Consider the following 266,796-nt stretch of genomic DNA (forward strand, 5'->3'; position numbering starts at 1 on the left):
TGCGCTAAAATTCAACCCATATTTCACAGTCGGCGTCTACTTATTACACACACGGGAGGAAAGGGGTTTTGAAAATCTTAACCCGTTATTACAAACGCTCTAGAAAATAATGATAATAAAAGTAGGTAGGTAAGATAAAAATAGCTCTGTGTTCTTTCTGCGCCTACAATTTCCACCTTCTTATTATAGGTACGATGAGTCCCGGAATCTTGCGCCAGTTGTCCGAACCGGCAATCTATCCTAAAAGGTGCATCATTTTAGTCGATATCATTTCAACCACTCGTTAAAAAAAAACAAAACACCTCGATGATTTCGTCACTCTAAAATCTGCGCAAAAAGGCAAAGTGCGAAATACTAGTAATCGAAATTAAGAATATACCTACACTAAACATTGAATCTACTAGAAAAATGTAATGCTTAGTTTTGAACGAAAAACGCGAAACCGTTGAGTGGGAAATAAGTTCATCGTGAAAAATGTTGAATCACTGTCGCCATCTAGTAGCATATGAAATAACTTCTTGACAGTAACCATGCGACTTCATTTCGCTACTCGCCACTAGATGTCAGAACAAAGCACAAGAGTGAAGTTTTTGTGAGTTACAAATGTCTCTACTAGATAGCGCTGAAATCAAAACCTCGTTTTATCCATACTTTTTACTTAATATTATAAATGGAAAACTGTGTGTGTCTGTTTGTTTGTCCGTCCTTCACGGCAAAACGGAGCGACGAATTAACGTGATTTTTAAGTGGACATAGTTGAAGGGATGGAAAGTGAAATAAGCTAGTTTTTGTCTCTTTCTAACGCGAGCGAAGCCGTGGGCAAAAGCTAGTTCGAAAAATTTTGACTTATATTTGAAAAAGGGACATCAAGAAATACATTTTACTTATCTAGGTACTGCTAAAAAGGTAAATGATAAAAAAATCAAAATCCAATATTAAAAGCATATCAATACTTTTGATGCAGCGTAAGTGAATCCTCAGTTATTTTTAAGTAAATAAAAAAATATTAGAAACCAGTGGAGACCTAATATTTGTGTCAAAGTCCTACAGAACACAGACCTTACTAGGAAGCATCCGACTGACTGATATCGTTGCTAGCTGTTTTTATTTTTTTGTATGACAGTATTATGCAGCGTTAAAATATATAATATGTTAATAATTATTTCATAAGTCACAGTCTAAATAACACGAAAAGGTGTTGTTTTTATGGGTATTAGACACTTGAAAAGTGCAGTGTGCAGTATTTTACCCGTTGTCAAGTTCACGATACTTTTGCTACGTCCAGTATGTTGGACGTTGCCAAGTAAACGAAGATTAAAAACAATTCTTTTTTTATGATTTTTTTATTGTAAATAACAATAATATATGATTTTTAGATATTTCAAAACCTCAACAAGTTCGTTATTGAGCCACAGGTTATTGAGCCAAATGGATAAAAAAAAATTTTTTTACTGAGTACTTTCCCTATTAGTCCGTTACAAGGAAGAGCCAATTTCAATATAGAAATTTCTTATGAAATTTTTGATAAATGCACATGCATATAATACAAACAATAGCTTCTACGTTACTGTTTCTTATGACATTCGGCTCGCTTAATTTTATGTTAAATATATGTGTCAATAACTGGAAAAATATGATCACCTTAAAAGCTATGAAATTATCTCCCAAAAAAATTGGATGACACAAGTTTATTATATCAATATATTTTTTATTACAGGATGTTCTTATGGAAAAAACACAAGTGTCTTATAATTAGCAAAACAAAATAATTTGATAAAAAAACCGTATGCGGATAAAATACCGTATACTCGGCATTGTCCAAAATACTGCACGTCTTCTCCTAACTCCATCCTGACGCCATTATTACAGCAAACCTGGCAGTGTCCAACATACTTGACATAGGTTTTTTTCAAAACTATTATAAATATATTTTTTTTATGATTTTTCTACAATTAATTATCACATAATAACTTCAAAAAACAGATGCAACCCCATTTTTTCGAGTTTTTTTTTTGCTTGTCGATTTAAGGGTTAATATTATTTTTATTGTAGTAGACAGACAACCACTAACAATTTTACTTTAATTACTCACTGAAAATTGCAAAAGACTCTAATCGCGTACTAACTATGTTTTTAAACTAACCTCACGACGTCACAAGGACTGCGTCGTCCCCGTAGTCTCTGAGAAGGCCACGATTTTAAGTTCATAATACTTATTACCTAGGTAGTGTAAAAAACATGTGAAAGTTTTAATCAGTGTTTCAAAATATTGTCTTCGGTTACCGCGATAGTTACTCATGAAATAAAACTATGGAAACGGATTAAATCGCGTATAATGAATTTAAAATACATCCCGACGTTTCGAACTCTTTACAGCGTTCGTGGTCAACGGGTGACTGAGGAAAAATTAAAATGTGCAAAAGCTACCCACTTACAAGAAATATTAACGAACCATGACCACAAATAATATAGATTTCTAAGGCAGGTTCACACACTATTAATAAAGCCAGTCAGTTAGTATTAACGTCGGGATGTATTTTAAATTCATTATACGCGATTTAATCCGTTTCCATAGTTTTGTTTCAGTGTTTCAAAATTATCAAATTTGACACCAAATGAAGATCCCTTTTTGTTTATGTTCAGGTATGTGTATTAGTAGGAAGTTTCGTTATCGTAATGTTCGAAATTCGAACCTATTATACCTAGATTTTTTTTTTGGCACGAACGAAGTGGCATTTAGTGACTTCCTTCCGATATTAAGTTCATCGATAACTTACATTATAATAAGTCATTAATCATTATAATTATGTCATTAACTAATGCCGTGGCACTGAATCTTGAGTAGTTGCATGTGCTCTACCTACCCTGTTTAGGGAATACAGGCTTGAATTTATGTGTATATAACATTAATGATTTACAAATGTCACATGTTTGAAAATAAATGGACAATAATAATTAAACGAATCATATATTAAATAGCTATATATCTAATAACTATATATTAAATAGTTTGCATCATTTCTTACATGATTATTCAAGATTTTAGATATTATTATTAGAGATAATTAATAACCTTAAGTAAAGCTGTTTATCGATAAAAGGATTGTCGTTGTTTTTATTTTGTCAAGCACTAACAACTTGACGTTCGTGCCAGAAATATATCTAGGTATAATATAGGTATAATCACATCAGGTATAATTTACTTAGGGCCACTTGCACCAACGAAAATGGAGGGTTAACCCGAGAATTAACCCACCATTTTATATGGAATTTGACAAATGGCAACTCACTAACTCTGAGTTAAGTGGTTGGTGCAAGTGGGCCTTACTTATTAGGTATCTGTCAGTCGATATCGAAAGTTACCTGGCGCAACCGCCATAAGATCCCTTTTCAGAAGATGGTGCTCTTTTTACGCACTATAGTTTAATTTCTTGTCAGGGGGCCGATTTTTGAGTCTCACTGTCTCTAAAATACTCGTTGAAAACGGTGAATTGCCTATTATTTTCAGTGACAATTTTCTGAATTCGAACGCCGTGAGACTCAAAAATCGGCCCCCAGGTCGAAAATTCGGAGAGCCACGTGCAAAAAGGAAATTCGTAACTCGTGTTAATTTATCGCCACTCGTTTCGAACTTCCTCTTTTCCTCACTTGCATCGTAGTATAATAAAGAGTCCTATCGTACAGTATGGCCACTCCCGCTCCCCGCTGAAAGTGCCGCCCACCCCCTCTCGGTTACCTCACAGTTACCACCTGTCAAAAACGCGAACAGTCGACCTGTCATATTTCACTCATACAAGCATAGTACGCGTTCACCTACACGAGCTTAGACTGTGTGCCAGGAACGCGACTCTTTCATATATTTGATCGCCAGTGTCCGAAGTCTGCTTGCATCGTAATAATATGCACTATTTAAGTAGGTAGGTACACATCAGTGGCGTAGCGTCGATACAACTCGATTCCCAGTGGGTTCCCTAAAATTCTGCAGTATCTGTAGAAGTCCTTACAAAACATATCCCAAAAACCCCTCCTGCTTTACCAACAAAAATTTTCACGCGTCGCCACTGGTACACATGGTGCTATTTTTAATTCCTGGCGCAAAAACAAGGGGGTTTCATAAGTTTGACGTGTCTGTCTGTCTGTGGCATCGTTTAGCTTTCGTTCTGCAATGTCACGATTTAGATTTTAGTAGTTTCGTTTTTTTTATGGGATACAGCCGTGATTGTATGTATGTATGTATGTATGTAGATTTCTTTTTTTTTTTAAGCTGAATTAGTAGAGTATTCTTAGACATATTTGATAAAAAACGGTCCACTAAGTATGTTGGGTTTTTTTTTTTCAAAATGTAAACATTGTATTACGGTTATGTCGCTTAGTTCGAGAAGCGGTTCAATAAACTTCAACGGGCTATATGCAATATGTACTGAAAAACGTCGTATAATACACGTGCGAAGAGGAAGTTAGGAACGAGTGGCGATTAATTAAGACGCTACTGGTGCGAAAATGCTAAAATGGAAAGGAGCCCCATTTCAATTTGGGAATTACCTATAGTTAAATATACTACTAGTGTTATTAATTAGATTTATCGAAAAAAAAATTGTCCATTTAGAACAACCTGAACAACTCATGTTAATTATTGCGAAATAATCTTTAAAATCGACGTTCCGTTCTCGACCGTTTCCTCCTTCAAAATTTAATCAAAACGAAATTTAATCAATCGTACCGTTTACGAAATTTGAGACCCCGAAATAAAAAACAAGAATATCAAAAAAATCAAAACGTACGAAATTGTCTGTGTCGGACCGTTTAGTTTTTGGAGAATTGAACCTTCCTGTATCGTCTTAAAACACGACCGAAGAGGAAACACTTTTCCGCACTTTCCGTATTGATCGATATCGAAGTTTGACTCAGATTTCGTATCGATGGGATATTCAATGGCCACGGAGTGTTGGTGTTTAACCATTTGTCTACGGCCCCTGGGCTAGGCAAGGTGACAAGCGTATACCTACGCTTCGACATCGAAACGCTCTGTGTACATATCTCTAATATCTCTGACACTTTTCTATTTCAGGTCGACAATGACAGTAACGTTTCGCTCGCTAAGAAGTGTCTAATGTGACATTGACTATTAAGGCTCCCAAGTCTTAAAAATTCAATTATAATATTACTTTCAGCATCATCCTCCTTGCGCTGTCCCGGCAGTTGCCGCGGCTCATGGGAGCCTGGGGTCTGCTCCGCTTTGACAACTACCTAATTCCAAATTTTCCAAAATTTGGCATAATATTACCTACTTACATCTGTATTGGTTTATCTACCTATCTATCTAATACTTTTATTCATATTTCGGTGAAATTTTTATTTATGTGGGGATTTTCGGGGGTAAAAAGTCAATCGAGCTTAGTCTTAGGTCCCGAGAAACGCGAAGTTTTCATGCGTTTTTCCTTATAATAAAATAGAACTTGTCGCTGAAGTATACTAATTTGAGAAAACTTGCCTATTCATGACGATCAATGTGTAATATTCATTGATATCAGATACTTAATTAGTTTATCGGTAATGATTACCTACAGCATGATCAAAATAAATGCAACATGAAACCGTTGGCGTCAACAAACATTAGGATATTGCTCTAAACGTCGAACGTAATTCAGTTCAATTTGTTTTAAATTCAGAAGTTTCTGGAACCACATGGCCGAAACTAATCATCAAGGGGCGGACCAATGATTAGATCAGTACACCAGCTGCGGGTGACGCCCCCCGTGTCAACAATGTCAGCATTGAGAGAGCAGCCAGTCAGTCTCAGCGGCTCCATCGGTCACTCGGGATCGGGACAACATGTCCGCTCTACTTATAAAATGTCTCTTCTTAACCGTCTGGTTTGTGCTCCTCGATTGTGAAGTTTATCAAGATCGACCGAAAATCAAGACTTCAGATGGCGACTTAATATTACAACCGGCTTTGGACAAAAATATATATCTACTCCCTAATGGTCCCAGGTCGAAAGTGTTCATCGGTGACACAGATCTGCTTGCCTTCAATCGCAGCGGCCCTAGCAATGTACCTTCTGGCCCTGCATCAAACTATGATACAGGTAATTATCGATCAGATATATCCGACATGTTACGCAGATTAGACAACCTAGAGAGTCGTGATAGCCTGTCGACAAATAATGCTCAAATTAACATGTCAATGATATGGAGAAGAACAAATAGAATGCTCACCAGAATATCCCATCTCGAAGCCCAAATCAGCTCAATGACGAGAGATGGGTGTCAATCAAATCCATGTGCTCACGGCGGCACTTGTTTAACGTTAGTTGGAGGCTATCATTGCTTATGTCCATCTAATTGGGAAGGAACCGATTGCGATGTGGATGTGAACGAATGCCGTAACTTTGCCGGAACAGACTTGGGCTGCCAGAATGGCGCCTCTTGTATCAATAAACCCGGATCGTATGAATGTCAATGCAAGTTTGGGTGGTTCGGCGTCCATTGTACTCGAAAACAGAAAGATTGTTCCGGTGGTAACTATGAAATCTGCGGCCATGGAACTTGCGTTGAAGGAAAAACCGGAACTGGTATTACGTGCTTCTGTAATCAGGGATGGACGCAAAACGACACTGGTTCTGCGTGTTTGATAGACGTCAACGAGTGTGATCCCAGCCAAGGTCTTCATTGCTCCGTAAACCCAAAAGTTGACTGTATAAATACCCCGGGATCGTTTAGGTGCGGCGCCTGTCCAGCTGGGTACGAAGGTGACGGCTATGTTTGCTCTGATATTGATGAATGCATGACAATCCCAAACGGAGGCTGCAGTCCGTTAGTCACATGTCATAATACTATTGGCTCTCGTATATGTGGAAATTGTCCACCGGGCTATATCGGAGATGGAGTTACGTGTAACTGGAGAGGCACGTGTAGTGTTAACCGTGGCGGTTGTCATCCCTCGGCTCAATGCATCGACAACCCCGGTTTCCTTGGACAGACAAGTCCGTGCGTGTGTCCCGCCGGCATGGCAGGCGACGGTGTGGGACCCCACGGTTGCTACGTTTCGACTGAAGGCAATTCTACTCAAAGCTGCGAAAGTAAACCGTGTGTTCACGGACGATGTCATGTTCTACGTCAAGGCTACACTTGCATCTGTTACAATAGCTACGGCGGTCCTCACTGTGACGCACCGACTGACCACTGCACAAGCAACCCTTGCTACAACGGTGGAGTTTGCAGACAGGATTCCAGCGTGAGTAAAGGCTTCAGATGCGAATGCTTAGCGCAATACACCGGTGATCTGTGCGACACTCAAGTACGTACTTGCGGCGGCATATTGGACAACGAAGAAGGTAGCCTTTATTATCCTTTGCACAATAGTTCATATAATCACGACTCCAAGTGCGCTTGGGTAATCCGTACAGTTCCTGAAAAAGTTATTAATGTGACTTTCAGTAAATTTAATTTAGAAGAAAATCCAGATTGTAATTACGATTTTTTGCAAATACACGATGGTCGTACATCCGCAAGCCAACTTATTGGAAGGTTTTGTGGGAATACATTTCCGAAAGGAGGTAATATAATTTCTAGTCACAATTATTTATACTTCTGGTTTATATCTGACAGTTCAATTAATAAAGACGGATTTGCTTTGCATTGGACTAGTATTGCTCCGGTTTGCGGTGGGGACGTAGACGCAACTAAACATGGACGTATTAGTTCCCCGGGCTCGCCCGGCAAATATCCTCCCAACAGAGATTGTTACTGGCACTTGCAAACCAATCTTAACAAACGAATACAACTACATTTTTATGAACTAGACATAGAAAAGCATTCTAATTGTAGCTTTGATTATATTGCCATTTATGACGGAGAACACAGCAGCGACCCATTACTCGCTAAATATTGCAATTCGACCCTTCCGGCGCCTATCCATTCGGTTGGCCCAGATATCCTCATTCACTTCCATTCTGATGCGTATGGGGCCGGAAACGGCTTTCAAATATCGTTTGCTCCTACCGAGGGACACCCGGGATGTGGCGGCACGTTCACTATGGAGAAAGGAGAAATCGTCTCGCCATCATTTAATGGCTCATATCTGCACAATTTAATATGCGACTACAAAATTCAAACTGGCCCAGAAACTAAAATTCGTATAACTTTTGTCTCTTTTGCATTAGAACGCTCATTTCGTTGTAGGTATGATTATCTTAAAATTTATGATGGACCCTCGCCCGATTCGAGACTGTATGGCAAATTTTGTGGCAATACATATCCAAAAACCTCGTTTATATCTTCATCTAATAGTATTTTTATGAAGTTTAATACCGACTATAACATAGCTTCTGGGGGTTTTAAAATAATATATGAATCAGTCTGTCAACACACAATACTCGGAGATAGTGGTGTCATTAAGTCGCCAAGTTACCCTAATAATTACCCAGCTAATAGAGTATGCGAGTATATCATCCGTACGACTCCAGGTAAAGCGATAATATTAACTTTCCAAGATTTTGATCTCGAGGAAACCGGAGGTAACTGTCGCTACGACAATGTTGAGATACGCGACGGTCCTGATGCAAACTCGACTTCGATGGGCAGATTCTGTGGAGGCTCGGAGCACATGCCACCCCAAATGATATCTACTCATAATTTCATGTACATTAAATTCAGTTCCGACATGAGCCTCTCCGGTACTGGCTTTTATGCAAATTACACAACAATGGAAACAGAATGTGGAGGTATATACAAAGATAATACTGGGCTCATAAATCATCCTAAATCAATTAATGAGAACTACGAAAATAGCCAAACTTGTACTTGGATTTTATCAGCTCCAGAAGGATTTCTTATAAAACTAACTTGGAATAGATTTGACTTGGAAGATATGGAAGACTGTGATAGTGATTATTTACAAATCATTGAGTTCGATGATACTAATCAGAATGATGATTCGCAGAAATACTGCGGTACCACTATGCCACCTGCCCTAACTTCTACTACTAACCGTCTAATGCTGAGGTTCCATTCTGATACCAGCATACGGAAAACTGGTTTTTCCGTACTGTATTCTTTCTTAGACGCGAAAAGACATTGTGGTGGACATTATATCAAAACTCACGGCTACATATATTCACCAGGATGGCCTAACCAATATGAACGAAATCGTGATTGTACTTGGACGATTACAGTACCAGTTGGTCAACAAATTATTTTGAATATATCTCAGCTGGATCTAGAGCAACCAATAAGAGGATCGTGTAATAGCGGAGACTTTTTGGAAATTAAAAATGGTGCGTTAGCGAGCTCTCCATCAGCAGGAAAATTCTGCGGAAGTTTCCAATCCAAAACTATAAAATCTCTCGGTAACACTATTTCTCTTCATTTTCATTCTGACGGGTATTTACAAGGACGAGGATTCAAAGTTGAATGGGACGGTACAATCACAGGTTGCGGTGGCACACTCACGAGTGCGTCTGGATCAATATCTTCTCCGAACTATCCGCAGACCTACAACGACAACGCAGAATGCTTCTACAAAATAGTGACTAACCCTGGGTCACGTATTCAAATATCCTTCGTCGATCTGGACTTAGAACGGACAGCCAATTGTAGGGACGATTACGTTGAAATATTCGATGGTCTTACAGTAAATGATCCCACTTTAGGTAGGTACTGCGAAAAGACCCCTTCCGTAAATAGAATACTAACGTCATCGAACTACGCCTACATTAAATTTAGGTCAGATATATACATTGGTAGCAAAGGATTTTATTTAAACTACAATACTGTCTGTAACAACAATATAACTGGCAGTTACGGTGTTTTAGAAAGTCCTGATTTCCCAGGTCAGTATCAGGGTAGTTTAAGCTGTTTGTGGACTATTACTGTTCCAAAAGGACACAAAATTAACGTTACTTATACGCATTTTGATATATACAAATCATTATACATCAGACGATATCCGGTATATGATAGCATGTCAGCGACAAGGAGTTATCCGCCTTGGGGTTGGCCTCAACGTGGAATCATGAATGTAGACGAATGTGGTCAAGACTACTTACAAACCAGACAATTACCTGATACTGAATTTTCTAAAAAACTTTGTGGTACTACAGTTCCAGCTTCATTCACTACTAAGCGTAACGTTTTGCAAATTAAACTAATGACAACCGGTTTTATGTCAGCCACCGGCTTTCGATTGGAGTGGGTGAGACACGGCTGCGGAGGAAATTTACAAAAATCATATGGGACATTTTCATCGGATATAAATGAATTGTCCGATGAAGAGATGGAATGCGAATGGTTGTTGCAAGCACCTCTTGGCAGAACCATTACTATTACATTTACGAATATATATTTAACGGAAACCAACAATTGTACTACTGATGCAATTGAAATTTATAGTGGACCAACTGTGAGCTCCCCGCTGGTTACAAAGTTATGCCGTCGCCAGTCCCCCCCTGTAATCCAATCAAATAGCAACATTTTGCTTATACGTTACTTGAAAAAGTCGAACCTCAGGGGAGCGTATTTTAAAGCTCAATACAGCAGTTATCAAAGCGGATGCGGCGGTAGATTTAATTCGCCGACAGGAATGTTTATGTCCAAAAATTATCCTCAAAATTATGACACAGACACAGATTGTACTTGGCAGATCTCTGTTTCTAAAAACCATCGCATTGAAATTAATTTCCTAGACATAGACCTCTATTCGACATCCGAAGATGACGACTGTAATGATTTTATCAAGATTTATGAAGGTTATAATGTATATAGTATACATAACCACAAAAATAATTATTCAAAGCTAATATGCCCTAGGTCCGGAGTTACTAATTATATATCAAATACTAATACAGTAGGTGTACAGTTTGTATCCAACAGTTTTGGAACATCTAAGGGTTTCAACGCCAATTTTTCTATGACTTGCGGAGCGTATATCACGGCTGATTCCGATGGTATTATCACCAGTGATAAATACTTAAATCACTCAAACCGAAGTTGTACGTGGACTTTAGTAGCGCCAAGACCCGATCAGAAGATTACACTTACCATAACTCACATTTCAATACCTAAAAATTATGATACCGTTAATAACAGGAACTGCCCTTCGACCTACCTTAGAATTCTAGAAGGAAATGACGAATACGGTCCCGTTATTGGTGAATATTGTGGGAATAAAGTACCTCAGATGATAGTGAGTCAAGGAAGTGCTCTCACTCTTGAACTAGGCACTTACAACAATAATATCACTGGTCAGTTTTCCGCTCACTACACTAGTCTCAGCAATGCTTGTGGAGGATCATATACATCGGAACAGGGTACAATAGCTTCCCCTAACTATCCTCTAGCGTACCCAGGCAGTGCGGACTGTGAATGGATCCTCAGTACATCACCGGGCAACAGAGTGTTCGTTATGTTTGAAAAATTCGATTTGGCATTTTCCGAGGGCTGTAATGAAGACTACCTTGAATTACGAGAAAATAACGGAGCTGGTCAGTTATTAGGAGTATATTGTGGCAACCAGATACCAACAAATACGACCAGAGCGACGAAAATATATATGAAATTTCACAGTGACAGTAAAAATTCAGGAAAAGGGTTTCTAGTGCATTACGGTTTTCTGCACGGAAATGAAATCATTGGCTTAGAGAAGGGTGAGATAACTTCTCCACTATATCCTGCTTCATATGAAGGAACTGGTGAATATACTTGGAGAATTATGTCGACAGATGAACCCTTGTCTTTGACTATAGACCGTCTTGAAATACATACATATGGAACACGCTGCTCAAACTATTTGGCAATATACGATGGATATGACGATACTGCTCCGCTCCTGCAAGAACTTTGTGGAATACAGATCGCTGCGAAGGAAATCAAAACATCTAGAAGTGTCGCATTTATTAAACTAAAATTAGATAACTCTAACACTGGAACTTTATTCCACATACGATGGGCTAAAAGTTCTAGTGAGTCCGAATCATCTGAAACTATCAATTGTGGTTCTAATATAACTGAACTGGTTCGACCAGGGAGAATTGTCACTGTAAAATCTCCCGGTTATCCTGAGCCATACGCTGATGACTTAATGTGTGAGTGGATATATAAATCTCTACCCGGCCAACATTTAGCTTTGGATTTTATTGACTTTCAACTTGAAGAAAGACCGAATTGTTTTGCTGACTACGTTACCGTATTAGGATCAGATACCGGTATGCAATGGACACCTATTAAAGAATATATATGCACAAATGAAGCTACCCGAAAAATCAACATTGACACTTCGTTCATGAAACTAATTTTCAAAAGTGATTACTCAATGACTGAAAAGGGTTTCCATGTCCATGTGTCTTCAAGATGTGGTGGTCATATATCTGAACCGTCAGGTGAAATTGGAGTGACTTGGCAAGAGTTATCACAAGGATACCTACCAAACATAAAATGTCAGTGGAGAATAAAAGTTCGCCCAGGTCGAGTGATAAAATTCAAGTTTGAGCAGTTCAACATCACCAATAGGGACAATGACTGTTATAAGTACGTTACTGTTCGTAATGGTGATTCTGAAGAAGCTCCTCTTTTAGGCAGTGGTAAATATTGCGGGTACTCTCATGAAAAGCGCGGAGAATTTGAGACGTCAAGTAACGCTCTCTTTGTGACTTTTAATAGCATACGAAACCAAGGACAGGTGCAAACTTTTCGATTGCGCTATGAGGAGAAGAATATAGAATGTGGAGTGACATCCAAATTAGATACTGATCATAGCTGGGAGGTCTTCAATACTCCCAATTATCCCTCCATTCCACTACCATATTCTGAATGTGTTTGGATTTTCAGTGGTCCTGTGGGAGAAGTGTTAAGACTAGATATTTCTGACTTTGATTTGAAATACGACACTGATTGTAGAAAAGAAGCTCTTGAAGTTAGAAATGGTGTATCGAGTTTGGCTCCACTCATAGGAAGATATTGTTATGACAAACCTGGATCGATCAAGTCTACTAGTAATAGTCTATATATCAGGTACGTCACACAAAGCGATATTCCAAATCGTGGGTTGAGAGCTAACGTCTCAATAGATGTTTGCGGTGGAACGATTGTTGCTAATTCTGGACAAATATCGTCGCCTGGATATCCTCACTTAACTCCACTTAGTGAAGGTACAATATGTGAATGGCGCATAACAGGATACCCTGGCTATGTTTTCCAACTGAAACCACAGACTATGGACTTGCCTGAATCTGTAGTTTTATGCGCTACCAAAGTAACTATTTCAGATGGCATTGGAAGTCAATACAATACAAATATAAGAATATCGGACAACACGACACTAAAAACGTTCTGCAATGAGGATACTGAAGATTTATATGCGCCTATCGAAACATCTTCTAACGAGGTTATCATTAAGTACTATGTTGGTAAAAATCTTATTATCACAATCCAGATTCAAAAGGATTCCGATTCACATTCAACTCGTCCAGACCCATGTGTGGAGGCTCCATTACAACACCAGAAGGTTACATAATGACTCCTGGATATCCTAGAAAAACCACAATGCACTATTGTTATTGGATCATTACTGTTCCTGATAAATCCAGGCGAGTACGCTTAGAAATCGAGGATTATAATCTTGGTACGGATACTTATCGCATAGCGATTTATAATGACAACCGTTTTCAAACTTTAGTCCAAAGCATTACAAACAAAGACTTAAATCCACCGAAAATATTTGAATCATCTGGAAACACACTTGCTGTTTATATATTGATGTCCCCATTATCTTCGGAACATAACAGGTTCAAAGCAAAGTTCAGCTCAAATGAGCTGGCTTATTGTGGCGGTACATTAAATGGCGACAGCGGCGAATTGACTTCGCCAGTTCTGAACAGATCCTACTCTTGCGAATGGAGCTATCGCAGATATAGTACTGAGAATCGAGATGATGGTAGTGACAGTGTTGATAATGTTAAATACAGCACGATACTAATCAATTCCAAAGCCAATTCATCTATAGCTAGAACTAGATGCCTCTATAGTGATCCTAAACTAACTATTAACGCCATACTGGCTGACAAAAATATGATTTTCAAAAGAGAAGTCTGTGGTAATAATGAACTACAATTTCGTATACCTTCAGATGGTATAGACTTAAAAGCAACTCAAAACAAAGGGACGTTCCTTAACTTTCATCTAGACTGGAAATTACAACCTTGTGGTGGAGTTGTAACCGTAGGAGAGGAGTCAGTTAATGTCTTAAATGTGCCAAGTAATTATAATGATTCCTTAGACTGTGCCTGGATACTTAAAGGCTCTCCAGGAAATAGGATTAAGATCAAGCTTGAAGGTTCATTCAAATTAAGTTGTTCTGATGAGTTTATTCAGATAACTCAAGGCTTAGAATCTTATCAACTCATTATTGGAGATTATTGTAAAGACAAAATTCAAACTACCGATTTAGTTTTATCGTTTAGAGAAATTTATATCCAATATCATTCAAATATTCAAAACAAAACTTCCATTAAACTTATGGCAGAAATTGTTAACCACCAATGTGGAGGATATCTTAATAGATATGATAGAATATTTACATCCCCCAATTATGGGAAGAACTACATTGAAAATCAAGAATGCGCATGGGAAATAGAAGCGGACGTAGGCAATAGAATATCTTTGCAATTTATAGATCGGTTCGTTATAGAAGATACACCGAATTGCACAAAAGATATGGTTATTATTTACGACTGGGAAGATAACTCTTACACAGAACTGGCACGTGTCTGTGGCCGCAATTTACCACCCGTTTACAACTCCACTTACAACAAGATGAAAGTAGTTCTACGGACAGACAGCGACATTAACCTAGATGGATTCAAAGCTATGTGGCTCCCGATCTGTGGAGGTAAATATAAAGCCAAAGAAAAGGAACAATTATTGTACAGCCCCGGGTTCCCTGATACCTATATGCCGTCGTTAGATTGCGTCTACGAAATTTCAGCTCCGGGGCAAAAGATTGCATTTAAATTCCTAGAGTTTGAGCTTGAAGGCACCTATCCCGAATGTGCTTATGATAATGTTACTGTTTCTACTGATAGTATGTATTATTATTCTGAAAATACATACTGCGGTACAAAAACCCCGACATCAGGTCGATACCGAGACAAACTATCTATTCGATTTAGAACTGACAGATACATCCAGAGAAAAGGTTTTAAATTATCCTATTCGATTTCTTCTTGTGGTGGCAATGTTACTGCACCTACTGTCATATCATCTGGTGAAGGAGATAATTATGACAGAGACTTGAACTGCACTTGGTTTATCGAAGCTCCTTCTAATAAAATAGTTGTTGTAAAATTCACTACTATAAAGATTGAAGGGCGCTCGTGTTCTTATGACTATATAGAATTATTTAACGGACATTTAATTGACTATAACAATCGCATAATTAAAACTTGTGGTTTTCTACAAAATGAGTACACTGTTTTTAGAGGCAATGGTAACAAAATGCTCTTACACTTTGTAACAGATGGAAGTGTCAACTATGAGGGATTTAAAGCTGGCATTATCTTCACATACGGAGAATCCGTTGGTTGTGGTGGATATATTAATTTGACAGAATCATCATTGTCTGCAATGTTGTCATCTCCACTCATAAATGGAAGTAGTGTTTACGAAAATTTCATGGATTGTCACTGGACCGTAACAGCACCAGATGACCGAGTTATTAAACTAGAATTCATCAGTTTTCATGTAGCTTCTTGCCAGAATGTAAACCAGACAGCGTTGGGATATAGCAAGTGCGACTGTGATTATGTTGAAATCAAAGACGGGCTAAATCCAGATAGTACCCAAATCGGTGTTTATTGTGGTCATACAACACCGGCTGAAGCAGTTTCTTCGGGAAATCAAATGAGCATTAGACTCTCAACGGACGGTGAAATTAACAGTTCGGGGTTCAAAGTTCGTTTAACTGCAGTGCCTAACGTTTGCGGTCAGTCTACTTTCTCCGTAACTACAAAAAGGCTGGTTATACGCTCTCCAGGTTACCAAACGGGCTCTATTCCTCGAGGTTTGAATTGTGTTTATGAATTTATTCCATCGTCCGAGTATTCTTACCGAGCAATTCATGTCAGGATTAATCAACTGGACATTCAACCTAGCGATCCTGACAGAAATCAGTGTACAGCAGATAAACTTACTATATCTGGCCGAAATTTACCACGAAATCTTAGTCTTGGTTCAGATTACATTCACGAACACGGAAATAAAGACGTATTTGATACACCTTACTTCTTTGAGGAAGAATTGAATTTACCAAAAGAGCTAATACTGTGCGGTACTCAAAACTCTGGGGATTATTATTTATATGGCACTACCGTCATAAATGTACATACTTCTCCTGACCACGATTTGCAGCAACATAAAGGATTTGAAATAGAAGTAGCGCATATTGAATTTTGCGGTAGAAACTACACTGAAGCACAAGGCCGCATTAGGTCACCACGACGAGATAACGATGAAACTGAAAAAGATTGTTACACGCTAATCACTGCTCCTGAGAATTACACCATATCTGCTTATTTCATTAACGTTAACCCCGATTACTGGAATGAAAACGTATACTTGGAAATATTCGATGGTGATAAGACGAGCTCGAGAAGTTTATTCAAAGTGTCAGGGGAGTACGACTCCGAATTGGCAGTGTTTTCAACTGGGAGGTACCTTCTCTTCCATAACCACCAGGTAGACGGCGACCGTGTCGGCTTCGATTTAAATTACATAATAACAAACAAAGGACAAGGTTGTGGCGGTAAAATGCAAAACGAGTACGGTCTTGTGTCAAGTCCCCTGTATCCAAATAGCTACCGGCAGAAGAACAACTGTGAATGGGAATTAGAATCACTTATTGGTACTAAACTAAGATTACATTTCTCGATATTTGACTTAGGTGCTGCGTGCAATGAAAACTACGTGAAACTGGTTAAACGAAACGGGGATGTAGTATCTATATATTGCGACGAAACTCCAGCGGATTATACCAGCGATGATAATTACGTAAAAATTGTATTCGTGACGAACATGAATAACGGCGGGACAGGCTGGTTGGCTCATTTCATAGGTATAGTGTAAAGTAGTGGTTTCGCATCTTTTTCGTGAACAAAATGCAAAATTTTATCTTTCTTTGTTTATATACGAAGGAGAAAATAACCAAGACTTCCAGTTTACAGGGCTGGAATCGAACCAGCGTCCTCTGCCTACGTACGTTACAGATGCCTAGGTTGGGTATAGTTAGGTATGACAATTTCCTGAAAGCGTCTAGCGTCCCTTTCGATTTATAGTTAAGCTATAATAGTGTGTCTACATGAAATAAAATTATTAAATTAAAGTCTACGAATAAACATATTCATAGAAATTAATTTGTTAGCTATCCATAATAAATGTACTTGTTTTGATGTTTATTGTATTGGATATCGTGGCAGCAAGAGACTTATGAGATGTCATATCATGTCGAATGTCTTGACAAACGACAGTGCACTTTGACAAGACTATTTATACACATTCGGCCTACATCTCTATGCCACGAGAGCAACTGTAAATAAAAAATATTTTTATATAAGTAATTCAATGTCCAATTCTGGCCATTTCTCTATTTTAAAAATGTGGTGATGATAATGTTATCTACGCCAGACCACTTATTTATATAGAACTGAATTCCTGTAATTTATGTTTAGTATAATAATATAAGGTTTAGTATTTGTAAGAATAAATTATGCCAATAAAATAATTAGTTTTATTTTACCAATCAACCCAACGTAGTATTTTATTCGGACTTTTAGAGTCGTGTCGAGATTATTTATTGAGTTCTGAGCGTGTTTAGTAAAAAGTCCCACTTTGTCAGTTACCGTTAAGGCGAGATTTACTTGTAACTTTATATGAATAAACTGTTAAAGCGGCTTTACAGCAAATAATAGCAATCGACAAAGTGGGATGTTTTCCCGTGCACACTCACATTTATTCTTCAAATAAGTTCCACAGCATAAAGGAAAAACCAAGGCACTATGAAACAGCGTAAGGCCTGATTTAGACGACGTGCGAACTCGCATGCGATTTTAGTTTCATTGCGGGCTTTTGAGGTTACATAGAATTTTGCACAGGCATCAAATACCGCAACGTAATAAAACTCGTATGCGAGTTCTCGTACCGTCTAAATGGGCCCTAAGTAGGTGCTAGGTAGTTTCTAAATTTAACATAGGGTTTTTAAAGCCTAGTATAATCGGACAGTTCAAATTTAAAATGAGCATCCATCATAGTTTGTATATAGGCTTGTGCCGTTTCGTTCGTTGATTGGAGCGCTCCGATCTCGTTCAATCGCTCCCACGAACTAGTTCGCTCTTTTAGGTATTTTGCTCATTTAGTTCAGCATTATATATTCTGTGGTTCAGCCAGACCAGCGACCACTGCGGTCGGAAAGATCAGAAAGAATGGGACCGAATAGTGTCAAAATCATCATCCGAATAGTGTCTCATGAGTTTGTGTATCGTTTAACTATTCTATTGTAAAATAGTTGTTAAGTGATTTAAGACCAATAAATACTTACTTACTTACTTACTTACTTACTAATTATACGAATAGTCCACAGATAGTAACATTCCGGGCCGAAAGGTTGTAAGTAAACGAAGTTCAATATGAAAACTTTACGTTTTTTGTTGCTTTGCTACGTAGCTCTCGCTCTCGGTCGGCACAGAATGAGCAAAGACCGATTCTCAGAGCACGGAAAGATTCAGTTCATTTCGGTCATTGATGTGATTTTATTCCTAACAGTTCATAGTTCGTGAACGACACAAGCCTGGTTTGTAAACTGATCTTTATTCATGCGTGCACTAATCCATGAAAAGTAGGTGATTGTTGGCGATTAGCAGAAACACGCTCTACTTACAGTTTAGATTATAGGCATTAAGTTATTGAAGTTATTAATAACAAATCAACTACGTATTTTTAGTTAAGTATTAGATTTCAGTTTATTGGATGGGGACTGAACATCAGCGGTCTCGCTGAGTCTCATCCATTTTATTTTACTGCACATATCTGTAATTTTACTTACTTATGTAAGACTAGCTTTTGCCCGCGACTTCGTTCGCATTAGAAATAGACAAAAAGTAGCCTATGTCACTCTCCATCCGTTCAACTATCTCTACTTAAAAAATCACGTCAATTCGTCGCTCCGTTTTCCGTGAAAGACGGACAAACAAACAGACACACACACTTTCCCATTTATTATATTAGTATGGATATCATACATTTCCATTTCGTGCTGTGTTGCTGAATAAATTTATTTATTTAAATTGTATTGCACCGTAAAAAAATGTACAAAAGGCGAACTTAATTCCAGAAGGCATTCTCTACCAGCTAACCTTAATAAACCTTAATAAATATATTTTTATTTTATTTTATTTTTTATTTTGGCATGTTATACACACCATATTAGGAACAAGCTATACTATGCGTACTCTTTGGTTCACACGTGCGTTCGTGATGGATAGAATAACATACATACGCAATGTTATGAAGTTCTATAGATATTCATACGAAATCTTAAAGTAACACAAAAATCCGAACATATTTACTCTAGTTCTTTCGTACGTACCTAGTAATGGATAAGTACGTAACTAAGGCCCAGTTGCACCAACCACTTAGCACCTGTCAACTGTCAAATTCTATATAAAATGGTGGGTTAACCCTCTATCTTCGTTGATGCAAGTGGCCCTAAGTGCGTTGTTAATATCGGTTGCAATATAACCTAACTACAAAATTAAAATTTTGAAAAAACCCCCGACCGCGTCACAGTACACCGATTTTCATGAAACATGGCTAAGAACACTCCCGACTAACTCAACTTTCAGACAAAAAAAACTAAATCTCAATTGGTTCATCCGTTCGGGTGCTACGATGCCACAGACAGACACACACACAGACAAACAAACAGACAGACTGACACAGGAAACTTATAACACCCCGTCGTATTTGCGTCGGGGGTTAAAATTTGTTCCCTTCAAATCCAAAAAAAAATCAGAAAATTGTCACTGAAAATAATAAGCAAATCACCGTTTTCAACCGGTATTTTAGTGACAAAAAATGCGAGATTCAAAAATCGCCCTCCTGGGGGCCGATTTTTGAGTCTCACGGCGTTCGTATTCAGAAAATTGTCACTGATAATAATAGGCAATTCACCGTTTTCAACCGGTATTTTAGTGACAGTGAGACTCAAAAATCGGCCCCCTGCTTTGAATCCTGCTGGGGGGCCTGGAGGCTTTTTCATTTTTCTTTTATTTAACCATTATTATTATTATTACTGAACTACCTATGAAAACAAATAACTTGCTTTACAAATCTGTTGAACTACACTATTACAGCCACCTAGACTAAAACTTTCAGGCGTATTCTGATTTCAAAGACAGTGTATAATTAAATATATAAATTATTTTAGTATTAAATAAAATTGATATACCTAGTACACACCGGTTCGTTTTGTGTGTCAGTGTGTGTTTTTAACTACCCTTCAGCATTATATTTCCACGCACCTGATTTTTTTTTTAATTTTTTTTGTAAACATTTCCCTGCAACCCGCGTTACAAAGCCCTGCGCATGCGCATAAAGCCGATAGAAAGTACCGCATCGAGTTTAGTCGTCGACTGCGCGCGCACAGACACCGACGCGGCGCAAATGTTACTGCACTGCACGCGGGAAATAGTTGCGTCTTCAAAGTTGTGACAAACTTTTTAATTTTCGTGCCGGATTTTTTTTTCGAAATGGGTGCCAGTGCTTTTGCCGTGTTGTTGCTGGTGTCAGTGGCGGCCGCCGTTCCTGCGGGAAACTCGAGGAAACAGCCAATTATAGGTAAGAATTGTATTGTTTTAAATAATAAATAATTACGAGGTGAATGTCCTGTGATTAATTTTTTTTATCCTACAATACTAACTTATGTGAACTTTAATAAAACACTAGGAAGTTTTTTTTTTAGTTTTCCGAGCATGAATTAAAAAAATAGTTTATGATGTTATCAGTCATGTTCATTTTCAAAGCTAACTAAGACATAAGTACCTACTAATAACCTAACCACAAAATTAAATTTTTTAAAAAACCCCCGGCTGCGACATGAAACATGGCTAAGAACACTCCCGACTAACTCAGCTTTCAGACAAAAAAAAACTAAATCTAAATCGGTTCATCCGTTCGGGAGCTACGATGCCACAGACAGACACACACACAGACAGACAAACAGACAGACAGACAGACACGTCAAACTTATAACACCCCGTCGTTTTTGCGTCGGGGGTTAAATTGCTGTTGAATAAGCAATTACATTATCAATATTATGTATAAATAAGTACATATTACCATATTACGTTATAATAATAATATCGTAATACGAACATAGATAATTGCTTCAGCGAAACACGAAGTATGCCTAATAACATAAGTAAGGATATCCGATCGTTAAACTCATTGTAAGTTGAATTTCAAATACCTAAGTGCATAATAATGCCTATATCGTGCACTAACACATTCAAATATGAAACAACGATTAAGAAACTGAAAATAACTATCAGAAAAAAAATTCAAGGCGATTACAGCCAGGGTTGCATACATGAGTATGATTATGGTTTATAAATTTAAAATTTCTAAGATATTTTCTCTATCTAACCCATATTTCTCATAATGTTCACGAATGCAAATTTATATAATATATTTACACAAAAAAAAATTATGCTTTTCCCGGTTATTTTAATTTTTCTTATAAAGTGTAATGTTATTAAAGTACTGGTATTCAAAATATAAATTTCGATTGCCGCATCGTCATACTTTCAGCAGCAAATTTATAAGACGACAATTCAAATATTTATCTCAAAATCGTAATCTCTATATCTCCAATCTCCCTTTACTAAAGATACCATTTTAGGCGAAAAATAAAAAAAAATATTTTGCCACTTAATGGATGACAGTCAGTGAATCTATAACCAATACAAGAGGACGGCATTACACGAGGTGTTTGCGAGGATTTTTAATATGTGTAGATTAAAAAATAATCGGAGAAAAACTCTTAAAACTAGTTACCACAATGGACTGAATGAAGTTATACCACAGAATATATGATAGTACAAGTACAGAAGGCTCACTCCTTTGATGTTCACAAAACGCCGCCATTCTAAATTCTTACCTACATTAACAAACGGACCGCACGCGTGCAAACGACATTGAATTCTATTGCGCCGCGCGAAGGTCGTCGCCACTGAATGGGCCGCGAACTCGCGGCCGCCGGCATGTACTTGTAGCGCGGCGAAAGGGTCGCGGAGTGAGCCGCCCCTGGTTATACCTAATATAAACAACAATTTACACGCAAACTAATTTAACAGTAATGAAATCGAAATATTAAGCAGACATTACACAAACGGGTTCACGAACTGTTCGAAAACTTGTTGCAAAAGCTAATGAACAACTTTTACGGTAAATTTCACGCAGAAAAAATGACTGCACGCTTGACAATGACCTGAAACTTACCGACACGCCTCACGATTACAAGATTAGGCGTCGTTGACGTAGAAACTAAATATAGGCAATTTTGTAAAACATTGACGACGTTTTGACAATTTTGGAAATGAGCATTTTATTTTTACTTAATAGAAATTTCAAAAAGGTCTAAAATGGTCATGACTGTTAATGAGACAAAATGTACAGAAAGCAGCACTTTGTAGAGTGAAAAATACTGTCTAAGACTTACAGCCTGAATCAAATATTTATCTAAATCAAAATTCAAATAATACATTGATCTTTATGTCTATTGCAGGCGATTTGTTTTGTTAAAGCATAGTCCCCGTTCTTGGTTGCTGAGTAGACCGATACAAAACTGTTATAGTAAATAGAGGTAAGCAGCAATAAAACCTCAAATAAGAAAGAAACAACGAATGTAAAGAACATGTTGACAAGGCAACTGACTGAAAGGCCATTTTGTTCGTGGACATTTTTTTATTAGAGCTGAAGTCACAAAAATTAGCATCTTTTCAAAGAAACTTTAAATCGGCCACCACGTCTTCGTAAACTAGTAGAAATTGAAACGCTAAGTAACAAATGAAGAGGTCACAGTAATTATTCACTTCATAAGCATAACATTGCATATTAGAAGCAGCGATCGACGCGACCCAGATACCTAACGGCGCCAAACAAATTTGATATTTGATAACACCGTGAAATTTATTAACATCGACTAGCGTACACTTTACAAGCCTTATTGGCATGAATTAAATCTTTAATTAGTTAACAAAGATTTAATTTATATAGTTAGACTATAATTGTGTAAAGTTAAGACTAAGTTATGCGTAAAAGATGTACCTAAGTCAGTTTGTAGTGGTGTAAAAACTAAAATTGTAACGAGTTGTAAATGAGTGCGTTGAAAATTTTAAAATGATCTGATTACGATGATGAAATGACAGGACGATGACCTCTGGCAGGCAGAACAATAATTATAAATAATAGTTACCTACTTATCACTTTAAGTAATGAAGTACTTTTTTAAAAGATGCAACTGATCAATTTTTTCCATGTTTTACAATGTTTGCATTATTAATTGGAGTGTCCACTGGTTATATATCGCATGCGTGTTCAGTGGATACTTACAAGTGGAACTTAACCTAATAGTGTGATATTTAATGGAAAGAAATGGATCAGTTATCATTGTCCCCCAGTCGTGATTTGCCCTGTTGTACCTTATCCTAAATCATAATAGGCTAGTTTCCTTACTAGTCAAATCAGCTTCTTTTTAAAAACTGTCAATCGATTTACTAATATGGAATTACTATGAAATACTGAGGAGTGACGTCACGGTCAATTGATTTACTTTATATTATTTATTATCTTTGACTTATTAAATAGAAATTATGCTTAAACATAACTTACTTACTGTCCATATTTTTCTTCTAATTATGTGGTGTTGTATTTCGTGCACTGCATAAAATATTTTATTTTAAGTATAGGAAACTAACCTATTATCTAGCCGCAAAAATTAGTATATTACCTATATGGTTATCAAGAAAAGAAATTAAAGTAGTTAGAAACACACTAGGTTTGTCTTAATTAACTATTATGACAGTCTAGTGTCCCAATTTAGCGGAACCAACTTTTTCATGTTTCCCATTGTCCGTAATAACTAGCTCTTTCAACTCCATTGTTGTCACCGCATTGTCTTATTTACCTTAGCTCAATCCCATTTAAAACAATATCTGTGTTTTGTCGATGTTGGTAATGCTTTGCGAAATAAATTGATCGCATATTTTCCAACAAAGAAGCTTAATGTCCATCAAATTGCGTTTAGCTGATTTTCTTTGGCCAAGGATTTCCTTGCGTCAGTCCTAATATTGCCTAATTGCTTCAACCTCCAGTTCTGTCGAGTAACAATGGAAGCCCAGCAAGGTTCTTGAATGCTCAGAGATTCAAAATGCTATTGTTAATGTTAGAGCTAGACGAAACTGTTCTAAATTATACCAAAGATAATATAACTCCCTACGAGATAAATTAAGTCTAGTCTAAGTCTGAGTCTCATAAAAAAATATACCTCAGGTCGGAAACATCGAAAAAAATGTATGCTCGTTCTGATGGCACCATATATTTGATTGATAGTCAGTTAGATGGAAACACTGATTATATTTAAAAATATTATGACATCAGATTTCTAAGGATATGGGTCAAATTATTAAATCGATGTGCTGTGCGATCTTTTACTTAATGTAAGTAAACTTAGTAATAAAAATAAACCTAAAACTATAACGAAGCACAAAACTAAAACGAATAGTTACCTAAAAATTTTAAAATTATATGAAAATAAATTTAAAGTACCTATTAACTAGGCAAGGTCACCGAGGTCTGAACCCGCCGGCAAGGTTCCCATAAGGCTAGCTGCGTTCCCCCTTTGGATCGCAATGCCAATTCGTTGGGTTAGGAACGAGCCAGCCCTACGGTCCCCGGTGACATCACAGATTTTTTTTTGATAAGTCCCTATTTAATTTGTGAGCGCTAATTAATCGATGTTCTAAAAGATTTAACCCAGCGTCGAGGAATGGCGGATGCACTGCGACTACAAATTTCTCATTTAACAATTTATGCATCCTCTATATCCTTTATCTGTGATGTAATGTAAACGGTATCATAATTTTGTTTCGATTTATTCCGAAAAGTATTAAGACTTCTATAATCGTAATTGTTATGTAATTAAAAACTGATTCATCAGTCAATTTCTTGAGCAAGTACATTTCCATTATTCTACTGAAAAGGGCCTTTTCAGTAGAATAACGTCAAGACGTCTGCTCTTTGTGATCCATCTCACAAAATATATGCAAGTTCTCGTACATAAATATGTACGAGAGTGTCTCGTGCCATACTCGTGTATATTTTAAGTACCACCGACCACAAACCACTTAATCAGCCAGTCCCTAACTGTGATTCAAGCATCATTAAATAACAATAAGTTCTTATTAAGAATTTTTAATTTTCCTTTAGTACTCGTATTTTGAACCTGTCTTAAAATATTCCCTGACGCAGCTTTACCTGTGCATTGCCCTGGGTCCTTTCTCAGTTCAATACCCTCGGCTAATATTGACAATGTACTTTGACTTTACGATTGCACGTAAACTTGAAGTTCGGTCAAGAATGTGGTTTTCGAAGAAAATACAGTCAGGTCTTTGTTTCATACTGTTTTGTCATGCACATGATCAGCGCCCACTTACTTTTAAATTAGTTGCCCATTTTTGCTCTTAATACTCGTATCTCCACGTTCAATATGTTTCTCCTTCTTTATATTTCTTGTATATTTTCCTTATGCAGAACATTTAGGTCTTCAAAAAAGCGCTGAGTGGTGACGCTTAAATCGCGTGGGTAGTTAACTAGTTATTTTAATCTGGCCCGTTAAATTGTTAGTAAAACAAGCTAAACATGTGCTTAGTATTACTCGTTGTTAAAACAGAAATCTAATTTGTTTGGCTTATATTGTAAATAGGAAACCACGGTTATTAATTCAAATTTTAATCAAAGGTTTGACCCTGAAACGCATCCGATGCTCTTATCCGACGACCTCATTGTAGACAACATTGTCTAATTACACAGAAAGATATTTATCGATCCGACAGGTGTTTTTAATATTCACTCAATTCGAGATATCTCACGTCCGACAAGATTACAAGTAAAGTAACCTTATTTTATCATCCTTTGCCGTCATCCTACGTAAGTCTGTTATGCTTTTGTTTCTTTTTTTTGTTACTTAACAATTATCGTAAACTTCAAAATCGTGCCAAATATTGCCATATGACTTTGATTACGGATTTCATTATAATTATCGTTGTATTATGTTATGTCATGTTTGTATTGCAAGAATGTCTAATCAACATTTTGAAAAGTAAGCGATATGTTACGGGCGATAACCGCATGTTTCCTCAGTGTTCAGAAATAACGAACATTCTAGATAAATAGATTGCACGAAGATACCAAACTAATTAGCTATCCGATAGTTAGAAATACCTTGCAAAAACTTTACGTAAAAAATATCCGGCAGGGCTATTATGATCGCAATTTTATCACTTATCCGTGGATAAGAATCCGTCACTTTCACGCTGACATACTTGCCAGAACGTGACGGATACTTTATGCATATACCTACTAATCCTACTATGGATATTTTCGAATAATATTACGACTTAGTTGTGACAATAAAAATAAATACAAAATGACGCACGGTCAGATATTGGTCGAAATGAAATCATATGCTATCAGAAAGTCATCATATATCAATTATCACTTGAAACATCACATCTGCCGATGATAAAATTACTTCTTTAATATAGATCAATTATGGATGAGTATCTGATGACTGAGCTAAGCTAACTACATCGACAATTACATATTTAAAATGTAGGTATCAACCGAATGCATATTGTGCACTTTTATTAACCGCCTTCCAAATCTCAAAGGAAGGGGTTCTCAATTCGTCTGTATTTTTTTTTAATGTTTGTTCCTCGATATCTCCGTCGTTACTGGACCGATTTTGAAATTTTTTTTTTGATTGAATGTATATGCATACAGATTGGTCCCATTTTTCTCAGAACTCAGTTCTGATGATGGGATCCTGGAGAAATCGAGGGAACTCCTCAAATCTGAAAGCCATAGGTGACTGACTGACATATGGTGATTTTTGTGTTTTTAAAGGAACAGCATGCATTTACGTACGGAACAGTGACATCTGGTGCAGTGGAACTCCTGATGATGGTCAGAATGGAACTCCTCAAATCTGAACGGCACACTTATAGTGACTTTGGTATTTTTATAAGAACAGCATGCACTTACGTCCAGAACAGTGACATTTGGTGCAGTGGAACTGCTCATGATGGTCAGAACGGAACTCCTCAAATCTGAACAGCACACTTACAGTGACTTTGGTATTTTTATAAGAACAGCATGCACTTACGTCCAGAACAGTGACATTTGGTGCAGTGGAACTACTGATGAAGAGTGAGCCGCCCCTGGTTAGAGTTCCGTTCTGAAAATCATTCTCATCTGTAAGTACTTCAAAATCATCCAAATTTCAAAATTGGTTCAGAAATGACGGAGATATCGAATAACAAACATTAAAAATATACAGACGAATTGATAACATAATCAAACATTTTAAAGTATTTATCACCAGAACCCCAAAGGAAGGCCGTATTTTTTTTTCTTAAAAATTATTAGCTACCTTTGCTCCAATATTTTGCTCCACTGTAAGGAAATAATGGATATTCTTCAACTATTTGTTATTATTTGTCCTTATCAATTGTTATGAATATTATGAACAGTATGTTTTACTTATATGTGAAGCATTTTTTCTACAAATGAATAGGTTGGGACCTTACCTCAAAACAAAAATATTATAATTATTATGACAAACGTAGGCAGCAATTCAAAATGTCAGTTCAATATTTTTATGTTTTTATATGTTTATTGTAGGGTAGTTTGTAATTAGTAATATCTTATTTAATTTGTAATGTCATTATCTATCTTATCTTATAAGTATAAAAGGTACAAGTTAACATAAATACCTACAATAACGTAGATATAGGTATGTATAACGTTTACGTAAATATTACCGCCGCTACTGATAGGTATGTATAACGTTTAGCAAAGTAGCATACTTTTACGGTATGCCAAGGGATTCCATACATTTCAAAATGTAATCTGCCGCCAAAATAATCAGGCTCCGCGTTGCGCCACAGTTTCGCCACGCTCTTCTTCTGCGCGGGCGCAGCCTTTGTGTTCCTTGTTTGTGAAACTTTGCGGCTTACTGCATTATACTGAGTCTTGTAAACACGGGAATGACTGAGATGAACATCTTTGTTTCAATTGCTGTTCCAAATTAGGATGCGTGATGAAAACTGATGTTCTTCTTAAGATAGGCTTTGAGTATTAAGGCTTCTTAAGATAGGATTTAAAGTTTCTTACAATCGTCTGAACCCCTTTGTGAATACCAAAATCAATAGTAGGTAGGCTTTTAGTAGTGATAATTTGTTTTTATATTTATGAATTTACATAAAAAATAAAATTTACGATCGTGTTCTCCGAATTGAGCAGTTCTTTTTTTTTGGCATTTTTTTTATTTTGATTTTTTTAGGGAATTTAGGTCAATTGTACTTAGAATCACGAGTACCTACTTTCAATCTCACTGGGAGACAAAAAGTGTCCCAGAATTTCCATACATTTTTGTTACTTTCCTCTTTTGTTACCCCACACCACATGTACAGAAAATGGTAACAAAATAAGAAAAAATCGTATGGGACCATTTTTTAACTATTAGGATTGAAAAAGCTAGTGATTTTGAGTAGAAATAGCTGATTTTTTTTTCAAATATATCACATTTCATAAAAGTGGCGAAAAAAAAGAAATGCTCAATTATTGCCAGATCATGGAATTTGGGATCTGGGCCGATTATTTTTCGGTAGGTACTCATACATCAACCTCTCTCGGTAAGTCGTTATCCCTTTTGCCACAAGATTTGCTCCAAATTAAAATATTTCGCTTGTGTGTGAATATTTTTTCACCTTTTATGCATTTACATGTGAAGATTCGACTTTGAGATATCGCATCGAGTAAATTAAGAGCAAATGCCGATTATTTTTTCTGTTTTTTTAGGTACTAATTTAAGATTTTTAGGGCCATTTTCCGTGAATATAATACGCATTCGCGAGCTAACTTTAGTATGATTAATGCTAAAACGGTCTTGCACCAAGATTTTTTTTTTGTAAAGTGAGAATCATCCTTTAATCCTCTTATAATAAAATTATCACTAAATATTATTTTCTTCATCAAATAATTACTAAAATACACATTTATTTAATTACAATTCAATACACGTGTGTACAAAAGTCCTCTGTCAACTATTTTACACTAACCCCAGTGTTGGGCAATCTTCAAATGTCATCGAAGAGGTATCCATGTCGGCGTCTGAAGGGTACGAGTTGCTGCAACACGACCACAATGCAATACATAAACACTATACATGGACGAGTACATCATGACGACTGTTCATCTCCATACAAAGTCGTCGTTACCGACTTTGTACGCCCGCTGGCGCGTGGCGGGGTTGCCTTGCCGTACGCGGCCTTTATAATAAAGCTCTCTATGCAGTGTGGGAGGAAGATATCGGAAAAAATATTATACAGCCTATTATTGATTTTCCCATAATAATCTTCCATATTTGAGCAAAATAGTGACAAACGAACTAGGTATTACAGTCAGCCACAACTAATCAACCAAATTTTTTTTTTCTTAATAAAGCCATACGATAATAACAATGTCAGCGAGATATGCGTGTGATTTGCCAACAGCAGTGTTTTAAATTCGTGAAGCAACCATAATATGTTACTGTTAGGTAAATGAAGAATTTGTGTGGAAATGAAGTCTTTATTATTTACTCGTCTCGACTATGCACCAACACAATGAAATTCTGCTGATTATAATATGTGCAGAATAAAAGTAGTAGTTGTTTGAAGGAAACACAGGATGAATGAAATACCTAATAGTTGCAATTTGACTGCAAAACGACGTTGTTTTGTAATAAATAATGAGATTTCTGCCTTCAATGCCTACAAAGTATTAGAGAAAGGTGAGCAATTCACAAAATAAATGTTATATGTATATTATAATGCATAATCTCTTGGATTTATTTAAATAATTTTGTAAAAAATAATCTGCATTTCGTATAAGTCCTCATCCACTACTTTCCACTGCGTACACTCAGGATTAAAACAATTATTCAAGGGCTTGCTTGCAGTCTTGCAACCAGTCACTACTTTTAAAAAATCTCGTATCCCACGCTGTTCCTCAAAGTTAAAACGCAGTAAGTCTATATGCATTCCATACATACTTACTACAATCATATGCATAATGAAAGAAGATACAAGTTTTTTTTAAAGTAGTGACGATATGCTAATGAAAGAAGGTTATAGGTCAATCAGATATGTGTTTTCCTATCTTTATACTGCACATACTAGATTTGAAACACACCTGTGTACGGTATGAGTATTCTAGGCACGGCAAGATGGTTGTGTCATTTAAATGTAACTGTCACTTTGGATTACCGCAACCCCTCCCGGTATAGTCGTGAGCCATAACATCACAGTCGAACAAAACGTTTACTTTGTTTCATCACAACCATCCATCACCTGACAATTTACAGCAATATTGTGCCAACGAAAAATCGTGACCGCAGGGACTTGAAACACCGCTCATAATAACTATCATTTAAGTACCGAATCCTCATTATTTCGAGTGTAATCGAAAATAGGCAATTATGTCGCCGACATTCAATTGTCCTAAATTGTCATTGGCACGAACAATTCAATCGTACGGCCTTCGTCTGTTCCATCAACTGTCATCACTGGTTGGGAAACGGTTGCTCCTTGAATCGAATTGAGATTGCTTGAAATTGGAGTTGGTTTAGAAAAACCATGCAGCTCGTAAATTACTTGGTCTTAGTCGCAGTATGATCTGCTTATATCATACTTTTATAAGCCCTACAAAGATAATGAGCAAACATTATTCAAAAATTTTCTTTCAAGGCTTCACTCAATATCCAACATACCAATATTTTACGCATGTAGGTAAATCAGGAATAATCAAAACGAGAGTATTTATCAGACCAAGAAAATTTAATAAGGTACTTATTCAGTAACTTAGGTGATCTAAAAATAACATTTAAAAAAAAGTATACTTTCTGTAACCAACTGCATTTGCCAAAAAAAAACTTAAATATCCACTTAAATTGTATCTGGCAAAAGCTTTGTTAGTCTAGGCATTCCAATTATCAATACACACCTAAACTGAACTAGTTTCTGCCAGCTATTGCAAAACGTCTCATTCATAAGCACAACATGGTTATTATACTGATTATTCCCGTGGCTTACCTAGGAGTTCAAACAAATCAATCAAAAGTCCTTACGGATCTTGAGATTGAACTAAATTGGATAGCTTTAATGCGTGGGGAATAACTTTAAACTGCAAATATCATTTTCTAAAAGATGTCAAGTTTGGGTAGTAAACATTACTCGACTTACGTTGCTTTGGGAGATATATGTATATTTTACCAGATTTATCTTTTAAACAAAATTTTCGTACATTACAATGCTCAGTAATGCCCAGTTATTGAAATGTGGTCAGTATACCGAGTAATTATGACGAAGCATAACCTCATTACGTTGAATTTTACTCCTACATTATGTTAAATTTAAAAAATTCTGACTTTCTTCTGTAGCTCTTCTCGATTAATTATTTGTTTTTTTTTTCTTCTTTTTTTTCTTCTATTATCTTGATTTCTCCATCGAGTCTGGTTACCGTTTCTGTTATGTCCCGTCCTTCGTTTAAAATATATCTTCTATAATGTTACTTATTCCTCAAATGCCATATTAAAAACATGTTTCGAGAGTATGGTAAAGCAACCGTTATCCCTCATATGCGTAAATCATATTTACACGTTGTCCATAACGATATTTACGTAAATATTTCCTGTTATCATTTAAAACATCGACAATAACTGGAATGCCAGCTACGCCGGTCTGCGAACTCTGAGGGTTACGAAATTTCTTACAAACGTAGATTTATTAGCATTTCTAAAGACTGGAGCGCATTTTCGCAAACCTGATATTTAACCTGTAGGTAAATAAATTCAAGCTTTATCCGATACTGAACTATTAATACTTACCTATTCTTTTAACTGGGCATTTTCGCGAAACAAGATTCAAAAATTGTTTTTTTTCTTCCTTTCAATACCAAGAGTGGTACTGAAACTTTGTAGTTCATGTGCTCTGCCTGCCCCTGTATGGGATACAGGCGTGATTATATGTATGTATGCAGATTCAAAAACTTTTTTCTAAAATAGGTAAATTTAATGTTTTTCCTACTTAGAATCACGAGCACTTTCGATCCTACTAGGTAAAAAAACCGTCCAAAATTTATTTTTCAAACACTTTGTACAGCGGTTACAAAGTGGAAAGTATGCAAAATTATATTTAGAACATTTTGGGACCATTTTTTGTCTCTTGTTTTTTTTCTTACATCGAAAGGGCTCGTGATTCTGAGTAGAAAAACAAAAAAATTACCTACCTTAGAAAAAAAAATTGGTGATTGTTCTCGCGAAAATGTCCAACTATAGCAAGATCTTATAACAATTGATTATTTGGTCCAGATAATATAAGCTACATATATTCGGACGACACAAAGACTTTTTATGTAGTTATGTCATCATCGTCGTTTTTATGATCTTCATTTAAAAATTCGATAATCTCACCCGCTACCGTGGAATCATTTGCGTAAGTTCCCAAGATTTTTTTGTGACCCAATGAATTTTGTTTTGAACACGCCAAAGGACGTTCAAGTTCGTTGCCCTACGCCACGAAAATAAAGTTTTACCTTTTATTTGCATTTTTTCTCGCTGAAGCAACCGCGTCCGTATTTAAATTGAAATTAAATACGGTCATCCATATGAATATACACTCAGCCCAATAAAGGTGATGCAGCAAAAAATACACTGTAATTAAGGATTCATTTATACAGACATATTTTTGGTATTGAAAGCTCTTGAGAAAGATCTAAAAACGTCTGCGTCTTTTTTCTTTTTCATTGATGATAATGATATTGGTAAACGAATAAAAGACGTAATTATTTTTGACGATGGTTATCGCCAGTAGGACGTGTATATCAGATATTAACTTACTAATAGGTAGAGCATAAAATTGGTACTCTACAAATAAGGTATTATCAACGACCTTGTGGCAAATTTCTATTTATATAGGTTTTGGGTAAGTACCACATAATGTTTAATAACAAAATACAATACCTTCAATGGACGTGCTAATTTTTCCAGAAAAGTACAAATTGATTATGCAAATACTGTATTATTAAACCTAATTACATATATCTCACTTCGTGTACCTACTTTTCGTCTCGCATACCTAGACCTAAGTATTATTACTTTTGTAAAATATACATACTAACATTTTTACCTATAATATTCGTATTAAGTGTTCTGTATTCAAAGGAAGGAGCCTATAATTTATTACGTAAAATTGCTAGTTTTAATCATTTCCTTTGGAGGTTTCCTGTGTCCGGTGTTTATCTATGCATTTTGCATTTTAAAGTAAACGACCTTCTTTACCGGAATTTCATTGTAGGTATGTACATATATTAACGAGGAATGTAGTTACAAGAAGAATAATTGAATTCTCGATGTCACTGCAAAAATTTAGAAACTATGAGTATTGTCTCCAAAACGAAACATCCCAAGACATTTCAACAGGCAACATCTCAAGACTGAAATCATAAGTATTGTATTTGAAATAGAAATAGGCTAGATTTAAACTCGTAATGATAGTGGTCGACCCACAAGTTACCTACTTCCTGTCTCATAAAGTTGTTATATCTATGATAATAACAGACTAGACTGCTAAAGTTAATTTCCTAAGGAGTTATTTCAAATGTCATACTTAAAATATAACCATGTTCACACTTCGCTATTAACAGTTGTAGAATTAGCTGTGTCTGTTATCATATCTTTTATTTAATAAAAAAAACGTGAATGCTTCTCAGCTCTGGATTATTACAATAACAGATCACACCGCGTAACCTTGATCCAATGGCATTTAAATACTGACTCCGTGTCAATCACCCGATGTATTGCTTTCACCTCACACCTCTACAACTTGTGACTCATTGTTTGGACCGTTTGACATTTGGGTCGATCAAAATGGGTCAAGAATACATTTTGTAATTTGTTTTAGATATGTATTGTTATCTGTGTTATTCGTGCTGTTTGCAATGCTGTCTTAAAATTCACCGGATGCGCTCCACAAGTTGAAATGTCTTCTGCTTTTCAACGAGGTTTACATGTTTTGAATTAATGTCGAGTATGGTCAGACTATAACAATATGCCATTAAATGTTACGAATGTGGGTGTTGTGTTGATTTCTATCCCGGGATTTCTACTAGTCGCTTATCTTTCATCACAGAATTATGTACAATGTCCATTGGCGATAGCTCACAATGGATCTAATAGGATTGAGTCTTTTACAGATTATCTGACTTTCGCTACGGTACAATACGACTGCAATACGTGGTTTATCAGAGTGATTCATCACTTCAGCTTTCCCAAGCGAACAAAAACGTTTAAGGAAAAAATACCGGTTCCGAATTCGAATCGGTACGTTGATTCTGAGTGCCCGATGAGGCGATTTGGCCACGGGTGAAACTGTAACTCACGCGAAAGTGAAACTTGGATATATTCGATGTCGCACATTACGTAAGTTCGTATAAGCAGTCGAGAGCACGCCGTGATCGAACTTAAGTAGCCATTCCAGGGAATCGCGGACGGTTGTAATAGGTACTTGCGGTGCATGCGATGGAATTGAAATTATGGCGAGAGCTATCACGTCATAGGTTTATAATAGTCTATATGGGTAGATATACGAGGAAGTAAACGAGAGTACTATTATAGCTATTACGTGCAATTAAAGTTATGCACTGCTAAGATGTGCTGAAAATATGATACGTTATTTCGTCTGGTTTTTTATGTGATAATGACCTAATAATTCGGGACAGATTTTAAACTATTATATCTGGTTAAGGTTATTGTAATAAGTTGAACTTATAGTTACATAAACTACTAATGTTCATTAAAATGTTGACAAAAAATAACATTATCTATGAATTCTATATCTTCCTTTCAAGTTACGTCAACAACTTTTGCGTTAATAAATCCTCTAATTACTTTTTCAAGCTTTATACTGGATACACAAAGCGGATTTTATTCATTATCGCTATCTGATATATCTAGACCAAGTTTACCATCTCTTATTGAATTACATAAGTAATTTGTAATTGCTTTTTCACACCGTCTCGTAATCGCGATCTTTTCCTACTTCTCGCATGCAAAGCCGTCGCACGCGTCTCTTTGTCTATTTCTTCCGGAACTCGATTACTTTTACGGTTTCAACCGGTTTCTGGGGTTCCGTTTCAATAAAGTACTGTTTTTATGTCTATAAGAAACGGAACGAGCTTTGTTTTATAGGTAGAGAAGATGTCATCATTGTACATAATATGTAACTGGACCTAGTATGCCGCCTTGTGCGACTTCTGTTTTTTTTTTTTTCAAATTTTTGTAACAATAAAAGATACCATTTCTTGTCAGTACTATTGTTCAGAATTGAACATTAAGATCTAACGGTAGAATTAAAATGCAACGGATAGTGTATTTAAATCTTTTGTTTCGTTAGAACCTCAAACTTTATTAATGTAAATAATATGTTTTGAAAAGCAGAACCCTGGACGCGTAATACGTTTTGCTTATGGTCAGTTTTATGTTTTATGAGTACAATTTAAAGGCTAAAGCTGCTGTTACCATTGACATTAAAAGTCGATTTTTGATGTAGGTTAATGTACATCTAACTATTTTAAGTCAGCCATTTGTCGTGCTTAGTTTTTGTGTCCTGTTCATGTGTTCACATTAACTAAAGTGACAGTGACATAATATTCTGTGACAAGTCTGACATGAGCATATTTGATCATTACGGAATTACTTTTTGCATAACTTAAGTAATTTTTTTATTTCCACATATTCAAAGTCTGAAAGTGATGTCGTTAATTCCTGCACAATGCAAGGTAAGAATAATTTCACTAAAGAGTAATAGCACTAGACCCTACCCATAGTGTTGTGTTTCTGCCGGTGAGTAAGGCAGCCAGAGCTCAACGAGGGTGCGGTGTGCTAGTAACGGAAGGACCTACGGAACTAATTTGTTCTGTCTATTGTCCTTTGAGTCGTCGGCAACCCAAACCCTCATTTGAACTTGTACACTCTTTTTTTGTTGTGTACTTAGCACAGCAAAAAGGAGTTGTACAAGTTTCCAATGGGTTGGCAAAGCGCACGTGACACTCCTTGAGTTGCAGGCGTCCATAGGTGACCGCTTTCCATCAGGCGGACCGTATGCTTGTTTGCTACCGATGTAGTAAAAAAAAACCGTAGTAAGTATCGCTCTAAAATCTGAAAGCCCTTTTGGAAGCTCACGCACGCACTGTATTGTACCTATCACATCCAATAAATTGGTGGCTCATGACAGTCTGTAGGTAAGTCTAGGTACCGATACAAGTGTCACTCACACAACCAAAGTTTCATTCATTCCATTCGTGCCAGATTTCGTAAATCGACCTTTATACAATAAAACCAAGGCATACACTCGTTTTGGCCGTGGTACCCTTCAATTAAAATACCAACAAATAAACCCACTCGATGATTAAATAACAGCTTTAGGTACCTACTTTTCGAAAACAAATGAAGACAACACCTACTCGTGATTAATTACTCGTTCAATTGTTTGTTTTATTGCAAATTTGCCAATTAAGGCAATATTGGATGAATCGACGGTTGCCATTTATTACTCTTGAAGTTTTCATTGCAGTAAAATCACGATTTTATTATTTATCTTGATCTTGACTGCATTTGGAATTGGAGTTTCGTGCCTAATTAAAACTACCATCTTTGATCATAATGCATACCTAATTGAATTAATTACTGAATGTGAACATCGTAGAAATTTATGTGCAAAACTTGTTAATCGCTTCTATAGACCTTCAGCGGAAATAAATTCAATAAAAAGTCCATTAATCCAACTACAATATTTACTCCCCCCTTCTTCCCGTGGGTGTCGTAGAAGGCGACTATGGGATATGGGTTAAATTGTGGCGTAGGCGAGAGGCTGGCAACCTGTCACTGCAATGTCACATTTTCGTTTTCTTTCAACCCCTTATTTGCCAAGAGTGGCACTGAAGCTTTAGTAGTTTCATGTGTTCTGCCTACCCCTTTATGGGATACAGGCGTGATTGTATGTAATATTTACTCCAGGAATTATTATTACTTTGTGAATTTGCTCTCAATCAGTTTTGTTAGAGTCAGACAAGCTAACACAGCTAGCACAGACATCGCAAGAGGAGTTAAGTACCTACGCAGTTCAAACGTCAAAGTTCTTTACATTTTTATTATAGTATTTATAATGTTTTAGAAACTGGCAAAGCCATTGCCCTATGTAAGCCATTGCTTAGATTGGTTTGATTGTTAGTTTTTTTTTAATATATTAATAATAGTATGTATAGTTATTTTTGTTTAAAACGAGTGCACACTTACTAAGGAGCAAAACATACTGGAGATTGGATTCTAAATACTTAGGAATAGTTATTTGTTATACAAGGGTGCAAAGTTGTATTTTAACGCCGAGTGTGGAATTGAAAAACGAGCAAGTGAAAGGATTCTATAGTTGAACCACGAGCGAAGCGAGTGGTCCGAGAATAGAATCCTGAACTTGCGAGTTTTTTAATACACGAGAAGTAAAATACATTTGCACCCGAGTGTAACACAAAACTTTCCCCCTCACTATAGCGAGGAAAGTACAACGCAAAAAGCGCGTTTATCACTGCTTCCAGTAGTTCCACAGGTGGTAAATCATCGTCATCACTAGATTCACTCACTTTCATCAATTTTAAAGCAGAAAAACCGGCCAAGAGCGTGTCGAGCCACGCTCAGTGTAGGGTTCCGTAGTTTTCCGTATTTTTCTCAAAAACTACTGAACCTATCAAGTTCAAAATAATTTTCCTAGAAAGTCTTTATAAAGTTCTACTTTTGTAATTTTTTTCATATTTTTTAAACATATGGTTCAAAAGTTAGAGGGGGGGGACGCACTTTTTTTTCCTTTAGGAGCGATTATTTCCGAAAATATTAATACATACATACATACATACATACAATCACGCCTGTTTCCCAGAGGGGTAGGCAGAGATCCTTTCGCTTCACACACTTTCATAACGTTTCTCATACACGCTCGTCGGTTTCGAGTACTTCTGACCTGGCCTTTTTGCAATATTTCCCCGATTTGATCAAGAAAAGTTCGCCTAGGTCTTCCACTACCAACTGACCCTTTCACGGGAATTGAAAATATTAATATTATCAAAAAACGATCTTAGTAAACCCTTATTCATTTTTAAATACCTATCCAACAATATATCACACGTTGGGGTTTGAATGAAAAAATATATCAGCCCCCACTTTACATGTAGGGGGGGTACCCTAATAAAACAATTTTTGCCATTTTTTATTTTTGCATTTTGTTGGCGTGATTAATATACATTATGGTACCAAATTTCAGCTTTCTAGTGCTAACGGTTACTGAGATTATCCGCGGACGGACGGACGGACGGACGGACGGACGGACGGACGGACGGACGGACGGACGGACGGACGGACGGACGGACAGACAGACATGGCGAAACTATAAGGGTTCCTAGTTGACTACGGAACCCTAAAAAATTACTATATTCAAGGTCAAATTACTTTATCCACTGAAGTGAAAGTTTTTCCCCTCACTAGATCGGGAACACGTGTTTTGTCCTTCAACACCAGCGGATAAAAACGCATTTTATCCACTAGTGGGTAAAGTAATTTGACCTTGAATAAAGTAAAATTAACTGCTTTAAAATTGATAAAAGTAGGTGAATCTAGTAATAAAGATGATTTACCACCTGTGGAACTACTGGAAGCAGTGATAATAGTTATTTGTTATACAAGGGGGCAAAATTGTATTTTAACGCAGAGTGTGGAATTGAAAAACGAGCAAGTGAAAGGATTTTATAATTGAACCACGAGCGAAGCGAGTGGTTCGAGAATAGAATCCTGAACTTGCGAGGTTTTTTAACCCACGAGAAGTAAAATACATTTGCACCCGAGTGTAACACAAAACTTTTCCCCTCACTATAGCGAGGAAACTACAACGCAAAAAATGCGTTTATCACTGCTTCCAGTAGTTCCACAGGTGGTAAATTATCTTTATTACTAGATTCACCTACTTTTATCAATTTTAAAGCAGTTAATTTGACTTTATTCAAGGTTAAATTACTTTACCCACTAGTGGATAAAATGCGTTTTTACCTGCTGTTATTAAAGGACAAAACACGTGTTTCCGAGCTAGTGAGGGGAAAACGCATTTTGTTGCGTTGTAGTTTCCTCGCTATAGTGAGGGGAAAAGTTTTGTGTTACACTCGGGTGCAAATGTATTTTACTTCTCGTGTGTTAAAAAAACTCGCAAGTTCGTAATTCTATTCTCGAACCACTCGCTTCGCTCGTGGTTCAACTATAGAATCCTTTCACTTGCTCGTTTTTCAATTCCACACTCGGCGTTAAAATACAACTTTGCCCCCTTGTATAACAAATAACTATTTTTGATCGCGAAATACTTTTTATGAATGGCTGAGTCAACTATTAAACGTTCCCAAGTATTATTTTAATTTTAGTTTACTACTCTATTGCAACAGATAAAGAATATCATGCAACAGGTAATACTAGTAAGTAATTAACAAAGACTTATCATAAAAGTGCTGTTTAACGTAAAGTATAGCAATTCGCTATTACTCGTAAACACGACTTTCACTTTCGATTATCGTAAGATATTTTCAGGTAGTTGTTATAGAAAATTGCATGAGGCAGTATTTTAATAGTTATTATATATATGTATGACGAAGTATATTTATCGTCTATAAAACGATATTCATCATCTTTTATTTAGATAAAATCCTTGTATTATGAGCAGTTAATGTGGGCTTTTGGCGTAAATTAAAAATGAGAATTAAATTAATTATGAATTAATTAATATGTAAACAGCTAAAGATATCATCAGTATCCGAATTCTGCGAAAAGTACTTCCGATTTGTTTGGGTTTTGTAGCGTTCCATACCGAAAGGGTCTTTTATTATTTGTTTACTAGCCTCTAACGTTGCCCCACTGTTGGGCAAAGGCCCCTTGACTTCCAAGACTCCTGATTTAGGGTCGGTTGCACCAAACCGTCAGTCTCCGTTAAAGCGTTCGTTAAATTTTATTGTATGGGAAGTTCCATAGACGCCTGCTGCGTGACGATGATGTGTCTGTCAAATGTGGTTGATGCAACTGGCCCTTGTTGCCTCGTCCGGCCAGTTAGCGAGGAAGGTGACTAGGTTAAACCGCCAACTCCGTCTGGATCTGCCGCGACCGCGCTCAACTTGTGGCATCCACTTGGTAGCTACACTAGCCCATCTGTCAGAATGCATGCGACAGACGTGACCAGCCCAGTCCCATTTGAGCCCGGCAGTCTTCTCGGATTCGACAGCAATGGAGGTTTTTGTTCGCAGCGTGGTATATCCGGATACGATTCATTAATTATGTGCCATAAGGACCAATTCATCACAATTTTTGTAAGATTTTGGGATTTGGACCTTGGCGTAAGGACCTTTTAGGCGTTGGAAAGACAAATTTATTACCCATTGAATTTATTACGAATATAATAATTTTCAATTACAATTCTCAGAATGATCGAGGTGCGTCTCAAAGTTATGTTGAGTTGACTGGTCATGTTTATTTATTTAACCGCTCAATAAGATCCTTCACGTTTCTATTTACTGCTCTATGATTGCTAGGGTCAACCATCGTGAACTTATGGGATTTGGTACAGCTTGAGTGCTGTGGTATGAATTCTACGATAATTCAAATCTATGTAGTATAGGTATATACTAATATAATAATATGTCTACATTATACTACTTATATATTAATTATTTACTGACTCAAAATAAAAAGGAATAACATGAATAATTTGGACTATTTGATTCCTTTATACTGCAACATGGTTACCATCTACAGTCTGACCAAAAAGAGTATCAAATCAATACGTGTGAGAAAACGGGACGGCACTACGATGATGCCATTTTTAGGGTTCCGTAGTCAACTAGGAACCCTTATAGTTTCGCCATGTCTGTCTGTCCGTCCGTCCGTCCGTCCATCCGTCCGTCCGTCCGTCCGTCCGTCCGTCCGTCCGTCCGTCCGCGGATAATCTCAGTAACCGTTAGCACTATAAAGCTGAAATTTGGTACCAATATGTATATTAATCACGCCAACAAAGTGCAAAAATAAAAAATGGAAAAAAATGTTTTATTAGGGTACCCCCCCAACATGTAAAGTGGGGGCTGATATTTTTTTTCATTCCAACCCCAACGTGTGACATATTGTTGGATAGGTATTGAAAAATGAATAAGGGTTTACTAAGATCGTTTTTTGATAATATTAATAGTTTCGGAAATAATCGCTCCTAAAGGAAAAAAAAGTGCGTCCCCCCCCCTCTAACTTTTGAACCATATATTTAAAAATTATGAAAAAAATCACAAAAGTAGAACTCTATAAAGACTTTCTAGGAAAATTGTTTTGAACTTGATAGGTTTAGTAGTTTTTGAGAAAAATAAGGAAAACTACGGAACCCTACACTGAGCGTGGCCCGACACGCTCTTGGCCGGTTTTTAATTTCTACTTTTTTGGTCAGACTATAAGTTGGTGAATTATTGTACCTATTGCAATTAACACTGAAACGAAAATCCCTTTGAAGAAAATCAAAAGCAGCCTACAATATATCTAAAGAAATTACACAAAATAATTTTAATAAAATAAACAAATGATCAGTAAATTCACAATAAAATAAATACAAAAACCTTAACTCAATTTCAAATTTGTCCAATTTAGATATGTACCTCCACAGGCGTTCAGCCTTCTGGTTAAACGTTGCACTCAATACCTTGGCTGGTTCTTTCAGCCATTTAATAAATGAGCTGGCTGATTTAAGTAATTGGCTCGAACATATCGACTGAACATATCTACTGCTTTTGATGACTACATCCAAGGCCTGCTAATACAATTATAGCATTAAGCTTATGTTGTAGGCATAATTATAGTAATTTATTTTACAGCATCGCGTGCTTAGATTAACTTAATTACTATTAAGTCTCATCTTGTATTTTTAATTAAATCCTTTATCCAGTTAATGTTTCTGACTCAGTCTGGTCCATCTATAAATTTCATTGAATTTTCGATCGAATCATAATTTTTATGTCGAAACGGAAAATGAATATTAGATTAGATACTAATCATAAAACGCTATGACCATTAAAAATCACGTGACATGGTGTTTCAGTAATTCGGGATTTATTTCTACCTACAAGGACAATATGGACCGTAAATATGTTTAACTAGTTAACCTAAATATTTACTCCTCGGTGGCACGGCCTAGCGCATCGTGCCGCTCCGTTTGCGAAAACCTTCAATTAATTAAATTACTTTACGTCAGTAATCCGTGCCCTTAAAACAGATTTATTCGGTAGTTCTCTTCGGTAGGGCGGTCGTGACTCCTTCATTAGATCGTGAAGAGTATATTTAAATATAGTACCTTTTGGGTACACACAGTCACCCGAAACACCTTATATTGGCAACACGAAGCAAACTAAAATAAATGATCCATTTTTTAAAGGCGTGGAATAAAATCTAATCATCAGTTGACATTTGATTTCAAATTTGTTTACTCTGAAAACTCGATTACATGACTCTCAAGTATAAACGATTGATGATTAACGATTTTGAGCAGGTGGTAAGAAACCATCAGATCGACGAAGAATCGGCTTTCGACGACCAAACATCGCTCTTAGGAGACTTAGGGAAAATATAAAATTTACCTACCTTAGAATAACATTTTTTGGTCATTGTTCTCGCGAAAATGCCCAATTTTGATTTCATAAGTAACCTTGGGCCTTCTTCACTTTCTCCATGCGAATATTGGGAATGTCATTTTCTGTAACGTTTACGATATCGAGTAATATTTAAAACTCATGGTAGCCAAACCGTGCGAGATAATTGCGGTCGAGTTCAACGCAATCACCAACGTAAACGTCAAATGTCAAGTCATGGGAACCGTAAAGGTTTAGGACACAATAAAATTTCTGGGATAACGCCTAAGTCGCAATCGGCACAAACTTCTAAAACATCAATTGTTTGTGAATTTGTATTTTCCACCAATATTTCGCGAGCCTCAAAACCTAACTTAGATTTTCGCAATTACTTGCACTGCGCTTCCAAATTTGACAACGCGAATCGTGCCCAAGCTACGCAAGTGTTTCACAAAATCATCAAACTTAAAGAAATGTCATAACAGTTATTAGTTCGCAGTAAACGCGTAACTAAATAAATTACAATAAAATTCAAAGTAAAACCTATTGCGTAATATTCGTGAGAATATTACTTAGATTCACTCATAGATGAAGACGTAACGTTTGGGTAACGCATTGTGATTGTTTGTCAAAGTGTACGTACTTCCGGACCATAGAGGTAACATAATATAGACGTGACTTGGGTAAAGGGGAAAAGAAATTACGAGATGCTCCTAGGGCTCCCACTGACGATCAATCCACTGGACTACAATGCAGTGATTTGATCTTAATTTTAATAATAATATAGTTTTTCTGTGAGAATATAGGTCAAGGTACTTTTCCTTGGCCTGTAAATTATTCGGCGTTGTCTAACTGACAGGCTGATACCGCCCGGCGCACTGAGGCCCATTTCTTGAAGCTACAAGTTACAATTTACAAGTGGTTGTCAATGTCTAATATGACAAGTTAAAAAGAGACTTCAGCTTGTAACTTGTAACTTTCAGTTTTGAGAAATGGGCCACTGGCCGTTAGTGGGCTGTTTTATGGAACTTTTGTAGGAACGTTTGAATATGGATTTTGGTGGGCAAGAAATAACCTGACCAAATTACTTTGGTTAAATATGATTGGTATGTTGTGAGTAATATTAAAACGTGTTTTAATTTCGTCACATTGCATAATGTTTTGTCCCTCGGGAAACGCAATCGACACCTCTATATACTAACTATGTCTATGTTCCGGACGCGATTGGAATCAGTGATAATGACGAAGTAGCTTTGCATAACAAAGCAAGTCAAATCAAAGCAAACATTAACCGACTTGTGGGTCACAATGCTTTCTATTGCCTACGAAAGATACATTAGTTTAAGTATATTTTTCTTTCATTTTTAGTACTTTCTTTCTAACAAAGACAACATAACCTTAAGAGTTAGAAATATAATATTAATTTATTTTTACAGGTAAGCAGATTAACCTACTAGTATTATCATAGATTCAATATAAGAAGATCATACCATCCCATACATTAAAATGCGACAGCCTAAGAACGCGCATACACTACACCACACATAGATGTCGCCTCAAAAAATGCCTTGTTGCCATCGATTATTTGTAGATTGGCGTTAAGTGCCACTTTCAAGTCATAAATTTATGTCAAAAGTTACACTTAACGCCATTTACAAGTATAATCGAAAGCTACAAGACATTTTTTTTGTGGCGCCATCTATGTGTGGTGTAGTGTATGCGCGTTCTTAGGCTGTCGCATTTTAATGTATGGGATGGTATGATCTTCTGATATTTAATCTATGGTATTATCAGAAACTGCACATTGAAGATGACTTAAGTACCTTTTCCGAGTAGGTAAGTACAAATATATCTGGTACCTAACTTATAATACTTACAATGTCTACATTTCTAAATACATATGTATATGAATACCTACATTTCTATAAAAATCTAAATGCAATTTATATGTTACGTTTTCGCGACCGGAAAAACGTCGCACTTTATCGCTTACCTACTATAAATTTTATACGAATATATATGCTGACTTGGCCGGCCACAGTCATTTGCTTCTATTATTCGGGTTCTAAGATTTCCATGCTGCATGCACCATCACACATTTGTCAACATAACGCTTATGCCTGATGCGTAATGATGATACAAAAACAGTGATCAAATTATTCGCATGTGGACAAACACAATCTTGCTACACTCTTATCGTTAACCTACTAAACTTGCGTGTGACAAGACACACGTGACAAATCTAATTCGCTATGGGAAATTAAAAGCCATATGCATGTCCTAACAACAACTCTCTTATCTTACCCGATTGGGCCATACATTTGATTGTACAATTACATGGTATGTTTTACTTGCTCGTCTTTCTTGTACCTAGAAAGTAAGATTATCAAAAACTATATTTTCACTCCAGCATCAGCATAAAAATAGCTAATTAGGCTCAATGAGTGCGACAAAACGACATTCAAGGGATTCGAAATATGATTTATACGTGCTTACAAGTTCACAGAATCAAATTACCCGGTGGACCTTGTAACAAAACCAAAAAATTAAACTATAGTCTATACCTACTCCTTAAACTGACCAACATTTGTTCAGCGACTTTTGTTGCTTGTTCTCTAATTATTTACAGTTGTAAAGAAAACTGTTATTGATTATTTAATGTAATTTCTTAGAAGTACCTAACGAGTCCTTAATGATGAAATTTAAGAGGAATATGACACAGCTCATAAAATTTGATGATCGTGTGTCGTGATGCCGCTTGAACATTTATTATGGTATCTTAAATGAATTTATTGTCCCGAAGTATCACGATTAAATATCGAAGTATTTTAATACCTACCTATTTTGTATAAGGCCTGACCTTAGAGCAATATTAGAGAGCGGACAACCCGCCGGCGGATTGTCGCCAATGTAGGTACATTATTACATATATGTTATCTCATTGCGTAGGTACTCATCCCAGGTGAAAAATACTAGTTATAGTGTAAACTTAATTTGAATGGTAAGGCCAGGTTAGTACCGTTTTGAATTTCTGTTAATCACAAAATCGGCTCATGGCGATACTGCGTGCCTCGTTGATAGCGTGAACAATCCTGGCTCTTCAGAATTACTCCTGGTCCGCTGGACAATTTCACGTTTTTCAACAGATCGTGGCGTTCGCGATAACGTGCCTTAGTTGCTCTATTACCACAATCTCTAGGTATAAGGCCAGGCATAGCAAAAAATTAAGAACCATCACGGAGACGTAGATAAATAAAAAGTTTTCCCCTCACTAGCTCGGAAACACGTGTTTTGTCCTTTACCAGCGGGTAAAAACGCATTTTATCCACTAGTGGGTAAAGTAATTTGACCTTGAATAAAGTCAAATTAACTGCTTTAAAATTGATAAAAGTAGGTGAATCTAGTAAAAAAGATGATTTACCACCTGTGGAATTACTGGAAGCAGTCATAAACGCATTTTTTGCGTTGTAGTCTCCTCGCTGTAGTGAGGGGAAAAAAATTGTGTTACACTCGGGTGCAAATGTATTTTACTTCTCGTGTGTTAAAAAACTCGCAAGTTCGGGATTCTATTCTCAAACCACTCGCTTCGCTCGTGGTTCAACTATAGAATCCTTTCGCTTGCTCGTTTTTCAATTCCACACTCGGCGTTAAAATACAACTATGCCCCCTTGTATAACAAATAACTATTCCTTACTATGTTTACGAAGAATATCACACAAGGGCGTATTGCAACCTGCATTACTCAATTTACTTAGCTATATAGTTTTTACTCAATACCAACTTGCATATTTTTTTAGTCATTGGCAATAGTAACTTAATATCATTAAATAAGCATTAAAGAACCTAAACATACTAAAGTCAATATTTGGTGACCGCAGTCTGTCCTACAAGTATACATATATGTAGGTATCCATCTGGTTATTTAGTAAGAAGTCAGTCGTCTGTCAGTAAACATATCATTTTAGAACATAGTCTACCGTGTATCATAATCATAAAATTCAAACTTGAGGTATGTCACCAAAACCGGAAATGAGGACAAGACAAAAAAAAACTTTTTTTATTTCATTATTAATTTTATGTTAGGTATCACTGTGGTATCACTTATCAGATTAATTAGTCGTCGCCCCCAGAATTATTAGAATAAAAAAATCTAAAGCAAGCTGCGTAAGAAAACTAGTTCAATGCTGTGGGGCTGTGGGACTTTGACCTACTTTGTGAACTCTAACGGAATCGGGAAAACCAGTAAATTATTATATTTTCAAAAATTTCATGCATACTTCATATAAATATAATCCTGAACTGTGAGCGTTACGTAGATTTTCTATTCACTTACGACACCTACGTATAAAAAGTATAAAAACATGTGGAAACTGTGGTCCGTCTAAGTACTTACATCCTCCACCATACTAATTAAACGAATTGCAATTATGTTCTTTGTATATCAGAGAAAAATATTGATGCGGCCATTAAGTACCTATACCTATTACTAAGTGTACAATAAAAAGTTGACTACTACTGCTACTGCTACAACGTCTATAACTATATAGTTACACACATACACACACACACATGTGTATATTGTGTAAGTACTGCCTGCACTAATCTCATTATAAATATGTACGCGAACAACTTTTATCAGGAAGCGGAATCGCATTCTACCAGCAAGAAAGATATAGATAGATGGTATACTCGCATGTGCACATTGCACAGTGCAATTTTATTGCATTCGCTTAGAGAGAGCAAGTCCAAGTTTATGGGCATTTTTTATAGTTAACTACAAGCTCATGTATTCCTAGTGTTCCCAGAAATGTTAAGTTATTCATACTCAGAATCATACGAGGTGTGTGTGACTACGAGCGAATCCTGCTCCTTTCGGCACGCTATTATTAGGATTGGCACAACTTGGCGTCCGTTTTTGGGTGTTTTTTTAAAAAAAATCTCGAATATCGACTTTCACCAGATCTGGACGTGTTTGGACTCATTCTTCTCAGTATCACGAGCTGGTTCGATCCCGACGATAAAAAATGTGTCCCAAATTTTCCATACAAAATTGGAGTTTCCAATACTTATTTCACGATCGTAGTAAGTTCATACTAAAATCGTGATGTAAAGAATAAAAATGAGGACACATTTTTTATCGTCGGGATCGAAACAGCTCATGATTCTGAGAAGAATGAGCCCTAGGCCCAAACACGTCCAGATTTGGTGAAATTCGATATTCGGGATTTTTTTGAAAAACACCCTTTTATGCGTTTACGTTTACGCTAACACAGGTAAAATAATTACATGATTATTGACATTCACTAAACAGGTAATCGAAAATAATGTTATTATGCATTAGAAAGGGACACGACCATGAATCGCTGTCAAACTTCGTTTTTTTATTAGTATTTTCTATTATTCATAACCCAACCTTACTTATATTATTTGTAGCCCAGACGCTTCTGAAAGTACCCACATGTCTGTGTGAGTCGACAACATCAGCCCTGGTTTTATTCAACTTTGTGCCGCTTGTGCTCGGCAAGCAAAGAAAATACAGGCCCAGTAACTTGTTCCCGTATGACCATAATGCAACGAACATGTTATGTCAACTGACCGCTATTACGGCAATTAGAGAAAGTGCACGTGATTTTACCAAATAAGTGTTGGTTCACGACTCCCTTCTTCACCTAATAAGGTTTATCTGGGGAAGAGGTCAAAGGAAAGACTTTCACCGTAGGGATCGAGTTTATGTAAGTTGCAGCTAATACTGCAATATATCGCTGCATAGTTTAAGCTGCCATTACAGTTACCAGTTTTCAAAAAATTTCATCGGATGAGATGCGAAAGTCATGAAGTCAGTCAAGTGCTTCTAATAATTATTTGGTCCACACAATCTACTTAGGGCCGGTTGCATCAGACCGTCTGTCACCGTTAAAGCGTTCGTTAAATTTTATTGTATGGGAAGTTCCATAGACACGTCTGCTGCGTGACGATGATGTGTCTGTCAAATGTGGTTGATGCAACAGGCCCTTAGTCTTGAATTTGCGTCGTACATTAATTCGTTGTAAAGTAAATACTTGCTGTCATATTTAACAGTATGGAAGTTTGTCTTTCAACTGTGTAGGTCACAGAAGTCGCCATTAGTGTCAATAATAATGATTCAAGAGCTCTTAATAACTTTAATGAAATGACCGTGACTTGACAGTCAAATGATCTTTAAATAATTCGGAAGCTTGACCCAATGCGTGCGTTCCGTTATATTGCTGGACAAAAAAATGAAAATATTTGTCATGTTAATAAAGTTCAGCAGGCCACTTAGACAGGTCAATTCCAACTTCCACTGATATTTAATAATCATCTGAAGGAAGTCGTTCGGATATCGCGCATTTCGCGCTTGCCCGCAGTTGTATACGCGCGGGCGAGACGTACGATGACTGACTGTTTCAGATATCGTTCTGATGTCGGCGTATGTTTGAATTGGCCTGGGAGTCAACGAACGCCCGTCGATCACTGAGTCATTGTTTGGAGTAATATTGCATGTATTGCCAGTTATTTGCCTAACCGCTAAGTCCGAGTTGATCTATCTGTGCCATTGTGGTCCAAGGTAAGAAATAATTAGGTTGTTGCGAATTTGGTGTAAAAACTATATAATTGGTGTTTGGTAACCCATAGTGAGGCCATTGCCTAGACTGTCTCTTTGTGACCTAGTGATTGAATTTAATTAATTAGGCATGGTGACTTGCTGGGGCGCCTGTCAAACTTTTCTTCTCTAACTTAGTGTCTGATCTGATTACACTTGATAGAATTTTACATATTGACTAATTCATTCTTATTAAATTATTATACCATATTAGATGTGTCAAACGTTTTTATCAACGAAATCAGTTAAATAATTTTTCATTTCTCAATCTAAAATGATATGTAGGAGATAACAAAACATATTTGTAAAAGTTATTATGTTGTCAATTTATAAAACATTTCAAACTTGTCAATAAAACCAAACTAAGTATTTTGCAACTGATTTTTCAAGTTACGTAATATTAATAACATATACGCGTTTGCCCCTGTCCCAGTGACCTGTGTGTAATTTCCGTATTGTCACCAAACTGTACACTTCATGTCAAAGACACGTGCTACACTAGATTTGTCTTCATAATAATCATATCATCGTTATAATTATATAGACATCGTTACATTTTCAGACGTACTACGGTTTTGCTTCCGCTTTTCGACAGTCAAACTGTTTAAAAACCTTTATGAGTTCAAGCGCCTTTGGCATTCATTAAGCATGTCATTATTATGACATATATTATGTCATTGTGATAAAGCCCGATCATATTACGTCACAAGCTTAACAGGTCGTTGAAATGTTATTGATACCTTATCGGTAATATTTAATAGATGCTTATATTGCTTATTATAATTATAGAATTGTTACGAGTAATATAATTTAACAGTGCTGTTTGTCATAAATATGTTCTTGAACTGTGACTTACAAGTTAAAAAAAATGAACACAGACAGAGACCCGATTCTGGTCTCGCCACAGACTAAAAAATACATGCATGATACCTAATTACATTATTTTTCAGTACAGATGGTGTTTTTTTACGCACTAGTGCGAGAAGTGGTTCATTATATGCCAGGTCGAAACTTCGGAGGCTCATCTGTACTGAAAAACGTCGTACGATACACGTGCGAAAAGGAAATTCGTAACTCGTGTCGATTTAAAACACTCCCTTCGGTCGTGTTTTAATTTACTGCCACTCGTTTCGAACTTTCTTTTTTACACACTTGTATCGTAATGTACTTTTACACCCACCATCTGCGTTATCTGCATCTATATTATCTCAATGAGAGCATTACTATTTTATAACAGGAGGATGCGAGGCTTCAACTCGCGACTTTTTAATTTGGCAAAAAAGATAAAAAGGGTAAAATGTAAAACGATCAGTAAGTATTATAAATGATTACTTTTGTAGTAGTGAAAACTGCAGCGTCAAAAAAACTGTATCGGAATTCCTCCGCGGCTACTTCCTCCTTGGGCCACAAATGCCAGAATCAATGCCGATGTTACTTCAACACCGGTACATTGCGGTAAAGAAATATGCCAGCAAATTATTCACGCGTACAAAATAACTGTTAGCGAATAATCTATCATAATGACTTTGCTATCACCCACACCTTATAAAACAAAGTCCCCCAACGCGCCTGTCTCTGTGTCTGTTTGTTTATATGTTCGCGATAAACTCAAAAACTACTGAACGGATTATCATGCAGGTTTCACCTATGGATAGTGTTTTTTGAGAAAAATAATTTGTTAAGATTTTGTGTGAATTGGTTGAAATATGAAAAGCTCGCTGAGCTTTAATCTATAAAGCTGGTCAAACCGTTTAATCTATAATCAAAAATTGTGTCCTTTTTATAGGCCTACAAAAAAATCATCGATGGCATATGACTATATTTTAAGAAAAACTTACTACTCATATTTATGTTTTACTCTCCGTGCGAAGACGAGTCGGGTCGCTAGTAGAAGATACAAAGACGGGTAGATCATTGATTTTGACGTCGAGTACTTCTACTTGACATAGTTAAAGCCATGATGAACGAGATATTTCATTTGCTGAGACATGTCATGACGGATAAATGATGGTGTATTACACGGTACTTAACCCACATCATTTGAAGATCACTTCCAAATATTTATGTAATGAGATCTCGGTTAGTACGGTCATACACCGAGTACCTACTGTTGGTGAAAGCAGCTCATATTGTACCTACTCAAAAACAAGCCCGCATTGAGAGAAGGCCCTAAGTGCGTTTTCACATTATCCGATCCGATATCGGATGTAGGACCGATATCCCATACATTTAAGCCGCCATCTTTGATTTTTGCCTTTGAAATCCTTCCGACATCCGATATCGGATCGGATAATGTGAAAACGCACTAAGAACTTTGTATGAGACATACTTTGAATGTTAAAACCATTACTAGTTTGCTTTGATCGCCTTTGAAGCCTAGAATTTGTTCGCATAACCGCGAAAACCGGCCCTAAGTCTAACCTAACACATGTCATAATTGTATCATGAATCATGATATTCATGATAAATTAGAGCTTCAATTATTAAGTAACTTATAAACCTACACGAGTAAGATAACACATAGAATTATCATCAATCATTCAATTTATAAATGTCCACACATGGCGCACGCAGCACAGGGCGCATAGCGTCCCAAATACGTAGTCATTATTGTCATTAACTCGTTGACTACGTTCACACAACTGCATCCGCACGCTAGCATTGTCTCTTGCGGTCAAGGACACATATATGCGTCCGTGAGTCCATCTGATAATGTTCAGTTGTGCTACATTAAACTGTTGGCAATCCGGCAAGCGTGACGTTTCTACTGTAGAGGTGATTCACCTCATCAGACTGTATTGTGTATCTACAAACCACAAATTTTTGTTTATTTGAACTTTACTTATACTGACGATGACGATTATGCTAATCAGAAAAGAAAATATTGGATATGCAAATAGTTGGTATAGGTAAATTTTACATCGACAAAGGCAAATACTTTTTCCCCTCACTAGCTCGGAAACACGTGTTTTGTCCTTTAATACCAGCGGGTAAAAACGCATTTTATCCATTAGTGGGTAAAGTAATTTGACCTTGAATAAAGTCAAATTAACTGCTTTAAAATTGATAAAAGTAGGTGAATCTAGTAATAAAGATGATTTGCCACCTGTGGAACTACTGGAAGCAGTGATAAACGCATTTTTTGCGTTGTAGTTTCCTCGCTATAGTGAGGCGAAAAGTTTTGTGTTACACTCGGGTGCAAATGTATTTTACTTCTCGTGTGTTAAAAAATTCGCAAGTTCAGGATTCTATTCTCGAACCACTCGCTTCGCTCGTGGTTCAACTATAGAATCCTTTCACTTGCTCGTTTTTCAATTCCACACTCGGCGTTAAAATACAACTTTGCCCCCTTGTATAACAAATAACTATTTCCCCTCACTAGCTCGGAAACACGTGTTTTGTCCTTTAATACCAGCGGGTAAAAACGCATTTTATCCACTAGTGGGTAAAGTAATTTGACCTTGAATAAAGTCAAATTAACTGCTTTAAAATTGATGAAAGTAGGTGAATCTAGTAATAAAGATGATTTACCACCTGTGGAACTACTGGAAGCAGTGATAAACGCATTTTTTGCGTTGTAGTTTTCTCGCAAATACTTTTACTAAAGTTTTAAAAATTAAATATACCCTATCTATACGTACCTCAGATTACATTAATCAAAATACCAAATACCTTTATTGATTTTAAAGCTTAATGCAGTTATAAAACGAGTATATTATATATTAATTTTAATTACGTGTTTATAACCGAATTACACCAATAAATTATTTATTCACACACATGATTTATATTGCACCATAAACCACAACATACTTAAGTATATTTACTGTCCAAAGCAAACGATTAAGAATGTTAAAGCCTGCTTGATTCCCACAATAAAATGCAGTCTATTTAACTGAACAATATAAATCAGAAAGATAAGAATTTGAAATCATTTTGTCCACGATTCCCAAACCGAGAGACACTGTGCATTGTCTTTGGCCATTTGCATAGTAGTTGGGACGGCACGAAACAATTATTTACCAACTGGTAAAAGCCTCAAGGATGCTGTACTATTAGAGGATACTATTAGAGGCGGTAAAATGCCAGTACTTATTATTATGGTGCCTGAAAATGGTGTGATACTTAGGCCATGAGTCGTGATATTAATAACTCGGTCACGCCAGTGCTTAGTAGATATTATTATAAGTTTACACTTAGATTGGAGGAGTACTATCTAGACAAAACTGTAATGTTTAATAGTAAAAAAAGTTAAGTTTTGCCAAAGTACAGAACAGTTTGTTAGCAGAAGGACTCCCAGGTGTATGGGTAGATATATAATGTAACTAACCGGCTAGTTTCTCGTGTTTACGTGTTTTCATTTATTACTAACGACAATAAAATTGAAAACAGGTTTATTTAGGCATTTGAAAATAGACTTTAAGAAGGCCAAAATTGAAATTAGAGTACCTAGGTAAAGAAAGATAACCCAAGCAAAATATTAGGTATCTTTTGTATGATCCATTTTCTTGCATTCCTTTCCTGTACAAGACCTTGAACCACCTGCAGCGGGTTTTTTCGTCGGACACAAATTTTCACATACACTTGTTCGATTTTCCCGCAAAATTACTCACAATCAAGGGTCGTCGTTCTACAAGATGCTTTCCTACAAAATTAAAATTTCCAGCTATTAAAACAATTAATGGTTTTCCAATAGTAATTAGAAACTGTTCGGCAATAAGTCCAAGGTCTCCGTAAAAAATTGCGTGACGCCGCACGCGCTATTCCGTAACTATTTTATGATATTGTCGTAGAAAAAGTGCAACGATTAGCTGTCACGATTCGGCGCATTTCAGCATTAAATATTTGAATAATAGTCACAGAAAATACTTAATTGGCTACTGTGGAGTATCTGTACGGAACGGGAAGTACTTATTCAGGAAAATTTGTTGTAGAGTTTTACACATCAATTTATGACAGACAGGCTCATGAAAACAGTGTTTTTACGATGTTTAATTATAAGTAAGCATAGGAGCCGTGCCTCGAGTTACCACTAATGTATTAAAGAAGATAGGGAAAAGTTCACCTTGTCACTAATGCCCGTGGTTCATATCAACCGGCAACTCGTGGTATCCGTAAGTATCTTTTTAAATACCTATAGATATTTTTTTTCCGTACACTTTATTCTATCAAGAATACTCAAAAGCCCTAAATATATTTTATTTAAAGTGTATATATGTATCTGATTTGTCACCCACCCTGGATTTATCCGACAAAAATCGTAGTAAGTATTTGTGACGTTATCTGGGTAAAGGGTCCTTATTGTCGATGTCGCTTACGTCCCGCGGCGTCTTATTTGTACACCAACATCGCTCATAACGCCGTAACCGCCATCGACAATATGGTTCCTTTACCCAGATAATGGCACATTTATTCGTAGTCTAGAAAAGCAATTTAAGCGGAAAATGACATCGACACCCTCACTCGCTCTAATACAGCTACGGGCAAGGACGAGTGAAATGCACGATATTTGAATGATACCTTTAGATGATATTGATACGAGTATGTATATTGTATGAATATCACTACATAGTATAAAACAAAGTCGCTTTCTCTGTCCCTATGTCCCTATGTATGCTTAAATCTTTAAAACTACGCAACGGATTTTGACGCGGTTTTTTTTAATAGATAGAGTAATTTTAGAGGAAGGTTTACATGTAGGTATAGTACCCGTGCGAAGCCGGGGCGGGTCGCTAGTTGACCTATAAGTAGATATCGTTAGTCCTGCATAACTAGATTCAGTAGGCATCTTAGTTTTTGAAAGTAGGGCGCTAATGGTGATCTTTATTGACATTATTCCGATAGTTCAAGGTTCACAGCACAATGAGACCATAAATCGGCCGGACACTGGACATAAACATGTAAACACTCGCTCAATGAATTCATTAGCAGGTACTGAAGCTCCTTTATTAAATAAACAGCGATGATATGGCAAATTTATCATTTACTACTAGATTACAGTAGAAGATACATCAACTTAATCACCTCACCTGACAAGGTGCTCTAAATATGTATCTGAACATTGACTATTAATAGCCTTAATAGGTATTGATAGTAAGTTTTACATATATTTATGAATAAGTTTATCGCGCCGAAATACCTGTCGGAAGCAAAGACATATAACTATAAGAAGACATAAGACGTATAAGAAGTATAAAATAGGTAGGTAGTCTATTTTCTTAGAAAATAAGCACAAAATTTAAATTCTTCCTAAAATTTTGGTCAAAATAGTGGATCGGCAAATATTTTTTTTTCATACATTACATATTATATATTTTTAAACTAAAGGAAAAGTGGAAAAATTCACACCTCCGGCAGGACTCGAACCTGCAACCATCGGCTTTGCCGGACCCGTTCCTCTCACCAACTGAGCCACGGGGCGGAGGCTGCACTTTATTGTCGGCTCGAGTCCTGACGGAGGTGTGAATTTTCCATTTTTCCTTTCATTTAAAAATATGTAGTGTGGCTCGCAGACGTTTCTGCATGATAAAAAACAAACAAAATTACATTAATACTTAATAAAAAACTGTAGAATTTGTAAAAAAAAAGAAATAACTACTATTATCTTAGGTAACAATAGCCGTAGTGATAACGTTTAATCTGATGCAACGTGCATTCATTGATGTCTTTTACTACGCGCCACTGAACATTTCACTATCGCTTGTGGCCGATTACACAGTGGTCGTAATTATGCAAATTATTATTTACGTTCTAACCTGAAAAAGAATGACAAACTTGCTTTGAAAGGGGCAACGGCAACATTGCTTTAGTAACGCAGAACGTGATAGGCTGATAGCTTAGGAGGACCTTATTGAAGTACCTACCATTTGTAGTATATACTACAACAATACTACTTGAAGTAGGCAGCATTTCGTACTGGACGTTCCAGTGAAATGCACTAAAAGCAATTGTACCTATACAAATACATATACATTTTAAGTCAAGTCAAATTTAAAACCGGCCAAGAGCGTGTCGGGCCTCGCTCAGTGTAGGGTTCCGTAGTTTTCCGTATTTTTCTCAAAAACTACTGAACCTATCAAGTTCAAAACAATTTTCCTAGAAAGTATTCATAAAGTTCTACTTTTGTGATTTTTTTCATATTTTTTAAACATATGGTTCAAAAGTTAGAGGGGGGACGCACTTTTTTTGGACGGACGGACGGACGGACGGACGGACAGACGACAGACAGACATGGCGAAACTATAAGGGTTCCTAGTTGACTACGGAACCCTAAAAAGGGCGAAGACGCCCTGAAGATGAAGGTGCCTGTTCACCCGTTTTTATATTCTGTGTTTTTCATTATTATGAATCATTGCTTGAAAATAAGTCATATTTACTTTTTTACTAGTAAAAATACATATTTTATGAGTTTAAGATCATATTCATTTAATTAAATGCTGTAGGCAATCCTTTTACGTAAGTTTTAACTAATAACCCAGATTCGCTCTTCATTTATTGGAATTCTTAGTAATTAAAGGTAAACATTGACTATCAGTTGCATTCTACAGGTTAATTAGACTTGAGTTCTATCTGTGGATGATCTCTATTTCTATATGAAGAGGATATCGAGGTAAACGGTACATTTATTTAAACTAACAAGTTTATTCTATAAAACTTAATTTATTCTAGATCAGGGGTCTCCAAACCCCCACCCGCGGGCTACCACTGTCTTCTACAATAGCGGGTAACCTGGGAGTAATTACTCTGAGGGGGTAAAATATATATATATCTAATTAAGATATCAAACACCTACAAGGAAGCCTATAAATGTTTTTGGAAACTACAAGTTTTTTATACCTGTAGAATGTAGATAGACCAATCAATATTCAAATAAGTTAGTTTAGTTGTGTAAACACAGACAGACTCAAAACAGACATAATGAACTAGGATACATGTAAATCAATGCCAAATTTTAATAATTTTGGTTTTACATCTTCTTTGTAAACGGCAATTAACTATCAACCCACGTCTACCACATATAATTCATTTTTAATTAATTAATAGCCCATATTACTCGTACAGTCCTTAATTCATAAGTTTTATAACTGACCTCCATTAAAAATGCAAAGTTGTTAGCAACATTTTTTAAAGTCATCATAAGTGGCTCATGCATGTCATGGTACACATGACAGTTGGGTATTTTATATCTTTAGATTAAGGTACAGCGGGGCAAATCTCGACTGGGGGGGCCAATGTAACTGGTCCATTTTTTTCCATGTTTTACAATGTTTGTATTATTAAGTAGATAGAGTTTCAACCGGTTCTATACGGTAGGCATGTTCAGTGGATACATGTAGAACTCAACATCATAGTGTAATAATGGAAAACATGGATCAGTTACAATTGTCCCCCAGTGGAGATTTGCCCCGCTGTGCCTTACTAGGTATTTTGCCGTATTCGCTATGCGCACGACTCATGCTGCTCTCATTGTGTGGGCATTTCCAAGTTAAATTATATGGTGTCCCATTAATTTCAACGGCCGCCGCTAGCACTAATGTTGGACATATCCATAAGATGACGTGTATGTCCGTCTGTGTATGTATGATCACAAGTGTTTTACAATTATTTAAAATAAATCGTCTTGAAGTGTTTATAGAAATAACGCGAAAGAGGACTAAGGTACAGCGGGACGATTTCGACTGAGGGCAAATGCAACTGAAACATTTTTTTCTATGTTTACAATGTTTGCATTATTAATTAGAGTGTCCACTGGTTATATATGGCACGCGTGTCTAGTAGATATCTACATATGAGACTCAACTTAATACAAAATGGATCAGTTACAATTATATATTATTTCATAAATATATGACATATGAATCAACATAGTTTGATCAGAAAACATTCATCATTTTTACGCCTAAAAATTTAGACAAGTTTAATTTTTATTAGCTACAAAGTGCTTAGAACGACCATTTTCTGCATATTTTCTACCAGATTAACCATTACGTGACAATTAATCGATATAACCATCCTAAGTCAATTAATTACGTAATTACGGAGTAGTTTAACCATAAGTTGGCCGCTTCCTTGGCCTATTGGCTTCTCACTGGACTATGGAGACTGAGGCCGTTTGTGGGCTTCCCGCATTAAAATACAATTTTCATCATGGCCGTTCATAATTATAGCCTAATAAAGTGCATAATTTTGAATAAAATATTAGTAAAATGGGTAAGTACAGTTCTTTTTGAGTTTTCCTTATTATCTCACATCACAAATTATTTTTGGGCGTTTATTTATAGTTCAACCAGGATTAGCGCTGGTGGCCTAGCGGTAAGAGCGTGCGACTTTCAATCCGGAGGTCGCGGATTCGAACCCCGGCTCGTACCAATGAGTTTTTCGGAACTTACGTGCGAAATGTCATTTGATATTTGCCAGTCGCTTTTCGGTGAAGGAAAACATCGTGAGGAAACCGGACTCATTTCAATAAGGTCTAGTTACCCTTCAGGTTGGAAGTTCAGATGGCAGTCGCATTCGTAAAACTAGTGCCTACGCCAAATCTTGGGATTAGTTGTCAAAGCGGACCCCAGGCTCCCATGAGCCGTGGCAAATTCCGGGATAACGAAAGGATGATGATGATGATGATTTATAGTTCAACCAGGATAAACCAGTAGCAATAAAGTGTTATTCATCGTAATTAGGTACCTACATAAACGTTTAAGTTCGCTGCATAGGTATATTTTAGTTTAGAGATCTTTTTAATACATAGATTTGGTAGAATTTGCCCAGACCAACTGGGCGTCATTATTCACATATTAATCAATATTTTTCCCGCTACAAATTGTACTGCAGTTTCTAACCTTATAAGGCGTATTTTAATAGGTTTAAAAACAAAGGTAAAGACACTTACCGTCGGATGCGCGTGAGTTCGGGTCGCGACATTCTGCGCCTGACCCGCATCGTGCTATCATATTTTCTCCAACATGACCCCTTATTCCGAGCCATTCAAAGACATTTGAATAGAAATATAATTTTACCTGTCGAGAGGTCAGAAGATGAATGGCAAAAGTGTTGTCGAGATTTATAATTGAACATTATTATATTCATTTAGTCTGCGGTAAGCTCGAATCTACATACAAGCATAGTTATTCTCTTATGAAAAGAATTAGTTTACTGTGACACTTTGTACTTTACAAAAGGATAAGTCATATTTATATCTTGAAATTAAGTTTATGTAGCTTGAGATACCATACTTAAAATGTAAAGCAAATGTAAAATGTTCATACAGAATTAGTTTTTGTTTTATTTCGTTTGTTTTATAAGCTGGATCAATTCTGTATATATTTGTTTTATACTACGTCGGTGGCAAACAAGTATACGGCCCGCCTGATGTAAAGCGGTCACCGTAACCTATGGACGCCTGCAACTCAAACAGTGTCACATGCGCGTTGCCACCCCATTAGAAACCTGTACATTCCCTTTTGCTGTGTTAAGTACACAGCAAAAAGGAGTGTACAAGTTCCAAGGAGGGTTCGGGTTGCCGACGACTCAAAGGACAATAAACGGAACAAGTTAGTTCCGTAAGTCCTCCCGTCATCAGCACACCGCACCCTCGTTGAGCTCTGGCAGCCTTACTCACCGACAGGAACACAACACTAACGTTTTACAGTGTTATCGTTTTTTTATATAATAGGTATAGTTCATAATAACATCTGCCCCTATTCAAAGCGATTGTCCTCTTAGGGTCACTTGCACCACCAGCTTAACTCAAGGTTAGTAGGCTGTCAACTGTCTAATTCCATATAAAATGGTGGGTTAACCCTCCATTTTCGGTGGTGCAAGTGACCCTTAAATACGCTAAATGAACATATTCATGAATAGAACAACCAGCGTAACAAAATTTGGCCCTTAATGTAATTTATAATTTAGGTGAATATGATGTGGAATGAATACAATCTCATACCTACATCATATTACTCAAACGCAAGATGGTGTAAAACTTGATCAAATATGTATTAAGTCAAGCAAGCACAGGTACTACGAAATCTGTACACGAAACCAAACCTTGGCGATTCGCTCGAATTACGACAAACACACTTAATTCTTGTAAAAGCCCCATTGTTATTAAATTATCTATGTTTTAATCGTTGTACACGATTTTTGGATTCCGTAAGGGCTCTCTGCTATTACAAAGGGTCGGTTGTCGGTTGCACTTAACCGTATGTTACCGATTTAGCGTTCGCAAAATTTTGGTAAAATTTGAAATTTCTATAGACTTGTGCTGCGTGACGTTGACGAGTCTTTTAACTGTGGTTGATGTAAGGGGCCCTAAGCCTAAGGCCTGTTTTGTAGGTATAAGTAACAATAGAAAATAAAGGGACCCGTTTGAAGTTTTCAGCTACAAGTTTAGTAAATCTAGGGGGGAGGCCTTTGCCCAGCAGTGAGACACCCTATAGGCTACCAAAAAAAAAGTTTAGTGTGCATGTCTCTAGACTAGATAAAAAGTAATGCCCAATTGAACATATACGATTTTTCCTTGTAGGTACGGTATTTGATAGATGAACCAAATTAAACTACACAAGAAGTTTAAACTTAAGTATCAACAAATATACAGACCCCCACCCTGCCCTCTATTGCAACTAATGTCACGCATAAAACCAAAAATAAATACTTCAAGGGATAAGTACTTACCTAAAGTGATTAACTTTGTTGTAACGATTTTTATCGATGATTTATTATTTACATCGCGCCTTTCCGTCAAGTCCTCGTGATGATGAATCATTTGGATTACTTGTCATTATGTTATGTAAGCCTTTTTATCTTGCTTAATCTATAATTTCCTATCTGTGTAGGTACTTAGTTGCATTTGATAAATTACCGTGGGTTTTAATTTTAATGTTACCTTGAAAATCAGTGTAGGCTTTTTATTAATATAAACTTTTGACTCTTTTGTTTCTTTAAAATTTTAGCTGTGATTTTTTTTTCACGGCCGTTATCTTTTGCCTAAATAGTGATAGGTATAATTTGAATCCCAGTAAGGGTATTTGTTTATAATTATGTTAGATATGCACAAAGTTCTTATAACAAACGATTTAGTCGAGTTGTACGATCTAACTGCTGTCAATTTGTCAGCAAGTTATCAGGTTTATTTTCCTTAATGTAAGCAAGAGAAATAAACCGATTAACATAATAGGACTAGCTTTTGCCCGCGGCTTCGCTCGCGTTAGAAAGAGACAAAAAATAGCCTATGTCACTCTCCATCCCTTCAACTATCTTCACTTAAAAATCACGTCAATTTGTCACTCCCTTTTGCCGTGAAAGACGGACAAACAAACAGACACACACACTTTCCCATTTATGATATTAGTATGGATTCAATGACTACTCCAGGATGCTCTCCTATAGATCACATGTATTTACCTATTCTCAAGAAAGACTTAATAGAAGACTTAGCCACGAGTATAACACAAGGGTAATCTTGACTGCGGGATAATTTCCTCTAATCGAAATATTTTCCGAGTTTTACATTATCAGGTTGAGTGCCAGCCAACATCCCTATACCTTAAAAACATAATACCTATAATAAGGAGTCAGTTTTTGAATTAACGATCGAGATCTGCACTGCACCTCTCTAAGCTAGTAGTTTAAAGTTTTAAACTAGACAACTTTCCTAATCTTCTCTAACCTTTCGTAACCAGATATATAAGCATAATCTTTAGCATCGGAACCACTTATCAGCGAACTCGCGTGTCAATCCATCAAAGCATGAAGCATGTCGAAAACGAGCCACTGTTTCGAAAAACTGACAACCTTGTGTTGTTACCGTTTCTTAAGCATAACAATAGTTAAGTGCTCCAATAGTTAACAAGACATAGTTATAGGAGCTCATATGGTTGGCGCCAGTTGGCCTGAATTTTCTTTAGAATTTTTATTGCTAAGCTAATAAGAGGCTAATGGATGGTACAGCCTTTGCTTTCAAATTGGAGTAGGTAATTACTATAAAACATTACCCTTTTTAACTTAATATATTTTTTAATAATTTTTCGTGAAGAATAATTATTATGTTATGACTTATTCGAAAATTATTCAATTCCTCTTCGAAAGGAGCTTCAACATTATTATATATTGAGCAAGTTTGCAAATTTCTGTTAGTATTAGGTACATTATTTAACAGTCAAAATTATATACACATAATGAATTCGACAAGAATTCGATTTAACAAAGTACCAAAATCATATTTGTACATACATACCAAAGAGGATCGAGTATTATAGAGAGTTACTGTCAAAGTAAAATGTGTAATCACAGCGCTTAGACTGTCATCTCTCGACACAGGCTTAAAACTTTTGAACATCAGTTTTGACAATTTGGTCCATAATCTTAGCTTGATATGTTTTAAAATGTCAAATATTAATATTAGCGCCATCTAGCTGAGGGTACCCCAAAGGTGTAATGCCATCTAGGCCACCGTACCTTTTTCTGTATGGTACAGAGGTACGTTTTTTTCTTAGACTTTATCTGTCTATACGGAGTTATATATGTCTTTGTACATACATAGGTAACACGCAACAAGACAGACTATTTTCAAGGACTGCATGTTAGGTAGAGGAAGGACTGTCATTTAGGTCGAAGAGGATTTTGAAGGAGTTAAATTTATGGCGCGTACAGATGAATTCGATTTAAAATACTTTGTAGAGAACTTTATCCATTTTAGACAAAATCCACGCAGGCCCCATTCATAACTGTTCGACGCCTAGGCTAGACCTTTAATGACACTACTTGATACTTGAGTGTAAATCGCGAGAAACAGTTCAAACAAGGTGCGGTCGCCTTGACTTGATGATATTCAAATGACGTCTGAGGTCGATGGATAAACTGAACCGACTGTCAAGTGTTAAAGGTTTATGCTTTATAGATAAGTAAATATTATTTTACTTATTAAGTCATGACAGGCCATCCATTGTTCTGGGCGATCGTGTCTAAATTATATAAATTCACATCTAGATTGCACTGATGAAATGAGCTCATGACGCAAAAAAATAACACAAATACGGTTGTCACAAATACTATCTTATGAATTAATTAATGTTAATCAAAAAGGTTTAACATAGAAAAGCCGACAACAAGAGGGCAACACCAGTCGTGCACCTAGCGAATAGTAAACATACCTCGAAAGTATTACAGTTAGTTACTTTTTTTTGAGCAAAATAAATTATGTAATGAACTAAAATAGAGATTCCTCCAAAATAAAAATTGTATTCCACAGGTTCTGCAATACTTTGCCGGCTCCACTTCTCCGTCGTTTAAATCCACCTCTGTATCTGGAAGCATCATGAAGAACAGATCCAGGAAAATGTGTAAAGTTTTGTGAAAAATGACATGTCAAGCACTACCCAAAGAAATTATACAGATTTCACTACATTTAACGGGAAAACATATCAATAAAACCGTAAAAGATATACAAAAAACTATCTATGTGCATGTAATTTGTTTTTTTTCAGTAAAGTTAATGTGACTTACAGAAAAATATGCTGATAATATGAAACTGTAAACGATTCGTTTTGGCTACTTTAATCGTGATATCCTGAAAAAACGGCTCGAAAAACATTGGGACTTGGAAAATAACGTAACAGTCCCAATAAATGCCAGCCGTGTCGTGCCGAGTTTTAGACTTGCGACGGTTTTCAGTCCTAATAAATGACACGCTTGTTTATCACAGTAACAATGAACGAAATCGACATTTAATTACTTAAATATCTTCCCGTACATTCTAGCACCAACACAATTATAGAATATGTTCACAACTTACCGTGAAAGTATTTTAAATAAGTCAGCAAATACGAGCAAAGCTTAACCAAATCGCTAACAAAATTGAGAGATTGATTGCTCATGACAATGTCATCACATATATTATTCATTAATTGTAAAAGTTTCTATATTTTATAATATGGCGTATGAAATGTGAAGGCTACAAACATTTCTCATCTAATAAATCTAATTGCGATGAATGTAACGGTAATCTTATCTTATTAATCGCTATTTAAACCATGGGTGACGAGTACTAGTACCGCGTCGAGCACTAGTACATCCACCTTAATCAAACATAATTATCGATTTCTACGTGCACTTTAGGTCGTTACCGTAAATACGCGTACCTACGCTACGTAATGAATGCAGCTGCAAACTCCTACGCGTTTTGGGTAACGAGAACTGGGGGGTTACCATGACGTACTAAAGACGTTCAGTTTAGGTTGAGAGAAAGGGACACAGCTATAGCAGTTACATAGCTCCGTCTCTCTCTCTCAACCTAAACTGAACGGCTTTAGCACGTCATGGTAACCCCCCAGATAGTTTTTAGATTTATTAGATAAAGATATTAATATTAATAGGCCTATCTATCAATATGAACGGACACCAATTTTGATTTAGGCCTTGGATCTACGTTGAACCACAAATTAGGGCAATACGGTTAAGTTGGTAGTATTTCACATTGATTAAAATAAAGGTAACGCTCTCCTAAAAAATGTTTAAACTGTTAAGTTTGGTACGTAATAATAATTACTGAAAATTCATCAGATAACTGTGTTCGGACAGGCAAGTATGGTTGCGCGATAAATGATAAAACATCTGGCCGTCCCTATCGCACTTACAAATAGTGCGATGGAGACGGCCTGATGTTTTATCATTTATCGCGCGACCATGTGTGCCTGCCAGGTCAAAGATCCAGTCATTGACACAGCTTGCGAAATAAGTAAATACTACGAGTATTAACTAAATAAATCATGCAACTCATGCATCTCTTCTGAAGAAAAAAAAGGCTACGCATATCTCTGTTATTGTTCCTACACCTTGATTGTGCATTCAACAGTGCTATAATCTACAGACGACTACATATTGTATACTAATACTACTAGAAACCGTAGATAGTGCAACATAATTAAAAAGTAAAAATTTGATCAATATTTTCTGTGATATGCAACATCAAGGATTTCTTTAGCTATAAAGTCTTACGAACTTGAACTTGCGCATACCTGAAGTAATCTGTGACCGTTGATAGGGCTGAATCATAATCATTAGGTTACCACGAGTTGGTATTTAACATTCACATTGCTAACTGCGTGAAGTACCCACGCAGATCGTGTCCATCTTGATCCCAAAGATGTATTGGTGCGAATGGTGCGATCGAGAGAGAAACGATCGAGTTGCAATGTCAAATGGTAACTCATGGTATGGCTTCATTCGTACTTGCTATAATTGACCTGTGATCTTATTAGATCTTTATTACAATGTGACAAGTAAACGACTCAATTATACTAATTGTATTCTCGTGCGCTACATCCGTTTCAATATTTGAATCATCGGACTGGAACAACATTCAATGCTCCACAAACATAATTATAGCTCCTAACACAACCAGAAAAAAAAACTCATTGTAGGTCAAAAACAATCGTAGTTATTTATGGCTTCAATTGGGGCTAAAATATAAAAAAAATCCCGAACGTGTTATGCTGTTTAAGCCAGTCTCAGTTCAAGAAGTAGGGTTGACCGAACTGCAAGACAAATACGAACGTTTCCAAAAATTAAACAACTGCACACATTTGATTGCAAAAGCACAGTATAATAAAGAGTACTATCGTACAGTATGGCCACTTCCGCTCCCCGCTGAAAGTGCCACCCACCCCCTCTCGGTTACCTCACAGTTACCGCCTGTCAAAAACGCGAACAGTCGACCTGTCATATCTCACTCATACTAGCTCAGTACGCGTTCATCTACACGAGCTTAGACTGTGTATATTTGATCGCCAGTGTCCGAGGTGTGGCAAAAGGCTAGTTGTATGTTATGCGAGTATTTGAAGTTTTGAAACTTATCATATTATCACTAGTCATAATTTTGCATAAAAGATACCTACGGAAGATTTAAGAAGTAAATAAACATAAACATTACTCTGCCGTGTACGTTCGCCGGAAGACTGGCTTCACGCTGAGGGTGCAACAGCTGCAGTCGCGCCGCTACGTGCACTTCAGCTCGTTTGTGGTACGTGTGCCGCGGCCGCTGCAGGACACCATCGCTAGCGCAGACTTCTAGCCGAAGGGTGTAGTCTTTCGAAGGTTCCGGGGCAACCTGCCGAATTCTACGCCCGGACAGACGACGCAACGAAGCCTCGACGTTACGTCGTAAATCTAGTTAATATTTCGTCGTGTATTTTTAGTTTCACAGTGCTATGGTTCTTACTGTAATGTTGTGTAACATAATATATTTAAATTAAATAAATAAAGAAATACCTGTGTGGTGACGGGTTAAGAATTTCACCACCCCCTTTCTTCCCGTGGGTGTCGTAGAAGGCGACTATGGGATATGGGTTAAATTGTGGCGTAGGCGAGAGGCTGGCAACCTGTCACTGCAATGTCACAGTTTCGTTTTCTTTCAACCCCTTATTTGCCAAGAGTGGCACTGAAGCATTAGTAGTTTCATGTGTTCTGCCTACCCCTTTATGGGATACAGGCGTGATTGTATGTATGTATGTATGTAAATAAAGAAATAGTAAACATGCCTGATACCTGTGTGGTGATGGGTTAAGAATCGCCTGTGTGGTGACGGTTTAAGAATTTCACCACCCCATTTCTTCCCGTGGGTGTCGTAGAAGGCGACTGTGGGATATGGGTTAAATTGTGCCGTAGGCGAGAGCCTGGCAACCTGTCACTGCAATGTCACAGTTTCGTTTTCTTTCAACCCCTTATTTACCAAGAGTGGCACTGAAGCTTTAGTAGTTTCATGAGCTCTGCCTACCCCTTTATGGGATACAGGCGTGATTATATGTATGTATGTTGTATGTACGTAAATAAAGAAATAAATGGCATATGTGATATTTCCATTTAATGGTTCCTAATAACGCAATTGTCTTTAAACATATGCAATAAATTACTTCAGTAGATAATTACAGTAGTGCACATCATTCTCAATATTTCTATGAGTAACATAAAAGCCCTATGTACGTAAATACTAGTTAAATTTAAATTACATACTCAGGCAATAGAGTATACATTTATGGTACATTTTACTGCACATACGATTGTAGTGTTTAGCGTATTAGTAGGTACACTTATAGATATAAATCAAAGTGTCACTTTACTTAAGTATAATGAGTTGCTAACAGCAAGAAAATTGCAGTTAATGAGTGCTAAAGAATTACTTAATTGGGGTGTTGATCTGTTGATTGTCATATCGAGTAGCTGTATTCGTAGTAATTTATGATGTGGCTCGTTTAACACTTTTCATAATAATATTTAATAAAAAAAACATATAATGGCAAAAAAGGGCCATTTTAAATCAACATTATTTAAGCAAGTTTTTTAATTTCTACTCTTTTTTAACCCCCGACGCAAAAACGACGCGGTGTTATAAGTTTGACGTGTCTGTCTTTCTATCTGTCTGTCTGTCTGTCTGTTTGTCTGTCTGTCTGTGTGCGTGTCTGTCTGTGGCATCGTAGCTCCCGAACGGATGAACCGATTTAGATTTAGTTTTTTTTGTCTGAAAGCTGAGTTAGTCGGGAGTGTTCTTAGCCATGTTTCATGAAAATCGGTTTACTATGTCGCGGTCGGAGCTTTTTTCAAAATGTTAATTGCCATGCTCTTAAGTCACTGAAGCTAACATGATACCATGCATTTATTTGCGGAATAATCCAGGTTCTGTAAAGTTAATTATAAATCGCAGTCGTCGTTCCAAAGTGATAATAGCTATTTGGAGTAAGCACAATATTGTCATAAATTGGCTTATGTAGATAGATAATTACAAGTACATAAGGCCATGAATACGCACAAATTCCGATAAAACTCACAAAAATCTTAAGTTAGGGTACAGTCACCACCGGCATCAGCATCGCACAAAAAGAAGGCTACAAAAGCATCTGACATAGATTGGATAATCTTATTTCTAGAGCCGTTCGGTTCGGTTCGATTGCCGGTGACTGTACTTAATTTCCTTTAGCCCAATCCGTTCCACAGATAATCAAATTACGTAAAATTACTGCAAAATTAAACACGGTATATAATTATATATAATTAAAAATGATAAATGAATTACATAATGAAATAATACCCCTTTATTAACATTATAAATCTTATGAACATTGTACAAAAACATGTAACTAATAAGTCTAATAACCATTTAAAACGCATGTACCTAAATTTTAACAAAAGGTTGCGCACTTAACGCTTTCGTGCATTAAAATGTCTTTATCATTTGCGTAATACACGTAATAGACACATTGACATTTGACCGGAAGTTTTAGCGTTTGTTATGCCGATTGTTATAAAAATTATCTCAAACGTGACTCTTTCATATGTTGACCTTTATTGATGAGTCGCTTCAACGCTCCATTCAAGCTTGACAAGTAAGGTACAGACTCTTGATTTGCATACAAAGTGCGTCGAGTAATATCTTGAGCCTACGAAGAACACACGTTTTTGAGAGATTTAACCCCATAAGACCAAGTAGACAAACTGTTGTACCTTAGGTACATATTCCAAAATGTATTTTGAACCTTTTTGTTTATCATCCTCCTTGCTCCGTTCTCTTCAATGCTGAGAGTCATGACTTCCAAAGTGGACTACAGGACTCCGGATAAAATATTTCCAGGCATTTCGATCCCTCGCGACTTCTAAGGCATTATGGAACTTGACGGAAACTGATTTTCTAACCTGGTCGAACTAACGCGTTGGGCTACGGTGCTTTGCTATCTTTCCTTCCATCGAAAGGGTTCGAAATTCAAAAACAAAACAATTGTTTCCTAGACTCATATCAGAAGATAAAGCACCGTAGCAATATGATTACGTAACATAGAGATTGACAGTATGGACAGTCATTATTGTATGTTCATCGTGGATTAAAATATATATAACGCGTTGGTCAAAGGCCTACAAGAAGTCGCGTGAGGTCAACATGTAAATTATTACTGTATGATATAACACCGTTTGTTAGGTTTATTTGCAAATAAATCATGTTTCGTGACCTGTACCGCCCGCGTGGAATGTCAGTCTTTGTGGAGCATTTACTGTGCAAGGACCATTCAATCTATTATAGTAGGTGACTTGTCTTGTCACTATTATTAAAAGCCTCCTTGAATCGCTTTCCTTATCACTCAGGCTATCAAGAAGTGTATTTTATTATATTAATACAGAAATTTTCATAATCCGTTGCCAGTAGTAGTTTAAGTGTCAAATGTTGATAGAATTTAATCAGTCCTGCCGGCGTATCATGCTTCCAATTTTATCACTTATCCACGTGGATAAGACATCTGTCACGCTTTGGCAAGTATGTCAGTGTGAGAGTAACAGATGTCTTATCCACGTGGATAAGTGATAAAATTGGAAGCATGATACGCTGGCAGCCGGCGTATCATGCTTCTAATTTTATCACTTATCCACGTGGATAAGACGTCTGTCACGCTTTAGCAAGTATGTCAGTGTGAGAGTGACAGATGTCTTATCCACGTGGATAAGTGATAAAATTGGAAGCATGGTAGGCTGGCAGGCAGGCAAGTATTGTCGCGCGATAAAACATCTGGCCGTCCCTATTGCACTTACAAATAGTGCGATAGGGATGGCCAGATGTTGCCTGGGCATGTGGTCGGTTGGCCGTGCGCTTTACTTATAGAGAATTTAATAATACCTAATATTGGCACGCGGTATAAAAATTTTAGGGCAAGCCCGGCTTTTGGGCTTATATGGCTGTACCGCCACTACTTGCCGGCCAGATCATCAGGTTCCGGGTTTTTTGGTTTATCACCTCCGAAAAATTCGTAAAGTTTACACTACACTACGTTATCCATGCCTATTGGAAAAATTGTATATACTTTCTGGAATAAAGAACCATGTTATGGGCGATAAATCTATTTGCGTTTATTTGAACTCGAATTCACGAAAAGAATGAGTGTCGCGATGACAGTTACTACTAAAATAACATAATATTTAACATATTTTCACACAATTGTAACTTTTGTTAGCGGTGTCTTATCAACCCCTCAACACATTAATAATTACTTCGACAAGTTCAACCCACACCAGACGTATGCGGTACATCCGCGTCGCGTCAGCTGTGATATATGCCAGTAACGTAACGCGTGTAGGGCACGCAACGTAAGCGATGTGCCACCTCTCATATAATTCTTCAGAGTTGATTATGTCAGCGAAGTGCGAATGATCTTTAACCTTCGTTACCTAAGTGACGAATATAATTAACTAGACAGGGGTCAAGCGTGCCTAGTGGCCTCACGCGGCTTATAAGGAACACTATTACGGTTTTAAACTTAACACTCTCTATAAACATTATAGTCAAATGGGATGCGTAAGTTGAAAATTATGCAGTGTGGAAAGATAAGGGCCTCAGACCCTCGAGGGAAACTACCTTAAATCCTTAAGCTGTTTCATTTTACTTAAAGGAGACAATCCTTTATTTTTAAAAGGAAAATTGAAAGGAATTTTCTAAAACTAGCTGGTCTCGTCAGGGCTCGAACCAGCTAAAATAAAATAAAAACACTCGCTATTTAATTATACTAATCGATAGGATTATTTTGTAAGTTTGAAGCACATTTGAAGCACATTTGTTTTTTTTAGTGTCTCTGACCATCAAAATTGTATCACTAACAACAACTACACAATTATCGGCTCAAAAAAATAGGAGAGCTATTCTCATAGAATTCTGTTCTTATCTATTTGTTATGGACATGATCTGTCAACGGTGACATTTATTGAAATCTAGGGCAGCAGTTTCACTATTGTTGTTTATAAGTTAGCACTATTACCTCATCCGCCTCACCTTGAACTTCCGCGTAGGAAAGAGTAAAAGCGAGAGTGAACCACGCGATGAAACCGAAAGGCCGACGGAGGCGGGGCTTAGACTACTTGTATTCTATTTAAGTTTTTTTACCTCATTAGTAGTAGACTGGTATATTTTGTTAAGTTACCGTTAATAGTTGCTCTAGCTAATCTTATGAACTTTTTACATAAAGCTATTCATTTCTGTTTTGAGTTACAATAATACTCCAAGTTATAAATAGTTTATCTGACACTTCAGTGGCTTCAGTAGGTAGTATTATTAATTCAATAGCATTAGTAGGACAATTTAATAGCCATGTTCGCACTTCGTAAATTTAAATATAGATAACTCACGCGATTATAAAAATAAGTAGCTTAAGTCCGACTGGTCTGGCTCAGTCAGTAGTGACCCTGCCTGCTAAGCCGCGATCCTGGGTTCGAATCCCGGTAATGGCATTTATTTGTGTGATGAGCACAGATATTTGTTCCTGAGTCATGGATGTTTTCTGTGTATATAAGTATATATTTATCTATTTAAGTATATATATCGTCGCTTAGCACCCATAGTACAAACTTTGCTTAGTTTGGGGTTAAATTGATCTGTGTAAGGTGTCCCCAATATTTATTTATATCATTTTAACTTCAAGTTTCTTGAAGGAGATGTACTTTGTGCGGAAAAAGAATAATGTTGATTGTTGGTTCTGCTATACATATTCCACGAGTCTTCTCTTTCTAGCAAAGCTCAATATTATATCCAATCTGATTAAACTGTTTTCAAAAACAGTTTACGGAATTTTAAAATCTGAATAGGCATCGTAATCACGGAATGGTTGAACCACATTGTGATCAGGTCAACCACACGAAATCGTTTCATATTTCTCAAACAATCGACTCTGATCAGGTTACTGACCTTGTAACTTTGATTTTTGATTGTATTTGCACTTAGCATTTACGTCGAGTTCTTGGGTATTGTTATTGTGAACTGAAAACAGGGTCATGATTTTGTATGAAAGTAAAAATTTGTTACATTTATTTTATTAACTACAGCATCAATCTTAGCTTACTATTTATAATTATATTAACAATGAAGTAGACACATACGGAGTTATAAACAAAATCATAATAAAAATTAAGTAGCAGGAGTCGTTGTAATCAATTTTAATTTAAGAATATGGTGAGTTATTGAATATATGATTGTTGCATTGTATAACATCTACCGCGGAATGGAATAGGTATCAAGACAAACCTTTTTGGTTTAACGATACTATGTAAATTAATTAGAGATTTATGTTTGTAATTACCTAAAATAAATAAAAAATAAAATAAATAAACCCGGATGGCTTAGTTTTACCTGTACCTAAACATATCTAGTATAAAGTTAGATATTAAAGATTAGGTTAATTTATTTATTTTTTAATGTTCTACATATATCTGAGCTTCATAATTATAATCATATGTAATTCTTACTTATATATCTGTCGAAGTGTCTGTGGCACAGTCCCCCCACCAAGAGGAGCTAAGCGAAGCGCAAGGGCAGTACCTACCTTTTCTAGATTTAGTTTTACATATACCTTTAAATTATTGCTGTTATGACAGTTTTATATATTTATTATATCATCAACACACTTGACCAATCTTTATTTTAAAAAATTTTCGAAAATGACCTTTGACATACCCTCAAATTAAATAACATTCGAGTTTCATGGGAAACAACGAAAAACCGGAATTTGTGTCGAATGAAATTGATAGATAATTGTCGAATGTTACATAAAGCGGTCATCGCGACATATAGATATTGTGCAAGCAGTAAAAATGGATGGGTTATTAATTAATAGATATAATATCTCTGTCGCTTTTTAATCAGAAAATATATTGCCTTCTTCCGATACCTTAATTGAATTACTTTGAAAGTAGGTAGTCCTATTTATTATTATTATGACATTTACTAGCTTTTGCTCGCGGCTTCGCTTGCGTTAAGTTCGAAAATTGCGGAATGTTCCATACAAACTTCCACCCCCCATTTTGGGAAAGTGGGGGGTTAGAAATAGACAAAAAGTAGCTTAATGTCTCTCTCCATCCCTTCAACTATCTCCACTTAGAAAAATATTATTAGGTTCATGTAGTCCACTTAGACTCAATAGTCCCATTTATACATAGACTATTCGTAAAACGTATTTTCAAATACTTCAGACTCAAGGCAGTTGAACCTCCAAACCTTTAGACGAATGTGGTCTCTCTTTAGACTGTTCGGAAATCTGAATGTCAATTTAGAGTCTCACATAGCTTAATGTGGTCTTTCGTTAGACTATTCGGAAAGCCGAATGTCAATTTTAAAGTCTCACATGGCCTAATTAATGTGGTCTTTCGTTAGACTGTTCAGAAAACTGAACGTCAACTTAAAGTCTCACATGGCCTATTTAATGTGGTCTTTCGTTAGACTGTTCGAAAACCGAACGTCAATTTAAAGTCTCACATGGCTTATTTAATGTGGTCTTTCGTTAGACTGTTCCAAAACCGAACGTCAATTTAAAGTCTCACATGGCTTATTTAATGTGGTCTTTCGTTAGACTGTTCGAAAACCGAACGTCAATTTAAAGTCTCACATGGCTTATTTAATGTGGTCTTTCGTTAGACTGTTCGAAAACCGAACGTCAATTTAAAGTCTCACATGGCCCAATCTTAGACTGTTTGGAAAAACAAGTCAATCGAATTTCTAATTTCTTCAGTCTCATGTGGCCTAATCTTAGACTATACGGAAAACCGAATGTCAATGGAATTTCCAATTTCTTCAAATTACTTTGAAAGTAGGTATATTAGTACCTATGGATACCATTTAAATGCGATTTCAAAACAGAACGAAAAATAGATTAAAGACTTGATGACTGGCATCATTTTCTGGCACCATTTACCTTAATTAAGAAGCCCGGAAACATCAGATTGTCCATGTCAGACTTTGCTCACAAAAAAAGTTACAAAAGTAACCAGAGTCAAGGAACTATTAATAATCCAAAATCCGTCTAACAACAAAGAGAGTGTCGCTCAGACCAGTATAGCCTACGTAATGTACCTACAATCTAGCTCATAAATATGTATGCTTTTCTTCACATAGTTAAGGTGCAAAAATGTATATATATTTATGAATGCCGTGGGCTCCTATCCTTGAAATGAGTCATGTCACAAACGATTTCCGTAAAATACTCCACAATCTCATGCTCCGTCGATCGTGATGTTGTTAATCTAATGTAACATTGGAATAAAATCTAGTTTTTAATTTCATACATTTATTCATGAGCCTAGGCGATAATGAACTTCATAGTATTATTGAAGGAAATATTTACTTAATGGTATTGTACCTACACACTTGAAGCTTATTCTTTCTTTGGCTAGTTCCTTAGTTACAGTTTTCTCCATGAAAATAAGTCAATAAAAATGTTTTATTGAATTTAAACGAATGCACCTTTCATTATAACTTTGTTATGTCTAAAACTATTATTTAGGTTTTAAATATGCATTAATCAATATTAATATTTTACCAGCATTTGAAATGTGGTGCTGGCGAAGAATGCTCAAAATCAGCTGGAAAGCGTACCAACCAAGAAGTCTTAGAGAAAGCTAAAGAGACAGATAGGTAATACACGTCATTGAAAGACTGAGCTAATGGGAGAGCGTTGTATCGACTTAACACGATGACACGTGAGTAACCCGCATAAATATATTTTTAAATATGTTTGCGTCTTACGGGAGTTGTATAGTTACAATGGAGAGCTAAATTTATAGGCCATAATACCTCTCTTAGACACTAAGTGTTAAATAAAACTATGCTCTAGGGCAGAATTAACATTAAGAGAGGAAGCCCAAAAATAATGTATGTCACAGGTAAAAATGCTGTAGCCACTCGTACCAGGAAGTGAAAACCAAACCCCAGAAAGGAATATGCTGAAAGGAATATGCTGCCACGAAAGAGACTTGAATGAAACACCGGGTCTGGCTGGAAATATTATGTCAATGACTCGATCAGTTTAAGCAAATTTATCAATACCTAAGTATGTACGTACTAAAACATCTCTTTTTATCTATTACGACATTTAAACCAAGAACATCGATTTAAGGACGTAAATTAATCTAAATATAACTGCAGGTGTGTACTGGGTCATAAATTGGCTAAACATTGCATTGCAAAGCGAAAGCGACATAATTTATTTTCTTACAGAATACATTTATTATTAAGTATGTGGTGCGGAAGGCAACGCGCTTTTGATTTACATATATGTTTGTATCCGTGTAACATGTTTCTCCCATCACGTATTTTATTGTCATGATTGTTATATCACTTATCGAAAGTATCGCTTCTTAAGAACCAGTAAATGGTTGAAATGCGAAGGCAAAGATATATAAAGGGACTCGGGGTCATAGTAGATAGTATATGGATGAGATCCGCATAAAACGACGTTCTGTGATGTGGAATAAGTTTAAACACTCTCACGGAAGAACGCATAGTACACGTTTTTCAATAGTTGTCTGTGGACTCGGAGGAAATAGTTTGTTGGTCGGTTTGTTTAATATAATTTTCCGAGTTTCTTGCCGGTTTCATATGGGGTACTTTCCTACAATTTAGGTGGGACTTAAATTTTCTCATGTCGGAGGTGCAGTAAGTATTAGAGACGGTGTAACTTAATTTGAAGTTTTTAACCGCATTGGAATTAAGTACATATACATTCTTGTAATGTAAAGTTACCTATGCAAATTTACTTAAGGAGCTTAGGGTGCTGTAGCTGTACCGGCTATGTCCCGGCCAAAATAATAATTGTATACCTAACGACAATCTGCCAAGGAAAAAGTATCGGGATAATGGTTGCTACGAAAAGTCGTGTGACGTTTAACTGGCATTCTCTTAACGATTATCATATCGGCCCCGTATCATTAATAATAATTAAAAACATTACTAATATTTATGTTCATTTGTTTTCAGGTACAAAACATCTTGCAAATGTCGTGATCGATTGTCAGCTCTTCGTATAAGGTTACTTTCTAGATGAGTCATAGCAATAACGCCCACTAACCCATGGAATATCAATCAACTTAATACCTCATCAATCAGTCAAAGGTACAAGCGGCTTGTAAGACAAGACAAGCGTCAATTTTCAATCCGAGAACACTATACTACACATAATCTAAGTACAAGTGAATGCTCTCGCTGTATTTAAGTATTCCAATTGTTTGCTAAGCGATGACGAGTCGAAGAATAACCATCAGTGTTATGTTTTATCTTAAGACATCCGCTTTCCATCAGGCGGACCGTATACCTGTTTACCACCGACGTGGTATAAAAAAAAGACTATGTGTGCAACTCCCGTTAAGTTTGTACATTTGGATCACGTCTCCGATTGGGATAAAAATTGGTAGGCTGATAGAGTCCATGATGCTGAGCAAGATCCACTAGGTTTCCCAAAATGTCCTAGGTTGATTGTATGAAATTTTCCTTTTTGTCGTTAGGTATTAAAAAAAAAAATTTAAACTGTTTATTTCTATAAATAATTACAAATAACATGTTTTTTCTTAACTACTAATCTTAACTAATAAAGATTTTTTGAGTTAAGGAGTCCTATCTGTTATGGCTAGAAATCTGGTAAATCCACCAAATCCGCCAAATTTTTTAAACACCATTGTTCCATGAATAGTTTTCATAGTTTCCTTACCGAAGCGTTGGACTCGCCTATGTTCAGTAAAAATTAGTAATAACACTTTTTTACTGCGAAGTTGCGAACGAACGTTGCCTCACTGAGAGCCAATGATTTGACAAATGAGATCGTTTGCTTATGGTTTTGAGGTTATGTCATGAGGAAGTACGTAAGATGCGTTTAGTAGTAGCTGTAGTAAAGTACATATTTGAGGGGGTTGCGTATGCGGTATGCGTACGCAGTCTACTACTATATAGTTCTAATCCATACTAATATTATAAATGGGAAAGTGTGTGTGTCTGTTTGTTTGTCCGTCTTTCACGGCTAAACGGAGCTACGAATTGATGTGATTTTTTAAGTGGAGATAGTTGATGGGATGGAGAGTGACATAGGCTACTTTTTGTCTCTTTCTAACGCGAGCGAAGCCGCGGGCAAATACTAGTTATATATAGTTCTCAAATTGCGTGCAATTTTTCTGTGACTAATATTATAAATTGTAATAAATAATAATTAAATATATGTTGAGTACACTATTAAGTATTTAGACCTTTTGGTGTTTTAGAATTCGTTGGGTACTCAATAGCTTCACGTACTCACGGACATCACGGAACATGACATTCATTGTATTGATAAAATGAACAGCAACCAAACGGTTACCTATAGAACGAAAAATTGCATTCATTTTTTTACGTTTACGACTTATTGTAACACGTCAAAAACTCTTGGTAAGCGCTCTGTTTTCTACATGTCCTTTGAAGTAATTTTAACGTAATTTCCCTTAATTACAAATTTATAATTTATTTATCATCCAATAACATCTACGAGACTTTGAAGATAATGTGGTTTTAAACGGCCGAATAATTAAATAATTACATTATTACCCGTAAACTTAATAGCTGTGACGTCCCTGAAGTCATATTATTATAAAGATTTTAATTAACTAACTTATCTTTATGGCTTGCACGCTAGTTTGCATGTACCTACGTAAATTATTACAATAAAGTACTTAGGTACTTTTATTCATTTAAATATAATAATGGAATTCGGTAAACTTTTTCTTGTAGATAATAAAAATATTGTTTCAAACACAGCATTATGTATAACTAATATACTGTACATACATACAGTATACCAAAGTTGTGTTACTTTGCATTCTGGAATAACTATTTTATTTTGCCGAAATAAAGAAGCAGCAGGGTTAGCACATGACTGCCGCGAGAGTATGTCGCCGCGAGATAGACTAGCCGTCCTTTTGTCATTAATACCTACAGTTAGAAGAAGACGTGTGATCTATCTCGCGGCGACATACTCTCGCGGCTATCATGTGCTAGGCCTATTACAGACATACCTATACTTACATAGTAACCGGTTACATCAAGTTTTATAAATCTTGCTCATTTCAAAACCGTAAAAAAGAAGAGAAGAAGAAACCCGTAGAAAAGATCTACTACCAACATCAAAATTTATACATTTGGCTCGAATATAAATCCAAAATTGGCAGAGAAGCAGAAAAATCTGTTGCAGCGATAGACGCTCAGTTTTAACTAAATTGGCTAAATAAAACCCAAATTAAATTCTATCGAATCGTCACAAAAGTGCAAAGATCGACAATTCCGATACCATATTATTTCATAGTTATGTTCCACTGCGCTGCGTGCGAGGTAGACGGTATGCCGCGAATGCACCGCGGTACTCAGATTGCAACAGTACGAGGTGAAAATGATGCTACGTAGTGCAGATGACCCAATAACCGCGTTCAGGTACAAACATTCTAGCCATTTATCTAAATAATAATTTATAGTAAATATACAGAAATTGTAGAAAAATAAGGATACCTATAGATCCTAATATCTCTTCCATTTTTAAACTGATTGGTATATGACCAACCGGTAATTGATGTTAAAAGTTCTAAAGTTAGTCCAACATAAGTTGCCACCGATTTTGACAGCTTCGCCGATGCCAATGTTATTTTTACGTCAAACTTCGATAAAATAATGACGTTTAATTACTTGATAAAGATTACCTATATTGAATTTCCGATCAAAAATATGTTAAATAAATAAATAATACGATAGTAGAATTTTACAAGCGATGGTTTGTTGCCTAAAGTCTTATTCCTTGTGCTTATTACAGGTTACCTAGTTTGGAATACATTAACGACTCATTGAAATAAACCTATTGAAAAGGAATTAAGTACTATTATTTCCTTACTACTGATGCGGTTGCGATTAAATGCTATAAGTATATGTTTATTTCTGGTGTGTACATTCCTGTCGTGCATAATTATACTCGTAAATATATTTCCTACTGTAGTATTTCATCCATTGTTTATATTTATTATATTAGTATTTAATAGCAGTTATTATTTGTTTACTATATTATTGCTGATGCAACTACGATAAATGGTGTGATATAATAATGCCTAACAGCTACATTTAAATTACAATAATATTCAAGGTTTTAGCTATCCATGCACATTTTGTGTTTGAACTTAATAATGTTCTACCGAGCTAAGGTTCTAAATAAACAGGGTTTTTTTGCGTCGCCTGTGCAAGGGTTAAATCCATACTAATATTATAGATGGGAAAGTGTGTGTGTCTGTTTGTTTGTCCGTCTTTCACGGCCAAACGGAGCGATGACTTTACGTGATTTTTTAAGTGGAGATAGTTGAAGGGATGGAGAGTGACATAGGCTAACGCGTGCGAAGCCGTGGGCAAAAGCCAGTAAAAGGATAAATAAGTGTCATAATTTCATAGAAGTTTGATGTTTTAAACGACACTTGCAGCGGCGTTGTCAAAACAAACTGTGAGCTTAGGAATCTTAGGGTCTCCCTAAATCTATCGACACGGAATCGGCTTTCGTCGACCAAAAATCGCTCGTTGGTATGAACATGCGTTACGGCTCAGCCACGACATTGAGCTAAGCGCGACAGCGGTGAGCGGCGGCCATTCATTGGAGCGAGACACAGCGATGGGACTTTTCATTCGCACGTATGGCTGCCGCTCACCGCTGTCGCGCTTAGACCAATGTCGTGGCTGGGCCGTTAGTGTGAAGCGCTGGTAGCCTAGCGGTATAAAGTACGTGCGACTTTCATTCCGTGCTGGAACCAATGAGTTTTTCGGAATTTATGTGCTCGGTGAAGGAAAACATCGTGAGGAAACCGGACTAATTCCAATACGGTCTAGTTTACCTTTCGGGTTGGAAGGTCAGATGGCAGTCGCTTTCGTGAAAACTAGTGCCTACGCCAAATCTTGGGATTAGTTGTCAACCCCAGGCTCCCATGAGCCGTGGCAAATGCCGGGATAATGAAAGGAGGATGATGATGATGATGGGTATGAACATGCGTAGTTGCGTACGCATGCGTTCCGCGACAACGACGCGTAGGTCTCTTCATACTATGGAGCGATTTTTGGTCGCCTAGAGCCGATTTCCCGTGGATAGATTTCCAAATCTATCCACGGAAAGAACTTATTTACAAAGAGCTTTTGTTCTGTTTCTGCCATGTCTACTGCGGCCGAACCTTGAAAGGCCCTCTCTAATTCCAAAGATGACTGGTAGACCAGGAAAAATAGCTTGACCTGGACATAATTCGATAACCGTAATTTTCTTTTTCTGTCGTATAAAGTATCATTAGTGATAGTTAAAATACAAATTATTAATCAAATTAGGGTTCTGATTCAATTTAAAAAAAAATAAAAACGAACTTTGAATATTTTTTGATTTTATAACTAAAGTATTAAATGTAATCCGGAAAAAGTGCTTGTATTATGTTGTGACACCTGCATTTCATATAAAAACATCTAATTTTTATAAATAATTCATACAGAACTATCATTTATAAAGAAGGTTTAGTAAGTTACACATTTTCAGGCGTATTTCACTAGAAAATATTGTTAACCGTAATCCTGCAATTTATTATGAATATAATATTACGTGTGTTGATAAATTATTAAAACTTATACCAATACTTTTGGCGCTTGTTCAAAATCTTAAATATTGATAATTTTAGGAAAGGAAAAATACCTAACTAAATTGAAAGATGGTAAATTTTGCCGTTAATATATTCTTAGTACTATACGAAATCAATTAAACAACAAATATGTAAGATTCATTACTTAATTGATATTTTTCTTACTTGCGCTTTAATATGAACGTTATTACCTGCAGAATAAGGTCGTGCACAGAGTAGGTATAGCTAGTATAGTAGTAGCGGGAACGGGCGGCGAGTCGTCAACACGTGTTCATATCAAGGGCGCCGCGTTTTCAAAACGCTTCGATAACAAATATTTCACCGTCCAGTATAAGAGAGCTCCCTTATTACAAGTGACAAAAGTCATACAAATCAATTAGTCCGATAGGTCACGTTAAACTGGTCAAGTCGTTAGCTCAATAATAGTACCTATCGAGCTTGACGAGATGCTTGGATCACAACAACGTAATATGTATGAAAGCTTGCGGCGCTTAAGACTGTATTCTTTCGAGTCGTGTGTAACGTATTTTGGCGAGGCAAATTTGAAGCACAGTGCGTGTCTGTCTCACTCACTCTTACGGTAAACCTAATGAACTGTTTCACTTTCAGAGGATTTTTGAAGTAATTTGGGTAATATGACATTGTCGCGGTGAGGTCTTTCCGGTACAAATTTATCGGTGGATCTTTTCGGATTTGTGGATGATGAGCCGATGCGATGTCGCTTCATTTTGAAGTGTCGACTCTCGCGAGGGAGTTCTTAGAGGACCGCGAGGAGCGCGTGTGACTGTTGAGTTTTTGAATGATTTGAAGTTTGTGAATGATTTTATTTTGTGTGTATTTGTGTGGGCATGAGGTGTTTGTGTTGCGAGAGTCAAATCAATAATATGAGTGGTACAAATTTTATTAGGGGGCCTCATGTGTGAGAAACTCAACACTCGAATGCTGCGTAACAATGCGAGCCGAAATCGCCTAATCGGAAGTGTCCGACTTGGTATCGACTAATCTATACACGTTGTAACATGAGAAACCAGAAATCAAAACCTGGTTTCTGGTATCTAGTACCCGGTAACCGGTAACCGGTAACCGGTAACCGGTAACCGGTATCCTGTATCCTGTATCCGGTATCCGGTAACCGGTATCCGGTAACCAGTATCCGGTATCCGGTAACCGGTATCCGGTAACCGGTAACCGGTATCCGGTAACCGGTATCCGGTAACCGGTATCCGGTAACCGGTATCCGGTAACCGGTATCCGGTAACCGGTAACCGGTATCCGGTAACCGGTATCCGGTAACCGGTATCCGGTAACCGGTATCCGGTAACCGGTATCCGGTAACCGGTATCCGGTAACCGGTAACCGGTGACGGGTCTCCGGTATTCGGTGACCGGTAACCGGTAACCAGTAACCAATGACCGTTAACCGGTATCCGGTAAACGGTGACCGGTAACCGGTAGACGGTAACCGGTATCCGGTAAACGGTAGACAGTAACCGGTAACCAGCATCCGATATACGGTATCCGATATCCGGTTTCCCGTGTTCGGTTTCCCGTTTCTGGTTTGGTTTTGGTTTTAGTTTTAGTTCTGTTAGTTTAAACAAAAACAAAACTGAAAACGAAAACGGAAACCGAAACGGGAATGGAAACGAAAACCGAAATCGAAACCGAAACCGACACCGAAACCTACACCAAAACCGACACCGAAACCAAGACCAAAACCGAAACCGAAAAAAATATTTAAGTTCCTAGAAGTAAAGAGTGACAGAGATAGCACTATAATCATTTAAGTTCCTGGTAGTAAAGAGTGACAGAGATAGCACTCATGTTAGTCAAACTCGTGGTATGTGCACTTCCCGTACACAGTAAAGAGTGACAGAGATAGCACTATAATCATTTAAGTTCCTGGTAGTAAAGAGTGACAGAGATAGCACTGTAATAATAAAATTTATGTTCCTGGTAGTAAAGAGTGACAGAGATAGCACTATCATAATTAAAGTTCCTGGTAGTAAAGAGTGATAGAGATAGCACTCATGTTAGTCAAACTCGTGGTATGTGCACTTCCCGCACACAGTAAAGAGTGACAGAGATAGCACTATAATAATTTAAGGTCCTGGTAGTAAAGAGTGACAGAGATAGCACTATAACAATTTAAGTTCCTGATAGTAAAGAGTGACAGAGAATAGAGATAGCACTATAATAATTTAAGTTCCTGGTAGTAAAGAGTGACAGAGATAGCATTTTTGTTATTTAAATTTCTGTTAGTAAAGAGTGACAGAGATAGCACTATTGTTATTTAAATTTCTGTTAGTAAAGACGTAAAGAGTGACAGAGATATCACTCACGTTGGTCAAAGACGTGGTTTATGGACTACTATTTGGACCCCCAATGTCACGCTTTTTTAATCCTTTAACATGGATTGTCACATTTAGTATGACGTAATATATGAATGACGCCTAAAGATTGAGAGATACAGCAATATTGTTCTTCAAATTCGTGGTAGTGAGAACAGGGTGCGTAGCCGAATGGCACAAACGCTCACGAAACGAAACGCTAGTAGATATCTATCTCTATCGCTCTTGCGTATTGGCGCGACAGAGCCAGACTGCGTTTCGTTTTCGTTTCGCGTCGGAGAAATGGCATTCGGCTACGGGGCCTGAACAGAGACAGCACTATGTATCGCGCGGCCGCCGACTACGCAAGTCGCCGCGTAATTATAATAACCGTTCGGCTCCTTTTTAGATCGTGTACAGTCAACAACACAGCTGGCAAGACAAAGTGCCAAAAATATGTATAGAGTATTTTATTTCCTGTACAAGTGTTGGTACTTGGTACATTAAGGTATGTGTATACATATATTTGGCACTTTATCTTTATTCACAGCTGAGTTGCTGACTGTACCAATAACGATCAACTATGAACTTTTGTGGTTTGTTTTAAATAGTTCTATGCAGATATAGATTAGAATACCTATTCTATCGGTACTTTTTGTATAGGTTATTATAATAACTGGACAAAATAATTATAATCAGTGCCGGCGCACTCCGCGATCACGATTCTTTCGCCGAGCTACAAGGCCTTGATATATAGGATGTATTATTTTATCAGCAACAAAAATATGTGATGATATTGAATTAAGGCAAAACAAGACATATAAACGCTCTCCATTATTTCCTCCCTGGTTTATGAAGCTAGAACAATGATTTTTAACACATACGAAATTCGTACACTGAAATAAAGTGATGATACTATAAATATACTCGACATTCAAAGTCGATAATCTAGTGACGTGAGAAGTTATTGATATAACAGAATTTTGCACAAAATTTTGCAGAATTTTGCCCTTTGATGTTGAAAATGCCGCCACTCTATAAAACAAACAGACCGCACACGAGCAGTCGACATTAAATTCTATTGCACGGCGCGAAGGTCGAAAGCCGCGCCCGCACCTGGGCGTAGGTAGCGAGATCGGGTGCACGTGCGCTTACCTTTGAAATCGCCGACACACAGGTGTCGCCGTTCGCCCTCTCTTTTCATTTATGTTTCTGTTTCAATCGGTTAGCCGTATGCCGGCCGGCAATAAAGGTTGTTTTTTTAACCGACTTCAAAAAAAGTAGGAGGTTCTCAATTCGACTGAATGTTTTTTAGGGTTCCGTAGTCAACTAGGAATCCTTATAGTTTCCCCTGTCTGTCTGTCTGTCCGTCCGTCCGCGGATAATCTCAGTAACCGTAAGCACTAGAAAGCTGAAATTTGGTACCAATGTATCAATCACGCCAACAAAGTGCAAAAATAAAAAATGGAAAAAAATGTTTTATTAGGGTACCCCCCTACATGTAAAGTGGGGGCTGATTTTTTTTTCATTCCAACCCCAACGTATGATATATTGTTGGATAGGTATTTAAAAATGAATAAGGGTTTACTAAGATCGTTTTTTGATAATATTAATATTTTCGGAAATAATCGCTCCTAAAGAAAAAAAAAGTGCGTCCCCACCCTCTAACTTTTGAACCATATGTTTAAAAAATATGAAAAAAATCACAAAAGTAGAACTTTATAAAGACTTTCTAGGAAAATTGTTTTGAACTTGATAGGTTCAGTAGTTTTTGAGAAAAATACTGAAAACTACGGAACCCTACACTGAGCGTGGCCCGACACGCTCTTGGCCGGTTTTTGATCATATTAATATTTTCGGAAATAATCGCTCCTAAAGGAAAAAAAGTGCGTCCCCCCCCCCTCTATATTTTGAACCTTATGTTTAAAAAAATATGAAAAAAGATCAAAAAAGTAGAACTTTATAAAGACTTTCTAGGAAAATTGTTTTGAGAAAAATACGATAAACTACGGAACCCTACACTGAGCGTGGACCGACACGCTCTTGGTCGGTTTTTTTGTTACTCGATATCTCCGAGAATCGTGGACCGATTTTCAAATTATTTTTTTAATCGAACGGGTATAACCCCGAGATGGTCCTATTGGCACCAAGTCCCAGGCGGCGCGGCGCGCGCCACGCCGCCGCCACGCCGCCTGGGGCGCGTCTTACGTCCTTCCTATACAAAATGTACTGAGGAGACGATTTTTGAATTACACTCAGGTGGCGTGGCGCGGACGTCCGTCCGCGCCCCGAGACACGCGACGCTCTGGTGTGGCCGGTACCTTACGTCCCTAACCTATTAACCGATCCGCCGCGGTGACGCGGCCGGTGCGCGGCGCGCTCTCCCAGGCCCGCGCCCCGCGCGCTCCCCCCGCCCCGCGACAGCCGCTCTACGACAACTTTGCACCCTTTTAAATTACTGACATTTACAGTTTCTTAAGCGCGACCTTCACAGTATTAATTTTGATAAAATCATGATTATAGTACACAAAAACCTGGTCTTAAGCAAAAAAATCTCAGTTTCAATTTATACCTACTGAGAAATTCATGTTTATTTAAGCGTTAAAAATATATGTTTAAGATCGGTGTTAAATGTCTATATATACTTAATACAATGCAAATTGATATATATATCATGGTCACCATTTTTACCTACCTAGATATTCACATTAAATGAAAACGGTAAAAAAAAGTACACAATCAGATTTATTTTCTGTGTAATATCGCTAATAACTGATCGCATCTGAGTGCACCACAAAGTTAATCTAACAAAGTTTTCGGTTAACTATTTTGCTGTTAGCGAAAAGTGGGATAATGTACTTTATCTCATGATTTTTATAAGATATGAATACGATCGTCTTTTTTTTTATCTATGTACATAATTACTATTTGATGCTTAATAATAATACCCAATAAAATATCAAAAAGGACGAGTTATTGAATTATGTCCAGGGTACCTTACTTTTACTCCACTATGGTTGATAACCGACTCGAGCATCATTCGATTGTTCGCTCCATAAATAACGGCAATCAGGATCGTTTACGGTCATTGTTATTAATAATCGATCAATATATCGATAAACTGAACAATAACGACGGTTATTGAATAAATATACTTACGAACTAAAACGTTTTGCTTTACGAACTAAAGCTTTAAAGTTTAGCAATAGTCTTAAATAAGGCTTTTAATACTATTCAATTTATCCACTCATCAATGCCTTACAACTAGGTCATTTCTGTAGGTAACTGATGAAATGATGTTATTTTTTCAATTAAGAGTGACTTAATTTTTTATTTCAGCAATTTTTTAATGGAATAAATACTTTTCTTTTAACACTAATATAATGAGGAGGCACACTAATATTTTATCCCGCCAGGCGGCGCCTGTGCAAGTATCTAGGCATGTCACTGTCATTCATATCTGAGAGAGAGAAAACAAGTATCATCTTCTTGCTCTCACGTATGAAATTCTTAATCTGCGCAATGGACTAATAGGGTGGCGCCATCTGTCATACATAACCTTTGAGTGTGCCTCCTCATTGAGATACCGACGTCACCTCCGACACTGGCGATCAAAATGAAAGAGGCACGTTCATAGCACACATTCTAAGCTCGTGTAGATGAACGCGTACCATGCGTGTATGAGTGAGATATGACAAGTCAACTGTTCGCGTTTTTGACAGGCGGTAACTGTGAGGTAACAGAGAGCGGGTGGGCGGCACTTTCAGCGGGAAGCGGGAGTGGCCTCACTGTACGATTGTACTGTTTATTATACTGTGCCGACGTGGTATAAAAATCTGTCATCAAATTTTATGCAAATGTATGCGACAATCGACTCATCCTCATCATTTGTCATGTGCCATATTTATATTTTGTGTTTTGTACTAAAAAGAGGTTAGGTGTATATTTGTTACATAAGCTGCCAGTTTTAGTCTAACCTAGTGCCCTAATACATTTTTTTTATACTAGCACGTTATAATGTCCCACTGCTGGACAAAGGCCTCTCCCCTTGATTTCCATATACCTAATACATACATACACTGAGAGAAATTTGCATTGTGAATTTAACAAGTTCGACTTGTTGCGGTTTATCCGTTTGAATCAGCCAAACGTATGTTTAAAACAATATGTGTCAGGTTGTTTTTATAAAATCGACTTGTTGATTCAAATATATTGCCGATTCAAATGACAAGTAGCTTGTTGTTTGAACCAAAGAGCACGTAGGCGCTATTTTAACCAAAAAACTTGTTGAACAAACATGAAAACTGGTTGTATTTTCTCTCAGTGTATAAGTGTTTTATTGAAAGTGTTAATTATAAGTGTTTTAAGTTTTATTGCACCATAGAAGCGATGGGGTTATGCCTTGAGACTTTCCCTGCCAATCAGTTTTATTTTTATATTATTGATACATGCTTCAATTGCTATTTTGTAACCGAGCCCTTAACTTTTAGAAAGGGCTCACGTTTGAGGATTTAGACCGTCCTCATAAAAGAATCATAAAATTTGATTTTATACTGACGCAATGACATGCAACAGAAATGGTTACAAGATCAAAAACTTATGTCAAATGTTATGTCATATGAGCCATCAAACAATAATACAGTAACCAACCCACTAATGTACTAATCCATTACTCTTTATGATGTACATTATTTGTTTTAAAGGCTTTTCGCAATGTAACATCAAAAGAACTTTCCTTTCATGGCAAAGAAGCTCAATCTTAATGTATATTTCATCACAATAACTAATCGTCTTTTTTTAAAAGCACTTTTCGCGATAGTATTAAGACATTATGTAAGTCATTAGCTGTGTCGTACGCAACTGAGTGAGATATTACGGTAATTGTGGCCGTATTTACAATTTACAAATGTTTGGGAATTGCAAATGTTTGTAGATTTTTAACTGTTCAGCATAGCTTTTCTGCTGAAATTGACGACTTTAATGGACAAGTCCTACTAAGTATAAGTAGCTGTAGTTAATATGTATCAAACATACTTATTAACTATACACTCCGGTACAAAAGCATTCCCCATCCGGTTCCGGTGAATAACTGCTTTTCTTCTTTCTTGAAATCTTAAAATATTAGTGTTGCTATGCTATTATTTTACTTTGTCAACATTTAGAATATGTAATTAGTAATTTATTTGAAAATTACTATTAATTACTATTAAAAAAACAAATCATGCTTTAAACCCAGGTCGGTTCCCGTCACAGCCACCAGTGGGTTTTGTCACTTTTTCGTTAGTGCACGATAGCTATTTAAGATTATTTTTATCTAGCTAGAAAATAATTTTATTAACCGATTAGAATAGATTTTTGTTTTATTATGAAATAAAATAATTCTACAGTAAGTAAATCCATACAAATTTATATAATGGGCGTAACTCTGCCATTATAAATCTACTAAACAGTAAGGAATAGGTATAACTTAAAATACGCTTCCCAATGCACATAAACAGGGCAAACAAGTTCACATTGCATAATACTGTTATCTCAATGTAAATAAAACTAAAGAACCCGTCCAACTTGCTAATAATGCAAGTGCCTACTTACTAAGTAGTTCTTACCGAAAACCACTCTCTTGGTCCACATTCTACCCATGACATGAATGATTTGATGTAATGGTTCCCACATTGATTAGGTAGACAACTTGTTATGGCGCACATACTACCCAACGCTTTTTTAATCGTTTACAAAGAGTGCTTGGTGTGGTTGCCAGACAGCCAGACATATGACAAATTTTACTGGTAAAATACCACAATTTGAGCAACGCAATAGAGTAGCATCTTACACCATTACAGTCATAAGTTCATAACAGACCACTGTGCGTAGCCGAATGCACAAACGCTTCACGAAATGCTCACGAATTGTGAACAAATCGTGAGCGAATCGTCACAGGCAGGCAAGCCTGGTCGCGCGATAAATGATAAAACATCAGGCCGTACACTATAACACTACAAATAGTGCGATAGTGACGGTCTAATGTTTTATCATTTATCACGGGACCATGCTTGCCTGCCAGGTTCAACACTATTTTTTTTTATAAATATGTATGTATTCCTAAATTGCACAAGTGCGCGACGTGAACTTTGACACTACTGGATCGAGCGATTTCGTTTCTATAGTAAATTGCTACGGGAAATAATATGTGTGGAGTTTTTGAGTATGCTCAAGCACAGATCAAATAATACTAGTACCACGCTCAAGCAATGCTCCGTCTAATAGTTGAGGTGGTTTGTGTTACAGCAGAACTTCCCTAACTTCAAGTCGACGTCGATGAATGAGATGTAATAACCAATATGTTTCCAGATGTCAGAACCCTCAATCAGGAAGAAATGCACGAGATCTTATCACTGATTAACAGCTCGTATTTACACACAAACAGTAATTTATAACACGACTACAATGCGTTCCGGGTTAGACATTATTTAGGGATGACATTGAACGCAGTCCAGTTCATTCAGACCCTTGTGTATTACATTTTTTTTACCACACACTGTGTTCGTTTAAACTGGTTGTCAAGTAATTGTGAATGCACAAACCTTTTACGTAGTGACGTGGGATCTGTACTGCCTTCTAACAAATTGCGGTCGTTAACGTCAAAGGACGTATATGCGGAAATGTAGTGCGGACGTCATTTGAAAACAATCAAAAGTCTAGATGAATCAATGTCAATGGCAACATTAATCAGCAGGCACATTGATTGGTGCGAGATTATGTCGTCGCGACATACATAAACTACTCGTCCTCGTGATCTATGTCGCGGCTGCGGCGAGATACTGTCACGCCATCGCCAATCATGTGCTAGCCCTGCAGACCATGTTTTTTAATTTGGCCATCTAAATTTTTTTATCAATAAGGATACCTCCCAATCAGTTGGTATAAATCTTCTTTCTCTTTCTTATACCTAAGACATAACCATCTTTTTTTATAAACCATAAATAATGCAATGTAATCAATACTTATTATTACTTACGTTCTGCCTGCAAGGGATATTTCTCAATAATTGCCAGTTATTATTTTTATTTTATTTAATACTGCAATAACACTAAAGCCCTTGATGAAGAATTGATTTCCATTATATGTACGATTCTTATTGCACATTCTTTTATTCATGATTATTACTTTTTGGAATCCAAACATGTAACATTTTGTTTTGAGTGATTGTAAAATATCCAGGACGGAGATAAGTAAGTAAAAAGGTAGAAATCACATAACTTCATTCCTCTTTCCTAAGCCGATTGTAAAGGGTCTAGCCGCAATCCTATAGTGAAACTACCCCTGGCTAAAATGTTCTTTCTTAAGTGTGTCTGTTTGTCTTATTTTAAGATATCGTTTTACCAAATTCCTCTTCCTCAGAATCCTCTTGGTTTTGCTAAAAAAAGAATTTAAAAAAGTTTTTATTTTTTTGTAGCTAAAGTATTTAATAGTTGGAATTCTTTGAAATTTAGATATTTTTAATTTTTACCCTAATTTTCCAAAAGTCACGGATAAAAAAAATTAAGCTTATCAGATTGCCTCTACTTATCTTATATATTTTTTCAACCATATTGCATATTTAAAGAGCCGCATTTACAACCTTATTTCGCACAAGACAAAAACAATACCGCATCCGTTGCGGAACCGTGTAAAATCGGTGTTACCATATTAGAAAAGTATGCGTATTTGTTTCAATAATCGATGTCGTGCTCTAGATTACAAGTGTGTCAAACGTTGCAAGATGCGTAGTGGTATTATGGATGGATGATCCAAATTAGCCTGTGCTGTACAAAGGAATGTAAACTCACAGTTTAAGTAATAATTTGTATTTTGTTACATTTAATTCAAAGTAGGTAGGTAAATAGAATAGAAATCATGTATTAAGGCAACACATCAATAGGTACAAATCAATAGATAAAATAGGATAATAACACATCAATAGAAAAAAAAAATTATAACTAATAATTTTTAAGAAAAAAAACCGCCGGCTTTTGGGGTTCTGGTGAAATCTACTTGCGAATGTTGGATTATGTAGAAATGTGTAGGTATTTTTAAAACGGCTTTTAATACTTTAATCATTTGATGGCAACACAAATGAATATACGTATACCGTTAAGGTTTGAGGAGTTTCCTCAATTCCTCGTGAATCCGATTATAATAAATCGAAGCTTGACAAAATTTGACTTGAAAACTCAATATTCTTAACAAACATAACTAAATAAATGTCACTGTTTTGAACTTAAATGCATGCTATTCTTCTAAAAATACCAAAGGTACTATAAATGTGCCGTTTAGATTTAAGGAGTTCCGTTCTGATCTTCATCAGCAGTTCCACTGCACCAAATGTCGCTGTTCTGGACGTAAGTGCATGCTGTTCTTATAAAAATGCCAAAGTCGCTAAGTCACTATAAGCGTGCCGTTTAGATTTGAGGAGCTCCGTTCTGACTATCATCAGCAGTTCCACTGCACCAAATGTCACTGTTGCGTACGTAAATGCATGCTGTTCCTTAAAAAACACAAAAATCACCATATGTGTGCCTTTCAGATTTGAGAAGTTCCCTCGATTTCTCCAGGATCCCATCACCAGAACTGGGTTCTGAGAAAAATGGGACCAATCTGTATGCATACCTATAGGTACATTCAATCAAAAAAAATTTCAAAATCGGTCCAGTAACGACGGAGATATCGAGGAACAAAAACATTAAAAAAAATACAGACGAATTGAGAACCACCTTCCTTTGAGATATTTGAGGCGGCGGTTAAAAAGTTGCACAAAGTAAAAAGTACTAATAACGATGTGAGGCCTAAAATGGTCTCCACTCCACTCAGCATTGCAACTGACACAGCTAGCGTGGTCAATAGGTGCTTAGTTTGCTTTTAACTCATAAACGGATAACAGATATTACTACCTCAAATGCTAGTTGCGGTGGTTAAAACAATTTCCTACCTATTTTGCATTTGCCAAAGCTTATAGGAGCCTGGGGTCCGCTTTGACAACTAATCCCAAGATTTGGCGTAGGCACTAGTTGTTACGAAAGCGACTGCCATCTGAACTTCCAACCCGAAGGGTAAACTAGGCCTTATTGGAATTAGTCTGGTTTCCTCAAGATTTTTTCCTTCACCGAAAAGCGATTGGAAAATATCAAATGACATTTCGTACGTAAGTTTCGAAAAACTCATTGGTACGAGCCGGGGTTCGAACCCGCGACCTGCGAATTGAAAGTCGCACGCTATTACCGCTAGAGGCGCTAGGCCACTGCAGCGCTTTGTACGAGTAATGTAGGTAATATTATCTTTACTCATAGCAAAGGAACATATTAAAAAAAACTTCCCCGCCGCGTGACTGTTGAGACCTACCTCAATAGAGTGTTTTTGAACCGTGCAGTAAATCAACTAATATTTCATTTTACTCCAATCTTTTTTTTATTTTATTGTAGACTGATCATCGATTGACCCTAGTCACACCTGATGGAAAGTAAAGACAGAGTTTAAGATGGAGCTCGCCGATTCAGAAATAGTCTATTCACTCTTGCTTTAAAGAGACCGAGGTCTATCTAGATCTACTACGTATCTAGATGTTACTACGGTGAAGTGCATAGGTACAGTCGCCATCAGATATATTGAAATCCTTCCATCCGATATCGGATCGGATAATGTGAAAACGGACTAACGTCTTGACAATAGATTCGTGTTCCGATATTTGTGAGAGTTTTGGCAACTCCGATATACAGGGAGAAGTCGGGGTCATGATCCAAACGTTGAAAAACGTGTTAAGATGGTCTTTCTGAACAAGGTTTCCCAAAAAAAACCCCGAATATTTTTCCTCTTTTTTAGACTAGTTCGTGTTTAAGTTCGTTAATATGTATACATTTTTCCATACCGATCCCATGTAAATGTGTTACATATTAATTAAACTCTATTGGAAATCATGAATACTCCTGCACCGGTCGGTATGAAATCTGTTAATTTTTTTTCGCGATTTTCATATTTGTTCCATGGTAAACCTTGGGAAACCCTTCGGGACATCCCGGCGTTCATTTATGGATATGATAGAGTACCTATTGCTCTAAATTCCAGTAACTCACTTCACAAAAAAAAAAGTGCAGTCGCCATCAAATACTGGGTGAAATCGGACCCAGTATTTGATGGCGACTGCACTTATTTCATTCAAGAATATATTACCTAAACAATAACTATGACAATCCCAAATTGTGATAAGAACAAGTAGGTACAGGTAGATATTTTTTATAATTATGTAAAGTCTAGACAAGACAGTTACGAAACGAGAAGTAAACCACGTAAACGAATCACTATACTTACGTATATTATCGCACCGGAAGCTGTAAGATAATCATTTTAGCTAAATAAGTAGGCCTTAGGCAGCCGGTAAATATCTTACATTAAGAAAAGGAAGTATTCATATCTAGTAGTATGAATAACAAATGAATTTATGCAATTACTTGTACATCACGGATTAGTTTTGTAATAGTTTGCGTTTATTTTTGTTATATCTAAAGGCAAATTAAAGAAAAAATACTTATTATTAGACACGGTAGGGATAGGGATATGTAAATATCGAAATAATTTACATATATGTTTGCAGTGCACGACTCCATAAATATTTATTTTTATAATTTATAGGATATGCAACTTAAACGTGCGCCACTATTCTATAATTGTACCTATTGGTTGACCACAAATAGTTAAATTAAATAATATCATTTCCTACCCATGACTTAAATAAAACGCCATTATAATTCGCAATTGTCGCTTTGCAATAAATAACAATCACTTAGGTACTAATAAAAATAAATTATCAATGTTATCATATAGCTTTTTTTTTTTTATTACAGTGAGACACTAAGGCACTGTGGGGATATCTATATTTATTAAACATAACAAAAGATTAAACATATCATTAAAACTAAAGTTAAATCTAAAAATAAGTAAATACTACATAACAAACTATACCTATATGCATATAAAAATACTTACCTACCTACAGTGATAACCCAGTCATAAGGAAAATACCCCTTCCAATAAAATATATAAGCCACTTTTTGCGTGTACTGTCACAGTGTGACGTTTAATCTTTATATATACTGCATTTATTTACCTTAGCAAAAATATTGAATAAGTATTTTTTTTATTTTTTTTTTATTTCTACTATCGCACACTTGCACAGTAAATAAATAAGCTTATTAAGGTACTTATACTGCAATCCTTAGACTACTAACGACATTTTCATCTGTTAGACTACGCAGTATAGACTCCACTAGACTCTCATAATTACTACAAGTTTTTACGACAACTTCTCCCTATCTAGATCGCCAGTTACGGGTATATAACTAAGAACAATCAACAATTTTAGAAGTTTATTAAACCGGCAATACTGATAACTATCAAAGATATTGCGGTTTTACACCTTAATTTGGCTTAATTATGATCTACGGATTATGTTGGCGATTTGGCTCTCAAAAGTTAGTGTGTATACTTTTACAACTCGCCTACACACCGACAACAAGTGGGTGCCTTCTTGGTCAAATAAGCATTTTGAAAAAGTCCGTATGTACCCTACCTACATACGTACTTTTTCAATATGCTCGCAGTCATAGTCACCTTGTACTTTCTACAGATGTAGTGCTTAATGTTTTTCCTTCGTATTTTCACGGAAACACGAACGTGTCATGCTATTTCAGTCAGTCGCATCTCAGCTGTAGGTAAAATTACTAACGTTGACCGAGCTAGTACCTACGACAAAATACAAATACGAACGGTTCCGAGAAAACACGATAGGAAACCATAATACATTATATTCTGTATCGTATGTCGATACCTAAAGCCAAAGTGGCCCACTATATCAGATAGTCTGTCAATCGCAAAGGTAACAGTTGTAACTAACTGACAGACTGGTATCCCCGTGTGGTGAGGGGTTAAGAATTTCACCGCCCCCTTTCCTCCTATGGATATCGTAGTCTACTGTTGAAAATGGTTTCAGTATGTGGTGTGACGAATGAGTTCAGTATGTGGTGATACTTCAATGTCACAATTTCGTTTTTTTCCATCCCTTAATTGTTAAGAACAGCACTGAAATTTGAGTATTTGAAACTACTAAAATTTCAGTGCCCTGCCTACAAAGGCAAAGGGGTAGCCCTTTTGGGAATATAAATGTGGGTTTACTTTTCTTTGTTGTGGTGATATCGCCCGTCGATCTTGTAATCTGTGAGCCTCTTAAGAAATTCTGAAGTAACATTTCTATAAAATATGAAGACATTATTCTAGAGTTCCTATTTCGAGATAAATGCAGAGGTGCATTTGAACCACTTATGTCATCAGCGTGTGCATGGTTTAGCAATTCATGTGGAAACTGTCAAGTGTCACCCGGCACACGGCATACGTAACTACGGAAAAGTGGGAAATTATTGCGACGTAAATCTTCACCGTTGAACGTTCAATTCACATTAAACTAGTATGTTACGTATTGATGTAATCAGTAAAAACAGATACCCATATTAGGTACAGTTGACTGCAAGTGATACCCCTGCGAACAAACTCCTACGTAGGAGGGCCACCTAACTCATTTTCACATTATCCGATCCGATATCGGATGTCAGAATTTTTTTAAAGACAATGGAAAAAATCCATAGATGGCGCCTGGACGAATGTATAAAATATCGGTCCGACATCCGATATCGAATCGGATAATGTGAAAACGCACTTACTCTGCAGCTTACTGTACCATATAAAACATGAGCAGAATTTTAAGCGCAATTGGTGTTTATTCGCTAGGGTAGGTAATTATTGCTGCTTGCTGTTGTCCCCATTTTGTAAGCAATTCTATGTTATGTTTTATGGATTCAAAGGTCATTTAGAAATCTTTACTTTGCCACTCTATTTATTTTTTTCTTTATTGCGGATTATGTAAAACAAAAGAAACGCATAAGCTCACGCACGTAGACAAAACCTAATTCCTACGCAACTTGCGTATTGCCTAGTCCTTTAATCTGATACAAACGCACATTTCATTCCGAGTTACGTGAACAGACGTGACCAAAATTATTGCGTCGGTCCTGCCACGTCTCTCATAAGGCGTACCTATTCGATCTAGCCTCGTTATACCCTAACCCGAGCTTTCTCCTGACCTTTGGCACAGTTTCAAAACACTATACTGTTTTCCTAACAAAAATGCAGATTTGTTTCAAATTCCTCTTTGGGTTAAAGGTTATAAAGATCAGTAATTATCTTTCTATATTTACGACATAAAGGTCGAGATTTATGAATATATTCAACGTATTTGTAATAGCTTCAGCGACATGCTTCGATATTGCGTTCGAATGTGATTAATATGTTCCAAATTCAAAATTTAAAAAAATGTAATAAGCTTCAGGACCATGCTTCGATATTGCGTTCGAATGTGATTGTGTTCCAAATTCAAAATTTAAAAAATAACTCGACCGCAGACCACAACGGTCACTACACTGGCCAGTACTTAATAATGACATAACCGTTGGGTTAATTTTCTTCGGTCCAAAAGGCTCAGACGTAGTACTTAATTCATTGAGCCAACCAACATAGGTACAGACAGTGTGACAATATGCCTGGACTTACGGCACCATACGTAATGGTAGACGTAATAACTTCATCAAATGACAGTCAATGACAATAAATCAAGTAGGTACATATATGGTAATCTCTGAACTTAAGTTTTATGTTTAATTTACTTATACAATTTATATAATAGATTGTGCATCAGAAATTTTAATATACTAGAAAGTAATACAAGCTATTTCTCAAACACCTAAAGGATAGAAATAAAACACCTATAATGCAATCTGCAATTTGAGATCGTGCTAAGAAATGCAATAATTTACCCACTCTCCGAAGCTTATTTTATTGACGAAGAGTGACGTCAATAATAAACTTATTCGTTTCTTACGGATACTATTATTCATGTAAGGATTTGATTGAAAGTTAAAGTTGAGAAATTCACTCAGGAAACAATGTCGAACCGGGTTTCTCAATATATTGACTAACTGCCTATAAAGATTTCCATTTTGATATAATGTTGCTTTGCGCGCCTCCTATTTCCTAGTACAAATTGTACGAAACATCTTCAATTTTAATTCACTAACAACAATAAATTATACGTTTGTTGGAAGACTAATGAAAATGAAACTACATAAACTACATTTGGTACACTACTGACATAGGAGTTGCTAGTTACTGATATACTTAGGTACTTAAAGCCTGACCATAGGCAGGCAATTATGGTCACGCGATAAATGATAAAATAGCAAACGTCCCTATCGCACTATTAGTAAGTGCGATACGGACCTATTACGTTTTTTATCATCTATCGCGCGACTATGATTGCCCTACAATGGCCCTACAGAAATATATGACTACTCGCCATGTTGCGGAATTTTATTAGAACTATTTTCTTCATATTTAAAAAACGTGAGTAGCCGCTTAAAATATTTTTAAATATGTTTGTCTTACGGGAGTTTTATAGTCAAAATTATTTTCTTCATACTATACTGAACTGTCACCACATAGGTACTACCTACATCATCAGGATAACAGCGCCCTCCTAACTAGTCCTGACAATAGTCATATATTTCTGGTCAGGCTTTACGTTTGTTTACAGTATTGAATTCCAAGGTCAAAAAATTATTACAAATGTATGACCAGGAAACGTGTTGTATTCCGGTAGCTAACTTATTCCGTTTGAAAGACAATGAGCATCATAAAACATGTGTTTTATTATAGCATGTCGCAAATCAGTCGAAACGTCACCCCCCACACCCACGCAGCAAAGAACTTAATTTACAAGTGTAATCAAAACAATGCATACATGCATTATGTATTAACAGCCGCAATCTCCGTTACAACACATCAAACCTACATACGTCAAGCATCGTATTGTCTTACCTTATCAAGGTCTCTCATAATTTTTGTTGGCATTTTGGACAACGTCGACTTACGTCAAATTCGTTTGTTTCAGATGACGCAACGGATCTCAGTGCAGAGTCATCCGAGATTGTCCCAGAGGTGGTGGCGGCGCCGCACCAGCAGTGGCAAAGTCAACAGCATGAGCCTCTGTCCGCGGCTTCGACGTCCGTCCAGACCGACCACTCGATCGAGCTCGTCGGTGGCTCACAGACGTTTTCCCTTCCTTCGCAAACCTCTTCGAACCCCGACAGCAAAGCGGCTACAGAATAGGCGGTTTCGGTAATCAAGAGACGGCGTATAGCCAGAAACCGCAATCATACAGATCGTTGCTAAACTACCCTTTGTTTGGAAACTACAGAAGTCTTGATGGCTTCGGAAAGCAGAATAGCGCTGCTTCCGCACCTTTAGTAGATGCAAGTTCTAGCTTGCTTGGCTCAGGAAACTTTGGAATCATTAGAGGAGGAACTTTCTTCGCCCAAAACGATGAGGACACAGATGATTTTCACGACAGCTTTAACTCATTCTACAATAATGGTCACGGCCGACCGTCTCTCGGATCAGGCTATATAGCCAACCCTAGACCTAATTTCAATCAAGAGCAGTTCGCTAACTTCAGAGACTTCGCCGACATCAACTCTCCATCGAACTCAGCGTATTCACACTTCGTCGTCGTGTACGCCAACAAAAATGCAACATTGGACGAAGTCAGCGAAGAAACCAGACGGGTCGTATCAGAGCCCAAAAACATTATAGAGACATTAGAACGCCTAGATGAACCTAAACCGCCAAAGATTACGAAATCTAAAGCGAAGCTAGCAGCAACAAAGCAAAAGTTTAACAAAAAGGAGCAGTGGAAGAAAGCGAACTCGAAACATATAAGCCCAAAGCACGATCCGGAAGAACCATTGCTAGCTTTAAGTTAAAACCAGTGTAAATACAAAGACTTGCGTTACGTAAGTGATTGAAGTAGGTACCAGTAGAAAAATGGTGTGACAAATGCGTTGAGTGTCGAAACGCCTCTGCCTAAATTTAATTTGTGCGTTGTCTGTAGTCTACTTGTGTAAGCGATATGAGTGGTATGTGAAGATGAGTGAATGCGCGCGGTTTGCTATTGAATGAAGATTCAAATAATAAATTAAATTAAGAACCTTAATTAAGCTTCTAGTTTCATTTTAAACCTCAATTAATCAAGCTTAGAGATGTGCAACTCGCGATGTAATTTACAGGTGTTGTAAGTAGATTGGCGGTTGCAAAATTTAACTAGATCGAATATCTACGTTTCATATTGATAAAGCAAATAATATCTCGGCGAAACTTTCGAATTATCTATTCAAGGTTTCGACTGTTTAGACAAATGAGTTACACTTAGTCGGGTTTCTGGCATTCTAAAACTCTATGCTGCAATTAGGTGTTTGGGTGACAACTTTTAAAGTGCGTACGCGTAGGTAGTTAAATGTATTAATATACAGTTAATAATTTTGTTGGTGACTTAGTTGAAATAGGCATGCCTACTGTAGCTGTTCTATGGTGAGGTCATTAGAAACCTATCTGGGTGTACAAATTGTACAATAATAATAATCCGGACGGAACCTATTCTTCTATTCTTTATTTTATCATCGCCATACTCTAATTAGAGCAACCCCTTGCACTCCTTGCAGCGTGGTAATATTGCAGGCTGGATTACTGCCACCATAGTCAAAATCTGTGCAAGATATCGATTTTTAAATTTACAGTAGAAATACAGTCAGCAGTAGTGTTGCGTTACAATAGTGCTGGTGCAGTCTGAATCGAAACGTCTCCTTCATAACAGAAGACTATATCTATAAAAATAAATAAATAAATAAAATCTACTATTATTGTACCTACCTAAAATGATAATGATACTGCAGGCCCTCTAACAAATAGTACAATCGTTAACGCTCCTTGGCGAATGATACGCAACAACTGTCTGACGCGCATCAAATACGGAAGACCGAGAGATAGAAAACTACGTTACGCTGCGGAGCATCTACGATCGTACTGTTGACTAGAGGCCCTGTTTATGACCTTGACAGTTATAAATCGGACTTTCTTGGCTGCTGGCATATGAAAAAAGTAGGGGTACCTATATATGTCCCTTCATTATAATAATTACTTAAATTAAGTTAGATCAAAGTAGCTTGTCTACTAACCGATGAAATGTGACACCGTCACTTTTATTAGATTTTCTCGTATGGCTTCAACAGTATCTTATAGCACAGGAAGGCATTTTTTCATTTCTATTTGTGTGCAGTCAGAGACATTTTACCTCCTCCCACCACGCAAGCAGGTATGACTGATTCTATGAGGCAACATAAGTCTCACTCTGACTTATGTTCGTGGATGGACAATAGGGTGGCGCCATTTTTTGTTCGCCGGGTGTCGTTTGTATGGTGCTCTTTTCTTTAACGTACATTATACCTCAATATGGCTACAATGCTGAAAAAATCACAGACAGCTTAACCCTTCAGGTGGCGAAAGCCGGGAGCCGACCGCACGTAAAGTAAAGGTAACCGGGAGCCGGGCTTGAAATAAAAAGCTGTTGAGTGGCAAGTATACCGATAAAATTACAGAAAAAGTTTACCCTTGAGTGGCAGAGCCCTCACGGGTGGTCATCGCGAATTTTAGTTACGTTACAATAAATATAATTTCTCAAAAAATGTAGGGATGTTGTGCATAAGTAAACCATTTATATCACTGGATTTATTATGACGCGGCTAAAATCATTAAATAGCAAAAAAATATATTCCATCTTATGTAAATTTTGCCAGACTCGATCAAATATCAGATGGCTACATTTTCCACTTCCATGTATTAAAGTAACTTCATTTAGGAAAAAAAACAGTACCTAAATTGTAGAAAATAGTACATTACGATACAAGTACGTAAAAAAGGAACATCAGACGGTTTTTAAACACGTGTCTCAAATACGGCAGGTGGGTGGTCCAAACAAATTGGGACATATTTCAGGTTGTTTTGAAATTGAAGGTGTTGAACCTTCACTTAAATTGTATCTTATTAAATTGTATCTTGTTTTTTTTAATGCATGTTAATTATAAGATGTAATGTTTTGAAAAGAAGTGGCCCGCCGAGTTTCTTGCCGGTCCCATAGTGGATACCCTCCTCCAACTGAGGGGGGACTGAAATCTTCTCGAGGCTGAGGCGTAGGGTTAGAGCCGGCGTAGTTTTATTTTTATTTGACGTTCATAAGCGCATTGTAATATGCCTACTTGGAAAAATAAATATTTCATTTCATTTCATTTCACTGAATGCCGTCCTTGTTTAGTGACGAATGGTTCATGCAAGTATGAAGAAGCTAGATATAGTTTGGACGGTTTTATTTATAAATTTGTCGTGGGCTCATACTAGAGCCTCATTAAGGAAATGCCTGAAAATGTTAATAAGGAATGGAGTGCAGTTGACTGCGATACTTTCCAATTCAAATCCGACTGACGGTTCCTCTCAGGTTCCCAATGCAACTCACCACGGCTGTCATTAATGTCATCTTAACCAGACAGGAACTAATGCACTTAACAGCTGTTCGGACGCTGTATCGCAGTCAAACACACTCAAACATAAACTATTTCTATACTTGGCATTCCATTATACGCAGCCGTCACGCTGCGACATATATGACATATTTAAGTATATCGTCGCACAGAGTCCGGGAGCCGGTCCCTGCCACTTAACAGCTTGTTTTTCCCAGAGTCTGGCTCCCGGCGCCTGCCACTTAAGAGGGCTTTCGTGTTAAAAATAGTGAAATCGCAACCGAGCGCTCGATCATACCGTGTGTGGTATCAAATTAAAGGGCTTTGCGAGTAGTTTATAAATATATATCACATTATAGGACTTTTTCTACTTGGTCTAACAAAATATTTTTACTAATTTTAGGTAATTTCTGAAAAAATTGAATTCGCCTTAGGCTAGTTTACTCTTTTTCAAATACTTAAAATAAAAATCTAGTCTGAAATGATTGTGGTACAGGATATACGAATTATAAATTTACCCGTTTTAATATTCAAAATTGTCCAAATTTTACAAATAAGATCGACTGATTCAGCTCTATACGTGCGTTTTTCTAAACGTGCATTAGAGAAAAATTCATAATTAATTTAGTGAGTTAGTTTTCAAAAATCCAATCTTATAAAAATCAAGATAATAAGATGCTCTAACTGGAACTTGAATTAAATAAATCTATTGGATAACGGAAAGTGTAGTATTTCACCGACTAAAACTATCAATTTTACATTCTTTTGACGTTTTTTTTGAAAGCAGCCTTAATGACATATTTACGACGAGCCTACAACTAAACCTAAAGGGAGAGAAGAATTATTTTATTGGATCCCGAGAATAGCAAGGGATCCTAAAACAGGTAAGGTGCATTAGGATTATTACGAATGACAGAAATGCTCGGGTAATTTCGAAAGGGGAATCTTGATTTTACCCTAATGCACCTTACTGCTAATTATCAAATTAATTAAACCAAAAATTTGTACGCAAAATAGTTTAAAATTGTCTCCTAGAAGTGCTCTCAGTAGGGAAGAAAAAGCCTCTTTTCGAAATGATGATATATATGAATACTTATTATTGTTTTCATTATTCAAGTCTAGTTACAGTAGTTACGTACTTGGTTAGGTATGACATGAAAATACCGCAATATGTAGTTTACAACAGTGCCATCTATAGTTATCACAATGCAAATACTTTAGTCTGAGGCGTGTAGTGACATCTGTTGTTCAGTAGGAGTACTAACAACGTCTCTGCTTGCATGTTGGTAGCATTGTAGAAACCTAGATGTAAAACGTATCACTAAACAGTACAAGCAACATATACATTTAGCAAATGATACGTAGGCACCAACATAATAAAAAAAATATGCAGGCACAATTTTTTACGAGAGGCAACATTTCTTCAATCGACATTAAAAAAAGTAAAGTTCATTCTAAATGAAACGAAATGTGCGATTTTTGCTGTGATATGTGGATATTTTATCATGAATTCATCATATTTCATAGTTTTATGAAGTGCCAACTCAATGTATGAAGTGCTAATTATATATGTTAAGAGTACTTTTAGTATTTACAGTGTAAATAAATAAATTTTAGCAACAATGTATTCCGGCAAAGATGCCGTAAACCCGTCATATCCCACGCAGTGGGCCTTGAATCCTACTGCGTATCAAAATGTAGATTCCAACTCAGTAGACTGGGCCGCATTAGCTCAACAATGGATAGCTATGAAAGAAGCAGCGGCCATAGTCGGCGTGCCAACGAAGACCGACATGGAAGAAGGCGAAGCTCCTATGGAGGTGGAAAATCCCGACACAAACAGCGATGCGTCAGGGCCAGCTGACTGGAACGCCAGCTCTAACTCTTGGGGCAACAACTGGAATCAGTGGGGTAAGGCTTCTGGCACATATCAGGTTTATAATTTGACTTTTTAGGCACTGGCAGCTGAAGGTTTGCATGCAGGGGTTTAGTATTTCTAGAACTGAACATACACACAGTTTCTCAATATTTATCACCTTATAATGTTGACCTTTAGTCATCAGGTCAGTATACTATTTTTCAGGTTACTTCTAGCTAGCTACTAGCACAGAATAAGTTTAGTTATAGTACCTACTTCAAAAACCATACTACATAAACTGAAGCGTAACGAGATTCATGGTCAACTTGTGATGTCCCTTTGCATAGTATTATCCCTTTTGACTATTTAGGATTATCAAAAATTAAGCAAATGGTGCTGAAATCGCCCGAAGTGAGGAGATACCTAATCTACCATTGCTACTAGGAAGATACTGATTTATTGTTGTTTTTTTGGCCATAGCCAATTTTCATTTCAATTCATGTCTTTTTTAGCTTGTTAGCATGCTAAAACGTTCTTGCTTGAGTATGTTTCCCATAGTATTTAGATTGGCTTTAATAATCAGTATTTAAAAATGTAGGTACTGATAACCATAAAGAAACACTAACCATTTTAAGCTATTGATAATTTAGATAAAGTAAATCAAAGAAATTTAATTTCATGCCATCACTACATTTTGCAATATTACTCCAAGTTAAAACTAGCATGTTGTTTATGTTGTAATTGAAGTTTATTACATTAACTTTGCTCACCTTGAAAGAACATTAACTAGCTAGTTTTTATAAATAAGATGAAAACTAGGCACTTCTGAGTAGATACAGCTTTTCACTAGTTTTGGGCATAATAATCTAGCAAAAATTACTACCTGGATCTCATTTCTTTCTTATTTCAGGACTTACATAGGCAGAGATGTTTATGGTACTCCCACATTTGGCATAAATCCATACTAATATTATAAGTCGGAAAGTGTGTGTCTGTTTGTTTGTCCGTCTTTCACTGCAAAACGGAGCAACAAATTGATGTGATTTTTTAAGTGGAGATAGTGGAAGGGATGGAAAGTGACATAGGCTACTTTTTGTCTCTGTCTAACGCGAGCGAAGCTGCAGGCAAAAGCTAGTGTTATATACACACCACCTATGTTAACATCCAGTGTGGGGTGGGAGTACCATAAAAAACTATTTTTTTATCTTACCGAAAGACACACAACTTGATTGTTTCATTATAACACTGACAACGCTTATTTCCAGGATGGGGTAACATGCCGTCAGACGCGGCCATGATTCCAGGCATGATGGATGGCTACAATGGGCCAAGCGATGCTGCTACTGCTATGCCTGGGTAAACATCTTTGTTTTTAGAATTCCGCACCACTGTTTTGTGTCTATGCAGGCTTGGGAAATTTACACTCATATTGTGCGAGGCATGTTGACACAGAGTTCCTTTACGTTGCTTAGTATAATAATTGAGCCTGAGCGTGAGAAGGTTCGGGCTGTAGTCCCCACGCTACCGCAATGTGGATTGGGAACTTCACATCTTTGAATTTCTCAGATGTGTGCAGGTTTCCTCATGATGTTTTCCTTCGCTGAAAAGCTAGTGGTAAATGTCAAATTCAGAATGCCATAAATTATACCTATTAAAAGCTCATGGTAGAACTGAGTTTTTTAATAAGGTACAGTGGGAAAAATCTCGACAGGGGGGGGCAAATATAACTGGTCCATTTTTTCCATGTTTTACAATGTTTGCATTATTAAATAGAATGTCCACTGGTTATATATGGTAGGCGTGCAATAATAGAAAAAATAGATTAGTTGCCCCCCAGTCGAGATTTGCCCTGTGCTGTACCATACTTAAGTGTCTATTTATCATGTTTTAAACATACCTTTCCTATAGATACACAACAGCGGGCGTTGGAGCGCCGACGTTCCAGCACGGATACTGGACGGCGCCGCAGCCCGAGGCCAACAACCGGAGTACCTCGCGCGACCGTTCTAAACGAAGCAACAGGGACTCCAAGTCATCAAGAAGTCACCGCTCGCATCGACCAAGGTAATAATTCCATAGAACGTCATCGCAAATCAATCTAGGATAATAACTCGTATGCCGGAACGCGGATCCGCGTACTTGAAAACTATATGAAAAAATTATCACTGCACACAAGAGGTTAACCCAGTCCAAATAACTTTTGCACGAGCGCAGATACTAGATGGCGCCGCCGCCGACATCAAAGGAGCTTCTTGTGCTCCAAAAGGAACTCCAAGATAATGAGGAGTCATTGTTCTCATTGACCTAGGTGCCTTCGTGAACAATCAACGTAAATCATCATTGTAAACCGACCGTGACTTATACAAGATATACACACAGTTTAACATGCAATACTTGAACTGCCTAAATTATGTACATCTAGCACAAGGATACATCTTTCTTAAACGTAGACGAAGGCTGGTTGTTTTTACCTATAATCTTCAATATCTTCATGTAACAAGATGACTGTCTTTCTGATGAAGTTTGACTGGCAAAGTTTCAATTTATTCAGTTAAGTATTTTACGTGTTCGGGTGGTTGCCATTCCACAACCCACTTGCAAAGCAGCAGCTAATATTCACGAGGTTTTATGGCCCTTAACCATTTACGAGCTTCACTGTTAGATAGATAGATAAATAACTTTTTTGTATCCACAATACAAGGTATAAAGGCTTACAATAAACAGGAAAAAAGAAAGGTGAGTATGTATCCGTTCTATCATATCTTATAAATCTGTTCCTAGCCAGTCTACTCTACTATAATGTAGGTACTAGAGGTAGGTAAAGGAGGTCTCATTTGATAGGCACATTAATACTTAAGACTTATTTTTGTCAATCGAGTTTGAGATATTACAAACATTTTTGTTCAGTAAACCATGGTTATTCCTACCTACCTTCTCCGTATTTTTAACCTTATCTCTAAAATGACTAATTTCGTGCTTGCAGAGAAAAGGCGCCGCCGGTAGCACCGCCAGTGATAGAACCAGTTATGGTTCCGGCGGTGGCGCCTACACCGACCATCGATGCGGCGAAAAGAAGGCAGCTGCCAGCGTGGATTAGGGAAGGTTTGTAAATCAATATTTCTACTCTGAGGGACAGTAACGACTGAAACATTACCGACACTGAGGGGGGACAGGATACAAAGACGCGTTGAAAACGCCTGGAAGACGAAGAGCTATTAGTCAATGAAACACCTAATGTCTCTATCACTTAACCATAGGCTCATGGACATGTGCAGTTCAGCTTCCAGGTCTCACCTATGACCTATGATACTCAAACCTGATCTCAAACAAACCTTCAAAAGTTTAAACTCGGAGTTTGCCAGAGAGCTATAGACGGAGCGCAGCATATTACGTGTGAAATTAAGTCAGTCGCTCTAAAACTTATAGGCCTAGCTCGGAAATCGGCTAAGTAACGTAGGACCAGGATTGACCACGAAGCAAACCGGGGAAATAGTGTTGCAACCGGGACCCAAAGTATAGAAATCAATACATATCATCATCATCCTCCTTGCGTTATCCCGGCATTTTGCACGGCTCATGGGCGCCTGGGGTCCGCTTTGACAACTAATCCCAAGATTTGGCGTAGGCACTAGTTTTACGAAAGAGACTGCCATCTAACTTTCCAACCCGAAATATAACTAGGCCTTATTGGAATTAATCCGGTTTCCTCACGATGATTTCCTTCACCGAAAAGCGATTGGCAAATATCAAATGACATTTCGCACTTATGTTCCGAAAAACTCATTGGTACGAGCCGGGGTTCGAACCCACGACCTCCGGATCGAAAGTCGCACGCTCTTACCACTAGGCTACCAGCGCTTATAGAAATCCATACATAATAGTGTTATTTTTACAGGTTTAGAAAAGATGGAGCGAGAGAAGCAGCGCGCGATCGAGCGCGAACAAGAGAAGCAAGCGCGCGAAGAAGCGGAGAAACAAAAGAAGCTTCTAGAAGAACAGGAACTCGAGCGGATGAAGGCCGAGGCGGAGGCCAGCGGGCAGCCGCTGCCGCCGCCTAAAAGCAAATTCGTAAGTTACTTATTACGTATGGTTCAAGGAAGTAGGTGTATGGTTGGAGCAACTGAGAAGCAAAAACTGAATGCGCCTGCGGTATTTCCGGAGATAGAACAGGAACTCGAGCGGATGAAGGCCGAGGCGGGTGTCCAGGCCATCGCTTACCATCAGGCGACCTGTCTGCTCGTTTGCCCCCTATCCCATAAAAAAAAATGTAGGTGTGTGGAGCAGAGAAGCAAAAGAAGCTTCCAGAAGAACAGGAACTCGAGCGGATGAAGGCCGAGGCGGAGGCCAGCGGGCAGCCGTTGCCGCCGCCTAAGAGCAAATTCGTAAGTTTATTAACTTATTATGTATGGTTGAGGGAAGTAAGTAAGTGTGGGTGGAAGCAAGGTTGCACAACTGATGAGTTTCTGGCGTAGAAGAGAACACATGATGAATTCGGTTGAGGGGATGAAGTCCGAGGTGGAGGCCAGCGGGAAGAGCAATTTCGTAAGTTTATTGACTTATTAAGGTGTGAAGCAGAGAAGCTAAAGAAGCTTCTAAAAGAACAGGAATTAGAGCGAATGATAGCCGAAGCGTAGGTCGATGAGTAACATGGCGTTCGGCAAAATGACTTAATGTTGAATGTTTTTTTTTAATTTTTTTTTTGATCTATATCGGTCTAAGCGCAAGTAAAAAAGTATTTGAAGGTATAGTCTAATTGAGCTATAATTAACTAGTATAAGGCAAATAAAATTCAGGTCACAAACTGTTCGAACTTTATTATAAAATAAGTATATTATAAAATAAGTAACCCAGTTAGATTTTAACTTTGATTAGCAGAAACGTCTGCAATCGATGCCACTAGGCTTAGAATAAATTTAAAAGTGGAAAGTGGGTTATTTAGCATGGTTAGCGCATCGTAACTGGAGAATTTCCAATATGACTTGGAACTCCGGTTGCCGTTTAAGAAGTTTAACACTCTTACGGTAGATGTCGCTACGGGTCCCGTTGACCTTAGTGGTGGAAAATTTTGCTGACTCGGTCGAAGTCTCGGTGGCTCAGTCGGCAGAACGCCGGAGTATCGATCCGGAGGCCGCGAGTTCAAGTCTCACCCGAGGCACCCGAACCTCTCGGCGGACATTTTATTGTTTCCTTTACTTTTAAATTTATTCATTTTTTTGAACCATACGAAAGTTAGAGATTGTCGAACACAGAACTTAATTTAGATAGAAGAAACAAATTCATATATTTGTATAGGGGCCGAGCGTGTCAAATTTTGTACTGAAGTTGATTCTTGCCTGTAATTTTAAATATGTCTCAGGCTCTTGATTGTTCATAATTTTGTGTTGTTGCAATTGAATATCACGTAACGAGGCATTTTTTATGTTTTGGTTGACTTCAACTTACAAAAATTGACGCCCGAAAGCTGCAAGCTGCGAGTAAAGACGGACAACTCAGTGGATTTCACTGAGTTCATTTGACACGCTAAGTAGATACGTTTGCTTGATCTATGGTATATATGACATCTGTGTTGTCGAACGTAGTAAACATTGTTCACTAAAAGTTTGAAACATTCTCCCAGGACACAGACTCGGAAGGCGAGTCGGAAGAGAAGGAGGAAGTGGAAGTGCCGCCGCCGCCCGACATCAGCGCGCCCGCGCCCGCGCCGCGCGCCCGCGCCGAGCCCCCGCAGCGCTCCAAGGAGGACATCATGCAGGAAGTGGTGAGGAATACACTATGTTCTTCATTATTATTATGTATCCACGACACCACCGATGTGTCAGCAAAAAAAGCCACGAGGTGTTATAAGTTTGACGTGTCTGTCTGTCTGTCTGTCCGTCTGTCTGTCTGTCTGTGTGTCTGTCTGTGGCATCGTAGCTCCCGAACGGATGAACCGATTTAGATTTAGTTTTTTTTGTCTGAATGCTGAGTTAGTCGGGAGTGTTCTTAGCCATGTTTCATAAAAATCGTGCTACCATGTCGCAACGCAGTCGGGGGATTTTCAATTTTTTTACTGACAAAGTAGCGAGGTTAGAGTTTAGTTAGATAGATGTATCGCCGCCCGACATCAGCGCGCCGCTAACCCGCCTCTGTACGACGCCACAAGAGCTCCCGCAGCGCTCGAGGAGACGAGGCAAGAAATGGTAAATGATAATGTAATAAAGGCTCAACACACGGACGGCATTTCGACTGAATCACTCCAACCTAAGTGTAAGGCCTGAGTGCATGTCAAATTAACAATTGAATCTCATTCAAGTATCCTGAATCGACGCTGCATAGATTGTATGCACGCTCTGATAGTCCACTCGGGCCTAAATGCGTTTTCACATTATCCGATCCGATATCGGATGTAGGACCGATATCCCATTATTTAAGCCGCCATCTTTAATTTTGCCTTTGAAATCCTTCCGACATCCGCTATCCGATCGGATAATGTGAAAACGCACTTACACTAAACCGGATTTCCACAGCTGCACGGGCATATATAGCAACCAAAATTCAGATTTAAAAAAATATTAAAACAAACTTCAACCATTTATTGATACAGCTACGGTTTACTGTGGCTTCGATTTGCTGCTTAGAAAAAAAAACTCATATTTAAAAAATCATAAATACTCAAAATGGCTTTTGTTCACAGATGATGGCAGTCCGGCGCTCTCTCACTGAGATCCTCCTGGAGGTGACCGACCACGAGATTCATACGGTGAGCCAAGAAGAGTTGGCCCGGTATAACGCCGCACAAGGTATTTCCACTATCCACCATATTGCCTTACCGGCCGGAAGACTTTGTCCTATACAACGAGTGCACTGATAGTGATACTTACTTACTGTGATCAAGAACCTGTGATGTGCTAAACTTTTATACCTAATAAAGTCTTATTTCAGATACAGATGAATACATGTGGTGTGTGTGATTAATATTGGTTTTATTTATATGGTAAAAGCGTCGCGTCTCAACGCCATCAAAGCTAGCAAGTCCAAGGCGCTCGCTGCTATCGCTAGTGGTCTTGGTGAGTTACTTTCTTGTGGAATTTATATACGGACTTTCTCGCAAACTGAAGATATGACGCATGACTTAATAGCTTCTAGCATTAGTTATATTTGTTAAGGATGTAACAGTCTCTTAATTGGGAAGTTTGCCAGATTGTTACGTGTAAATCGTTTATGATGGTTTTGTCTAGTTTATGAATAATTAGTCAAAAAATGCGGTTTTAACGTTTGAAAATCGGAAGGATCTTGTCGATGTTCAAGTTCAGTTCTGAATGGTGGAACTATTTTGAAAATCGATTGCATTTTTAACCGACTTCAAAAAAGGAGGAGGTTCTCAATTCGACTGAATGTTTTTTTTTTCACTTAAACGGTACATCACTTGGCATACGCCTATTGTCACCTTTATACACAAGAAAGTCAGTAATAAACATTATTTATTTTCCTAAAGATATTTGAAAGTAAAATTATTCATGAGGTTAAAGACATAACCATCATAGCGCCAATGACCTTTCCTTTTCAGAGAATTCTTCATCAAAATTTTAAATTTTGTATTGTCATTGGCAATACAGTTTAATATGACAATGTTTAAATACATCGTCTTTTGTGGAATAATTGGTAAGAAATGAATAAATTATTTTCGATGTTGAATTATTTGTATGCGGCGATCATAACTATATTTATTGATAATAAAGACTGACCTCTAATTTATTATTCAAAAAATCCACCGAATATGACACCGTGTTGGTTCAATTAAATTTTACTATTTATGACAAGAGACACATCAAAAACACTCGGTGTGAGGCTGGTCATAGAAAAAAATACAATTTGATCGATTCAACACAGTGTCACGTATGAGTGGTGTTACGAGTTTAGATGTTTTAACTATAAAACTCCCGTGAGACTCATACATATTTAAAAATATTTTAAGCGGGTTACTCACGTATTAAGTCGATATAGCGTTCGACATGTTTCAATCCAATTTCGAGGATTTACATGGCGACGCATACGTCAGTATGCGTCGCGCTCTCGACATGTAAAGGCGGGGTCGCTACTCTTGAGAAAGATCCTCGAAATTGGATTGAAACATGTCGAACGCTATATATCGACTTAATGCGTGAGTAACCCGCTTAAAATAGTTTAGATGTTCTTGGCGGTTCAGTGTTGTCCCTGGCGAAGAGGGTATGACTAGATAGACGGTCAAGCAAATCTCTTCACTAAAAGGAAGCGGCAAATTTGAAAAAATAATTTAACGCCTTTTAGTGACAAGATTTGCTTGACAGTTATAGGTGTTCTAACGTTCAAAAAGTTAAAGAGTTTTAGTTAAGGTACAGCGGGGCAAATCTCGACTGGGAGAGAATTGTAACTGATCCATTTTTTCCATTATTACACTATGATGTTGAGTTCTACATGTATCCACTGAACACGCCTACCATTTATAACCGGTGGACACTCTATTTATTAATGCAAACATTGTAAAACATGAAAAAAATGGGCCAGTTACATTTGCCCCTCAGTCGAGATAATATGCCCCGCTGTACCTTACCATTCTGTCGATTCTGTAAACTGTTGTTGTCCCTGAAGGCACGACTAGTTATGATTGACGCCTTTAGGTATTCAAAAGGTTTATTAGGGATCATCCACATATTACGTCACACCAAATTTCAGGTTTTTGGACCCCTCCCCCCTCCTATGTCACGCTTTTTTGTATCCCTTTAACTGGGATTGTCACATTTAGTATGACCCCTCCCCCCCCCGCCCCTTACACTGTGACGTAATATATGGATGACGCCTTATCAGTTAGTATTGTCGAGGTTTGTTTTGTAGCTGTAACTGTGTCGACGTCATGTTACCAAAGTGCGTGTGTGCAGGGCTGGGCGCGTACGAGAGCAGCAGCGAGGACAGCGGCGACGAGCAGCGGGACGAGCTGTCCGACCAGCAGCTCCAGGTGAATATTAGTACATTACATCAGAGGCCGGGAAAATGAGGATTTCCGGCCAAGTGGGTACATACGAGGCCGGGAATCGTTTTCACGCCGAGGCATGTATAGTGCTTTTCTCAAACATACAATGAAATAAAATAAAAATGCTCTAAAGGACAATATTTTATAAAAAAAGTTACTTTGCAGGCCTAGGCCTAAAAAATAATATGAAATCCCTTTACAGTCCTCTCGAGTTGTTGCGCCCAAAAAGCGATACTTCCCAGCCCATTTTAAGGAACGTAAAGACAATATTTAATTGCATGTTTGAGAAAAATTATTTTACGTGACGTGACGTACCTACTTTCAGCAAAAGGGTTAAACTACTAGACATGCGCGAAACAGTGCTTCAAAATGTAATGCCATATCACATCACTTTTCCGAGAAAGTAACATCTCACTGTGATGTCACATCACACATCACTCGAAACGTTACCCGACCTTGAACAGCGCGCTAGATGGCGCTATCACAGTCATCACAGATATCAACAAGGCTACGCATCTCATATCAGCGCGTAGTTCCATTACATGTTGCTTTTTGTCACCGCTACGTGAATTATGTATATTTTATAACATTTGCAAATGGTTACTTAATACTTATACTTACTGGATCATACGATACCACTACCACACATGTACGTAATGTACATCTAGATACATTATTAGCCGCGAAAGTCAACTAAACATTTCACAACAATAATAATAATGTTTTGTTTTCGGCGCGCCCAATTTCACAGACAAAATTACTCTGTTTACCCGCATCCACAAAATGATTATAAGAAATGATAATAATAAAATAAGCTCTATGAGGACGCATTACAGTTTTAAATCTTTTGGACTGTTATAAAATCATATTCGCAAGCGAAATTTGCAACTACGTAAACGCGACCGCGTTCGGCTGAGTGGCGTGTTCCGAACTCTTCCGGAAATAGCCGAAAGCATCGTATGATATTTTGATGGTTAGAACGAGAGCGACCGAGCGCTTAGTGCGGCGCGCGTGAGCGCGAGAGCGGGATAAGAAATAAGAAAGTAATAAGTGTAATAAGTGATGCTTTCAAACATCTCAGTTGTTACACCATTACAGTTTTCACATGGGGCAGTAAACATTACGCGCACTGTTTTAGTAGTTCCCGACATTTGCGTTCGGGTGATACGTAATGCTAGAGGTGATGGTGGATTTCTCGGACTGATACGTAATGCCATATTACGTGTTCAAGTGATATCACATTTGTGATATTACTCGCATTACTTACACATGTCTATAAACTACGTCAACATTTATAACAACTTCATATTTTATACAACTGGGGTACATCCGCCTTGCAGAAGAAACAGCCACAGTAGTACATAGTGCAACTTGGGGTGGAAGTTAAATATTGCGTCGGTTTTCCGGAGCGATTTAAGAGTTTGCAATATTTCTTAGGCTCTGTGTGGCACGTCTGTAAAGTCCCTTGTAGTTTTTTAAATTGCTAAATACCTAGAAGTTATGTCACATATATCTGTGACTGGAAATTTAAATAATATACTTCCCATCCTAGGCCAGCATTATTGTATGAAATTCCTTTACACCACCTGATACTTTGAAGTCTATTTTAACGAACGTAATGACAACATTACAATACCATTTTTGAGAAAAACTATTTAAAACAACAACGGAATTTTCTCTTAGGACATAATCAAGCGCAAGCGAGCGGATTTCGAGCGGACGTCGCGCGAGATCGAGGCCGAGGTGCGGCGCGCCGAACTCGGCGAAACTTCGCCACCGGCCACGCCGGAGCCGCACACACGTAAATACGCATATACTTTAATCTAGATTCCATAGCGTAGGTATCTTTAGTTATCACTCTGTTGCATTAATACAGAAGAGCTATAGAGAGAATTTCAATTGACGCGCGCGTCTACAACTAAGTTTCGTGCATTGCGACTGTTCACGACGATTCACGTGCAGCATATGATAGGCGTGGCGATCATATGGTCAAACTCACCTAACGTCCAAATTATTTTTCTGTCACAAAGTCGTCTTATCACAAATTGACAGATTCTTCAAGATATGGAAACCACTACAGTCGCAATATTTTTTTATGTAATTTGATCAAAACTTGTAAGAAGTTCTAGAAATAAATGAATAATGCAATTTACTGCTACATAAATCGATTTATACCGAGTTATTTCAAATCTAGGTGCATCAGCGACGCCGCCTCCCGTGGACAGCGACACGCCAGAGAAGCCCCCGGAGCGGCGCCTCTCCAGGGACAAGAAGAGCAACCACAAATCCGTGGACAAGGTCGACGGAGTACGGAAACTCGACACCATACTAGAGGAGAAACTAAAGAAGTCCAAGAGGGACCGCACTCCCACCCCGCCCAAAAACAACAACAAAAATAACAAGGAACGCTCTTCCTCCCCCTCCAGTGATTCAGAAGAAGACTCTTCCAGCTCCAGCGAATCGTCTTCCCCTAGCGAACCCGAAGTCAAAGTAGAAACCAAACCCAAAAAACGCAAACGGTCTTCCTCCAAAGAGTCCCGCCACAAATCAAAGAAACAAAAGAAGGAAAAGTCTCACAAGTCGGAGAAAGATGACAGAGGCCGCCACTCGAAGACGAAACACTACGACGATTACGAGGAAAAATCTAGATCTAAACGTAAAGACGAGTACGACAAGTACAAAAGGAGTAGGGATCACGACAGACACAAGGATAAATATAGGGATGAGTCGGACGAGGAAAGGCCTCGGAAGAGGTCGAAGCGGTCACGGTCGACGAGCTACCGGTCGCGGGACCGCTCGGAAGAGCGGCGGCGCGAGAAGAGGTCGTACGACCGCAGCAGCTCCAAGCGCGAGCACGACAAGTACGATAGGTATGAGCGGTATAGGGACGACCGACGGCGCGAGCGCAGCCGCAGCCGCTCCCGACACCGCCGATGAACACGCCGACTCTACAGGTTGTATTTCTTTTCTATTACTTAGATTAAGCACGCGGTGTATACCCGATAAGTGCCACTAGTTAGCGATAAAGATAACGAAATAGTTTTAAACTTAGTTTTAACTGCGCTTTTAGTGCCTTCTGTTAATTAAAACTTATATTTGTATATTTTACATTTTTAAGCGGAATCATGTCCAACGTAGGGATAAAGTACTGTAAACATGCCAGAAACACAATTTATTTGCGACAACAATTGTAATGATAACAGATTTTCAAGATAAGAATGTGCTTCATGCAACTTATGATTGTGTTTCTGACGTACCACATTACGAAAAGGCTGTGATATATTATTTTTATTTTTTTCTCTTGCAGGTGGCGATTAGGGCTTGCTTCAGGTGTATATACTAGTATTTGTGTATAATATTTAAAGTGCACTAGCCTTGCTGCATTACCCTTATTCCAATAAATCTACAAATTACACCAAACTTGTTTTATTTACGACTAAACTTTTCTTGGCATAGTATAGTTATGTGCTTTACAAGAGTGCAAAGTTTTACCGCACGTGCCAATATTGATACCCAAGCAAGCGAGAGATTCCAATATGGAGAAATTCCAGATTGTGGAATTTTGAGCGTTCCATCAACTCTAATTAAACAGTCCTTACACCCCGGCGGGCGTGCTCGCCTCTGTGTGCGTCCCATGCCGCAGGCAAGGGCAGCATCCACTCTGTGTACCCTCTTCAATAGTGTCAAAAGGGTATCTGCGTTTTGGCTTCGGCTCCACACACGACTGCTAAAGGCGCGACTGATTAGATATCTTTGTATGTATATCTTGCATTCGAAGTGAAAAGTGCCTACAACCTATTGATTGATAATACTCACTGGAAAAGATAATTTAAAAAAGCAGGATAGGTATAAAATAATAATGCTATGTATATATTATGGAAACGTAAAATTGGTTGCTGACGAACGTTATATCACAGTTGATACAATAATCAAGTCTAGTAGTAGTAGTAAAACACTTTATTGTACCAGAAAATAATACAACACACAGGAAAAAGAGCTTATTATAAGTACAAAGGCGAACTTATCCCTACGTCTACGTCAACGTAATTGTAATGTTCACGATAAGTAACAAGTTAGGTATAACAAACTGTTGCTATTTCATTTGAAACTTACAAAAGTTATATACAAAGGCTACCTTCTTCCAAAGATATAACTCCGTATAAGTTTTTATTTTAAGTCTGTATAAATAACTGTCTAGGAAATTCAAGAAAAATCTTTGCTCATTTAGATGACACAACACTAGATTGATACTCGGTTAGATGGCGCGACATTGATTGATCATTTTAAGACATTTCAAGTGGGGTTCAAAGTTTCAATCCCGTGCCGATAGATATAGCAGTAAATCTTATTGCCTGCAGTAAATCTTAATACGACTACAAAATTCACTTTGAAAAATTAAATATTCCTCTGTAATACTCTATTCTCTTCGCTCCTAAATAAGTAGATCTGGGGCCCATTTCTCGAAGCTACAAGTTACAATTTACAAGTGGTTGTCAATGTCTAATATGATAAGTTGGAAAGAGACATCCGCTTGTAATTTGTAACTTTCAGTTTTGAGAAATAGGCCACACACATTTCTCGAAGTTACAATTTACAAGTGGTAGTCCCTGTTAATATGACAAGTTGAAAAGAAACTTCTCTTGTAACTTTCAGCTTGAGAAATGGGCTATATCAATTATATAACACTTTAAGTTCTCGCGTTTTGTACACATAATTAAAGTCACATACAGGTCTTCCGTGACCACGGCCAGTGCAATATGGCCGAAACGTTGGGAAAAAAACCGGCCAAGAGCGTGTCGGGCCACGCTCAGTGTAGGGTTCCGTAGTTTTCCGTATTTTTCTCAAAAACTACTGAACCTATCAAGTTCAAAACAATTTTCCTAGAAAGTCTTTATAAATTTCTACTTTTGTGATTTTTTTCATATTTTTTAAACTTATGGTTCAAAAGTTAGAGGGGGGGGACGCACTTTTTTTTCTTTTAGGAGCAATTATTTCCGAAAATATAAATATTATCAAAAAACGATCTTAGTAAACCCTTATTCATTTTTAAATACCTATCCAACAATATATCACACGTTGGGGTTGGAATGAAAAAAAATATCAACCCCAACTTTCCATCTTTTATTTTTGCACTTTGTTGGCGTGATTGATATACATATTGGTACCAAATTTCAGCTTTCTATTGCTAACGGTTACTGAGATTATCCGCGGACGGACGGACGGACGGACGGACGGACAGACAGACATGGCGAAACTATAAGGGTTCCTAGTTGACTACGGAACCCTAAAAAGGTAAAATAAAGTTTAGGGTCCCCCCACATCTAGCGTCTCGCGAGCGTCGCGTCGGGCCAACTGTATGGAAAAAGACGCCGCGTCGACGCAACGTCGACGCAGCGTTAGGCTTTGCCCGTACAGTTGGCCCGACGCGACGCTCGCGAGACGCTAGATGTGGGGGGACCCTAATTAATCACGTTCGACCTGTATGTGACTTTAAATATATATCAATTATAGTTTCCCTAAACTTCTTCTTCTTGATTAGGGGCTATGTAAGGCTTCAGGGCGCCTTATGTATCACTGCGACCATTTCTGATCTATTGTGATCGCCACCTACTTCCCTAAACTTATCGACGCGGAATCGGCTCTAGCCGACCAAAAATCGCTCGTTAGTATGAAGACGCTTACGACCCAGCCACGACATTGGTCTAAGCACGATAGCGGTGAGCGGCAGCCATACGTGCGAATGAAAAGTCCCATCGCTGTCTCTCGCTCCAATGTATGGCCGCCGCTCACCGCTGCCGCGCACTAATGTCGTGGCTGAGCCGGGTGCGCCAAAGTTCATATAAAATTGTTATGTAGATTATTGGTAGTCCGAAAATGTTTCTCATAAAATTTTACATTATAACGATCATTATTTATAACAATTTTATGTTAATAACTCGTAACTTCGAATGACTTATGTTCATAATGTCATTCATCATAAATACGGTTTATACTAATGTTTATGTATATATGTCGCAGGGATTTAGTCAAAGACGTTATATTATAATTTCACTAGTGAAATTATAATTACACTGATTATTGTCAATCGTTTGCATTTCTCACAATTTAACGGGCTAGTTTCAGTGACATTATGATTTCACTAGACCGATACAGTGAAATTGTAAGACGGTGATAAATTGACAATAGCACTGGTTTGAGAAAGCCGTGAACCTAGGTTTATTATAATATCACTTATGCGGTCCAGTGACATTACAATATCACTGAAATAAGCCCGTGAAATTATGCGAATCTTTCGTTATTGACAATAATCAGTGTAATTAAAATTTCACTAGTGTAATTATAATATAACGTCTTTGACTAAATCCCTGCGACATATATACTTATTGATCATAACGATTGCGAGTAATATAATTTATCGTTATATTATTGTTAACAGAACAGATATCACATGTGACAGTCCAGTTAGGTGCGACGACGAGCGTAGCGAGGAGGAGCGTGTTAGGTTGACCGTGAGCGAACCAGACGCGAGAATTTTTAATGTAAATTGTATATGTCACTGTAAAAGCTTCAAGCGCGCTTCTATAAATGGCACGCATGCGTACCTACGCATTTTCTACTACTTATACTAATGAGCGATTTTTGGTCGGCGTAAGCCGATCCCGCGTTGATAGGTCTGGGGAGACCCTTATATCCAGCGGTTTGTAACTTGATATAGATCGTGATTCTTGTCATTTACTAGCACGAATTAGACAAAACTATCCTTTAATATTATGACAATATGAACCATTTTAGTAAATGACAAAATGTAGGACAATACATAGTACTTAAGGCTGCTTTCAAAAAAAACGTCAATAGAATGTAAAATTGATAGTTTTAGTCGGTGAAATACTACACTTTCCGTTATCCAATAGATTTATTTAATTCAAGTTCCAGTTAGAGCATCTTATTGTCTTGATTTTTATAAGACTGGATTTTTGAAAACTAACTCACTAAATTAATTATGAATTTTTCTCTAATGCACGTTTAGAAAAACGCACGTATAGAGCTGAATCAGTCGATCTTATTTGTAAAATTTGGACAATTTTGAATATTAAAACGGGTAAATTTATAATTCATATATCCTGTACCACAATCATTTCAGACTAGATTTTTATTTTAAGTTTTTGAAAAAGAGTAAACTAGCCTAAGGCAAATTCAATTTTTTTCAGAAATTACCTAAAATTAAGTGACAATTTCTTTGAAAATCTGCATCACATCGAAGTAAGTTTTGTACTAAATTAATCTGCAACGTTTACTTAAATTGCTGTTATACCTTAGTGATTATAAATTGCTATTATTGATTTTTGCCAATTTTTTTAAAACGAGCCTTCATCGGTACAATTATTACCACTTTTGGACATTTTCTCATATTTTGTTAGACCAAGTCGAAAAAGTCCTATAATGTGATATATATTTATAAACTGCTCGCAAAGCCCTTTAATTTGATACCACACACGGTATGATCGAGCGCTTGGTTGCGATTTCACTATTTTTAACACGAAAGCCCTCTTAAGTTGGAAGCATTAAAAGACCAATGAAACTAATAAATAATTATTGTTTTAAAATAACATACAATTCATGAAACAAATCGTCCCATTACTGCAAATACCGACTATGTGCAAAAAAGTGATTTTGAGATAATGCGATTTTAATGTTTGAAGGTACGATTTCATATGAAAACATGAAAAAAATTACTATTTGTATACATTATTCTACAGCCCGTATTGTCTTGTTTAATACTTAATCGTAAAAAATGTCCAGGCTGTATTTGATTGCCGATAAAACTACGATTTAAAAAAAATAGTAGCAAACTTAGTTGGTTTTTCCTGTAGAAATAAAAATTTGTATATTTCTCTTATTAATACATATAAAGCAGTGTTTCCCTTTGATTAAGCTTTGCTTTTCATACAATTTACTTATGATTTGCAAAAAAAGAAAAAATATACAAAAGTTTTGAACTTATTTCAAAATCTATTAAATATTCTCAATGACATAGGCGGTTTTAGCTGCAGGAAATATAGCTGCTCTAATTTTATGTTACAAAACTTCACTTATCATTGTTAATTAAAGTGGTACATTCGTAACAAAAAGTTTTTTAACATTACTAACCATTAATAATACTTTACTTGAGGTTTTGAAGGGTTATTCTCAAAAAAAATTTGAAAAAAATCCTCTTCTATCGGTTTTAGGAGATTTTTCACAAAATACTTTAACCGATTTCAGTAAAATTTAACAAGAAGTAACGCAATAGCATTCTCTTGAAATAACAAAAAGAATTTTACAAATCGGTTAATGCGTTTTTGGGTAATAGCATAATATGCATAGGTACTTACTACATACTAGTTCACTGTCTGGGCAATCTGAAGTCCGCCATAATTTATGTCCAAAATTTCACTATCTACACTTTTACATTTAATATAGGTAAATAGTTTTTGTACGCTCAATAACCTGAATTAATAGTTTATTTAAAGTTTTGTAGTAATCATTTACGCCAAAGTCACTAAAATATAGGCGTAGATGAGGTAATAAGTAAGAAAAAGTAATGTGTAACGGTAATTACATAGGTTTCTGGGGCGATTTAAAGCAATCATGTTTGCAATATTCTTACGCCCCCAGTTACACGCATTGTTTTTCATCACACTTGCAATAAAAAGATAAAAAAGTATTTATGGTAGTCCAAAATACAAATTTAAACACTTTAAACAAAAGTTTTTTCTTTTACTTCTGATACGCCTGCGTGTTGCACACTTACTGCGCAAGAGTGATAAAAAGTTATTAAACAAAATCTTCATCGCTGGTGGAATTCGATACAAACACATCCGTAACACGGCTGACAATGCTAGACTAACTAGGTATTAAGTGATTGGAAGCACTCATGGTACTATTTAATTATGATACCTTTGTCAAAGTTAGCTAGTTGTTTATCGAGCTTTAGACCAAGATAGAAATATGGTATGATACGTTAAGAGGTTTGAGGTGGTTCTATTGAACTGGAGTTCAATTTGTGGCGTTGATTTCCTTGCCTTGTGCTAAATCTAGATTTCGACATGACTTAAGCCTGGTGCCCACTAAGCTGGCCGAGTCGAATCTCATTAATTTGCCTTCTGCATTTCTTATGAAACTACGTCCATTAGCGACGCGTCGAATCGGATTCATCGTTCATTGTAAATGTATGCAGGGCTCGATTCGACGCTGCTCGACTCCACCTAAGTGTCCTCAAGGCTTTATGCAGCCTTTGTGACAGAGATTTCATACCTAAAGAGTACTATGGGTGGTTTTAATCACTTACGCCGTGTCTTGCGTGGGCGACGGTCGCGCGACCGTCGCCGTCGCGTCTCATCGCATCGTCTACTTCCATATCGATAAGGTTTGATTTCGTATGCATCGCATCGCCGTCGCGCGACCATCGCGTGACCGTCGCCCACGCAAGCCACGGCGTTAATACTGCAGTTGGTGAAGTAGTACACAGTTGTGACATCTGAAGTATACTCGTATAAATTGGATTCCTTCAGCTTAAACCGTTTGTGTTATTGTATTTTTAACCGATTTCAAAAAAAGGAGGAGGTTCTCAACGCACTTTTTGCTAATCAAGAGAACATCATATGAAAAACGAAGCTTAATTTAAGACAAACAATGGTTTATATGTATAAAGAAGAGAAATATGCAAACATTTATTTCTACAGGAAAAACCAACTAAGTAGGTATTCGACTGTTTCATTAAATCGTATTTGATCGCCAACTAAACACATTCTGAATATATATACGACAAAGTAGTAAACAAAAAAATATAGGTTTTAAAATGCCATACACATAACGTACATTTCTTCATGTTTTTATATAAAACGTGCCTTCAAACTTTAAAACCGCATTATCTCAAAATCGCCTATTTACACATAGTCGGTATTTGCAGTAATAGACCGTTATCCTTTCCTTCGTCACATCACATGCAAAACCAATTATAGTCCCTATACAACTTTTTGGTAGAATGACATTGCTGATGTTTGTAAACAAACATCTTCTGGAAAAACATCTTAAAGACATTTGGTGTATTTAGCCTGACTTAAAATAAAGAATTTTGTTGATAGTTTTATTTGCAAGAATCAAATATGTACACATTAAACTTTTTTGTAGAACATAAGATGGCTACTTTAACAAAATGTTTAAATGCAAAAAAACACTATACACCATTAAAAGGTTCTACTTGGCGGATAAAGCATAAAAGTTTATATTAAATATTCATATCACATTCTGGCAGTTTATAATGCAACAAATTGACCATTAAGTAACTTTATGCGAAAGCTATCTTTTGAATGCAGCGTCGTATCAATACATGGGTTTTAACATATTGTAGCCCTTGAAAACCTTATTCTATAGATGCTAAAAACTCGATTTCGTCAAAAAGTCACTTAGTCGGTATTTGCATTAATGGGACGAAATACATAGTATCATCTGATATATATTTGTACCAGAGAGGCAAATATGCTTAAAAATATCAGAACAAGTAAGGGAACAAATCCAATTACTTTAATATCATTTGTATTAAGTGATCTACTTAAAGAGACATATAGTTGGGTATAGACCGAACTATAGATAGCTATAGACACATCTACATTGCATGTTTGCCACTCAAGGAATTTACCTCTCAACTTGCCTTCTAAGCGCTTCCTGAGCGCTAGACCAGTAGGCCTAGCACATGATGGCCGCGGGAGTATGTCGCCGCGAGATAGATCACACGTCTTCTTCTAACTGTATTAATGACATAAGGACGGGTAGTCTATCTCGCGGCGACATACTCTCGCGGCAATCATGTGCTAACCCTGCAGGCTGTGATAGAAATCATCCTATAATAAATTATGGGGTCACTTTCTCTTTAGTGTCCTTTGTTTAGATATTTTTACACATCTTAAGCTGAGTTTAGACCAGCAAGTTATTACTGCAAGTTTTGAGACACAACTACAGGTTCTTATTCTCTTGTGAGTGGCAAATATCTGCATCTCTTTCTTGGATATACTTCTGTCTCAAAACTGCAGCAATAACTTGCACGTCTAAACTCAGCTTTAGTCACTCTGAAATTTGTAAATGTGATTGTAAAATAACAGGTATATAAAATAATTTAATATGAATATTTAAGTACTTATTGTACTCTCCAAAATGACTACAAATGCACATAAACTCAGTATTGCTGATGACAAGAAAGTCATGCATTGTTTAAATTAGTTTTTAAATAAATTAACTTGTTACCGCAATTTCTGGTATTTATTCTCAATGGCTACAGGGGATGGTATAATAAATAAATAACCTAACCATATAACACTTAGGCCTAGCAATAGTTACAAATTTTCATTTACCAAACCTCTGATCACATTTATTATACTTATACAGAGCACCTATATAACTCTTAACATTTACACTATGGTCTAATGATAACTGTATAAACTCTGTAAGTCTAATCTGCCACGGTAGAAGACCACTGGTACGGCACACTGCTCCTGTATAAATAACTACATCGGGGTCTGGAATGGAAGGGTACATGAGGTTCAGTCTATTATTCAACTCATCTACTGTGAGTTCTCTATACTTGTCTATGCTACAACTCTCTGTAGCAATTTGACTCACACACTGGGCAATTTTTGGTCTTCCATCATAAGCATTGAATATGTTGATAATCACTGTGTGCGCATTTATACCATTGGTGTAACCATTTAAATCTGGTTTATTTGCCCATTTAATATAGCCAGGAACACCTTTCTTGTGTTGTTCAATCTTAAGAAACAGTTTCTCCTCTTCTTTCGTTAGGTTTCCTGATGAATAAAAGAAATAATTATTATCTTGGCATGTGTATAGTACTTAAAGAATATGATTTAGACAAAACATAATAAGCAAACGGAAGAAAACAAAATCCATGTTTTTCATAGTAAGAAAAACTAAGACAGGATCACCTTGTGTTCAAGATTTTAGCTTGCTTTGCTACTTTTGTTTGACAACATGGAATAGATAGCCAGATAATTTTAAAAGATATTTGCTGGCAGATTTATGGGCAGCAAACAGCCACTTATGTTATAATATCTATATAAGTTCTGAAAGTCTCCCTATATGTATAGTTTCTGTAAGTGCAAGTTAAATTATTATGAGACTTCTAAACATACTACTGTAAAATGGTTTACAGCTTTCGGGCGCTGAAGAATGTTTGTTAACAGTTCTATTCACTTGATAACAATCAATATTCAAGGTTATTAATTAGACAACTGCATCATAACAGTGCATTATGGTAGATTCCTATTGGAGACAAAATGGTCAGGTCTGTTTACCTGTGACGTCATACAAGCTGACGTACGGTATCCCGGCCACGAGACTCCAAATCACAACGCGTGCTAGGTCGCTAAGAGAGTGGTACTCAGTGTGCGCCAGCACCACCAGATGATGCAACTTCTTTTTCAGCCTTGGCACATGTTCCATAACAACACTGATCTCCCTCTTCGTCAACTCACACGTTGGAAAATCATCCCTCTTTGCCCAAAATTGGTGATAAACATTCTGAACAGCAACAAGTACATTTACAGTCAAATGTACGAGAAATAACAAAAATTCTCCTAATAATCTCGATAGCATGTTCGATGCATTAACTTGGGCCCTTTGAATAAATGTTAATCACTGGTTTTATTTGATCATTTTAATATTTTCTTGAAATTTTCGGCAAATTGGACACTTCGACAGATCACACGGCTATATAGTCAGCCGCTTTTCTGAGCGACCAATCAAAAGCTTCAATGTGTAAATCAGTGTTGCCAACTTCTAATTTGAAAATATGCTGCTAGTGCTAGACTTTTCTTTTTGCTAGACCCTTGATCAAGCTATTTTAAATGTTACTTATCTAACATTTGCCATAAGAAATAAGCTCTAGGATAGCAAACTAACTTTAACCTTTTTCGAGCAGGTAAGATAAGGGTCGAAAACTTGACGTTACGTGCCGGAAGGGACAAATCAGACAATCTAACTTAAGCCTTTAATAGGAACAAGTAAAAACTAGACTTGCAACAGAGATACAGATTGGTCCAGACCCTGAAGTCAAAAAATCCTAACATCATATGCTATCGGAATATACCCTACATACAATAAGTAACATAAATAATAAAGCAAACAACAAAAAAATCATAATTAAGGTCAGTTAACTCACAAATAATTATTAACATGAAGAAAGTACAAAAATAGTGTGTTTTAAGTTCATTTTATATCAAACATTTATATGCCTTACATACTTACAAAACACGCGCCAATGGAGTGTACCGCCAGTTTCATAATAGACTTGTCATAGACTGAATGTGAGTGACAAAAAAGTCGCCGAGCAACTTTGTCACCGTGGTCGTAGAGTTGTTAGACAAAGGGTTCAAAGTTGACATTTTGATGGCAAGGCTTACTAAAATAATTATTATATTAATTTGGCATGTTTTATGTTTATTTGGCAACACTTGTCGAATTGCAGTTTCGCCAACATGATGAACCAAAATAAAGGCGTATACAGACTTATATACCTCGGATAGGACCAAGTTCACTTGAACTTGACAGTCTGGTTTTTAGACTGACCGTCAGTCTGTTACGATTTTTACGGTATTTGCAACACTATTGTATCCGTTTCCGAACGCCGCCATCTTTGTTTCTTTCGCTTGTCAGAATTGACTGATAAGGTTAGTATTTCCCGGATTTATTATTTAAATTTTTAAAATTTCTAAGTTTGGGGTGAGTTTAAGTGTCTTGTAGCATAAAATATGCAGTGATTATTATGTAGGTGTTAAAATTTCAGTGTTATGTGTTAAAATAACGCCGTGATGCATTGACGTGTTCCGACCATGCTGTTGCTCATTACATTTTCCGATTCATAGGCCTCAAGATGCAGCTTCACATCAGAGGACAGTCTACGCATGTTCTAGACGTCAATGGACAAGAATCCATTGGTCAGATCAAGGTATGTTGCTCTCGAAAAGTTTTGTGAAGTTTCTTTTACGGCATGATCGTTATCGCTGGACACTGCTGCTGGTTTTGCGTAATTCTAAGCAATAACTTCGGAATATTAGATTTCTCATTTATTCTTATGTTTCCTGTAGTATTTTTATTGTTAGGCACCAAAATTGTTACCAATACTATAATTGCTTGGGATAATTTTTAGGTTATGGTAGTAACATTCCAACTACAGAAGTTAATTATTCTACATACCTACGTATATCTGCATACGTGAATTAATCTTACCCTTTAAAATACCTAATTTTGAGGCCTAGGACATTTGGTCACCTACACCTTGATTACAAAAAATATGAATTTTCATGTTTCTTTTAACAAGACATAATATATACAACATTTTTTTGACTTTAGGAGCGCCTGCGCGCCCTTGAGGGTGTCGAGGCGGAGGATGTGACCCTCTCGCTCTGCGGCGCTCCCCTTGAGGACTCTTGCCTTGTGTCGGAGCTCTCTTCCGCTGAGTTGGACTTCACAGTGCCACTGCTCGGTGGTAAAGTGCACGGATCCCTGGCTCGTGCTGGTAAGCAATTTAATTTATTTGTTTATGTCAGATTGATCAGTTCGATTCTGTAATTTTGTCTCTGTATTTATACATGATGGTTTGTTGTGTTTGTAATGTTTCTAATTACATTCCTTACTTTCTTTAATATTATTTAAAATTTAGCATAAACATTATTTTGCTAACATTAAAAATCTTATCAAGAGCTCTTTTCAGCATTAAGTAAAAGCAGCATCTGGTTGGAAATTTTGATTTATAGAGCTTGATGAACTAAGTGCTAAAAAGTGCTCATCTCATTTCAAAAAATATCCATGATTTTCAGTTTTGTTGTGAATGACTTCCATCTATTGCTTTTTTTTATTTAATTGCTCAGAGGCTCATCACTGGTGAAAAACATTTATTAAGTACAATCTTATAAATATGAAAGTGTGTGGGAAAAATTATGTTTTTAACCCCCGACGCAAAAACGACGGGGTGTTATAAGTTTGACGTGTCTGTCTGTCTGTCTGTCCGTCTGTCTGTCTGTCTGTTTGTCTGTCTTTGTGTGTGTCTGTCTGTGGCATCGTCACTGGTGAAAAACATTTATTAAGTACAATCTTATAAATATGAAAGAGTGTGGGAAAAATTATGTTTTCCCCTCACTAGCTCGGAAACACGTGTTTTGTCCTTTAATACCAGCGGGTAAAATCGCATTTTATCCACTAGTGAGTAAAGTAATTTGACCTTGAATAAAGTCAAATTAACTGCTTTAAAATTGATAAAAGTATGTGAATCTAGTAATAAAGATGATTTACCACCTGTGGAACTACTGGAAGCAGTGATAAACGCATTTTTTCCGTTGTAGTTTCCTCGCTATAGTGAGGGGAAAAGTTTTGTGTTACACTCGGGTGCAAATGTATTTTACTTCTCGTATGTTAAAAAACTCGCAAGTTCAGGATTCTATTCTCGAACCACTCGCTTCGCTCGTGGTTCAACTATAGACTCCTTTCACTTGCTCGTTTTTCAATTCCACACTCGGCGTTAAAATACAACTTTGCCCCCTTGTATAACAAATAACTATTTTAACCCCCGACGCAAAAACGACGGGGTGTTATAAGTTTGACGTGTCTGTCTGTCTGTCCGTCTGTCTGTCTGTCTGTTTGTCTGTCTGTGTGTGTGTCTGTCTGTGGCATCGTAGCTCCCGAACGGATGAACCGATTTAGATTTCGTTTTTTTTGTCTGAAAGCTGAGTTAGTCGGGAGTGTTCTTAGCCATGTTTCATGAAAATCGGTCTACTATGTCGCGGTCAGGGGTTTTTTCAAAATTTTAAGGAACATTTTTACTGACTTGTGGCATCATTCATGAATGCCTGTCAAGCTTAACAGGCTCTTGACAAATTGTGACTGCAAGAACTCATGTATGCTATGTCAGTATTAAATGTGGAACTTATTTACAGGTAAAGTGAAGGGTCAGACCCCCAAGGTGGAGAAGCAGCAAAAGAAGAAGAAGAAGACCGGCCGTGCCAAGCGCAGGATCCAGTACAACAGGAGGTAAATAAATATCATTCTTTTTTATAAATATTGGGGACACCACCATCACACAAATAAAAATGCCATTACTGGGATATGAACCTGTGTCTTCGTAGGCAGGGTCACTACCATATTCTACGCATGCTTTGTTAGTTTTGTTACTGATATACACTTATATGCGCTTATTCATAAATGTTCCTAAAGTTACCAAGCCAATAAAGTTTGTTTGTCCCTTTCCGACGTATCGGTGTGACAGAAAGGGACAAACAAACTTTGTCGGCTTGATAACTTTAGTGTACTTTTAGGAGTAAATGGGATAGTCAACTTCAGATACATCAGAGTGGCAAAGGTACTCAAATATGTATTGAGGGTTTACTGGTGAAACCCGATAATTTGAGCAAACTGGTTTTTGAAATTCGAATTATGTGCAATTTCTACATTGTTGTTATTTCAAGGACAAACTATCTCGATTTAATGGGTTACAGTAAATCTCTATTGTCAAGACATTAGAGTAGAGTAGTCATAGGGCTTACGGAAAAAAACTGCATTTTATGCAGAAAGCAAGCCACTTTGCACAGTGATACTAGGGACCAATACAAATGATTTCATCCGAGGAAACACGATTTTCATCCACTAGAATTCAAGATGGCGGACATTTTCCAAAATGGCGGCCGCATATATTTAAAAAATTATAGAATCATAACGGCTGCACCGATTTTGATGGTTGGGGTGTCTGTCAGTTCGTATTGAAGCGTTTATTAATATAAAAAATTAAAATCATAAAAAAATTAAGACGGCGGCCGAATAATAAGAAAAATATGAAATTCTCAAACTTTTTTTTTCATTCTCGTGAAATTTACCTATAAATTTTCTATGATGTTGCCACATTTGTCTATATTTAAATTAAACCTGATAATATTATCTACATAATAAAATAAAAATCACGAAAATCCGTTGAGTAGTTTTTGAACTATACCCATTTGAAATTGAGCGCGCGGATTTGAAAGACGTGTTTGCACGTGATGTAAAAAATTTTGGAATCATAACGGCTGCACCGATTTTAATGGTTGGGGAGGCTATCAGTTTGTATTAAAACATTTATTCATATAAAAATTAAAATCATTTAAAAAATTAAAGATGGCGGCCGAATAATAAGAAAAATATGAAACTTTCATTTTTTTTTATTCTCACGAAATTTACAAATAGTTTTTCTACGATATGGTCACATTTTTATTTATTGAAATAAAATCTGTTAATATCATCTGCAAAATAAAACAAAAAACATTAAAATCCGTTCAGTAGTTTTTGAACTATACTCATTGCAAATGAAGCGCGCGGGTTTGAAAGACGTCTTTGCACTTGATGTAATGCATCAAGACTGATTATTTATTTTGGTCACAACTTACTATATTACTATTCAAAATCAATGTTTTTAGCATTTATATACATTATTAGTTTTTTTATTCCGAGTTTGGGTATATTTAGATAACCCAGATAGAATAAACATTGATGGTCATAATTTTTATTTTAATACGTAAAAAAACTTAAATGCATATAACATAACATTTGTATTAATAGCAATTGTCCATTCCAAGGACTCCAGAGATAATTTTCGATAACTTCTGTAGGGGACAGAAATATCTATGTATAAAATAACTTATTTTCTGCTTCTCGTCTACTTAGTCTACGTTTCGAGATGGTCTGCTTGTTATACGACAAGGAGCGTATGTTTTTGTAGTGCTGACGATGTTGGTGGGATGCTGGTTATTAATTTTGGTTGGAAACAGTTCCTTGTGCACCAAGTTCACCGATGTATGTGGAGTCTGCCGATCATATATAGGCCGCAGGTGAACTTTTCAAGCTTGGCCATTATTCCTCCAGGAAGACACTGTTCAGTATGACAACCAACAAGCCCTGTTCCAGAAACTGTAGCCTGTTGATGTTATTAAGTAGTGTGGTGAATTTTTTTTCTAAACAATTTACTTCCTCAGAGAACATTTGCTCTGCTATTTCAGGGTAAACCATAGGAACGTAACCGGAAGAAGCTGATAGCCTCATTGTACCTCGCGCAAAAGATATGGCTGAATAGGGACTCACGCGTATCATCAGATCTTCCGATACAGATGTCTTGGTATTTAAATAAAAACTACTGGAGTCTGAAGTACGGGTGAAGGATAGACGTAAAGTCAGTGGCCAGATTCGGATTTTGACCTAGTTTAGAGCCTCGAAAGGACTTTGTCTGAAGAGGCCTCGAGTGAGTTCAGGGTGGTAACGGATACTAGAGTGTCCCATGCCCTTTGTTGTTTGAGTTTATCTCGCAGTTTGTAGCCGTGGAGGCTTTCAGGATGTTACCTGTGAGATCGGACGTGATGTAAATGGAGGCAGGAATGTCGGCAAAACGCCACTTTACGAGTGCCTAAGCCGCCAAACCATACCAGTAAACAGGCCTGAGTCCATGCTTGCTCACTAATAAAATATGTGTAAGAACGGTCCCAATTTGGTATTTAAGCATGGGATCTATGGAGCTAATTATATTGGGAAATTTCCAAGTCTTATCTAGTATATTTTCTTAATATTTCAAATGAGAATAACCTGCCAGAGTATAAGTAATAAAATAGCCAACACTTCGGATCCTGGAAGACCGACTGCTCTTCGTGGTTTTCACGCCTTTACGTCTGACACCACTTTTTTTTTCAATACAAAAGGAAAAAAATCATGTTCTAAAACATTGTTTGCACACCCCGAAGTTATACCAGCTTTTATAGGAACATCGCAGTAACTACAAAGCCTTCCTGGAGGAATAATCGCCATGCTTGAAAAGTTCACCTGAACTTGGTGAGCAAGAAACTGTTTACCACCAAAAATAAATTAGTAACCAACATGCACTTGCGCTCCGTGTCGTATAACAACGCCCCATATTCTGGATATTAAGGATTCTGGATTGGAAGACGTACAATGATAGTTGGGTACTGCAGTGGTCTGAAAACAGGGAGATATGTACTTGGACAATTGAGCTTGTGAAAAAGGCTGCGAAACAATGCACTGTACGTGTTGTGGGTCTACCCTGCGCAATGCAAATAATGCAATGTAACATTTGCAAAGGCAGCTGCCAAAATAAAAAGTATTTTGCAAAAATGATATATAAATTATTATTTATTAATTATTTCCTTGTATTTTGATATTATTTTGTATGGCTCTTTTATCTTTCAGTATAACCTAGACGAGAAGCAAAAAATAAGTTTTGTATTAATATATGTTTCCGTAGCCCGCTACAGAAGTTGTCGGAGATTATCTCTAGCCTTGAAAAGGAGCAGTGAAACAAATGTTATGTGTACCTATTAAAGTTCTTTTACCTATTAAAATAAAAATTATGACCATCAAAGTTTACGGGGGTTATCTAACTATACCTAAACTCGGAATAAAAAACTAATATTGTATATACATACTAAAAACATTGATTCTGAATAGTAATATAGTAAGCTGTGACCAAAATAAATAATCAGTCTTGCGTGTATAGCGGTACCAAACGATACGATGCATCACATCAAGTGCAAAGACGTCTTTCAAACCCGCGCGCTTCATTTGCAATGCGTATAGTTCAAAAACTACTGAACGGATTTTAATGTTTTTTGTTTTATTTTGCAGATTTTATTTCAATAAATAAAAATGTGACTATATCGTCGAAAAACTATTTGTAAATTTCGTGAGAATAAAAAAAAAATCATATTTTTCTTATTATTCGGCCGCCATCTTTAATTTTTTAAATGATTTTAATTTTTATATGAATAAATGTTTTAATACAAACTGATAGCCACCCCAACCATTAAAATCGGTGCAGCCGTTATGATTCCAAAATTTTTTACATCACGTGCAAAAACGTCTTTCAAATCCGCGCGCTCCATTTGAAATGGGTATAGTTCAAAAACTACTCAACGGATTTTCGTGATTTTTATTTTATCATGTAGATAATATTATCAGGTTTAATTTAAATACAGACAAATGTGACCACATCATAGAAAATTTATTGGTAAATTTCATGAGAATGAAAAAAAAATTTGAGAATTTCATATTTTTCTTACTATTCGGCCGCCATCTTAACTTTTTATGATTTAATTTTTTTATATTAATAAACGCTTCAATACGAACTAATAGACACCCCAACCATCAAAATCGGTGCAGCCGTTATGATTCTATAATTTTTTTTAAATATGCGGCCGCCATTTTGGAAAATGTCCGCCATCTTGAATTCTAGTGGATGAAAATTGTGTTTCCTCGGATGAAATCATTTGTATTGGTCCCTAGTATCACTGTGCAAAGTGGCTTGCTTTCTGCATAAAGTGCAGCTTTTGACCATAATTTCGCCGTAAGCCCTATGACTAGAGGTTTTTGATCTCATTAGGTGATCATCAGATAGCCAACACACATTGGTATTCAATGAGACTGCCTATACTGGTTTGTACAAGATGGTTTGGTCTTGTCAGAGTTGTCTAACATACTCTGAGGGCATATATAAACAGTTCAGTTGTAATTCAACTGTAACTAGTTTGGGAACTGCAAGCCGATATTGCAGTTGGGTTGCAGACTGATTATTAAGGTCCGACCGAGAACGATATTTTTGTCTCGGCCGAGAACGAGACCGAGACCGAGATTCAATTTGATTCTCGGCCGAGACCGAGACCGAGAATTTATAAACAGCGAGAAATATGCAATTTTTGCAAAAAATGTTTTCATAACCGAAATTCGCCTATTAATCAGGAATCCAGGAACATGTCGGGCCGTGTTTAGTGTTTGGTTCCGTAACTACCCAAACCTACCGCACCCCTTACCTATCTACCGTAGCAAAATAGACTACATCAGTGATAAACAAGTATACGGCTCGCCTGATGGTAAGCAGGCGCTATAGCTTATAGAGAAATATCGATAAAGAACCTACCAAAATCACTAAATCGGGATACCAAACGGGCGATGTAATCAAAGGGTAGCTAAAAACCGATTGGACGCGAGTGCGCAATAAATTCATAATCTGAGTCTCGGTTTCACCGAGAATCTCGGCCCATTTTGGCCGAGACCGAGATCTCGGCCCGATTTTCGGTCGAGAATGCCGAGACCGAGATCTCGGTCGGACCTTACTGATTATATCTGTCCTAAGGTTAATAAATAATAAATAAATAAATAAATAAATAATAAATATTGGGGACACCTTACACAGATCAACTTAGCCCCAAACTAAGCAAAGCTTGTACTATGGGTGCTAAGCGACGATATACATACTTAAATAGATAAATACATACTTACATACATAGAAAACATCCATGACTCAGGAACAAATATCTGTGCTCATCACACAAATAAATGCCCTTACCGGGATTCGAACCCAGGACCGCGGCTTAGCAGACAGGGTCACTACCGACTGAGCCAGACCGGTCGTCAATAATACTAAACTTTTACTATGAGGTCAGCCCAGAAATTAATGTTTAATAGCTGACTCTTATCAATTATCATTAATCCTTTGACCTTCAAACACGACATGTCAGCACAATGTCAGACTTCGTGTATCCCAAGGTTATTTTTTATGACTTAACAAGCACAGCCCACCTGATGACAGGTAGAAACAACATTACGATCAAGCGCTCGAACCGTGACGGTTCTTTTCAGTTTGAGTCAGCTTCTGACTTTAGAAAGTTGCACTCGATCCTTGCTTATCACTGCATACGTTTTATTTAACTTGCAATGTAATACCTAGTATAGCCGGTTTCCCACCTTAACTAGTCATACCAAACCGGAACAAAAGATTTTGACAGACCCACAAATTATTTTAAACATCAAACTTGATAGCCCAGGCGAGACTGTCAAAATTGTTCCTAACTTGGCTTGGTCTGACTACCCACAGTACTTTGCCATGCTTGTTATGTATATTATTTTTTTTAGCACAAACCAAGTTATAATAATTGTATTTTTTCTTCTAGATTCGTGAACGTTGTGCAGACCTTCGGCCGTCGTCGCGGACCTAACTCCAACTCGTAGGTTAAAAATATTGTATATGAAATGCAAATATAACATCTTATTTGCAAAATCTCGTATTTTTTTACTCTAGACAGTATAGACAAACCCTATAATAATGTCTACACAGTATGTTTTTTAAATTTCGTTAGTTGCAAGGATTGCCCAAGACAATTATTTTCTCAACCTATATTTTTATCTGACCACAGAAAGTACCTTGATTCCGAATTTATACCTAAATGTTTGGTTTTCTGAACTTAGCCTACCTGGAAGTCCTGAAACTTAACGTGACAATTTCGGAAAAGGACTTTTTAGTAATACACATCTCATTTGCTCTCATTTATTTTTATTACAAAGGTATAATGTGCACAGTTGGCGGATCGCTCCGCGCGGACGCATGACACTAAAATTAGCCACATAAACATTCTCCAAAATATCTAATAGATAATATGCACTTGCAAATGTGTGACTTGATGACTTCCCAGCAGAAAGTCCCACTGTTGCTTGCCATAAGGCCCCGCTTTGACCAGTTATTCGTGTAAAGATAGCCGCTTACCTCCTCGTCCTTTTATGACAAGCGACAAAGTGGGATGTTGGACTAGACTTCGACACGTGGACTTCTAGAGTTAGACCTAAGTTAGCAAAGATTTTAACAGATTTACTGGTTCAAATGTTATTAAAAACGTCAAATTTCGATGTAATTATGACTTAACCCATTCAGAGGCTATCAAAATCGTTGCCAGAAAGTGGCATAGCGGCGGTTAAATTGCATCAGGGTCGCCTTTACAAATCACTATCAGGTTCTTTTGCAGCTGGTTTTCTGTCTGAGGGTAGGAACAGTCCCAGAGCTGCCCCGGCTGAAACAAATCCTTGTTGTGAGCCTTTGAAAATCAGTTATATATAAAAGTACCTAGGTATGTAATGTACATTACGATACAAGCGCAAAAAAGATGAAATTCGAAAGGAGTGGGGATTTTAAAACGTGATCGTACGACGTTTTGCAGTAAATATGGCCCTTGGAAGTAGTGACATGACATGCAGGATTCGATTGCGAAATAGTGCGGAAGCACCGTATATACAGGGTGTATTTTGATAGCGGGTCAGTAAGGCCAGCTATGAGATCCCGTAGTCCTACGTGAAAATGGTCTAAGGAGACCATCCATCGATTTCCAATTGATGAAAAATGGCATTTCAGATTTTGGAAAAAACCTACAGGATGCGAGAAAAAGGGCATTTTTGACAAACTTTTATTGACGCCAATCGATCCCATTCCTATCCAGGATCAAAAGCTTGTATTGTAGGGACCAAAAAAAATTTCCGGCTAGAAAAGTCACAAATCGCGAAAAACTTTTCCCATACAATTTGTATAAAAAAAAATCCACATGGTGTTTTTATGATGCCAATCGATTCCATTTCTATTCAGTATCGATAGTTTCTTTGGGCTCGACTTGCGGTAATGTACTGAAGAGCCACAAATTGAAGAAAACTTTCGACATTTTTCCCATAGGTACTAAAATGTAGCCATTGATTTGTGGGTTTTTAGTGCATTGCCGTGAGTTGATCCCTAAGCAAATATTGATACTGAATAGGAATGGAATCGATTGGCATGAAAAAAACACCTTGCGATTTGTGACTTTTCTAGCCGGAATTTTTTTTGGTCCCATACAAGCTTTTGATCCTGGATAGGAATGGGATCGATTGGCGTCAAAAAAAAAAGTTTGTCAAAATGCCCCTTTTTCTCGCACCCTGTATGTTTTTCCAAAATATGTAAATGCCATTTTTCATCAATTTGAAATCGATGGATGGTCCCCTTAGACCATTTTCACGTAGGACTACGGGATCTCATAGCGGCCCTTACTGACCCGCTATCAAAATACACCCTGTATATACTGAAAATTTATATTTCCCATCACTAGTAAATTTGATATCATGTACCGATGCTTACCGAGTAGAAATACGCCTAGAAAAATGAGGAAATTGGTACAATTGTTCAATAGTTGCACTCCAATAATGTTGAAAAATATGAACGAAACAGCTCTAGCGAACATCATTGATAAGCCGACAGCCATCGCCCTGTAAAGAAAAAGGGCCATCACCATTTAAAAATAAAATAATTATGCACTAAAAACCTTGCGGGGTGAGGCGGGCGCGCACGGTGCTGCCATTGGTCATTTCAAATAATGGCGCGCCTTTATGATTAGCAGTAGGGATGGGAATGGGACATGTCTATTATAGACAATGGTACCGGTACCAGTACTGTGGTGAATTTGTTTTGCAACAAATTATAATATTATAATTAAATTATAATAAGGCCTAGTTACCCTTCGGGTTGGAAGGTCAGATGGCAGTCGCTTTCATAAAACTAGTGCCTACGCCAAATCTTGGTAGTAGTTTCCAAAGCGGACCCCAGGCTCCCACGAGCCGTGGCGAATGCCGATGCCGGGATAACGCAAGGAGGATGATGATTGTGATAGCATCTTAATAAAAATCATTCTAGTAACTAATAACTAAACTGTGCAATTTTACTTACGTTTACTAAGTTAAATTACCAACTAAATATTCTAAACTAATCAATGAACTAAATACCACTACAGACTCTACAGATTCTAGATAATTATTCACTATTACAAATCTGCTTTCTTTTATATTTCATAAAATGGTAGCACATGGTACGAACGGCAGTACGAAGTTCCCGCAACAGACATAAACTAACATGGCCCCATGCCTAGTCGTTTACGTGAAAGGGATAGCATATCACATTGTTAACTCGGCAAAAAGGGATGGACGCGCCTCGGCGCCGCTCAGCACAACCATATTGACCAGTATAAATAAATGAACTCCGCGGATAATAAACAATATTCAACAAAATAATTAATTTGACTTAACTGTGGAATGTTATTCCATCTTTTTTATATGTGGAAGTGTTAGAAGACTTGCCACACCACTTTATGTTGTAAGAGACCATTGTTTGCAACCAAATTTGATTATTTAAGATTTTTTCCCGAGCGGACACGGACACTTAGCGGGTCGTATACTTGGGCGCTACTGATCGGTGTCGCACGCGTTCAAACTTTTATAAACCTGATTTGTCGTATGCTTGGTGACCGCGAGTCGCCCTGTAAGGGCCGTCTTGTTGACTAAAAATAAATTAAGTGAGAACATATCAGGCTCCGTAGCCGAATTATGTATATATCACAACATCCACTGCATAAGCACATCAGGCCCCGTAGCCGAATGGCATTTCTCCGACGCCAAACGAAAGCGATACGCCGCTGGCTCTGTCGCGCCAATACGCAAGCGCGATAGAGATAGATATCTACTAGCGCTTCGTTTCGTGAGCGTTTCGTGAGCGATTGTGCCATTCGGCTAGCCACCCTGGGCGGCGTATCGCTTTCGTTTGGCGTCGGAGAAATGCCATTCGGCTACGGGGCCAGCTCCGAACATTTAATTTAAAAAGTATTTTTTTACGGTTGCACCTTACGCGGCACTGTTTTTTATTACACCTGCATCCGACAATTTCGAGGCATGTTTCTGCAGCAACAGGCAACGTTGCGGGCAAGTAGGCTCCCAAATCCCAATTGTTACAGACTTTCGTCCAGCCACAAGTAGAAAATAATGGCAAATTTTGAATTGGGTTTAGTTGACCCCATACATGGACACCTTGATATACCTATAACCCTTACAAAAATGGTGCAAGGCAGCTTTTGTCGGTGAAATGCTGTTAATTTGGCGGTCTTTTTTGGTTAATAACTATTTTCGGCACTCGTTAACCAAAGTACAGGACGCAGATCTGGAATAATAAATATGTCAAGTAAGAATTATCCATAAATTATGCAAATCATATAGATAACTACTATTTCACAAGATGTATGTATTAGGATCAGATGTATATATCTGACCTATCATATCAATCGATCATTTCATGTAATATAAATAGTTAAATTCAGACTATATAGGAGTATGTTGTTTAATTTGAAGTACTCTAAATAACTACACTTTTTGAGAGCTTTGAGTACCTTTACCTCACCTCATCGAATCATACAAGCTGACCCGTACCGTACATCAAGATCGCCCTGCCACGTCACTTTCATTATTTTTTATCTCGCGTTTCGTAATATATTTATATAACAAGCTATTTTTTTTTATAAACTGTATAAATGTGGCTTTTTATTGGTATTTATTGCTTTTAGATATATATTGTGTAGAAAGAACAAAATAGGATAATGTTAAAAAAAATTATCACATTTTTAATATTTTTTAAAATTTTTGTATTTTTTTTAATTTTAAGTACATTAATCACTAAAATAGCCATAAACTACAATGATTACGGCTTTCGTGTGTTAAAAATAGTGATTATACCTGAAATCATTGACAAAACTTATTGAAATGAGCATTCAAATCACCCTATCGGGCGATGTAAATTATTTTTTATCACTCATCCTATAATATATTTCTATAACAAATTATACATTTTCTAAAACTAGATAAATGTAGCTATTAAATAATATTTTTTATTTAGAAAAAACCATTACAGTTTTCATAAAATGTGCAATAATATGTATAAAAAAAAATCTCGTTTTCAGATTTTCCCATTTTATTTTGTATTTTTGTTCTAAAATACATTTTTTTTGTTCCAAAAATGAATTCCTCGTCCTTCATTTATCCGAAAATGATATATTGCATGCCCTATTTTGTATAGTTTTAGAGAAATATGGTTTCAAAGGAAGCGCGGAGGCGCCAGCCTTCCCCCCCTCCTCCCTCCTAAATTAAGGGGGGCTCTCGATGCCTCCCGATCTTTATCTACTCAGGGCCACCCAATGAACAACTGTGCCAAGTCTCAGTGCTTAATCATAAAATGCAGGGTTCCCATACAAGACATAGCAATAGCGTCCCCAGTACTTGCCTCATATAAGTCGGGAACAATTCCACAGCATAGCTTGTACACACGCCCATGCACACGACATTACACATCATGCCAAGGAAAGCTCCAATACTCCAGTCAATAGGTACCACGTTTATTATAAAGGCCAGGGTGGACCCTAGTAAGTGGATCCCGATATACATGAACTTCTTGCCGAAGTACTTGACGATGATAACTGCGATGATGGAGATGGCCGTCATGATGAGAGCGTAACTGGAGATAGCGATGAATGTGAAAGGGACAATGGTGTCGTCACACACTGGACTCTGAAAAAAATTCAGTCAGTTTAAAAAAATATACCCATCCATCCGCAGGTTTTTAAAATGGGGGTATGCTAAGCCGAAGTGAGTTTGAGAAAATTTGCTTAGGTACAGTCAACCAATGAGGAGACACACTCAAAGGTTATGACAGAGGGCGCCATCTTATTTAGCCCATTGCACAGATAAAGAATTTCATAAGTGAGAGCGAGAAGAAGATATTTAATTCTCTCTCTCTCACACATATGAATGACAGTGACAGGCCTAGACACTTGCACAGGTGCCGCCTGCAATGTCGCCAATGCACAATGTCAGTGTGCCTCATTAGAATCGTAGGCCATTGTAGAACCATTTCAAAGTAAACGCTCTAAGGCACTTCTATGGCAAATAAACCACGGCGTCAATAAGACAGGGTTCTAGAGTGGCCTAGGATTCGATTTGGTTGACCGTAATACCTACTTATTAAAGAAAATATTTCTTACAAAAATAACCTATTATGTCGGAACCTATGTAATAACTAGTAATAAGTACATACAATTATTGTCTATTCAGGTTAAAAAAATCCTAAAGACCAACCATTTTGAAATTAGAACACTATGGTTTGTCTATAAATGCCCTAAACTTTATGTCTTCTTACCTTAGCAATAGAACACAAACAGTAGTTGTTAACAAAACTCGCTCTAGCGGGACTGTAGTCCAATTAGGAGTGCCACAAGGCTCAATTTTAGGTCCATTCCTGTTTTTGGTTTATATAAATGATTTGCCATATATAGTAAAAAACTTTTGTGAAATAGTACTTTTTGCTGATGATACATCACTGCTTTTTAATGTTGACCGAAAATCTACGGATTACAATGTAATTAATAGCACGTTAGCTGATGTACTGCAGTGGTTTACTGTCAACAATTTACTTCTTAATTCTAAGAAAACCAAATGTATTCGATTTTCTCTGCCGAATGTTAAACCAATCGATACAAAAATACTTTTGAATGATGAATGCTTAGAGATGGTAGATACAACACTGTTCCTTGGTTTAACATTGGACAAAAATCTACAATGGAGTCCTCATATAAAGAAACTAGCAAGCAAATTAAGTTCAGCCGCATACGCCGTTAGGAGAATCAGGCAACTGACTAATGTTGAGACAGCTCGCCTAGTGTATCATAGTTATTTTCACAGTGTAATGTCATACGGTATTCTGGTTTGGGGCAAAGCAGCTGACATACAGACTATCTTTGTATTACAAAAGAGAGCCATTCGTTCTATTTACAACTTAGAAACACGTGAATCAGTAAGAGAACTCTTCAAAGAAATTAATATCTTAACTGTAGCTTCCCAATACATTTATGATAGTATAATTTATGTTGTTAAGAATTTAGACTGTTTCACTAAGAATTCTGATATCCATAATTATAACACTAGAAACAAAAATAAGCTTGCCATAAAGAAGTTTCGTGTCCGTAAAGTACAGAAGTCATTTGTTGGGCAATGCATTCATTTTTATAATAAGTTACCTGACACTGCTTTGAGATTACCCCTCCCAGCTCTTAAGAACTACTTAAAAAAAACATTGATGTTAAAGGCTTATTACAGAGTCGAGGACTATTTGACAGACAAACATGCATGGCCCGAACCAGAAACTACAAAAAACGAATAGCAATTAAAATAATTGTATTATGTATAGAGGACACAGTTCAGATAAGAAAGCACATCAAATATTTTATATTTTATGTTGTGTAGGTAAATTACATATTTAATGATATTGAGATTCATATTATCTTTTTCTTCTGTGACAATTTGATATGTTTTCTCTGAAGAAGAACGACGTATTATTAAGCAATAATATAATTTATTGAAATTAATTTCCATAGAGTACCTAGTCTGTTCATATTCTTTGATGAATACTTTTGCATGTTAAATTGTATCTTGTTATTTAATGCATGTTAATTATAAGATGTAATGTTATGAAAAGAAGTTGCCCGCCGAGTTTCTTGCCGGTCCCATAGTGGATACCCCCCACCCAACTGAGGGGGGACTGAAATCTTCTCGAGGCTGAGGCGTAGGGTTAGAGCCGGCGTAGCTTTATTTGACGTTCATATGCGCATTGTAATATGCCTACTTGAAAAATAAATATTTCATTTTCATTTTCATTTTCAAAACCATGAACCAATTGTAAGGATACTAAATGTTTCTCTTACCATGTCAGTAAATGTATTGTTTTCTGGGTTAGTTTGTACATCTTGAACTTGAAAAATATCACAGAATCTCATGTCAGACGTTCCCAAGGTTTTATAAGTGTTGAACACTAGCGGCATCCACACGGAGAACGGAGGTCCTCTGCAATGATATTACTACCTAGTTCGTTGTTAACAAATAAATGGTAGGAAGCCGAGGTACCTATTCATTTTCAACGCACGATTCGTCACTCGAAAATCTGTAGAAATCATAGCCCGTAGCCAAGAGCCTTTCTGTCAATCGTTCTTCCGTATTGGCGCGATAGAGCCACGTAGCCTCAACGATTGTACCTTTGGCCCTTTGGATCACAGTTTGGCTAGAGGACCTTATTATCCACACAACGAACTGATAACAAGTTCCGTCATCAAGCAAAAATAAAACATGTATGTACCTAGAGATGGTTTATAAACTCACATGCAGTAACATGGGACACTAACAGCAAAAATGAGTACAGTTTTCTTGATGTACTTTCTATGAAATAATGGAATAGTTTGGTTCCATACCGATTGAAAGAAATTAGAACTCTTCGTTTTGTTCTCATCTTCATTCAGGACTATTCGTTTTACCTGTAACGATAATGAAATATTTTAAAATACATATTTGAGGTTTATCTCGTCGTAAGGTCCTACATGACGTATTTAGGATAAATTCATTTCGATTAAATTAAAAGTAAGGTGACGAACCCAATCATGGACAGTTTAAGAAAAAAATTCGCCAGTTTTTGATATTTCACTGATAAATGTAAAAATTCTACTGCCAAGCGTGTTAAATCTTGAATGTCCTATCCTTCTTCTACATTGCAAGCGTATTGCAGAATAGATACTCCTATTGGTTTCTTCATAGTTAACAAATTAAAACTAGGTGTTTTTTCTCCAATTATGGACGGCAGTTCTCCAGTAATGGATCCCCCATTATGGACAGTGAAATAAGTTTAAAATTTTACTTTTAAAGCCAACTGATACGCAATGAGTCAATTTTATACACCATAAATACAATTAGTTTGGGTTATTTTAACATAGGATTGTTTCTTGTAAATTTTGGTTTTGTAAATTGTTCCTTGTCCATCATAGGAGGTAGGCAGTTTTTCGGGTCCAGTAATGGACACTTGCAAAATAACATCATTTCTTTATATCTTTGGAGCAACAAACTAGTATGTTTTATTACCTTATCTCATGCTTAATGCAGTAAGTAAAACGCATTCAAGATTACACCGTGCGTTATTTTTTTATTATTTTATACATGAACTCATCTCTCTTAGCAACATTACTAAGAATTCGTCTTGATATTTTTTTCAGTAAACTGGTGAATTTTATCTTGTCTCCAAATCCTTCAAAAATAACCGAATTAATTGAAACTTCAAAATTAAACAGCTCTACAACTCTAGTTTATGGTACATAGCCGTCAGTTTTTAGAAACGTATTTTAGATACTTATTTTTAAGGATTTGTGTTTTTTTGTCCATAATGTCCGTCCATTATGGGGTATTTTACCTTATATTAAGTTGGAACAAAGGAGAATGGGCATTTTGTCCCAAGACTGTATACTTACTGATGGGACATAGATCGTTTGAAAAGGCTTATTAATAGCATTATTTTGTTGTATGATCACTTGCAGGGACTGAGTTATTTACAAAAAAGTGTGGTGCATAAAATCTGTTGTTTTACAAAACACTTGTTATGTTAGCTAGTTCTGATATTATTTATATGAAATAATACGAGAAATGCTCTACTTCTGCACGCCACTACTTACGTTTAAGTACGCATAGGGCTAGAATTAACTAATAAAATATATGCATTAATTAAGAATCCTGCTACTCGACACCAAAAGTTAGTTGTATACACACGCCGTATATAGCATTTAATAGACATTTTTATAAGGTATTTTTTTTAAATATAATTATGCTTGCAATCAATTGCTTGCAGGGGCCCAAATAAATTGTATTTTTGTTAACTAACTGTGCCTAACGGTGCTTTCATTGTTCTACTTAACAATAGATGGAGCTACGTGTACCCAAACACAGCATAACCCTAAACAAGAAAAGTTCATTTTATGTTTACGTAACTAGAAAAGTATTTGATTTTATCAAAATATTGGGTTGGCACAAAAGTAATGACACACACTACAAAACTCTATACATTTCCTTTCTTAAGTTAATTGTTTTCGATAATATTCTAGTATGTTGTAGAACATTCTAGGTACTTCTAATGTGAGGGTATATAAAGCCGCCCTCGTGATTGTTTTAGTTAGATTGAAATAAAATGGACGAGCGACAAGTTCGAACACTTTACTTATACGAGTACTTGTTAGGCTACAGTGCGCGGGCTGCGGCTGACAATATCAACACTGCATTGGGCGCTGGAAGTACAAGCCATGCCACGGTGTCCAGATGGTTTGACCGTTTTAAATCAGGAGACAGGAGCCTTGAAAGTCAGTCACGCTCAGGGTGACCACCTGCATTCAATGATGACGATTTACGCCGCAAACTACAGTCGAATCCTGATGCTACTACTCGTGAATTAGCGGAAGCACTAAACTGCAGTCACCACGCTGTGGAATACCATCTGCATGAGCTTGGGTATCGAAAAGTTTTGGCTCGATGGGTCGGTACCCATCGAGCCAAAACTTTACCGACGCCAGTCGTGCAGTCCGTGTCGCCATCTGTCAATCACTTTTGCTGCGACCCCGACGTAAAGAGTTTTTGACTGATCTGGTTACGGGAGATGAATCATGGATTTATTATGAGAACGATACACGTCGTGCTTTTTGGCTGCCTCGAGAAGAAACGCCACCAACTCAACCGAAGCTGAGTCAAAAGAACCGCTTAAAAGTTTTGCTTTGTTGTTTCTGGGACTCGCAAGGCATGCTGTTTCATGAACTATTACACAATGAAACTGTAAACGCTAACAAATATTCAACACAGCTCACCGAACTATCTTCTGCTATCAAGAAAAAACGACGAAGACGAGCCACTGTAATTTTACTACATGATAACGCTCGACCGATCATGTCGCATCTACCGTTCGCCAACAGCTGCAGAACTTGGGCTGGGAGACGATACCCCACCCACCTTATTCTCCAGACCTCGCACCATCAGACTTTCATTTGTTTAGAGCCCTGAAACGACATTTGCGGGGTAAACAATTCAATGATTTCCATGATGTACAGGTGGAGTTGAACAACTTTTTCGAGGCACAGCCATCACAGTTCTGGGCGAAAGGCATCCAAACTTTGCCGGATCGTTGGCAAGAAGTCATAGATGCTAATGGTGATTACATCATCGACTAAGCTTTTTGTATTGTAATAATAATAAAAAATAGCGGGCTACACGGGCGGTTCTACAAGGCCCTCACGAGACCAGATGTAGATCTGCTCGCATCGGTGAACTGGTTACGATTCGGTGACCTCTTCGGAGAAACCGAGGGTTTTGCCTGTACAATTGCGGACGAAGTTATGATGACGAACAACTACCGGAAATATATCCTGAAGGACGGTACGGTCGACATTTGTCGGGCATGCCGCCGTCCCGGAGAATCACTCAGGCATATTATTTCCGGTTGTTCTCATCTTGCTAACGGCGAGTACTTGCACAGACATAATCTCGTAGCCAGGATTATTCACCAGCAACTTGCTCTTCAATACGGCCTTGTGAACCGCGAAGTACCGTACTACAAGTACTTACCTGCGCCAGTTCTCGAAAATGGTCGTGCCACGCTCTATTGGGATCGATCTATTATCACTGACAGGACTATTGTAGCCAATAAGCCTGACATTGTGATAATAGATCGACTGCAACGCCGGGCAGTGCTCGTTGACATCACCATCCCCCATGATGAGAATCTCGTGAAAGCCGAGAAGGACAAGTCCAGTAAGTACCTAGACTTGGCTCACGAGATAACCGCCATGTGGGATGTTGAATCAACGATCATTGTTCCGATAGTCGTTTCAGCGAACGGTCTCATAGCGAAGAGTCTCGACCAACATCTTAAGAGACTCTCGCTAGGTGGCTGGATCAAGGGCCAGATGCAGAAGGCGGTGATCTTGGACACAGCGCGGATAGTTCGACGGTTCCTTTCTCTGCAGCCCTAACCACCGGCAGCTTGGGCCCTGCCCCGCTGCTGGCGGCACCCTAGGTTAGGTTTTTTATAATGTGTTTATATGTGTTTTATATTGTTTTGTATGTGTTTTTGTATTTTACTTTTATATTCATATTATAAACAGCCTAGCCTAAGAAAGAAAATAAATACTGATAATAAAAAATATAAAACGTAAACCAAGTGTCTCATTACTTTTGTGCCAACCCAATAAATAAATAAATGAACCTCTGATATAGATTTTGTGTAATGGTTACATAATTTAATTGATTTAGTAGCTTTTGGCTACGCACTATTTGACTAGGCTAGTTTTTGGTCAACTTATTGTCTAGAGTGGCTAACAAATATCGTATCTATATCCGTTTTAGTAACTAAGCAGATTTTTTACAACTAAGGAATGTTACCAGTGTTTGACAAAAATGTAGCCTGCATAATGCAAAGTTAAGGATGCGATGTTTAAAATGAAGTTACATACATCTTATTTTAAACAAGTTGGCCGCTTAGTTACTTTAGTAGTATACGGCAGCTACTAATATCTACTCTAATCTGCATCACGATCATAAAATATAGATATTTTCGGAATAAAAGTACAAACTCATGCTACTCTATATTTGTGCATAAGATAATGCTATTCAAAGTCCTACCGTCGTAATTAAAGCCGCCTGTGATATAAGCGTAAAAATAAAACCATTTGAGAGTCGGTCAACGGTATTTAGTACAAAAATTGTACTTATTAAATTCACCTGGATCTAAAAACTAGTTTCCAGTGACATCTAGCGATAAGTAGGTGAATCAAGATGTAATTAGTTACCGTTGATTAACTGAGCAGTTCCCGAATACTTTGTACATAGCCACGTCAGCAAATTTTAATTGATCCTATTTTATTACCAACATTTAGTAATATAAGTCGACTTTCGTAAGATATATACAGGATAAGTGTTGTAATTAGGAAATTTAGATACTAGAGAACCTTAATGACGAATTAAAACTTACTAAAATCTCAATTCATCAAAAAAATCTTGGTAACAAAATAGGAGTAATAAAAACAAATTTAACTTTTCCCTTAATTTTTGTACAAACTAGAGATGGGCCGAATACGGACTTTGCCGAATACGAATATTCGGCCGAACATTCGGTTCAGCTGTTACCGAACCGAACATTCGGCCGAATATTCGGTTCCACTGTATTTAATACCTGGCTTAGAGTTAAAAACTTTTCAAAGGTTAGTAATGGGTACTAAGGCTTTTAATAATATGTTCCTATAATTTAGTGCATAAGAATATTTTGATTTTTGTTTCTTTTCTTAAGCTACGTTATTTTTACTTTTTTACATAATTATTGTAGGTACTTATATTTAACGCATTTTTAACCCCCTTTGGTCCTTAGAATCCTGAAATAGGATGTTATTATCCCATGAATTACGAAACAATTTGCGCTATTTATTTACTTTGTTTATTCGGTAAATATTCGGCAATGTAACCGAACTATTCGGCCGAATACGAACATTGAAAAACTTGCCGAATATGCCGAATACCGAATATTTACCGAATATTCGGCACATCTCTAGTACAAACTTTTCGAGAACTGCTGAACTCATTTAACAGCCAAGATTTTTTTGATGAATTGAGATTTTAGTAAGTTTTATTTCGTCGTTAAGGTTCTCTTAGTATCTATATTTTCTTAATTACAACAATTATCCTGTATATATCTTACGAAAGTCGACTTATATTACTAAATGTTGGTAACAAAATAGGACCAATAAAAATTTGTTGACGTGGCTATGTACAAAGTATTCGGGAACTGCTCTTACTTAATGGTTTTATTACGATTCCTACAAGCGTTTGACCTCAGCTATATTATACAAAAAATAGCTTCTAAAAATACCTTTCTTGTGAAACATATGGCATGAGTATATACTACACTTACACTCTCATTCTGTTGAACAGCAGATAAAGAGTATGGCGATTTATTTGAACTTTAAATTATACTCTTTAAAATAATTTATCGTTAGCGTTAATATCAAAAACAAAGAGCATTTTATACTTAATGTTTTAAATAAAATGTGGTGCTCTTCGTCATATCGCATGTATTTGGCAAATTAACTACTTAAGTGATATAAGTATGTACTTTATTTTCTTTATGTCTTGGTCAATGCAAGTTATCCGAGGTTGATCCGCCCGCGCCCGCGACACAGACAGAGAGCGGGTGAGGCGGGTAACGGGCGGTAGCTTTTTTCGTAATTCCTTAGTTTGCGTATACGCTCACACACAGCGGGCGTGCGCGGGTCGGGCGGGCGCGTGCATTTCATGGACTTTGTATTTATTTACAAAGTTTGTATCCTGTTTCGTGTGAAAATTTGTGTCCTGTTGTTTTGTTTGTTTGTATTTGTATCGGCGTTTGTATTTATTTACAAAAGGCAATGGACGTAAACGAAAAAATTATAGAATGTGTTCGAAAACACAATTGTTTATGGGAGCCAAAGAACCGGCACTACAAAAATGCAGTTATGAAGGCCAGACTGTGGCAAGAAATTGGAGGGAGTTAAATGAAAATTGTAAGTACACTTATTTCTTTTATTGGCTATTAAAATACCGTACAAATTTATCTCTCACTTGAAAAGCTTCATTAGAGGATCGTCGATTTGTCGGATTTACCGGTGTTATTCCTGTCGCAATAATAGGTTCTGCGGCAACCAAAAGATCGATGTCATTATTTCCTCGCTTGTCAATAATATAGTTATGTAAGCACGTTGTAGCTTTTACCACGTCTATTGCAGTTTCAACTGCACATTCCATTGGCCTCCTATATACCCGCCATTTATGAGTCAATATTCCAAATGCATTCTCGACAACCCGCCTTGCGCGACATAGTCTGTAATTAAAGTTGGTCTTTTGAGGATCGTGCAGACTCGCGGCTCTAGGGAAAGGTCTCATCAAGTAAGGTTTCAATCCAAAACCTTCATCTCCAATCAGGACGTGAGGTACGGGGTCCGTCGTTCCAGGCAGCGGTTTTGGAGGGAGTATGATGTTATCATGAATATATTCGTGATAAAATGTTGAATTTTCAAATATTGCGCTATCGCTATGGCGGCCATAGCTACCTATGTCGACTGTAATGAATTTATAAAATGGATCTACTATTGCTAGTAGTACGATTGAAAATATATTTTTGTAACAGTAGTAATTTGAACCACTGTTTTTGGGGCATTTTACATTAACATGCTTTCCGTCAACACTCCCAATACCATTGGGAAAATTCCAAATTTGTCTATAACCGATCTCCGACTGCCTCCAAGTTTCTTCCGTTGGCGCGGGCATGTATTTTGGTTGCATTGTATCCCATATGGCTTTACAGACTTCTTTGACTATATTCGAAACGGTACTGCTCCCGAGTCGAAAAGAGAACGCTATGGTTTGAAACGAATCTCCAGTTGTTAGATACCTGAAACAAAACGTAAAATACCGAATTATTTATTATGTTTTTTATTGCAGGTGAGGTGATTAAAAAAAAATGGAAAAGCATGAGGGATGGCTATATGAAATATAAAAAACAAATAAAGGGCACTACAGGAAGTGGAAGAAAGATGATAAGCTTTGTGTGGGCTGCTCAACTATCATTTTTGGACGACAGCATCAGTCCCAGGAATACCACATCCAATATTCCTGAAAGCACTAGAATCACAACAAATACTATTGTTAATTCGCCTATTTCGCCAGCGACGACACATGCTACGGAATCTACAGATACAGATCGCGAATCTCCAACACCTGGTACCTCTACCGATCCAGATGTACCTATGCGTCGTTTTCCTGAATTATCGAACCATCCGATAGAAGAAACACCTACAATTCGTACTTCAAACAAAAAAATCAAAGATACAGACGTTAATGAAATGATAGTAGAATTTTTAAATAATAAAACAAAGAAAACAACACATGACGGTATTGACCATTTATTTTTAAGTTACGCTCAAACTTTTAAAAAATTATCCCAGCGCAAGCAGGCAATGCTAAAAGTGGATTTAGCTAAACTGTTTTCTGACGCCGAGCTCAGCGAAATGACTGCATCATCATCATCACCAGCCCATATAAGTCCCACTGCTGGGCACATTCCTTCTCCTATGCAGGGGAGGGAATGTCTTCGGTCGCTGAATATGTTCAGCACCTGTCTCCGGCATATTCAATGATATCGGCAGCTTCAGAGAGTTATACACAAAATAATATATACAATAATAACACTAATTATGAGTGCACACAGAATTTTACAGCAATAGAACAAAACGTGCCATATTCATTGGTTTCAGATGCAAGACAGTCTTCATCAGATCACCTTTTCCTTCCGTCAAATAATAATACTAATAATTCTAAAGACACACAAAATTCTTTTATACCGACAGAACGACGCGTGCCATATTAATTGGTTTCAGCAGTCTAGATCTAAAGTTAACTATTTGTAATTGTTAATCGTAATATGTAGGTGCATATATAAATACTAAATGCTGGTGCAGTAACGTGAACTTTCCATAAAAAATGTTCAATGTCATCACTGTTTTCTCAGTGGGTATGTTTGTTGAGATTACATAAATAATTATACTTTGTTTTTTTTTTTATTAATTATTATATTGTAATGAAAAGTTTACGATATTGCCCACCTTAACGCAAAATAATTAGCGATACTAATTATGTCTTTAATCTTATGTTTATTAAAACTACCTATAAGTAGATTTTTCTATGATTGTTGATCTCAATAAATGTAATCTTGATCTGAATTATTTGTATCGAATATTAAGTGTACTTACTACACTTAATATTCGATACAAATAATGCTTTTAGTGAGAAACTAAGTAAGATAATTATTATTGTAGAACTTGAACTTTTATTACTTGAACTCTATGTTGATTTTTCTATGAATGTTGATCTCAATAAATAAGTAAGTACACTTATATTCGATACAAGTAATGCTTGTAGTGAGAAACTAAAGTAAGATAATTATTGATCTAATAATAATAAACATTACCTTAAACAAACTGCAAGCTTTTCTTTTGTAGAGATTGCTGGCCTCCAATTTGTATCCTGTTTGTGTATTTTTGCACTCAATGTTTCGTGTAACTCTTCAAAGGCTGCCTTAGACATGTGAAAATATTGAAAAAATCTATCTTCATATGTTTCCAGTTCTCTACACAGCCTGTGGTACTCTCCAAAAATTAATCGTTTCTTATTAATTTCGTGAACCCAGATTTTTTTTCTTTTGCGAACTTTATTCCGCAATAGAAGCAGAAACAATAATTCGTCGTCTGTGTCCGTATCTTCTGACATCTTGGTGCAGACTGGCGACTGCCGACGATCGATGGCGGTGAGAACCCGCGTCGGGCCCGCGGCGGGCCCGACGCGGGCCCGCCGCGGGCCCGCCGCACCCGCGCCCGCGCTCTGTGTGAAGGGTTTGAAAAACGCACCCGCCCGCTAGGACCCGCGGCGGGCCCGCGCCCGCGTTAGATGTGTGGTGTCCTAGGGTTAAGATTTTTCAATTTGGCGACCCCAGTGATATATCAGTCTAAAGTCTAAACATTTTCAGTAACAGATTAATAAAAAACTCACATTAAATTCATCCATATTTCGTCCATTGTTTACAGCGAATATTTTTTTCAGTACTTCCAAACCTTTGTCATGTTCACCTTTTGAAAAATAAAACTTGGGACTTTCCAGAATATAACACTTGAAAAGAATGTAATTGAGAAGACTGAGGAAGGCGATGATTTGGTTGAACAGTCTCCATGGCCGGAAGAAAATATTCAAGTATGGTACGTAGTAGGAAAAGCGAAGTAGCAGGGTTGGGTATGCTATCCCTAAAAAAAAAAAAACGTATTGAATGCAATATATGAAGACCAAATCATTTTCGAAAGTACTGGCCTGGCTTCTACATCAAATTGACCTGCAACCAAAAGTAAAAGTCCATAGATCTACATGGATACAACTTAAGTAGGATAACTCAGTCAGTAGACCTACTGGTACAGTTGAAGAAGGTCGACTGTTTCACGCTATCAGGAGACGGCCTCTCTAATTGATAAAGTTCGAAAAGAAATCAGTATCACAGCGAGATATAGTCCTAGTCTTTTTCTACTAGGCCTACCACAGCCTGTCATTCATTAACATTAGACCTTACCGCATATGACAGCTTGGGCCACCATGATCCCTGTGGTAGCGTACAAGAGGAACCGTGCCCGGTGTGTCTGTAAGGTGCTCTCCCCAAGAAGTGTGTAAATTACGGCATATGTTCCACACCCACTGAAATAGATTTTAATGATTTCAATCTTTGGTTACGAACTTTTCTTGGAATAAATTTCCCAATTCTATTTAGGATAATTGCTTACGTGGTTCAAGAGTTCATCAAATTTATTAGGAATAGGCAGGTACATGATTTTGCTTTGAGTCTACAGCGTTAAAACTTTTCGAATCGTGTTCAAACTTCTATACCTAAGATACCTACCTACTTACAGGTGGGTAACTTTTCCTGCAGCTGACTGTAGGTACTTAAATAAACTTCGAATACTCACAATATAGCCGATATAAACTTGGTAATGGTCAGAAATATCCAGTGATTAGCAAAACTGCATAAGAAGGCGAAGGCAGCCGTGCCAAGAATTGTGATGTGAAGCGTATACAGACGCCCACGCGTGTCGGCGAGGTAGCCCCAGAAGTGGGCACTTATGATTACTCCTGGAAACATATTTATCTAATAAATTTAATGACTTAAAAGGAAAATTTTAATAATTCTTCAAGAAGTCAAGGGTTTGCATTTTGGATATTTGCGTCCCACCCAAAAATGTAAGAGGTACCAACTAAATTAATCACTGTTAATAGTTAATCAAATTAAGGTAGGTAACCCAGAGGTTATCTGCCTTCTCTTTATTATCAATCAACATCACACAATGATAAGTAGGTAAGGTACCATCCCTCCATTCATCTCTATCAAGCTAAATTACCATAAAAAAGTTAACCAACCCACGACAGGGACAGGGACCCATGATACCTTTCTTAAAAAAGACATCAAGGGCGAGGTAGTAATAGCTAGCTGCCACGAAGATCCCTCCACTGAATACCGATCTCTGCAATGGCTGCTATTATATAATTTATAGTACATTACAACAGAGGCCTTTCTCAAACATGGTATGAAATAAATAAAGTCTACTGAAAATAGTAACTTTGGATGGCTGTATCTCCTAAACGGTGCGTCAATTTTTTTTTGTATGAAAACGCACCCAAAATCAAAAATTGTCTAGGGCCCGTACCAGTTGCAGTCGGCACGTCTATAAAGCCCCTTATAGTTTTTTTTTAATTGGCTAAATACCTGGATGTTATGTCACAATTATCTGTGTTTGGAAATTAAAAAAGAGGACTTTGCCGGCCTTGGCCTGCAAGGTTTGTATGAAATTCCATTATCTATCAATCGTCCTATCCGCACCTGCAACGTCATACTTCGCTGCCAATTATAAGGCACATAACATCAATATTTCATACCATGTTTGAGAAAAATATATTACTATCGTAGGTTACACATTGATGAGGATCGACACTCGGTACCTACTTAAATTACTAATAAAAGTTTAACAACAACCAACCCAAGACAGGGACAGATCCAATGATGCCCTTCTCGAAAACGCCAAGGGCAAGGTCACACTGACTGGCTGCTACGATGATGCCTCCGCTGAATACTTCTGCAATGGCTGCGATCAGAGAGTACACACTAAGGATCAACACTCTGTAGTTGTATTTGCCGAAACCTGTCAAACAAATATCGATGTTTTAATTTAAAAAGTCCTTATTTAAGTATATGTATAAATTGCTTAAATAAATAAATTTATTTTGTAATAGGTCCTGGAATATTAGATTCCTGAAGTAAGTATTTAAAGCGTCTTTATTAATTAGTTATTGCATAAATGAATAAAACAAATAAAAAACATAATAAATCTACTTAAAACTAAATACCTAACCTACTTATAAATAAAAAATTTGGCCTAAATCGCCGTCAATGGGCAAGGTACCCAGTATTTAAAGTAAGTAATATGTATAAGAACTCGCACATGCAGGCAAACTGTTTATACAGTTTTGCAGGAAACGGTAGCTACTAAGATACTATATTATGTTTTAATAATTCAAATAAATAATAATAAAATAAATATTGTCAGATCATTTAATAAGTATATCAAACTTTGACATTCTGTTGCGCCACGTCGATAATATTTAACTGCCTACTGGAAGTTGAATGAAAGTGATGTATTAATTATCTAAATAATTGCGAAATGACAATGATAAAAAAATACTTTACCCGTTAGAACTAAAGCGTCTTCAAAAACAACATATTCTTCTTTTTCCATACTAACTTCAGTTTTATTATTTACACAAGCTAAGTTAGACATGTTATTGCTTGTATTTTGTGACATTTTAATTACTTTATATAATTTAAAACTGAATTAATACACAACTTATCATTTCAACGCTCACGCCATTATTAAGTAGGTATCACATACGAGTAGTTAGTGCAAATATTTAAAATTGGATAATTTATCTACATGTTGATAGTATACACGGATAATTAGGTGCCTATGTGTCTATCATAAATTATCTCGTCTTCAACATGCCTAGATACTTCATGAATAAATATAAGTCCAATAGACAAATCTTCCATAGAATACTATCTAAGGATTCATCAATTATTTACAGAGTCAGTCTGCAAGTTTCATATTATTATGCTGTTTTCGATTCTGATGATACCGCATAAAATGAAGTGCGTTTTCCTTAGGGGATACATGTTTTCTATTAAACCAGTTTATTTGTGTATAATACCTACAGTATAGGTATTATTTAATTAAAGTTGTTTGCTCTATACTTATTCCCTAATTTTTCGAGCAGTTATCGCCGCTCATAAGCATCATCAGGGAAGCCACCTGAATGTACTAGAAATGATGAAAAAAAAACTGCATTTTGCCTAAAACTACCGCGCAAACTTTGACTTGGATTTCAAAGTCAAAATCAGTCAAGTATTTGACGGCACATATCAAAATATATAGTAGGTATATGATAGGTGAATTTAGGAAGTAAGAAAAAGGTTGTGATACACTTGTAGAACCATTAAATTTATTTTTTTATTAACTCGACAACAGTTAACACACTAGTTTCGTAGATAAATTAATTGTTATTAACGTAAAGAACCCCCCAAGGTTACCACCAAACTGCCTGTTACCGAATTTAGTGTTCCTATTGTTGGATACATCTAGGCTCCGGACATTTTTGTTTCCTCCTAGTCGCGATTCTAGACAATATTTATTCCACGCAGCTGAAGTTTACCACATGCGATATTCTTCACAGTCATTATTTCTACACGATCTTGACTCTACTTAGTCGCGACAACTGAAGATTACCACATTCGTTATTCATCATAGTCATTACTTCTACACGATCTTGACTCTACCTAGTCGCGATTTCACACAATATTTATTCCACGCAACTGAAGTTACCACATTCGTTATTCTTCACACAATTATATTTATATAACACTTGATAGAATGTAATTGAGAAGACTGAGGAAGGCGATGATTTGGTTGAACAGTCTCCATGGCCGGAAGACGATGTTCAAATATGGTATGTAGTAGGAGAAGCTGAGTAGCATTTAGTGTTGATTTATCGGATCATACCTATCTAAGTACATATACTTAATACACTATTCAGCACTAATATAACTCCTCACAGGGTCGGGTATGCTATCCCTGAAAAAATTAAATATTTAGAGTAGCAAACGAAGGTCGAAGACTGAATAATTTCTGCAGTTATTAAAGTGCGGACAGTAGGTGCCTAACTAAGTATGTAATCAAAGACTCTAAAGTGAGTAGGTAACAACTTGAAAAGGATATCTCAAACTTAGCCCAGGCAGAGCGCGACAGATTCGCGCCCGCGAGATAAACTACTCTACGCCGCCTCTCTCAAATTATTAATTGAGATCAGAAGATCAGTACCTCCTGGGCATTTTCTTAAATTCATTAGACCTTACCACATATGATAGCGTGGGCAACCATATTCCCCGTGGAAGCGTAGGTACAGCAGGAACCGTGCCCGGTGTGTCTGCAAGGTGCTCTCTCCAAGCAGTGTGTAAATTACGGCACATGTTCCATACCCACTGGAATTTAATAATTAATATCTGGGCGACCGAGCTTCGCTCGGTTCTATTTTAATATATCACGTCTTTAGATAAAAAAAAAACTCTTATTAATACAAAAACAAAAAAAAAGACAAAAAACAAAAACTTAATTTCTGGCCGGGATTCGAAACCCTGACACCTACGATCTATCTGCGTACATTAGACCGACCTCGTGCGACTGAGCTACGCGGAATCGATACGCGCGCGGCGAAATTAAGGACCATATTTTACGTTTACAAATGCGAAAGAAAAACTCATGAAAACTCGAAAATTCGCGTTTTCCGGGATCTAAGGCTACGCTAGATCGATTTTTCACCCCCGAAAACCCCCACAAAACAAATTTCAGCGAAATCGTTAGAGCGGTTTCCGAGATCGTCGGTATATATAAATAAATAAATAAATAAATAAATATACAAGAATTGCTCGTTTAATAGTATAAGATGTACTTATTTTGAAAACGTACCGATGCCACCGACATTTATTTATTAAATATTATTTTACTTTTTTTCCTTACAATCACGAGCGTATTGAAAACCGTCGTATGAAATACGCACATTGATCATTTTACACACATCGTCTTCGCTCGCGCGCACAATACCAGCTCGAGTGTGTTGTTCAGCCTAGCACACTTGTATCTCACTATTATTTATTTAAAATACCTACCTACTCGTACAGGAATGTTTCCTATACTAAATACTACGCAACTATGCATTTAATACTCACAATATAGCCGATATAAACTTTGTAATGGTCAGAAATATCCAGTGATTATTAGCAAAACTGGGTGGCTAGCCGAATGGCACAATCGCTCACGAAACGCTCACGAAACGAAGCGCTAGTAGATATCTATCTCTATCGCGCTTGCGTATTGGCGCGACAGAGCCAGCGGCGTATCGCTTTCGTTTGGCGTCGGAGAAATGCCATTCGGCTACGGGGCCTGCATAAGAAGGCGAAGGCAGCCGTGCCAAGAATTGTAATGTGAAGGGTATACAGACGCCCACGCGTGTCGGTGAGGTAGCCCCAGAAGTGGGCACTTATGATTACTCCTGGAAACATATTTTATCTAAAGTATTAAAAGGGAAACTTAAATAATTCTACAAGAAATAAAGGGGACTGCTAATTATGGAATTTTGAGTCCCACCCAAAATTTATAAGAGGTTTCCGAAATGATTCCAGTGGCCGGGTCCACACTGACCGAGCAGCATCGAGCAGAAAAGTAAACCAACCCAAGACAGGCACGGATCCTATGATGCCCTTCTCGATCACGCCAAGACCGAGGTCACATTGGCTAGCTGCCACGATGATGCCTCCGCTGAACACTTCTGCAATGGCTGCGATGAGAGAGTATACGCTGAGAATCAACACTCTGTACTTAGTTGTATTTTCCGAAACCTGTGAAAATAATTATAGAAGAAGTAGGTAAACGATTCTAAAGGTTTCAAATGGCGATTGTCTATCCTGCATGTTTGGCAGTTTATGGCGAACGACTGGGGAGTAGCGATCCCACGTACCCGAGTTCTCCTGGGTAGTTCTGTTACTCGAAAGGTGGGTGGGTGTTACAGGGCTCTCTGCGTCCGGCTTGCCTTGGCTGGCCGTCCAGAGGGGATTCGTTAGGTATGCCTATAATGCCCCACGGGTATGATTGTGTGTGTGAGTGGTTGTGTATGTGTGTGGTGTGAGCATGGTGCTGGTTAAAGTTACAGTGGTTGTAAGGTATGTATTATGTAAGCGATCAGGTGATGCCCTTCAGCAGCATTTCAGTTCACATAGAAATTAACTATAATTTGAGCTTATAATTTCATTTATATTTCGGTTTACAATTTGAGTTAATCTAAGATATTATCATAGGCGCCAAGCAAATATCTTATTTTAATTTTCAAAATGGACTAGGTATTTTTTTTCTTTTTTGGCTCAAGTCTCAAATAGGGAAATCATTCGTAAGTCTTCAAAATTAATTTTTGATTGATGAAAGTATGTATTAACGCGTAATTTAATAAAAAATAGTGTTATATTATCGAAATAATTTAATTCGAAGTTATAATAATTGATACATATAATTATTTACCCGCCAGAACTAAAGCGTCTTCAAAAACAACATAGCCTTCATTCTGAATATCAACTGCGGTTATATTGTTTTCACTAGGGAAATCAGTCTTGTCATTATTTGTAGTTTCTGCCATTTTAATTAGGTTTTAAATTTAATAATACATACAGGGTGTAAACCTAATACGGGCGAACCTCTTAACGGTGGTGAGTATAGGACGTATAAAATGTAATTAGATAACTTTTACTTAAAATTGAAATATTTTTTTTATCCATACAAATTAATTCGGCCCGCAACGTAATGCAAACATACTCCCGTTAAACGCTCGTTGACAGTTGTCATTGATTGTCATCGCAACCACGTTTACAGTACATTGCTGCTGAGATTTTTTTCAAAAATTCATGATGGGGTGAAAATTAAGAGTAAATCAAAAACAATATGGAATTATACGCCTGGTTTCATTTATCGCCCTTATTACGTTTACGCGCTGTATATGTAAAACTAAATTTAGACACAACTTATCACACTCACGCCATTACTAAAAATATCATATCCGAGTAGTTACTGCAAATATTTAAAATTTGCTAAATTAAGTACCTATCTACATTATAATTGTAACAGTAAATATGGGTATGGGCATATCATTAAATTATCTTTTCTTTAGCATACCCATGACGTATGTAACAAGTCTAATAGACAAAGAATACAAATCTTAAATGTATTACATATACCGCAACCCTGTTTTATAAATTTAGTTACTTACTTACTTTGTTGGCGTGACGACCCAAAGTGAGTCTTGGCCTCCAACACAAGAGCACGCCACTTTACGCGGTCCAGAGCGACCTCTCGCCAGCCCTCGTTAACGCCGAGTTCACGGAGATCTGCTTCCACTCTATCTGCCCAACGATATTTAGGATGGCCAGCGGGACGGCGTCCAGTTGGACAACCCAGATAGGCTCTCTTGACTGCCCGATCCTCACCCATCCTTATAAGATGGTCAAGCCAGCGGAGACGATGTGCCTTGGTCTCACCTATTATATTCGGTTCGGCTATAAGATGTTCAATTTCGGCATTTTTTCGGATTCTCCAACTGCCACCGTCTCTTTTCACGGGTCCCAGAATCTTAAATTTAGTTAATTTTAATTATTTTGCGGATTCAATCTAATTTCTCGCGATTTCAATATCACGAATATTTTTCAAGTATAATTTATCATCATCATCATCATCATCATTAGGCCTATATCTTTACAGATGATTTAAGTAACCACTTCGTTATGGGCGTATTCCATCACATTTGTTGCAAGAAAAAAATATATTAGAATCTGCACCAAGGCGATCCTCATTGTGCCTTACCTACTGCCCCTTTCCGGGCCATGTTTTGAAACTATTAGCTTAACCACCAGAATCCAGAGTATAATAAGATTACAGTTTTTGATTGCTACTTATTCCCTAAAATTGTGTAAGTTGGTATTATATTATGTACCTACCTACCTATTTACATTTCGCTTTCTTTACTGAATGATTATTTAGGTTAAAACATCTAGATGCTGGGTAAATGTACCTAAGAACTTCGCTTTGTTTATTCATTTGATATGTAGACAAATAACTTTGTAACCGTAAAGATAAAGATTTGCCATTAATGTACTTCTCACGTTATTGTTAACGTATAATGCTAGCAGTTCCACGTAGTTATTTTGTGTGTATTATATCAATAGGTAGACATACGGTGTCGGTATTTGTTGAACGTTATCTTAGCTGAACGAACCTGCAGGTTCTTTCTTCAAACTTCTAAACGTTTTAACAACTCAATATTCGAGCACTTTCCAGCGTCATTCAGCAGGAAATTATTCATAGTTACCTATTACTATTACTAAACAGGAATCAGGATATTGTGCATCGCAAGTACAAACGAGTAATTAATTGGCCATACTATACCTATATAAAATTAAGTCACTGGCGCCAGGGGCGGCTCACTCCGCGATTCTATCGCCGCGCTACAAGTACATGCTGGCGGCCGCGAGTTCGCGGCCTAATCAGGGGAGGCGCGCGTTCTCACGGAACGCACGTTCGTACTTTCTATTCTTACTTTACGTCGCGAGTTTTTTTTAAGGTTCAATAGGCGATGTCCGCATGTGGAATAGGGTGGAGCGAAAAAACACTTTTCTGGAATTAGCAAACCTAATAGTTATCAATCAATGCCCCTTAGTCTATGAAGCCTTTGTGCAAATTTTCAGCTTTTTAAATTAACATCTTCTGCCTCCGCACTAGGTTTGAAATTTTGAAAATCTCATACAAACCTAAAAATTCAACTTTTAGATAAAAAATGTTTTTCGGCAGTATTATGTTCAGTATACATTATTGATACATATTATTACAAGAAACTACCAAAAATTGCGAAAATAGCGTTAAAAATCGCCAATTTTCAGTATTTTAGCGGCTATTTTGGCGAATGTACTGAAACTAGACAAACTTTGGCGATTCTTGGCGCTATTTTCGCAACTTTTTGTAGTTTCTCATAATGATATGTATCAATAACATATACTAAACATAATACAGTCGAAATTTTTTTTTATCTGAAAGTTGAATTTTTAAGTTTGTATGAGATTTTCAAAATTTCAACCCTAATGCGGAGGCAGAAGATGTTGATTTAAAAAGCTGAAAATTTGCACAAAGGCTTCATTGACTAAGGGGCATTGATTGATAACTATTAGGTTTGCTAATTCCAGAAAAGTGTTTTTTCGCTCCACCCTAATTGTGGAATGACTAATGATGCTTAGTTAAATAGACATCATGAATAAAATAGGACAATTTTACACATATCTACTATTGATTATGTCCCACGGAAAAGTTCAATAAGGCTTGTGATGTTGGGACTTACAAAAATATATAAATACTGTATATATACCTAGAGAGTACCCAAAACTTGACTATAATAGTATAACATTTTATCTGATATTAATTCGTTTTAATCCATAGGCAACCTTATCGTCCGACGCTGCGCACGTGCGGCTCCTTTCTTTGTTAGAATTTTGTAGGCATTTAAAAAGGCGGCATTTCGTGAACATCAAAGCAGTGGGCCTTCTGTACTTGTACTATTATATATTCTGTGCTGGCGCATAAGATGGCCAGTTATTTTATTATTTCATTTTTAATGCCAATAAACTTGCAGTTTTTTTAGTAATAATGAACATAGACAGTACAGAAGGCTAGGCTTCACAAAATGTCACCACTGAATGGGCCGCGAACTCGCGTCCGCTGGCATGTACTTGTGGAGTGAGCCGCCCCTGCTTATTCAGTACCTTATACCTACAGAGTTTAACAAAAAGAGTGTGGATTCGGTAAAGCGTATGGATACTGGATAGTCGGTATTATCCTAAGGAAAATAAATTAAAAAATACAGGAAAAATATGAATTTTTGTTCCAAAAAAGATATCCACGGGCAGGTGATCCAAGTTGGCCGACCTTCCATAAAGGCCTAATCATTTTCGGGGTAAGTATAATTATTATCTTCTACCTAAGTACCTATATACTTATTCTAATGCGGATATTTGACTCAAATTAGATGCCCACTATTTCTGTTACACTTCGGACGTACGTCACAGCGTTGGGTTTGGGATGTTACAAGTTCACTAGTAAAAATAAAACAGTACGATAATTCAACAAATATATTTATACAAATTGTTGCAAAGGGAAAACCCTGGTTAAAACACTCGTCTATTTCACTAGGCTACGTAACATTGCTTGCAATCCTTTCATATTTCCTAATCTAGGAGTGTAATTCGTTTTTAATCCCTGTATTACAAACCTTACACATATTTTCACTATTGTCACCTCCGCATTACATCCAAATATTGGCATTACCTACTGCCTACCAACGGATAATATGTATACACATCAGTGACTTTCACCTTTTCACAAGTCACAACGCGAACTCTTTACACTCAAGAGTCCTATTTTTTGATTTCTTGAATCTTGCGATCCCCAAAAATGATTTGAATCCGACAGATGGATCAACCAAATCTTGAAAAATTATTGAATAACATGTAAAACGGAAAATAAACATGGTGTAACAAATTTTAGTTGAAAATAATTTTCTTGAACTATAATTAATAACTAAGTTTCATGAAAGTCATTTGTTGCTAATTAATTGTTCATAAATTCAAGATAATATGTGTGAAAGTCAAAGTTTAAATCCAAATATCTATTTCTTCAAACTTTATAGGTAAATCCGATTTTTTTTTAATTACTGTGATAATTTTTTTGAACTGTAGGCTATATCCTATACTGATCAACATTTGTTCAGTGACTTTTAAAAATTATGAAGTCTTTAAATTTTTAATTTTTCATACAAAATAAATATTAGCTTCAATGTACGCCATTATTATTGTCATTGACGTTGTCTGTCACACTTTAGACTTAACAGAATTCGCAATACATTACCTCTTAGAAAAAACTTTCAAGGGTGATAAAAATCAAAATACTTACAAGTTATTTTTAAAAGTCGCCGAACAAATGTTGATCAGTATAAGGAGAATAGCCTAGAGTTCAATTATTCGCCTTTGTTATAGGCCCCACTCTGTAAACTGAAAATGCCAAATAATCCCAAACTCTTATCAATTTATTCTTTCATTTCAAATATTTGCTTCGTTTTACTTTAGTAAAGGAATATAGCAAGCAATTAACATAACATTTTAATATGGCACTGTGGTATCCACACTCAATACACACAAAAAATCATAGTCATAAACAAAACAACTTATGAAATAAATAAAATAAGGCAGTACATATATACATACAACCATTCCAATATCTATATCAACAAGTAATAAAAACGACTTCCATTCATATTTAGATTGATGTAAATATTTTTTAATATTTTTGCAATGACCAGCATCTTAAACTAACACAAAAAATATATTGGCAGTGATTTCATAAATGGTATGATTGCACAAATATCTCGTAATTATATGTATGTTATGATTGAAATAAATAAAACCATTTTCATTTTGCATTATACCGCGCTGTAATGTACTAGAGTTAGTACACAGTCACAGGCGTTTTCTTACTTAAATAAACGTCCAAAATGAGGATCTGTGTTTACTGACGTTTTTGTTTGAAGAAACGTCATCAACCTGACAGGACTACATATCGTATTCGGTTCTAATTAGGTATTTGCGTTTAAAATTTGTAAGTACTTATACTGCTGTCAGTTAATCGAACCGTAGTAGTCCAGTACAGCGCAGAATCGCAGTAACTCTGGACAAACTACCCCTTCCCTTTCAAATTATTTAAGCAAAAAGGGCACGTTATTCACTATTTTTTTGGCGGTATAATTTTAAGTGAGTAAATATACAAGAGCGGAAATATTGTTACCAGTAGAAATCTTTTTCCACAAGGTACCTTTATCAACATCGCCAAATTTGAGTGTATGTGACGATTTTGATATGAGTACGCCGGTTGACATAGGACAGGGCGATTTTAACAATCCAAAGTACAAAAGAATACCCGATGACTATGATTTCTTATTTACAAGCTCTAGAATACGCTAATATACCACAGCCACAGCAGTAATTCTTATTCTAAGTTAAATAATTATAGTTTATGTTAAACACATAAAAAAGTATAAAAGGCCTTGTAAGCATAGTATACAAACGGCATTTGGAACTTTCCATCCCAAAGAGGGCATGTATTGTATATAAAATAGTATACAGTATAATCTATAATAAGTACCACTCATTCAATAAGGCACGAACATTACAACTAGCAAACCTTTAAATAATATAAAATCACTCTGCATAATGATATGCAATTATTATTACGTTGTTAGGTGTAAAAGTCTTAAAATATGTACTCAGTACCTACTTGTAAGTTTGTTACACTAGGGTGCATGCAATTTGTATATCAAGAAGGATCCAAAAATTAGTTGATGTATAAAATAGTTTATAGCAAATACCTGCTACCTTCGTATTGTAGATAATTTCAAAATTTTACTTAGATTTTATGGAAGACGGATTAGGAGGAGCCTCTTGGAGACCCCTAGTGTTTTCACTCGGTAAGTACAAATCTATTCTTAACAATAAAGTACGTTTTGGCTTCCGACCATATCCACTAACAACTGGACACTGACAAAACTGTCACTACGATAAATATTTCGAGTCTTTGTACTTTCTAAAATCTAATTCTATATTTAAATGCAAGATCTGACTTAACTGAGCCGTTGCAAAGCAATCTCTAGCATTGTCCAATTCTACTGGGAATGTTTCTACTTATGAATTTCGTATTCGAGGTATCGTCCGATATATCTGAACGGTTTAATTTGTACATTTCATAGTCACGTGGTCGCCTGAGATTCATCCGCAGGGTGTAACGCACACTATTCGACCGGGGTTTTGGCACCTTGTCTTTATTGAACCGGGATAAGTCCGGTGTATCATGGTCCCGCGTGGTCCGGGAGGGATCAGACTTTGGGGGGCGGCGTGGCGAGCTTGGAGCGCGACTTCTCCCACCGGCTGATGTAGTCGATAGGGTAGCACATCAGGGCTGAGAACAGCAGGAACCCGCCAGCCACGTAGAATGGGACGATGAAGTCTCCCGTCATGTCCTTAACAGCTCCTGCAAACAGTCAATGAGTTAGCGGTCTCTTAATTTTTTTAAGAAAAATCAGCCAGAGAATAAATGTTTTAATACAACATTTAAAATACTTATAACATTTGTCTGGTGTTACATAGTACATACACATATTCTTTAATCTCTAAATAACTGATAGGGTAAAGGCACCAGTAGTCAGCCTCAAATCGAAAATTCTATTTTCAAAGCCGTCTAATTTGATCTCCAATAGACCGATTTGAATGATTCATGTTTTTATAGTCCAAGAATTTAATTAAGTTTAGTTTTTGAAAAGAATAAACCTTAAGTTGTTGTTTGTTTTAGAAATATTTCGTTAAATATAATAAAAGGGCGTTTTTGCTAGTACTCAGCCCCCTGAGCACCAACATACAGCCTACTAAGTACCCAGTTCCCAGCCCTCGGATTTGAAAACAAAAAGAAGTCTTAAATCCTATAGTCAGCCGGTGAGGCTGACTTCTGGAATTGTGACGTATTTCCTTGAACCCAGTGGTCAGCCGCAGGTGGCTGACTATTAGATTTTGTGTAAAAAAGTAGTTTCCAATAACCAACCCCCTTAAAAATCTGGTTTTCACATACATTTTTATTATTTTTTTACTTTATTCAGATAGTTTAAGTATTAATTAAGCGAAAAAGTTCTTCTTCTTTAACCAAAAAATCATAATTTGGCTGCTAACATCTTAGCAAAATACCATGTGACATTCTAAAAAAAAATGGCGAAAGCACATAACATAATGCTTCATGTCAGAAGACTGCACCTCTTTGAAATTTTTTTGTGCTTAATTCTTGAAATAAATTGTAAATCTTAAGATATTTTACAATTACAATTTAATAAATCTATGATTTTATCAAATTTTTACACGAATTTGACAAAAACTTTGATAATTACAGCCCGAAATGTACAAAAAAGGCTGACTACTGGCGCACGGCTGGGCACTGGTGCTTTTACCCTATAATATCCCTTACCCGCAATTGGAGCTCCTAATAGGGCGCCGAATCCTTGGAAGAGTAGGAAGAGCCCGAAGCAGTTGGTGAGCTGCTCTAGTCCGATATATTCTACCACCAAGATCGACCGAAGCGATGCGAAACAAGCTGCAAAAAAAGTAAGACCATGAATAAATAAGATTGAAAAAGGTACATAAGATCGTTTTTTGAAAAATTGTCTCATTTATACTACAATCTACGCGTCATGATATTTGTACTATTGCCTACCTATCTTTATCCAAGAATTTTTTTAGGCCTATTAGGGACCTTATTTGCAAATATTATGATGCCTTGAGAATTAATGCTTACCAACAGCAAGTCCAAACAAAGCGCAGTATGCAAACTGGAACCCGACATGGAAGCAGTAGCCACTGAACATAGTCGCTATTCCTCCAGCCGTCAGCGCAATATTGTTCAGCCACAGCGGAGATACTTTGGGCATCGATGACACAAGACCACACGTCATACGGCCCACGATATTCGCCACACCGATTGTCGACACCAACAAAGTGCTAGTGGTCGCATCAATGCCTCCTTTTTCCATCGCTCTTTGTTTGACATACATGTAAGGCACAAAGAAACCCAGCATCGTGAAGAAACCTGACAGAGCAAGAATCACGAATGTCGGTGATCGGAATAAGCTTACGTCCAACATGGTAGCGAGGGTTCGCTTCACTGCTTCTGGGCACAGACGGCATTTTCCTGACTCTTCTTCTTGAGCATCTTCCTTAGTTGGTACGTGAGTCACTGCCATGTGGTAACCGAGAGAATTCCGTGACGTGTACTGGGGTAGTCTGACCAAACTGCCGCTAAAGAAAATGTCGTCTCTGTATAGAGGCCTAGCGACGAGATCGGCGTGTGAATGGCGAGGCCTAACTTCTCTTTGTACAACTTTGATAGGTGCGCTGATGAGTGGCTCAGTGTTGTCAATATTGCTGTTGGAATCGTCTTCATCTTTCTCGGCGACCGGGCCCGTGATGAACATTGGTCTATTTCCTAGAGTATTCTTTATTGTTCCTGCAGTTGCTGATGACCGTCGGCTTAGATGAGAATTGCTGCCCCGGAAGACTTCCTCGGCGGTCGGGTAGCGAGTGTTGTTTGCGACTCCAACCCACGTGTGTGGACTAATTTTGTTACTGAATCTCATTTCAGCCGGCATCGAGATCCCGGAGTCTAGCTTGCTGTGTAGTTTGAGCATGGAGTTGAGCTTTTCGACGGCCTCCTCGTGCCGACGAGCGACGTCATCATCGCCGGATTGGTCTGCCAGCGCTACTCGCACCGGTTTTATGGGTCTGAACAGGGCACCGAAGGTAATGCATAGGAGAATGAATCCTGGAAAAAAAGAAGCCAAATTAAAATTGTTTCCTTTAGAGGTTGATAATTCATAAAAATTAAAATATGGTTTTGTTTGCATACCTCACAGAATTAGATTTAGATAGAAGAAACGAGTTCATTTATTTGTATGGCGGCCGAGCGTGTCAGATTTTGTACTGAAGTTGTTACTTGCCTGTGATTTTAAATATGTCTCAGGCCCTTGAGTAAGTTTTATGTTGTTGCAATTAAATATCTTGTAACGAGGCATTTTTAATGTTTTTGTTGACTTCAATTTACAAAAATTGACGCCCGAAAGCTGCAAGCTGCGATTAAAGACGGACAACTCAGTGGATTTCACTGAGTTCATTTGACACGCTAAGTAGATACGTTTGCTTGATCTATGGTTTATATGACATCTGTGGCATACCTCCATATAGAACAACGGTGATCCTCCATCCGTAAGACTTGAGAAGGTATTCACCGAGCGGCGCGAACGCAAAAGTACCGACACCGGAGCCGCAAAGCGCAATGCCTGTGGCCAGGGCGCGCCAGCGTTCGAAGTAGAACCCGACTGTTAGCACCGCTGGCATGTAAATCATGCAGAAACCGATACCTGAAATAGAAAATTATACTTATTTTTTGCCTTAAAATTGGAATATATGTAAAAACATTATTTTATTTCTGGTCCTCTAATCACTCTATTGCAAAGATAACCTGCACAGATCTAATATCATATTCATACCCCCAATGACGCCATAGACTAAGTAGAGGTACTCGACGCTAGTCGCGAAGTAGGAGAGTCCGAATGCAATGCTACTAATGATGCTGCCAATGATGGTGACCACTCGAAAGCCATACCTGAAAAAAAAACGGAATTAAGTTACTTCTCTGTTTTTATAACCATTTTATGGCAAGATACATCATTTAACATTATTTCTATGCATTTTGGTAAGAGGGTGAATCAACTTTTTCTTGCCTGTTATTGCCATGGTTACGATCCCCTGAGTCACGCTGGTTTTATGCAAAATTATGCTACTGAAATTATGCAAGCAAGCATGTAGTCCATGTTTGTAGGTGGCAAATTAAGGAAAGGGCTTGTTAACACCAGAAAAATGCATGTTTGCATAGTTTAAGTAGCATAATTTTGCATAAAACCAGCGTGACTGAGGGGACCGTAACCATGGCAATAACAGGCAAGAAAAAGTTGATTCACCCAAAGAGCATTTTTTTTGCATTGGCAGCCCAATCGAGGCTTGAACAACAAGGTATATCGGTCTGTCATCTGTGCCACACTTGTCCCAGCCTGACAGATCGGATAACAACCCAGTATAAAACTTTCTGCATTCCTTCAAGGTTTACAATGGCGCACCGTGTTCGATTCGATAGGACATAGGTTGCGACTGTTGCGAGGTAGGGCGAGAAGGAAATAAATAATTCGAGTTAATGGATTGTTCCAAAATCTTTGCAAGTCGGTGTATGTCAATAAAATCTTACTTGTTAGCTAAGGCCGAAACGAAAGGCCCTGCCAGAAGGTAGAAGCCGGCCAACAGAGACTGCACAGGCGCCACTTGACCGTCACTAGCCTGAAACCAGAAAATTATAATAGTAGTACGAAATTTTTAGTATCCTAAAATTTCTTTCACTAGGATGGGGGATGAACAAGATAAAAGTGCTAAATTTAGTATCTAGGTACCTGGGTAATCCACGTAAAAGTCACGTGAGTCACGACTTCATTGCGTGTTTATTTGAACCACAGCTGCAAATTAAAGGAACTATGCATATATCGGGAAAGTAACACTTATTTAGAGATAGATTATAACTTGAACTTGCGACGTGAATAAATGGAACATGCCATAAAATCGTGACTCATGTTACTCTTGCCGCCGATTGACCCACCTCCTTATGGCACTGGTATAGCTTGTATTCCTTAAGTACCTAATTGTTATTACATCATTTAGAGGCAGCGCACACTATGTCCACTAGTCGCCACCACTAAACGCGACCACCAGTGATTTGGTCAGGTTCAGACGCGGCCACTCAAACGCTCGGTGTGCGCCGATGCTATACAAAATGTATGGAGAAACGCGTCCGCAGCTACTAGTGGCCGCCACTAAGTGGCCAATGTGCGGGGCCCTTAACTCACAGTTTACAGTTATTTTAATAGATATTGTCGGTATTACGGAAGCCAACTTCACTTTTTAAAGTCTCAGAAAAGTCGAGCAATTAAGACTAAAGTGATATGGAATCTCTATTTCCTGCTCAACGAAGGCTTATCGACGGGGAAGTCCGGCTTCCGACACCGCACCCTACTGACCTTAGTTTACAATTTTACATGTCAAGTGGCGTTATCTAGTAAAAGGTACCATTGTCATTTTAAGCATATAAGGTATTTAAATCAAGATACGGGCAAATGTCGTCCTTATGATAAGCGACAATTTGATATATTTTACTTGATAACGTCACGTAGGTATACCTACTGACTTTTTCTCATCATCGTGAACACCAAACTGTTGTAGTAATAGTACATTACATCAGAGGCCGGGAAAATGAGGATTTCCTGCCAAGTGGGTATATACGGCCGAGCGAGCGTGCGAGCGAGGCCGGATAGGGATACGAGGCCGGGAATCCGTTTTCACGCCGAGGCATGTATAGTGCTTTTCTCAAACATACAATGAAATAAAAAAAAATGCTCTAAAGGACAATATTTTATAAAAAAAAGTTACTTTGCAGGCCTAGGACTGAAAAATAATATGAGTTGTTGCGCCCAAAAAGCGATACTTCCCAGCCCATTTTAAGGAACGTAAAGACAATATTTCATTGCATGTTTGAGAAAAGTAATCTTTATGAGCTACAAACTAAGGTTATAAATATAAAGCTAAGCGAGGTTGGGATAGTATGATATTGGACATTCACTGCAGTTTTAATGCGGTAATAAACAAATGACAAATATAATAGGTACTTATAATGTATATTTATTTTATCGGTTTACTACGAGATACATAACGAGTAATTTTCCATTATTTTGATTGCTACTGCAGATAATTATACAGGAAGAGTTAAGATGACATCTAAAAATTATTGAACTTGGTTTATATTATTAAATGTTATTATTCATCACATCACACACACACACACATCACATACAATCACGCCTGTATCCCATAAAGGGGTAGGCAGAACACATGAAACTACTAAAGCTTCAGTGCCACTCTTGGCAAATAAGGGGTTGAAAGAAAACGAAACTGTGACATTGCAGTGACAGGTTGCCAGCCTCTCGCTTACGCCACAATTTAACCCATATCCCATAGTCGCCTTCTACGACACCCACGGGAAGAAAGGGGGTGGTGAAATTCTTAACCCGTCACCACACAGGTATACAATATTTGTTGGTAATATTGCACATATAAAGGAGTGTACAATCTCAATGTTCTAATGGGTCGGCAACGCGCATGTGACACCCCTTTGAGTTGCAGGCGTCCATAGGTTGCGGTGACCACTTTACATCAGGCGGGCCTTATAATACCTGTTTGCCACCGACGTGGTATAAAAAAAACATATGTGGCATAGTCTTTTTTGACAGCGCCCTGTAAAAGCTACAACCAAGGAATACACTTCGCGTATGAGTAGGTACCTACGCAGCCTATTACGCTTAATGTAAAATTAATTGACAATTTAACGATCGGTCTGGCTCAGTCGGTAGTGACACTGCCTGCTAAGCCGCGGTCCTGGGTTCGAATCCCGGTAAGGGCATTTATTTGTGTGATGAGCACAGATAAGTATTTGTTCCTGAGTCATGGATGTTTTCTATGTATATGTTTATCTAAGTATTATACCTATCGTCGCTTAGCACCCATAGTGCAAGCTTTGCTTAGTTTGGGGCTAAGGTGATCTGTGTAAGGTGTCCCCAATATTTATTTATTTATTTACATATCTAAACCTACGTATAGGAATTTTATTTAGGGGTTACACCCAAATATAACCCCAAAAACTTATCCAAGGTAACATAATGTACATACATAGGCATTTGAGCGACTCCTTGTAAAAGTCGTCTGCGATTCTGTACCTACGAGTACCTACAGTCCTACAATACCTACATAGGTATACATATAATGCACGCGTCGTGTGTGGCCCTTGTGCACTTGTGCAGGCTAGGCTAGATTTGTTCTAACGGGAACCCATTCCTCCTGCATTCCAAGCGTCGCTTCACAAGCTTTTGAGGGCGTCGGCAAGCTAATCTATGAGTCTTAGTTCCAGCTCGGTACAGTCCCCGATATATCGAAACTAAAGCTCTCACAAATATATGAACACCTCTATTGTCAAAGCGTTAGAGTGCGTAGGTATACAGATGTTTCTGAGCACTTTGTCTGTTTCGATATGTCTGATGGCAACTTTACTAACAGGCATTAACTTTTAGCAGAACGCATGACTTTTAAATAAGGTAAAGGAATTGCAATTTAACAGTTGATCGTACAGAGGTATGAATCATGCATGTGTTGTGTGATTGCCTGATTGGATCTCAACTCATTAAACCATCACGACCTGCAAAGCTGAGGCCTCGGTTGGACCTTAGCTTTTATCCGATTAGAAGAGGAAATTAATATGTAAGTTATTCGTAAATACAAACTAGAAAAAATACGTAAATAAGTACCTATACAAAGAAGAAATTGCATCGAAATGGTCTGCTTGTACAGTCACCGGCATAAATAAGTGATGATTTCTGTATAGTATGAATTTTCTGAGATGAACTTTTCGGTTTTGCCCTAATCTGTTAAACAAAGGCCTTTGTTTCTATTATTCGCGGCGGTTAGCTCCCGTTTCCACAGCACGTGCTAAAGTCTCAGTGTAGTTAAAAAGCAACTATCATGATAGCAATAAGGTTCAAATTTATTAAACAGTTTGAAGTGTGCAGGTAACTTTTTTTGAAGATGACAAAACGTGTTATCTCCGAAAGGGCTTTTTATGGATTTGAACCTTATTGTTATCATGATAGTTGCTTTTTAACTACACTGAGACTATAGCACGTGCCGTTTAAACGGGAGCTAACCGCCGCGAATAATAGAAACAAAGGCCTTTGTTTAACAGATTAGGGCAAAAGCGAAAAGTTCATCTCAGAAAATTCATACTATACCTAAATCAGTGTGTGCACATTAGTAATTAGTTACCCTAAGTTTAGTAAGTGTAGTTATAGTTCCATTATACTTAAATGTTTTTAGTGAGAGCTGTTTAGGAAATAAGCGAATGTTTTACTGTGTGTTTGAAACATTGTCTCCTGCTCGTTTATTTCTGTTTGCTTTCCAAATAAATAAAAATAAAAATAAAATAAAAAACATCTTGTTTGAAATGTCATATCAAATTGTCAAATGATTAAAAGCAACAAGGTACAGAAATCATCACTTTTATTTATGCCGGAACTGTAGCACGTTGTTGCACTGAGTTCCAGTAGTTAGGTAATCCATACTAATATTATAAATGGGAAAGTGTGTGTGTCTGTTTGTTTGTCCGTCTTTCACGGCAAAACGGAGCGACGAATTGACGTGATTTTTTATGTGGAGATAGTTGAAGGGATGGAGAGTGACCTAGGCTACTTTTTGTCTCCAGGCAAAAGCTAGTTAAATGTAATATTTATTTATGAAATTATGATGTGTATAGGCAAATAGTATCTGAATATTATTACTATACTATTAAATAAGACCGAATTTGCGTTATACTGAAACCAAAGTCTATGTTTAAACGCAAAGGAATAAAGTCGTTTTATCACTGTTTTGGTTTCCATACATGACTAGGATAAGCCGCGGCCATTGATTCCTATTTGACGTTTATCGATCGATCGAAGCGCGGGAGAAAATCAATAAATTACATAAATCGATCTAAGAAATAGCGGTAAATGTGTCTGACACAGGACGCTATACTCTTAATTGGCAGTTTTACTAGTAATTAATTATAATAAGGTATATTGATTGATTGAGGAGATTAGCCTTAAGTGGTTTAATGACATCAAAGTTCGTACTTAGAACTTAACCGGCCAATTATCTTCATCATAGAAGATAACTATGTAGCTATGTACTGTGTAGGTAGGTAGATATATAAAATAATATATCTAGAGGTGCAGCGAATTGAAATTGCCTGAGTATTCTTATCGTATTAAAAAAAAATATTGCGTTACATGTATAAATCAATACTGACCTTGGAAAACAAATAATTTAGTGACTCTACTCAAAGAATAATCGATTAATCAATGAATTCACTGATTTATATTAGGAAAGACCTGATTGTTAATTATTTATCTGTAATTAGTGTACAACGTAATACCGGTGTAACAATGCCTTAAATAGATGCCTAAAATAAATAATAAATTAGGTAACAATGTACAACAATTACACGTGTAAAAGGATTCCATTTAACCATAAATTAAACAAACTAAACAAGCCAAAAAACAAATAAATATAACTAAACCAGTACGCTTTTTTGCAATGAGTATTCTAAAAACAAAAAAATATCGAAACATATGTAAGCTGCATATTTTTCATGATTTCTACAAAAAATAAACTTTATTCGTTTTCAGAAAAATCGAAAGGGTTTTAAGTTACGTTTAACCGTAATATTGCAATACGGTTTATGCGCGTTAACGCATTAAAGCTTTGACATATAATTACTAAACCATATTTTGATTATAGCCGCAATGTTATTTCCTTGGTTGGGACAACCATACCTCTACCACGACTATTACACGTTTTAGCATAGGTACAGCCGAGTTCATAAATATCTGTACATTTCCTCACCTTAACTCGTAGCAATAAGGTGAAAAAATGTACACATATTAAAATTTATGAACTCGACTGTACCTACGTTACTCGATAGTGTAAACGTGACTAAAAATTTATGCATTTTTGGTAAATAAAATCTACCCTCAAAAAGCTCCTTATGCCAGTTGAGGGTTTTTAACCCTTCGTCTGTGTCTGTCAAAAAATTGTCATAAAACAATTAACTTTGATATATTATTTTAAAGTCCAAAGCCTTATGTTAGGATCCTTTATCAAACACAGACGAAGAGTTAAAAATATTACACGACTAAAAAATAAGGTTAAAGACAGGTCGCTCAGTGACAGATTCGCTTGATATTGGTATTTGATTGATTAACCGAGGAATGTCGTAACTACCCTAAAATGTATTTATTATTTCTTTACATTCTTTTTAATACCCAAAAGCACTCTGCACTTATAGTACGTAATAGAGATGGGCCGAATATGGACTTTGCCGAATACGAATATTCGGCCGAACATTCGGTTCAGATCTTACTGAACCGAACATTCGGCCGAATATTCGGTGCGCTATATTTTTAAAGCTGATGTAGAGTTTAAAACTTTTAAACGAATGGTAATGAAAATAGAAAGTTACTAGTGTTACTAAGGCGCCTACTGTTCTTATCAATAGAAGGATACTTAAAATTTTGTTTTTTCTTGACCTATATTTTTGTCATAAAATACGAAATGTTATTGATATTTTTAAGAATATATTTAGCTCTATGTTTGTAGTTCGTTGGAATGTTGAAATAGGATGGCATTATCCGGTGAATTACGAAACAACTTGCGTTTTTTAACATTTTCTTTATTCGGTAAATATTCGGCAATGTAACCGAACTATTCGGCCGAATACGAACATTGACAAACTTGCCGAATATGCCGAATACCGAATATTTACCGAATATTCGGCCCATCTCTAGTACGTAAGTAACTGTTTTAGGCCGCTGTTCAGTTCAGCAGTTCACTTTCTCCGTGACGGTTGCTCCATCGAGTAAAGTATTTTAAAACATGGACAACTCACGGTAGAACCTCAGTTATGTAAATGAACTGTAGCCGGTCTGAACGGCGAGGCACAGTAAATCAGTAGACGCTGGCTTGACCCTGCACGGTTTGCATTGCAAATCGTGAGAGCCAACTGAAACCGATGTCATTTTGTATTATCACACTTATTGAAAAATTATTGAACATTGCAAACGCATTGCAGACGTTTAAAAATCGCTATTTTTAACCCCCGACGCAAAAACGATGGGGTGTTATAAGTTTGACGTGTCTATCTGTCTCTGTGTGTGTCTGTCTGTGGCATCGTAGCTCCCGAACAGATGGACCGATTAAGATTTACTTTTTTTTGTTTGAAATCTGAAATAGTCTTTTGGTTTTTTCAAAATTTTTAGTTTGTGGTTAGATTATTTAATTACTAGTAATACCTAAACTCAATCAGTATTTGGGTTACCTAATCTCAAACCAAAATATACCAGCTTACTTCTTTCCCTTACCCTTTCTACCCTAATTGTTGTACCAGAAATAACATGTTACTCTTCACAGGATGCAATAGTTATTTGTTTTACAAGGGGGCAAAGTAGTTGTTTAACCGCACGTGCCAATATTGATACCCGAGCAAGCGAAAGATTCCAATATTAAACCGCGAGCGTAGCGAGTGGTTCATAAAATGGAATCTTGAGCGTTGCGAGGGTTTCAAGGCTCGTGCAAACAAACTTTGCCATCGAGTGAAACATAAAATTTTTCACCACACCAACACGAACAAAATACTGACTATAAAACATCAAATTAAATCAAATCCATCAATTTATTCAATATTTATGATTCAAAATCATCATGTATAGGTAAATTCTACCAGACAGCCCAAGACATCAAGTTAAAATTTGTATGAAATTACTTTTCACTCTTGTGGATAAAATGCAATTTTGCTATCTGTGTAGCGATAGCAAAATAAGCCTTTAACAGTTGGTGTGGTGAAAAAATCTTTGACACGCAAATAGTAGGATCGTGTAATACATTTTTGTGCCTTCCGCTCCGTTTTGTTATTGCTGGTGATTGTTTCCTAGATATATTTAAACGGCAAAATAGCCCTGGCCACATTAAATTTATAAAATAAATGAAAAATCGTCAGCGCTATCCCGAGCTAAGTATATCAATTTCAATATTTATCATCATCATAAACGCCGACCTACGAAATCTATTTAAAATAACTTATCTAGGAATAGATAAGCGATGAAACATTCAAACACAACGGCTTGTTGTATTTTAATGTTCCGTGCTTCCTACGCATGCGCTGCATTCATTCATGTCTGCGCACACGCGACCAAAAGAAAAATACACTTGAATATATGAAACTCCTAAGAACTTACGACGTTTCTCTTCTGTGGTTAGTATCCCGACGACATTATTAGCCAACTTGGACGGAAATTTTACGAATACATTTACCAGTTCTGTTATTAGCAATGTTAAAATTTTATCGCATTGAATGATAAACGGACAAAAATAACTGTTATGTAAATATAATTCGAGTATTTTAATAGTTATTTGTTATACAAGGGGGCAAAGTTGTATTTTAACGCCGAGTGTGGAATTGAAAAACGAGCAAGTGAAAGGATTCTATAGTTGAACCACGAGCGAAGCGAGTGGTTCGAGAATAGAATCCTGAACTTGCGAGTTTTTTAACACACGAGAAGTAAAATACATTTGCACCCGAGTGTAACACAAAACTTTTCCCCTCACTATAGCGAGGAAACTACAACGCAAAAAGTGCGTTTATCACTGCTTCCAGTAGTTCCACAGGTGGTAATTCATCTTTATTACTAGATTCACCTACTTTTATCAATTTTAAAGCAGTTAATTTGACTTTATTCAAGGTCAAATTACTTTATCCACTAGTGGATAAAATGCGTTTTTACCCGCTGGTATTAAAGGACAAAACAAGTGTTTCCGAGCTAGTGAGGGGAAAAACCCTTTTGTAGAGCTGTTTCGAAGATTGTTTCTCGTTTCTACTTATATTTTACTCTTAAAAGGTGATAATATATTAATGTACCTAATTTATAGACCTTAATAAAAAAAGTGGTTGATACTGTGTGTAATATACATATATTATTTTATTTTATTTAGCAGAGAAAAAAATAATTAAACTACTCATATAATAACAACGAATAAAAAAATGAGGTTGCACCTTACGCTCTGGTTTAAGCATGATTTTGCGACGCCTATAATAAATTGGCAAAGGCCTATGAGCGTCATCGCTTCTACGCATTATTTACCAGTCTCATAATTATTTAAATGGGCACATTTAATTGGCGTAAATAGATATATCATTGATCTGCTATTAGCCGAACTTTGCATTATTGTCCTTGCCTCCGCATTAAATGTACTGTGTTCGTCATTTCAGCAAGGCACGATTAAATTGTTTTGTTTTCACTTTTTAATCATGTCAGCGAAAATGTGAATGCGTCATGTCATGAATGTCATGATTTTAATTATTTGACATCAACAATCACTGACCATAATTTACTGAGATAAGTAATTTCGGTCAGAAACAGCCATATTTTTTTTCTGTTGTGTCAATATTAACGTCAATAGAAGCCATAAAAATAAATAAACTAATTTATCGTTGTTTGGATAGGTACTTCTGAAGATCGATCACGCTTATATTACTATAATATATTATTTAACATACATATATTATTTAAATCAGTCTGTTTTTATAAACAATTATGTGGAACTCAATTTACATTTAATTATAATTAGGTATTAAATTAGTTTTATTCCATTAAATTAATATTGCAGTTCTCAAACCTAACTATAGCTAGCGGTGACATTTTCCATATTATAAATCTAGTAAATAAGATTATTATTAAAATTTGGGTCTGAACTCCTAGGTATTGAGTTCTCTATAGGTACCTACTAATGTCGCTTAGAGCCACTTGCACCAACGAAAATTGAGGGTTAACCCGAGGGTTAACCGATCATTTTATATGGAATTTGACAGATGACAGCCCACTAACCCTGAGTTACGAGTAAGTGGTTGTTGCAAGTCAAGTGGCCCTTAAGGGATATCTCCTTTCCGTCGTCATCATGAAGATGCCATAGTTTTAATTCTGCATACGTTCGCAAAAAGCATCACGCAACAGTACCTATTTATGTGTAACCGAAGTGCATCGGACACACATAGCGACATTATTGTCTCAAAATAACTAGACGCCAGCACAGTTAGATCTTGGGCCGTCGCCAGAGGTATTACAACATGTCCCTGCTATTAAGAACATCGCGTGATGATAGGTCCACGGGAGTAAACACGCGTAACAGAGTGACAGTCTCGTGCAATTGTGCTGCGAGATTACAGTAGCGTTGCACGCAGTATCGCATTATTACCTCTGGCCGGTTGCCATGTAGATGGGATAAGAGGTCGGGAGATAAGTAGAAATCCATTATTTCAAATAAACAAACGAATGCTCACAAAAGTGTGAAAGGAATGAGTTATTATTGTAGGTATCACATGCGCTCTGCTCACGCACACGCCATCAGAACAGTTTTCAGATAAACCTGGTTCATATTTATGTAGTAGATTCTGGTGTCCTGAAAAAACTGAAATTGTTTGAATAATTATGTGGGTTACCCCACATATGTGATATTAAACATCGATTTTTAAACTCAGCTTAGAATTGGTTTCGAAACTAGTTGATAATAGGTACTTAGGTACCCGTCGCACTTACCCTATAGGTTCACAAAGTCTATTAGTAAAGTTATTTTTGGTTGAAATGACCCAAAATAGGTTGTTCTTCAGATTATGTGCTCTTCGATACATAATTGTTACTCTGTAACCTTTCCCCACTCGTGAGCAAGTTTATACAAATTATATTAAATAAATAAACGCGCATGTGCCCTGGAATGAGTTTTCCACGCGGTCCGTGGAAAATTTACGCATCTTACGAGAGAAAGTTTATATTATAATTAACAGTGCTATGAAGTTACTAATATAACCCAGATAATGAAAATTTAGACTAAATAATTTAATCTTATAGAAAAAGTAATGAAAAGTCGGAATTTTTTTATAAAATCCAATTTTTTTCTGAAACCCTTAACATCGACAGCTTCACGAGATAGTGGATTTCAAGATATACCAACTAGGTATTTATTCAGATTTTTTTCTTCGTAAATACAAAGCTACGTGCACTTAGTAGTGTTGTTGCCATATTTTTTCGGCTCTCCTGTGTAAAATCTATTGGGGTAGAATCAGTTTCAAAGGCCCCTGCTACATTCCACAAGGTTGCGTTTAGGTATACGTGACAAACATCGCCACACCTTCATGCACGTTGCCAATAGTAGTACTAGGTATTAGCAGATCAACAAATTTAGATTACTTATGTTTGGTTTGAAATGCACTTCGGGACATCCCGGCGTCAAGATAATGTTGTGGATACGATAGAGGTTCCCTCTAAAGTCCCAAAACCACTATACAAAAAAAAAAAAAACTTAGACTGACTGTGCCGAAAGAGAAGAGTCATGAGAATGTACAAGAGGAGAGAGGAGAAGGGAGAGGGTGAGAATGTAGATTCCACAACTCTTCTATTCGAACAGACTCTAATAGCTAGCCAATGTTCATCTCGTGTGTGCAATGGCAAACGTACTGACTGAATACGGCGAGCTAATTTAGTAACAATGTCTCGCTGTTTCCGAATTACTGGGGACGCTATTGCTATGTCTTGTATGGGAACCCTGCATTTTATGATTAAGCACTGAGACTTGGCACAGTTGTTCATTGGGTGGCCCTGAGTAGATAAAGATCGGGAGGCATCGAGAGCCCCCCTTAATTTAGGAGGGAGGAGGGGGTGAAGGCTGGCGCCTCCGCGCTTTCTTTGAAACCATATTTCTCTAAAACTATACAAAATAGGGCATGCGATATATCATTTTCGGATAAATGAAGGACGAGGAATTCATTTTTGGAACAAAAAAAATGTATTTTAGAACAAAAATACAAAATAAAATGGGAAAATCTGAAAACGAGATTTTTTTTATACATATTATTGCACATTTTATGAAAACTGTAATGGTTTTTTCTAAATAAAAAATATTATTTAATAGCTACATTTATCTAGTTTTAGAAAATGTATAATTTGTTATAGAAATATATTATACGACGAGTGATAAAAAATAATTTAGATCGCCCGATAGGGTGATTTGAATGCTCATTTCAATAAGTTTTGTCAATGATTTCAGGTATAATCACTATTTTTAAGACACGAAAGCCGTAATCATTGTATTTTATGGCTATTTTAGTGATTAATGTATTTAAAATAAAAAAATACAAAAATTAAAAAAAATGTGATAACTTTTTTTATAACATTATCCTATTTTGTTTTTTCTATACAATATATATCTAAAAGCAATAAATATGAATGAAAAGCCACATTTATGTAGTTTATAAAAATATATAGTTTGTTATATAAATATATTACGAAACGCGAGATAAAAAATAATGAAAGTGACGTGGCAGGGCGATCTTGATGTACGGTACGGGTCAGCTTGTATGATTCGATGAGGTGAGGTAAAGGTACTCAAAGCTCTCAAAAAGTGTAGTTATTTAGTTTTAGAGTAATTCAAATTAAACAACATACTCCTATATAGTCTGAATTTAACTATTTATATTACATGAAATGATCGATTGATATGATAGGTCAGATATATACATCTGATCCTAATACATCTTGTGAAATAGTAGTTATCTATATGATTTGCATAATTTATGGATAATTCTTACTTGACATATTTATTATTCCAGATCTGCGTCCTGTACTTTGGTTAACGAGTGCCGAAAATAGTTATTAACCAAAAAAGACCGCCAAATTAACAGCATTTCACCGACAAAAGCTGCCTTGCACCATTTTTGTAAGGGTTATAGGTATATCAAGGTGTCCATTTATGGGGTCAACTAAACCCAATTCAAAATTTGCCATTATTTGCTACTTGTGGCTGGACGAAAGTCTGTAACAATTGGGATTTGGGGGCCTACTTGCCCGCAACGTTGCCTGTTGCTGCAGAAACATGCCTCGAAATTGTCGGATGCAGGTGTAATAAACAGTGCCGCGTAAGGTGCAACCGTAAAAAAAGACTTTTTAAATTAAATGTTCGGAGCTGATGTGCTTATGCAGTGGATGTTGTGATATATACATAATTAAATTCAGACTATTCATGTTGTTTTATTTGAATAACTCAAAATAGCTACACTTTTTGAGAGCCTTGAGTACTAGCCCCGATACACATGTTTTCGTCTAGTCAGACCATTTTTTGAGGTTCTCCTTTGTACAAAAGCAATGTCCTAGTTCAAAAATCATTAATGTTTAATGCTAATACGAATCTAGTTTATTTTTTGTGGCACTATTGCGCAATAACTAACTATCATTGATACTGAAAGGAAGAATATGACGATTTTTATTTTATCTTTTATGGATGGGTAAAACCGATTTAAGGGGGCCCAAAGGAAGTAACTAAATTCTGCTAGTAAACTAAAAAATCTTCAAGCCTATGCATGCAGAACTGCTTTAGGAGAGGAGAACGTGATTAAGACATTTTTTTTGCAATATAAGTCACATGCAATTTTATTTTACAATCAAAATAAACTATATTATAGGACTTTTACAATTTTCTGTACTGGGTCGTGATATACCTACATGTGTAAACGTTATTAGAATAAGTATATTTCTGTATTACTAGACGAACTCCACTGCATAGCGGGTAGTACCTTTACTCGTACCTCACCTCATCGAATAATGCAAGCTGACCCGTACATTAAAATTTTCATTTTCATTATTTTTTATCTCGCGTTTCGTAATATATTTATGTAACAAACTATATATTTTTATAAACTGTATAAATGTGGCTTTTTATTGATATTTATTGCTTTTAGATATATATTGTGTAGAAAGAACAAAATAGGATAATGTTAAAAAAAATTATCACATTTTTAATATTTTTTTAAAATTTTTGTATTTTTTTTATTTTAAGTACATTAATCACTAAAATAGCCATAAACTACAATGATTACGGCTTTCGTGTGTTAAAAATAGTGATTATACCTGAAATAATTGACAAAACTTATTGAAATGAGCATTCAAATCACCCTATCGGGCGATGTAAATTATTTTTTATCACTCGTCCTATAATATATTTCTATAACAAATTATACATTTTCTAAAACTAGATAAATGTAGCTATTAAATAATATTTTTTCTTTAGAAAAAACCATTACAGTTTTCATAAAATGTGCAATAATATGTATAAAAAAAAATCTCGTTTTCAGATTTTCCCATTTTATTTTGTATTTTTGTTCTAAAATACATTTTTTTTGTTCCAAAAATGAATTCCTCGTCCTTCATTTATCCGAAAATGATATATCGCATGCCCTATTTTGTATAGTTTTAGAGAAATATGGTTTCAAAGGAAGCGCGGCGGCGCCAGCCTTCCCCCCCTCTTCCGTCCTAAATTAAGGGGGGCTCTCGATGCCTCCCGATCTTTATCTACTCAGGGCCACCCAAGGAACAACCTGTGCCAAATCTCAGTGCTTAATCATAAAATGCAGGGTGTTGTGCAATAGCGTCCCCAGTAAATCGGCACGTCTCGAGTTTGCATGGCGGCCATTGCTCTCCGCGAATGTGCACACGAGGTGAACTAGGGTTGTCTGTTTTTGAAATCTATACTAATGTTATAAATGGGAAAGTGTGTCTGTTTGTTTATCCGACTTTCACGGCAATACGGAGGGAAAAATTGACGTGATTTTTTAAGTGGCCATAGTTGAAGAGATGGAGGATGGAGGTGGAGGGCTATTTTTTGTCTCTTTCTAACCCCACACTTCCCTAAAATCAGGGGTGGATGTATGGAGCATTCCGCAAATTTAACGCGAGCGAAGCCGCAGGCAAAAGCTAGTTGAAAATAAAAATAGAAACTATGAGTAAGCAAGTCATAATCATAACAAATCGATACCTGAAATAATGAGAAATCATTCAAATAACCTAACCTAACCCACGTATCGATGGGTGGTCATAAATTTCAGCTTTAATTAGATTCCACCAAAAAATAGAAAGAAAAGGAGTCTACTTCATTCAGTCAGGAGCAATTGCAGTAATTTAAGTTTTGTCTATTCCGTAAGGTATGAAACATGTTGGTATGTATTTACAATAGGTACTTATTGATGTGATCCGTTTTATCGCCGGGTTTAGTGTATATTCACCATAAATAGAAATTACTTATGGATCGAGGAGATCTTGAATCAGCAATTGTAGACAGTATAATAAATTGGCGAAAAAAAAAACTGTGGAGCAATTACTGGTACCTATTACTCAAATAGGTAGATGAAAAAGGTTTTCCAATTCAGTATCCACTTTTTGTCGACCCTAACAAAACCGTCGAGTAGATTTCCAATGTCAAGTCGCTACGAAGCGCCATAACTTGCACAATTAATTGTCTGCCTCAGGCTTCAGTGACGTACAAACTTCGCATAATCAAATAAGGATATACCTACCTTTTAGATACGCACACACTTCTTGCGAAAATGGCGAATGACGTGGACTGTCTGATGGCTAAATATGCCGCCTCCGCCTAGTAAAGGGGGACAGCCCTTGAGTAACTGGGCGTTACGAGATATTAAGAAAGAGGAGGAGGAAATGTTCAGAAGTATGACGTTACAGCAAAACAGCGAGTCTAGAAGGGTTTTTCCTTTTTTTGTAATTTATAAAATTTCCCTAAATAAAAAAGACATTGACACTATTGTATTTAAATACCTACATACAAATAATAAAAACCCACCGTAAAATACTAAATGGCTTCTACGGGCTTTGAAGGCTGTGGAAGTGCATTTTTCAGGCGTAACCTATGCGCAATAAAATGTACATAACATACCTACTGCTAATGCACAAGTGCATAAAGGATATGGAGTTAGGGAACCATTTTTCGTACTCGCACAGTCAAGTTCATAAATATGTGTACACTTATTGCAGCGCGTGAAAGGGAAGAAATGTACACATATTAATGAACTCGACTGTACCTATGTACCTACTCGTTTTTTTATAGTAAAAAGTGAAGGCGAGTGAGATTGAGGTTTTTATTTACTAAGAAATTTAACAACAGCAAAATAATAATATGAATAATGTTTTGAAAATATTGAATACCTATGTAGGTATGTTTTATTTTCGTCACTAAAAAGGAAAGTGGTGCAAGTGTTAATAAGGATTGAAAGAAAATTATGATTTTAGTTTTTCTTTACCTGGTTCCTGATTTAAATTTTTACATAACAGTGGATCAGGTTTGAATTTTTTTTTGGTTATGAATGAATGATTTGTTTCTAATTTTTACATTAAATACCTACAACTTTTTAATTATTTTACTTATATCTTAAAAAAGCAAAATAAAGCAAGTGTTTGAATATTTTCCCCTACCTAGTCCTACATATGTAGATTGATGGCCTTGTATAATTTGGCTCAAAGAGATCGTACCCAGCCATTCTGGAGGACGACAATTTGACATTAGTGGTTATTTCATTGGTCCTATTACGATTCTTTTATTCATCTTCCGTTAGCTTCCGACGGCGCCTAGGTTCCCAGCACGTTAGCGATATTCGGAGAACGGAGAAACCCGTGGTACACTGACAGCGTAGTAACCTCGTAAGACCCAGGCCAATTTTTCCGATTTAAAATTGGAAACTTTCTTTTTGAATATAATTTGTAAGTAGGTACTTGTTTTTACAAGTAGGTACGCCTGTGGCCCGTTTCTCGAAAGGTACAAGCCTTGTATTACAAGTGTGTTTCCATGACAACCCATACGATTTGACAGTTCGCGCACTTGTAATACAAGGCTTGTACCTTTCGAGAAACGGGCCCCTGGACTTAAATACGAGGATTGCGGTACGGTCTATTGCATTAATACTTTTGAGAAAGCGACTGCCCAGCCAAAAAAGTGTATTGTACATAAGCAGAGAAGCGAAACGTGGTTATCATGAATAATAAAATTAATAAATATTGTAACAGGGACAAGCAAACGCGAAAAGACAATTTGAAATGTTAGAACAATAAATTACTATAGGAGCTTGGTCAGACTACCCATGGCTGTGCGAGATGTACCTAGTCGACTGACTACGTACGTGCGTACGTTATGAACTACTGAAGTTACAATTTAAAAATAGGTAACCATCATTAAATTCAATTTATTCATCATCCCTGACTGCGTAGGCGTGTCTATATTATGTATAAATAAATCGTTACTCACAAAACATTCGAGGTTAAAGACGTGTTTTTATAAGTTCCATCGCACATCATCTTGGTTTAGTAAAAAGCAGCACTTGTGTAAACACAGCAACATTTAACGACAAGGCCCTGTTACGAATTATGTGCTCGTAAAGTAGAAACTTCCAGAAATAATAGTAAGTTCTACCAATTTGAATTCTAGTCAATTTTATAACCCTGTCTTATTAACAGCCTGCTTTATATATTCTACTTTGACTTTTTTAGGGTTCCGTACCTCAAAGAGGAAAAACGGAACCCTTATAGGATCACTCGCGTGTCTGTCTGTCCCTCTGTCACAGCCGATTTCTCCGAAACTACTGGACCGATTTACTTGAAATTTGGCACACGTATGTAAACCTGTGGCCCAAAGACGGACATGTAATTTAATTAAATGAAATTTAGTCACAGGGGTCACTTTTGGGGGGTAAAATTGAAAATTAAAAATCAAAGATATTAAAACTATATTGTGTTACATATCAAATGAAAGAGCATTTTATCAGCATCTGAAATATATTTTTTTTATATTTTTTGTTTTTGTAATTTAGAAGTAATTTAAGAAAATAAGCAAAAAATGACCATTCCCCCCCCTTATCTCCGAAAGTACTTAGCGTAAAATTTTCAAAAAAATACACGAGATAGCCCTCTCCATGTAGATTACAGGAAAACCTATTAGAAATCTGCAGTCAAGCGTAAGTCGGACTTAAGAGAAAAAAACTCAGATTGCGAATTTCACTCACTGCCGCTGCAAGTAGTTACTAAACGTCTTAAAATTATGTAAGCGAGTTGGTCAGGTATAAAGAAATTCATTTCTGTCTTTTTCTTTTTAGAACTTGTTCAATTTTTTTTCATTTGTACAAAATGACTTAAGTTCGTACTAAAAAGGAGGCGCTTAAGACCGTTTATAAATTGACTGAGCAAAATTTTATTCAAATCGGTCCAAAAAAAGGTGTCTGTTGACGAAAATATAGAATTTGTGCCACCGAAAGCCCAAATCTGAAGTCCATTTTGCTCTATCTCTTATCGTTTCCGAGATATATACGTAAAGTCTTGAAAGTGCGAAACGTTAACTTTGCCATCATAGTCGTTCAGGCGCTCATGAGTTCTTTGTATGGAAAAGTCGAAAACCGACTCGCACTTGACCAATGTTCATAGAACGTTGTGGTTTTTTTTATTAGCAAAAATGACTTAAGCGCCTTCAGAAGTGCAGGTGCTTAAGACCGTTTGTAAGTTAAAGTTAGCTGTGATGGCTCAACGAAGAAAGAAGATTTCAATATCCTACTTATACATATTTCATTAATTTAACTATACAGGTTTTTATTACTCAAGCCAAGCGTTACGTTAGCTATTGCTATTGAAAGGAAAACTTGTGTATAAAGCTTGAAACAAATTATGGGACGCGTCTGACGGACGCGGCTGACGACCGCGACTGATAAGCCGATGGCTTGCGTGGGCGACGGTCGCGCGACGACGATGTGACACATACGAAATCAAACCTTATCGATATGGAAGTAGACGATGCGATGAGACCTGACGGCGACGGTCGCGCGACCGTCGCCCACGCAAGACATATATAGCCTACAGCAGTTGTAGTTGTATGCATACCTAGCTCACGCACACAGACGCGTCCACTGGCGCCGCGCCGGTGGCCGCGTGCGCTCTCTGCAAATTCTATGCACAGCGCAGAATATGCAGAAACCACATGGTGGTCTGTGGCAGAAACTCAATAGACATTTTTAGGGTTTTTAAAATAAGTACGTAAATAGGTACGTGAAGTAACATGATAAATTAAAAATTATCATTAGATACTTATTTGCGGAGGGAGGTGTAAACAATTTCTTTCGTTTTGCCATATATCAATAATTACTTATCTACATTAAATTCATTAATCCGTATACATTACATTTTTACAATTAAGTGTATGAATTATACTTTTTATCGTACGGTCAGCTACATAAATATCTATACACCTGTATTCATTCAATTTTGAACCTTCTTCTTCAGTAATAAGTTTCGATATGTAAAGAAATTGAAGGACGATACACAGGCGGGCGGAGACACCGTGCGCCGCTGCGGGCGGGTGGGAGGGAGGAGGGGTGTCGAATTGTCGATGGACGAATTATTGGACGATGTCACGCGGGATTCGCTGCGCGAACTCATCAAGCTAGGAACATACTACGCGGACGTCCGTCGTAAATCGACCGCGGACGGGAATCTGGACAATGAAATTACACATAACCGTGCAAACTGTCGGTCGACGGACGTGGACGTGGCCTTGAGCGCATGGACGTCCGATCGAAATCTGGCTCGCTGGATGTTTTGTTCCGTGCACACTGATCGGTCGCGGTCGCGGTCGATTTACGACGGACGTCCGTGTAGTATGCTCCTAGCTTCATTCGCGCGGTCGGCTCCCTTCGCTGCCTGCACACGTTCGCTGCTCTCGTACGATTTGATATTATACAGGTTGCCCGGTAATTAATGGACAACCTTTTAACCACCAAGAGGGCACCTTATACTGGTCCAGAAAATCTATGGGATATGGGTTAAATTGTGGTGTAGGCGAGAGGCTGGCAACCTGTCACTGCAACGCCATAGTTTCGTTTTCTTTTAACCCCTTATTTGCCAAGAGTGGCACCTTATACTGGTCCAGAAAATCGACTTTAAGGTTTCACAATTTTTAAAATTTTAATACCTACTACCTAAAATTTTAAAAAGTGTGAAAATCTCGAAAACCAGGCGACTTTACTAAACCTTAATGTCGATTTTCTGTAAGGTGCCCTCTTGGTGGTTAAAAGGTTGTCCATTATTTACCGGGCAGGTGCACCCGATATATTTGTCAAGCAATTTCTGTCGTAAGAAAGCGCGACTCATTCGCACAGTCGGCTCACGTCTCTCGTTGTCGTACAATCTGACATTATTCATCTACCTTTTATCGCTTGGCTTTAGTTCGCATATACAAGAGTACCTACAGGTACTACAAGATCCAAGGCAAAATACAACAATAGATAATGTATTTACTAAATAATATTTATTTAGTAATTTCCCGCTAGAAACTTGCGTTATACTATTCTGTATACTTTTTCAGCTACCATAACCAAATTTGGATTACATTAAAAAAACCTTTAAGTAAAACTTAGAACCTTTCAGATTGTTTTACTCACCCTTTCTGATGTTTACCTTACTTACTTACCCCGTTATTCATAAACGTACACTAAAGTTATCAAGCCGATAAATTTCGTTTGTCCCTTTCCGACGTATTGGTGTGATAGATAGGGACAAACGAACTTTATCGGCTGGATACTTTAGTGTACGTTTATGAATAAGGGTGTTAAAATTTATAGCTACGGAATTTTACATAAAACACCTACTTTAAAATAAAACAAAGACCTATATAACTTCGTAAAGACCGATAAAGTCTAAGAAAAAAACGTACCCCAAAACCATACAGAAAAAGGTACGGTGAGCTAGATGGCGATACACCTTTGGGGTACTCTCGGCTAGATGGCGCTTATATTAATATTTGACATTTTAAAACATATCAAGCTAAGAATATGGGCCAAATTGTCAAAACTGAGGTTCAAAAGTTTTAAGCTTGTGTCGAGAGATGGCACTCTATGCACTGTGATTACACATCTTACTTTGACAGTCATTCTCTATAATACTCGATCCTTTTTGAAATAAAATAAAAAATGTTGAATTTGGTTAACATTATAAAATACCTCACGCAAGCTGGGCTAATTAGTTCGCGAATTCGTCGAGAGGTGGCGCTAAACACAATTATGCTCATTAGAGAACCTAAAAGTTTTGTAGGTACGGAACCCTCGGTGGGCGAGTCCGACTCGCACTTGGCCGGTTTTTTTTTAAATATTGGGGGACACCTTACACACATCAACCTAGCCTCAAACTAAGCAAAGCTTATACTATGTGTGCGAGGTGCGAGGCTACGTTTACTGTGAAAAGGTTCTACAATGACCTAGGATTCAAAGTTGACTGACTTGTGTTATTACAAATAGTATTTAGGAATTACATGATCGGTTACGAGAACGGAGTGAATGAATGAATGGAACGAGCGCCGACGCAGACCTTGGCCTTAGCGTTATGGTAATGAACGGAATGATCGCGCGTTGCGATTGTGATGTTCGGTCTAGATCTGCGCGATTGTCTTAGTCTTAATTAATAACTTCAGCCATGACAAGATGTTAACAGGATGTAAATACTTAAATAGTAACTTAGGTCTTGTTGTTATGACGTATTTTGTGATTAAGTGCTGATTTAAATGGTATGAGATATCGCATGCGAATTTGATTACAATGTGGCATAACGAATACAAGTATATTAAATCAAGTGCGAGTTCGCGCGCCGTCTAAATGAGCCTTAAGTATGGTTAACAAAATTTGACGAATAATATGATGTAAGATGTAATCTACTAACATAAAATAGTTTATTCAAATAGAGTATGGAGATACAAATTATAACAAGGAATTTAAAAACGACGTAAAAGAACACAAGGTTAAGATTCAGACGGTCAAAAACCGAGTAACTACGTCCATGTTAAAAATACGCAATGAGCATGGCAATTTGTTACGCTGTGTAGTTAATGGCCAGACATTTGCATAAAAAGTGGCAAAAAAGTCTAAAGTCGATGACGCAATATTTATAACGCCCTTCAACTTGATCTCTGTTCGTTTTTCGATAGCAAGAGTTACAAACAAAATGGTCAGAGGTCATGATCATGATATTGATAAGATCACGTGGTAGTCATAAATTAGTTGCCAATTCTCCACGAATTAATATGGAGGCCCGACCATGACGTAAGTGACGACGCCGCGGGTGTGGTTGAACATGAAACTAAATGCGCAGACGCAGACACATATATGATATGAGTTACGTTATGTTAGAATTCCGAACCCAATTTTATACTCGTAAATATATTAGTCATAGTGTATACCAACACTCATGAAATAAATTTATGGGAATGGATAAAGCAGGTTTTTTTTATCGCGACGATTTGCAACCCTTTCAGCGACTCTTAACTCGAAGTCAACGGGGTGACGGCGGAAAATTACAACCATGCAAAACTACCCACGTAAAAAAATATGAAAGCATACCTAAACAAATTTAAATTTTTAAGTCTGGTTATTACAATCGGTTAATGTCGGGATGGGATGTGCTATTGTGCTATAAATTATAGCGATATAATCCGTTTCCATAGTTTTATTTCACACTTAATTGTTACTAAATCTCGTCTACAAATAGGTATACAGTATACTGATTGTCATTTCGGTTTGACCTTAAACATTAACCTATAGTAACTTTTTAAAACTGGTAATTCAGTAACAAATATCACTTTTAAATCTGTCTGCAGTTCAGATTATTTTAATTGGCCAATTGAATAAGTATATTGGCTTCGAAACACGTGGATATGCACGAGACTTCTTGATATCTAACCTACACTTATTGCTGCAGATTCAAAGTCTTGTTCATTCATTACATATATAAATACGCATTGATAGTGACCACTAACCGGGTCACAGAGGGCAACAGTAATTTCTTTAATAGATATCTAATTATCTACACGTTGTGATTGGAGTAATAAAATCCTTTCATTAATATAATTAATAAAATTTCCTCTTGATTGTACGGGAAAGAAAACTATAATTCTACGATTCTATCGTTGGAGTTGCGTATCTTAAATATCTCAATCTTATGTATTAGGTATTATAAAACTGGAAGTAAAATGACTACATAACTAAAAGCCAAAAAAGAGTAAAAAGTAAAAATGGCAACAACTTGGTGTCGCGTTGTCGTCCCGTTTTCTAACACATATCTACCTATTGATTTGAAAGGAACGACATTTCGATGTTAAAATTTTTTTGTCAAGTTGCAGTTCCAGATATACTTAGAATATCCAATATGTCTCAAATATTACCTATTTTATATAATTTAAATTGACTCACATTAAATTCTTTCTTGATGGGATCGTTGAGCATGCCTCCGCAGAATATGATGCCGTCCACGACAACATTGCACATGAAGGATGCGAACACGATGACCCAGCCCCAGCCACCATCGGGTGGGACCACCTGAAAATCAACATCACATTGAAAATCTTAGAACAACAATACATACAAAAAGTCGGATCGGGGTAAGTGGCCTATGACAATAACCCATGGGCGATTAAGGGCTAAAATTATAATTTAAACTGTAAACTGTATTTCAGTTCCCTTGGAAATTTCGCCCCTTGCTATCACGACTGGATTGCCAAGAGGATTTGTACCTGTCTCGTAATGGGGCATGTCTCGGACACTGGCGATCAAATATGTGAAAGAGGCGCGTTCCTAGCCCACATTCTAAGGTCGTGTAGGTGAACGTGTACCTACCACGCTTATATGAGTGAGATATAAAAGATCGACTGTTCGCGTTTTTGACAGGCGGTAATTGTGAGGTAACCGAGAGCGGGTGGGCGGCACTTTCAGCGGGGAGCGGAAGTGGCCATACTGTACGATACATACATATGTCGCAGGGAAATGGCCATAACAGAGATTTCATCAAATCACTAAGGGATATGATCAAATCACGCAGGATGTCAAAATGGCGAATCCATTTTATCATTTCTCTAGAAAATTTCAGTCATTTGACTAATCCCTTACTCTGTTTAGTGAAATCACAAAATCGACCAACAGACACGCCACGTTTTGTCATTTCACTAGATTTGTTTAGGGATTTGATAAAATCCCTGAACCACATCAGTAAGTTGACGAAACGAGCTTATAAAGTCAACTAGTTTTATCATTTCGAAATATGAAAATAATTTAAAATGAAACATTTTTAGCTTTGTTTCTTCACTTATTCTATTTTTTTTCTTATTTATAGAAAACCAAAAACTCTTAAAAACGGATTCAATTTTACCATTTCACTAATCTACTTAAAGATTCAATCAAATCAAGTGACGAAGGCAAGAGTCAAATAAATCTAATTGATATATTAGATTCTTGGCTTTGTAATTTCACGAAACTGGAGTTCAGACATTTGATCAAATCACCAGTTGAGACTTTATCATTTCCCTAAATTTGTTTAGGGAAATATTAAAACTAGTTGTATTTTTGAGTTCGTTTCGTCAACTCACTGTCGTGGTTCAGAGATTTTATCAAATCCCTAAACAAATTTAGTGAAATGACAAAACGTGGCGTGTCTATTGGCCGATTTTGTGATCTCACTAAACAGAGTCAGGGATTTAGTCAAATGACTGAATTTTTTTAGAGAAATGATGAAATGGATTCGCCATTTTGACATCCTGCGTGATTTGATCAAATCCCTTAGAGATTTGGTCAAATCTCTATTTTGGCCATTTCCCTGCGACACATACATACAATCACGCCTGTATCCCATAAAGGGGTAAACATATCCATATCCCATAGTCGCCTTCAACGACACCCACGGGAAGAAAGGGGGTGGTGAAATTCTTAACCCGTCACCACACAGGCTGTTGTACGATACTCTGAGGCTGTATAGTACTCTTTATTATACCGTGCTGGGGCCTGATCATTATTACCTTTGTATATGATATTTATTGCGGTTTATCTAATTGAGGGGTTTTGTAACGTTAGCGTGCTACTGAATACAGCAACATTTTTGCTCAATAAGAGAGTAAGGAAAAACCATGAGGAAAATTTGCGCAGCCCAGCCCGCCGTGGGCTGCGTTTATAGGTAAGGAGGCCCGTTGTATACAATCAAAGATTATTTATGTTTACACTTTACCAAAGATTCTTCTACTCGACATTCACGTACAGTGCTGCTGTCTGATATTATAAGAACATTAACCATTTTCAGTTGAATAATTTAGGAGAAAAGAGTAGCGTGATGACATTTTGAAGTTGAAGTATTTACGTTAAGATGTTGCCCGATAATATGATTGTTCTTTTACTTAATTCTTTCAGTCTTTGGAGTATGTTGTCCGAAAAGTTTATATTACGGACTGTTCATGACCAAAAAGTTTTACACAAAAAATACCTAGATTTTTTTCTGTAGGTATACCTGTTTATAAATAGTATTCATATTATTTATTTAATATTATAAATGGACAAGTGTGTGTCTGTTTGTCCATCTTTCAGTGTTGTCCGATTTTTTAAGTGGAGACAGTTGAGGGATGGAGAGTAAGATAGGCTACATTTTGTCTCTTTCTAACGCAAGCGAAGCCGCGGGCAAAAGCTAGTCATTCATGAGTCTTTATGAAAGACGCTCAGATTTGTTCGAATCTAGAGGTAGTCTTTAAGAGCGTTATAACATTTCGGCGTCGGGCGAAATTAGGTATTTTACCCGCCGCGCGAGCCCAATATGCCGACCCTTTCTAGCACGTCTTATCACTCGCTCGCACTACAATAATGGACAAAACAATCTTGATCCTTTCTATGGAATTTTGATAACAACCACAATCTACTATCTCGATATAAACTTTTGGTTTCTAATAAACATTATTTTGTACGAAAATACGAGAATATAGCGCGAAATAATATCAATTATGTTAAAATTTATTTAAAAAATTAAAGTAATAATTATAAAAGTAGATCCCATCCCAAATATTTGCTTTTGTTATATGATAAGTATTAGAGTAAAGTATATATTAATATGATGATAAAATAAGACAAATACAATTCTAATTACTTCAAGGTGGTGCTCAGGGTCTGATGATGGAGCCATGGTGGTCACCAATACCAATGAACAATATGACTATACAACTTCGTGGTTTACATGTCATTCTAGCATTTTCACTTTCACATTTCAAGTGCATATACCACGAGTATAGGTTTTCGGGTGTGCTGATTTAAAAATTAATGACCGATTTGGAATCTGACATTGCTGACTGTCACTTTGACACAAAAGTCATCATGGGTGTCGTAAAATAGGTTTTAGGGGGTGCTGATTCAAAAATTAATGACCAATGTGGAATCTGACATTGCTGACTGTCACTTTGACACAAAAGTCGTCATGGGTGTCGTCAAATAGGTTTGCGGGGTGCTGATTCCAAAATTAATGAACAATGTGGAATCTGACATTGCTGACTGTCACTTTGACACAAAAGTCGTCATGGGTGTCGTAAAATAGGTTTTAGGGGGTGCTGATTCCAAAATTAATGAACAATGTGGAATCTGACATTGCTGACTGTCACTTTGACACAAAAGTCGTCATGGGTGTCGTAAAATTGGTTTTAGGGGGTGCTGATTCCAAAATTAATGACCAATGTGGAATCTGACATTGCTGACTGTCACTTTGACACAAAAGTCGTCATGGGTGTCGTCAAATAGGTTTGCGGGGGTGCTGATTCCAAAATTAATGAACAATGTGGAATCTGACATTGCTGACTGTCACTTTGACACAAAAGTCGTCATGGGTGTCGTAAAATTGGTTTTAGGGGGTGCTGATTCCAAAATTAATGACTAATGTGGAATCTGACATTGCTGACTGTCACTTTGACACAAAAGTCGTCATGGGTGTCGTCAAATAGGTTTGCGGGGTGCTGATTCCAAAATTAATGAACAATGTGGAATCTGACATTGCTGACTGTCACTTTGACACAAAAGTCGTCATGGGTGTCGTAAAATTGGTTTTAGGGGGTGCTGATTCCAAAAATAATGACCAATGTGGAATCTAACATTGCTGACTGCCACTTTGACACAAAAGTCATCATGGGTGTCGTAAAATAGGTTTTAGGGGTGCTGATTCCAAAAATAATGACTAATGTGGAATCTAACATTGCTGACTGTCACTTTGACACAAAAGTCATCATGGGTGTCGTCAAATAGGTTTCCGGAGGTGCTGATTTGAAAATTAATGACCGATTTGGAATCTTGACATTGCTGACTGTCACTTTGACACAAAAGTCGTCATGGGTGTCGTCAAAAAAGTTTCCGGGGGTGCTGATTCCAAAATTAACGACTATTTTGGAATCTCACAGTGCTAATTGTCATTTTGACACAAAAGGAATCATGGGTGTAGTCAAATAGTTTTTAGGGGGTACTGATTCCAAAATTAATGAAATGATTTAAAAAGTTATGACCGATTTGGAACCTGACATTGCACAGTACCCCTGGAAACCTATTTGACGACACCCATAACGACTTTTATGTCAAAGTGACAGTCAGCAATGTCAGATTCCAAATTGATCATTAATATTGAGATCAGTACCCATGAAAACCTATTTGAAGACACCCATGATCACTTTTGTGTCAAAGTGACAGTCAACAGTGTCAGATTCCAAATTGGTCATTAGTTTTCAAACACCTCCGGATACCTATTTGACGACACCCATGACGACTTTTGTGTCAAAGTGACAGTCAGCAATGTCAGATTCCAAATTGGTCACTAATTTTGGAATCAGCACCCCCGAAAACCTATTTTACGACACCCATGACGACTTTTGTGTCAGAGTGACAGTCAGCAATGTATGATTGAACATTGGTCATTAATTTTGGAATCAGCACCCCCTAAAACCTATTTTACGACACCCATGACGACTTTTGTGTCAGAGTGACAGTCAGCAATGTCAGATTGAACATTGGTCATTAATTTTGGAATCAGCACCCCCTAAAACCTATTTTACGACACCCATGACGACTTTTGTGTCAAAGTGACAGTCAGCAATGTCAGATTCCACATTGGTCATTAATTTTGGAATCAGCACCCCCTAAAACCTATTTTACGACACCCATGACGACTTTTGTGTCAAAGTGACAATCAGCAATGTCAGATTCCAAATTGGTCATTAATTTTTGAATCAGCACCCCTAAAACCTATTTTACGACACCCATGACGACTTTTGTGTCAGAGTGACAGTCAGCAATGTCAGATTGAACATTGGTCATTAATTTTGGAATCAGCACCTCCTAAAACCTATTTTACGACACCCATGACGACTTTTGTGTCAAAGTGACAGTCAGCAATGTCAGATTCCACATTGGTCATTAATTTTGGAATCAGCACCCCTAAAACCTATTTTACGACACCCATGACGACTTTTGTGTCAGAGTGACAGTCAGCAATGTATGATTGAACATTGGTCATTAATTTTGGAATCAGCACCCCTAAAACCTATTTTACGACACCCATGACGACTTTTGTGTCAGAGTGACAGTCAGCAATGTCAGATTGAACATTGGTCATTAATTTTGGAATCAGCACCCCCTAAAACCTATTTTACGACACCCATGACGACTTTTGTGTCAAAGTGACAGTCAGCAATGTCAGATTCCACATTGGTCATTAATTTTGGAATCAGCACCCCCTAAAACCTATTTTACGACACCCATGACGACTTTTGTGTCAAAGTGACAATCAGCAATGTCAGATTCCAAATTGGTCATTAATTTTTGAATCAGCACCCCCTAAAACCTATTTTACGACACCCATGACGACTTTTGTGTCAGAGTGACAGTCAGCAATGTCAGATTGAACATTGGTCATTAATTTTGGAATCAGCACCTCCTAAAACCTATTTTACGACACCCATGACGACTTTTGTGTCAAAGTGACAGTCAGCAATGTCAGATTCCACATTGGTCATTAATTTTGGAATCAGCACCCCCTAAAACCTATTTTACGACACCCATGACGACTTTTGTGTCAGAGTGACAGTCAGCAATGTATGATTGAACATTGGTCATTAATTTTGGAATCAGCACCCCCTAAAACCTATTTTACGACACCCATGACGACTTTTGTGTCAGAGTGACAGTCAGCAATGTCAGATTGAACATTGGTCATTAATTTTGGAATCAGCACCCCCTAAAACCTATTTTACGACACCCATGACGACTTTTGTGTCAGAGTGACAGTCAGCAATGTCAGATTGAACATTGGTCATTAATTTTGGAATCAGCACCCCCTAAAACCTATTTTACGACACCTATGACGACTTTTGTGTCAAAGTGACAGTCAGCAATGTGCAATGTCAGATTCCACATTGGTCATTAATTTTGGAATCAGCACCCCCTAAAACCTATTTTACGACACCCATGATGACTTTTGTGTCAAAGTGACAGTCGGCAATCTGAGGTACTACATATTCGTAATCTGAAAGTAATCAAGTCAATAATTTCAGTTATTTTGAATCGACTATGATTCCGAGTTATTGGTAATAGTAATGATTGTATAGATGATTAGTGATTCCTTTACATGTAATGGTAATTTACCGTTTCACTTGATTACATTACAAGTAATCTGACACCCAGTAGTGTCAGATTACAAAGTAAAATCAAGTAATCGTGTAATCCGGAATCGATTACGATTTCCCCATCTCTGGGTATAGTAATATGGTTCATTGGTACTGGTGACCACCATCTGGCTCCATCATCAGACCCTGAGTACCACCTCTTGTCAAAGGTCTTGTTGAGACGAACCCAACGAGCCTAAACACGAAGTCGTTTACTTACATGGTTCACTGGTACTGGTGACCACCTTCTGGCTCCATCATCAGATCCCGAGTACCATCTTGATGTGTCTTATCATCTTGACCGTATTGTAATTTTCACATTTTTATCATCACAACGTTGTAATACTTTAACATTCAAACATAACAAAGTATTACAAAAGCAAATATTTACGGATCTAGGATCAAATTCGTTGGTCGCTGTTTACACACACACAATGCGAGGATAGCCCGTGTAGAAACAAGGCGTCCGACCCACACAACAATAAATATTCTCGACGTTTGCGATGAAAACTCGGAGACCAAAGCGACATACGTCTTACCTGCTCGAGCTCCGGCGCGGCACTGAAATCGCAGGCGTCCGTCGCCGGTAAAATAGCGACAGGAAGGCTAGTTTTCAAAAAATTGGCAAAAAATCATGATAAAATATTATAACGACAAATGGATAACAGCAGTTTAAGCACATTGTGCAGATTATTTATATACTAAAATAACTTCGATAACATGTAGATTTTCGGAGAAATGATCACTTGTTTCGATGTATTTTCAAGACAAAATTGAGTTCGTTTTACTTTCAATTTCTCAATTTCAAAGGATTAAATGATAAATATTGTTTAATGGGCCTTAAGTACAAGATATTTGGAACTTAAATTTACCTCATTTATGAGAGTGATCTTATCAAATTGTACATAATAAGAGCTCCGAATTCTGTGCTTCACGCGGTTTTTCCTAAACGAGCATCAGAAAAACAATCATTACTAATTGAAAAAGCTTTTTTTTTTCATATGTTTTTTATTTAACCGACAGTTAATAAGATGTTCTAACTGAAACAAGTACTTTCACTGTCTTTTAGTATGAGTAAAGTGTACAATTTTGTCGATAAATATTGTGCATTTTACAATATATCGCCTTTTTTTGTCATAGCGCTATTAGGTACGAGAGCACGCGTCCATATATATAGAGGGGCATTATTTTAAGATTATACTTATTGATCACGTGCGGTCTCATAAAGAGGTATTTTGAAATTGAGATTGTATGCTTACGAAATCGTGTAAAAAAAAACTTGACCTGCCTACACCTTTTAACCGCTAAGACAACAGCTAACACCACAGGTGGTACAAATTATACGAAGATTTGTCTTATTTATCAGACTTCGGCGAAATGAGATGGATATAATATTGTATTCTTATGGCGGTTAAATGGTTGGAAGCTATGTAGATGTGTAACAAGTCTTAAATGACCGATAACTCTTTGATAACCTTCCTGGTAATTACCTGACATCCACTTCAATAAAAAACCTATCCTAAGTTAGTTTCCTAATCTTAGCCGTTTCCTTGTGACCTTGTCCAAAGCCCGGCCTCGTCAGTTTGCCGTTTACTGTTGCCACCCTAACACCAATAAGCTTACCCCATAGACAATCAATTAATCAACTAACTAATTGCTTACCTAACGTTTCTTGTAACTATCAATGGAACTACCAACTTGAATGAAACCCTTAAATGATTACAATATATTTTTATTTAACACTGGATTTACAAAATTGAAGGCCACATGACTATTTTATCTATTTTACACGTTATGTTACCCTGCAAGAATGATGTACATGCCTACTGCTAGTAGCGCCCAAGCACAAGTTTCTAGAACAACATCAGCTGTTTTCGACATAATCTGTTTCCGCCGCTTCCAAGCTCTTTGTACAGCCATCTTGACCTTCTACAGCAGCAACAGGAGCACGGTCAGGATCAGTTCAGAAAATGCGAGGGTCACCACACCGAGTAGGCACCCGTTTATGACACTCTGTGCCGCGCTTCGCAAATACCTCTTCCTTTTCTCACTTTTAGATTTTACTGTCATGTTAAAAACCCCGTTACGATTTTTTTTGACGTTTTTGAGCTTTTCTAGTCTTTAATTCATACGGGTTATTATTTCTTATAACAACTGCACGATGGCACACATGTCTCTGGACGACTTATCTCTTTTTTCTTGGGAATCCTTTCCACTTTATCAAAACCGATGAAAACAAGGGCTATATGAAGTGCCACTGCTAGCGCGACCAGGGTAGTAAACTGTAACATGGGGTTCAAGGTATTAAGTGAACCCCATGTATTTTTTGTAATATATTGTAATCTTTAGACCATGTTGAATTTTTAAAATTTAAAGCTTTGAAGTTACGTTTGTCAAAAGTGAAATGTCAGATGCATTTTATTTTTATTATAGTAGTAAAAGGTATTCTAGATAATGAAACCTTTTTATTTTTTTGATATAGTACCTTTATAAAGATGCCAACAGAAAAGCAGGTTAAGGAACAATTCAGTGATATAAAGACGTTAATTAAACGATTATTATGTCTGAATGCAGTGCGGTTCAGTGGGGTGTGGACTTACAAAGAAATAAAATGAACGAGTATACTTATAAAGTTTAGGCGGCTCAGCACGGGAAGCATGGTCGCGCGATAGACGATAAAATATCAGACCGAATAGTGCGATAGGGACGGCCTGCTATTTTATCGTCTATCGCGCGACCATGCTTCCCGTGCTGGACGAAATTCGGAACGTCTCACATGACACGTGTATTATGTCATTCATTAAGTCATTAATGACTCATTACCATCTAATTACAACCACCGAGTATCGGCAGCACCCAAATAGGATCCGGGTAAAGTTGCTAGCTATTTAATATTAGTTATTATATTAGTTTGTAGGGATGTAGGGTAGTTACCAGTGCTGCCTCTGGTTCCGACTCCTCGCTTGGAGAATCGCGACCGAGTCCGCTCTCGTCAGATGACGGCGTCTCGAACGGACGCTCGTCTGTTGCTACTCGCACCACCATCGTGGATCTGAAACCAAAAACATAAATATAAGTAAATTAATTCTTAGAAACGTATTATACCGGGTACCCAGAATATCTCACCCTATCGCTCTTCTGCAGTTGCGTAACAGAGCCAGACTGTGTTTTGATCGCCATGTAGCGTCAATGATTGTCACTTCTGCTAGGCCGGCAGATAGTAAGATGCTAACCTCCTTATTCATAAATCATAATCGTACTTTAAAGTTATTATCACAGAACTTAATTTAGATAGAAGAAACAAATTCATATATTTGTATAGGGGCCGAGCGTGTCAAATTTTGTACTGAAGTTGATTCTTGCCTGTAATTTTAAATATGTCTCAGGCTCTTGATTGTTCATAATTTTTGTGTTGTTGCAATTGAATATCACGTAACGAGGCATTTTTTATGTTTTGGTTGACTTCAACTTACAAAAATTGACGCCCGAAAGCTGCAAGCTGCGAGTAAAGACGGACAACTCAGTGGATTTCACTGAGCTCATTTGACACGCTAAGTAGATACGTTGGCTTGATCTATGGTATATATGACATCTGTGGTTATTATCAAGGCGATAAAGTTCGTTTGTCTTTTTCTATCACACCAATACGTCGGAAAGGGACAAACGTCCTTAAGTCTCTAAGAAGTATGTTTCTGATTATATACTACCGACATGTTGACATTTAAAATTTCCCAAATAACAAAACGACAGATAAAATCTCAGCATAAAATCTGTACCATAAAATACAGCGCCGCAAATCCCGACTAGGCGACAATTGTAACTGATCCATTTTTTCCATTACTACACTATTAAGTCGAGTTCAACATGTATCCACTGAACACTCGTGCCATATATAACAAGTGGAGACTCTAATTAATAATGAAAACATTGTAAAACATAAAAAAATGGAACAGTTGCATTTTAGACTACTGACTCTAATATTTTACTTATTAGAGTCAGAAAAGTTAGTAGCTACAGACTGCATTTCTCTATAGAGAAATACAACCTACCAAGATTTGTTTCCAAGGTGAAACAAAGATTAACGCACGGTCAAAGAAACATAAGCGAAAAACCATTGATTTATCACTATCGATAGCCGAATAGTTTTCCTGCTAATTACCATTCATGAAAACTTAAGTTGCGACCTTGTGCCCCTAGCGTGACACTAAGTAGCATCTGCAATTGCAAAGTAAGAGGAAGTGAACAGGGTGCGTAGCCGAATGGCACAAACGCTCACGAAACGAAACGCTCGTAGATATCTATCGTGTATCTATCCCTATCGCATAGCGTTTCGTTTCATGAGTCGTTCGAAAATCGTATAGCGATAATCTAAATGACATTGTAAAGGTTCAATACTCAGTAATACTCAGCGGATGATCGAACCTTATACCTCAATAACGTAATCTCATTTTTTTATACCACACAACAGGTATAATACGGCCCGCCTGATGGTAAGCAAACACAGACACTAAGCATATAGACGCTTGCAACTACATACTTACCAGCGTGTTCGCAAAAAGCTTATTCTTTTATTTTATAAAGATATTAAATAAAATCATGAGCTATCCGCGATCTTAAAGTACAGTCAGCGAAGAAAGTGGTTTACCAGTTTTCGACTCTATTTGAAACATGTAAAGGTCGAAAAGTGGTAATCCACTTTTTTGGCTGAATGTACCAGGCAGGCAAATATGGTCGCGCGATAAAGGCCGTCCCTTTCGAACTATATGTAAGTGCGATAGAGACGGCCTGATGTTTCATCGTTTATCGCGCGACCATATATATATGCTATTGGTGCAGCATAACCAGTTAGTGTCGCTCTCGCTTCTTCGCACTTTTTACTTTTTAAAAACATATTTTCAGATTCTGTAAATACTAAAATTGATCTAGACGATAAAGACGACGCAATTTACGTTTTGACATTCACATATTATATGTATATGTATGAACTACGAACATCACATGACGCGGTAAAATATATGCTGATACATTAACATACAACTGATTAAATATTATTTACTCATACAATGTGCTCGTTAAGTAATGGCCATAGGATATCTGACGCACGATTATAATGTGTTCAGAAACATATATTATATGTATGTGTTTGTTTATAAACATAATGTTGCAATAATAGCAAATTATTGCTGATTAAAAATCGATGACAATATGCACAACTATCTTATTAGATTATTTAAGTCATTAGTTATTGCCATTAACATTAGAAGATCACTCGAGCAGTTCTTAGATATTATACTTATTAATCTATCTCTCTCTTATACACCTATTAATCTAAGAACTGCTCGAGTGATCAGTGTGCGTAGCCGAACACACAAACGCTCACGATAATATCTCTTTCGTCGCTATCTATCTCTATCGCTCTTGCGTATTGGCGCGACAGAGCCAGACTACATTTCTGCGTCGTTTCGTTTCGCAGAAATGCCATTCGGCTATGGTGCCAGATAACAATTAACGTGTTCTTTTTACTAGTAATTTCACTATGTTTTAATTTTGATTAATATCTGGATGCTTCTCAATTGGATAATTAGTCCCTTATTTGCATGCGAACAATTAGGTATGCCTGCCTATTAATTATGTATACTTCCTAAGATTATATTAGGTCATAAGTAGGTATGTAAAGTTACTATTACTATGTATTTCGAATTCTTGGGGATCCCCACTTTACTTTACTTTCTAAAATTTACATTTCAATATTAGCCATCAAACTAGAGCAAGAGCAAGATAATGAATATCAGCTCGATTCAAACTTTTGAATACGTGAAATATTAGCTCTAGATACCACATGGATCGAATATTACGTCAGTGTCAAAAATGACATTTCTTCAAACGTAACGTCACATTTCGCACTACATTTTGTATTTAGAACTAATATTTTGATGCATACTCTTAGTGCATTTTCACATTATCCGATCCGATATCGGATGTCGGAAGGATTTCCAAGGAAAAATAAAAGATGGCTGCTTAAATGTATGGAGTATGGGTCGTACATCCGATATCGGATCGGATAATGTGAAAACGCACTTAAAGTTGGATAGGTAACTCGCATACTTTGTATTATGGCACAGCCGCAAATTTTCGATTCGCCTACACAATATGTATAGTTATTTGCTGTGGGAACCAGCAGTGAGTGGAAAAATCCAGTGAATTTTAGTACTGATAAGTCTATTGAACAAGTGTTATGTGGACCGATGACCGGGCGACCCGCACTGCACTGATAAGAGTTGTAACCTCTACGAGGCAAGGCTTTCAAGTCTAACTTCAACTTGCAAGTGGGGAAGAAGTAAATTAAAATACATATTTTAAAAGAACTATTGGTTTGTGTTTTTAAGTAGCCACGTGGTTAGTGGTCATTAATTCAGGGCCCTTAGCTAAAAGTACAAATTTGTTCCGTAGCGTAGCGTATCGTAGATAGCTATATCGCTCTTACGTCACGTCTTGGTGCGACAGAGCTAGTCAAGTATCGTAATATCGTTCACCACGGTGCGTCAACCCTTGTACTCTTGGCTACAAGCCAAAAATTAAAGTAACGTTGTTCCATTACTTGAAATTTGGTTACTTTTTAATAGTTTTAAGACATCGTATCCTAATTATGTTTTATGATAAAATATTTTTGCAGAACGTATGTATTTTAAATATATTGTACTAGCTTTTGCCGCGGCTTCGCCCGCGTTAAATTAGAAAACTGCAGTACGCTCCATACAAACTTCCACCCCCCCCCCCCATTTAGAGAAGTGGGGGGTTAGAGAGACAAAAAGTAGCCTATGTCACTTTCCAACCCTTCAACTACCTCCAGTTAAAAAATCATGTCAATACGTCGCTCCCTTTTGCCGTGAAAGACGGACAAACAAACAGACACGCACTTTTTCCCATTTATAATATTAGTATGGATATGGATACGTACTCCTATGATAAGAAGTAAAGCGGCGACACATCATATGTCGTATTATAATTAATACTGTCTTTAGTTTCCGGGATCAATAATCGTTTACAGAGTATAAACAAGTTATATTTATGTTGCATGTTCTAGTCGATATAAATAATATCATATATTAATAAATAAATAAAATAAATATTAAATATTACAGGCCGATATATCTGGCCGTCCCTATCGCACTTACTAATAGTGCGATAGGTACGGCCTGATATTTTATCGTCTACCGCGCGACCATGCTACCCGTGCAGGACACTCTTACACAGATTGACCGAGTCCCACGGTAAGCTCAAGAAGGCTTGTGTTGTGGGTACTCAGACAACGATATATAAGGTCCTAATTTATTAGATGCAGATATTTTTACAGCTGATAGTACTCGGTCTCTGGAGTATATTAAACCGTGAAACATTATAGCTTTTACGATGTTTTTTTGGAGAAAGCGGAAAAACAAATTTGCTACGTAAAAACACCCTGTTTATGTGATTATTAAATGAAAACTCATTAAACAGATTCTAGTACCTCTTTTACGTACCACTTAACCAAACTGTAACTGGCCACTTCAATGACATGTGCAGTTTTCCCGCCGAACCTTTACGACATTTACAACGACATGACATGACAGACATCAGTGTTATTGTGACATGTGATAATGCACATGATGATTTTTTTTAGACGAAATTATAATTAATTTTTTTGTTAGGAAAATGAAATCAAAAAAGTTACATGAAAAGATTTCTTAATTTTTATTTAAAGTTAATTATTTTAATGTAAAGTATCATGTGTTAAAATATCTGCAACTAATAAATTAGGACCTTATATATAATATACAAATACTTATATACATAGAAAACATCCATGACTCAGGAACAAATATCTGTGCTCATCACACAAATAAATGCCCTTACCGGGATTCGAACCCGGGACCGCGGCGTAGCAGGCAGGGTCACTACGCGCTAGGCCAGACCGGTCGTCAATTATGTAAAAGTATATTATGTTTAATAAGTACATCTGAGGCCTGCGTGCGTAGCCGAATGCACAAACGCTCACGATACGAAACGCTCGCTCGTAGATATCTATCTCTATCGATCTGCGTATTGGCGCGACAGAGCCAGACTACCTTTCGCGGCGTTTCGTTTTCGTTTCGTGTCGTAGAAATTCCATTCGGCTACGGGGCCTGATCATATTCTGCGCATTGTAAGATTTCAATTCTCTCTTTATCTAAATTGAATGGAAATTGATTAATAATTGAATTGTAGTATAGTAATGACTCGGATCAGATCTAATCGCGGCGAAGCCTATATGTATATTAGTTTTCTGATAAAGGCACTTGGCACAGTGGCCCAAAAGATAAAGCTTTTCGGTCGGAGGGTAAAAACCAGCCAAGAGCGTGTCGGGCCACGCTCAGTGTAGGGTTTCGTAGTTTCCCGTATTTTTTTTTAAACTGTTCAACCTATTAAGTTCAAAATATTTTTCCTAGAAAGTCTTTATAAAGTTTTACTTTTACGATTTTATCATATTTTTTAAACTTTCGGTTCAAAAGTTAGAAGGGGGGACACATTTTTTTTAACTTTTGGAGCGATTATTTCCGAAAATATTAACAATATCAAAAAATGATTTTAGTAAACCCCTATTTATTTTTAAATACCTATCCAACAATATATCACACGTTAGGGTTAAAATGAAACAAAAAAAATCACTCCTCACTTTGCATGTGCAAAACCACTTTGTTGGCGTGATTGATATACATACTCGTATTGGTACCAAATTTCAGCTTTCTCGTGCTAACATGACATGGCGAAACTATAAGGGTTGACTACGGAATCCTAAAAAAGTAACAATAGGTTAACATAATACGTCATCTCCAATTTCCGTTTTATTTTTATTTCAACGGCAACATAGTCTTAAGTTATACAGCGTGTACCCACTTTAAATAATTGTAATTTGCATACATTGAACATGTGAACAATGGGTCGTACGTCATTTGACCACCATGTCAGCCATATGCTATTGCCAGTATAATGTAAGGAATAACTATAGTCATAATAATGTAACATGTGCGTGATAAACGATCGTTGTGTGTGTTTTTTAATTCATGAAGATTTATATAAAAGGTATATTATGCCACATTTGTTATTGTAAATATACATGGCAGTCGTAGCTGTATGGTATAATAACCTAATCACAAAATTAAAATTTTAAAAAAGCCCCCGAGATAGAGTGCACCGATTTTCATGAAAAACATGGCCTAAGAACACCGGGAGTGTACTAACTCAGATTTCAAACCAAAAAAACGAGGAGCTACGATGAATACGATGAGCGTCTGGGAATCCAGCAAAGCAAACTAATACATTACATGATTTATTGCATGGCAAATACTAAACTTTTCATAAAATAAACTGAAATATGTAATTATGTAGATATCATACACACAAAAAAAGGCGACCGGGTCTTCCGGGCATGTTATCCTCTGAAAGGCTAGGCGCCTTTGAGGGTAAGTTTTTATTGCTTTGGTAATTTCATTTAAATCGGTTTAAACGTGAGGAGAAAAATATGCAGTTATAGTCTCAGAGAGACTGGTAGAGATTTCCACTGAACCAATATTATCGTAATTGTGAGTAGTTGGTACGCTACATGGCAGTATTAGGCAGTTATTAGTTAAAGCCCGCCATCGACTGCCAGATTGTGCAGTAGATATTGCTGATAACAAAGCACTGTAATTTACGTGAATCGCTATATCCCTATATCGCCATATCGCCCTTTACGCTTGATGCGATGTATAATCGGACTCGGCAGGTGGAAGAACAGCTGGCATATTACGTAGGGGAAACCAAATTGGTGGAATTATTGAAAGAAAACGTAAAAAATACGTATATTTTCGAAATTTCGAGTAACTACACAAATACATAGGCGCTTGCTACGAGAACGAAAAAATGATAATAAATTGATTGGTGTTCAGTATATTTTTCTAGTTTTGTGTATTGTATCTAATTTAAAAAAAAACTTACTAATACATAATTACTTAAAAGTAAAAGGGGGCACAAAGGAAAAAAACCCTATAAAACATCGAACGACAGTGAAATAGCTCTAGTCTATTCTGCAACTTGTGTGACAATATTTGTTTTTTATTTGTTACTCAATACACGGACAAAAATGTGACTTTTGCAATAAAAATATATGCTTCAAGGACCTAGGTAACTATGCCAGTTTTTAATATTGTTTGAAAACATTAATTATTCATATTTTTTGGAACTTTATAAGGTAACATTGAGTCCTGTAGCTGTTCTATGTACATAATTATGTACTAATAATAAAAATTACACAACACTTGGACTTGTTTATGCACAAGTAATCAGTTCAGCGTGACGAAATGGACTTCTTAAGTATTTGCGTGGGGTTGTGTACATTCTGTGATAGCAGATAAACCCGGGAGCAAGCTGACTGGCGCCGCAGCAAAATAACAATTACTGATAACTCCATGATGAAAGCTAGTTGCTTTTTAACATGACTACAGCCGAGATAACGACAGATTACCTGAGGCCGAGGTAGGCCAAAAATGAGGTGGTGGAAAGACGAGCCGACGTAGCCGAATGGCAATAGTCGACGCCAGACGCCGACAGAAATGCAGTCTGCTTTGTAGCGCCAATACGCAAGAGCGCTAGAGTTAGATAGCTACTAAACAAATATTATCGTGAGCATTTGTGCATTTGGCTACGTATACGTACGCTGGGTCTCATTTTGTGGCGACTGGCGGGAGCATGAACAATGCCGTGGCGAGTAGCGGAGGACAGTGGAAGCCTTTGCACACATGTAGGCTTTTAAAAAACTAAAGGAGCCCTCTAACGTCCCACAGAACACCACTAAATAAAATAAATAAATAAATATAGGACATTATTACACAGATTGACTGAGGCCCACAGTAAGCTCAAGAAGGCTTGTGTTGTGGGTACTCAGACAACGATATATATAATATATAAATACTTATATACATAAACATCTATGACTCAGGAACAAATATCAGTGCCCATCACACAAATAAATGCCCTTACCGGGATTCGAACCCGGGACCGCGGCGTAGCAGGCAGGGTCACTACCGACTGCGCCAGACCGGTCGTACGGACCACTAGATAATTACATTGTTAAGAAGAAAGATTTTATAAAGCCGAAGATAGGTATCTTAGGCGAAACGCGAAGATAGGAATTCTAGGCAAAAAATGCACTTTCTTACCAGTTCCTTCAAAGCGCTGCAAAGCTAATCTTATAAGTTGACAGATGTATTCAATACGTAGCACTAAGGAAGCTTGATGTCGACTGAAGTTCGCAAAGCCACGGTTATGTTTATAGCCCATGTCGAATGTTAATGTTTATGGTAATCGTCACTGGTTGAGCTGGTTTAGCAAAGGATTCTATTTGTTGTTGTATTTCAAATTGTTACGCAATTGTATAAGAACAAGAAGATTATTGTTGACGGATAATGAATGGGATAAGGGCAAGCCAATGATGATAAAGGAGATTAAAAGGAAGCATGGACCATTCCCATCACAACACAATTTAAAAGATGAAGATGACACATTACATTTTGCCGAATATTCAATTACCTATTCATTTGCCTGAACTGATTTGAATTTAACTAATCTAACCTTATACATAACAACCATGACACAGGGAGAAACAACATCTGTATTTTTTAGGGTTCCGTAGTCAACTAGGAACCCTTATAGTTTCGCCATGTCTGTCTGTCCGTCCGTCCGTCCGTCCGTCCGTCCGTCCGCGGATAATCTCAGTAACCGTAAGCACTAGAAAGCTGAAATTTGGTACCAATATGTATATCAATCCCGCCAACAAAGTACAAAAATAAAAAATGGGAAAAAATGTTTTATTAGGGTACCCCCCCTACATGCAAAGTGGGGGCTGATATTTTTTTTCATTTCAACCCCAACGTGTGATATATTGTTGGATAGGTATTTAAAAATTAATAAGGGTTTACTAAAATCATTTTTTGATAATATTAATAGTTTCGGAAATAATCGCTCTTAAAGGAAAAAAAGTGCGTCCCCCCCCTCTAACTTTTGAACCATATGTTTAAAAAATATGAAAAAAATCACCAAAGTAGAACTTTGTAAAGACTTTCTAGGAAAATTGTTTTGAACTTGATAGGTTCAGTAGTTTTTGAGAAAAATACGAAAAACTACGGAACCCTACACTGAGCGTGGCCCGACACGCTCTTGGCCGGTTTTTTTACTTACAAATAATATTTGTACATATTATGTGTCCTTACCGGCAGCGGCACCATTCGAACCTATCATCATTGGCTAGGCTACCTAAGGAGAATCACTAGGCTAGAAAGTCGAGAAGAGAAATCAACCGATAAATCAAATAAGAACTTATATTCTGATAAAACCCGAAACCCCCAACTTTTTAAATAAACCCTCCTTATTACGCTCTGCCAACTAAGTTATGGTCAATGCGGCATATTACAAAGTAAGACTAATTATTATTGCGATGTTGCCACTAATTGGTTTAGCTAGACATTCATTTCGTTGCTACGTTTGTTCTCAGAAATGCGTCGTTGAAATCTTCTGACTTTCAAGTTTTAAGTGATTTTATGGTTCTTAAGGAACTATAAAATTGTTTGCAATAAACTTTGAATTGACTTTCAAATCTTGTCCTTTATAGACAGTGACAAATTATGTGATATAGCTACTATTAATACTAATGAAAGTGTGTATGAGTCATATTTGTCCCCTATGCGCCTGTAGGAGGGACTAAGTTAGCAATCAAGGGTGTCCAATATTGATACCAAATTTCAGCTTTCTACTGCTACCGGTCACTGAGATTATCCGCGGACGGACGGACGGACGGACGGACGGACGGACAGACGGACAGACGGACAGACGGACAGACAGACATGGCGAAACTATAAGGGTTCCTAGTTGACTACGGAACCCTAAAAAGGTCATTTATTATAAATAAATGACCTTTCTATTATATTGATAAGTAACATTGACAGTATTATTTCGAGTACTTATTGAACACTGAGCACAAGTAATTACCATTTTCCCCTCACTAGCTCGGAAACACGTGTTTTGTCCTTTAATACCAGCGGGTAAAAACGCATTTTATCCACTAGTGGGTAAAGTAATTTGACCTTGAATAAAGTCAAATTAACTGCTTTAAAATTGCTAAAAGCAAGTGAATCTAGTAATAAAGATGATTTACCACCTGTGGAACTACTGGAAGCAGTGATAAACGCATTTTTTGCTTTGTAGTTTCCTCGCTATAGTGAGGGGAAAAGTTTTGTGTTACACTGGGGTGCAAATGTATTTAACTTCTCGTGTGTTAAAAAACTCGCAAGTTCAGGATTCTATTCTCGAACCACTCGCTTCGCTCGTGGTTCAACTATAGAATCCTTTCACTTGCTCGTTTTTCAATTCCACACTCGGCGTTAAAATACAACTTTGCACCCTTGTATAACAAATAACTATTTTTTAACACAACACTGAAAGTTCTTATAGAAAGATCCGCTTAAAAATCACATAAAAAGTTCATAATTAGTTAAAGGAGCTTTAGGAGTATAAGCTATATATGTTTCAGCGTGATGATGTGATAATAAAAATTAAAATAACGATTGCTCATTAAATAATGTATAAAAACCTAAATACTAAACAAAGCTTATTTCGAAACTAAAAACGTTCAACTTTGTGTTGCTTTCAGTGTGTGTGTGTGTGTGTGTGTGTGTGTGTGTGTGTGTGTGTGTGTGTGTGTGTGTGTGTGTGTGTGTGTGTGTGTGTGTGTGTGTGTGTGTGTGTGTGTGTGTGTACTTTTTAACATCTGTTTTATTCATTCGTTATACTCCTAATTGTTTTGTAGCATCTGAAGATGACTTAAGTATTTAGTTTTTTAGGGTTCCGTAGTCAACTAGGAACCCTTATAGTTTCGCCATGTCTGTCTGTCCGTCCGTCCGTCCGTCCGTCCGCGGATAATCTCAGTAACCGTAAGCACTAGAAAGCTGAAATTTGGTACCAATATGTATATCAATCACGCCAACAAAGTGCAAAAATAAAAAATGGAAAAAAATGTTTTATTAGGGTACCCCCCCTACATGTAAAGTGGGGGCTGATATTTTTTTTCATTCCAACCCCAACGTGTGATACATTGTTGGATAGGTATTTAAAAATGAATAAGGGGTTACTAAGATCGTTTTTTGATAATATTAATATTTTCGGAAATAATCGCTCCTAAAGGAAAAAAAAAGTGCGCCCCCCCCCCCTCTAACTTTTGAACCATATGTTTAAAAAATATGAAAAAAATCACAAAAGTAGAACTTTATAAAGACTTTCTAGGAAAATTATTTTGATATGTTCAGTAGTTTTTGAGAAAAATACGAAAAACTACGGAACCCTACACTGAGCGTGGCCCGACACGCTCTTGGCCGGTTTTTTTATAACAAGGGAAGTTGAAGTCGACAGCTCTTGCTTCTTAATTAATACTATTTTTAAATAATAGCTTGTTACGCGTCTGATATCAAATGCGACATTCCACAGTAAAAAATATCTTATGGCGGCAAAACTTTTACGTCGTTTAATACCGCGTAAGTATTGAGGCGTCGGTAATAAAGTCGTAAACGCCGATGGCTTTAAGATACCTTTCACCGTGTAATGTCACATGGACGTTCAAATGAGCATCGTCCGCAGATGGCAACCGGCAAATTTTTAGTGTTTAGGTATAAATATAAAACGCTATAATGAGTTTTACGACTTGCCTCATAGTTTTAACTTTTAAATTAATTCTGCGTTAATGCTTCGTTTAATGAAGATTAAAACCGTCAAACGCTTGGTTCATTAGTTTTGCGATTAAATCTAAGTATTTGGCTTTTTAAGCATGAAGGACGAATTAAATTCATTTGAAAAAAAAACTATTTTGTAGGTATGCTAAACCTGATGCATTTCCGTTCAAGATTTCTTCAAACAAGCAATAGATTTTACCTAGACATACGTGATCGACCCACGCATACCTACATATATGTCACGTTATAAATATACTTTCGCTGAGTTTGTTTGGTATATTTTCGATGGTGTTCTAGAATAAATATAACGTTATAGATAGAAGCGTTTAAAAAAAAAAGCGTTTAATGTACATACATATTTATATTTTTGTATAAGTACATAAATATTCATACATTTAGGCACTAAGTTTAATTTGTAGTATGTAGACAATCTGTCTTGACACTCTTGACCCTTGACTTATCATACAAGTTTCGAAAAAGATGTAAATGTATTTTATATATATTTTATTCAACTTACCTACAATTTGATGTTGAAATAAACTGAACTAAAATATAACCTCAACAATTTTTCGATAAGACAGAACAATCATGTTTAGTCAAAGGAATAAAATAAGTTTTTAGGGTTCCGTAGTCAACTAGGAACCCTTATAGTTTCGCCATGTCTGTCTGTCCGTCCGTCCGTCCGTCCGCGGATAATCTCAGTAACCGTTAGCACCAGAAAGCTGAAATTTGGTATCAATATGTATATCAATCACGCCAACAAAGTGCAAAAATAAAAAATGGAAAAAAATGTTTTATTAGGGTACCCCCCCAACATGTAAAGTGGGGGCTGATATTTTTTTCGTTCCAGCCCCAACGTGTGATATATTGTTGGACAGGTATTTAAAAATGAATAAGGGTTTACCAAGATCGTTTTTTGACAATATTAATATTTTCGGAAATAATCGCTCCTAAAGGAAAAAAAAAGTGCGTCCCCCCCCTCTAACTTTTGAACCATATGTTTAAAAAATATGAAAAAAATCACAAAAATAGAACTTTATAAAGACTTTCTAGGAAAATTGTTTTGAACTTGATAGATTCAGTAGTTTTTGAGAAAAATACGGAAAACTACGGAACCCTACACTGAGCGTGGCCCGACACGCTCTTGGCCGGTTTTTTTTAATTAGCCCGTTATAGTGTCCCACTGCTGGGCAAGGTCCTCTCCCCTTGATTTCCACTCCCTCTAGTGTATTTTTCCGGCTTATCAAAAAAAAGTTAGCTTCTGATTATGATGAGTTTCTCTGAATATCATAAATATTGTACGTTGAATAAAAAAATACATCTACATCTTTGCCGAAATTTCCTTGTATCGCAATTTAAAATAGATAATCGGCAACCCATGATTTAAATATCACAAACTTAGTGCCTATATGTATGATTATGTAGGTACCTATACAAAAGTACGAATAAGCACAATTCACGTTTCTATCCATTAAAGGTTTAAAAAAGTTCCCAAACAAGGAAGCCATACATCGCGACAACCTTGATACAAAACATAAATAAATCAGATCGTTTCGCGTGGAATGTGGTCCCAGTCGTCTCGGCGACTTTCCATAACTCGCGCAAGATCTGCGCAAGCGATCTTACGCTCCGTGTCGAAGACGATTTATACCTTATCTTGTTTATGAGGCTTTCCGAATTTAAAGGTTCCGCCTTCAAATGCAATAAGGTTCAGTACTAGAGCTCTTAGAGGTAATTTGACATGTCTTACGCCATATTAAATAGTCTCACCCTTCGGAGCTCTGTTTATTATTATGTAAATCCGAAATACCAAGAAGAAATCTTGATAAAAATTAAAAATGTGTATTTTGCACGTGAAGCATAAGAGGTCCGCTGTTATGGCCAATGAGTCAGAGGACGAAGTCACTTTTAATTATTAATTATTAAATATTACTTGTTCGATTTTGTTACTAACATAGATAATAAGCGACTTAACTAACACATTTCTTGGACCATTTGATGTCTTAATTAAACAAATAAATTAAATTAAATTAAGGACTGTGTAGACGTAGAACGTCACATGTATACAAGTAATTATTCAATTATCGTATAAGCCACACTTTCTTATGGATATAAGAGGCTTAAGTCGGAGAAAAGGAACACAAGCCAGCTATACAGTTTCTGATCATATAATATTATGTTGAGAGATGTATTTTTGTCAATATTTTTTACACAAAATAATAGAGATACATCTACTCATATTGCCATCTAAATAAATATGCATAAATGCTGATAAGAAAAATTGGAAGTTAAATTTAAGTCATAAAATTAAAATGTTTATTATTGATAAGACTTTAGTGAATCCATTAAGATTGTATTAAGAGAAAGCCTCCCGGTTAATTATTTGCTAAGGTGTTTTACATTTTATTGTATTCAGAGATCGTTGGAAATTTCCACTTTGCGATACAATGTCAGTGAGAAACATAATAATTAAACAGGTGCGGAAACAATAGAGTTTCAAGCAGTTTGTAGAGCCAAAATGTGGATTATTTTTATTGAGACTATCCAAAATAACAGTGCGTTATTTCTTTTCACATTAAGTACATTAAAATAATAATTTTATCATAAGAGAATAAAATGTGGCGTTCCCACCAAAAAAATAATTCTAAAAGCTATGCTAACTAAATAGATAATTAGATATCAAACGTCACAAATAGGTATTGTAACATTTTTAACTAAATTTTAAAACGTGCTAAAACCCCTATTTAAATTTAAAAAAGAACTACAACACTTGTATATTTTTGCATGTCTATAATATATTTAAATAATTTACATAAGTATATCCAAACTTGTTTTCGGCAGTATGTCCCTATACGTACAAAATAAATATGGCATGTTATTAGCACTTGCCATCATCACTTACTAATTCGTTGTTTGATCTTCACAGGATTTAAGGAGTTGGCAAAGTCAAGTAACCAGTATGGATATTTGTTTTTGAAGTTTGCGTAGAAGACACAAAAGGCTCGGCTAAGCCGTCATTTTCTTATAATCATGTGATGTGAAATATTGAATAATGCATTGTAATTAAAATTCACAAAACATTTTGTCAAAAATGTTCCAGCTCAAATAACTCTCGTTCCGTAAAAAAAGACAATTTGGATAAATTTGTTTTGTTTAAGCATTATACCTAAATATGCAAGTAATAAACTCCTTTTTTAGAAATTGGCGTGCCTTGTTAGAAATATAACGCCAAATCCTTTATAACTATTAAAATCCCGTCTGATATCAGTTACAAAAGATTTTATAATCAAAATTCATTTAAAATTCAATATGAAGATGGCATTGTTTTCGTTCCGATAACAAGCTTAGCAACAGTCTAACATATTCAAATAATATTAATAAAGCGTCTCCGTTCATAACTAGCCGTCCATTATTTTTGAAACGGTATTATACCCGAAAAATTCCTTCGAAACGGGTCCATTCAATCCATTCATACAACACTGTTTATAATAATTTCGTTAAGTACCTACGTCAAATCGTAACAGTTTCTAATCTTTTTATATTAAAGGAAAAAATGGAAAAATTTACGCTTCCGGCGGGACTTGAACCCGCATCATTTGCAATCCGTGCAAGGCTCTTAACCAATTGAGCTACGGAAGCCACGCCGGACATCGCAAATCTTTCCATGCCTTTCCTTATGTACACACGTCTTGGGGTGAAATTTTTCCATTTTTTCCTTTAATATAAAAATGTTTAGAATCGTTAGCAGACGTTTCTGCTTGTTAAAAATAAGTTTCTAATCTTTTTAGGGATAGAGGTAGTGCTGAGTAGCTATCCCGATCGGGCGATTCCGGTAACGTTTGGCTCGCATTTCTACGTAGCAATTGTTAGGGTTGGTACGACTTGACGTCTTTTTACGTTCGCTATTTAACTTAGATAATTGCGGAACTTTTGTCAACCCTAAATACTTAAATAGTCGAAAGGGATAAAAGAACAACACAACACGACCCCGAACTGCTGTCAAACTTCTTTTTTGTATGAAGTGTCGCTTCTGTACGTATAGTACATTATTCTGTGTCGTTACGCCAAACCGTGTCCCACAGTTTCTCACCTTTTTAGGAGTCCTTCCAGGAACTGCGTTAATAAATAAAACCCTTCACGCTCCCGACAAAAATACCACAAGCATCAATGAAGCGGCGCCAACACTTGTAGTGTATAGTATCGAATCATTTATTATAAGTTTTAAGAAATTATAGGGACGATGTTTCGAAACTACGTTTTTTTATAAACAACTAGGTCGCTTTGTTAGTATTATTTAGTTCGAATTGCGATAGTTCATTCAATTACTTAGTCTGTGCAGAAAGGCAGTCACAGAATGTTTAGGGCCGCATATATTACACGACTCTACAAGTAGGTATATGCCGCTAAACAAAATTCCAAAGAACTAATATCTAACTTAGTGTGATGTGACACATTACAATTCTTAAATATATTAGTAACACATCAATTCCGCGTTCTTAAGATTTTTATCAGCCGTTATAATGGATCTTATCAAAACCACTTACGACATTTAAACAAAATTGGTATCATAAGCCGGTATTTTATTCTTATAAATGTAAATGTGTCTTCAACTGTAGCGGTAACACGCTCCGTCGCACAAAAACTACTGATCCGATTCTAATTGCCATTTAAAAATCGATATCGATGTTATGTGGAGTTGGTCCTGCGAGCCGAATTCATTGCTTAACTTTTTTGGTAGAAAATGGGAACAAAATATATGTTTTTAGGGTGTACTGCATAAAGTTAAGGTGAAGAAATGTACACATGTTTATGAACTCGACTGTAAGTAGTATTTTACAACTCAACTGCGAAAAATAGGATGAAACTATAGGCGATATTAAAATGCGACCGAAGTATGAGTTTTAAATTGTCACGTGCGAATTGCCTCTTTGCACGTAAATCGAACGACGTTTTAAATTATAAAAGTATTAAGTACTTTACGTATTAACCTACGAAAAATAAGCACCATGTACAATTATTAATTATTCATACATGCAAAAAAGTATCTTGGTCAAATACGAAAAGAGGGAAGACGCACACAAAAAAATTCGTATAAGTATTTAACATTTCGCAAAGCAAGGTTAGTTTTGACCTAGACATGTTTTATCGGATGTAGGTAGGTATGTAGGTATTAACCACTTCGACATTCACTTCTAGTAAGTAGGTGTTGCTCATTAACAGTGACAGTTTTATTTGCCAATAGCAACGCCAACTTTTACCAAGGTGCATTTTGGTCTTGCTTACATTTGGTTAATCTAGTAAAATTAACATGTCAATTATATACAGTCAACGAGACTGGCGAGGGTTCGATTCTCATCTCGGATACCGGTACGCTTGGTCACATTTTCTTTAGTGTATGATGTACCTATACATATTTCAGACTTTCAGTCAGTTACTTTTATAATTAAGTAATAAGATTTTTTTGTTGACATTCCATTCTTAATAAAATTCGGTTACAAAATGACGACATTGTTTTCTTCCTTAAGAATAGCACATTGGTGTTGCCTAATCACAGCTCCAACGTCTTTAAAAATAACAAACTCTCCCTAAATATTTATTTATAGGGAGTGAGATAATATGTGTAACATAAGAACACTGACTTTTATACAAGAACACTAAGGTAATTTAGCAAGTAGGTATATTCAATTAAACTAACACGATATTCACTCATGGTTTTATAAAACAAGTTCAATTAGTATCACTTGGGAGACAAAGAGGCATCCCTAGCGTAAACATGAATAATGAAGATCAAGTGCGGGTAGTACGAAAAATCAGTACAGCTAGAAGATGTTGATAAAACTCCCCGCCAGTCTGCCTGCGACCACGGACGTGACGGCACGTCCCCAACGTCCGGCCAAATATAAACCCTAAGCAAAACTATAATATAGTAATACTTACTCGTATCAAAGCATGTATAAAGAATACTTAAACTTGTATGAAATTGATGTGGTTTTTAATACAACTGCGCATATTTATGAGTTATTCTTGAACAGTATTGCGGTGCCCTGCGGTTTCCCAATCCAAAGGTTTTATGCCCACATTGTGGTTAGCGCCGGCGTGAGAATTATATTTCTAGGTATTAATAACTGAGACCATTACCTAGGTACTTACTTACTATCCTGTGACTATAATTTATGTGGTAAATTCAAATACCTATTTCAATTAGGACTGGCCAGAGTGAGCTATTTTCCTCATACATATTTTGACATGTCTTACGTCATATTTTAAGGCGTAGTTCTAGTAATTATTAGGATGTTGATTTAAAATATTTACTATCAAAATAAAAATGCTGAATAATTTGAATCTAAATTTTAGTAAGAATGTACAGGGTCCTGGATTTATTCCCGATTTACTTTGACATTATATTATAGCACATAGTCGTCTTATGGTAGCACACATCATTAGGCATAATTACCTACTAGAAACGTATCGCTAATCGCGATATAGCACATCCATACATTTATATAAATATGTCTCACGAAAGTTTAACGTTTTATTTCTTAAGCCAAAATTGTGACAGATCATTTTTAAAACTAATCCAGGTCTAATTCCATAACCTGTTATTAGAATAAAAATATGCCTATTAGTTGTTATTTATTATTTAACAAGTTATTATGAATCGCAGACAAAGATTACGTTACGAACTTGAATTCTCGAGTGCAACGACCTTTTGACATTCGCGGGGAAAGTACAAGTAAACTGCCTTGAGGTCGCACTAGCTCGCAAAAACTTGACCTGGAATTTTTCCAGATGCACATTTCATCGCTATTTTATCCAGGTCTAGTATGATAATTACAAAATTAACTATAGTTTTAGTTCAGTTTACACACATATTGTTAGTTTAAGTAAAAACATATTTTTAGTTGAATTTAAGTTAAAAAAAAAACTATTATTTTTCGAAAAAAGAAATTTTTAAACATGAACTAACACTCTACAGATAAAACTTTAAAAAGGAATAGTTTTTTTTTTAGTTTATATTTTATAAGTGAGTACTTAAGTTATGGCATAGGTAACTAAAATATACTGTAACTTTCTATAATTTGCATTTTGAATCAAAAATCTTGTCTAATATTTCGCCAGTCTCTTCTTTATAATACCCAAAAAGTCTACTTTGCTTATTAATTAGTACAAAGTCCTAAAGATACATTTGGTATCCCTTCATACAAAGTATGTCCCTACCAAAGTTCACTATTAGGAATTAATTGACTAGAATTTTTTTAATAATGCCTTTTATCACTAGCCAGTTGAAACAGAATCGAATAACCCAATTATAGTTAACGCCTAACCCCTAGTTTACTTAGGGTCACTTGCACCAACGAAAATGGAGGGTTAACTAACCCTCGGGTTAACCCTCCATTTTATATGGAATTTGACAGATGACAGCCCACTAACCCTGAGTTAAGTGGTTGGTGCAAGTGGGCCTTAATGAATCTGTTTGAGATAGCCGTCGAAGAATCCAGACCGGCAAACAAGTTTGAGATAAAAACGCGTTATCACCTTCGATATGCTTCTCGTCGTCTATTTGGTTAAGCTTTGACCAAATCCGAGCTAATGTCCAGAACAGTGTTACAGACCTTATCTGGTTAACCTAGTTGTATTATGAAAGGATTCAATATTGGTTATTAAGTAAAACAGAAAAAAATATTATTTTAACACAACTTAGCAAAGTACCTAGTCTTTAAAGATATGTAGGTACATAATTTTGTACTATCTTTTTGTATTTGTTTTCAAAGAGCATTTTTTGCTTTTATCAGTCAGGCGTAACTAAGCCTGATCAAAACGATTATTTTGTTTTTGCCAAAAAAAAGCTCCAATTTCAAGAAACAAGCAAATATATGCAGTGAAACTGTCATAAATTTTGTAAAACACAAAGTTAAAATATTGTCTGCTTAACATACCTAACTTTTATGAGCAGTGATAACCACATAGTGGCTTCCGTTATCTATGTAGGTATGTAACGGTTAATGTTATATTCGACATTGCTCACTATACGTATGTTTCGTTAACAACCCTAACTGATGGACGGAAAAAAGTACAAGTATTTTTTATTACATCAATTTTATTGTAGTAAAAAAATGTTGAAAAAATATAAGTGATTTAAAATATCGGTCTAATTAAATCTTCATAAAACCGTCTATGACATTTTTTAAAATATTGCATGTAGCTGGAAATGTATAAAATGTTTAGGTTGGTCCCGCCGTTTCCCTTTCCCGAGTTTTGGGGTAAGGGAAACACTTCTCTAAAATCTCAAAGTATTGGTGCTAGTGTGGATTATACCGGCAATGTAAATTAAAAAAAACATCATCAATCAAATGGAGACTTTGGTTCTTTGACATATAGTTTAAAACAGAAAATATTTACATAAATTGAAATTCGGGGTAAGGGGAACATATGGGCTTGAGACAGGGGTGGTTAACTAAAAATTATAATTGTTTTTTAAGATTTTTTTTACAAATTTTTTTCGAAAATTCATATTTCAGTATTGCAAATTAAAAAACGACTATTAATTATTAGTAATTATTCGTATTTAAAATACTGAAGCTTGGATCAATACAAAATTTCTGTACTTATAGAATATGTGTCTCTGAAAATGTTCATGACCCCTGAAATCGGGAAAAGGAAACATATGTTCCACTTACCCCGGCTATGGTAGTTCCCGTTACCCCGGTATGTCATTTGTAGGTTGTGTTATGAATCACGTTGAATTTTCATATTTACAGCATAGTTTTCTCAAATTCAAATACGAGACATGAACATTAAACATATAAAGGAATATTTACAGATATCAAAAGTCTTCGGACATGACTTTTTACTACCCAAATCACTACACAAATAATACTCGTCCAACTCGTGGTCTTGTAGCACGACAACAGATTTTTTGTTTTTGTCAAGGACGCACACTCCTTAGAGCTAGCGCTATTTTTGTTTTTGTTTTGGAACTAAATCCTAGGTAGTACCTTACCGACCACCAAATGACCCAGCTACAGTCTATAAATTCAGAGTTACCAATCAGTGTTTCCCTTCCCCCATAGTCCCCCTTACCCCACCTGACCTTATGTAAATAATTGACACAAGGTGGGGGATGAACATTTTCAGTAAAATAAGAGCATGTTTTCATGAATATTTGACATGTCGTGAGTTCATTTCTGACATAAATATCAAAAATAATCATACTTTAAATTAAAGCTGGGTTTATCCTTTGTTAGTAACAGCAATAAAAAAAGTTCGTATAGATACATTTTCAAACGGTATGGTATCCAAAAAGAATCTAGGTGCTGTTTTGGGTCATGTTCACGATTTTTACAGATTATCACGAAAATTGAGAATATAGATTAGAAACAAAATTACGGTAGTATTAAAGAAGAACATACAATAATTTTAATATTTAAAAAATGATTAGTTACAATAAGAACATTTTAAACAAACAAATAATAATGTTTTTGGCCTTCAAAATGACAGTCGACAGGGCCGAACCCCCAAATTGCCGAGGGTGCTGCTCAAGTTAGTGCATTTAAAGCTACAAGTGACATACCTAATATTGAAGGTAATATAAGGATCATTAATATTTTATACCCGACCTTTAAATAAAATTGTAATATAATCGCTACTCTGAAATATAATGAAGTGAAGTGCTTACTGACATGGTATTTAGACTATCGTTAAGATTTTAATTTTTAAAGGGGGCAAAAAAATAATAATTGACAAAATTAATTATGTAAATAAATCACAAGAGTTACTTTTAATTATAAAAATATAGGGATACTTACATTCTTATGTTTTAATACTCATTATCATTACTTATTGAACGCCCCTGGTATCTATTTAGTTTGAATTTCGTTTTGCTTATAGTATTCCTAGAGATAATCACGTGCCGCACTGACTGTCTGTCTGGGGTCACCTTTAGTATTAAAATGATGTTTTATATCTAGACATCGCGAAATTATATTTATACATCGAAACATATCACACGAGTGTTCTTACTTTTCAATTGCATTGAAAGAATACTTAGATAAGTCAAGTTATGTGTGCAGAAATATTTTATCCCGCCTTACAGCTTTTGTGAACTTTTGCTATTGTGAACTGGTACCTATAGGTAGTCTTGTACCTATGTATAAAAAAGGATAATAATATGTATTATAAATAAAATTTGAATTTGGTTATTGTTAATTAAAGTTTCAGTTATACATGTATATTTTTTCCGCAAAGGAAGAAAATTACTCTGATTTTATAAAATTCATGGTAAGTTTGTTGAGTTAACGGAATCAGTAAAATAAACTTCAGGTGAAATTAAGATTAATATTTATTACTTTTGTATGAAGATTAACTGACCTTGATTAAACTTAACTTTATCGCAATCACACAGCCATGAAATTAACACATTGTTACCGATCACTGTGTAATGTTTTAATAAAGTAATTAAAGAGTTAATGAAGTCATTGTCCAATTTTTTTTAAATTAATTATTATACCTACTGAGTATAACTCAGTAGCCAATTAGAGTGTGAGATCTTGTCGCTTAATACAAAGTATCTTCTGTTATTATTAAACAAGTAATTAAAATATTTGGTTTCGGTAAAAAACACAAGCACGCATTGCCAAAAAAGTCTCCACAGAAGCTTAAATGACTCCACATCGATTTATCTTTCGTTATCTCATGACAAATAAAAAGTACTTAAAGCTAACAGAAATGTACGTCGTGCGACAGTGGTTAAACCCATAAACTGTTCAGCAATGTATGCCACCGGCAAATGTGGGACGTATCGTTATAATTCACGATACATAAGGTAAATGTGCGTTCATGATTTGAAAACTCTATGAATGAATCACCATGACATAAAGGTCACTTATCTTTCATTTACAGAATAGGTATATTATGTGACAGTTTTTATAAAGCACCAGGGGGACTTAGCCAAGAAGAACGAGCGGCCAGAATAGTTTTGTGAAAACGAAAAACTACATATCAAATTGCTGTTAGTAGGCATTAGAGGAATGTATGAAGGTAACACGAGAATTCAGTTAGGTTACGGGCGTGGACCAAAAATAGTTTCGTCTGAGCATCTCGTGAGCGCGCTAGTCTAAAACTCTAAAAATAAAGCAACTGCTAGCTTTTGAGATGTCACTCACCTGTAATGCACTAACTGAACGAAAGTGTGCAGGCACTAAACGCGCCAATAACTTGAATGGACCTTGACGAATTCAAATTTCGAATCCGCGCCGGCATCCACGTGAACGCGTCCGAAACTCACTCCCGCGAAAATTAAACTTTTTAAAAAGTTAGGTTCGACTGACAGTTGAAAATCCGTGGGACACTTATTCACGGTTTTGTTGATGAGTTAATATTTGATCTGTTTATTTGTTAGATGTGGCGACGCGTGCGTGCGGCGCCGGTTGCGGGTGTACTGAGCGTCCGCGCGGGCCGCGGCCATGTTTATCGTAAGGCACGCTACGGTGAGCTAACTATCCGATAAAAGATATATTTTGTTACGATTTCAGAGCATTGTTTACACACAGGATAACGTGACCGCCGGAAGCACGGAGCTTTGATACGGATTATGTTACGCGAAAGGCAATTCAGCCATAATTTATGGCTCTACGCGCTGAAACGTTTTCTGCAAATTAAGTACATTATAATTTCAAACTACCTACTCTTTTTATATTAAATATATTGCGTAACTAACGATAGTGGTTTATATGTATTATGTAAGTATCACAAATGTTTTGAAACACTTTACAAAATCATCAATGTATCAATAACATCTTCACTGTCGGTGTTTGGGTCGATCAACTTTTTTTTATTTTCATCTTGGATCCCAACAAAACAACATAATTATCTCTCAAATGCATTTTTTTTATTAGTCACATATGTCACGTATATAATCTGAAAACATAATTATAAACGGATATCAGGTGGGTACACCCAGTGGCGGATTTGCCGTAAGGCCCAGTAGGCCCGGGCCTAGGGCGGCCAGATTTTAAGGGCGGCAAATCGTGGCAAAAAAATCACTGAGGATAACAAGATTAACAACAAAGAACTCGAATGCAAAGTATCTTAATATTATATAGGCTCGCGTAAGTATCGTATCCATTTTTGCGTATCAAAGAATAAATATTTAATTCGTACATCGTATCGTATTACATATAATATGTCGGCGCAAGGCACCTGTAACCTTATAGTGTCTGAGGCCCATGGAGGCGGCCCACATTCCTAACCCAATGTTTACGTTAACAGCATTAGCGGAATTGTCACAGTGATGTCTTTGTACTTTGAGACGGGGCGGATATTGTAAACACCGCCGAACGTAGCCGTGGGTCCGATGTGGTACGTAATGAAATTAATTAAAATATTTGTTGTAAGCATTCCTTAAGGTGCCGAGAGGGCATTAAGATTTGGGACATGGATGAATAGAGACACGCGACCGCGCGCTATCCCATAACCGTGCCGTGAGATTACGTGTGCGCTTTAAGTACCTAGTAGTGTACCACTTGACCCACGGATTCGTTTCCGGTTCTGATAACTTAGTGATGCTAAAGCTTTGAGTTGGTGTGATTTTTTTGTTTTTTGAAACTTAAGTGATTGTGCTTGTTTTGATATTAGTAATATTCGTTACCAGTTGCATAAACATTTGTGGGACTTGTGTGCGTGATATTCCCACCGTTTCCGCCCGCCATGGAGCTGGTGCCTGCCCCTTGATGTCGAGCTACCGGCTCCGACATATAAAAGTTAAGTAGTTTTAGTTAAATATATAGGATGGTACCTACCTATTGTTATCTATTACGCGTGTGTCTGCGATTTGCGATTGTTTTGTCAGCAGTGTGCGTAAAGCAATTGCAGTGAGCGGATTAAGTGTTTTAATTACTTATTTGCAGTGATTGGGGATTTGAATGGCATAAGGGGTGAATGACAGCAATCATTATGCTAGTATGAATCTGCCGCGGGATTCCAGGCTTGATGTGGTTAGATAAAGGACAGGTTTTTATTATAATATCAGTATCACCTTTATATTATAAGTTAATTGTCAGTATATTGCTATTACGGGTTAATGTTTTAAATGCGACATCCAATCATCAATTACTTACTGCTGAATAAAGCTGAGTTATTACTTCTGAATTCATTTTTTATATTAAATTAGTTTAGTATCTAAGGCCTCACTTACAATAAAATATGTAATTTATATAAAAATTACTTAATTATCAATATCATAACCAACACTTGCTTATTTAAGGGTGCTTTCAAGAAAAACGTCAAAATAATGTAAAGTTGATAGTTTTAGTCGGTGAAATGTTACACTTTCCGTTATCTAATAGATATATTTAGTTCAAGTTTCAATTGGAGCATCTTATTATCTTGATTCTTATCAGACTGGATTTTTGAAAGTTAGCTCACTAAATTAATTATGATTTTTTCTCTGATGCACGTTTAGGAAAACCCGCGTATAGCGCTGGATTAGTCGATCTTATTTGTAAAATTTGGACAATTCGTAATACTGAAACTGGTAAATTTATAATACGTATCTAGACTAGAATCTTCTCAGACGACATTTTTATTATAAGGTTTTGAAAAAGAGTAAACGAGGCAAATTACCTAAAATTAACTGACAATTTCTTTGAACATCTACATCACATCGAAGTTATTTTCGTACTAAAATAATCTGCAACGTTTACTTAAATTGCTGTTACGCCTTAGTGATTATAAATTTCTATTATCTATTTTTGGCTATTTTTTTGAAAACGAGCCTTCACCGTCACAATTATTACCACTTCTGGACATTTTTTCATATTTTGTCAGATTAATTAGAAAAAGTCCTATGATAATATATGTTATATATTTGTAAACTACTCGCAAAGCCCTATAATTTGATACCACACACGGTATGATTAAGCGCTCGGTTGCGATTTCACTATTTTTCACGTGAAAGCCCTCTTAATATTGTTTATTTTATAAATATAATACCTACACGGGTTAGCGTTTATTTTTCGAACAGTTTAATTCACAGTTTACTTGTAACCTCATTGTTCATGGGCGACGGTGGTTGCTTACTATCAGGCGATCTGACTGATCATTTGTCTACTATGGCATCAAAAAAAATTACGGGCCAGACGACGTATCCATATCACTGTTTCTACTTGACATCCCGCAGTGTGGCATCCAAATCCCCGATCACTGCCAATTTGGTAACGACATTTCGCAAATCGCAACGCAACGTGTAAGTACGTACGCATCTAGTTTATAATTATGGGTGTTGAGAAAGGGGCGGCACATGGCCTGGGGCCTAGAGCGGCTAGGACTGCAAATCCGCCACTGGGTACACCGGTTGTTTCGCCGACAAACTTTTCATCGAATATCATTTAATCGACAACAAATCATCGAAAGTTTAGTTCGAGTAAAATTGTTTCGAGTAATTTTGTTTCAACTACTATTTATTTGAAATTTTATTAATTATTATAAATACTATTCAACTAATATTTCTTCATCGCTGATTCATTTCAAAGTACTTCAAATAGCAGAACTACAAAACATCGCAATTCATTTATTCGACGTCTCTTTTGTCGTACTAGACTGGCAGATCACATACGTCCACAATTAAACTATGACCATTGGCTTAAATCCTATATTAGAGTACCAGTAGGTTTAGGTTAGGTTAGAACTGCGATACTACAAAACGATGAACGGGTTTTAAAGTAGGTTTAGGTTAGGTTAGAACTGTGACCACACACAAAAACGACCAGCTTACAGAGTAGGTTTAGGTTAGGTTAGAACTGCGACCTACACGACAACGAATAGCTTTTAAATTAGGTTTAGGTTAGGTTAGAAGAGTTACCACACACATAAAGAAATAGTTTACAGAGTAGGTTTAGGTTAGGTTCGACCTGTGATTTACACAGAAGCAAACGTATTGCAGAGTAGGTTTAGGTTAGGCTAGAACTGCGACCCTAAACACCAACGAACGGTCTATACATATAGTAGGCTTAGGTTAGGTTAGGTTAGAACTGTGACCACACACAAAAACCAACAGTTTACAGAGTAGGTTTAGGTTAGGTTAGAACTGTGATCACACAGAAACAAACGGCTTGCAGAGTAGATTTAGGTTAGGTTAGAACTGCGACCCTACACAACAAAGAACCTTTTTTAAAGTACACTGAGAGAAATTTGCATTGTGAATTTAACAAGTTCGACTTATTGCGGTTTATCCGTTTGAATCAGCCAAACGTATGTTTAAAACAATATGTGTCAGGTTGTTTTTATAAAATCGACTTGTTGATTCAAATATATTGCCGATTCAAATGACAAGTAGCTTGTTGTTTGAACCAAGAGCACGTAGGCGCTATTTTAACCAAAAAACTTGTTGAACGAACATGAAAACTGGTTGTATTTTCTCTCAGTGTAGGTTTAGGTTAGATTAGAACTGTGACCAAACAAACAGTTTATAAATTGTAAAATTTTAGAAGAAATCATAATTGAAATAATACTATGCGTAATTAATTGTATTTATTGTAAAACAAAATGAAATGAAGAAACACGAATTGAAATACCACGAATACCACGATATATAAAGTATACTCGGAATAACTTATCTACGAAGTAAAAGTCTACGGTTTGAGTTTACTTGTGTCGATTGTTCTACGATATGAACTGTCGATGAAATTATATTATTTGAAACGTTGTATTTGAAATAATATTCGAACAAGTGTCTGTCGGCGATTCAAGGGTAAACCCGGATATCAACTTGTTCAGCATATCAAAACCACCACAAAGCAAACATCTAAATCAACCAATGTGGAACTTTTCACCCCCCTTACTCTAGTTTTCACACACACGAAATAGCAAGTAATGTTTTTTTATAGTAATTGCGAAATAGATTTTTGATATAGATAAATAGATAATTATAATGATTTATATTATTTCGACAATAAGGATTGGGTCAAAGAAGTTGTTAGATATTGGTCGAAATCTAGCGATGGATGAAATGTAGCATAATGCGACTGACAGATACAAAAAAAATGTCAAAACTACAGCCTACAAACGTAGTAATATGAATGCGCTGAATTTGAAGGTTCCGCTAATTTAAATTGTCACAAATCGAGCCTACCTAACTTTACACGAACAGGAAATCATAGAGGAAGTAATCCATGTGTGGGTGGCAGTAATGGCGATTATATTTTATTTTACTGTTAATTAGTAATTTAGTATTGGCTACGTGCACGACAATTACGCCCACTACCATGTGAACCTAAAGTGGAAAATGTCAAAAAATGAAATGTAAACAAACATTATATTTTAACGATTTTTCGTTAATTTTAAATAAATCGAATAACAAGAGCTACTATTTCAAGTGTAATTTAAGTAGATAGATTATAAAGACATGGATATAATACCAAAAATCAGTTTCCAAAGCATTACTCACGGTATAAACTTCCAACCCCAGACTACAGAAAGAGTCAATAAATTGGTGCTGGCAGGGCATATAAGGAATCTTGAAGAACATAGGAGTAATGGTACAAGTTCTTCGAGCTAGTGATATGGTATTCGCTAAACCTCCGTCCCGTTAATGCCATATAAAACAAATCTAAACGTAAGTACCTAGTCATGTCCGCGGCCGCAGAAATATCTAACACGGGGCTATTCCCAGGCTAGGCCTGAATCTTTAAGCATAATCTTTTACGGTAGGACAAATACTAACAGACTATTGAACAATATTAGGTAAACAAAGCTTAAATATAATTTATTATAATGTTTTGTTTTGACATGTCACTTACGTTTTCTCTTCACCGTAGCTATCCATTTAGTTCTTTGATCCTATTTCCAGTGTGCTCTAAGAAACGCATAGAACGTGCAACGGCTATTTATGCCATTATTTGTACAATTAACAACGAAACAACATTGATGCCCCATATCAAACATTACACATTGTATTATATTTTATGAGTTTTGATAGATGACAACCACAATCAGTGTCGATTTTGACCACCGCAAGCACTGCGATCGCTTTGCTTACCCCCTCCATGCACTTTGCACGAAGCCAATAAGTCAAAAAAAAAACATTAAAAATGCCTTTTACGTTATTTAATTGCAACAACACAAAAATTATGAACACTCATGGGCCTGAGACATAGTTAAAATTACAGGCAAGTAACAACTTCAGTACAAAATCTGATACGCTCGGCCCCTTTACAAATAGGTAGATGAACTTGTTTCTTCTATCTAAATCTAGTTCTGTGACTCTATCTTACTTACGCGCATTTAAAGTGACGTTCAGAAGTCAACCGCATCTGCTTATTGCTACGTCATTGTTTTTTTTAATCTGCATTTATTTTGGAGCCTTGGTCCATGGGACTACGCCGGCTCCGTTAGGCCACTTCATAATACGTCATTGCTGCCGCCGCTACATCTTGAAATCTTCGTAATAAAATAAATGACCGAATAAACGTCACAATCGCGACAGTAAAACGCGATGGTGAATGTCACTAATGCAGCGAAATCAATAATACAGCCAGAACAACTGTTATGTTATGAAAAAGTTCGTACTTATTTCAATCGGTGGCAATATTTGTTTAATCATCGTGCCTTGAAACCCTCGCAAACGATCAATATTTCACTTTTAGAATCGTGTTCGGGTTTTGATATGATCGTTTTTTCAGTAGACAGTACATATATGGTGGTTTTTGCCTGCACTAGTACGCAATGCGGTTAATTTTTTGTCAGGTCGAAACTTCAGAGGGCCATCTGTATTCTGTACTGAAAAACGTCCTGCGAAAAGGTAATCCGCGAACGTTCTTTTCTTTCTTCTTTTTTCCGCACTTGTATCGTAATATACAATTATTCCCTTATTTCTACAAGGGACTACAAATTTATTTAAAACTCTCCGTCGCTACTCTTTGAAAAGTTCCTCGGAAATGGATCGAAACATGTCGAGCGTTATATCGACTTTAATACGTGAGTAATCCGCTTAAAATATTTTTAAATATGTTTGAGTCTCAAGGGAGTTTTATAGTTAATAAAGAGTACAAATCTATTAAAAAATGTTGTTGAAACTTACGGATAGAAAGGTGTTAGCGTGACACTTGCTCTTCTATCTAGACCGGAAAGCATGGTTGTCAATTTGACGCAAGCGTTAAGACCTGTTCCTAATTTACCGCGTGACTTGGTCTCAACTGTTCCAATAAAATTAAGAGCAGTAGGTAATTCTAATGGGAGACATGTGTAAAAAAACTCAATGATTACCGAATAAATACACTTTCACAATTTGACACTTTTTTAATGTTCTGTGAAGTATCCGTGAATGTCTAATACCTAAGTGTCAGGACAGGACTTTCAGCGAATGTTTATAGCCTAAAAACTATAAAAAGAAAGAGGAATGGAATCCACCAAACAATTTTGACGAGTATTTAGTAGTATTTACTCGCTAAACAATCTAAACATGGATGATATATTGTTACCCCCTTATTCATATACGTACTACAAAGTTATCCATCCATATTTAGCGAGTAAACACTCGCCAAAATTGTATGGAGGATTCCTCTTCCTTTTATAGTTTTAAGATTTCACCTGTAATTGTAGCGAAAGGTGGGGTAATTAGTTAATTACCTACATGGGCGACATGTATCGCCAGTTCTCGAAATCGGTCGCTCGCTCTATTGGGATCGATCTATTATCACTGACTATTGTAGCACTGACTAGTGTCAAAAAGTTCATTATAATATTATAAAACAGGTATTTAAACGTTTTATTTTAAGCCTCCATCTTTGAAAATATAATCACTTTCATTTCTATCCCATTCATTTTCATTTCCATCTAGTCGAATTTCATTTCCATCTACGACTTCATTACAATCCTTACTTTTTATTAAAAAAATAAACTACTATAAAGGTGCCTTTCGCTAAAACATAGTTACTATAAATGTATATACATTCGCAATATCAAAATAACGACCATACCTTTAAAAACATAGAGGTTTTTATTTTCTGTAGGTATATTTAATTCATGTCAACATATACATTTGCATGCTGTTTATAACAGCTGAAGAAGGTGGAACTAGAGTGTGGCTAATGAAATATTGCCCCAACTTTTGGCGGGAAATTCAAAAAATCTAGGGCTGGTCACACTTGGTATAGTAGGAGATATAGTTTTGATACTAGAAAATATTTTTGATTTCTGTGCACACTTATATTGAAAATCAATAGAAATTGATAATATATGTACAGAAATTTGACAAAATCTGTCAGCAATTGACGTATTAATGATATGATATTAGTGGATATGACGCCCGACTTTCAATCCGGAGGTCGCGGGTTCAAATCCTGGCTCGTACCAATGAGTTTTTCGGAACTTACGTATGAAATATCATTTAATATATACCACTAGCTTTACGGTGAAGGAAAACATCGTGAGGAAACCTGCATACATCAGCGAAAAAATTCAAAGATTTATGTGAAGTCTGCATTGGGCTAGCGTGGTGACTATATAGCCCGAGCCCTCTCAGACATGAGAGGAGGCCTGTGCCCAGCAGTGGAACGTATATAGGCTAAATTATATTATTTATTTTATTTTTTATATTTTTATATCAAATTACTACTGACCAGTAACTTCACTGATTTCTTCTAAATTTTGGTTTTTCGTAAATCGTTACGTTCCAATATTTTTATTTTATTAATGCTTTCCAGAGTTTCGAGTTTCTCCTTGTGTCTTTACACTCTTTTCCTGTTTATGAGATTTAAGTTTTATTATATTCACATACTTAATCAAAGTTATAGGCAAATGTTAGAACTAGTAATTAAAGTATCAAAATATTAATAGAGCACCAACCTACTATATTGTTTACGATTTGTAAACATTGCAGTTTATTCATTATATGCCGCTTCACGTCGACTTCGCTCTTGGTTGTAATTATTTATTAGCTTAAACAGCAAATTGCGGACCTCTCTTGATATCGTCATTGTTATAATAATAACCCGCGAACAATTTGAATAAGTGACATAAATTGACAGCAGACTTTTAGCCTTTTTTTAAACCATAGACAATTGGTGATACCACAAGGAAATATCTGTCAACAATATTTGGCTAGCCAGACTCTATTTTATACTAATAAGACGCTATGTACCCTTTTTCTGCAAAAAAAAAAAAAAAAGTTATCGGAAAAAACGCCAAATCGGCACGAAAAGATAGAACGACCCGTATGTATTGTTAGTAATATACCTAGGCACTGCTAGGCCTTAGTACCGAACGGGCAATAATTCTAGGTACAATCGTGAACGGTTAGCGAGACGAGTCACGTAATATTTATGAATCTCATGCGAAGCGAAAGCTCAATTAACTTTCAAACACCATTTAAAGGTAAACGTGCTTTGCACGTTAACACGTTAAGGGCCCGTAGGTTCAGGGCACCTAGCCAACGTCACAATCGCTGACACTTCGTAAGCGTATCGTAGCTAGCTGTCCCTATCGCTCCTCTGTTATATTTAGTGGCGTGACAGAGCAAGACTGCATTACGATCCCCACGTAGCGCTTTTTTTAAATCTGGTTACGCCGGCAGGTTCTTCTCTTACTCTCACTGAACTAAAGCGTGAGTGACATTGCTTCGCGAACGCATAGCCGCGAAGGTATTAATAATAAATGCACATATTTTAGTAAATTATTTGAAGTTTTTATTTAATATTACATCTTTTATCAGTATTTTTTTTATATTTTAGCTTAGTAGATCCGACTCCCACTTGGCCGGTTTTTGTTATTCGGTGTTTGAAGTTTTGTTGCTTTTAAAATGGTTCGTCAATATTTCTCCCAAGAAGCACAGAGTACTGATGGAGGAGCCTATGAGAATGATTTGCCAAGGGACTATCACACGGAGGCAACATAGTTTTTCTAGTTTCCTTGTTTGCAATATTTTTGTCTGCTCAGAAGCATAATCTCGCCATACTTTCAGAGTAAGACCCGGCGGCCTGCATCCATGTGGTTTGTAGGAATAATCTGTCGCGTAGAGGAAACCCCTTGTACATAAAAGTGCCGTAGATTATCTTGCTTAGAGGTTCATGAAATGTATAAAGAAGTTCTTGTCCATATTTATCAGTGTAATTGTACCTTATCGTGTAATACATATAATACGGAATCACAGTGAACATATCGTTAGATTTGGCCACTTGTACCAGGCTGCTACTTAATGTGGCACACAGCGGGGACTGCAGCGTGAACTCGAGAGGCGTAGTGCCGTTGTCTGATGTCGTTGTATGTAGCAACAACATGGCGTCACTTATGCAGGGTCGCAGCCCATATTCATTTATATCGATACCTTCCCGATTTGGTATTCATGGATCGGTTTCGTGCTAAAACTATACAAAACAGACACATAGAAATTTGAAAGTAAACAAGTAAATAAAATCCAACTTAAAAGTATACCTTGTGTTCTCTTTGTTTTCCGAATTCTGCACGTGCTCATTAATAAGGTGTCTATTATGTAGAGGATAATTAAAGTTTTATCTTCTGATTCACTTAAAAGGACTAACAGAGTAGCCACTATTATGAATGTCAACAAAAGCAGCAACCAAACTAGGGGCCTGAAGCCCAGTGCAAGTAATTTCCAACCAGGCACAAATCCAGATTTACGTACGAAAACTGCTAAATAGTCGTCAAATGCTAGATGTCTGTACAGATAATCGAATGCCTCGGCACGTTTTGGCAACATGAACTGGCAGCCCGTCACCATGTCGAACTTGTTCTCCTGCAGCCACCTCAGCGGCCCCGTCGCCACCATATCTTGAGAAACATCAGATACTACATCGGACATTTCCTCAAAATAAGTTATATTGACTTCGAACTGTTCAAGCTCACCCAACACAGACAAAATATATTCATCCATCCCAATAGTTTTAATGTCGTTTCTTGTACGATCGATGGTAAAAGGTGGCCAATTGGTCGCTGCCACCTGCAATGTGCAGTTTCGAAGAGACATTTTGCTTATTTTTGAAAAGAAATAATTAGGGGTGCGGGAGAAGCACTCTCCTAATTCTATGATAGTATCGAAACGTTTCCCGCAGCCATGATTTTTGAAGGGATCGTAGGAGTAGGCATTAGTCGTGTGTGCGTCGACGATTACTACGTTTGTGACATGGACCCTCAGCAGTTCGTGGAGCATGGGGTGCAGTCCGTCATGCTTTAGATGTTCCACGACGACCATAAACGGAGCATCTGGCTTCCAAGTACCTTCCGATACCAAGTAAGAGAAATGTGACAAGAAGTCCTCAGCGTTTAATACGTAAATTAGGTATCCTCTGTTGTCAAGTGGACTTTTCTTGTACAGTTTTCTGGTTATAATAGAGACAGAATTTGTTTCATGGATGGCTTGTAAAATCTCCAGGCTTCTTGCATTAAAATTAATGAACGTCAAAGCTTCATACTCATAATATAAATTAATCATACGTTTGATACATTCTTTTGCTATAGAACAATTATTCTCCAGATTTATTTCTAATATTGCTTCGGAATAAGAGAATTGTAATGTCAAGAGAAATGTTAGACGTGATATCAACATCGTGGACGTTAGTGAACCAATTCGTTGGACTACCTTTCTTTTATATTTAATGACGTGACAATCTTAAATCGGATCAGTTAATAAATCATTGTTTATCGTGATTTCGATGATTCCCTAGGAACATTAGCGCTAAAACGACTTAATTTACAGGTAGGAGATATTCCTAAATAATTGCTTTTTGATTCTTTTCCAACACGACACATCACGTGTAATGTAAAATATCTGATGATTGTGATAAAATCTAAATTTTAGATCGACTAATAGGTTGAATAAGTAAAACACCTACCTAGTTTTTACTATTTTCATTATTGTAATTTGTAAATTAGTACGGGTTCTCTTATATTTTCTTGTCACAGAAAACGTGAATCTTGGCTTGCATAACAAAAAAATAACTTACACGTATGTATAAGTTTTTCCCTCCTTCTGTTCAATAAGCTATATGCTTACCACCGGTACCTAAAGATGTCGGGTCGGTAAATATTAATTAGGACATTCTTACACAGATTTACTAGGCCACACGGTAAGCGCAAGAAGGCTTGTGTTGTGGGTACACAGAAAATGATAATTATATTCTTATAACACATACAACTTAATTACACAGAACAACAACTGTTTATTTCACGTGAATGCGGGTAGGTACCGTGTACTTTAAATTTGTTAAGAGTATTCAGATTTTTGAGAGCGCAGATATTTAATATCTGCGTTCATCACACTACCAGGAATGGATTGGCTTAGCAGGCAGGGTCACTAGGCCAGACCGGTCGTTAATATCTAGAAAATCGTCATTATCTAAAAAAGCACAGGTACCTACTTACTCGAATAACGCCCTCAGCTTCTCATGTGACACGGATAGGGAAAATTGTATGGAATGCGTGATACGACTGCCGCCATCAAGTATTTTCGCACCATGCCATTTTGCTTCATACTCGTACGATGTTTACGGAAAAGCTAAAACAATGTCAAGGCATTTTATTGGTATTCATACGTTTGTGCCAATGTTTCCTATTGGCAGAATAACCTTATACTATCAAGGGTATAGTACTCCCATCAAGTGACTGATTTATAAACTAGATTACTAGACAAACATTGGTCAAATAACGTATAAAAAAATAAAACACATTGTTTTGATATGTGTGGCAATTGTGAATAAGTGATATACATAGCCTGTATCACTTTCAAAGTTATCAATCGAGGCTTAGTTCGACAATAAGCTAATATTTTATAATTTGACACTACATATAATTTATTTAAATGTTGTATATTTGGTTTATAATAATAATCAACCACCACCTTTTGTGTTCCTTGTGCATGTGTCATACCTACACTGTAGAGTTACACTTACATGTAATATCAGCTGCAAAAGTGCATGGAGAAATGATGAATCAATTCATTGATAAATTCGCTATGCACTTTTGTAGCTGATAGTACGTGTAAGTGTAACTATATATTAGGTATATGTCCGATTTTCTTAGAAATTATGCTTTAATTATACAATATTTATGTTACACATCACTTTATCATGTTATCTTTTTATGGATCTAAAATGATTAATGGAACGATTTTCGTTTGTTTTGTAAATGTTAATTTGTTCTTCTCTAAGTATAATCTTTGCTGGAGATCTAGAGAGCAGTTAGTGGACATGTTTCGTGTTTAAGACATTGTTTAAATAAGTTAGTCCACGGGGCACGAATGACAGACGATAGTCATCTGAATTTTCAAGGGAATAACATGCCTACCACATTTGTTAACATTAAGGATCATCATCCTCCTTGCGTTATCTCGGCATTTGCTACGGCTCATGGGAGCCTGGGGTCCGCTTTGACAGAGAATCCCAAGATTTGGCGTAGGCACTAGTTTTTACGAAAGCGACTGCCATCTGACCTTCCAACCCAAAGGGTAAACTGGTTATCGGAATTAGTCCGGTTTCCTCACGATGTTTTCCGTCACCGAAAAGCGACTGGCAAATATCAATTGACATTTCGCACATAAATTTCGAAAAACATTGGTGCGAGCCGGGGTTCGAACCCGCGACCTAGGAACGAAAGTGGCACGTACTTACCGCTAGGCTACCAGCGCTTTTTTTACAAGAAGGGTAACATTAAGGATAAGTGTGAAAAAAAGTGCGAAGACGTAAAGTTTTCGAAAAACCTTCATTTTAACCCGTCAGTGTCCATTTTTGGAGAAACGACCAGGGGGCCGATTTTTGAGTCTCACTGTCACTAAAATACCGGTTGAAAACGGTGAATTGCCTATTATTTTCAGTGACAATTTTCTGAATTCGAACGCCGTGAGACTCAAAAATCGGCCCCCAGGGGGGCGATTTTTGAATCTCGCATACGGGATTTTGTCACTAAAATACCGGTTGAAAACGGTGACATGCTTATTATTTTCAGTGACAATTTTCTGAATTCGAACGCGTGAGACTCAAAAATCGGCCCGCAGGACGGTCCCCAGGCTCCCACGAGCCGTGGCAAATGCCGGGATAACACAAGGAGGATGATGATGATGGTCAGGACAATCCCGACTCCCGTTAAATGTGCTTTATGAACATCAACACTGTGCGGCTTAGTCAATCTGTGTAAGATTTTTTTCACACGTTGACAAACAAACACACAGCCCGCCTAATGGTAAGCACTCACCGTAGCCTACGGATGCCTACAACTTCAGAGGTGTCGTGTAGAATATAATGTTTATTTAGGTACTTATTACATTTTCTTTACTTTTATTAACCCATTTAATTGAAATAATAATCCTTGCAATGAAATGACTCATTACAACTCATCTCTCAGACCCGGTCACTTACCTAGAGATAGCCGCGAGGTTGACCGCAGGATTAAGTGTTTTGTCCCAATTTCTACTCAGTAGTTAATGTCCAATTACGTACTACTCGACACCTAGCCAACGTTACAATCGCTTACGAGACCCTTATCGTAGCTAGTTCTTTCTACAGCGCTAGTACGAAAGAGAGATATAAGTACATATCGTCACTACTTTTAAAAAATCTCGTATCTCACGCTGTTTCTCAAAGTTAGAACGCAGTAAGTCTATATGCATTCCATACATACTTACTACAATTTTCTTTTCATTGACAGACGAAGATACAAGTTTTTTTTTTAAAGTAGTGACGATATGTACCTTATATCTCTGCTGCTATATGCTATATAGCCTCGTAAGGCCTGGAGTGGACTTGTAGTGTAGAAATAAAAAGAATTTCCAAATTCAAAATAGGAAAAATTGGCCTAGGTCGATAGAGATAACGATACTATCGTAAACGATTCTGATGTTGGCTAGGCACCCTGACCCAATCTCTCAAAGGATCCGATTAACTTTTTATCATGTTTGAACTGTACCGGCAGTTTTAGCACGATTTTAAAATGGCTTCAATTAACTCTAATTATTGCTAACTTAAGATACTTTGTGTGCCATAAATTAGTGGTAATAGTTATTTGTATTCTCTCTATAATTTGCATCAAATTAATTTGTTACTCTTGTGGAAATAATGTAACTTTCTAAAAAAAAAAGAGTTCTCTAAGAGCTGCATGTGGTGAAAATGTTTGGCAAGTTGTCGTTTGTTGTTGTTTGTTTGGTTTTATTTAATTTTGAGTTTATGAATTTTCCTCAATCAGTAAAATATTGACCTGTCTGTTTTTCTTTAATAAAATATTCCTAATACTAAATAGAGAAACGACGTATGCCATACGAAAAAAAAAACTAAATAGTCATTTCTTATTTCATTATGTCACGAAAACACTAACTCGTGAACACACGCCGCTGCATAGCAGCGGTGACGTCACACGCGTCATAAATGTGATCGAGCGTTTTGGGACTTTTGGGCCATTTTCTTACTTTATTGCACCACCGGTGGCCCGTTGTCCACGAACGCTATAAAGCGTTCGAAACGTCGGGATGTGTAGTAAATGCATTTTACGCCACATAACTGAAATAAAATTATGGAAACGGATTAAATCGCGTATAATGAATTTACAATTCATCCCGACGACCACGCACCCGTTGACCACGAACGCTGTAAAGTGTTCGAAACGTCGGGATGAATTGTAAATTCATTATACGCGATTTAATCCGTTTCCATAGTTTTATTTCATGAGTAACTATCGCGGTAACCGAAGACAATATTATTTATTTTAGTTAATTATTATTTATTTAATCAATCATACAGAACATTTTTTGTTGTGTTGTCTGTGATATCTGATACATGAACTGACCATACAGGGTCCTATCCCATCTCCATTTCCGACATCCGGACAGGCAGCAGCGAGACGACATAATGCGGAAACAGGAAGCTTCTGAGAGATCTGACATTCTTTAAATATATTTTTTGGTCGACAAGTTAATACTTACAGTCGAGTTCATAAATATGTGTGCATTTCTTCGTTGCAATAAGGTGAAAAAATGTACACATATTTATGAACTCGACTGTGCATATACTTGATATGACACCAAAGAAAATCTCAAAACCCAATAGATTTGTATTGTAGGTATCAGTGGCGTGGCGTGAAAATTTTCGTTAGGTAGTAAAGCCGAAGGGGTTTTAGAGATCTGTTTTGTATGGACTTCAGAATTACACAATACACAACAGATACTGAAGAATTTGAGGGAACCCGTCGGGAATCGAGTTATATCGACGCTACGCCACTGGACTAGGTATATAGATATCCATACTAATAATAATATTTAAAATGACAAAGTGTGTATCTGTATTTGTTTGTCCGTCTTTCCGTCTGTCCGACGAATTGACGTGATTTTTTAATTGGGAATAGTTGAAGGAATGGAGCACTCTCCAACTCCACATAGGCTACTTTATGTCTCTTTCGGACCCCACGGGCCAAGGGTCTCAACGCCAAAAGGTACGAAATTGTATTCGGCGCCAAGACCCTTGTATTTCGTCCTATGTGGAGCACAGACCCGAACGCCGAGTCGCAGGCAGGTAGCAACGCGGAGGGTGTGTGGTTCAAGAAAGGTTCCAGTATTTACCGACGGGAAAGCGTGAAGCCAGGCGCCGGATTCCCTGGCACTTGCAGCTAAAAGTCTCGCGCGTGCTGAACCTGTGCTGCGGCCCAAAAGAGAGTCGTAAATAATTTTGCATTGGATGTCATCCCAGGCCCTTTGTGAATTTAGACTTTCCGGAAAATCCTTACCCGAGCAGGCAATGGCCCAGGCGTTTTTAGACTCCGTTAAAGCAGCAATCTCGTAGTTTGTAGGGCATGCCCTTAGGATTTTACCTACGAGGGTTGCTGAGCTATGAACGGAAGATAAAAACGCCGGGGTAGAGACACTTGAAATTTTGCGGATCCCTAACCCACCGTGGCGAATGGGAAGGGATGCCTGGATCCAGGACTCTTCGCTGAACTGCAGATTTAAAATAGATTCCAAATTAAGTTTGATTAAGTCGTCCAGTGGTGTTAATAAATTTAGAAATTTTGAAAAAGGGCTGCAGCGAAGTACTTACATACATTAATTTTGGAACGAAAAGACAGAATTTAATTATAGCCAAAGCGAAATGCGGACTTATTTCTAGCAGAAATTTATTTTTAAATTAGGTACCGAACTATTATTTCTTGATGCCTGTTTTTGGTCATGCCAATATATGTATATACAAAAAAAAACAAAAAAAAAACTGTCAGGATCGAACCTGAGAACATCGGCACACGAAGCCAGCGCACTACCACGGGACTACGTCTTGACTTGCTGAGTTCGACGAAATTATGGTATAAACTACGAAGTTACTAAGTATTCTGATAAATTCTCGTTCTCGAGAACATTCTCAGAAGTTACCGAAAATTCTCATGAGGAATGTTCTGCAACTTTGGAAACTTCTCGACCGTGCATTGCTACCTATGACTAGTACTATACGTATAACATATTTACGATTTAAGTATGTTTTTCTATGATGAGAAAACAACAATTGAGGTAGGTATGACAGGAATGATGATATATGACTATGAACTAGCATACGTATGATAAGCTCTTTGTAGTCTTTGTATTGTCCTCACGTGGACATAATGGCTTTATGGGTACGCATCATATATGTATTGTTGAGGTTTTTTCTTTCCATTTTATGTATGTACGTCATTATACAGCGTGTGTATTCCATACGGGCGAATATTTGAATAACGATTAGTATTGGACCTAAGGAGCCTAACTACATGGTTTTTTTATTGAATAGATGAGATATTTTATAAGAAACTAAGACCAAGCAAAAAACAATAGCTAGTAGAGAATCCTAAAATATGTCCCTTGTAGGTAAAGAATTAAATAAATAAATAAATAGCTAGCTCTAAAATAGGCCCTCCTGACGACATTTCCTCGCTGTATCGCAATGCTGATAAGTTGTTCATGGAAGTCGCCAGCTCTTCGGTCACTAATTAAGGATTATTTTTTTCCCTTGAAAACGGAAGCGTCGGCGCGCGAGCCTCACATGTGGTCGGTTTTCTTTTTATATCATGCGTTATGACATCTCGGACACTGGCGATCAAATATATGAAAGAGACGCTTTCCTAGCACACTTTCTAAGCTCGTGTAGGTGAACGCGTACCATGCTTGTATGAGTGAGATATGACAGGTCAACTGTTTTCGTTTTTGACAGACGGTAACTGTGAGGTAACCGAGAGGGGGTGGGCGGCGCTTTTAGCGGGGAGCGGAAGTGGCCATACTGTACGATAGTACTCTTTATTATACTGTGGTTATGTTATAAGGTCAGAGACAACTACCTAGTATTAAGAAGGAAATAACTGTCAGATTGTATTCTATTTAAAAAAATATTTAAATTATTAAAAAAAAAATTTGTGAATTGTATTTTATTGAATTGAATTGTATTTTGGTATGTTAATCATGCTATAATTCTTTAAATTGTAATTTTTCATATTTATCTGATCTTATTTTTATTGTATTGAATGTTGTTGTATTTGTAATTTAAATTATGTCATTATTATTGTCTGCATGGCGCATTAGTTTGTCACTGTAATGTCATGTGTATGTGTTCTATTAAATAAATTAAATTAAATTAAATTAAATAAATAAATTAAATTGTATGAAGAAACAAAAACGACACTAGAGCTAGACTGGTGTCACGAAACGCTTAGTAGATATCTATATCGCGCTTGCGTATTGGCGCGACAGAGCCAGCGGCGTATCGCTTTCGTTTGGCGTTCCATTCCGTTGATATGTTACTCGATTTTGTTACTTCCTTCCGTTGTATCAAGTCTCAACCATTCAGATTCAGAAAAATGACGTGCAATACCTAAGATGTAGAGGATACTCGTAACATAGATGTGTATATGTTTACCGGTAAAAGTTAATTCGACCTATGGTCTCATTTGAACTTAAAGATATATGACATATTAGCTCTGGATACGATTAGGATCGGATGTATCAGTGAAAGAACGATTTTAATAATCAAAAACTTTGACCTTGTCAAATCGATTTGAAGACTTCATGAAAGTCCACTTCTACTTTCGATGACCCGGTTCGGATGACATGACACTCTTTAGTCGCGGCACATGTTTTTAATTCAAATAAATTAGTGTTCAAACTAAATGTTCATGCGCATTGACAGATGAACTAGTGATCTAAATGACAGACACGCAATTTCTAATTCGAAGAACATTATCAATGAATGACTGAATGTGATTATGCAAAAAATCGTGTTGTTTTTTTTTTAATTTCACCTACAATTTTTTGCATTTATACTTTTATAGGAATATAAACGTTTAACCTACTTTTTCAAATAATTATAATAAAAGTAGTAGTAAACATATTTAAATTGTTAATATTTCCCAGAAAAGAAGACGGTTTTCCCGAACATTCTACAGAACCGGCCCATTCATTTTATTGCTTACATTCCTGTTGTATTATCTCATTTTTGATTTTTGACGAAATGTATGCTGACGCTACCTAAATCGATCCTTGTTATATCGAGCATACGACATAGATTGGATAAATCAAATCCTCTTTAAAAAAACACCTACTTACCAATATGATATGATAATACGAAAATCAGTTATTTATTTCAGTAATTGCAACGATAATATCAATCGCTTTCGTTTTCATAAGTGATGCGCAAACCCGTTACGTTTAACGTGCTAGTGAAGTGACCTCTGCCGAGCCTTGGCCGATTTGCTCACTACTATGAAAAACGTTACGATTAGCCAATATCCAAAAGTCCTAAGTATCCTTATACTGACCGGGATATAGACCGTGATTACTAGAGAGCGGATCTCAGGTAGCGATTTTTAATATGGATATGACCAGTGCAATTTTTTAAATACATGTCATGTGGTTTATAATAAGGTCTTATTATCTATTCAAACGCTGAATAATTAGATTAAATTAATGTTATTTTTGCAACAATCTACAGAAAAACTAAAGAAAATAGTTTATTCTAAATAAACGAGTTCGTGTACAGGAAGCGAATTATTTTCATTTTTCTATTCTTTGAGTCGTAATAGAAGTGTTGCAATGCGCAGACGAAATATTAAAGAAGAGGAACTTAAATAAATAAACTTTTTTTTTTTCATAAATATTCAACAAAATTTACTATAGCCTGTCAACCAAATCTTGGCAGTAGCAATGTACATCAAACTAAAGTATGGTATCCCTATGAAACGAACAAAAACCAGCAATGTACGTCGAACAGCCACATATTTTTTTTTTCAAGGGGCTCGCTCCTTTCTTACGAATTAGATAATGTATTAAAACCGGCCAAGAGCGTGTCGGGCCACGCTCAGTGTAGGGTTCCGTAGTTTTCCGTATTTTTCTCAAAAACTACTGAACCTATCAAGTTCAAAACAATTTTCCTAAAAAGTCTTTATAAAGTTCTACTTTTGTGATTTTTTTCATATTTTTTAAACTTATGGTTCAAAAGTTAGAGGGGGGGGACGCACTTTTTTTTCCTTTAGGAGCGATTATAATTTACATAATTATATAAGAAACTAAGACTAAACTTAAAAGTTAGCTAATGTCTAAAATAGGCCCTTGAGGCATTGTACCATTTAAAAAATTAACAAATATTTATTTTATTTATTATCACCATAATCTTTGCTCAATATTCACAAAAGTAGCAAAAAGGGTTTTATTTTTATGTTCCGATTTCCGATCCGGCATTTTGTGAGTCATATCCAATCCATATTAATATTTAAATCGCTACCTGAAATCCACTCTCTAGTGACTACCTTTTTGTTTTTTTTTTCGAGCTCCCGACATTTCGACGAAATTACACGCACCATAGATATGGGTCTCTTCTCGTTCTCCTTCTCATTCTCGTAGGTATATCCCGGTCAATAAATTCGACATATTAATATATTTAGTGAAAATGCAGTGAATCATTCAAATCACTCCTAAGCAAGTTTGTCGATATACTCGTTACATTCACACGCTGTTGTAGATCTGTGACATTGAATTCAGATCAATCTGGCGGAATCCGCTGAAATGTTGCATGCTCTAATGATGGCGGGATATCGGTTACTAATTGGCTCATTTGTGGTAATGAGGTTTAAAAAAACAATGAAATCAGCTCGGTTCTTGTGAAGGCATTAGGCGTTACAGCAATCGTTTACCGTTCTAGAATTTAATTATTATTTATTACAATGTTGCATGATTTGAAGGATGGATCAGGAAGGATTTGCAATGAACTAGTTGTCGATGACTTTAATTAATCCTTTGTTTTTGTTAGGTATATTACTGCTCTTAACATAATTTATACTCACTTTAAAATTCATTTGTTTTAGAGAGGGGGCTCTAATACAAATTAAAAGGGTTTTAAATTCAAGGGCAAAATTGTGAATTTGTAAAATAATGACTTTAAGAATTATTAAAGGTGCTTTTAGTTAAACACGTCCCACTTAGCAGTTTCCTCTTCCTCGGTCCGATAAATGCATTTTCGATCGAAGGTCCCCATTGCAGCGTAACATTTTTCATTGCATTTTTTGCTGATAATCTGTTAATGCAGAAATGCTTACAAGAATTCGTCTGGTGTAAGTCTGCGAGATGTTACATCATTCACGTGCGTGACTATGAGACGTGCGTCAATAAGACGTGGTATGCGTCTGAAAGTTTCATTGCTGCATCCGTTGGGAATAATTTCGACGAGTGACCTTGAAATCGTCGATGGAGACGTATCTTATTTGAATATCGGTTAACGTGCTTATTGTTGTGTGAGTTGTTTTGGTATCGCATTGCCTGGTTGCTTTTGGAATGCATCCACGATGGATCTCTGCGACTTTTGTACATGCTATTTTTGAACCGATCAATGAGCCAAATGTGAGCATACACTGAACTCGGTGGCCTAGATAGTAGTTGTTTTATCTGATTAGGTCACGTTTAGGTTTTAGCTAGCGTGCTGTGTTGCATCGCCGATATTAAAAATAATCTCATAAATAATTAGCTATATCTAGGAGGTAATGATAGGAGGTAAAATAATAAGATGATAGATGGGTTCTCTGAAGACAAGTTGATGTAACTTCTGTACAATATTGCACTGCACGTTTTTCCCATTTTTTGTCTAGGTTAAATCTTTGCAATAAAAAGTAAAAAGCAACGAGGCCACATTAGTTAGTAATGACAGGCCACGAGCTAAGTACTGGTTGCGCAGAATACAAGGAAAAGGTTTCTACTTACAGTACTTACCCGAAAGACCAAAGACGTCATGACAAGATAAATAATTTATCATTTTAAACTGCAGGTTATTTAAAATACTTACGTGTTGGGAAAATGCAAACTTTACTTTATCTCTCTTGGTTATCACGTCCTAAATGGACAGTATGGACACACTGCAAAGCACACTAAGGGCCACTTGCACAAACTAAAATGGAGGGTTAACCCACCATTTTATATGGAATTTGACAGAAATAGTTAAATAAATATTTACGAGAGTATACACAAAAACTGTAGAGTTCAAAAAAATATTTTGTTAGATTTAAAACATCAATCTTGGTTTATAATCTACACTAATCTGAACTACTAGTACAAATAAAGCTGTACTATCTATACCTACTTTAATTGCAGATAAATACAGACAGCAAGGAGACCACTGGATATTTAACCACAAGTTAGTACTTAGCATTTTATGTTAAGTAAGCGACTCGACTGCGTCAACTCAATAACATACATTCTCATAGCATACTGCAAGGTGCGAGAGTGATGGACTGCAAATATAGTTACCTATTTGTTAAACAAGGGGGCAAAGTTGTATTTTAACGCCGAGTGTGGAATTGAAAAACGAGGAAAGTCTAGGTTCGAGAATAGAATCCTAACCTTGCGAGTTTTTTAACACACGAGAAGTAAAATACATTTGCACCCGAGTGTAACACAAAACTTTTCCCCTCACTATAGCGAGGAAACTACAACGCAAAAATAGTTATTTGTTATACAAGGGGGCAAAGTTGTATTTTAACGCCGAGTGTGGAATTGAAAAACGAGCATGTGAAAGGATTCTATAGTTGAACCACGAGCGAAGCGAGTGGTTCAAGAATAGAATCCTGAACTTGCGAGTTTTTTAACACACGAGAAGTAAAATACATTTGCACCCGAGTGTAACACAAAACTTTTCCCCTCACTATAGCGAGGAAACTACAACGCAAAAAATGCGTTTATCACTGCTTCCAGTAGTTCCACAGGTGGTAAATCATCTTTATTACTAGATTCACCTACTTTTATCAATTTTAAAGCAGTTAATTTTACTTTATTCAAGGTCAAATTACTTTACCCACTAGTGGATAAAATGCGTTTTTACCCGCTGGTATTAAAGGACAAAACACGTGTTTCCGAGCTAGTGAGGGGAAAAAGCGTTTATCACTGCTTCCACTAGTTCCACAGGTGGTAAATCGTCTTTATTACTAAATTCACCTACTTTTATCAATTTTAAAGCAGTTAATTTGACTTTATTCAAGGTCAAATTACTTTACCCACTAGTGGATAAAATGCGTTTTTACCCGCTGGTATTAAAGGATAAAACACGTGTTTCCGAGCTAGTGAGGGGAAAATTATTAAACATAAGTAAATAGCCGCGTTAGCTGGAGACCCGGGTTCGATTCCCGGCTTCGCCACCAGTGGGCTTGATCGCTTTTTCTTTAGTGTATGGTATCGATTTCAGTTTATAATAAGTAAATAAGTTAACTTGACTTAGCTAGATACCTCATACATGCCTACCTAAATAAAGCCTTGAGAAGGCGTTGATCGTCGGACCAGTGGAGGGCCATCGTAAAAGAGCCGGATTACCCACGCGCTGGTTCAACACAATAAAGAAGGTCACGCGCGTTGGGCTCCAGGGATCCTTTAGGAAGGCAAAAGATCGGCCTGAGTGGAGAGCACTGCAACGTACAGCGACTTATGGTGGTCACGACCCTCAGTCATGAGGTTTCGACGAAGAAGAAGAAGAGAAGAAGAAATAAAGCCTGACCAGAAATATATGACTACACGCCATGTTGCGGAATTTCATTAGAACTATTTTCTATATAATAAACTGAACTGTCACCCCATACATCAGAATAACAGCGCCCTCCTGACAACAATAACAGATTTAAATAACTTCCAGAGGAAAATGTTTGGTTGGTTATTAGACATGTGTTTTTATTCAGTTAACGAGTTCCTTAGTTATTAATAAATTGTAATATTTCTACGCCGATGTAGGCAGAATATGTCGCACCAATTGTAACTTGACCATCTCTGTATGTACCATATTCTAAGAAATAAAGATTTCTATTCTATTCTATTCTATTCTAATAGTCATATAATTATGGTCAGGCTTGACATAATATCCATAAATCAGAATTAAATATTCGTGACACAAATGCGTTTACGGCGATTCGAACTAGGGATCCCCTGCTTTGTAGGTACCTACAGGCAACCACTTGGAACCCTAAGCAACTCTACAACCATGTCAAAATGATAAGCAGTAAGAGATTTCTTACAATCTGATTTATAACGTCACTATGACATAGTTCTACGGTGGCCTAGGGTTCCAATTGGTTGACTGTACTTACTTACGCAATGGCTAGAGCTTAGGGGCTAAGAGGCAGTAATAAAATAAAATTAATGCTCAAACATTGAATTCGCACCTCCAACCCTTTTGTTGTTTCGGGTGTCCATGGGCAGTGATCGCTTACCATCAAGCTACCCGTTTGCTCGTTTGCCTCCTCTCGCATAAAAAATATCATGTTTTCACCCATCAATGTACAAGTGTTTTGCGACATAGTTTCGAAACCCAACGTCAGAGGGCAGTGCACCGTAAACATAAACAAGTGCTGATTCATACGAGTCGAGTCTGTTTTGATGCCGATACGGCCAGAAATGGACACTACATGTGTAGTAGGGTGACTATAAGGTAGGAACAGATGAGACAGTCTCGTGAAATGTTTATTTTGTATTTTTTTATGACTTTTTAAAGCGGTATAGATAATTATTATTTGAATATTTTGAATATTTATTAAATATTTGTTTTTATTTTAAGGACAAAAATGTTAGATAATGACGTTAAAATCTTTGGTATTTCATCATTGAGTAGATAGTTAAGCTAATTAATTGTATAGAGCTATTTTTAATTTAACTCTACACTTTTTATGTTCTCTTTAATACCTAGGTTTAAATAAGGTCGGTTTATTTAGGCATTGTGTTCATGAACAATGTAACTTTATCTCATGCATTTGTTTATTAAAAAATACTTCAGGAAATGGCTGAACTGTAGCTGTAGCGAGCTATTGTTCCGTGTAGAAAGGTCAGCTGATGTAATAGTTGAGCGTATTGCGCCAGCTTGCGGTCAACGACCTTGCGTAGATTTAATATGCGCTCGAGGTGCATATGCTGGGCATCTCTGCTGACTAGATATTATGATCATGAAAGAGAGTGCAATTATTTTATTTGATGTGATACGTGACGGACGTTAAGGATGTATATTTATAACTATGGACCGGAAAAATCATGGCTATATTTCTTCTGTATTTTTTTATTTGTTTGTTGTTCACATCACGAAAGCCATTGCGAGATGTGCGCGCAGCCGAAGCCAAGATATAGAGGCCGTATATTGTATACTATATGTAAATATCTAATTATGGACAAAGGCAGTATAACCGAGCAAAATCATGGTTATCCTATCTTTCTTATTTAAATTGATATTCAAATGTGACACTGGAATTTGAAGCTTAGAAATTGTGCCATCAACACGTGCCTATTGGAGATAGGCAAATGATAATGAATGTTATACTAGTAGCATCGTTTGCATGTGCGTTTGTGTGCGTACACAGACATATAAGTAATTATCGAAGATTTTCCTGCAGGTGGTATTTATAAATATGGTCACCCTTTTATTAAGACTATAAGGCTCAGTTAGTACGCCGTTGACATTTTAGATATTTTTATGCCTAGAATTTGATATGTTACAGTCAAATTAAGTAGGTATTATTATATTTAAGTCACCGTTAAAATAATTTATAACATCACGTCTGACAATGACCAAATATTAAAATTAGTTTGAACTTATATTGAATAACATTTATTGAACTAGGTACCTACCTAATCTAAAGTTTTATCATAAAAACATAATTCGCGATAAAAAGTTTGTTCCTAACCTTCAAATTACTATGCATTTGATATTTATTTAATATTTTAATTTTTAAAAGACTACCGTCTACACTAGCGCCCCTATAGGCGAAATTAAACGGGTTAGACCTCAAAAATTGCTACGACGTAGCACACGTGTTTTCCACAGAGTAGAAAAACTCTATAGAAGTTTATGGAAAGAGTTACTTTTCCAAGAAATGTAACTCGTTATAAATAAAAGATTAATTCTTCACACCAAAACTTAACTATTTGAATTGAGTGTACATTTGATACTAAACACATGACATGACATCCCGTTCCGGTACCCTGTTTGCTAAAAGCTACGGTCCTTTATAACTAAACCTACCTTATCTTATCTTATACTTTTAAACGAGCAATTCTTGTATATTTATTTATTTACTTTTAAACGAGAAATTCTTGTATATTTATTTATTTATTTATTTATATATATATTTATTTACACTGACGATCTCGGAAACCGCTCTAACGATTTCGCAGAAATTTGTTATGTGGGGGTTTTTGGGGGTGAAAAATCGGTCTAACTTATCCTTAGGTCCCGGAAAACGCGAATTTTCGAGTTTTCATGCGTTTTTCTTCGTGCGCCATCTCGTGTGCAGTAGTTGTACTGTTAAGACAGAATACTTTCGGTCGATGTAAGTACTATTTATTGCAAACACTAGATGGCGACACAGGTCAAGGCTAAAACGAATAGAAAATACACTATTTGAGTTTTTGTGGCGAAATGCGCGCCATCTCGTGTGGAGTAGTTGTGTTGTTAAGGCTGAGAATTCTTTCGCTCGATGTAGGTACTATTCATTTTTGAACTAGATGGCGACACACGTCAAGGATACGAAACAGAACCGAGCGAAGCTCGGTTGCCCAGATATTTAATGTTTAATTGGCAAAGCGTGAAGGGGTTAAGGCTGCTTTCAAAAAAAACGTCAAAAGAATGTAAAATTGATAGTTTTAGTCGGTGAAATACTACACTTTCCGTTATCCAATAGATTTATTTAATTCAAGTTCCAGTTAGAGCATCTTATTATCTATATAATATAAAGCTACAACCCGACTGACATTTTTCCAAAAATAGGCAGAAGGGGGATTTGAAGGTGGCAGTGTTTGGTGTGGTCGTATAGAGTTTGGTCCTGCGACCCCGGATAGATCAGACCGTCGGTCTACCGGTTCCGGGTAAAAAAATGTCGGACGGCCTGGCCAAACGGCTGGAGTTAGCCGGGGAGTGTTCGACCAAATGTCATAGAGGACCCTGGGTAGTTTTTGACGCCGCCATTTTTTTTTCAAAATGGCCGACTTTTTTTTTTGACGATTTTTCAAGTTTGTCGTAGAGAGTTCAAATTTTGGTCGTAGAATCTCCAAGCGGCCTTGATTCGAATGAAATAAAAAAAATTTGAAAAATGCTATAAATGTGGGAAAACTGGCCACTTTTATTTTGTATGGCAACTTTTAAACCGTAAGAGATAGCCGGGGGTGCTCGACCAAATGTCATACAGGTCTCGGAGTAGAAAAAAGTTGCATTAAAAAAAAAATTCAAAATGGCCGACTTTTTTTTTTTTTGAAAAATTTCAAAATGGGCCTAGCGCGCTGAGATTTGGCACACGGGTGGAAGGTCGCCCCAAGATTTATATTCAAAAAGAAAATTTTGAAAAATTCAAAATGGCGGCCTTTGAGGGCCAATTGAAATTTGAATGGAGGTTTTTCTTTTAATTACCATAGCTCCGTAACGGTACATAGAAGTGAAAAGTGCTCAAACAAATGTTATACAGTCACCCGAGGTCCATCGAATGGCATTAAAAAAAAATCAAAATGGCCGACTTTTTTTTTTTAAAAATTTCAAAATGGTCCGAGCGCGCTGAAATTTTGCACACGGGTAGACAGCCACCCCAAGATTAGTATACAAAAAGAAAATTTTGAAAAATTCAAAATGGCGCCCTTTGAAGGCCAATTGAAATTTGTATGGAGGTCCTTTTTTTAAATCCCCATAGCTCCGTAACGGTAGGGAAAAGGTTAATAGTGCTTGAACTAATGTTGTACAGTTATCTGAGGTCCATTGAATGGCATTTACAAAATTTCAAAATGGCCGACTTTGAAAATTTTTTTTTTTTTTTCGGTCCGAGCGCGTTCAAATTTGGCACGTGGTAAGAAAGGGGGCCAAAAATAGAAATGAGAAAAAAAAAATTTGGAAAAGTCAAAAACGGTGGCGAGAGGGGACAAAGTCAAATTTCCCTACCAGTTTGTATGGAGGTTTTTTTTTAAATCCCCATAGCTCCGTAACGGTAGGAAAAAGGTTAATAGTGCTTAAACTAATGTTGTACAGTTATTTGTGGTCCATCGAATGGCATTTAGAAAATTTCAAAATGGCCGACTTTGAAATTTTTTTTTTTATTTTCGGTCCGAGCGCGTTCAAATTTGGCACGTGGTAAGAGCGGGGGCCAAAAATAGAAATGAGAAAAAAAAATTTTTGGAAAAGTCAAAAACGGCGGCGAGAGGGGACAAAGTCAAATTTCCCTACCAGCCTGAGGGAGCGTTCTACAGCCCGACGATCATTGCTCCGGTCCAAGTTCCGAGCTGCGTACAGACAGTGCTCCCAAGCAAGAAAATATAAGTAAAAGTGTCTAAAAAGCGACGCGGCGGGCCGGAGGCCGCAGGCCGGACATCCTACAATCCCCACAGTAACTACGCGGAGGGCCGAAGGCCCGGAGCGTGTCTGACAGGCTCCCAAGTACGCGAAGGCCGCAGGCCGAGCTGCGGGCAGAGTGCTCCCAAGCACGCGAAGGCCGCAGGCCGAGCTGCGTGCAGACTGTGCTCCCAAGAAAACAATAACAAAAAGTATCTAAATAAGCGAAGCGGCGGGCCAAAGGCCCGACGCGTAGCTTCGAAACCCAGCGAAGGCCGAAGGCCGAGCTCCGCGTAGGGCCGAAGGCCCGGAGCGTCCCTGATCGGCCCGCCGGCGGACCGGGAAGTTGGAGCTTAAACACGACCCAATAGTAAAAGTGTCTTAGAGAAGCGAAACGACGGGCCGGAGGCCGCAGGCCGCAGGCCCGTCGTGAGCTTCTCAAGACACTTTTAATATTGGGTCGTGTTTAAGCTCCAACTTACCTACAACTCTCACAGTAACTACGCGGAGGGCCGAAGGCCCGGAGCGTGCCTGAGAGGCTTCCAAGCACGCGAAGGCCGCAGGCCGAGCTGCAGGCAGAGTGCTCCCAAGCACGCGACGAAGGCCGCAGGCCGAGCTGCGTACAGACTGTGCTCCCAAGCAGAACGATAATCAAAGTGTCTAAAAAGCGACGCGGCGGGCCGAAGGCCCGACGCGGAGCTTCGAAACGAAACCCAGCGAAGGCCGAAGGCCGAGCTCCGCGTAGGGCCGAAGGCCCGGAGCGTCCCTGATCGGCTCTCTGGCGGACCGGGAAGTTGGAGCTTAAACACGACCCAATAGTAAAAGTGTCTTAGAGAAGCGAAACGACGGGCCGGAGGCCGCAGGCCGCAGGCCCGTCGTGAGCTTCTCAAGACACTTTTACTATTGGGTCGTGTTTAAGCTCCAACTTCCCTACAACGCCCACAGTAACTACGCGGAGGGCCGAAGGCCGGAGCGTGTCTGAGAGGCTCCCAAGCACGCGAGGCCGCAGGCCGAGCTGCGGGCAGACAGTGTGCAGTCTTCTCTTACCACGGTTACTACCAAGTACAGTTTGTGCACGAGGCAAACAAAGGCAAGACATACAATTCAAGCAAAAGCTAATCAGCAAAAGCACAAGACAGGCACAAAGACAAAGACAATTAAGAACACCGCGGGGCCCTCGGGCCCCGCGCACCTTTAAAAAACTAGTCTTGATTTTTATAAGACTGGATTTTTGAAAACTAACTCACTAAATTAATTATGAATTTTTCTCTAATGGACGTTTAGAAAAACGCACGTATAGAGCTGAATCAGTCGATCTTATTTGTAAAATTTGGACAATTTTGAATATTAAAACGGGTAAATTTATAATTTGTATATCCTGTACCACAATCATTTCAGACTAGATTTTTATTTTAAGTTTTTGAAAAAGAGTAAACTAGCCTAAGGCGAATTCAATTTTTTCAGAAATTACCTAAAATTAAGTGACAACTTCTTTGAAAATCTACATCACATCGAAGTAAGTTTTATACTAAATTAATCTGCAACGTTTACTTAAATTGCTGTTATGCCTTAGTGATTATAAATTGCTATTATTGATTTTTGCCAATTTTTTGAAAACGAGCCTTCACCGGTACAATTATTACCACTTTTGGACATTTTCTCATATTTTGTTAGACCAAGTAAAAAAAGTCCTATAATGTGATATATATTTATAAACTACTCGCAAAGCCCTTTAATTTGATACCACACACGGTATGATCGAGCGCTCGGCTGCGATTTCACTATTTTTAACACGAAAGCCCTCTTAAGACAGAGTTATTATACCAATTAGAAATATTGTAGCAATTTATTAAAAAAATATTATTGCAGCAATTAAGTAAGTAATTAACTTGACATCGATGCAATATTATTGTGTATCTAATAATAAAGTTACAGTATCCAATGAAATCGCATCATTTCACAAATGTGAACAGTTTCCGCTAAGAACAATTAACAATTACACCGCTATTCAGTTTGTTCAAGTAGAATCGATTGAGCTATAAGCTAGAGGTTGTTTGCCTTTTTTCAGTATTTAGGGGTATTAATACTGGCCGGTTACTTGGACGATTATTTTTTCCGCTACTAGTTTGACGTTGTTTGTCAGTTTAATCTTAATGTTTATCATAAGTCATAACAAATTGAACTCGTACCTAATTACAACCTTGTCATTTTGAATATTGAGTTCATTTGCTTACTGCGATTACCTGTCCAATTTGAAGTTTACTGTGACAAAGATTTAAAGTGTTTTACAGTGACATCTTAGCTGTCTATTGGTAAACCTTATGTCGTTGCAGTAACGTACACAAATAAATAGTCTTATGGTTTATGATGGTAGAGCGCTATGACAAAAAAAGGCGATATATTGTAAAATGCACAATATTTATCGATAAAATTGTACACTTTACTCATACTAAAAGACAGTGAAAGTACTTGTTTCAGTTAGAACATCTTATTAACTGTCGGTTAAATAAAAAACATATGAAAAAAAAAGCTTTTTCAATTAGTAATGATTGTTTTTCTGATGCTCGTTTAGGAAAAACCGCGTGAAGCACAGAATTCGGAGCTCTTATTATGTACAATTTGATAAGATCACTCTCATAAATGAGGTAAATTTAAGTTCCAAATATCTTGTACTTAAGGCCCATTAAACAATATTTATCATTTAATCCTTTGAAATTGAGAAATTGAAAGTAAAACGAACTCAATTTTGTCTTGAAAATACATCGAAACAAGTGATCATTTCTCCGAAAATCTACATGTTATCGAAGTTATTTTAGTATATAAATAATCTGCACAATGTGCTTAAACTGCTGTTATCCATTTGTCGTTATAATATTTTATCATGATTTTTTGCCAATTTTTTGAAAACTAGCCTTCCTGTCGCTATTTTACCGGCGACGGACGCCTGCGATTTCAGTGCCGCGCCGGAGCTCGAGCAGGTAAGACGTATGTCGCTTTAGTCTCCGAGTTTTCATCGCAAACGTCGAGAATATTTATTGTTGTGTGGGTCGGACGCCTTGGTTCTACACGGGCTATCCTCGCATTGTGTGTGTGTAAACAGCGACCAACGAATTTGATCCTAGATCCGTAAATATTTGCTTTTGTAATACTTTGTTATGTTTGAATGTTAAAGTATTACGTTGTGATGATAAAAATGTGAAAATTACAATACGGTCAAGATGATAAGACACATCAAGATGGTACTCGGGATCTGATGATGGAGCCAGAAGGTGGTCACCAGTACCAGTGAACCATGTAAGTAAACGACTTCGTGTTTAGGCTCGTTGGGTTCGTCTCAACAAGACCTTTGACAAGAGGTGGTACTCAGGGTCTGATGATGGAGCCAGATGGTGGTCACCAGTACCAATGAACCATATAACTGATATAACTAAACCCAGAGATGGGGAAATCGTAATCGATTCCGGATTACACGATTACTTGATTTTACTTTGTAATCTGACACTACTGGGTGTCAGATTACTTGTAATGTAATCAAGTGAAACGGTAAATTACCATTACATGTAAAGGAATCACTAATCATCTATACAATCATTACTATTACCAATAATTCGGAATCATAGTCGATTCAAAATAACTGAAATTATTGACTTGATTACTTTCAGATTACGAATATGTAGTACCTCAGATTGCTGACTGTCACTTTGACACAAAAGTCATCATGGGTGTCGTAAAATAGGTTTTAGGGGTGCTGATTCCAAAATTAATGACCAATGTGGAATCTGACATTGCTGACTGTCACTTTGACACAAAAGTCGTCATGGGTGTCGTAAAATAGGTTTTAGGGGGTGCTGATTCCAAAATTAATGACCAATGTTCAATCTGACATTGCTGACTGTCACTCTGACACAAAAGTCATCATGGGTGTCGTAAAATAGGTTTTAGGGGGTGCTGATTCCAAAATTAATGACCAATGTGGAATCTGACATTGCTGACTGTCACTTTGACACAAAAGTCGTCATGGGTGTCGTAAAATAGGTTTTAGGGGTGCTGATTCCAAAATTAATGACCAATGTTCAATCTGACATTGCTGACTGTCACTCTGACACAAAAGTCGTCATGGGTGTCGTAAAATAGGTTTTAGGGGTGCTGATTACAAAATGAATGACCAATTTGGAATCTGACAGTGCTGACTGTCACTTTGACACAAAAGTCGTCATGGGTGTCGTAAAATAGGTTTTAGGGGGTGCTGATTCCAAAATTAATGACCAATGTGGAATCTGACATTGCAGACTGTCACTTTGACACAAAAGTCGTCATGGGTGTCGTAAAATAGGTTTTAGGAGGTGCTGATTCCAAAATTAATGACCAATGTTCAATCTGACATTGCTGACTGTCACTCTGATACAAAAGTCGTCATGGGTGTCGTAAAATAGGTTTTAGGGGGTGCTGATTCCAAAATTAATGACCAATTTGGAATCTGACATTGCTGACTGTCACTTTGACACAAAAGTCGTCATGGGTGTCGTAAAATAGGTTTTAGGGGGTGTTGATTCCAAAATTAATGACCAATGTGGAATCTGACATTGCTGACTGTCACTTTGACACAAAAGTCGTCATGGGTGTCGTAAAATAGGTTTTAGGGGGTGTTGATTCCAAAATTAATGACCAATTTGGAATCTGACATTGCTGACTGTCACTTTGACACAAAAGTCGTCATGGGTGTCGTCAAATAGGTATCCGGAGGTGTTTGAAAACTAATGACCAATTTGGAATCGGACACTGTTGACTGTCACTTTGACACAAAAGTGATCATGGGTGTCTTCAAATAGGTTTTCATGGGTACTGATCTCAATATTAATGATCAATTTGGAATCTGACATTGCTGACTGTCACTTTGACATAAAAGTCGTTATGGGTGTCGTCAAATAGGTTTCCAGGGGTACTGTGCAATGTCAGGTTCCAAATCGGTCATTACTTTTTAAATCATTTCATTAATTTTGGAATCAGTACCCCCTAAAAACTATTTGACTACACCCATGATTCCTTTTGTGTCAAAATGACAATTAGCACTGTGAGATTCCAAAATAGTCGTTAATTTTGGAATCAGCACCCCCAGAAACCTTTTTGACGACACCCATGACGACTTTTGTGTCAAAGTGACAGTCAGCAATGTCAAGATTCCAAATCGGTCATTAATTTTCAAATCAGCACCTCCGGAAACCTATTTGACGACACCCATGATGACTTTTGTGTCAAAGTGACAGTCAGCAATGTTAGATTCCACATTAGTCATTATTTTTGGAATCAGCACCCCCTCAAACCTATTTTACGACACCCATGATGACTTTTGTGTCAAAGTGGCAGTCAGCAATGTTAGATTCCACATTGGTCATTATTTTTGGAATCAGCACCACCTAAAACCAATTTTACGACACCCATGACGACTTTTGTGTCAAAGTGACAGTCAGCAATGTCAGATTCCACATTGTTCATTAATTTTGGAATCAGCACCCCCGCAAACCTATTTGACGACACCCATGACGACTTTTGTGTCAAAGTGACAGTCAGCAATGTCAGATTCCACATTGGTCATTAATTTTGGAATCAGCACCCCTAAAACCAATTTTACGACACCCATGACGACTTTTGTGTCAAAGTGACAGTCAGCAATGTCAGATTCCACATTGTTCATTAATTTTGGAATCAGCACCCCCGCAAACCTATTTGACAACACCCATGACGACTTTTGTGTCAAAGTGACAGTCAGCAATGTCAGATTCCACATTGGTCATTAATTTTGGAATCAGCACCCCCTAAAACCTATTTTACGACGCCCATGACGACTTTTGTGTCAAAGTGACAGTCAGCAATGTCAGATTCCACATTGTTCATTAACACTTTCGAAACCGGGCTCTACGCGGCGCTACGACATTTTCGCTACATACGGGGAAACCCATGTAATCGGCTACGCTTCTACGAGCGGTGTACCCGACAGTCGGGTTCTTGGTAGCGAAAGTGTTAATTTTGGAATCAGCACCCCCGCAAACCTATTTGACGACACCCATGACGACTTTTATGTCAAAGTGACAGTCAGCAATGTCAGATTCCACATTGGTCATTAATTTTGGAATCAGCACCCCCTAAAACCAATTTTACGACACCCATGACGACTTTTGTGTCAAAGTGACAGTCAGCAATGTCAGATTCCACATTGTTCATTAATTTTGGAATCAGCACCCCCGCAAACCTATTTGACGACACCCATGACGACTTTTGTGTCAAAGTGTCAGTCAGCAATGTCAGATTCCACATTGGTCATTAATTTTGGAATCAGCACCCCCTAAAACCTATTTTACGACACCCATGATGACTTTTGTGTCAAAGTGACAGTCAGCAATGTCAGATTCCAAATCGGTCATTAATTTTTAAATCAGCACACCCGAAAACCTATACTCGTGGTATATGCACTTGAAATGTGAAAGTGAAAATGCTAGAATGACATGTAAACCACGAAGTTGTATAGTCATATTGTTCATTGGTATTGGTGATTAGAATTGTATTTGTCTTATTTTATCATCATATTAATATATACTTTACTCTAATACTTATCATATAACAAAAGCAAATATTTGGGATGGGATCTACTTTTATAATTATTACTTTAATTTTTTAAATAAATTTTAACATAATTGATATTATTTCGCGCTATATTCTCGTATTTTCGTACAAAATAATGTTTATTAGAAACCAAAAGTTTATATCGAGATAGTAGATTGTGGTTGTTATCAAAATTCCATAGAAAGGATCAAGATTGTTTTGTCCATTATTGTAGTGCGAGCGAGTGATAAGACGTGCTAGAAAGGGTCGGCATATTGGGCTCGCGCGGCGGGTAAAATACCTAATTTCGCCCGACGCCGAAATGTTATAACGCTCTTAAGTGTAGAGCTAAAAGTCAAGTAGAGCTGTACAGAAAATTAAAAATTCAATTAAAAAAAAAGTAATGATCAGATTAAAGTTTGTAATAAAAATCTTTCTTTTTGAGTGATACAGGATACATATATAATAATATAATAATAAATAAACAAATACTCATAAAATATATACTTAGACCAAAAAGTTTTTAATAAACTTTCTTTTCAGGAGAAATTTTAACGAAACTGGAACAAACGGAACACTGTTCAAACAATAACTTTTTAAGACTTAAATGCTTTTAGCCACCATTTTAAATAACAATAGAAATCAACGAAGTATTTTTCGAGTGAATATACCGATAGGTAGTTTTCAGTACCTAATTCCTAAAAAATGTACCTACTTGGTAACATACTAAAACAGTTTGCTTAAAAATATAAGTAATAACAAGTCGTTAGACTTTCTCATTTGCATTGACAGCAGGATATCCTCGCTATATCTACTTACAAGGCCTCCTCGAATCGTCAGTAATCATCCATAGAATAGAATATAATACAATTACCTATTTTTCTTCCTTTTTTTATATACTTTACTGGACTCTTATTATGACTTTATTATTGATCTTTATACTTATTAATTATTATTGTCTCATTTTAAATTATTTGTTTACTGGTTAAAATTGTATTTCACTAATGTACCTGATATTCAACTAAGATTTTTTATTTAATTTTATGTATTTCATTCTGATTTTATATCTTATCCATAGCCCAATAACGTACCAAGGACGACATATGTCAGGACTGACAAAGCCCATACAAAAAAGTGTACCCCTAAAATGCCTTTTAGGGATATAACTAGATGGCGCTGTTTCGCAGCCTGGAAGTGACAAAAATCATATTTTCCCGAAATATTTTTGCGTGTTTTTATTTTTTATAAGAACAAATGACATATTTCTTTATTTTAATATCATAATATCACGTAAATACACATTTTGAAAAAAAGAAATTTGTAGGCATCATCAGTGTAGGTAGTTATGATAGTTAGGTAGCGCTATAATTGTCAACCCTATATCACCTATATGTATTATATAAGTCATCCTTGATCGTCCCTACGTAGCGCAATCTGTATCACCTGTTAATTACGATTAAAAAAATATCTTTGTCTTTATAAATCGTTTACAATCAATGCAACTTTGCATAATATTAAAATCAATGAAGGCTGTAATTTAAAAGGAATGACGTAAAACAGTCTGCCAGTCATGAATGGCCTGATAATAGGAGATGATACATTTGTTGACGCCTTTTATATGTTACAATTACAATGAACGCGGGCATGGCAGTGTAAGGTCGTCGGAAACAATTGAAAGTGGTGAACTACTGATGTAATAAGTGAACCTGTTTCGCGAGACTGCCACTAATTTGCGGAGGTCAATAGAATGACGACGGTATAGATGTAATCGTGGAAAGATAGACCACTTGTAGACGTTAATAATGATGTGTAGACTTTTGTAAAATTACAATGGGATGCTTATGATGCTGTCAAATTAGTGTAGCAATGATAGAGATATATACTGACCTAAAACCTTTTAATAAGTGAGTTACCTACTAACTCATAAGGCAATTGGTGGTAGGTATCCTGAATAAAATTTTAATGCAAACGTAATATACCTTAAGTTTTCTAACTGACAGGTCTATTTGCAAATGTTTTTGATTTTGAGATACCGCTAATTGCTTTACCGGGGCAGAGTAGTGCGAATTATTTGTATCTTATTGCTTAAAAATAATTAAGTCTATGGAAAATGTTAAAAAAAAATGTAGGAATTTTATTTCTTGGCATGAACCTTTGTACTTTACGGTCCCGATACAGATTTTTATTTATAGGTCATTACGTAAATAATTGAAGTAGGTAGTAATTCTGACACACGTTTTTCCTTTTCTACTTTAATAACAATAAGTAATATTACTAAGACGCCACATTCTTGTGAATAGGATTGGATTAGGATGAACCGGTTTTAAATATCAAAAATATATGTATAACATTTTATAAGTATGTGCATAGTTGAATACTTACCAATTTAAGTAGATTACATAAGTAGGCGTTATCATATTAAATTTAAAATGATATTGAAGTCGGTGCCATAATTAGATATAGTCAATATTTAAAATGATACATTCGCAGAGTAGACAATCTTACAGATTATTTATCTGCGAATACGTCGCTACATTATTAGATCGGCAGAAATCGGCCGAGAGCGAGACATTGGCCCGCATTGCGTCGTTATGAATTTATTACTGCTTTGATAACACATTCTGATATATGACTTGATATTGCTACATGTTATAGAGTTCATGGGAGGATATTCATCTTGGCTACTTGCCTCTTCCTTGTCTTTGCTAGTATTTTGAGCGCCATCGGTTCCAATTAACAAATTCCAAATCATTTATTTGTCAAACATAGGTACAACTTATAGGACAACAGTTAAAGTTAACACATATTGGTCCGGTGCGGATCGCTCCACGCGGTCGGTCCGCGTGACACTACGAGTGAAACTTAGGTAGCCTTATGTAGGATGGTCCCAAGATACCTTTTTTGTGTGGAACAAAACTAAAATAATGTACTTAAGTTTCAAAGACAGTGATCTAGCTTTAAGGATATATTGTAAATCTGTTTTCATACTGATTATAAATGTTTATTCTGATAAAAAAAAAAATGTGTATAAAAGTATCACTACGCTTCGCCACATGGCATACAAATACTATATGGCTACAGAGAACATGTAAGTAGCTTTAAAAACTATAAAGTCTTAACAATTAGTCTAAAATTATATACCTAGTAAAAATATGTATGGCAAGTTATAAGTACCTACGCAGACCTATTTGTATAGCCCAATATCGTTTATTAGGGTTTTTCAATTATGTCGTTCTCTTCGTACATTCTATATTCAAAGTCTTCGTATATTCAAAGGTTTAAGCGTTTCAGCCGCCTAAGTTTCTAACCCTTGAATGCATGAATTTTTCTTTTAACGAGATATTATATGTGATAGACAATGGTTTTCTGACTCTGGAAAAAAAAATTAATACCGATTTTAACACTAAATCAGTGTTAGAAGTTAAATAGGCCAAAACTTATATATATAATTATTGGTAAGTTTTATTTGTAAAGTTTGACTACTATTAGAAAGGTAGGTACACTATTTGTGAAACCCCCATGATAAAATGTTTAAACATAAACTAATTACTAACTCCGAAAAAATCTGCCTAAATCACATACTACAAATCGCCATCATCCTGTTTTTTTACACTTTTTCGCCATTTCATCTTTATCCTTAAATAATAAATACTAATCATAATATTCATAATATTATTTAATTTATTTAATTATTTATTAAATAAGAATACTGAATAATAATTAAGCTATATATGTGATTTTGGATAGCTACATATTGAGCCACAGGCCATCAAATATATGATGCATAATTATATATATCACCATGCATTTAAGGGCTAGGCAAGTTTGAGATAGAGCTGTGGACTTAAGGATCTTAGCTAGGACTGTGACATTGTATATTAGGTATGTAGGTTAGGTACTTAAATTCATAATGAAAATAATAAAAAATGTAAGTAACCATTATATATTTATTTATAAAATAAAGCAAGCCTAATTATTTTTATAGCTGCATAAGTGAATACCGATATTTACAATGAAAGTTAATTGGATAGAGGTATGTATTTTCCTGTTGCTAAGTTCAATAGGTACACTACATATAGTACATAACGGTATAATAACGGTTTTTGTGAATTCAATGTTTTTAACACAATAATATTTTAATGAGGTACCTACATATGTGGGTATCCATTAGTGGGTTTATATCGTGGATAGGCAACTAAAATTAATAAATGTATTTGATAAATACAAATTCATGTGACATTTTCATGTTATTGCATGCGAGATTAATACCTACTTATTGAATATTTATTTATGACATTGCCAGAAATTACTTTCTTCAACTTTGATTGCAAACTATCTTTGATCAGACTAGTTCGTTATTAATATACCTACCTACTATATTATGGTCGGTGATCAGTACCGGCCCGAGCACTTTTCAGGGTAGAGCGAGACATCGTTTTGATGACACCGTTAATACAAAAACCGGCCAAGAGCGTGTCGGGCCACGCTCAGTGTAGGGTTCCGTAGTTTTCCGTATTTTTCTCAAAAACTACTGAACCTATCAAGTTCAAAACAATTTTCCTAGAAAGTCTTTATAAAGTTCTACTTTTGTAATTTTTTTCATATTTTTTAAACATATGGTTCAAAAGTTAGAGGGGGGGGACGCATTTTTTTTTCCTTTAGGAGTGATTATTTCCGAAAATATTAATATTTTCAAAAAACGATCTTAGTAAACCCTTATTCATTTTTAAATACCTATCCAACAATATATCACATGTTGGGGTTGGAATGAAAAAAAATATCAGCCCCCACTTTACATGTAGGGGGGGTACCCTAATTAAACATTTTTTTCCATTTTTTATTTATACACTTTGTTGGCGTGATTGATATACATATTGGTACCAAATTTCAGCTTTCTAGTGCTAACGGTTACTGAGATTATCCGCGGACGGACGGACGGACGGACGGACGGACGGACGGACGGACGGACGGACGGACGGACGGACAGACAGACATGGCGAAACTATAAGGGTTCCTAGTTGACTACTGAACCCTAAAAATGAATTGCTGTTACAAAAAATCTACAAGTGCCAGCAGTACTACAACTGATCAGTCCTCTGATCAGTTGTACTCTGCTAGACAGAATTTTGCTCAAAGAATATTTTATAATTAAGCGTTTTTTTCCTTTAAGATAAACAAATAGGTACCTAATACTCGTACATTTTCCTCCGTTGATAGTAGAGAGCATGGATTATGTTTATATTTAATAGAAGTAGGTCTAATAACACCGATAACTAATGTTTACGTATTGCCGCGTATCTAATTGTTTTTCAAAACAATCTCAAATCTATTTACAGGGTCTCTAGCGGCTCTAGCCAAACGTACAATCGTTCCGTGGCGAACGATACTCAACTAACTCTGTCGCGCCAATACGGAAGTGATAGTGAGAGAACTGGTTACGACGTGATATGGAGCGTCAACGATTTCATTCTTGGTCAGAAGACTTGGCACATTAACTTGACCTGATAGATCGTCAACAAATATAGCATGTTGATTCCGACCCGTTCTACGTGACCTGATTTATCTGTTATTTATGCAATATGCCTTAACAATTTCCCTTATAAAGTGATACACAACCATTTAATTTAACGGCAACGTGGTTAACGGAGTCTGTAAAATTCAGGCGAAACTAATAAATCTCATCCGCGACCTGCAGACATGAAATTAAAACGTTGTTACAGTGCTATTAATAGTTATTTGTTATACAAGGGGGCAAAGTTGTATTTTAACGCCGAGTGTGGAATTGAAAAACGAGCAAGTGAAAGGATTCTATAGTTGAACCACGAGCGAAGGGAGTGGTTCGAGAATAGAATCCTGAACTTGCGAGTTTTTTAACACACGAGAAGTAAAATACATTTTACCCTCACTAGCTCGGAAACACGTGTTTTGTCGTTTAATACCAGCGGGTAAAAACGCATTTTATCCATTAGTGGGTAAAGTAATTTGACCTTGAATAAAGTCAAAGTAACTGCTTTAAAATTGATAAAAGTAGGTGAATCTAGTAATAAAGATGATTTACCCACCTATGGAACTACTGGAAGCACTGATAGACGCATTTTTTGCGTTGTAGTTTCCTCGCTATAGTGAGGGGAAAAGTTTTGTGTTACACTCGGGTGCAAATGTATTTTACTTCTCGTGTGTTAAAAAACTCGCAAGTTCAGGATTCTATTCTCGAACCACTCGCTTCGCTCGTGGTTCAACTATAGAATCCTTTCACTTGCTCGTTTTTTAATTCCACACTCGGCGTTAAAATACAACTTTGCCCCCTTGTATAACAAATAACTATTGCACCCGAGTGTAACACAAAACTTTTCCCCTCACTATAGCGAGGAAACTACAACGCGAAAAATGCGTTTATCACTGCTCTCAGTAGTTCCACAGGTGGTAAATCATCTTTATTACTAGATTCACGTACTTTTATCAATTTTAAAGCAGTTAATTTGACTTTATTCAAGGTCAAATTACTTTACCCACTAGTGGATAAAATGCGTTTTTACCCGCTGGTATTAAATAAAGGACAAAACACGTGTTTCCGAGCTAGTGAGGGGAAAAATCAGTTAACGATTCGGCTTTTACCCTTCGGCTTCGGCTCTTATCGGAATCGCATAAGTGTGAGCAAGATAGATATAAAACCCAATCATCAACAGGTGTTAATCGTACTGTACCGATCACTATACCCGAGCCCATGAGGTCGGCAGAATGAAAACCCGAAACCACCAACGAACAATCATTCATAAAGGATCCTCTCATTGTCACCGGGAGTAAGCAAGATGGAAGTGCGTGCCCGGGACCACGGATATCATGTTTTTTTGAACCTGCCTTGCCTGCCTTTGAACTGCACGGGAAGCATGGTCGCGCGATAAGTGATAAAATAGCAGGCCGTCCCTATCGCATATTTGTAAGTGCGATAGGGACGGCCTGATATTTTATCGTGTATCGCGCGACCATGCTTCCCGTGCTGCATGGACTATAGTTGTATCATGCAAATTTAACCTTTTCGACCACGTGTCAATCTGAAATTAACGCTGTTACTCTGACGCCACGACACGGAAAGGTCAAAGTTGAACTTTATCCATTGGCCCTTAAAGTCTACCTACGTTGTTATAATCTATGACGGATTAATCGCTCTTGATTTGATAGCTCACCGCTGGGCGAGTAACTATAAACATCGCCGTGTCTCTTTTATTTACACGTGAGTGATTATCTTTTGTTCGTTTTTATAGCCGATAGCTCATAGTTTACTAGCTCGCAGTGGGACCAGTGCCTAATACCGTAACAAAATATACCAAGGCACGTGTCCTCGTGAATTACTCGAACTATATAAGAGACATAAAATAAATAGTGTAATAATGCCACATACCGTGAACACAGAACAGGAAACCACAAAGCGTACCTACGTTTTTATGGGAAGGTAATTTAGAATAACACAACAATTCAGTCATCATTATATTTAATGAGTCTGTTATATACAAAAGTTTCGGTGGACATAGTCAACAAACAGCATTTTTTGTACATTCATTGAAGCTGTTGCTTGCTTTTAGGTTTGCCTACTTGGACATGAAGCTGTTTACACATGACAATATAAATAATAATGTATTTGTTCCTCTTCAATGTGGTGGTAACCTTGTCACATATTATTTTGTATGTAGTTTAGACAAAAGTTTCAAATAGTTTTATAAAGTAAATTTTGACTTATCATCAGGGAGCGTACTTTTCATGCCGATGACATCAATCTGACGTCACGCTCCATATAGGGTGATCCCAAATAGTTTTATTGTAAATTATTAATCATTAGTCGTCAATCATTTTAATCGTGTACAAATTACTTTAAATACAGT

The 266,796-nt window shown here is 36.8% G+C and overlaps 10 protein-coding genes across 13 annotated transcripts; 5 read left to right on the plus strand and 5 right to left on the minus strand.

The window, feature by feature from the left end:
• Positions 1-5,824: 5,824 nt before the first annotated feature.
• LOC125229333 (cubilin) lies at positions 5,825-13,509 on the plus strand. The gene has a single exon (XM_048134149.1). The coding sequence runs from the start codon at positions 5,833-5,835 to the stop codon at positions 13,507-13,509; it is 7,677 nt and encodes a 2,558-aa protein (XP_047990106.1). The 5' UTR covers positions 5,825-5,832.
• LOC125229334 (cubilin homolog) lies at positions 13,470-17,766 on the plus strand. The gene has a single exon (XM_048134150.1). The coding sequence runs from the start codon at positions 13,470-13,472 to the stop codon at positions 17,112-17,114; it is 3,645 nt and encodes a 1,214-aa protein (XP_047990107.1). The 3' UTR covers positions 17,115-17,766.
• Positions 17,767-20,685: 2,919 nt separating this feature from the next.
• LOC125229335 lies at positions 20,686-99,605 on the plus strand. Its single transcript, XM_048134151.1, is given in 3 exon segments — positions 20,686-20,879; positions 98,505-98,663; positions 98,666-99,605. Coding segments are annotated over 3 exon segments (957 nt in total). The 5' UTR covers positions 20,686-20,791; the 3' UTR covers positions 99,376-99,605.
• Positions 99,606-103,387: 3,782 nt separating this feature from the next.
• Positions 103,388-116,217, plus strand: LOC125229604 (arginine/serine-rich protein PNISR). Of its 2 annotated transcripts, XM_048134488.1 has the most exons (12): positions 103,388-103,869; positions 105,082-105,172; positions 105,725-105,880; positions 106,800-106,918; positions 107,712-107,884; positions 109,434-109,574; positions 110,490-110,595; positions 110,797-110,862; positions 112,711-112,787; positions 114,486-114,603; positions 114,997-115,756; positions 116,110-116,217. In XM_048134488.1, the coding sequence occupies exons 1-11, from the start codon at positions 103,581-103,583 to the stop codon at positions 115,737-115,739; spliced, it is 2,079 nt and encodes a 692-aa protein (XP_047990445.1). In that variant the 5' UTR covers positions 103,388-103,580; the 3' UTR covers positions 115,740-115,756; positions 116,110-116,217. The 2 variants fall into 2 exon arrangements, with proteins under 2 accessions (XP_047990445.1, XP_047990444.1); XM_048134487.1 differs by having other exon boundaries at positions 114,997-116,217.
• Positions 116,218-124,078: 7,861 nt separating this feature from the next.
• Positions 124,079-125,574, minus strand: LOC125229474 (dehydrodolichyl diphosphate synthase complex subunit nus1). Its single transcript, XM_048134322.1, has 2 exons — positions 125,150-125,574; positions 124,079-124,642 (listed from the first exon to the last, which is right to left on the minus strand). Exons 1-2 carry the CDS (start codon positions 125,448-125,450, stop codon positions 124,182-124,184), a joined length of 762 nt encoding a protein of 253 aa, XP_047990279.1. The 5' UTR covers positions 125,451-125,574; the 3' UTR covers positions 124,079-124,181.
• Positions 125,575-126,459: 885 nt separating this feature from the next.
• Positions 126,460-134,931, plus strand: LOC125229517 (FAU ubiquitin-like and ribosomal protein S30). Its single transcript, XM_048134376.1, has 5 exons — positions 126,460-126,523; positions 126,719-126,801; positions 127,206-127,371; positions 128,786-128,879; positions 134,825-134,931. The coding sequence occupies exons 2-5, from the start codon at positions 126,727-126,729 to the stop codon at positions 134,880-134,882; spliced, it is 393 nt and encodes a 130-aa protein (XP_047990333.1). The 5' UTR covers positions 126,460-126,523; positions 126,719-126,726; the 3' UTR covers positions 134,883-134,931.
• A 253-nt stretch (positions 134,932-135,184) lies between these two features.
• On the minus strand, positions 135,185-155,041 carry LOC125229515 (synaptic vesicle glycoprotein 2A-like). Of its 2 annotated transcripts, none has more exons than XR_007177410.1 (10): positions 154,684-155,041; positions 153,977-154,138; positions 152,912-153,074; positions 152,521-152,642; positions 151,956-152,203; positions 142,686-142,837; positions 142,235-142,373; positions 139,869-140,045; positions 136,804-136,931; positions 135,185-135,715 (listed from the first exon to the last, which is right to left on the minus strand). XR_007177410.1 is itself a non-coding variant. In XM_048134372.1 (10 exons), exons 1-10 carry the CDS (start codon positions 154,796-154,798, stop codon positions 135,642-135,644), a joined length of 1,587 nt encoding a protein of 528 aa, XP_047990329.1. In that variant the 5' UTR covers positions 154,799-155,038; the 3' UTR covers positions 135,185-135,641. The 2 variants fall into 2 exon arrangements, 1 of the variants encoding a protein (XP_047990329.1); XM_048134372.1 differs by having other exon boundaries at positions 139,762-140,045; positions 154,684-155,038.
• Positions 148,921-151,710, minus strand: LOC125229516 (protein ALP1-like). Its single transcript, XM_048134375.1, has 2 exons — positions 151,378-151,710; positions 148,921-149,802 (listed from the first exon to the last, which is right to left on the minus strand). The coding sequence occupies exons 1-2, from the start codon at positions 151,674-151,676 to the stop codon at positions 148,935-148,937; spliced, it is 1,167 nt and encodes a 388-aa protein (XP_047990332.1). The 5' UTR covers positions 151,677-151,710; the 3' UTR covers positions 148,921-148,934.
• A 1,057-nt stretch (positions 155,042-156,098) lies between the features above and the next one.
• LOC125229841 lies at positions 156,099-158,729 on the minus strand. Its single transcript, XM_048134782.1, has 4 exons — positions 158,619-158,729; positions 157,776-157,941; positions 157,482-157,595; positions 156,099-156,121 (listed from the first exon to the last, which is right to left on the minus strand). The coding sequence occupies exons 1-4, from the start codon at positions 158,727-158,729 to the stop codon at positions 156,099-156,101; spliced, it is 414 nt and encodes a 137-aa protein (XP_047990739.1).
• Positions 158,730-163,250: 4,521 nt separating this feature from the next.
• LOC125229463 lies at positions 163,251-224,012 on the minus strand. 2 transcript variants are annotated; one of them, XM_048134307.1, is made up of 9 exons: positions 223,730-224,012; positions 200,731-200,848; positions 191,549-191,674; positions 169,010-169,098; positions 168,258-168,373; positions 167,943-168,128; positions 166,511-167,533; positions 166,184-166,309; positions 163,251-165,205 (listed from the first exon to the last, which is right to left on the minus strand). In XM_048134307.1, exons 2-9 carry the CDS (start codon positions 200,839-200,841, stop codon positions 165,051-165,053), a joined length of 1,932 nt encoding a protein of 643 aa, XP_047990264.1. In that variant the 5' UTR covers positions 200,842-200,848; positions 223,730-224,012; the 3' UTR covers positions 163,251-165,050. The 2 variants fall into 2 exon arrangements, with proteins under 2 accessions (XP_047990264.1, XP_047990265.1); XM_048134308.1 differs by lacking the exon at positions 223,730-224,012 and adding an exon at positions 209,010-209,106.
• Positions 224,013-266,796: the final 42,784 nt, after the last annotated feature.

The sequence above is a fragment of the Leguminivora glycinivorella genome, chromosome 9 (genome assembly GCF_023078275.1).
Source record: "Leguminivora glycinivorella isolate SPB_JAAS2020 chromosome 9, LegGlyc_1.1, whole genome shotgun sequence".
Classification (NCBI taxonomy): Eukaryota; Metazoa; Arthropoda; class Insecta; order Lepidoptera; family Tortricidae; genus Leguminivora; species Leguminivora glycinivorella.

Bases quoted from the DNA above. Each gene is read 5' to 3' on its own strand.
- LOC125229516 (XM_048134375.1), bottom strand. From the start codon at position 151,676: ATGTCAGAAGATACGGACACAGACGACGAATTATTGTTTCTGCTTCTA. The intron at 149,803-151,377 runs GTAATGTTTATT...GTTTTGTTTCAG, and splicing joins AAGCTTGCAGTTTGTTTAAG to GTATCTAACAACTGGAGATT.
- LOC125229334 (XM_048134150.1), top strand. From the start codon at position 13,470: ATGTGTGGAGGCTCCATTACAACACCAGAAGGTTACATAATGACTCCT.
- LOC125229463 (XM_048134307.1), bottom strand. From the start codon at position 200,841: ATGGTGGTGCGAGTAGCAACAGACGAGCGTCCGTTCGAGACGCCGTCA. The intron at 168,374-169,009 runs GTAAGATTTTAT...TTTTTTTTTCAG, and splicing joins GTTTCGGCCTTAGCTAACAA to GTATGGCTTTCGAGTGGTCA. The intron at 165,206-166,183 runs GTAAGGGATATT...GACTGTTTGCAG, and splicing joins ATTAGGAGCTCCAATTGCGG to GAGCTGTTAAGGACATGACG.
- LOC125229474 (XM_048134322.1), bottom strand. From the start codon at position 125,450: ATGCTATCGAGATTATTAGGAGAATTTTTGTTATTTCTCGTACATTTG. The intron at 124,643-125,149 runs GTAAACAGACCT...TTTATTCATCAG, and splicing joins CAGCTTGTATGACGTCACAG to GAAACCTAACGAAAGAAGAG.
- LOC125229604 (XM_048134487.1), top strand. From the start codon at position 103,581: ATGTATTCCGGCAAAGATGCCGTAAACCCGTCATATCCCACGCAGTGG. The intron at 103,870-105,081 runs GTAAGGCTTCTG...GCTTATTTCCAG, and splicing joins CAACAACTGGAATCAGTGGG to GATGGGGTAACATGCCGTCA. The intron at 106,919-107,711 runs GTTTGTAAATCA...TTATTTTTACAG, and splicing joins GCCAGCGTGGATTAGGGAAG to GTTTAGAAAAGATGGAGCGA.
- LOC125229517 (XM_048134376.1), top strand. From the start codon at position 126,727: ATGCAGCTTCACATCAGAGGACAGTCTACGCATGTTCTAGACGTCAAT. The intron at 126,802-127,205 runs GTATGTTGCTCT...TTTTGACTTTAG, and splicing joins AATCCATTGGTCAGATCAAG to GAGCGCCTGCGCGCCCTTGA. The intron at 128,880-134,824 runs GTAAATAAATAT...TTTTTCTTCTAG, and splicing joins AGGATCCAGTACAACAGGAG to ATTCGTGAACGTTGTGCAGA.
- LOC125229841 (XM_048134782.1), bottom strand. From the start codon at position 158,729: ATGGCAGAAACTACAAATAATGACAAGACTGATTTCCCTAGTGAAAAC. The intron at 157,596-157,775 runs GTTGGTTTACTT...ATATGTTTCCAG, and splicing joins AGGATCCGTGCCTGTCTTGG to GAGTAATCATAAGTGCCCAC. The intron at 156,122-157,481 runs GTAGCCGAATGG...TAATTTTTTCAG, and splicing joins CGCCTTCTTATGCAGGCCCC to GGATAGCATACCCGACCCTG.
- LOC125229515 (XM_048134372.1), bottom strand. From the start codon at position 154,798: ATGTCACAAAATACAAGCAATAACATGTCTAACTTAGCTTGTGTAAAT. The intron at 154,139-154,683 runs GTAAAGTATTTT...TTTGTTTGACAG, and splicing joins AGACGCTTTAGTTCTAACGG to GTTTCGGCAAATACAACTAC. The intron at 153,075-153,976 runs GTTGGTTGTTGT...ATATGTTTCCAG, and splicing joins TGGATCTGTCCCTGTCTTGG to GAGTAATCATAAGTGCCCAC.
- LOC125229333 (XM_048134149.1), top strand. From the start codon at position 5,833: ATGTCCGCTCTACTTATAAAATGTCTCTTCTTAACCGTCTGGTTTGTG.